General features: G+C 37.7%; 2 protein-coding genes across 7 annotated transcripts; one reads left to right on the top strand and one right to left on the bottom strand.

Annotated features, from left to right (window-relative positions):
• Positions 1 to 22,015: 22,015 nt before the first annotated feature.
• On the top strand, positions 22,016 to 221,617 carry ulk4 (unc-51 like kinase 4). Its single transcript, XM_052143329.1, has 37 exons — positions 22,016 to 22,246; positions 22,361 to 22,498; positions 22,618 to 22,717; positions 23,082 to 23,221; positions 25,133 to 25,304; positions 25,999 to 26,100; positions 26,200 to 26,283; positions 26,363 to 26,438; positions 26,836 to 26,937; positions 29,493 to 29,599; positions 31,418 to 31,487; positions 31,754 to 31,820; positions 33,750 to 33,857; positions 34,035 to 34,095; positions 36,005 to 36,198; positions 38,216 to 38,262; positions 39,528 to 39,606; positions 48,920 to 49,027; positions 54,382 to 54,465; positions 64,933 to 65,094; positions 65,785 to 65,967; positions 71,580 to 71,707; positions 109,882 to 110,015; positions 110,401 to 110,522; positions 114,838 to 114,894; positions 117,139 to 117,190; positions 117,353 to 117,447; positions 120,570 to 120,621; positions 121,740 to 121,902; positions 124,686 to 124,778; positions 136,589 to 136,637; positions 148,337 to 148,442; positions 160,826 to 160,992; positions 170,090 to 170,182; positions 187,256 to 187,441; positions 218,394 to 218,479; positions 221,141 to 221,617. Exons 2-37 carry the CDS (start codon positions 22,361 to 22,363, stop codon positions 221,205 to 221,207), a joined length of 3,834 nt encoding a protein of 1,277 aa, XP_051999289.1. The 5' UTR covers positions 22,016 to 22,246; the 3' UTR covers positions 221,208 to 221,617.
• Positions 221,458 to 242,970, bottom strand: ctnnb1 (catenin (cadherin-associated protein), beta 1). 6 transcript variants are annotated; one of them, XM_052143339.1, is made up of 17 exons: positions 242,815 to 242,970; positions 235,831 to 235,872; positions 232,154 to 232,375; positions 230,449 to 230,702; positions 230,118 to 230,356; positions 229,441 to 229,642; positions 227,814 to 227,958; positions 227,538 to 227,641; positions 227,408 to 227,434; positions 226,671 to 227,009; positions 226,314 to 226,472; positions 225,961 to 226,080; positions 225,297 to 225,447; positions 224,861 to 224,982; positions 222,882 to 222,942; positions 222,407 to 222,632; positions 221,458 to 222,194 (listed from the first exon to the last, which is right to left on the bottom strand). In XM_052143339.1, the coding sequence occupies exons 2-16, from the start codon at positions 235,841 to 235,843 to the stop codon at positions 222,424 to 222,426; spliced, it is 2,367 nt and encodes a 788-aa protein (XP_051999299.1). In that variant the 5' UTR covers positions 235,844 to 235,872; positions 242,815 to 242,970; the 3' UTR covers positions 221,458 to 222,194; positions 222,407 to 222,423. The 6 variants fall into 6 exon arrangements, with proteins under 6 accessions (XP_051999299.1, XP_051999298.1, XP_051999296.1 ...); XM_052143338.1 differs by lacking the exon at positions 242,815 to 242,970 and adding an exon at positions 241,946 to 242,000 and having other exon boundaries at positions 232,154 to 232,378; XM_052143336.1 differs by lacking the exon at positions 242,815 to 242,970 and adding an exon at positions 236,752 to 236,812 and having other exon boundaries at positions 232,154 to 232,378.
• Positions 242,971 to 258,770: the final 15,800 nt, after the last annotated feature.

The following is a 258,770-nucleotide window of genomic DNA, read 5'->3' as shown; positions in this document are numbered from 1 at the left end:
CCCTAAAACGGAGATATCTGAAAACGATTACGATGTACCATGTGATGCTGTCATGTGATCCATTCAAATATAATGTTATGATTACCATGTTATAAGTGGTGTTGTTGTGCCTACAATTGTCTTTGATAGAGTTGTTAAAGATAAATGTTACTTTGTACAACCTTCACATTATATTCCTTCAAAGGCTATAGGAAGTTTTCTCAGATTTGCTGTCCAGTGATGGAACACAAGGACAATTATGTTTCAGCTCGTACATGGAAAGGCAATTTTTTGCATGCGCAGTAAGGGGATTTAAGAGATTTCAAATATTTCAGTGAGGACGAGCAACTTTTGCAAAACAGCTGAAAACGGCAGTGTGGACAAAGATTTTTGAAAATTATGTTTTTAGATGTATCCAGATTAATGTGGATGTAGCCTAAGGGTTAGGAGTTTGTTCAAATTCCTAACTTTAAGCAGACAAACAAGAGAACATAGGCAGCGTCTGTGTCTTGCTTTGAATACCACAAAGATTCTCACGAAAGCTGCCAAATCAATACCACAATTCATTTAGCTAATTGAGATGAAAAGCAGCCTGTTCTTCGATCTCTGTTACATCAACTCAGTCCTGTGATTTACTGCTGTACTGGGATCAGCAGTTAACCTCAAACAATCAGAGTGCCAGTCAAAGCCATTTTGACTGCCATGTCCGCTATCAGAGCTGTGTGTTAGAACAACCAATTCATGTCCTGGTCAATCAAGGCCACTGGGCAGAAGAATTCACTCTCGAACCAAAGTTGGCAGAGGGGAAAGGAATTTCAATCATGGGAAGAATAGTACTAAACTACAAAATCAAACTAAGTAAGAGAAAATGTGCAGTCAGCCAGTCATTATCACAAAATAAACCTAGAGACAGATTAGATGGGTCTTGGATCAAAAATCGACAAGTCATACGGCTGTTTGAAGGACTAGTTAGTGTTAAGGTTAATAATGTATAATTTGGCTCCGTTATGTTCACGTGACCCCAATCAGATGCTTTTAGAAGGATATATGGATGCTAAGTGCAGCACTTCAACATTGTGACATTCAATTTAACAAATAATTAATTTCAACAAATAAATGGGCTAAATAACTATAACATCTTATTGCACAAAACTATCAAAGTAAGAAAAATAAGAAATAAGAAAGGCTCCAACAGAACTGCACAAAACAAACTTATGCATATCCAGAGTGCAAAATGACACGCTTCAATGTAACCGGAGTGCTTCAAGGTGATCCTAGCTACACATACAAAAGCACAGAGCTGCAAGATAATATTGTGGGTGACAGGGCTGCATGATAAAAATAATGTATCAAAATATCACACATGTACATATCGGGATATGCATATCACAGGGGCATGCGATCACAAAATGTTTTTAATTTATTAAAAAGTAACGTTCGTGGTGACACAGATTGGCACTTGGTGTGTGTGTGTGTGCAGTGTGCATCTGCAGCGATCTTGTGAATGTTTTGAGGCTCGAGATTTCCCCATTAATTTTCTCCATGGTCATTTCAACATTGACAGATGGGGCGATAACATGAGAGAAGACATATTTCAGTAACTTGCACTACATTTTACATACCCTCTGATGTTCATCCATGTTTTTTTGTGCAATTTGTAGAGAGAGAGGACAGTGCATCACTCTGTTTGAACGAGCAACTACCACAATCTGTTACACAGCATTAAAACAATATTTATTAATTGAATTTTGTAACAAAATGACAGAATTTGAAAGCTAAGACTAAAATAGCGTTTATCCAAAAACTACTACTGACTCAAATGATGGAGCGCGTCACATTTGTTTCACCGTTTCACTGTGCATTGTGTGTGTGCAGATAATAATGAGACAAGATGGCAGTATACAAACTCAAACTTAGATTGTTTATTGTCCGCTGTGGATCTGTGTCATATATGTAGTCTATATGCAATTTGGAATACAAGACAACTATGTTTGTGATCACTGGTATAGATATAAATTTTTTATTCCAGTAAACTTTAGGTTATTTGAATGGTGGGGGTTCCGATGTTCTGCGCACTGTGATGATGCTATCATAGGATTATGGTTTCGCATATTGTATTTTTCCTCCATATCGTGCAGCTCTAGCAGGTACATATTTACAGTACTGTGCAAAAGTTTTAGGCACTTGTGAAAAATTTTGAAAGGTGAGGATGTTTTACAAAATAATGCCATAGAAGAGTTTTCATATATCAAATCATGTTCAGTAAACATAAAACAAGTAAAAAAAAAAAAAACTTTTGGTATGACAACCTTTAAAACAGCAGCAGTTCTCCTAGGTACACCTGAACACAGTTTTTCTTGGTTGTTGGCAGATATGATGTTCCAAGCTTCTTGGAGAATTCACCACAGTTCTTCTATCTATTTCTCAATTGCTTCGGTCTCTTCATGCAATCCCAGACTCAATGTTCAGTGGAGTCGTTGTTCAGTGGGGGGTCTGTGGGGGCCAAGACATCTGTTGCAGGGCTCCCTGTTCTTCTATTCTATTCTCTTTGCAAAATAATGTTTCAGAGCCTAAAATGTATATTTCCTGTTGACACTAAAGCTGAAGATATAAATAACCATCTAAAGACAAATGTATTTATGAAACATCTTATGTGCCTAAGACTTTTGCACAGTACTGTAGTTCACGTCACAACATCAAGCAGTTTAAACCTTTTTTACTGCAACTACTGTATGTATTTGAGCAGAGACAGACAAAATCAGCAGAAGACTTTGATCTCTCCACAACTTCAAAAATATGGAAATATTACTCACAATAGTGGATATAACATCCGACAGCGATCATCTTGGTATGTATTGTTGATGTGCCGCTTTGATTGCTAATAATAATAAAAAAAAAGCACTTAAAAAGACTAAGCTTAAAAGCATTAAAGAGAATAAACTTGCAGATGGTTTTACTGTGCTGGCTGCAATTCACTGTTAAGCACTGCAAGCTAACATCATGAACACTCTCTAAGTTACATCTCTCAATTCATTTCAGAGTTGTGTCTCCCAATAAAACCACCACCACTAAAGATATTAATGTTAGTATTAGTAGTGGACCCCACTAATTGATTAGTCAGTTGTTAGTCGACTAGCCGACCACCCTGTTACATCCATACTATGGACATGTAACTCATAAGGCACAGTCACGTTTACCTTTTGTAAATTTTAAAACTATATACTAAGTAATGTGTAATCACAATCATGAGTGAATATACTATGTGTTTTTCTGTGTTTCTCTCTGGGTGCATGACTAAAATTCACACTCTTTACACCTGCGGAGACAGTGTGGCCTTGTACCACTCCCGCCTGCTTTGTTTCTTATCTAACAATGGCTGGGGCATGTTGGGGAGGTTGGAGATGGAGATTATTAGCTGAGAGTGAGTCTGTTATCAGGAATGCTGAATGCTGAAATCCAGCTGCCTCCTAGAGCCCATATAAGGTAAAGAAATTGAAGGTTTCATTGCTCCCCACCAGTTGGAGTTAGAGTCTCTATATGGTTTTGAGTCCACCTTGCAAGTGTGTTCATTAAATACTTATTAGAAAGGCACCTCAGTTTTGAGTCGTTATTACAGAATTTCCAACATACCTTTACACAGAGAAATTCCACAGGCGAGATACAGTCATATCAAAGTTGGTACAGTAAAAAGTTGATGTGACTGCATGATCATGAATTTCATGCTATGGACGTCTGGTGGCAAAGTATTTCTCCTTGCAGTTTTTGAGAAGGATATAGATGCAGGTTGAGCTTCAAAAAGGGGCAGGAGCTCCAAACCAAGTATGGGCTATTAAGATTTAGCTTCAAGATAAAAATTCTCTAAAGGCCAGATTGAAAAATAATAATGTGACTCATAGATTTCATTTCTGGCAGTACACACACCCATAAGAGCAGATTTTCCCATTCAGAAAGCACTGGTGTCCATTTTCAGTCCTTTTCTTATTACTGCCAGTTATGTGCTCTTATGTATTATGAAGCTTTGAGGAATGTGACCGTAACAGGGATTATTTGGTCAGGCTTACACCATGTCTACACTGAGAGTGAATGATAAGACAAAACTAGATCACTCCCATTATACATCAACAAAACTGTAGACATTGCAAGTATAGTGTCAAAACGACACGTGGGTAAGTCAATGACCACGGATGAGGTGGTCACAACCATCCCAAAGGTCACCTGCATGATTAACAGGTTTATAGGTTAATGAATGAATGAGGACTGTTTATTTTCGGTGTGACAAAGAGTGGCAGTAAAAGCTTGAAGCTTGACTTCCAGTAAGCCGTATATACACGTGAGATCATTTCTCACTTGCTCCAAATAGCATCACACTCCCCACTCTTTTAAGTGTAATAATTAACACATCCCTTTGAAGTTGTCTTATGTTAGGTACTAGTTTCTATACCAGATTCACATACAAAAAAATAAGGACAATATACCACTAAGTATCTCGGAGTACCATATCAATTCACAGTACTGAACAGGCGATATCAGGAATTTGTTTCCCAATCATGCATTATATATATATAAAAAAAAAAAACAATGGATAGAAAATAAGGCACCGAACAGAACAGACCTCCACTAACTAAAAAGTATGATAGGATCATGACATTCTTTAAAGTACCTCAGAGTACCATGCAAATACCAAAGTACAACATTCAGTGTCATGATATTGCCATCTGATTCAACCACTGCACCATGTTAATGCCACAGTACTTTTATTTGTAAGGCCACAAGCCACATTATTTGATCCTTTTTTGACATACTCTGTGTATGTGCCTGATCGAATCTGTTTGATCTGTCAAGTGTGTGTGTGAGCTGCCAGTTTTGCCTGGGCCTATTTGCCCCCATGTCCCTTACAGTCATGAACTTCAATATGAAATATGTGTCTCAATACACTGATCTGAGCTGTAACTGATGTATAAGGTTGATTTTCTTTTAATTAGATACTTTATACTGTAAACGGTGCACTAGTTTGGCCTCTGTTTAGAATTATTCTAATAAAAAGGTCAGGAGATGTTTTCTGATCTATAACAGACTGTGTTTGAAATCTCAGAGGGTTTCTACCATGCCATTAGTCTCAAGTCTTCCAGTTTGGCCAGAGAAACAAAGTGCTGCTTCTATGGCAACCACATTTTGCAGCAGAGACTGAATGGAGGATTCCTCACACAACTGTCATGGTAAAAACAAATATAACACATTTGAGTTTTGTGACCTTTTTAAGTCCACTTAGAAAACCACAGGTTTTTAAATGTGAAGTCATAAATGTTTTTCTTCTAGCAAAATGGACGATAAATATTGACTCCTTTGACTTGCATGGGCACATATATTAATTTGTCCGATAAAATGCTCTATCTACAGTTAATGAGTTTCCCCACCCTGTAAATTATAAACAGAAAGTAGCAAATCATGGCTCACCATCAATTGGTTATGAAGGAAAGTGGAAGGAATGTATTCATTTTGAAATTGCCGATGACATGAACTATTGGCTATTTAAACAAAAAAAAGAGGTAGAGACCTTCCTTGGTTCAGCACCAACTTTCTGTTTCAGGAAAACTGAGCTTGTTAAGCCATTTCACAGAGTCTTTCAAAATATAAATAAGGACTGTTGAGTTAACACGTTAATTCAGTGCAATTAATTATATAAAAAAAATAATGTTTAAAAAAATGTTTTAACAATTAATTATGTCCCTAGATGGTAATTAAGTAATATCACATGAGCAAGAGTGCTTTATGTCTGGCTATCAGCACTCTATTCTTCGACTGTAGTGTGATAGCAGAACTCACGTTCAAGTGTTATGTTGTCTGAGAAAAGAAACAAGGAGGACACCAGTTTCATACTTGTTTATATCTTGTGGAACTCTTATTCCACTATGTTGAAAGTTTACATCTCCCAACTCGGAAACGTGTACCGGTAGTTGGAAGGCGCCCGGAGAGTGTTTGATTACTTTGTATTTAGTTTGGAATGCCACAAACACAAGCGGAAGTGATATAAACAGTAAAGAGTCCCAGTGCTGATGGTGTGAGCTCATATCCAATCAGATTCAAAGACTGGAACTAACTCTTGTATAATAAAAAATATTCCTACCATTGGAGCAATTCAAGATTAAAGTACCACCTTTTATCAGCAGGGGGCAATAAGCAAAACTCCAGCTGTATAGGCAATGCACAGCTGTACAGAGAACAAACCACGCTCAGGCTTGCACAATTTTGAAAGCACTGGTTATCAAGACGTGTTTTTCTAAGTTTCAAACTAAGTTTATCTTGACACAGTGACTTAAATACACTGTTTATGATGCAACAAAACCAAAGTTAGACACTCCAAAAGCATTTCTCTGATGCATGTGTATATTGACACTTAAATATAATATTTTTTCTCAGACAGATCGGGAAATTCAAATTGCAAAATGGATTGCTGTGAACTGTAGGACAATGTGAACAATGATAGGCTAATAGGATAGGATGTTCAATAATATGGAAATTATATTTAGAATATATATTATAATTAATGAAATATAAATATCTAGCCTAATTATTATATATTTAAGGATTGTTATTTGGGGGGATTTCTCTGCAAATATATTACTTATGTGTAATAATTATATTATTGCAAATTATACATGCGTTTAATTGTGATTAATTTTATTAAGTAATTGACATGTCATGTAATTCATTTATTTAAAAATCTTAATCAACTGACAGCCCTAATACAAATACAGTATGTCTAACAATTCAGTTAATGCAATTAATCAAGTAACAAGTGGTCTGTAGTGAACCATTATTTGAAGGCTAAATTAATTCTTCCTCAAATTCCTTAAAGCATAATGAACAACACTTTGAACTCCCAAATCCCATGTCATACCCGTCCACAGGAAATGAGTGGTAACCTTTCATATTAACTAGAATACTAACCCCAAACCTGACCTTACTTTTCTCTCAGGGGTTTTACTCCAAAAAGAAAGAGATATTTTCTGAAGCCAGATTCTATCAACACTGTGTGGATCCATGTGCGATGAGTATTCTTATGACACTATCAGCCTGGGGCAGGTCTAGCTAGTTCTAAAACATGTGATCGCAAGCTGCAATCAAAACAAACCAGACTCAACATGACGACATTTCATTCATATTGCAAATCCTACATTTAACAAGAACAAAGACTAGACTTTTGTGGTTGCAGTAACATGATTCATCTTGCTCATGTCAAAGTAAATCCCGCCCCAGCACAAGGTATTTACACCCTGTAAATATATCTGTCTCGGAGCGTTTACACTTTTACAAACAGAAATTGCCTAATCACGCTTGCAGCAATAATTTTAAGGAATCATGCACAAATCCATAAACTGTGAATGGACCAACATGACATCATTATAAATCTGCCTTGGCCCTTGGGCAGGAACTGTATTACTGACATTTAAAACCTTTGCACAAACTATTGTCACAGATTCACTTTATGGTAGCATTTACAATTACATTACATTTATTCATTTGGCAGATGCTTTTATCCAAAGCGACTTACAAAAGAGGAAAACATAAGCGAATCATCTTAAGGAGACAGTGGTACGAAAAGTGCCATATTATAAAGTTTCACTATCATCAGAATAGTATACAAAACAGATTTAAGTGCAACAAGAATTTTTTTTTATTTTATTTAATTTTTTTTTAGTGACCGGTTAAGTGCTTTTGGAAAAGATGTGTTTTTAGCCGTTTTTTGAAGATGGAGAGTGAGTTAGCTTCCCAGATTGAGTTGGGAAGGTCATTCCACCACTGTGGAATGATGAAACTGAAAGTCCGGGAAAGTGTTTTGGTGCCTCTTTGTTTTGGTACGACAAGGCGACGTTCCTTAGCCGACCGCAGGCTTCTGGTGGGAACGTAGCTCTGCATAAATGTTTTTAGGTATGCTGGAGCAGACCCAGTGACTGTTTTGTATGCCAGCATCAGGGCCTTGAATTTAGTACGTGCATGAACCGGCAGCCAGTGGAGAGAGACAAAGAGTGGTGTAACATGTGCTCTCTTAGGTTCATTAAAGACCAGCCTTGCTGCTGCATTCTGGATCATTTGGAGAGGTCTAATAGCACATGCAGGAAGGCCTGCAATGAGAGCATTAATTTATAAGGCAAAAAGAATAAAGGAACTATTTCAACACCAATACTGTAAATGTACGTAGGGCTTGGTAAACTTAAAAGTATTTTCTATTTAGCTATAATGATGAATGGTCCTTCACTGCACCTCCATACACTTCTTAATCAGATTTACCATTTTGTCCAAAACAATGGTCTGAACAACCCTGTGGTTTTTCTGATTACACCATTTAGAGCAGCAGCATGGGAATGCAGTGGAGGGGGACTTCCTGTATGCTGGCCGTATAGTTGAATGTTCACAATGCACAATGTTGTACATTTACTGAGGCACCCTTTGCTGAAAGAGGTAATTTCCTATAACGTGTCAGCTTCAAACACTTTCAACAATCTTCAGGATGTTTGCATTGTTTATGTTTAGGATGAATTTTTATCAATAATCTATTTTTTTTTACGTTTTCAATTTTAATCCTTTCACCTGGAACTGCCTGTTAATTCATTAAAAGCTTTTCATTTGAAAAATATGCATCATTTAAAAGCTTGGGATTTAGACTTGTTCCTATTTAAGGTTTGGCAGATAAAATACAACGAGCACATTAGTTTCACTAACAAACAAATGATTTTAGCTATCTCGAGTCTCCGTGAGAGTTATTTCAAAATCTATGAAACGTCTTAGGTTGTTTTTGGGCTTGTTTTAATCGCAGTACTGTGCTGCAAGTAACCATGTGCAATTCCCCACATTTTATTTATTTTTCATTAAGTAGTAAGCCAAAATAATTGGCCCCAATATCATACATACATGTTTTTGTTTATTGCCTCATGAAACATAAACAGAATATTGGAAATGGCATTTCATTACTCACAGCAGATGATCCTAAATTAAAACCAGCCCCAAAACAACATTACGTAACAAGGTGCAGAGATGTTGAAATAATCCACACAGAGTGTCATGAGTTTGGCTCTCACTCACACAAAGACACTGTGTATGGGAACGCACACTGTCGCTCGGTGCTGCCCAAGTCTCTGCCTGAAGGAAAGATGCTGCAAGCAGTCAGAGATTCTCAGCTGCAAGCAAATAAACTAACACATTATCACCTAAAATATCAGCAGTAATATTTAATAGATAATAATATTTTTATTATCCCAGTTATAGGCCAATAATATATCGGCTGCCTATATATTGTGCTCCCTAGTGATGACTATATTCAGAATATAGCATGGCCTCTCATACCTTATTGCTTAATTCAATACCGCCCCCTCACACCCAGCGTCCCTGACCAATCTTATGTTTTAAAGAGCTATGTGATGTTTTTAACCTCCTGTCTGTCTATAAAGCTTAGTTTGGTTAAAAATCAGCTTTAGCGAAAAGCGAAACGCACCACTCCATTAAACAAGCAGTGCAGACACTAAACGAATAACCAGCTGACTTGACATGATCACACACCAGATATAATGCCTCATGCAGGTGTGGCGAGCGGGAATTTCCTCATATCTTCAAGTACATCAGTTCCCATTACAACCTTAAGACTGTATGATCTCCTCCATAAATATGTCCTTTAGAGGCATGTTGGCAAACACTTATTTTCTGTAAGCTGAGATAAGTGTGCAAGGTTTTATCATGCTTGGATTTTGATGACGTATTGCAGAGTTCAAAATTAGGAAACGTTCCCTGGAGTCACATGTTTGCTGTGTACTGTCTAAACACAGACTTGATTATGAATTGTTCCCACTACAGAACAATCTGGATTCTTGCATGCTAAACAAAGTTTCGCACAGCACAGATACTACTTTTTGTTCACTAAACATGGCTATTCATTTTAAAACAAATATAATAAATGCATAATTTCCTACATTTATAGTGTGAAACTCTGTAGAAATGTCAGGAAATTTCACAAGAAAAAAAATCTATATCTGTGTATGTATATATATATATATATATATATATATATATATATATATATATATATAGATGTATATTTTTTTTTTAAGAAAAGAAAATGAGGTCTAAATATTAAAGGAATATTCGGGTTCAATACAAGTTAAGCTCAATCATCAGCATTTGTGGCATTGCCAACTGTTGATTACCACAAAAAGATTATTTGACTCTTCCGTCCTTTTCTTTAAGTTACAGTGAGGCACTAAGGAAGTGAATGTGGCAAATTTTTGGAGGGTTTAAAGACAAAGATTTGAAGCTTATAATTTTATAAAAGCACTTCCATTAATTCTTGTTCAAACTTGTGTATTATTTGAGCTGTAAAGTTGTTTAAATCCTTATTTAACATATAGTTTATGTCTTGTGGCTATAATTGTGAAACAACGAGTATTTTAACATATACGGGTTGGTCTCATTCACTTCCATTATAAATGCATCTTAGGAACCCCGATTTTTGCTCTTCTTTTTTTTTTTAAAGGAGGGGCAAGTCAAACTTAATATTTGTGGTAATCAATATTATGCCACAAATAGTGCTGTGTAGTAACATTACATGTCATCTGGATTACATAATCAGATTACAAAATCAAGTTTTTGTAATTGGGTTCAATTACATTTTGATATAATCTTAATTAAACTAGTAACTTTTTATAGATTACATGATTACATATTAACAGGGTTGGGAGGGTTACTTTTGTATTCCACTACAGAATACATGCTGTAAAATGTAATTTGTAAGATATTCTGTTAGATAACTCAAGGTCAGTAACATATTCTAAATACTTTGGATTGCTTCTTCAGCACTGCAAGATTGTTTCACTGGTTTTGAAAAAAAATACATGTTAAAATACATTCTCTGAAAAACCTAAATATCTTAAACAAGATCAATAAAACTCATCTTGTTTTAAGGATTTTTAGATATGTTTACAGGAAAATAATAAAAAAAGTTAAATTATCAAGAATACGATATTGCCCTAATATCAAAGGTCTTACTAGAAAAAAATGAATTGAATTTTCTTGATAAAAATATATGATTGTGTCTGGTAACACGTGCATGTAAAATGGCTAGAAAAGCATTTTAGCTTAGCGTAAAGCTAACAATTTACACAAGGTTTATTTTTATTTCTTCTGCTCCAAACTTACTTCAAACATACTTCTCTGTCTGCTCGTATGAATGTAACACATCATAAGAAAGTGTTTCACCGCTGTTCAAATGCACTTTGGATCACATCATTTATAAGTATAAATGTTTTCTTTCTGAAAGGCCTAAATATTAAACAAATGACAATAAAATGCAAAGTAATCTCTTCAGTAATCAAACTACTTTATGAATGTAACTGTATTCTAACTGTAGTGGAATACAGTTACTTATATTTTGTATTTTAAATACGTAATACCGTTAAATGTATTCCGTTACTCTCCAACCCTGCATATTAACAAGGCAATGCAGTAAATTTTAATAATTTATAGATTATTCTGATTCATTTTCATATCAATACCATCATATTCTTACCCTGAAGTGCACATATGTGCTACTTTTCATTCAGGTTCATTGAATGAAATAGATGTTTTCTTTTTTTAAATGTATTATTTCTTACTACCTCACCAATGGTGTGCAGCACACACTGAACTTAATTGCTTCAAGGACTTGGTGGAAATCTGCTCTTTCAAAATGTTCTTGCCATTCAAAAGATAATATCTTGCACCTCTGCTTTGGAATAGTTGATTGACTATCATTAAGCAGTAAGCGTTAAAAGTGTTTCAGTGTTTTTAGATGAAAGCTTTGAAGTAGGCAGTAATTGCTGTTGATTTTATGGTCATTCATTTTCATTCATTTTATTAGCATTTTATGTTGATTTTATGGTAACTAATTTTCGTTCATTTTATGGTCAGTCATATTCATTCATTTTATGATCGTTTTATGCTGATTTAATGGTCATTAATATACGTCTTTTTTGAGGTTCTTTTTGTTAGTAATACAGAATGAAATACATTTTCTTCCTTTTTGTACGTTCATGTTAAAATGATTATCCTACACAAATGCATGTGACATAAAATTAAATAGAATTAGGCTGAAAGTAATCCAAAATGTTTGATTACCCCCAAAATGTAATCTATGAGATACATGCATTTTTTTTGTCATGTAATTTGTAATCAGCACCTGATTACAATTCACAAGTCATCCATCCAGTACTGGCCATAAATGCTGTCGATTGAGCTTAACTTGTAACGTGGAATATTTCTTTAAAAATACAATTAATAGAGAAAAAACAAACACTGAATTCACAAAAACTCATGTAGGAATCAATAATCTGCCAAACAGACAGACTCAATGGCTGTGAGGGAATTCGGTGCAACCTTACAACACATTATCCACAAGTCTTGTGCTGAAAGATATCCATAAACTATTAATAAAGCGAAGCACTCATAGCAGTATCAAATGTTTCAACTGTTGTTTTGTTTTAGCCCTAATGCAATAAAAGCTATAATTCTCTGCAGAAGTTTATCAAGTAAGAGACAGCTATACTTTAGTATTCAAACTCTCTCTTGGACAAGTGGCCTCCTCCCATTATCTTGCAGAGCACGTCTTTCAATGCAGAGGTCCCATACTTTAAATAGGGGCCAAGCAGGGGGCCGCAGGACTAGAGGCTAAAGCCCTACACCCATCACGGCCTCACACTTGACACAAAGGACCACTCTTTTAATATAAGGAGTACAGAGATACAGCTCAGTCACTTATCTGTCACATTCATTATTATCCCTGTGTTGCCTTAATTTGTCATTTTGCCACTCGATTTCTCAAAAACACTGAATATCGCAAATATGCAGTCCTCCTCCTCGTGCCTTTGTTGGCTACCACTCAGGCCTTGTATTTCCCAACTTATCAGAGCGAAAGGGAGGATGGCATGAACTCGCCTGTGTTATGTAATCTTTGCTTGCATTCTGTGATTGGGAAAGGTTCCACACAAAAAAAAGAAAACAAAAATAAAATAAAATGTAAAACAGGTCTTTACATAAGGAAATGCAACTGGACAGAGCTCATTGATAGAAAGAGACAGTTCATCCAGTCCATCTAAGACAGATCTGGACTTAATCCATTTAATATGTATGGAATTCAGGGAATAGGGCAGGGATAAATCTAAACATGAGGAGACCCTCCCTTATGACAAAGAAAATAAATAGTCAGATTGAATTACGATTGCTAGGACACCACTGAGGGACCTCAGTCAGACACTTGACAAAACAAATGCCTGATAAATTTAGCATTTCACAGATCTCCAGTGATCTATCATCATCTGTGAATGCATCTCTGTTTAAAGTCTCTCTTTAGTTTTATCTGGGCGATTACTGGACATAAAGAAAGCAGCAATATTATGATGTACATTGAATAAAACGTTTAATTCTAGTGATTCTGCACTATTTCTAGGTCACTAACAACATATGTGACACTGATCATGATAAGCAAGCTTTGTAAAAAAAGATAAGATTTGCTTCCACTGAATAATAATAAGTTTAATTTGTATAGAACCTTTCAAGAACACGTCACATTAATGACATGACACAATAATACATACTGTAGACATTGTATAGTCGAAGCACACAAGATGCTCTTAGGAACATTCTCAAATCATACTGGATGATATGGATCGATCGACCTATCCATCTATCCATCCATCTATCTACATGTATATAGATGTATATATACAGTTGAAGTCAGAGGTTTACATACTGTACATAGCCAAATACATTTAAACTCAGACATTAAATCATAGAAAACATCCCTGTCTTAGGTCAGTTAGGATCACTACTTTATTTTAAGAATGTGAAATGCCAGAATAATAGCAGAGAGAATGATTTGTTCAGCTTTTATTTCTTTAATGGCATTCCCAGGGGGTTAGAAATGTACATACACTTTGTTAGTATTTGGTAGCATTGCCTTTAAATTGTTTAACTTGGGGCCAAATGTTTTGGGTAGCCTTCCACAAGCTTCTCACTATAAGCTGGGTAGCTCAGTGAGTAAAGATGCGGAGTACCACACCTGGAGTTGTGAGTTAGAATCCAGGGTGTGCTGAGTGACTCCAGCCAGGTCTCCTAAGCAACCAAAGTGGCCCGGTTGCTAGGGAGGGTAGAGTCACATGGGGTAAACTCCTTGTTGTCACTATAATATGGTTCGCTCTCCATGGGGCACGTGGTGAGTTGTGTGTGGATGACGCGGAGAATGGAGTGAAGCCTCCACATGTGCTATGTCTCCACCGTAACACGCTCAACAAGCCACGTGATAAGATGCGTGGATTGACAGTCTCAGATGTGGAGGCAACTGAGATTTGTCCTCCGCCACCAAGATTGAGGCGAGTCACTATGCCACCAAGAGGATTAGAGCACGTTGGGCATTCCAAATTGGGGAGAAAATAAAAATTTGAAAATACCTTGACTTTGTCGTCCTTAAGCAATTTTGCCACAATCTTTGAGGTATGCTTGGGGTCATTGTCCATTTGGAAGACCCATTTGCAACCCCTTTAACTTCCTGGCTGATATCTTAAGATTTTGCTTCAATATATACACATCATTTTCCTTCCATCTATTTTGTGAAGTGCACCAGTCCCTCCTGCAGCAAAGTACCACCACAACATGATGATGCCACCCCCATGCTTCACAGTTGGGATGGTATTCTTCAGCTTGCAAGCCTCACCCAAACAGTTCAATTGTTTTTCATCACACCAGAGGACATTTCTCCAAAAAGTCAGATCTTTGTCCCAATGTGCACTTGCAAACTATAGTCTGGCTTTCAGTTTATGTCAATATAGGCTTGTTTTACTGTGGATATACAGGTGAAACTCGAAAAATTAGAATATCGTGCAAAAGTTCATTAATTTCAGTAATTCAACTTAAAAGGTGAAACTAATATATTATATAGACTCATTACAAGCAAAGTAAGATATTTCAAGCCTTTATTTGATATAATTTTGATGATTATGGCTTACAGCTTATGAAAACCCCAAATTCAGAATCTCAGAATATTAGAATATTGTGAAAAGGTTCAGTATTGTAGGCTCAAAGTGTCACACTCTAATCAGCTAATTAATCCAAAACACCTGCAAAGGGTTCCTGAGCCTTTAAATGGTCTCTTCAGTTGAATTCACCATCATGGGGAGGACTGCTGACCTGACAGTTGTGCAGAAAACCATCATTGACACCCTCCACAAGGAGGGAAAGCCTCAAAAGGTAATTGCAAAAGAAGTTGGATGTTCTCAAAGTGCTGTATCAAAGCACATTAATAGAAAGTTAAGTGGAAGGGAAAAGTGTGGAAGAAAAAGGTGGATGACAGCAGGGATGACCGTAGCCTGGAGAGGATTGTCAGGAAAAGGCCATTCAAATGTGTGGGGGAGCTTCACAAGGAGTGGACTGAGGCTGGAGTTACTGCATCAAGAGCCACCACACACAGACGGGTCCTGGACATGGGCTTCAAATGTCAAACGTCTTACCTGGGCTAAAGAAAAAAAGAACTGGTGTTGCTCAGTGGTCCAAAGTCCTCTTTTCTGATGAGAGCAAATTTTGTATCTCATTTGGAAACCAAGGTCCCAGAGTCTGGAGGAAGAATGGAGAGGCACACAATCCAAGATGCTTGAAGTCCAGTGTGAAGTTTCCACAGTCTGTGTTGGTTTGGGGAGCCATGTCATCGGCTGGTGTTGGTCCACTGTGCTTTATTAAGTCCAGAGTCAATGCAGCCGTCTACCGGGACATTTTAGAGCACTTCATGCTTCCTTCAGCAGACAAGCTTTATGGAGATGCTGACTTCATTTTCCAGCAGGACTTGGCACCTGCCCACACTGCCAAAAGTACCAAAACCTGGTTCAATGACCATGGTATTACTGAGCTTGATTGGCCAGCAAACTCGCCTGACCTGAACCCCATAGAGAATCTATGGGGCATTATAAGAGAAAGATGAGAGACATGAGACCAAACAATGCAGAAGAGCTGAAGGCCGCTATTGAAGCATCTTGGTCTTCCATAACACCTCAGCAGTGCCACAGGCTGATAGCATCCATGCCACGCCGCATTGAGGCAGTAATTAATGCAAAAAGGGCCCAAACCTTAATTACTGAAATTAATGAACTTTTGCACGATATTCTAATTTTTCGAGTTTCACCTGTAGATGCTTGTCTACCTGTTTCCTTCAGCATCTTCACAAGATCCTTTGCTGTTGGTCTGGAATTGATTTGCACTTTTCTCACATAAACTATATTCCTCTCTAGAAGACAGAATGCATCTCCTTCCTGAGTGGTAGGATTGCTGCGTGGTCCCATGGTGTTTATACTTGCGTACTATTGTTTGTACAGAAGAATGTGGTATCTTCAGGCGTTTGGAAATCGTTCCCAAGAATGAACCAGACTTGTGGAGATCCACAATTTTTCTCTGAGGTCTTGGCTGATTTCTTTTAATTTTCCCATGATGTCAAGCAAAGATCCACTGAGCTTGAAGGTAGGCCTTAAAAAACAGCCTATAAGAAGCTAATTGCTTAAAAGTTTTACATAATTTTCTGGAATTTTCCAAGCTGCTTAAAGGCAGTCATCTTAGTGAATTTAAACTTCTGACCCACAGGAATTGTGATATAGTCAATTAAAAGTGAAACAATCTGTCTGTAAACAATTGTTGGAAAAATTACTTTTGTCATGCACAAAGAAGATTTGTAAACAACTTCTGAAATCTTTGGAGTGGTTAAAAAAAATTAGTTTTAATGACTTCAACCTAAGTGTATGTAAACTTCTGACTTCAACTGTATATATATTTGATGTTAATTAAAATGTTCTCATATTGCTATGCTGATCAAATTATTGATGTAAAACCCAAGAGTCTTAATTATCCTTTTAAAACAATGGATTTTTATTAAATAAATTTACAGACCTACCATAAGTGTCTACTCCACCTCTGACAGAACACTGCAACATCCCTCATCCACGTCTTCACACCAAACATTGACTACCACCACTTTGTAAATGTACAGTAAAAAGATGTTTTAGAAATGCATGGTGAACGACCTCATGCATATGTGGATTTTCCATTGTGCTTCAACAAAAACTCTTCAAATCTGAAGAGAGGTTCTTAAAAATAGGAACAGGAAGTAAGCTCTATTAATAGCACATGGCTGTATTATGGCGCACATATATGACACTTACACTGTCAACTTAGTATACAGAATAAACTGTTTTGATAAAACGCAGATTCTTTAGACTGCATGGCTCAATAAAACAACAACCAAACTGAGCTCTTGTTATATGAATGTGCAGGTGTAAAAAAAACTACAACTACCAGCAGACGAGCTATGATGCTGAAATATGAAATAGACTGGAACATTGGATGCTCAAAAAATAAAAATAAAGGCCAGATGCATAACAAGATTAAACCCAAATCTAATATCCTACATCTTCATGTGCTGGCTGTCAACACAGTTCAGATGGCAGATGTGGAGAGGGTCTGTGTGAGTAGACACAGAAGAAGTCAAAAATACAGAAGAGAATCAGTAAGCTCAATTCCCTTTGGATGGGGATTCATAGTGATGACCAGAGTTTGACCTGAGGTAACATGTGGCATTCACGAGACAGCAATGCAAATCCCGATAAACTCTTCAAGATAAGCAATCTTGCATTTAAAGGCTTTAGCCTTTCCCCTCTCAAACAGCCTTAAACAGAGGAAGGAGCTCAATATATAAAAAAGCAGCTCATTATTAAAATAGCAGTCTTGATGAACACAAAATAGGTATTGTTTTAAAGTTTAGAAGCTTTACTTCCCAATGCCTGTAGGCATTATGACCAAAACTGAACAATCCATCCATCCATCTTCAACCGCTTATCCAAAGTCGGGTAGCGGGGGCAGCTGCTCCAGCAGGGGGCCCCAAACTTCCCTATCCCGAGCCACATTAACCAGCTCTTAATGGGGGACCCAGAGGTGTTCCCAGGCCAGTGTGGAGATGTAATCTCTCCACCTAATCCTGGGTCTTCCCCGAGGCCTCCTCCCAGCTGGACGTGCCTGAAACACCTCCCTAGGGAGGCGGCAGGGGGCATTCTTACCAGATGCCCAAACCTCAACTGACTCCTTTCGACGCAAAGGAGCAGCGGCTCTACTCCGAGCTCCTCATGGATGACTGAGCTCCTCACCCTATCTCTAAGGGAGAAGCCCACCACCCTTCTGAGGAAGCCCATTTTGGCCGATTGTACTTGCTACCTAGTTCTTTCGGTCATGACCCAGCCTTCATGACTATAGGTGAGGGTAGGAACAAAAATTGACTGGTAGATCGAGAGCTTTGCCTTCCGGCTCAGCTCTCTTTTCGTGACAACGGTGCGATAGAGCGAGTGCAATACAGCCCCCGCTGCACCGATCCTCCGGCCAACCTCCCGCTCTATAGTCCCCTCACTCGTGAACAAGACCCCGAGGTACTTGAACTCCTTCACTTGGGGCAATACCTCATTCCCTACCTGGAGTACGAACTCCATTGGTTTCCTACTCTCCAAAACTGAACAAGTGCTTTGAAATTTTCAGGCAAAAAGAAGTTCCCTGTCTGTCGCTCACTTCGACGTTGTGTTGAAGAAGCGACACTAGGGTGAGAGCCGCGTTTTTGCTTATAACTTCACGAAAAATAAACGGAACATAAAATATTTCACAAAATTTGTTTTATCTTTCAAACGAGCCAACACACAAAGAAATCGTCTGCATATATCATTAGATAATACACACGAAGCACAATGTTACATATGGCTACCAGGAGATGGTGCCAAGTAAGTGACACAAACTCGATGCACTCATTGAGTCAAAAGACACACTCTGTGAAATCTCATTAATATAATCATGTCTCCATGCTATGCATAACTTTAATTATTTATACACTGATACTAAGCACTCGACCTTCCATATTTTTTTTTTGTCGATATAAAAGCCTTTAATTTTGTGTATGCCACTGAAACAGGAAATCTTTAAAAACACCTTCAGAGCTTAAAGGTGCAGTATGTAAGATTCAGAAACCCTTGTTATTAATGACATCTGCGGCCGTTAAATGAACTGCAGCGAGCTACCTGTAGCTCGCGCTGGTGCACACACTCCATAGGGAAGCGAACGAACAGAGCATTGACCAAAACAATGATGTAATGTACAAAGAGCCAACGTGATTCTTGCTGACAGATGAAGCAGCATAATTAAAATTACACAGTTATGATTGTTTTGACTCTGCAGTTGTGGAACAGGGCTAAAACATAGTGTGGATATAGTTCTGTCTAGAAATTCTCCAAAAAGTCAGATCTTTGTCCCAATGTACACTTGCAAACTATAATCTGGCTTTTTTTTATTATTATTATTTAAGCTTCACATTTCTGCCTTTAAAAAAACTCAAAACATTGGCCCAATTGACTTCCATTATAAGTGCCTCACTGTAACCTTGATTTTTGCTTATTTTTTCTCCCAAAAATGACAAATTATTGTTTGAAGGTAATTAACATTATGCCACAAATGCTATCGATTAAGCTTAACTTGTATTGAACCCGGAATATTCCTTCAACTACAACATGATATCAGACATTTTTGGAAAAAGCTCAACAAAGCTCAGCTCTTGCTTAGACAGTCAATCAAACATGTTTGTATGACTAGAGAATATCAATGCCAAGGCTGCTCCACAATATTACAGTATCCAAGAGTCTTGGGGAAATGAGGCTTCCCAATTTTTCACTTTTTAATCAATGAATTTCCATGACATGTTTGTGATTAATGGACATTGTTGCTTAGAAATGATACATATATATATATATAATATAAGATAAATATATATAAATATTTTAGAGCCAAGTAGCACAATTAGAATTTTAATATTTTATTGTATTAATTCCCTTGACTTTTCCAAGCCTGGTAATCACTTTTTCCAGGTCTTCCGTGAGCAATGAAACCTTGTGATATGTAATGTTGGGTTTCAACCCTTAGTTACATCATGTTTATTTTTGAATGGTAACCCTGTCCTCTTAAAGGGCATATGACTTGTTTCATATCTTCACCAAAATAGTAGGACCAGGGAGTCAGGAGAACTTAATACCATCCGCTTGTAGAATATTGAAAGCTCTTTCTCTGCCACACACACCCAAGAATAACTTCAGCTCACTTGTTCCAAGAACCTACAAATCTGGACTAGAAGAACTCACAAAAGCAGAGATTTTGCTGGCACAAATGCAGGACAAGTGATGCAATGGATTTGCTGGTTGTCAATCTTGCAATTTACAGATCAAGCATGATCACAGATTTACCATAAGCTCCTCTAGCATAACTGAAATCAAATCTTAATAGCATTAGAGATAAGAATTGATGTAATCGGATACCTTTAATCTGCTTGAGTTGTAGTGAGAGCTTATTCAAAGTTGCTGAATTTGGAGTTGGTCAACAAGTCAAGCCATAGGATGGATGTTTGCATCACATATTGGTGACCTATGACCACGGCCAGTTCTAAGGGAGGGCTACGGAGGGCATTGCCCCTCTAGATTTTCCTGTGCCCACCAGTTCTGGATGGATGACAAAACGATCAATGCCCCCCCTACTCCGGTCCCACAAAGAGACAAACACTTGCCCACCATAAAGATCAAGTGCATTCAAGTACAAGCCCTGTTTAAGACACTAGTACGAAGAAAGCTTATGATGCCGAAAAAACTCTCTAGTTAGGCAGCTCACTAGGTTGAGACACAGCTAGAAGTTGTAGTAGACAGAATACAATTAGATTGTTTCATATGTAATAGCTAAATATCTTTAAACAGTCAAAAAATGGAGGAGGAGATATTATTTCTTACCATATGAAGGACGTCCTTACACCCAAAATGGTACACCGATGCTTTATGGTCCGGGTTAACTTGAAATAATTCGTTGAAGTCGCGTACAACCCTGCTTTTTGTTTCAACTGGTTGTAAACACAAATTATAAAGTAGGCTATTTCAAACGATAAACTTTTTAAGACGTAGTTAACATAATTTCGTATTAGTGATCCTTTGGCTCTCCTTTGAATAATAGGACCTGGAGTACATGTGTATGTAAAGTAGCACAGCGAATCTGTCCAGTTTAGTTTCTCTGCTTTTTAAAAGAGCCGATCATCTGTAAGATTAAACGGATAATATCTTTTCGGACAAATGATAGGACTTTGTAACACCCAGAATCTCACTATAAAAGCCGGTATCTCTTTCTCTCTCACATACTACATGCTCACCGCCCCAGACATTACACACGGCTCTCTCACACTCCCTCATTCACTCTCTCACTCTCTCCCTCCCTCACTCACTCACTCACTCACTCACTGACTCTCTCTCCGAGTGAGACGCCACTCCCCATTCACACAGCTGGACATTTGCATCTCTGTACACGTTAAATACGACACATTTAAAACGTTTCCGTTTTTATCCCTCCTCTCTTAACCATCAAATACCACACATTATTAACATCGCTATTATGCTTTATATTTTGTTTCTTCTTAAACGTCTTAAACTTTATATCGTTCCTTCCTCAGTATATCATTACATGATACACAATAAAATGGTACATCTTTTAAAATATAATAGAACACAAAAAATAAGAGAAGCAGGTGGCTGATCGCTTGAGTTACGGGTACGCATGCTCAGTGGAAACGGTTTCCTAAACACGACTATGCGTCCTCCTCACTGATCTATATATATATATATATAGATCAGTGGTCCTCCTCCGTGTCCTAGCAACGGGGATCGTCCAATAGTAGGGGTATATGAATAATGTGATGTTCATAACAGATTAGAAAAAATATTTATTTTATTTTTTATATAATTTTTGCAACGTTTTATCAAATTCTATATCTCCAACAAGACAATTAGGATTGTAAATGTTTATTAAAATAGCTACTTTTAAATGCTTTAGTGTTGAGATTGAGGTCAGTCCCCCTCTGGAGAGTTAGTTTCGCTTCCAATGTTCCGTCAGTTTGTTTGTGACCTGCCGCGCGGGATGGAAAGAAACTCTCAAAAGAAGCAGCTTCTTTCGTCTTTAAACCGAACAATTGTGGGAAAGCGTTACAATAAATAACCGGAAAACTTTTAGATTATGACGTTAATTGGTCCATGCCCATGATATAGATTTGGGTTTTTTTGTGCTGTTGCGTCAGTATGAGCGGGAAGTTGTGTTTGTTTGTAGTTAGTGTTGTAAACTGCCATTGAACTCGCGTGCTCTCAAACTCAATTGAGTCTGTCAGGTGTGTTTGTGTTGTTCGTATGTATCTAAAACATGACTTTTAATAAATGCCGTGTTTTGGGTATTTGTCATGCGGGTTTTAGTTTGAATTGTTATGCTTTTGATCATTGGACAGATGGAGAACTTCATTCTGTATGAAGAGATTGGAAGAGGCAGTAGATCGGTTGTTTATAAAGGCAGAAGGAAAGGCAGCATACATTTCGTGGCCATCATCTGCAGTGACAAATCCAAGAGACCTGAATTAACAAACCACGTATGTCATGTTTCAGTTGAAGAGCTATATATTTTTTTCACGCAATGTTTTCCATGCAATCAAGGTTTTACCATAGCACGAACATACTTTGGTTCATACACATCACATTATCTCCACAGGTGAGACTTGCTCACGACATCAAGCATGATAATGTGGTCTCTTTCTATGAATGGTATGAGACCAGCAACCATCTATGGCTGGTGGTGGAGATGTGCACAGGTGAGATCCCTCAAATGGATGTTTGATTACATGCTAAGTAGGCTGTAACTTTTCATTTTTTTATTGTTATTTTATGCAGCAATACTCGAATATTGTAAATGGTCTGCACTTATATGCCTTAGCAGTTACCAAAGCGCTTTACACTGTGTCCCATTCACACTCATACACCAATGATGGCAGAGCTGCCACACAAGGGTTCAATGTCTTGCCCAAGGACACTTTGGCATGTAGAGTCATGTGGGCTGCGAATCGAACAGCCAACCCCGTCGATTCGTGGCCGACTCGCTCTACCACCTGAGCCACAGCTGCCTTTTCTTATCTTTTGATTGTTTTGTTTTATGTGACTTATGTTTTTGTCTTCTAGGTGGATCCCTGGCAGCACTAATTGCTCAGGACGAGTGCTTGTCTGAGGATGTTGTGCAAGAGTTTTCCTTGGATCTGATAAAAGGTCTTAAATACATCCACGACTCTGGCATTGTTTTCTCGGATTTCACACCAGCAAAGGTATAAGCACCAAACCTGTTTAACTGCTCTATTGCAATGTCCGTTCTGAGATTGTGGTGAGAAGAATATCATTTTAGAATGGTATTCTGAGATGCTGGTTGGCACTGCTGTGGTGGCACAAGGGGTACCTACACATTATTAGGCAAATGGTTTTAATGTAGATTACAGTTTATATATAATACTGGATCTGGTCTGATTTCAAATCTGGACTTTCCATTTAGAAGCTGTTGCTGTAAACTCTCCTAAAAGCTGTCAATGCAACTAATGCTGGCCAACATTAGGTTGAAAAAACAAAACAAATCCATCAGAGAGATAGCAGAAACCTTAGGAGTGGCCAAATCAACAATTTGTTACATTCTTAAAAAGAAGGAACACACTGGTGATCTCAGTAACACCTAAAGGCCTGGACGACCACAGAAGACAACTGTGGTGAAAGATCTCAAAATTCTTTCCTTGTTGAAGAAAAATACGCTTTACAACATCAAGCCTATCAAGAACACTTTTCAGGAGTTGACATATCGTTGTCCAAGTCTACAATAAAGAGAAGACTTCATGAAAGTAAATACAGAGGGTTTACCACAGATTAGACTACCAGAAAGCATATACGCATATAAAAAAAAAAGCCTGCCATGTTCTTGAACACGTTTCTTTGCATAGATGAAACTGGGTATATATATATATATATATATATTTATTTCCATATAATGGAACTGGGTCACTAGTGTTTGTTGATGATATGACTGCTGACAGCAGCAGCAGAAAGAACTCTTTAATGTTTAGGGCTGTACTATCTGCTCCGATTCAGCCAAATGCTACAAAACTTAGAGGACGACGCTTCACAGTACTGATAGGCAGTTACCCAAAAATAACTGTGAAAGCAACCAAAGAGCTTTTCAAGTCAAAGTAGTGGAATATTCTTCAGTAGCTGAGTCAGTCACCTGAATTCAGCCCATCTGAACATGCATTTCACTTGCTTAAGGCAACTGAAAACAGAAAGACCCACAAACAAACTGCAACTAATGACAGCTGAAGTATAGGCCAGCTGAAGTATCACTAAGGAGGAAACCCAGAATGTGGTGATGCCAATGGTTTCCAGACTTCAGACAGTCCTTCATGTAAAGGATTTTCAGCCAACTATTAAGAATGATAATTTTATTTATGATTATGTCAGGATGGACGTCTAAGACTTTAGGCATTAATTGTACAATTCCGAACCGTATATAAAGTAACACAGTCTGATAAATTAGGGGTAGGAATACCAATAATGGTTCTCGCTAGATTAGTTATCTTTAAGAGTATGTGCTTATTGGTAACTGTTAGCATTATGGCAAAAACAAATGGCACCATACATAAGAACTGACTCAATAATACTTTGATACAGAAGAAGCAGAAGACTAGGCTGAACTGACAGATGTTTAAGTTTACAAATAACTGCAAGTCTCTGTTGACAGCACTTGTAAATACATAGAGTGTGCTGATTGAAGCTGAGATGTTTATCTAATGTAATGCCAAGATAGTATACATAAGTAGTATTGACATTATATTCATGATGTTAGCCAGAGGGAATCTGGCCCCCACACTGAGTCTGGCACAATTTACAATCATGTTTTTATTAAACCACACTATTATGGCAGCTTTTTTTGGTTGAAGCATAATTTTCTGTAAAGCTGCTTTGAAATTAATTGTGTTGTGAAAAGTGCTGTACAAATAAAAATGAGGACTTAAATTAAAGCTGACAGTCTGCACTTCAATCACATATTGATTTCTTCATTTCAAATCCATTGTGGTGGTGTGTAGAGCCAAAAATATGGAAAGTGTCTCTCTGTACAAATTAATATGAAATGCACTTTACAGTAAATAGCCTGCAATTTTTTACTTTTCACTAATATGTCACCCTTTTTATTTGTGCAGATATTGTTGGATGGTCCAGGGACTCTGAAGTACTCAAATTTCTGCTTGGCCAAAGCTCAAGGAGAGAATCTGGAAGAATTCTTCTGTCTGGTGATGGCAGAAGAGACAGGAGCTGGTGATAGCAGAGAGAACATGATCTCTCTACAAAAAAACATCAAGAACAGAATTAAAAGTCAGTAGTCATCACATTTACTGCTCCACACATATGCAAACTACAGATATGCTCAATAATTGGTACTGGGACAATTGGTTTAATAGCCAATTCTTTTGTCGATGTCAAAAACGAATGAACTGACATTCTGAATCAATTTCTTTTTAAAATAATTTATTTTAGCAAAAATAGTCATTTAAAACTCTTCCAAAGATATGGATGTTTATGTAACTAGCTACAGGCATTTTGCAGTTATAGCAGGAAAATAAGCCTACTGGTGTTTTTCTTTTATGAATTCTAAACAGATGAATAAATACAATGTTTAGTAAGTTAATCACATGGGAATTGTATGGGTGAAATTAAATGTTTTTGCCATATACCCACATCAGAGTTTTACATTACAAATCAATTATATATATATATATATATATACACACTTATCTAAAAATATACACACTTAACTAAAAATATTCTTGGACTCAGGTTTTATGTCTGGTCACCTGGAATCATAAATTAAATTGTGCACATGAATAACATGAGAATTAGAAAATTTCCAAGGTTTGTGGAATTTGAATTTGGTGCTCATTGTTACAAAATCATCCATATATATATATAAATGAATGAGTTTTTTCAAGAAGTATTTAAATGTGGTGAAGTATTTTCACTGTCATCCTGTTATAGGGTGATTTATTAACAGATTGAGTTGCTCTGGCAGGTTCTGCTGTGTACTGTGCCCCTGAGGTGCTGAGAGGGGCAGACTCCAGTGTCTGCAGTGACTTGTGGGCATTAGGCTGCATCCTTTATGAGATGTTCACAGGTTACAAATTTGACCTTAATCCACAGCTTACATCTCAACAAAATACACTCTAGTTAAATTCATATTATCATATTGTCTCATTTTCTCTTTGTCTCTCAGGAAAACCACCCTTTGTCTCTGAGAGTATGACTTGCATAATTGATCTCATTTTAAATGAAGATCCTCCACCCCTAAGACAAAAAGGTTTGGGACACTTCCCTTTAGAATGTTATTACATTTCTTTAAGTGTTTATACATCTAGTTATGTGTTTTACTTTTTCAGAGCCTGGCGTCTTACAACCCAGTCCAGAGTTTGAGAGCCTTGTCATGAGTTTACTTCAAAAAGACCCTGTGAAAAGGTAAAATTTTCTCTGACTTGCATCTATTACAAACATACAATGAGTGTTTGGGAAGTTAGTACAAAAGTAGATTGTTATGGGATTAATTTACTAATTAATCTGCCAAGGTAGTAAATACATTACTGATTTGTTATGAATTCTAGGTGGGCAAGGATAGACACCAAATTGTTATTTTTGTACTTAAGGTTATACAATTAATTTCCTCACATAGTCAGACTTTTGACTATTGGCAAACATGGATTGTAAACAAACTGTTTAAAATATTAACCCATTTTAAAAGTGGTCTTTGATGCTCAGAGTACCATTTAAATGCTTTTAAATCATTTAAATTCTTTCCATACCACTGAATATGTCAGTTACTGAATCTGAAAATCTCCTAAATTACTGTCCTCCATAGGTCAAGCTGGAAACCTTTATTGTCTCACCCATTCTGGAGGGGAGCATTTTCAGAAACGCAGTCCAATGTGGAAAAAGAGCAGGGTGCCTCTTTGATCTCCAGGTATATTTGATATTGGTGCCTAATCTCAGTTGTGTGCTCATGAATGTCCTGTTCTCCACCCTGTGCTCTCAAGGGATAGTTCACCCCAAAATTGAATTTTTTATCATTTTCTCATGTTAGACTTTGTCACCATTCACTAGTGTAGTCTACAGCATACACCGGCATATGCCATATGTCCACCTATCTTTCTTAGGATTTTGCGTATGCCTGCCTAAAATAATTGATGATACATATGGCCACCTGAACAACGAGTAGACTTTTGAAGCACGATGCCCCAACACTGTTGAGTGAATTTTTTTTTTTTTTTTAAGTGTACAGAGATTCTCTCTAAATGTGCACAGAGCTGCGAGAGTGCAACTGATGGCACGGGCAAGACAGTTGACTAAACTGATCTACCAATCAGAACAATCAATTCAGACGTGATTGGATTTTTGCCAACCAATCATAATTTCCATTTCAGTAAGGGCGGAACATATCCAACGTCTAATGTTGATACACAAGCATCTCTGAAATAACCATAATTTGCACTGTAAATTAATTCCCTGCAAAATGTAAAAAAATAAATATATATATGAGTGCATACATACATACACACACACACACACAGAAATATATATATATCTGTGTATGTGTGTGTGTGTGTGTATATATATATATATATATATAATGTGTAATATATATATATATATATATATATATATTATACTGTATAAAAATGTACATTTTACTTATGCTATTAAACTTTGTGAAAATACAACATGTTATTGCACCCGTGCTAGTTTTTGATGCTGTGAAGTATGCCCACCTCTTCAGCCACTACAACACCACTGCTTTCATTGCAACTTTTTTTTCCCATTCAATGTAAGTGAATGGTGACTGAGGCTGACATTCTAACATCACCTTTTGAAAGGTTTAGCACAAGATGAAGGTGAGTACTTAATGACTTTATTTGGTGAACTATCCCTTTAATTTTCCAACAGGAAATTTTGGGTCTTCATCATAGATTAGATTATATACATTAATTCAATCAATCTCTGTTATTTGCACATTAAACAACTCTATCTTTTTTTTTTCTCCTGACAGTTACTGTCACTGTCACCTATCTTTAATTTTAAAAGTTGAAAGCCCTTAAATAATCTGGTGTTTGATTGTATATGGCTCCAGAGATCATATTGTGCAAAGAACCACTCAGCCTATTATTGATGCAGTGGGCATAAAGCCCTATGGCACACTTTATAAACTGCCTGTGTGTTCAGCACAGTGCCTTCTACAATAAGCCATTGTCCTACCCTAGAAAACACAACAAATGCAGGTTATGAAAAGCTCTCAGTGGTACTAGCACTTCCTCTGCTGGGAACAGACCACAGCTGTTTCATCTTTTCTAAGGTCATTTGTTTTATGAGCCCAGCATGCTTATGCTAGTATGTTTATGCCATTTTTTTCCACTAACTAAAAATAAACTAAAGTTATTGATCTCAAGTTAAAGTGCAGGCCTGTAAGTACAATGTGCATGTAGCTGTTTTTAGACAGAGCTGATGGATTGATAAGTGGAATGATACATTCCAGCATATCTGGGGAAAAAAAAACCTTGAAGTGCGTAGTGGTTTTGCCATTGGGCTGTGATTGTGCCCTGAACTGGTGTCAGTCTGCATGTCTACAGGAGGAGAAAGACTTTCTTCAGGAAAAGATAATTGTCCCTTTGCGAAGATTCACCCCCATTGGTTAGCATTGCTCACTCTGACAAGTTTTGCAGAACATCCCATAGAAATGAATGGGAGATTGCAGTGAACAGCATGGTTTTGAGCGAAATTCTCATTAACGAAATTGATAATATTATTACATTGACTGGAATGAAGAGTGCCATTTAAAAACATATTTATCCGGGGAAAAAAAATTCTAAATAAATTGTTAAACTACACCGTAATCTGATTGAAAACTGTGAATCAGATAAGAGGCAAATTATTATCACAGTCACTTGAAAAGAGAAAAGCATCATTTGATGCCGATTGCACACCTGATACATTAGTGTAGGTGAACAGAACTGCTTATCATATCTTATAACACACCCACTATGATGCTGTAAACTCTTTATTTACTATCACCTTTATTAAGACCTGTATCAATTCATATAGGAATTAATGTTAAGTTATTAGCTTTAATTTACTTTGGAGCAAATGCAGGTGTCCTTGCTGATGTTATACATGGTCATTAGGAATAAGGGCTGACTGTCTAATCCATAGTTTGTTCTTTTTGAGATTTATTTAAAGACTTTTAAAAAGGAAAGATAAATCACTGTGTGTATCCTCTTTACGTACTTTGTGCCACTATTACAAGTGACCCAGCTACAATTATTATTCTTTTTTTTTTTTTCTAAAAAATAATTTGAGAATTTGAAAGAGTAATTGTCACAAAAATGTTAATAGTTTTTAAAATGCCTGTTGTTTATTTATTTATATATATATATATATATATATATATGAAATGCTAGATTCAGCCAATTCTGTGATTTAGTTTATAGTATCTTCACTAAGTGTATATGTGTGTCTGTGTTTTAGCCTGCATTTGGCCCCTCAAACAGCAGAGGAAGCACAAACAGCAGTTGAAGCACAAACCGCACCTGTTGACCCAGGCAGCCCAAACCTCAGCAAGTCCTTCACATTAGGTAATGCAGCATACATGAGAGTCAGCACGTCCTGCCCCATTGCCTCACTCTGTGTGCCTGTAAAGTGCCTGTGTATTCTATACTTTTGTTTCAAGCAGGGTCTAAATTCAAAACGTTTTTAATTTTGGTTGTTCTGAGCAAAAACTGTATTCTTCATTCTGGTTCAGAAGTTCCACAGCCTCCTTCCCAAAAGGTTACCAGTTAGAACAAAATAAAAGAACGGTTAATAAAGTTATTTTTAAAATGATAGAACTCTGCTTTAATGGGTGGGTGAAATACCAATTGCAGTATTGCCAGATCTCGCAAGCAAAACAAGCAACATGGTCTGGAAAAACAAGCTCAAAATAAGTTACTTGCCTGACCAAAATAAGCAATACATTTTTTTTTTCATAACACTAGTTAATTAACAGTTAAACCTGGAGTATGTAATTTCTGTGACACTAGCGCCACCAAACGGAATGGCACAAACACAAGTTTTTGAAACAGCTTTCTGAATATGCCCCTTGCCTGCAGTTGTTCAAACAGTCAGATAGTCCCAACCTCAACGCCGTTGAGTGCATGGGCAGAGAGCGCAGAGGTAGGCAGGTACGTAGTTAGGCTGGCAGGTAGGCCACCCAATCATTGTATTCAGGCCAAATGAAATGACTGGACATGACCTTTTACAGGCCTGTTACTGGCAGAGATAATGGATTTTTTTTTATTTAAATTTCGTATCAGAGCACTTGATTATTTGCTTGCTGTCAGGATGCAAAGAGGCTTTCAACCAGTATAACAAAAAATGCTTCTGGTATAAATTGTATTCTCCAGCTTTTAAGTATAATTTTATTTACAGATCTGTTTCATATGCATCATATCTACTTTATACCTCTAATAATGTTTTCCTTTTTTCTGGATTAGCCGTGCATGTATATGTAGTAATTGTACATAGTTGTTAAAAAGGTCTTCGTTCAGAGAATATTTCATCCATAATGGGAAATTGGGCAAAGAAATGTGATGCAGCAGTTTCCTTCAGGATCAAAGAACAAGTTTAATTTTTTGGGTATCATGATGTTTTTGTTTCAGAAATGTACTGTTATAAATCCTTTTGCCTTTAGTTTCATGAAAAAAATTATCAGAACAGAGTTAACCGGTTACCAGCATTTAGAAATACTGTTTTCACTCTGGAACAATTGAAAAAAATAAATAACAAATCTGATTCCGTTCTGCTAAAAACTTGATTCATTTTCTAACTATTTTTAGTCCCTGGTTTCAAGAATGTGTGTGGCCATCAAGTATTTACTACAGTTTTTTTGCATTACTATACAAAATAAGTGTGTGCACTATTAAACGTGCACGCAGCACACACACACATTCCACGCACTCAAGGATTAGGTTGCTGTTGGTTAATACCACCATTGCATATTATCAGAGGAAGACTACATGACAAGAGTGCACATATGTAACCGTGAATCAGATGAAGCATTTATTTTATTTTTTTGCTGTATATCATGTTAAAACTTAATCTGTCAAAATTTACTTAATTTAGAACAGTAGACCTTCTTTCCAGGAAACAATGTCTTTAAACATTTTGCTGATTCGAGTCTTAAACACATTTATTAATTAATGCCAAAAATGTATTTGTATTGAATAGCCTGCAATACAGAGTATTATCTTTTATCTATAATATACTAATTAAGGATTCATTTGGATTGGCAAAAGAAAGGTTCTTTATCATTTTAGGGTCACATTGCTTTTATAACACAAACCTTTGCCAAACTGTTTGATAGAAAGTAATGTCAGTGATGCTCTTTGTTATATTTTGAGTGTTTTGTATCTTAGGTAATATGATTGAGTTTAGACCAAAGTCTGCACTGGACAATGATGCCAGAGAGGCGATTTTCCTCCTCAGGTACCTCAGTTCACCCTTGTTTCTAAATGTAAAAATGTAAAATGTCTGATTTGAGTTCACCTATACATACGTCAATATGCAATTTACATTTACTGTATATATGGATGCTTTTATGTTCCTTTTGGACATGCCTGTGAACATTCACATTACAATCAAAACACATTTTAATATCATTCAAATAAAATCACAGCAGGAATGGTCAGTGTTGGTATCAGAACAGATGTACAGTCTATTTCAGTTGTCATTTTGTATCCGTGATCAAACAGCTCCAGACCAACTCCAAGAACATGTAATACTGCAAGAGAGATGGTGGATAGAGGGCCTGAAACTCAAGTAAGTTCTCCAACATAACCATACAAGTATTTGTCAACTCTGGAGCATTTTTGGGCTGCTGCCTGCAGTTTTTCACACTCAAATGTAAAAGCTCTCCATTTACACATATCGTGGACTAATTGCCAAAAACTGGTCTAAGTTTTTCAGAATCCCCCGAATAGAAGACTCCAATTACTCGAAAATAGTATTATATATGCTTGCAATCGTATAATTAAAAAAAAACCCAGATAATTCTGGTTTTGTTCACTCCATCTCCCACTAAAAAGGACATTAGTTTATTCTACAAGATGACAGCAAGTAATATAAGTTTTCTTCCATCGCAATATACAGATCTGAAATGTAGGTGGCATTCTAATCATATCATACCACCACCCCCTATTGTTTTATTGAATACCTCGGCCTCTGAGTGGACTAGAAGCTCAAAGCTCAACGTGTTATAAGACCTTTGCAATGATGTATGTTTTATCATCAGTAGTCGATAATTGAAAATATGTGTTATTTGTTTAGCATGCTTTTCCTGCTGGACTGAATATTTTGTTCTTGACATCTAAGATATTACATAGGATTATTCACACAAGCTCACAGACAAGAAAAAAAAATGCAATTTGTTTTAGAAAACTACTTAAGATAAAAGCAGATTTTTAGCTATTTGGGGCTTACAGCAGCAGTTATCGGCACATAAAAGAGACATTTGTATTTGATATCTTACAAATATCATATTTCACTTTGTGATTCTTTTGAAAATCTTTCAACCTGTGGTAAAAGGGTAAGGAAAATCGTACAGTCACATTCCTGAGAATGAGAACATTCATTTGATATATGATTGGTCAATTTTAGTGTTATTTGAAAGACTTTTATATTCATATGAATATTTCTACTACATAACCTCTGGGTGTTGCTGATTTGTGCCACAAATGTTTTAAGGCCTTATTTTGTTATTATATGTAACAAATGCAGAAATGATTGTCTATGGAAAGTTCAGATTCTAAACTTTCAAATATACCACATATGCTTGACTTATGAATTCAGAGACTCATTTCAACATTTTAAGCATAAACCTTTTTCTGTGACTTAGCGCCCCTTTTGGACCCGCCGGTGAGTGCGCAGAGGTTGAAGAGGTTAAACTACATTTAAAACTGTATAAATGTCATTCATTATAACAAAGTATCAAACCAGTTGGCATCTGCAAAAATATTATGCTGGATCTTTCCTCAGAACAACTTTTCTGAGAAATTTTTATAATTACTTTTAATAAACTGGTCACATGGTCCTGCTTAGTTGGTGTATAAAGTCAGTTCCCCCAAGTTCACACACGTGTGCTAACAGAGTAACCACAGGTGTAGTTCATCACTTAAACTATGGACATTTTCCATTGTGTTTGACAACCAAGAAAGGTTTTCAATACATTTAGTCTTAAATTTGAAGAGTTTATCTATTTTTTATTTTAAATGAATGCCACTTGGTTTTATCTAATGCTATGACATTCATCTATTTTTAAGTGTTACATAGTTTCCAAAATACTTTTTGTGTTTCCTTTGTACTTGCATCTACTGCTGTGCAAATCCATATCCACACTCAAACAGCCCAATCAAAAAGCAATTAAAAGGGGAGGTATCACTGGAATGTTCTGAGCAATCACTTTATCACAACATGCTAGTTTAACAGTTGGTCTCAGGCTTGCCAATAGAAACGATGTTAGCAAATTACTTTTGTTGGACCACAGCTCCATCTACTTGTTATATGCAAAATTACAATCTTTCACTGATGCATCTTTTTACTTTATACATTACTGCTTACAAACCCACAGAACTGGAGGAACAGAGATTAACTTTTATTTCATTAGGTCTAATGTCATTTGCAAAAGTATTTTTAATGATGATATGTAAAAATTGTTAAAAGAGAGGGGTGTGTTGCCCATGTGCTTTGTAGGAGTCCAGTGTCCTGGTGGAGGAGCAAAGTGACATGAACACCTGCATTAAAGCCCTTTTATATACAGACAGTGACTTCATGGTGACCCCCATCATGGATAACCCAAAGGTAAAGTGACCATCAGGATTGCATGCAGCTCCAGACCAACTCTTGATTGGAGCAGTTTGAAAAATGCTTGAAAGCGGGACCTGTAGTCTAAACTGTATGTCCCTATTCCAGTTTGAATATGACATTGTTTTAAAGAACTAATAATTATTCTAATATATAATACTGTTCTATTTTTAGATTTTAAAGACTGCTTCAGTTCGTTTTGACCCAAAATCACTTTGTGTACCAGCACATTCAGGTAAATGGGAAGAACTAAGGTATTCAAACCAGCCCATCTGGCACCAACAATCATGCCACGGACCAAATCACTGAGATCATATATATATATATATATATATATATACTCACCTAAAGGATTATTAGGAACACCTGTTCAATTTCTCATTAATGCAATTATCTAATCAACCAATCACATGGCAGTTGCTTCAATGCATTTAGGGGTGTGGTCCTGGTCAAGACAATCTCCTGAACTCCAAACTGAATGTCAGAATGGGAAAGAAAAGTGATTTAAGCAATTTTGAGCGTGGCATGGTTGTTGGTGCCAGACGGGCCGGTCTGAGTATTTCACAATCTGCTCAGTTACTGGGATTTTCACACACAACCATTTCTAGGGTTTACAAAGAATGGTGTGAAAAGGGAAAAACATCCAGTATGCGGCTGTCCTGTGGGCGAAAATGCCTTGTTGATGCTAGAGGTCAGAGGAGAATGGGCCGATTGATTCAAGCTGATAGAAGAGCAACTTTGCCTGAAATAACCACTCGTTACAACCGAGGTATGCAGCAAAGCATTTGTGAAGCCACAACACGCACAACCTTGAGGCGGATGGGCTTCAACAGCAGAAGACCCCACCGGGTACCACTCATCTCCACTACAAATAGGAAAAAGAGGCTACAATTTGCAAGAGCTCACCAAAATTGGACAGTTGAAGACTGTAAAAATGTTGCCTGGTCTGATGAATCTCGATTTCTGTTGAGACATTCAGATGGTAGAGTCAGAATTTGGCGTAAACAGAATGAGAACATGGATCCATCATGCCTTGTTACCACTGTGCAGGCTGGTGGTGGTGGTGTAATGGTGTGGGGGATGTTTTCTTGGCACACTTTAGGCCCCCTAGTGCCAATTGGGCATCGTTTAAATGCCACGGCCTACCTGAGCATTGTTTCTGACCATGTCCATCCCTTTATGGCCACCATGTACCCATCCTCTGATGGCTACTTCCAGCAGGATAATGCACCATGTCACAAAGCTCGAATCATTTCAAATTGGTTTCTTGAACATGACAATGAGTTCACTGTACTAAAATGGCCCCCACAGTCACCAGATCTCAACCCAATAGAGCATCTTTGGGATGTGGTGGAACGGGAGCTTCGTGCCCTGGATGTGCATCCCACAAATCTCCATCAACTGCAAGATGCTATCCTATCAATATTGGCCAACATTTCTAAAGAATGCTTTCAGCACCTTGTTGAATCAATGCCACGTAGAATTAAGGCAGTTCTGAAGGTGAAAGGGGGTCAAACACAGTATTAGTATGGTGTTCCTAATAATCCTTTAGGTGAGTGTATATATACGTATATATCTATTTTTGTTTTTGCAGGAGCATATTTTCCCCATACTTTATGAATTTCAGTGGCATTTTCCTTTCTGTGGCACTTTATGCTAAACCCTGTTTAATTTCTGACACTGCTCCTATATTAGTTCAGTTTGTAGAGACAAATTGTTTGCAAGCCATTTGTGCATTGATTTCCCCAAAAAGTGTAAACACTGGCTCTGTCACAGTCAGCATTGCTGTTTATTTGAGCGATCCAACATACTATAGCAACATTGGCTCAACCAATGTGAGTTTGAGGCTGGGGTAAGGATACCTGTTTGCCAACCACTGGCAGGTGAGGGGAATATTTGAGAATTCTGTTTAAAACAGTCATTATTTTTGCCACCTCTCGCTGGTGTCGCTATGTGCTCTGATATTAGTCACTTCACCTTTATTGTTAGTGACAATTTAATGCAGTTTGCAGAAAGGATTTGGGAAAATTAAGTTTTTTTTTTACACCTATTTTACACTTGGCTTGTTGACTTCCAGAAATAATTTTTGCTAAACACGTTGCACATAAACCACTGCTAAAAGCTCCCTCTCCATCTCTCCTCAGCTGAACGGTTGTCCTGTCTGAGCTTAGAAGAATGGTCTCCCTTCCTGCTGCAGGTGTGTGCTGTTCTGGAGTCAGTGGATCGTGCCGGATCAGCCAATACCACAGCAGCACGCACTAAACTCAACCTGCTCTGTTACCTATGCACTGTCTGCAACCACAGAGAGATGGCAACACGCCTCATACATTCCCAGCTGGTAAGACACATATCTGATACACATGCTATCAAAAGTCTAGTGTCATGAAAACATCCTTTTCAGGTTCTAAAATTTCCAGTGAAATTATGCATTTTTGGCTCATGATTTCAGCAGTTTCTTGGGCTGAGAGTCTCAGAGTTTATCATAATCTATATCATTAAAAGGTGGAACATTTTCTTTACAATTATACCAAACACTTGAGCCTCCTTGTGTTTTTGTTTTAAGTTATAAGCCTTTAATTTTGGGTATGAAACAAGTAATCTTCAAAATCACTTAGTTTAAAGGGTTAAAAGACTTTGGAGAATCATACTGTATATTTTCTTATCAGGTATAATAGTAATAATAATAATAACCTAAATGAAGCAAAAAAATCAAGTATTGCAGCATATCTCCTTCACATAACGCTCATCATATATGTTATGTTCACAGCACACACTCATCAGCTGTTCTCTCAGAAAGTTTCATGCCACAGTATGGCAAGTTCAGGTCTACAGTACATTCACACTGCTTAAATCCACCAGCACTTGTGTGTGACCTGTCTGAAAGATGCTTTTACAACAATTGTTAAACTGTTATAGGAGACAAAAACATGCCCTAGCCTTTAATCTCGGTTTCAGAGAGGCCTGCTTATAGTATCTGCTGTACACATGTAGTGGGGAGTCCACTTGGAAAACTTTACATCTGGAAATAAATTTGTAGGACTTTGAAATAAATGTAATGCTACTACTATTAATATTAAAAATAAATAATGTAAATTGAATGACAAATATTTAAGATTCTACACCATATCTTGGTCACTTAACATTCAGCATGTTAAGTCCTCTGTTTGAATGGTAAGATTTCCTTGCTTCTGTTGGAAGCCCACAATATGCTCTTTGGAATATTCTCAAATCATGCTGGATAACATGGATCATCAGGCTGCATGAATATTCATGTAATGTTCTTTACTGTTATTGAAGAGACACTGGTGTCATACAATTTTTTTAAATGAATTTATTTTTTTATATACAGTCTACATTATATTTTGTGATTTTTGTCTCATGGTGTGCTTTTTTTAAATGGATACATTTGTATACACACAAATACATACATACATACATACATACATACATACATACATATATATATATATATATACACACAATACTTCTTCAGTAAACTGTAAAGCTATAACACCTTTCCAAGTGATGAAGATGTGACTTCAGCTGATTTTATGAGATGTTTGGGTTAATGGGAATGGGTGGGTTTTCTAATGAGGGAAGTAGAACAATAGTCTGTGAGCTGAGGAATGGGTGTCTGCTGCTGTCCTCGCCTCAGTCTGAAAATGAGCTTCCTCTTCCTGTGCTTTCATCAATGGAGACTCTAATCAAAGGAAACATGGAGGAATTTAACTGTACCTAATCAATTGTATGTTAAATAAGATACATTTTCCCCATTTAACCTTAAGCAAATATAAATTATATGTGTCCTTTCTGTTTGTTTTTTTTTTTCTTCAGTTTTGATTTTTGAATAATTTAAGATGAATTGTCAGATTATTTTTCTTGTTAAAGTACTTTTTCCCTATCCCAGCTTAATATGCATATACATGCTATAAGTAAGCCATTAATAGGTTGTTTCCCCTGAAACACCGTAGCTCTGTGGTTCTATCAAAAGATAGACAGCAGCACTACCTCAACCAATGTTATGAGTTTGTACGTTATGCCGGGGGCTCCCCAGCCTGAGAGAACGGGGGATGAATGTGGTCCTGATTCCGCACACCCGTCGGTGTGGAGAATGAAGCATGTGCATATGCGCTCAATCTTCATCTAACTGGGATTTATAAAGTGAACTTTGTGCAGGTTCTTCCGTATGTACGGATTTATGCATATGTAAACTTTTGTGCATAGGCACACTTTTAGTACGAAATTTATACAGTTTTATACATGAGGTCCCTGCTCATGGAGATCCCAAAGCTATTTAATGTGTGACCAGTTGTGCAAAGTTAAACCAACTTTATCATCTTTTCTCTCTCTCACAGTTCCCTGTGCTTGTTCAACAGATGCGACATGCTCCAAACTGGGATGTGTGAGTGTCACCCTGCCATAGCTAATTCTTGGAATTTACAGTTTAATTACTTTACAAAGACACATCTTTTTTATTTTTACATAGTAATACTCATCAATCAAATTCATCATCTGTGCAACTGTGTAGTGTTAACTATTTATAAAGACTCCATATGTACTTTTAACTGAATTTAAAACACAACACCATGAAAGGACGTGTAATATTCTCAGATGATTCTACTGTTGCCAGTCTGCTTGTAGAGAAGCCCTGCCTTTCTCTCTCCTCTTTGTCCCTGTGGCTGTGAGTGAAAGACAGTCATGTGTTTCACTGGCCCCTCACTGGATTACAGCCTCTATCTCCACTCTACAGTCACCAAGCCACGGATAATACACCTTTAGTGTTATGTAGCTCTAAATAACGGCATATACACTCGTCATAAAATCAAAAATGTAAAACATTGTCATTATTTACTCACCCTAATATTGCTTTAAGCCAAATGACTATTTATTTCATGGAACACAAAATGAAATTGTTATTATTTTATAACGCTTTAACGCGGCTTTCTGCAATATAATGAATGTAAATAGTGACTTTGTGCTGTCAACTTTCTTAAAGAACAAAAAGACACCATTTAATCCTATTGAAAGTAATTGATATGGCCCGTGCACTATATACAAAGTCTACTTTAGCCATATGTTCGAAATTTTAATTGTAAAAAAAAATGTAATTTTTCCTCATTAAAACGTTTTACTCCAAAATAAATTAATTGTAATTTTGAAACGTATGTATAAAATCATAAATTCTCACACGAGATGAGGACTGTCGTCATATCAGTAACCTTATAAAAGCTGTTTTATTCAATATGGAGAGGGTCCGCACATGGGGGTTGCCATGTAACAATCACATGACCAGCCGAACACTACTCTCTTAATCTCATTAACTGCCCTGTTATTTGACACTTTCACTCATAGATTAAATTAATCATGGCTGACTGTGAATAGTGAATTTCTACAATGGCATCTGTAGCTGAAAACTTGATTTTGAATGATGCTGCATTCTCACCGCTATGTGTCACTGTTAGTAAAATGTTTGTTAGTGTCATTTGGACTAAGTGCCCCTTTAAGCGGCCTAGGGGAGGTCAGCTGAAAAGACAAGTTAGTACAGAGGCAGAGCATGAAAATGTTAATACCTGACATTTTCAGCTAATTGCAATGTAGAACAGCTTTAATGAAAACACTGCTAAAAGATCATATGTTTGATTTATTATGTTCAAATTTGTGTTTTAGAAGGAGCAAAGTGATGAGAGTCATTGGATTGCTGGCTTCCCACTGCACAGAGCTCAGAGAGGATGTTCCTATCACAGAGGTAAGATCTGTGTATTGAATGCAAGATGGCTGTGATTACAAATGATGTGAAACATTTTGTGTTTGAAAATGAGGTACACCAGCAGGTGTCACTGTAGCATTGCTGGTTTTGCTTGCGCTCCACTCTTTTTCACTTTCCACTCAAATAAGGGGAGATTCAAATGCTGTCACACCAGATCTTTGGTTTTACACTGGATTGTGTTGCATTCTGCTACCAACTTTCCCTCCTTTTTGTTAATGGAGAAATTCAGTGCACTACCAGGGCTGCATGTGGACCGTAGCACAAAATGTCCATCCGTCATATTCTACCCAGGCTTATATGTTGGTTCTGAATGAGCATTTGATCGAAACCAGCTCAAATTCTGTAGCTTCTTAGAAAAATCCTCCATGGTTTCCCGCTTATCTGGCCTTAAGAGCTCAGGGTTCTCAACAGGTTTGCTGTCGTGGCGATTTTGCTCCGTGCTTCTCTTTCTTTGGCGAGAGAAAAGGAGAAAATTCTTCTTATGGTGGTTCGACAATCTAGAGGGCCTAATGCTTGGGCACAGGCAGTTTCCTAGATCATTTATTGGACTAATTGTAAATTTGGCAGAGATTTGTTGTAGAGAGGAGGTCACAGTATGGATATACTCAGTTGTATTGACTGGCATTATTGATGTTTAAAGGTTCTGTGGCAGCTGAAAGCTTCAAAATAAGAGCATCCTTATTGCTAACTTTCACCCATAGGCAGTATCCAACATCTAAAAAATCTTGGTCTAATTCATTGTCATGGCAACGATAAAAGCCTCTATAAATAGATGTCGCACAGGAGCTTGATGCAGGAGGCAGGAAATTACAGAATTACAGGTAGCGGAAAAGTTTTTTTTTCTCTCTTTTGCTTTCTCACCACCACCCCCCGATTCACTAAGTCGTTTTCTCCCCCTGTCGTTCTGTTAGCTCTCTAATCATCACTGAGGCCCTCTGTGTCTGTGCTCTCCATGATTACTTGAGCTCTAGTAGTAATTTTATCATTATATAATAGTAAATGAATCATTGTCCTTGGCATCAGCAATTCCCCGTGCCCCTTGCCTAAATTTACAGCCTGACAACGGTTCCCTTGACCAATCTCATTTACACTCCATGAAGAATTACAGCAGAGCCATCTAAAGGAAATTACAACAGGGATATGCAGGTTTCATTTTTACTTCTTTATTTATTATCCATATATATATTTCATTGCAAAATGTATTAAAAATCCAGATTTTTTTCAGTGCATAAAGGCATCACCATCTGCAGCGCCTTGTGCCGGAGGGAGTGTATATTTTCAGAGTTGCATTTTAAGTGGCACACAAGAGTATCAGTGTGATTGGAAACAAGTGAGGGAGGATCAAGGGCACTCTGTTTCTCCCTCGCTTTCCCCGCTGGATAGCTAAAACACATTTTGACAGGGTTTGGGAAATAATATTGATCCCGAGAGCTTCATCAGATCACCACGAAACTCCGCACCTCTTCTGTCATTTGTCTCTTTCTGTTGATATTATTTGGAATGTATACTTAAAATATCTGGTTGTCCTTGACCAGACATTTGTTTCAACATTTACTTTGATCTGAGCTCCTCAAACCCACAAAAGCAGTTAAGTTGCCTAAAAGGTAGAGGTACTGGTATTTGCAACACAGCCAGTTCTAGACTTTAAGAGGCCCTAGGCAAAATTAATTTTGGAGGCCTCCCCTCACCAAACATAATACATTCTTTTAGTTTCCATATCAGAAATATGTTAGAGCAGTAATGTAAACATCAGTTTTACTACGGAGTAGTTCACACAGTTAACTGATGTTACAATAGGTGCAGGTCTGCACAGGCTGATGTTTTTTTTCTTTTTCGAATGGTCAAATTTTGTATTACTTTTATTAATTACTGTGATATGTCATGCAACAAAGTGGTAGCTGGTTCAAATCAGCACTTAATCTGCTTCAAACACTATAATTTCTTTCTAAGACTTAAACTTTGCAAGCTTTGGCAAAGCTTTGGCAAATATAATAAAAATGTAAATATTCTTTTCAACTTGTTCTTCCTAAAAGGTGCTCATAGTTGCAGCCTGGTAAACAAACCTTTGTTACCTGATTAAAACCTGTGCACTCCTGTCTCACAGGAGTTGCATTGCAGCAAGCCAATCACAATGGATTTTCTTCCAGCTCTTACCATTTTTGTTGCAGTATGCATCATGCTTGACATGTGGGTTTGTCTGTGGGTTTTCCATGGGCATCCTGTCTCAGACAGTTTTGTTTTTTTACAAGTAGCTACAGCAACTTAAATGTAAGTTTAAAATAATTTTGCAAACTAACCAGTCCCCTATCTAAAACACATTTTTATTAATAGTCATGTTATTTTACAATAAATTATATAATAAACACATCAAAGGCAATACATATTATTTCCTGCTTTGTAAACACTAATATAATTAAAGTAAAAGAAAAAGAAAATACGTTTTTATTAACATTCATTGTACTGGTTTAAGAATAGAACAATGAAAACCCCTGTCGAAAAAATCTGTCGACCACTAATATGAATAGCCTGTAGAGGAATACTTTACATAATGTTTCTCTAATAAATATGCGTTAGTTTGTGCTGCTCTTTTTTTTTTTTTTTTCTTCTCTTTTCAGCGCAGAGGGAACTTTAGATCGTCCATGCTTAAAGTTTGAGTGCTTGAGATTTTGCAATAGCAAAATACACATTAGACTTATTTTACATGTTATTTGTTCCAATGCTGATAATAAGAGTCATTTGTGGATTTTCCAAGCGCTAGAAATAAAACGTATCGCGCACAGCCCTGGGCCAAAAGCATCGTTACTTAAGTGTTACTTGAAAATGCTCGTTGGTTATCGTACAGCACTAAAAGCATCATAAGCACATAGACTGATGCAGACATCTGCAGGACAAACGGGAAATTGCACCTGATATAATTTAAACACCTATAGCTACACTTTATGCTAAAACTTTAATATCAGGATACCTATGGTTTATTTATTTTAATCTTAACAGACAAGTCTAATAGTAATAATAACAACGAAATGCATAAAATAGATAATCTATATAAATGGATGAATAGATAAATTAGTAAACAAAGTTATTTCTGTAGACTAGTTGGTAACAGCAAAGTGGTGGCATGATTGATGCAGACAACTGTATAAATTAAATTAAGAGAGACCAGGAAAAATGCAATAACTGCTTAATTGTTTATAAATATTTGCTCCTCTTACTATCTGACACCCAAAGGCACTCTCGCCATCTCGTCAAGTTGTGTAGCACCACACATGCGGCATTGCTGTTATTGTTACCAATTTTGGGAGAATTGGTGAATGTCCCTAAAGCACATCTTCTAAACATCACCTTATTTTGCGCTGCATGATAACATGTTGAACCTCGTAATATTCAATGACTGGTTGTAAAGCCTCCACTGTCTTTACTAATCGTAGAAGCTTTCATATCGAGGGAAATGTGTGCAAATTAAATATTTACATGCACAGCTGATTATGGAAGTAGATTGTGTAAAAGAAATGGATCTTTCTGCCAAAAATTATTGTATAACAATACGTAAGTATGTAGGTAATTAGGTCGATTATTTAAGAAAATATTTTTAATATTTAATATATTATTGAGGTAAATTAAAAAAATTATTGTAAAGTTATGCACAAATATAATAGTTACAATGATGAGCAGCACAATACTTTCACATTTCAGCACTGTCGCACGGACAGTGACTCTCTTAAGCACTTTAAGTGTGTCCTCACGCATTCATGTTGAGTGTAGTTTTGGGAAATGCACGTAAAAAAAATTATGAACATTCAGAAAATCGCTTGTAGAAAATGAGGCCCAGGATAATTACACAAAGTTCAAATATAATTTGGAGGCCCCCTCAGCAATGCGGAGGCCTTAGGCAGGCCTAGTCTGCCTAGCTAGTGCCGAGCCTGGTTTGCAAAACTGTTAGTATTCCTAGCTGAATTAGTAATTTCAGCACAGATTTCAGATCTGTCCCTAGGAATCATTTTATTTTGTTACAGACCAAATGTAGGCTGCTTACTTTTTCTACTCATCTGTTTACTTCAGTATTATACTGTTTTGATTTAAATCTGGTGTGTAATTTCACTAGCGCCAATGAACCGAATTGCAAAAATAAATATTTTCAAACAGCCTTAAGACTGGAGTATACTTTGATTGTCTGCGTTCCTGATCGCTCTGCACATAGTATGCATGATGCAAATTTCGTCTTCAGTATTATCTGCCTATATTTTCCAGACACGCGGTCATTCCTCATCTGTGCGTATCGTTGGCACATGCATCTGCTGTTGATAGTTAAAGATTATAACAAAGCAGTCATAGTGCATTTGTATTCGCCCATGGTGAAAATAGTGTACTTTTAAAGGCAATGCGTTCGACTGCGATCCGGAACGCAGAAAAGCTAAGTATACCTGGGCCTTAAAGAATAGTGTAACTGATAGCCCCGCCCACAACTCATGCCATTGGTAGAGTCAGTGTTGTTGTGTCGGGCTGGCAAGGTCATTCAAAACAAACAGAGGAATTGAATAGCACCACAGAGACTGTTTCTTGAAAACTGTAAACATTCACTTTCTAATGGACAGTAATGTTGTGTAATGTAATTTTATATTAATTAATTAATTAATTAATGCTAAATAGTTCTGCTGTGGCAATTTGTCAATGTAAACATTACATATGAACATATTAGGGCTGGGTATCGATACAGTTCCCGATTTGGATAAATTCCATTTCACAAGCTTTCGATTCCAATTTTTATGGGATTTAATTTCATTGTAATTCATTTTGGTATATTTCATTTAAAATATCCATTTTGCTTGCAAATGAAAGGAACTCTCTCAACTAATCCTGTTAATTATACAGGGAACCTTCTGACTAATGAAAATATTCATTATAAATATTAACAGCAGAGCCCAAACTAAGCAGTATGAATGCTATTTTTGTGATTGATATTTAAAACTGATGTGAATTTTGGTTAAGTAAAATAATAATATATATCTTGGAATTTTAAGAAAAGATATCGGGATTGTTCAAATAATAATCGCAATTTAATTGGAAAACCTATATTTTTACCCAGGCATATGACAAATGAATGCATAATGACAACATGAGCAGTAATGTAGAAGAATAAGAGAAACCTGTGATATATTATTTCTGATAATCACTGACTGAATTTCATTCTGCTCCTGAAGTATGAAACATCTTAATGAGATATATTATTAATTAATATGCATGGCCTGATGAAGTGACACCCTCACACATTTTACTATCTAGGTGATCAGAGCTAACGAACTGCAGATATATACACAAAGACAGACGTTCCTTTTATCACAAGACCCCATTAAAGTGGAAATCATGATCATGCAAAAAAGGGATGTCGTTTTGGATTATCCTTGTTTGTGTTAAGGATGAGGTCCTTTTCTAAGGAAACACTAGTGGCACAGTGCAATATTAATTATGGTTAGAACACATGTTTAAATTGAGCCAACTAGACCCAGGATCTGACTCGTGCTTGTATAATCTTCAGTTCCTTGATTTTTGTCTTAAAGGGATAGTTAACCCAAAAATGAAAATGCTGCCATCATTTACTCACCCTCATATTGTTTTTCTTCCATGGAGTACAATGAGATGTTAGGGGAAATGACAGCCTCAGCAGCATCACTTTTAAACCCAAACCTGATTTCAGGTCAGTGGATTGAACAAGGGAATCCTGCAGGTGCTGCTCAATGCTCTGTGATGTTCTCCACTATGCCACCTCTGCACAGCACAAACCCACTAATACCCAGCCCAACACCACAGGGCATCTGTGTGTGTCAATGATGATGATGATGATGATGATGTTTTCAAAAGCAGGGTAGCCTATGTATGTGTGTGGATAATAACAGTGTACTCTAGAAGGAGAATTTGTGTGTATGTGTTTGTTGCTGATAATGATACGTTTTAGAGGAGGAATTACTTTGCATGGCTGAATAAGATAGTTTAGCCTTGTTTGTTTCTTCCTCTGTATTTGTCGCTGCCAATACTCATCAAACACAGCCGCCAACATCTGTTCACTGCAAAGTCATCACTTATGAGACTTCAACAGCCATGGGGCCACAGTGCTTCAGAAGGCCAATTTGCATTGCACCCTACTGAGAGAACGTCTTTAGAGAGAGAGAGAGAGAGAGAGAGCGAGCGAGCATATATACTTACTCATCTGAGCATTCAGAGAGACCGAATATAATAAAATGCTAATGCATAAGACCAGAGCTCTCTGTGTGTCCTTGCCTTAAAAGTGCAGAGAGACCTTTAGGGTTGGTTCCACTTACTATTGTAGGTGTTCAGCCATCTTTAGTGAGATTCCAATGTGTAGGGTTGCAAATTTTAAGACAATTTCTTAATTGACAATCGTTAATGAATGAAAATCGATTAATCATTAAATCATCAAAAATTACAATAATAAACTACATGGTGAACAACTTGCAACTAAAAAAAAAAATACAAAACTTCTTATTCAAAGCTTTATTTATACAAAGTTTGATTTTTGACTGACTAACCATTCTAATGTAAAACTAAAAAAAAAAAAAAAAAGGAAAATTCCGGTCCCACTTTATATTAGGTCTCTTTAACTTCTATGTTCTAACATTAAAATACATACACTACATTGTACTTATTATGTAACTGCATGTTGTTCTGCAAAATTCTCACAAGATTCACATTTGCTGCTCCTGAGGTTGAGGTATGGGAAGGGTTAGGGTTTAGGGTAAGGGCTGGGGTAGGGTTAGGTTTAGAATTAGATTTAGGGGTAAGGTAAACAGTGTAATTAAGCAAAAACCACAGTTTATGCTGTAAACATAATGTTCATCTATAGAGAAACAAAGTGAAGGAAAATATGGATGCACTTCTGTGTTTTTTATTCTGTGTTGTTGAAAGGACGTGCTATGCAGCACGCAAGCAGCAGTCCACCTTCTAGTGGACTCGGGGTATGACTGTCTAGATAGGGGAAAAGAAAAAACAAAGACTATCTGCAAGAAGGATATAGCTGCAGGCAGAGCTCCAAAAAGGGGCGTGAGCTCCAAACCACCAGCAAAGGTATAGGGAGCCCCTAACCTAAACTTTTCCCTAACCCTAACTGTGTGTGGAAGTGATGACCCATTTTGGAGTAGATGCAACACCCTTTTGGACTAACCCTGCCCTCTTTTGGAGATTCTGGCTCCATTTGGAGGTCTGCAGCTATACCTACTTGCTATCTGCTGGCTTGATTACTACATGCATGATTACTGAATATGCATGTGCTGAAACTGATTGATAGACAATCTAAAAGCTTTATCGATCAATAATCAATCATCGATTATTCATTAACATCCCTAGTAAGGAGCGTAGATGCTCAATCTTAAGGTCATATCACAAGTTTACATCAGTGTATCACATCAGAGGATGTGGAGAAAGAAATGTACCCCCCAGTCATTGCACACCACTTAAGTACTGCATAAAGCTTGGCTAAAATAAATATGTTGAAAATGAGTTGAGGCTTTGCCATTTTTATTTAGCTTAATTTAGAAGTAGTGATTACATGGCGTTTGTTTGTGTGTGTGTGAGGATAAAGTGCGTAATAGACAGTGGGGTCTGAGTTTACTAAAGAACATTTTGCACTCTATTTTGATTTAAAATTTAATGCAAATATTTTTTATTACAAATAGTAGTATTAGCATAACAATATCAGTAAAAGATTGGAAATGTACATGGAATGTTCCTAATCTCTTTTGAATTTATTTTGACCCATTTTGCTTTAATGACAGCATGCACATAAGCTGGTATAGACTGGAAAATTGTTTGAAGTTGTTCCAAACCTGATATTTTATGTTATCCCATCTTGCTTTGAGAATATTCCAGATGCACCAAAGATGCTCTCTGGAACATTCTCAAATCATGCTGGGATAACATGGATAATCAGGTTTTGAACAACTTTTGAAATTCATGCCAGCTTGAGTGCATGCTGTTATTAAAGCAAAATGGAGACATACCGAATACATAAGAGATTGTACATTTCTTGTGAATTCTGAACCTTTGTTATGCTGATACTATAATATATAATGAAACATTTTTGTATTGCATTTTAAAAGTGCAAAATAGAAGCATTTTGTTTAGTGAACTTAAGACGTTTGCACCCTACAGTATCTCATGCGTCATTTATATCTAAATGAAGGGTTTTAAAGCATTCTAAATGAATTTTTATTACTGGAAAATATAATTTATTTAAATTCACATTGATTTCTTAAATACATTTATAGATAGGGGTATATTTTAATTAATTATATACTTGTATTTATTTAGATACATACCACAAGTACTATATGTAACTCTACACAAACATGTACTAAGTTGTTTGATGACTTTTTGGGCATTCCATATGATTGTATTTGGTCAATTGAAGTGAGCTCTTAGAGATATCCCCTTCTCAGTTTAGGGAGCAGTGAACACTGTGAAGGGACCCTGTGAATTTGACGTGGCTTTAAAGGGTTGGTTCACCCAAAAATTATCCCATAATTTGCTCAAGCCATCCTAGGTGTATATGACTTTCTTCTTTCTGTCAAACACAATCAGAGTTATATTTAAAAAAATCCTGGCTCTTCCAAGCTTTCTAATCAGAATGAATGGTACCTTTTTTGTAAGAGAAATATCCATATTTATAACTTTATAAACTATAATCACTGGCTTCCGGTAACAAACTTTCACTGGCTTCATCTATCCTCTGCGCTTCCACATTTGTCACTTCTCACCGGAGCTTACACTACATCTTCATCATACTCCAGAACTCGACTTTCTCAGGAACGAGTGGACGGCCGTTACCAGAAGCCAGTAATTATAGTCTATAAAGTTATAAATATGGATATTTTTCTTACAAAAATGCATCAGAAGGGCTTTATTAACCCTCTGGAGCCGTATGGATTGCTTTTTTGATGGATGGATGCGCTGTTTTGGGCTTCAAAATCTAAGGTACCATACACTCCCATTATAAAGCTTGGAAGAGCCAGGATTTTTGTTTTTTTAAATATAACTCCGATTGTGTTTGGCTGAAAGAAGAAAGTCATATACACCTAGGATGGCTTGAGGGTGAGTAAAATATGGGATAATTTTCATTTTTGGGTGAACTAACCCTTTAATGTTAGTGCTTTTATTTAACCATGCAATATAATAGAAGTCTAACAACTGAATTACTATTTATTAGCTATAATAAATGAATACTAAAATGTATATTTAAAGCTACTTTAGAACAATAAATTTGTGTTTTTGTTTTGTTCCTCAGGCAGTAACCATGTTCACAGAGCTGATCCGAGAAAACTTTAGGAGCAGCAAACTGAAACAGTGCTTGATTCCACCACTAGGGGAGCTGCTTTACCTCATTGCTACACAGGTACAGCAGGCTGTTCAAAAATGGTCTGTGTGAAAGTAATGTCACGTATTATTCAGAATATCAATATTCACATAGGTCCATGGTGACATGGTTAAAATTGAAGAAAAAAGGCAGACTGTCTTTTTCATTAGAGTAATTATTGATCAATGCTCAACTTCCATATTGGCTGCAAGGGGAATAGCCAACCGATAAAAATATAATCTTGTGATATCACTGTTCATTGTCCTGAAATTTCTATTTTCATATGCCCTTGATGGTAGACTCAATATGCTTCTCATAAGTATCTTACTGGCAATATTTGTCCTCTGAGTATTCCATGACATTTAAACAGCTCCCTCATGAGAAGAGTTTCACACAACCTCTCAGACCTCATTAACTCAACACAAGGGCCACCTCATAATGGATGCAGTCATGCATAACCTCTGACAGCAGTTTTACTGTAAAGATCACTGCTGAAAAATGTACACACGTGTGTTTTGGCTTAAATTAGCATTTTCTGTACATTGTACAGTGCTAAAAGAGTATTACTCTTACAGTGAATCACGGTAAGGGACCATTTACACAGTGTGTGATAAGTGGTAAACTTTGCTTGTGATCTTGATATTCTCTAGTGTACACTGACAATTTCCGTACACACAAAAGGATGTGTGGAATGTGCCACGGCAGGTGCAATGAACTGCTTCACCTCAATGATAGCGAGCAACAAATCTCTGAATAAGACGATTGCTCTAAATAATTCTGTGATGCATGTAAATGATACATAATAAAATTAACTAAAGGAAATGCCAGTTATTTCTCTATAAAATGTATTCTTTCACACATTCTAGAGGGAACACATTTTTAGATTCATAGAGTTAAGGAAAATCGTTGAGTTTTATCCCTGTGTCTGAATATGCTTACCTGCCTACTACTGTATATAGCATGCTTAAAGCAGTACGTCAAATGAGTATGGGGTCGGAATCCTCAGTATTCATAAAAAATAGGTGAGAAATGTATCTGCCGAAATTCTGAAGTGCTCATTGATGGGAGCCGAGGAGATGTCACATTCGAAATACTGAATATTTGTAAATATAACATTAGAGAACCATCAGAGGGCTCTTTTCAAGTGCTATAAATATACAAATAATACAAATAAAAAAATAAAGTTGATCCATGCTTGAATTTGGAAAATATTTTCGCAGCTGTTGCAACTACATCAGATTTTCAGGTCACAGATCAATGTCCACGTTCCTGGATGAAGAATGCCCGGCAATTAACTGCATACCTAAGGAATGGTTGAGAAGTACATTGTTCATAAAATGCAGTGCATTTATGACACTGCTTATGTTTTCCATGTTGTTATTTGACCACAGAACAGCTAAATATGATTGGTTATAAATAAAAGCACCACTGATCGATCATAGACATGCGGCAGCTGCAAAAAGATTAACTATTTTTATCTTGCACAGTGTGTGCTGTTAACAGTCATGCAAAACAAAGCTGGATGATTCTCGTGAATGAGTTCGGAAAGGCATGCTCCTTGCTGCTGCCTGTCCCTTGTCTCCCATTGAAAACTAATTAGAAACATGCGGACACCGCGTACTGTGTAAAACACCCTTATCAATGTATATGTCATCTATAAGACATTGCTTTGGTTAAAGTCAGTGTTAGAGGATTTTTAACATTGCATATTTACAGCAGCCTGTGAACGAGGTCTAATGGTGCAGTAAAGCATTTCCTCTAAAGTCCATAAACCGCTAATGCTAACCTCATGACACTACTATTGCGACAATGTGGTGTCTCCCTCTATACAAGTGATTTTGACCCTTTTCACATGTCATTGTTTATCTACGAATTTGTCCTATATTTTTGACTGCTGGTCATCTTAATCTGATCACTTTATTGGCAAAAGTAAGGGAACCGTGTATGGCTGATAACATGCTTTGTTTGGCTTATGTTTGTATCTCCTTTCGCTGTTGTGTTTGTCAGGGTCATGCAGTACAATGGTGCACGCAGCTTTTATTGATCAAATTAGATCTGAGCAAGGGGACGGCCTGGGGACGCTGCGGCCTTGATTGAATTTATCTAATGATTTTTCTCCACTCTTCAATTCTATTGCTATGCGACCAAGAGGTGTGTTGACAGTGAATGCCAAGAGCAGTCCTGGTGGAAAACTGCAGATGTGATTTCAGGACATAATGAATGGAAAGGGGATACTAGATAAGCCACAAATGCATGTGCACGCTCATAATAATCAGTTTTCTTCAGTTAGCATGGCATATTATGCAACTGTAATGCATTTGTTATTTGACATTGTTAAGGTAGGTGTGACAGTGTGGAGGGTGGGGCTGCATCGTGATTCTACACACCCAGTCCCTTATCAGGCTAATCAAGCCTCTGAGGGATAAAGGCTGAATGCGGATGGTGGTGCAGCAGAGAGAGAGAGAGAGAGAGAGAGCGCGTTTATTCATCTCAGAGGATGATATGGATTCTACACACCCTGATAAGGGACCGGGAGTGTAGAATCAAGACCCGGCTCCGCCTGTCACAGTGGGTACATTTGGATAAATAATACAGATGATGTCTGGGTTTTATGATTGGGACCGATTTTCCAAATTCAGTGTCATTAAAAAATAAATAAAATATTCACACTCTGTAGAGATGTTTGTAAAAGTAGGACTGCTCATTTGGAACATCGCTGTTTTTATTTAAAATTTGCTGTATTTCATATCAATTCTAATATACTATAGTGTGGCAGTCCAATAATTTAGTCATAAATTGAACTGACTATGAGCATGCTTGCATTCTATTTTAAGAAATAAAGATCTATAGTGGCTCCAAATAGATATTATGTTATAATGCAGTGACATTTATCTTTGAAGTGTGGCTTAAGTGTCCAAATATTTTTTGAGGTCACTGTACCATTAGTGTATTAAATTTGTAGTCATCATAAGGCCGAAAATAATACATATCTTATAGACTGTGTTGGATAAGTTACTTAAAGTAATCCACTACAAATTTTCTATGAAAAATAATTTATCTAAAATTGTAATCAGATTATTTTACTAATAACTCAATTAAAAAGGTAATCCCATTACTACCCAACACTGTTTATAGATTTAACGTAGAAGCTCCATTGAGTGGTAAAATACACACACACACACACACACACACATACACATATATTATAAGATACTTGTATTAATGCTGTCTTCATGGAACAAAAATGTGCAGGGAGAGGAAAATGGATGAGTTGGTGCCATTTTCATGGAATGATGCCTTCAAATTTTCTACAGCAGCCAGTGGGGGGTGGGGTGGAGTTTTCCATTTTGTCTGCAGCCATCTCATGATAATCAATTTTAAATAGACCTGGAAAAAGTTTGAAAAGTTTTCTAGATGAGCAAGATGTCTACTGCAGCACTCACTCATGTGCATCTTCCAGTGTATTTCTCATATCACTTTTAATATAGTGTAAAATCTTTCACATTTTAAAAATGACATCAACAAAATAAGAAGCTTTAATATCTTCTATTGATATTAAGTTGAGGCTTACTAAATCTTCAAAAGATCCAGTTACTGAAAACAAAAATATATATATATATTTTCATGTAAACTTTTTTTTTATACATTAGCAGTTGTTTAACACTTAAACGCATACCTGGGGTCATTAGAAACCTGGAACCTCATTCCACCCCCTGTACCTCATTCATTTTATGAAGATGTTCCCAAACCTCTTTAGTATTCCTCAATCTATCTCTAATAAATATTGTGACACACAAAAAAATGCCAAAATTATTATGGTTTAAATACCAGAAGTGTATAGGTTCTCCAGAGACATGAGGTATTTAAGAGTGTTTTTTTTGCACTTCCATAAATTATATTTTTTTATGATTATTTCATATATATATATATATATATATATATATATATATATATATATATATATATATATATATGACTATCACAGGATATCTATGTCTTTGTATTACAAGAGAAAAGAGTATTTTATTCACACAAATAAACAATATATCACGTTGCCTTTCTGTGCAACAGTGAACTATCAACAATGGTGAATTATCAGTATTTTATATGCATGTACACATACATAATATACATGTTATTTCTTACTCAATGTGGCTCTAATGTTTCAGTGATTGACTTAATTTGCATTTGACATTGCTATTTGATGAAGAAACAACATCGAAGTAACTTATAGCATGAGAATTATGATATGACTATTGTCATTTGGGTGTACTACTGAAATAATGTAAGTTGTGCATCTATTTAGACTCAACAAGTGCCTGAGAAAATACACATATGTTACACATATGTGTTTGACAGCCAGTTGCATCATGAAATTTCAGTGTGAAAATAATGAATCCTGTTCTTGATTTGTCCTGATTTGTTGCATTATCTTTTTAATGTTTGAAAAATAAAATGGCAAAATATATTTTTTTATTGTTATAGATTTTGATTCTAATAGTCTTAAAAATATTTTTACAATTTGACACTATCTGGGCATTTTGTACATCCATTTTTGATTGATTTAAGTGCTGGGTCTTTAAAGACCCGAATATGTAAGTGTTTGTGAAAATTACTATGCATTTATGGGTTAAAGTAAGTTCATGTAACCAATTAACTTTGCAAATATGTGAAAATGGAAAAAGATACAAAAGGGTTATAAGTTTGTTGATTAATCAAGTATGAACCCAATTATTAAAAGATTTTACTTATTGGCTTTTTTAATTGTACTTGTATGTTTTGTTCATAGTATATTTGAGTGAATCATTTTGATTGTAACGAATCAATCAATGAGAATCAATCACTCCACTGAATTATTTAGCTGTTTACACTTATTTATTTTTAATTATGCTCCATATTTAGGGTTTTTTCAAGGCCATTTCAGGTCATAATAAAATGAATAGCTTACAAAATGTATCCAGTTAAAATTTAATTGTCAGTATTTCATTTCAAATTTATAACGCATTACAAAGTTCACATACATATAAACAAAAACCAAAATCAGGCCTTGACTGCTTTCAAGGTCTTGTTCTTGAGCTGCTTTTGACACTCAGTCTCAGCACACTGTAGAATGCAAGTATTAGAGGTTAAATGAGAGGAGGATGTTGCTCTGTGCCGTTCCGTGCTTCTCCCTCTAATTGACACAATCATTCCTCTTCACATTCCTCCGTTTCCTGTACCTGCCGAGCCGGAGAGCCTGTCGCTTTATTTACCATTGCAGAACTTTATTTGTTTAGCATCATTAGGATGGTGGCTGCATTTTGCTGCTTTTAATTGTTCCCCCAATGTGTCACTGTAATAGTTCCTCACTCAAACACACTAACACACACACACATACTTTCCTTCCCCTGCAGGAAGAGAAGAAAGAGTGCCCAGGAGGATTGTGGGTCGTTCCTGCTGCCGCCTACACCGTGTTAATGAGGTGCCTTCGGGAAGGGGTAAGACTGCTACACTGTCCTCACAGAGTGTGTAAGTGCGTGTACGAGTGCATGCATGAATATGTGCGCATGGGGCGGGGGGATCTGTCTGATAATGAACCTCCCCCAGCCCTTCTAGGCATAATTCGCCTGCCTCAAGTCAAGGGCACTCAACGCGCTCACTCGTCAGTCAGTCCTGTCACATACACTCACCTGCAGCAGAAGTACTCACGGAACCGCACCTCCGGTCGTATCAGTAGCAATTAACCACGCTGGCCTCTGCATTGTATGTAAGCCATCTGCATTGAGATGAACATCAAACTGATCATCTCCACTCTGAAGTGGCTAGGTTTACTGTTTACTAGTGTTGAGAGCTTCACTTACACAGGGGACAGAGCACTATACAGACTCCCTCATTATTTCTTTATTAGCAGGAGAAGATCTGCTATTAAAAAAGACAATTTAGAATAGAGCTACGTCTTGTGTTCCCAACAAACCCTCATCTGCAGCACTGGAAAAAAAAAAAGTTTTGTTTGGAGGGGAAAAGTCTAAGTGTGATAAAACTAAAGTTTGCGTAGCTGTTTTGCGGCTGTGGTTTTTCACCTGCAGATTTCTAGCTGGTCAGCTGCCAGCTATTGGCAAAAGTTGTGCCCTCTAGTGAATGTGCCCAATTTTAGCCCTCCTGCTTATGCAGCATTCAAGTTTTTTTGTCTCATCACTTTTTTTGCCAGCAGTTAAATTTATATTCTCAGCTGGTTGAAGTTGCTCTTCCTTGAGTTAATCTCTTTCCCTCAACTTTCAAGGTCTATTTCAAATTCAGATTCCAGAAACGATGGAGGATGATCAGCAACTGTTGCATGTTTCATTTTCTTTAAAACATTTATGTGTTTATTAATGCATCAGCAACCGTTCCGTTGCTGACTCTCCAGCGCCATAGAAGAATGGTATCCAAGTTGTGAGCTTGCAGTATGAATTGATGTGATGAGGAAAAAAAGACGTGTACCACAAAATAATGCAAAAACAACATGTCTTTCTATTGCATTCTGTGGGGCTGAACGATCAAGCGAAATAAAATCGAAATCAAGATATGACCTTGTGCGATTAGTAAACAGTCTGCTCGTAAGCAGCTCTGCTTACACGTCAAGCTCATAGTAAAGTGGTTTCAGAGCGGTTCTGTGCTTGCTCCACAGATTTGATCTCATGCCTAAGATAAAAGATGTGCTGTGCTTTGAGCATGTTATTTTTTTCAGTAGGGGTGGTAAAAAAAAAATCTGTTCTGTTACAAATTGCACTTCTTGAGACAAGCAATTTTAAAATAGTATCCCTGTTGTAAAATACATTTTTTATTTACTTCAAAAAATTACATGTTTAGCTGAATGTGCCAGTACAGTGATAGATAGATATAGGAAGCTATTGTTGTGCCATGTTTCATCAATTTAATTCTTAACGTTTAGTCCTTTAATTCACCACTTCTACAGCCATTAGCTGTGGGAAATGTTTCCTTTTTTATGCATAATCCACAGGTTTATTTGTGAGGTGTTGTTGCGAGTATTTTTCAGGAGTCAAGCTACAGATTCTGTTGGACACTGCCTTAATAAATTGTTGTATTAAAAAGGCTCATCAAACAGTTGGATGCCTTGAACTACATGGTACGCCTCTGCAGTATTTTTAATCTAACAGCTATGTGCTTTTGATTTTATTGAAGCATGTCTTTCTGCGTCCGTAATGCACATAAGCGGTTTTGTACCACTCAGTTTTGGAGCTTTTCTTGTTACTTACTTTTCCTACTTATGAAATAAGATGGTGTAGTTATTTAGTCTTCTTATTTGTTGCATATACGTTAGGTACCTTGGTAAAGGGCTCTGCTTAGCATCCATATATCCCTATGAAACATGCCTGATCGAGGTCACGTGGTTTTTTAACACCAACTTGTCAATTAATAGCTCAGGCATTGCAGTGACTGAAAATATGTAGTTTTGCACATCCCATTATTTTACCTGATTATGTTGTGTTATAGAGTGAAACAATTGTCTTGTCAGACACAAGTCTTCTTCTTCAATAAATATTTATTAAAGAAAAAAAGGGGGTTACGCAAATAACAATTCATTAAATATTGTAATACGTTTCAAATCGGCAACTAAATATAATTCTAATATTGAAACTGGTTCCCAGCCCTAATTAACAGTACTCCAACATCATCAAGTTTCACAACTCTAAAATAACCGTATCAAAGAAGAGGAGAATGGGGTTTTCCTTCACAGATGACAAAGACTTTTGCAAACACTCTCTAATACCACATACGCTGTTTCGGAAGGAAATTGGTACTTTGTGATCAGTTTAATGCCACTTTTGTGAATTAAAGTATAATCAGTACATTACTGATAAAAAAAAAAAAAAACGGCACTATTTGAAAAAAGTCATATTTTATCAAATCTAGACCATTTCCAGCAGCCATCACTCCAACAACTTATCCTTGAGTAATCATGCTAATTTGCTACTAGAAAATCACTTGCCATTATATCAAACATAGCTGAAAGCTATTTGGTTTGTTAAATGAGGCTTAAAATTGTGTTTGTTTTTGAGTTGCCATAGTATGCAATAGACTGGCATGTCTTAAGGCCAATATTAGGACAAAAATGGCCAAAAAGAAACTGATCTCTCTAGATACTCATCAGTCAATCATTGTTTTGAGGAATGAAGGCTATACAATGCTTGAAATTACCCAAAAAAGTGAAGATTTAATTCAAAGGTGTTCACTATAGACTTCAAAGAAAAAGGACAACTGGCTCTATCAAGGACAGAAAGAGATGAGGAATGCCAGAACTAGATACCTCATATACTTTGAGAACTAGATACCTCATATGTCCTCAGCTGACAAATATTTTTCAAATTGTAATAGTAATTTTTCATGTTATTAATGTCCTGACTATATATTTTGATCAGTTGAATGCCACTTTGGTGAATAAAAGTACCAATTTCTTTCCATAAGAGCAAAATCTGTACATTATTCCAAACTTTTGGCCACCAGTGTACTTTGGAAAAAGATGACATTTGGAAATTGAGTTTTCAACCAAAAATGGATTGGTGTGGACATGGCCTCAAACTGAATGCTCATAAACAATATGATGCATATTACACACTAAAATATCAAGAGCTTTCTCATAATAGCAAGCTCTAATCTGATTGATATGACTAATGCACTATATTCCAAGTCTTCTGAAGTGATACTGTACAATACTTTGTGTGATGAACCATACAAAATTGTGTATTCTGTTACAACTCATCAGAAGCTCAGTTGCATTAACTTTGCCAAAGTATCTTTACATACACTGCCTTAACAGACAGAGACGGATCCTCCTACAAAAGCAGCACTCTTCAGTTCATCCAACATTTACAGTACTTTGTACATGTATAAAAAAAAAAAAGAAAAACATTCTAAATTGTAATGCTGCACTATGCTGTTTTGTTGTGTGATGTGTTTTGGGCTTTGGTGGCATCTTTCTCTACATATTTGCAAACATACAGGTGTGATGTGCTGAAAGCCCTTACGTGGAGATCTTTTGGGCATGTTTTATGCAAATTACAAACTATGGGAACATGCTCCATTTAGAATAATCCGGATTCATTAACATTAGAACAAATTGATGTGCTTACACACCTGTTGTGAATTAGGCGGACATTTTTTGTGAAAAATTCCTGTGCTTGTAAGCAAAATCCACACCATTATTAGTGAATGAGACCCAATGTTTAGGTCGGATTGGGGAAAGTATTTTAACACCAAAAAAGTTACATACTTAAGCTTTGTGTAAGCATGTCTAATTCCTTGCAATAATAAGCTCAGTAATCAGCTAGAGAGCTGCCCCTCTAGCACGGTTACTCCTGAACTCTCTCTCTCTCTCTCTCTCTCTCTCTCTCTCTCTCTCTACTCTGCCTCCCAGCAGCACTGCCACCAGCCTGGGCAGTTGATCGCTCTTTTAAAGCTGGTCTAGACTGACAGCAACATGATTCGAGCAGAGGCAATGGCCAGATGCTGCTGTGACTTCCTGATTCTGCCTCTCCCACAAATCCTAATTACACCCTGCAAACGTTAACCGCATATTTTTTGGAAACTGATGAAAGAAAGATGCTAATTTAATTCAGCTGATTCCCCAACATTAGCATCATGCTTTACTAGCCATTGTGCAATACAGTAATATATCTGAATGTGTGTGTTTTGAGGCTGATCTAGGCAGTTATTGTAATGCCTCACTGTGCTGACCTGCTTGAGAACCTCTGCTGATTCAGAGAGAGCTGAGCTCGGGAAACAAGACATCAGAGAGGGAGAGGGAGGGAGCTGGAGCGAAAGGGAATTGGAGGGAGAGAAGGAGAAAAAAGGGCAGGAGGTGATGATGGGAGAAGGTTGGGGGAGGGTAAAACGTGCATAACACACAGAGAGAAGATGAAAGTAACGGAGCCAGCTGGAGAATATTGTGTGCTCAATCGAGAGTGAGAGTGCTCTTAATTCAGGAAGACAGCTAAAGCAGCATGCAGACAGGTTTTCAGGTCAGACTGCAGCTGGAAGAGCCGTGTGTGTGTGTGTGTGTGTGTGTGTGTGTGTGTGTGTGTGTGTGAATGCATGTGCATGGATGATGAAAGGGTTGTGCTCACTGTAAGTGGCGTGTAGCAGAGCCCTGGGCTGCAACTGGGCATCACAGTATTTCTCCATTAAATATTTATTACACACACACACTGTGCATATTCCATCCCCTCCCTATTAGCTCTGCCTCTAATGCCTCTCTATAGAGCACTCTGAACCTTATATGACACTGAATATATGCAAGGACTCTGATGCTGTTTATACCGTGTTTTTGCCTCTGATCGCCATCCCTACATAGTCAAATATACTCAATGACTCCACACACTCTCCCTCTTCGTGTTTAGTGAAGACACTGCTGAATCAGTCATGAAAATCCATTTAATATGCCTCACCCGGGGACCCGCTATGGAACTTTCTTTCTTAATGTGCCATCAACTGGATCTGGATTATTTCATTATGTTCATACTTTCTCAATTTCTGTTGGAAAACCACAATTTAAAGTAAAAATAAAATCATAATTGACCCTATTTACTTTCTCTGTACATGTAACTTGTTTTGTAAACTATAATTGCAATACAGTTTATGGAATTCTGACCCCACAGAAACAGTACAATTTTTAGTTTTTTTTAACCACACAACTTTTTCTACCCAGCTGTCCTATGCACGTTCATGATGAAACTCACACACATTCACACAGAATTTCCGATTGTATTGCATGTGGTCTGTACTTATGTGAGTACTGCAAACACTCATGTGTCAAGCAGGAGGACAAGTAAACTATCACTTTAACGCTAACGTAAAGTCACAGCAATAATACAGTAGAAAGTAGCAATAGATTTACAAAAGAGCTGTTACCCGTTGAAGAGAAGTGTTCCTTCCCAGTCAGACTGCCTCCTTAAAAGTGGATGTCAGGAGTCCTCCATAATAGACTGCAAACTCACATTTAGTTCTGGCTTTATTTTGTATAGCCCACTTTTCACAATCCAATCACTTGCAAGTGAAAAAATGTTCTCATTTAATATCCTTATTCACTCGGAAAAACGTCACATTACAGAAGTGCAATAGGTTGCATGTGCCATTTCATGTTGACTTAATGAGGTGTGTTCCTCCCTCTGGATCATGACCAGCTCTGGTTTATGATTGAAAGAGCTGATATTAGTCAGAATAAAGTAATGTTTATGTGCCTGGGACTGGATGGATTGATGCTGTGAGAGAGAGAGAGAGAGAGCTCAAACAGTGAGAGTAATGAAAGGCCTGCCTGGCTCAGGCAATTTACATAGTGCTTTATTCAGGGCCAGGTGTGCAGCTCCTTCAAACAGACTCACGTGTTGTTAGAAGGAGCCACACAGAGATGACCTCTTTAGTCTTTACTTAATATCTTTCTCTCACAAAAACACATAGAAATCCAATGCAGGCTTGAATTAGTTTATTTAGCTCTAACAAACACCTGTACTCCATTATGAAAAATGTTCATTATTATTATTATTTTTGACTCCATCAGCATAATTTTGCATACATTTACTCTATTAATGGTTTCCCAGATGGTTGTAAAATGCCAGTGACGCTTTTAGGGGTTTTGAAAAATCCTTTGCAAGCACCACTAATTATTGCCCTCTCAACAACAAATATTAAAATTCAGTTTGTAACTTGACCCTTACCATTGTGCTACAGACATTAATGGTACCTCAAACCATGAGGCTTGTTGAGCAGAGGTGTGATATAACTTTTCCAAGTAATTAGAGTTAAGATTTTTACCTGGCAAGCAATAAAACAGGCAAACAAAATATCAAAACTAGACACTTTGGGGTCGACCATTAAGCAACATCTCAGAAGGCCTCAATATACTACCACACAAGTTCTTATTCTTTCTTTGTTCAGAGGTCAAACAGCCTAAACAGCCGAGCAACAGTATACTGTTTGCGAACATTCAGACACCCGCCACACCGCTCTGGGAGGCATTTAGAGGAGCATTTAAATATGAAGACACTATATGTAAATCCTAAACTAATGTGACATTAAAATGTGTTATCAATGATTTGTGTTATCAAGAATTTGATGTAATACATATGCAGTAGAAAATTTTTAATTAGTCTTGTTTACATTTTGAATTCATGGCGCTGATGCGCTAACACAATACGCCATAATATGTGGTGGTTATACTCTGTTATTGTAATTTATGATGACACTGATACTGCTGGAAAGATCATTGTATAAAAGTGTTCATGTGTAGAATAAAGACAAAAGAATGATGATGGGCTTTCTTGGGCAGATGTGTAAATGGCTTTCACTGCAGATGGCACATGCGTGAATGGGAACTTGAGAGTATTTGAGTGCATTTCCTTTTGTAGACTAATGAAACAAAAAATAGCATGACATGGTCTTGAATTTTTTTTTATCATGAACATGAAAGATCGTACAGATGTTGGTAAATTTGCTCCAACTCACAAATAAAGCTACTTGCTGGTGTTTTCTTGTTGACTGATTTTGACTGACTGAACAAGATGAACAGAATGAGCTATTGGCTACAAGGTTGGTGGAGCTGCAGGTCACGTATTGATGACATGGACCAATTGCAGTCAGTTAGAAGTTTTCCTGTAAGTTCTCCCAGACGAACTGTTGCGAACCACCGAAAGAAATGCAAAAAAAAATTTCATTGTGGGAAGATAATTCATGCAGTTCGGACAATTAAATATGTGTCAAAGGAATTATATAATTTCTCTGACTTCCAAGATGTTTAACTTTTTAACACTCAATCTCTATTTTTTTATTTTAGCTTGCACATCGACTTTTTCTCAAATGTAGACTAGTTTAGGTTTGACCTTCTGCTACCATGCTGAGTTGCTGACTGCTGATGTTGCAAGAGAGAATTTGGGAGAAATACATAAATTCAGTAAAGTTTGGCTTGAGCATGGCCTGAGGCAAGAATCGAGCTGGGAAGCTCAGCAGAGGTGTGAGGCAGAGAGAGAATGAGGCAGAGATTGGAGGACAGATCTCTGGTGAGAAGCTGTCCTCACCTCGTAGCCCCTGTATGTCTGACACTGTGTGGGTTTGGGAGGCAGCCGAGAGTTTATATATAAACATAAACCAAAATAAGTCCTGTGCACATTGGTTCCGGATAGTCAGGATCACCTCATGGTATGGATGGGCAGCAGGTAGGGGTGGGTGATATCCCATTTAAATCAATATAAATTTAGAAATGTGTCAACCTGTACAAATATTTTGTATTGTTTCTATCACACTTCTGCAAAATTTAGTCACATGGATAGGAATGTGCGTTCCAGTGAATACACCTAAAGATGGTTAAATGAAAAACGGATGTTCAAGATCTATTTCATGCCTCCATTTGTTTTGTTTATTTTTTTTGTGTGTTTTACAGATGGCATTTCGAAATTATCTACCAATGTTTTAAGTTGTTAATGTTCAGATTTATTCAACCTCTGGTTCCAATCACTTTACATTCCGAGAGAAACTGAGGAAGAGCTTGATAATAAATTAAGCTGTGTCCTCTGTGTTGTGTAACTGACCCTCTGCTAAAGCCCAGCTCCCATTTGTTAGCCTACTTTTGCTGATTCCTTCAAGCTTTCCTACCAGCATCTGTTCTGCCGCAAACAAACAGAGAGAGAGGAGAGAGAGAGATGGTCACACTGAGTACATTATCTCTGAAAATAAAATCTCTGTCAACAAGGCATTAAAATCTAGTTTATGTAGTCACCAAAAAGGTTTTCCAGTTTGTCTTCCTCAGGAAACGTTGCTTGGACCTCTCCTCTTCTTGATCTACACTACATCACTTGGAACGATAATTAAGACAGCCTTATCCTACCACTGCCACGCTGTTGATGCACAGCTCTACCTGTCATTCCAGCCTGATGACCCACCTTCTACGCTCCTATCTCTGCCTGTATGAAGGGCTCAACCTGGCCAAGACAGAACTCCTTGTGATCCCAATCAACCTATCTGTTGACCACAATTTCACTATTGAAACTACTCTAATGCTAACCAGGACAGCTCAGAACCTGGAAGTGGTGGTAGATGTCCATCTTAACTTCACTGCCCACATCTCATCAACCTCACGGTCTTGCAGATTTGCACTTTAAAACATCAGGAAACTCAGACCTCTCCTGTCTGAATATGCTGCATAGCTCCTGGTCCAAGCTCTGGTCATTTCAAGATTGGACTACTTTAATGCTCTGTTGGCCAGCCTCTCAGCTTGCACGATTAAGCCACTGCAGATAGTCCAGAACTTGAGGGTGGGATTTTTACTTGGGTCAGTAAGCAACCAACCAGAACACCCTAACAACTGCATGGCAACATGCTAAAAACTCCAATAAAACATTAGCAATGCCCTGGAATTGTGGCAGTTGAGTTTTGCATGGGCAAGCACCGCTAACATTTGTCTCTATAAATCTAAGTGATCTTTAATCTTTACAGTTATGTGGAGTGGGATTTTAGACCAATGCAATTTCACTGTGATTAGGGCTACCTAGTGTGACTCCAAGAAAATCTCCTGTCACTTCTTTCTTGTCACGATTATGACTGCTTGTCAGTAAAACTCAGATTGTATGGATGAGATTCTTGTCACTTTTATCACGTAGATATGACACGGTATTACACTTGATGGTGTAGTGTACTTGCCCTGGTCAAGATGACTGTGTTTTTGTTTGCACAAATGGATACAAAATCTCAATTTGCTCCTGGAGGTTTAGTTTCAGGTCATTTTTGGTTGCTCTGGTCAGGGTAGAATACAAAGCACTCTACCACAGTGAGATGATCCCTAAAGCGTCTTACTTGGACCTCAGTGGTAAGAGATTTGCAGTCTGTTGTTACAAAAGCACAAACTTGCCTATAACGACATGTATTTGTCCTGTGGAATTTAAATTCTTATTAAGAAACGGTAGGCCTCTTCAGAGCCAGACCACCAGACTTCAGCACAAAGAGATACGGTAGGGCCAGGGACTCTAGAGAAGCCACTATGTTATTTGTATTGCCTCTGTATATTCCACTTCGCAATTTCTCCACTTTTGCCTCCAAGATACAGTGTGTGTATTAATGCATCTCTTCCATGGACTAACCTGAACTTTCTTTTTGCTTTGAGACGTGGGTCTAGGAACTACATTACTGTGAAGGTATCCATATTGCATTCCAGCAGGTCTCTGTAACTGCACGTCTGAGATATGCCCAGGCTCTCCATTTGCTATTTTCCTCATTCAAGTCAGCGAGTCTGTAATTTGTTGAACACTGTTAAATGTTTAATTTCCACTAGATTAATTTGCAGAGAGACATGCTCAAGTACAGGGGTCCAAATACATAAAAAAGAAAATCCAGATAGATCTCTACATATTGCCCTTTGTTATCTGGAAGACAGATTTGCTGCAGTGTGAAATTTAAGGAAATGATTTCACTGAAGTTTGCAGGGTGTTGAGGGACTATTAGGTCATGATGTAATTGCATGAAATTTGTAAAGGTCTCTGTGTCCCACTTACACATGTAATGCTTAACTCACAACCCTGTCCTTTAGATTTACAAAGACATTTGCATGTTTTTTCAGAGCATTATTGCCTTTAATGGAAATGTATTTGATATCAATTGACTTTGATAGTGAAGGACGGTGTATATACGTGTATGAATAATATTTTTCCCTGATTCACCTATGCTTTAATTGCATGTTTACATTCGTCTTTTAGGCCTTTAGTTAGTGTAAAAATATACAGTGGTGTTCGAAAGACTGGAGAAAAAAAATCTAAATCTAGGATTCAAAATCTCATTAAAACTTGCAAATTAAGTTTTCTTTTAGGATTTTGAAAACACACACAAAAAAAGAATAAGAAATGTTTAGGATTATGTCACAGCAGTTTTTGTGCATATTGTTTTAAGTAATTGCTGAATATTAGGAATATTGGGTTTGTGTTTCTCAGGAGGAGCTGGTGGTGAACCATATGGCTGCCAAAACCATTGAGAATGTGTGCAGCCGAGAGTCCCAATACGCCCAGGGATTCATCACTGCTGATGTAGGACCTACACTCTGGTATCTGTTCACACACTCCACTGTGGATGCACTCAGGGTCAGCGCAATATCTGTGAGTATAATAAACTCTACGTACACACAAATTAATGTGTTAAATCATTGTTTTAGCAGGGATGCTCCCATGCTATTAGGGGTGGGAATCTTTAAACACCTCATGTATCAATTACAGAATGATTCTTTATGCAATATTTCAGCAGTAGTATAGTGGTGCAAATCTTCGTAAAGTTAATGCGACTTTGTAGCACCTACAAATTATGTGTAAATGACACATAAAGCTGCACTAAAATATGCAGGCTTTGACTTGCCCATTGAATATAACAAGCTGGTAATCTAGTACATGGTGGGGATTGAGACCACTAGTGAAAATGCTTCTAATTGGCATTTTTCAAATGTAATATTTCTTTATTATAAATTATATTATCAGCATAACAGCCTGTGTTGTGGTGTTATGCATGCAATTCAAGAGCAGAATTCGGTGCGAACAGCACTTAAGGACAGCATTAGTCATGTTCCTGAAATGTTTCAATTTTATGGGAGAATTTTCACACTGTATCTGTAATGTTTTATCCTGAATATGGTTTCAACCACACACACACATTCAACTTACTCTTTGTTATGAAGGTAACCTTGTTTACACACCTGCGTTTATCATAAATTACTCTATTATATAATAAGAAGCATAATCAAAAATGCATTCTCATTCACACCTCAACTGCCTCCTTCCCTTTATCTGCCCTTTCAGGCTTTATGTAAAATAACACGGCACTTTGCGGGTGCCTTCCAGAGTGTGATTGATAAGGTGGGAATACCCAGCATCCTCATTTGCCTGGTGTCAGGCATCAGCCGTGTCCAGCAACACATGCTCACTATGTTTGCCACCATGTTGTTATCAGGATCACACTCCTACAGACTGGTACAGGACCGGGTACGTATATTTTAACACATGCATATATGCATACTTATATATTAGGACTCAATAACCTGTCAATTTAATCTTACTAATTTAGTACAGTTGGAAATGTAGAATTGGAACATAATCGAAAAGAATATTCAAATACTGCATGTTTCAAAGTTGAAGTACTTTTAAATATACACTGCGTCTAAAAACAGAGCTAGAGGTGCAAGAAGCTGAAGGAACATTGAGATGCTTTCAGTGATAATGGATTGCTGTGGACTGTAGGCCAGTGATAGACTTATGTACTATGATATGGAAATAAAACAATCCATGTATTCTAAATACACTTTTATTCATTTGGTGTCTTTTCTCAGAAAATATTTATTATATGTGGTTATTGATCATTTAATTTCAATAATCATCAAATCATGTAATTTAACTTGATAATGTATCAATTGGCAGCCCTAATATTTATGCAAACATTCTCAAATGGATTAGACCCATCTGGTACAAGTAAATGTTAACGTTCAGGTTATCAGTGTTGAGAACCAAACATTCTCCACTCAGTGGATTAGGAATGTATCAATGTAAATCGAGTGTGTACAGTATTAATAAATAATTTGTATACTTTATCGGTCTTGGCAATGCTCAGGATTAGGTTTAGGGATTTGATAGAGCTGCATAATTCCTAGATGAAATATACACTCAACAAACACATTTTTGTTTTTATGTACTTTATGGCCTAAAAGAAACATGCACCTTAAAGAGGTCTTCATTTTCCCCCATGTTTATGGAAGAAAAAAAAGCGTTTATACTCTCAAAACAAGCCTACTATGTTGCCCCGCCCCCCCCCCACCCCCCCACCCCCCCACTTCAGTTGCACATGAAAATTCTATCTTGTAAAATCCTTGGTGAGATTTCTTTCAGTTAAGATTGCAGCAGTGGAGAATCCCTACAATTGCCCTGAGAGCATGAGTATTTTGTACTTCCATCACAAAGAAACCCAAAGGATATTGCACTGATTTTACATGCCTTGTTGCACTCAAAGTGCATTCATGAAAACACTTTCCACCTCTCCAAATCTGCTCTCCACCTCTATCTTTTTCTTTGCTAACTAATACTCCTCACTTATTTCCTTGCCCCTTTTCCATCATTCTCTCACTCATCCCGATTTCTCTCCTTACCAATAAACTTAGTAGAAAAGTGTGGCTCCTTATAGAATGGACCACTGCAATGTAAAAGCTTGATGGCAGTATTTTAACTCATTGGCTGTGGAATACAAACTTGAGAGCAAATTCTTAATTAAACAAATGGATTATTTCAATTTATACATTTTAATTTGAATTGAATTGGCCACGTCCCACAGGAGGTTAAATTAAGTTCTGCCAATAACTTTTTGATTTCTTTTAGTTTGGCACCTACGCTATGTACACCCTATGCCATCTCTCTTTGTGTTGCATGTTTGTTATTGACAGCCTGTATTGTTCTTGGTACTGCCAGGACTTCATTGGTCAACAACTTTAAGATCGGACCATTTTTTGTTCGTCTCAGCAACTATAGAGTGTTCTGAAGCAGCTACGTTGATAGTCTTTATCTCGCTGCCACTCAGCATTTCCTCTTTGGTTTGTAACACCTGTAGAATGACTGGCAGAAGAACTGTTTTTTAGCCCTGACTTTTGGAGGTAGAACTTTCACTTCATGGCACTTTAAGTAACTTTTTTGACTCGCTACAATTTTTTTTCACAAATAAATTTGTTATATGAATTTTATTTTATTTTTTTATTTTAATTACATGTGTCTACTCATTACTATGAAGATATAGTTCACCTATGTTTTATCAATGAGGAGGAACAATATAGGCCAAAAATATTTATTTTACTCTTAAGCTTGTAATTTTAATAAATTTTTCCAAATGGGTGTCCAAAACATTTCTACCACCTCTTTCACCCCATTATCCTTCATCCTCTATTGTTCAGGCAAGCTAGTCATTTCCCCAGTAAATTCATTAGCTTATTACATCCAACAAAGCAATGATTTGAAAGTGCTTCAGACCCACAGTGTTTACTCTTCTCAGGGATTTAAACCTACAAATTGTTTGCTGATATTGTTTTTTTTTTTGTCCTCAACAGAAATTATGCACTTCACCTTTAAACTACACACAATCTAGAATAACCTAAAATAGGCCTAAATGGACAAAAAGATTGCATTCTGGTTTGCTATTGTTTCCTATCATAATTATTTACAAACCTTACCAGTCGCTGAAATTGTTTTGGAGTCGGGCATTCTTAAAAAACCTAGGAAACAATTTCCATGCAGAAATTGCTAGTAAACAGACCATATTTTCAAATAAAGGCCACAAACGATTCGTGGTGGCTTTATTAGTAATTCTCAATTAAAGTTTACTGGGCAATACTCTGTTTCAAGTTAACTTACTCTTTGTTTTTACATTTTACTCAAGCCATAAAGCCTTGCTCTTAAATAGGTAATAGCATTCCAATGCTTTTCTAACGTACTTACAGGTGAAACTCGAAAAATTAGAATATCGTGCAAAAGTTCATTAATTTCAGTAATTCAACTTAAAAGGTGAAACTAATATATTATATAAACTCATTACAAGCAAAGTAAGATATTTCAAGCCTTTATTTGATATAATTTTGATGATTATGGCTTACAGCTTATGAAAACCCCAAATTCAGAATCTCAGAAAATTAGAATATTACATGAAATAAATAATAAAAAAGTATTTTAAATACAGAAATGTCAGCCCTCTGAAAAGTATAATCATGCATATGTACTCAGTACTTGGTTTGGGCCCCTTTTGCATTAATTACTGCCTCAATGCGGCGTGGCATGGATGCTATCAGCCTGTGGCACTGCTGAGGTGTTATGGAAGACCAAGATGCTTCAATAGCGGCCTTCAGCTCTTCTGCATTGTTTGGTCTCATGTCTCTCATCTTTCTCTTAGCAATGCCCCATAGATTCTCTATGGGGTTCAGGTCAGGCGAGTTTGCTGGCCAATCAAGCACAGTAATACCATGGTCATTGAACCAGGTTTTGGTACTTTTGGCAGTGTGGGCAGGTGCCAAGTCCTGCTGGAAAATGAAGTCAGCATCTCCATAAAGCTTGTCTGCTGAAGGAAGCATGAAGTGCTCTAAAATGTCCCGGTAGATGGCTGCGTTGACTCTGGACATAATAAAGCACAGTGGACCAACACCAGCCGATGACATGGCTCCCCAAACCAACACAGACTGTGGAAACTTCACACTGGACTTCAAGCATCTTGGATTGTGTGCCTCTCCATTCTTCCTCCAGACTCTGGGACCTTGGTTTCCAAATGAGATGCAAAATTTGCTCTCATCAGAAAAGAGGACTTTGGACCACTGAGCAACAGACCAGTTCTTATTTTCTTTAGCCCAGGTAAGACGTTTGACATTTGAAGCCCATGTCCAGGACCCGTCTGTGTGTGGTGGCTCTTGATGCAGTAACTCCAGCCTCAGTCCACTCCTTGTGAAGCTCCCCACACATTTGAATGGCCTTTTCCTGACAATCCTCTCCAGGCTACGGTCATCCCTGCTGCTTGTGCAACTTTTTCTTCCACACTTTTCCCTTCCACTTAACTTTCTATTAATGTGCTTTGATACAGCACTTTGAGAACATCCAACTTCTTTTGCAATTACCTTTTGAGGCTTTCCCTCCTTGTGGAGGGTGTCAATGATGGTTTTCTGCACAACTGTCAGGTCAGCAGTCTTCCCCATGATTGTGAAGTCAACTGAACCAGACTGAGAGACCATTTAAAGGCTCAGGAACCCTTTGCAGGTGTTTAGCTGATTAGAGTGTGACACTTTGAGCCTACAATACTGAACCTTTTCACAATATTCTAATTTTCTGAGATTCTGAATTTGGGGTTTTCATAAGTTGTAAGCCATAATCGTCAAAATTATATCAAATAAAGGCTTGAAATATCTTAATTTGCTTGTAATGAGTCTATATAATATATTAGTTTCACCTTTTAAGTTGAATTACTGAAATTAATGAACTTTTGCACGATATTCTAATTTTTCGAGTTTCACCTGTAGTCATGTATCACATGACACACACAAGCCTTTAACAGAGTAGCTTAATGCATGCTATGTAGTCTATGAGATTTAGAGCTGCGCCCGCAGACTTCCACAATTGGTTCACAAAACACAATGACGATAACAATCAACTAATCATTTTGAACGGGTAATTTTGACTTCAGACTTCACAAAACAAGAAGTTATGAAAAATAATAAATTGTGTAATTTAACTTGCAAAGAGTGAAACCATGCAAGTTCATTCATTATTCCAGCCCGGTGCATACTGGGAACACCAGTTAAAACCTTAAGTAAAATGTACTTATTTTATTTACTTATGATAATTATTAAAATTAGCAAATAAATATGACAGGGTTTTATACTTTAGGAATGATACATGATGATGCATTGTAAAGATAACAAACAATCATAAATAATATTTACATATTAACTGGAGCATTCATTTTTGCCTGTTTGAATAGAGTACAGTTATAGATTTTCCTAATATTTTCTAGTTCATGCTTAAACTAATTTATTCAATGTAGAAAGTACTGTATCTGCTATATATTTATTTTTCCAGTGCTGCTAATAAACTTTATTTTAATGTTATCAGTAGTACGTATATATTTACTTATAGCTACATTTATTTTTTACTTTTAACAAGTTCTTTTAAAAGTTAACACACTCTTCATAAACTGGGTTATGTTTCTGCCAAATTTACCAACTATTGGCAAAGCTATCCAGGCCATGCAGCTTGTCAGGAATAAGCCAAACATTATATGGCTCTATTTTGTTTATTATCTGTGGTTGCAATCAATTGCAAAATTGGCTGTAGAAATTGATTTAAATGCCACAGTATACTGCCTTCAAGGCTCTCCCTGATTAACAATTTTCTTTGACCTGTATTCATTTGCATGCAAATATCCAATTTGACTCTGAATATTAGAAAAGAAAAAAAACATCTTTTGATTGCTTAAAACTTACTGGATCACCTCTGGACCAATTATAAACTGCTGCAGATTTCTCCGCTTAATTCCCTTGACGAATAGAAGTCAAGAATGCAGAGTGTTTATTCATACATTGTCTAGCATAGAATTGAAATTTCAATGAAGCACAGAGCAACTGGGCTAATTGGGTAAGGAATTGCCGCAATCTCGGATTGCAGCTTGGAATACTGTTGATGTAATTACGATCCATGCAGAAAGTACAGTAGGTGCGTTTGAAATTAATTAACTCCACTTCTCGTGCTGTAGTTAATCCTAATGTTTCAGATTGTTTTGCTTTTGACAGTTCCCCCCATTTATGCTGATAGCGAAAGTTAATCAATTCCTCGTGATTTGCTGCCCACTAAATATTGTGGAACTCATTAGCTTATTAAACTCTGTTTTGTATCAAATGCATTTTGGGTGACTCTTCCATCCCCTGAAGCACCTCGCTCTGTAAGTGATAGCACCTGTCAAATTACTGTCAGACAATTGGGGCTTATGCATACTGAATGTCTAGAGACCTCCTGTTTTTAAGAAAAAAATAAAATAAATTATGATGCGCTAACAAGGCTGCGCTAACAGCTTGAACGGCTCTTTGCAGGACTTTGTTATGAAGATAATCCGGTCTCTGGAGAGTCCGTCTTCAGTCATCCGCGCCAAGGCCTTCCTCGTTCTCCTACAGGTCCTTATGAACAACAGAGAGATGCTTCTGCTCTGCTGTAACTCCAGGTAAACTGTCTACACAATGAAATCCCATCAACCAACCACACAAAATGCATCAACAAGACGTGCTGTGGAACCTATGAAATGGTTCTGTTCCTCAATAGTGCTGAGAACCAAATGTACACACAAAGGTAAACAAAGACACAAGCATTTCGAAAGAGCAGGAGAGAGATGTTGCCCCACTTCCAAGTACAAACATGCCATAAACCACACTACAAATTTTTAAACTAGATTTAGGTATGGTAATGATTAATCAACCATCGATTATCAGTAATAATTTGATGGGATAAGTGTTTTGGTAATGGATTATTCAGTTTCAGTAGAAATGTGCTGTTATAACCCAGTAAAAACTAGCAGTGTGGAAAACACAAGTAAACATGACAACAACCTTTATTATCATCCATCTCCCTGACAGTATGTGACATGTCATGGCAGTGATAGCTGAGAGAGTATGTCTGTCTGCTGAGCTGAAATCTTGCTGTTACTGACCAGTGTAGTAGGGAGATGTACATTGTACTTACACTACATATGTTCTATGATTTGACTTAAGTTCAAAGTAATGGTTGAAATGTTTTACGATACATGCAATAGAGTAGGGCTCCAACAGCTAATAAAGAAAATCATCAACAATTTTTAACAAGCACAGAGTAGTTCTGTCAGTGACATCACTTTACAGCCCAGTGAAAAATTAGTGTGTATGAGACAAGTTGAAGCAGAAACATGACCCAAGATGTTAAACACTTCAAAGAAGATCATAATAAGCATACAATTTATTGTAGACCTGTTGCTGTGTCAGGTACCTTGACAGAGGGCTTGCCGGTTCATTCGCTTAAGAGTTGTTTTCTCTCCTGAGCATAACTTATATTTGAATATAATTTACCAATTGTGGTGCTTTAGATGATTTCTCCTCATCATGTAAGCATATGGAACACAATTTTCCTATTGGCTGTTTGCCGTACTTCGTGGCGTAAGCAGGTTCCAGCTCACCACGCCCTTGGTACGAGCTACCACGCCCATGGCAGTATAAAAAACGTCTCGTTTCGTCAAAACCACTGTAGCGAGTCAGGAGTTGGAATTGCGAGTATTGAAAACGATCAGGATAGAGTATTTTAGCATCTATTTAGCATAGCATTTATATAGTTATTTAGATTATTTAGTGTAGTCTAGGTAGTTAATTAGCATATTTGTTAGTGTAGTATTGTTAGAAGCATAGTTAGTTAGTAGCATAGTATTGCATCAGTTAGGATAGCTTCAAGTTAGCGTAGATTATCTGTATTTAGTACAGTGGTCAGGATGGTACGTAGGTGTAGTGTTGCTGGTTGCAACAGCACTGCTGGACTGTATAGCTTTCCAGCAGACTTGGAAATTAGGCGCCAGGGGTTGCATGTCCTTGGCCTGGAAGACCGCGAGTTCCCGCCTAGAGCTGTAGGAGTGTGCAAACTGCATTTTACGCGGGATTGCTTCTCCAACGCAATGGAGGTGGAAATGGGCTTCTCCAAACAGCTCGCGCTGAAAAGCGACGCAGTGCCAAATGCTGCTCCTCCTGCATGGACTCCACCACTGCAGCGGCATCTTGAGGTGAGTGATCATATATATTTGAATCACAATTTATGGTTAGGCTAAAGTTAATCCTCTGGGGTCGACAAACGCGCCGGCGCATTTGCTGGATTTTTTCACATAGCGGCAAAATATGAATATGCCTACAGAGCGCGCGCTATTGACATCAACTCGATAAAACTCATCAGATTCATGTACATGTCGTCTTGCGACCGTGTGAGGAATAATAATAACATAATAGTAATACTCCTGGAGAAAATTACCACTCCAGTCACTCTCCATTTTAGAGTCTGACAGCAGCTGTCAATTAATCAGTCACTACGGGTCTCAGGTGCACGCCCCCCCCCCCGCTCAGCCCCGCCCTCGTTTGTCCCCTCTTTCCCCGCTGGTGTCTGCCCACTTTTCCAGCATTTTTCAAATATTGCTAATCGGTGGAGTCAGACGCTGAGCAGGTGTTTAGTTACCCTTTAAAGCACTAAAATGGCTGTAAAAATGACGATTAACTTGACAGCTCATATAATACACAAGTTTTAACAGAAGAATTAATATATTATATATGTATATTATAAAAGTGCTTTTATAAATATTTTTATAATATACGTTTCAATTCTCTGTCTTTAAACCCTCCGAATATTGGCCCCATTCAACTCTATTGTGGGTCTCACTATAACCTCGATTTTTGCTTTTTTTGTAGAAATTATGGTTTGTGGTAATTAACATTATGCCACAATTACTATTGATTAAGTGTAACTTGTATTGAATCTGGAGGATTCCTTGAAGTATTTTTGGGTTTAAAAAATGTTTTGCAGTGAAAAGTCACAACCAAGTATATTTTAAGTATACTTATTTATGTCCAATTACCTGTAAACATTTTAGTGCATAATAAATGAATACACATTTAGCAAAGAAAAAGTAATAAACACACACAAATACCATAAATGTATTAGATGAAGCCCATGACATGGCTAATACGTGATTAATGGAAGAACCTTCATTTTTTTAACATAAAAACTTTCAGCCTCAGAAAATGCAAGTACAAATTTGATATGGTTAAAATTGTAGACCTGCAATTAAACTGCAAACACATATATATATGAATAATGCAACCTTATAGCGATCATTTGATCTAATCAGGTTTATTTGAGATAACTGCAATTATTGAGCAACATTGCATTATATGAGCACTCCAAAATGAACTCTGAAAGTCATCGACCTGCATGGTGCACCTCTCAAAGCAGCTTCTGAAGAGCGTGTGAATATTAAATTGCTGCCTGTGATGTATCCACGCTGTCTGTGGTCCCGCAAAAGTTTAGACAATGATTTTGATTGTCAATGCAGTAAGATACTCTTGGGCTTCTAGGCTCAACAATATGGTCAATACTCATCATTTTGGCCAAAATGCCAGTTGTCCTGGCTAATATGGATCGATTGGCCTGCTTCTGTGGAGATGATAGAATGGTGGTTGTGCAGTTGGAAATGTCTCGACTGTATCAGACTTTTCAAGCATTTGTTTTGTTGCTGTCAGACATGGAAAAAATGGATTTGATTACCTCAAGTTTACGGTTTAGGCAGAGAAATTGTTGAAATTATACAAAATTGCAAGCTAGCACAAATAATCCGGAGAGTGGTTGAATTTGCATTCATTCTTGAGATTGCAAAATTCTGGAGGGACTTAATAATGACGATGAACTGAAAAATATCTATCTATTTATCTACAGGTGAAACTCGAAAAATTAGAATATCGTGCAAAAGTTCATTAATTTCAGTAATTCAACTTAAAAGGTGAAACTAATATATTATATAGACTCATTACAAGCAAAGTAAGACATTTCAAGTCTTTATTTGATATAATTTTGATGATTATGGCTTACAGCTTATGAAAACCCCAAATTCAGAATCTCAGAAAATTAGAATATTGTGAAAAGGTTCAGTATTGTAGGCTCAAAGTGTCACACTCTAATCAGCTAAACACCTGCAAAGGGTTCCTGAGCCTTTAAATGGTCTCTCAGTCTGGTTCAGTTGAATTCACAATCATGGGGAAGACTGCTGACCTGACAGTTGTGCAGAAAACCATCATTGACACCCTCCACAAGGAGGGAAAGCCTCAAAAGGTAATTGCAAAAGAAGTTGGATGTTCTCAAAGTGCTGTATCAAAGCACATTAATAGAAAGTTAAGTGGAAGGGAAAAGTGTGGAAGAAAAAGGTGCACAAGCAGCAGGGATGACCGTAGCCTGGAGAGGATTGTCAGGAAATGGCCATTCAAATGTGTGGGGAGCTTCACAAGGAGTGGACTGAGGCTGGAGTTACTGCATCAAGAGCCACCACACACAGACGGGTCCTGGACATGGGCTTCAAATGTCAAACGTCTTACCTGGGCTAAAGAAAAAAAGAACTGGTCTGTTGCTCAGTGATCCAAAGTCCTCTTTTCTGATGAGAGCAAATTTTGCATCTCATTTGGAAACCAAGGTCCCAGAGTCTGGAGGAAGAATGGAGAGGCACACAATCCAAGATGCTTGAAGTCCAGTGTGAAGTTTCCACAGTCTGTGTTGGTTTGGGGAGCCATGTCATCGGCTGGTGTTGGTCCACTGTGCTTTAAGTCCAGAGTCAACGCAGCCGTCTACCGGGACATTTTAGAGCACTTCATGCTTCCTTCAGCAGACAAGCTTTATGGAGATGCTGACTTCATTTTCCAGCAGGACTTGGCACCTGCCCACACTGCCAAAAGTACCAAAACCTGGTTCAATGACCATGGTATTACTGTGCTTGATTGGCCAGCAAACTCGCCTGACCTGAACCCCATAGAGAATCTATGGGGCATTGCTAAGAGAAAGATGAGAGACATGAGACCAAACAATGCAGAAGAGCTGAAGGCCGCTATTGAAGCATCTTGGTCTTCCATAACACCTCAGCAGTGCCACAGGCTGATAGCATCCATGCCACGCCGCATTGAGGCAGTAATTAATGCAAAAGGGGCCCAAACGAAGTACTGAGTACATATGCATGATTATACTTTTCAGAGGGCCGACATTTCTGTATTTAAAATCCTTTTTTTTTATTGATTTCATGTAATATTCTAATTTTCTGAGATTCTGAATTTGGGGTTTTCATAAGCTGTAAGCCATAATCATACAAATTATATCAAATAAAGGCTTGAAATATCTTACTTTGCTTGTAATGAGTGTATATAATATATTAGTTTCACCTTTTAAGTTGAATTACTGAAATTAATGAACTTTTGCACGATATTCTAATTTTTCGAGTTTCACCTGTATATCTGTCTGTCTGTCTGTCTCTTATCTATCCATCATTGGCATTCCTTAACTGATTGCTCTTTTTGGCAGGGAAACATAGCTGATCAGATTGTTTGACCTCTGTTGCTGAAATCAATGACATAGAATAGAACACATGACAGCCATATAAAAATAAAAAGTTACATTTTTGTCATTTTCCCATTTTTTTCTTGAATCTTATTAAAAAAAGACTGGATCTTGAAAATAATCTCATTATTCCTTTTGTATGCAAGTCTTCAGAATACAACCGGTCATTTTTTTTAAATAATTTCTACTAAATTTTCTAGATCTCATTTGAACCCTGTCTTGAACAGCTGAATCTAATAATTGGCCTCATCACTGTCTTACAAACACAGGAAATCTGTCATCACCACTAGCTATTCCGCTTCAACAAGCCCAGGAACGAGATGTGCTCTCTTTCTATCTCTGTCTCCTTCTCTTCCTCATTTCCTCCATCTAAATCTTACTCTAAGCAGAGTTGCATTGATGGAGTGTGTCAGAACTGACCTAGCGTTCCATCTCCCACAGTGAGAGTGTTTCAACGCTGTTCTCATAAACACTTGTCTAATTAGCTGTGCACGTCTGCTGCATGCAGCCCTGTCAAACAAGTGCTGCCGCCCACCTCAGAGGTGTCAAAATGGACACGTTGTGTTCAGCCCCTTCTGGTCTGAGCAGATGCATGGAGTTCTCCCTGCACACTGATAAGGGGATGTTTTTAATGCAATGAGACAGCAGCAGAGCTCAGTGGTAGTGAAAAGATGTCTCTGTTCTAGGATTGGTCCTCTGGAGGTTTCTGTTGAAGGAGGGATTTGAGCCTGGTGAGATATAGCGCTACTGGTGTTTTTAATTTTGAAGGTTGAGATAAGAATGTTTCAATATAGGACTGTAGAAAATTGGCTTTGCAAAACATCTGAATTATACAATCGTAACAGTGGAGCCACATATTAAATGCAACTGCTGTTGACTCTATTCTAAGTCTTGCTCTATTATTTTTATTGAGTTTCATGAGGGCATCTGCATTGCCAGGCAGTTAATTTTCTGGGTGGTTGCTCACTGGTCAAAAGGGCTCATCCCCAAGTCTATGATGTTCCTGCACCTACATGAGACTCGATCTGTGGGATTTTCTTTAACTGTTTTATTGCCCGCCAGGTCAAAAGTTTTATTAAAATTTCACCCAACAGTTCACCCAAAAATAACATTTTTGTTGTGTTTTACTCACCTTCATGTCGTTCCAAACCAGAATTGCTTTCTTCTGCGGAACACAAAAGGAGGCATTTGAATGCATATTCCAGTCCGTTTTTTCAATAAAAGTGATCTGAAGACGTGAGCACAATGAGAGAAACTCATTTACAGTGGCTTGCGAGTTTAAACAAGACTTTATGCATCATTTTTTTTATGTGTGTCACTGTGAGCAAGTTTCTTTCATAGTGCTCATTAAACTGTATTTTACACTTCAAATAACTTGCATTTCGGTTTATTTCTCACCAAAATTGTGCATCCAACCACGGTCTCATGCCTTCAGTAGATTTGGAAAATGTTGCATGGACTACTTTTATATTCTTTTATTTTTTTATGAGCTTTAAAACGAAACCCTATCAGTTGGCATTGTTAAGATTCATTAAAATTGTGTTTTGCATAAGAAAGCCATATGGGATTAGAATGATATTAGTGTGAGTAAAGTATGAAATAATTTTTGCTTTTGGGTGACACTTCCTTTAGTTTGTTTGTGTGTTAATTACATTTACATTTTTACGTTCTACTTGTCTACATTGATATGGAAAATGAAAAGGGTCTTTTAAAGACTGCCCAGCAAATATGACAATTTGTTGAATGCTTTATTAAATAATATGAGACTGGTCTAAAACAGAATATGAAGTAATTTTATTACTGGCCATCTATTTTCAATTTTATTTTATTTTTTTATTAGTGTCAAGACTTAAATTCTGAAGGGATTCTTGACATCTTAAACAGTGTTGCCATGGCAGTGCATTAAATGTCATAATTCCTTTTAATGTATATTTACATGTTTTTGTGGTACTTGGCACACTTGATTTCTTGATATTTTGCACACACATCAGAGTTGTTGGCCATTAGGCCTGGGCAGTAGTAAACACATGGTCATGGCCGGGAAGCTCCTTAGCACCACATTTTGACAGAAGTGGTGTCAGTTTCTTCTAAGGTCACCAAACTTGCTACATATATAGTTATCATCAAGCTGGACAACAAAATTACAGTCATTTACAACATGAAGTCGGCCATTTTGGATTGAATGTGCATTTTTTGAAAATGACAGGCCCGGAACTTTTGAATACTCCTCCTAGGGATTCATGTGACTGGCACCAAATTTATGCAACATCATGCCAAGACATTGTAGATGTTAAAGTGCAAACAGATTTTTTATGTTTTGAATGGTGTCACCATGGCGAAGCAATACATTTATGGCTAAAAATGTGAAACAGGAAGTTCCTTATATCTTCTGTGTGCATCGTATGAAAATTCAGCTGTATGTTTGGTAATGGGGGCTGACCACATTTATGCAGCTATTATGGGTTACGGTCATTGTTCTACCAACTGGCAGCAGGAAGTATGGCACTTTTAACAGACTTTGATATAGCCCTCTTATGTTTACATGAATTGCTTCAAAATACTTTAGAATAATGTCAAGACACTGCTGATGTAAATTTGTAAAGGGATGTGATATCTTAAATACTGTTGCCATGGCAACACTTTCATTGTTATTATTCTTTTCTTCTTATACTCTATTAGGGTGTTTTTGAGGCACTTGGCATGCTTGGAATTTCATGAAATATTGCACACTCATCAGGTCTTTAGATCTGGGATAAAGTTCATGCTTGGGCGTGTTGGGGGGACTCTGTAGCACCCACTTTAAAATGTTTTTCACCTACAGTCACCAAAATTGGTACATATATAAACAACAAAATAAGAAATGTCCTCAATTTCAACTGATTTTATTTTCTTAACATATGTAAATAAAATAAAAAGTAACAGTCAGTATCAATATAGGTGATTGCACATCGCTACAAACATTTTAAAGAGTTCCATCAGTCTATAATCTTTAATTTGTTAGGTACAAACGTTACCACAGTTCAAAGTGATTTTCAGCATTATCTAGCAAGGCTAGATTAAGATGAAATGTCTGAGTTATTTGTGGTCCTTGTAACATTACAAAAGAGAAGTCTGCTTTAACTGTGTGTGGAATATCTGGTTACAGAGGGGCCTTTCTGACCAATCAGGACGCTGGGCTGTTTGATTTATGATGGTGAAACATTCCAAACCGAAAGGCTGTTTCTTTCCTAGATCCAGATACATGTTGTTTCAATTCTTCTGCATATATAATCTTACATCCTTTACAACAAATATCTGTAAAGTTATTTGGATTTTTACAAAATTATCTTTAAAATATAGTGTCCCGTTTCTTTTTTGGCTGAGTTTAGTTCTCATCAAGTCGGACAACTTTCATCATTATAGTTATTAGCTCCAACCAACAAGAAGTCGGCCATTTTGGATCTGAACACATTTAGAAAACATTATGCCAAGACACTGAAGATGCTAAATTGCTAAATATTTAAATTATTGGTAAAATATGGGAAACAGGAAATGTCATATCTTCTGTGTGCAATGTGTGATTTGGATCAACATTGAGAATGTAGGTTTAGCCTTGGGGCTAATCACATGACATGATTAATTTGGGTCACGGTTATAGTGCCACCACCTGGCAGCAGGAAGTGTGGCTCTTACAACAGACTTTAAAATAGTTCTCTTATATTTACCCAAATTGCTTCAAAATTGGTTAGAATAATGTCAAATGCATGTGTCCACCTTGAAGTGTTTTCGGAAAGCCACCAGGTAGAAATGGACCAGTTGTACTTGGGCCCATCATCGCTGCTTGCAGCTATATTTTACACTTATTCCCCATATAATAAGTTAAACTTTATATTACAGTGTCCTCATTACAGTGTAATTACACAAGTACTGAGTAATGTTAATTAATAACATGTATTTACTATAGGTTTATGGTTAGGGTTTGGTTTAGGATTAGTTACTTGTAATTATGCATAATTTACTATTATTACTATAGTCATTACATGTAATATGTGTAACAAGGACACTGTTAAATAAAATGTTACCAAAATATCGTCTATTGAAATAAAAACTTATTAACATTGACTTAATCATATCAAGTCAGTCCTGACAACCTAATTCTTGGTTTACTACCTTAATAATAAAGCAATAGACTTCCAGCCTTAAGGCAAATTAGGACAAATCAAGTCCACATGAATGCAAGGAGTGAGTGGAAACAAATAATGTAAAGGAACAATATGAGGTTGGAGTGGAAGGAAATATTTTAGATGGGGAGATCAATAACATATAAGATTAAGAACCTAAAATTTTAACAAAGATGGGAACTGCTTACACTAATTATATATTACATGACTGAAATCAGGTCTTTTAGACCACGATCTGTCCTGTGATAGATTAGTTTGGCTCATATGCTAATAAATTGAAAATGCAGTAACTACAAAATCCACATCAAAATAATTATATTAAAGGACGGACGGATGGATAAATGGAAAGTAATCCCATGTCAGGACCAAATCTTATTTTCATGGCATAAACAGTAGTTTAAAGCTTAATTACAAAAAAACAAACAAACAATCACTGCACTGTAAAAAGATGTAAATAAAAGCAGATGCAAGGTGAAGACGGCATCTCTCAGCAACACCGAACGTACAACGTGAGACAGAAACATACGTCCAGCAAAACACTGTGTCCAGTCATTGTCGCAAACGATAACAACGATAACAGCTAATATTGGCTGGGATGGTGCTTTACAATTCAGGTCCGAGTCTTGTTATGAGCGGGAAGAGGGTGCCTCTAGTACGTTAACAAAAGCCCCAAGTCACTTCTAGAGACACCATCAGGCTTCTTTATGGGCGCTATAAACCTATTCATTGCACAAAAATGTCTCTTATTACCGTTCCCACTTCTGTGATGTCTCTGACTCTTTGGTTTGCAGTAGCCACTTTTTGAGTGAGTCGTTGCTTTTGGCCAATGACAAAAAATTCTACACATACCTGGTGCGTTTTTGTGATTGGTTGGGGCAGTCCACTGCCCACCCTTAATGTTTGTAACACATAGCCCACCCCCAAATTGCTTTTAACCAATGCACACATTTTTAAAAATAAAACATTTTATTCAATGCCGTGTTTGCCAATTGTTTGATTGGGTGGGCTCAGCCCACCCCACCCCTGCACATGCCTACATCCAGCCCAGGCTCCTGGTATAGGTCCTTTGAGTATCCCTGGTTAAGATGGAGGTACTCTTATAGGTCTTAGCATCATTGTGCTGCCCACTTAAACATTTTAGATTAGAATCCATTTATTTGAAAATCTGGATTATATCGTGGAAAATTAACTGATCATTTGAAAATGTAGCCTCTGAGCAGACAAGGTCCAAATGTATTACCTCTTTCTGTGAGGTTGTTATAGCAGGCTCACAAATCACTGTGTTAAAGTTGGAAGTGTCAGGATAACAAAGAACTACTAAGGGATAAAATGTTACCCTGTCACTTGTGTTGTTCCCAGTCATTCAGTCCAGAAACGATCTCCCATATGATTCCAATTATAACCCACAGCATGTACACCTGTCTGAGCACGGCAGTCCCAGTGCCCAGTAAATGTAATTTATTGTGAAAGTCACAGTTCCCTTTCCTCATTTCTATTCTTCCTCAGGTAATGTTGCGGCCGGCTTGCCGTGTCAAACTAATAAAGGGCTGCTTGATCCTAACATCTGAGAATAAATGGTTTTGTAAATCATGCTCATGTCTCCGGATTTTTTATTTTTTATTTTCTCCCTCATGCCTCCTTACTTATGAGGACTGAGTGTCCCTGGCATTCGACACCAATCTGTTCTAAGAGAGGGAAAATTATAGGCTTTTGGAAGGAGGAAATATATTACAGGCTAATCCAATCTGGCAGCAAGGGAACTGCGAGGCATTCATGCACTTGTAAATACCAAGGTTGTCACTATCACCTCTGTCCTGTCAGTAAGCAAAGGCGTGTTTAGTTTTGCGATGTGAGTGCTAATGCTGCATTCCATTCAACTCAAAAAGTTGTAATTTTCAACTCCCTACTTGGAAAAGTGCAATGGAATACCTCTTGAAGTTTAATGTCTAACGATCTATCTTTTGCTGAGATGTAAACATTACGCAAACATGTCGGCACCCAAGGAGATTTCCAGAATTAATGACAACTATTAACTTTTATTAAATAATATCATCCAATGAGTCAATGTTCCTACATGATAATTAAACTTGCTTAGCAAGCATTTGATGAGGCAGGTGTTAAAAACACAGTAAATGTATGTACAACATGTACAACGAATGTTGTAACATTGAATTGAACGCAGCATAAGAATAAGTGCTCTTGTAAGGAACCAGCTAACTGTTTTGAAGAGTTATGGCAAAACTTTGCTTTAAAATCGAGACAATCGCTTATTACGGTCAACTTTAAGGGAGAAGCCTCATTTAATACGGATTCAATAAAGACCAGAATCTGTGACAAGAATCAAACGGATATGCATTCATTTTTATGTATCTTAAATTATTATTTTAATATACATTGGACAAAATTTTGCATGCTAAGCATATTAATTTGGTAATGAGGACTGACACGTTAAGAAATAAAATGCACTTCTCAAAATATGTTTTAAGGACAAAAATTAAATACTGTATTATATTCCAAATAAGAATTTGTGAAAGCGTCCTAGCAATGAAATTTTGCTATTTTGTTGGATAATTTCTGTAAAAAAAAGAAAAAAAAAAAAGAACAAATAACCACACATACAGGGCTATCTCAGACTTATGCTGATAAGTCATAATGATGATATTTATGAGATGAGTGCAAATGAAGGCCACCAATATTTCTGGGCCACAATTTCTGGGATTGTTTTATATTAGTTTTTAAACCTCACAAGTTGGCATTTGTTCATATTAGAAGCATGGTGGCAGCAAATTGGTATTGGTCAGAATTAAGTTTTCATATTGAATGTTTACTGTATAATGTATTTTTTACGCATTTTGTGTACTCTTGATGAAGAATAGTGATGAAGATACTACCCATTTAGCCTATTAATTGTAGTATATTATATCATTATATTACATATTATAAACAGATACAATATATGAAATATCCCAATGTGTCTTTTTTTTCCAACCAAAATCACTGGTTTTAATTTATTCTAAGCTCAGAAGTAGGATCTTCTCTGGATGACTTTAAGTCAGCATTATACATTATTGAGCACTTCATAAGGAACACTGTGGTCCTAAAACATTTCCCGACATTGTCCTGCTGTTGTAGCTCATTCGCCTCAAGGTTCAATGGGTTATATGCTTTTCTGCTCACTACAATTATACAGAGTGGTTATCTGAGTTACCGTAGCCTTTCTGTCAGCTCCAACCAGTCTGGCCATTCTCAGTTGACCTTTCTCATCAACAAGGCATTTCCGTCCGCAGATCTGCCACTCTCTGTATTTAAAAAAATTTTTTTTGCACCATTCTGAGCAAACTCTAGAGACTGTTGTGTGTGAAAATAACTGGAGATCAGCAGTTACAGAAATACTCAAACAAGCCATTCTGGCACCAACAATCATGCCATGGTCGAAATCACTGAATTATTATTTTTTTTCCACATTCTGATGGATAATGTTGACCCACATCTGCATGATTTTATGCATTGTACTACTGCCACATGATTGGGTGATTAGATTATTGCATGAGTAAGTAGGTGTACAGCTGTTCCTAAAAAAGTGCTCAGTGAGTGTATAATACAAGAGCAAATGTTGTCAGACAATTTGTAAGACCAAAACAGTTGTCAGTAGGATTGGTCAGTAGAAATTTTAAAGTGGGGCTTAGCAACTGTTTAACACATAGGGTAGAGTTCTGCCAGAGTTTAAGTTGGGATAAGTCTGAAGGTAGAGTTGGGGTACTCGAGTTCGGACTCTGATGCATTTTTACTCGGGCCTGACTCTGACTCGAACCTTTGGGACTCTGGATTTTATTCCCAGTTCAACCGAGTCCATGGCATTTGATTTGTGATGCAGTGAACAAAATAAATATATGAAAATAACGAAACCAAAATAATTGGACACACTGTCTGCAAGCAGTTGTAGCAACCCCTGATGTCGTAGACGTAGACAGAGTGTGTTTCACCGTGTTGAGCAAGCACACCTGCAGAGTGGCACACTTGTCAACCAATACGCTTGAATGTTACTACGGAGACTGCTGTATAACATTGATTACCGAGGTGGCTGGCACGATGAACACAAAGACAGGTATGTAGCCAGTGTACTAGAAACTACAAGGCAGTTTTGCATGGCGCTGGACCTTACAACTGGTAAAATAACAGGAGCTGCTTAAAATATGTTATTTTACAGGTTTTTTTTCTGTAAAATGCACAATGCAATATGAAGTCATTTTGGGCAGTGAAATGTTTTGTTTATAATTTAATTATAGATCAGGTGACCAGATGTTTATTATACAGGACAGTCCCGGTATTTGGTAGGGTCACTGATTTTTTTTCTTCTTAAATTAAATCTCATTGTCCTTCTCGCTATTGTCTCTGGTATCGTTTGCAGAGAAGAAAATACATTTTGTTGCATCGCACGTTGATTTGATGATACTTTCAGTCTAGTCTACAGCAAATCAGCGGATATGTATCTGTTACCATGGCATTCTGTCAGTCAGTGCAAATGCCCAAAATAATACAAAAATGTGTTTTCAACAATGAGCTGAAAGAAGCTGATCCATATGTTTGTGCAACACGTGAAAATTTAAGCGGGGTGTTTTCTGAATGTTAATTTTCCCCACAAGCACGGAAATAAATCAGACAAGTGTCACATTCAGACAGCTACTGTACTTTTTACACATTACAATTTTGACTCGTCCCTTTTAAAAATAAATAATCAAAATTACAGTGAGGCACTTAAAAAATGGAAGTGAATGAGGCCAATTTTTGAAAAAAATTATGTTAGGGTTATGAAATTTTATGAAAAGTTAGGGTTATGAAATTTTGCTTGATGTTTAGCATTTTTCACAAACATTTTTTTCCATTGGCTATCCAGTGGAATGTTTCCCCTGATCAGATTTTAAATTCAATTGGTGCTTCTCAGCGAGAGATGATTTGGTTCATTATCATGTGCCACTGCATTGGTGCACAGCAAACAACGACCGTATACTCCTCCCTCTTGGCACTGATAAGAGAACCAATGAAATTCAAATCACAAGAATTTTCAGGGCCGGTAAGGTTGTTCGGTTTGCAGTGTCACTACAAATATACATATCTAATATACATCTGCAATGCCATGCATAACCTTTCCCCATCTGTGGCCATGCCTGGCCATTATAATATAATGCATATTTTAATGTGATTATAATACAACTATATTATATTAAAATAGTATAAATTAAACTGATTTTATCACTGGTTTCTGGAGGGCTTCTGGAACGATGTATTTATCGTCATAAATCATGCTTTCAGTGACCTTGACTTTTAAGTTAATAGGAATAGTCTGAACCGCACTCACAGCAGGAACAATCAGCCTGTCAGGCTGCCATTCATCTCCCTATGGGGATGGAGGCCACATATCCCTATTGGTGATGGTATTTTCCATTATTCCGTTCGCGTTGTGGGCCACGCCCTTTTTTAAACTCTGTGAAGAAATTTGTGAATAGTTTCAACAGGTCGCTATAGGGCGTTTTTTGGCAATGCTTTGCTTGTTTTCTCCAATCTCTTTCTCTTTTTTTGGCAGTCTCTTATGAGATGGTTAAACATTTTGCAATAATGGCATTGCATTTTGCTTTGAGATCTTTGGTTAAATTTCTCTGTGCTGATCCCTTCTGTTAACCATTTTGCGGACGCAACACTACGGGGTTTTGATCTCCACCTGCTTTCTATTCTTGAACCCCAGTCTACGATTGATCTGAACGTGTTTTCGGCGGGACCGACACCATTGGATAAAGCCTTTTGAACTGGGATGCTGGCATTTTTCTTAACAAGTTGTAGTAATGCGTCATGGTCACGGTTTGCATTTTCTAGGCCTGAGTGTTCTCTGTATGTTACCCATAACCGTTCTGCGTACGTTTCAAATGACTCATTACTGGCTTGTTTGATTTCAAATATTTTTCTCCAATCTGCATGTGTCGGTCCCCTCATGTCTAATAATGCCTGTTTTAGACGCTCGTAGATAATCTCGTCGATTTCGTTATTGTCTCGGTTCATAATGTTGCCAGATTTCATCTCTGTGGTTCGTTTTGGTCTGAGCTCCTCAGGAATTGTGAAGAGAGCTATTTGCCAAACGTCTCTAATTTCTAATTTGTACACCGTGGCCTGTAACATCAATGCTTCCCAGTAGGGTTGAAACGGCCCTTTTCTCGGCATAATTCCTACGACTTGTTTATGTCTAGAGCATTCTTCGCATGATTTTTGTGATTTCATCATCCGCGTTCGTCATGGTTTTAAGCACAGCGACATTAACTGATTTCTTTGGCAAGTCATTCGATTTTGTTCGAGTCTTTACTGAGCTTTGCAGGTTTGGTTCTTCAGGCCACAGGTTCACAAGAGCTTGGTTACGAGTTTCTCTCTGTGGCCTGCCTCCTAACGCAGCATCGTCATCATCATTTTGAGTCTCTAGCTCAAAGGTTTTATCCAGTGCTGCACGTTTAACTGCAGCTACTGGAAACCCGGATTTATCGCAGCAATCTTCGAGAGCAGATATGTAATTCCTGCCGGTTTAAAGTTTTCTTTGAATTTGATCAATTTTTGTTGCCATTTCTTCGTGTTGCTTGTACGCGAAGGATTCAACTTGTGTTCTTAACTTTTGCAATTCGTGTTTGCAACACAACAATATTAAATGAAATACATTTTCTCTTATGTATTATCTCATTATTTCATCTGACTCCATAAATGAAAAAGGTTTTAATGATATCTGAGCATCATTAAAAGTGAGCGAATGTTTGATTATTCCTTTAACTCTTTAACTATACCCGTTTAGATTAAGAAACTATGTCGCTTTGAGGTCCTCGCGTGTTTTCTCTACACCGCGGGTCTCACGATCACAAGCGGCCAGTATTGGATCATCAAACAGAGGTAATTGCTATATACCTGAGATCGGTTACGTTCAAGTTAACACAATCAAAGATACTTCAGTATAGCCCCATGGAATTGCATACACTTGAATATAACTTAACGTTTTCTTCAGTAGAGGTCACGGCCACTATTACAGATGTAAGTTGACCAACATACTTCTCTTATAATAGCTTTGGATTGGCCATGCGTGGTTTCCCACGTACACTTATCTGGAGAAACATCAAATCAAAACAGAGGTAAGACACACCCGAATTTAGATTGGGCATGCAGCGTTTGCTGTTCTAAACGGAAATTCCCTTTTTGTCTTTGCAAACCAAGTACACTTGAATCGATGCCAAATATTAGTCGTCACTAATCTGACGCAGACTTGCGGTAACACACGAATCGTTTAATCTGTTTGGGAAACACAATGTCAGAGTCAGTCAGAATAAAATCAAATGTTGACAATTTATTGATCAGGTAACAATCAATTCATCAATTCCAATTAGACAGTGATAAGTCAAAGTTAGACATTTTATCAAAACATAAGAATTTCGAATTGCAATCACCTGAAATAAACTACAAACAGTAAACTGTTTGGGATCGTCTGATTACAGAGAGCCCTGAGCAATGTGTCGCCTTTCCTTAAATACCCAAACCATGGACAAAGGGGATTTTGGGAGTGGTTAGGTTTGGAAGTCCTGGGGACATACTTCATTAACATACAAGCAGGGATGGAGACAGACCTCCAGAATTATAAAGCATTTTGCAAAGACCTTATAACTTTGCTGTCATTAAGTTTACAAACCTGGGAATAAGAGCACTATACCAGACGCACTGAGACATTTTAAATGATTCCAAACATGTTACACTAGTTACATTATTTGTATACATCAGATATAGACTTTTGTTACATACAGATCTTAGGTGATTCTGAGCTGAATGGGGGAGAGAGGAGAGAATGGGACAGATGTGGAAGGGCAACAATGAGGTGTGAATTTGCAGTCTTCGCTCAGTGGGGTGTGGTGCCTCAGGAAGAGTTGCTAATTGCGAGAAAGTTAGTTTGTTGATTTTCTCAAAGATCATACATTTGCTCTTTGCCTTTGAATGCAAACACATTGGCACCCTGCCTTACAATGTAATGTCAACAAACCCTAAAACCACTGAAAAAAATTATCATCTAAACAACTTTACAGCTCTAATAATACATGAGTTTTAACAGAATGAATGTATGTGTTTTTATAAAATAATAAGCTTCACATTTCTGCCTTTTTAAACCCTCCAAAAATTGGCCACATTCATTTCCATTGTGAGTGCTTCGCTGTAACAGACTTCTTTTTGTTTTTTTTGTTTTATTGAAAATGTGTCAAAATTAATTTTTGTTATAATCAATATTATTATAATATTTTTGTTATAAGCAATATTATTATAATATTTTTGTTATAAGCAATATTATGCCACAAATGCTGTTGATTGAGCTTAACTTGTATTGAACTCCGGAACAGTCCTTTAAGTGTTGAGATGTGAGGATTGTATTTTTAAATTTAGGTTGCAATGTTTTGCATTGTGTGTTAAAATGTGTACCTGACATGACAAGTCTACTCATAATTACACATGCAATATGGATAAAATAGGGCATGTGGAATTTTTATATATATATATATATATATACACTCACCTAAAGGATTATTAGGAACACCTGTTCAATTTCTCATTAATGCAATTATCTAATCAACCAATCACATGTCAGTTGCTTCAATGCATTTAGGGGTGTGGTCCTGGTCAAGACAATCTCCTGAACTCCAAACTGAATATCAGAATGGGAAAGAAAGGTGATTTAAGCAATTTTGAGCGTGGCATGGTTGTTGGTGCCAGACGGGCCGGTCTGAGTATTTCACAATCTGCTCAGTTACTGGGATTTTCGCGTACAACCATTTCTAGGGTTTACAAAGAATGGTGTGAAAAGGGAAAAACATCCAGTATGCAGCAGTCCTGTGGGCGAAAATGCCTTGTTGATGCTAGAGGTCAGAGGAGAATGGACCGACTGATTCAAGCTGATAGAAGAGCAACTTTGCCTGAAATAACCACTCGTTACAACCGAGGTATGCAGCAAAGCATTTGTGCAGCCACAACATGCACAACCTTGAGGCGGATGGGCTACAACAGCAGAAGACCCTACCTGGTACCACTCATCTCCACTACAAATAGGAAAAAGAGGCTACAATTTGCAAGAGCTCAACAAAATTGGACAGTTGAAGACTGGAAAAATTTTGCCTGGTCTGATGAGTCTCGATTTCTGTTGAGACATTCAGATGGTAGAGTCAGAATTTGGCGTAAACAGAATGAGAACATGGATCCATCATGCCTTGTTACCACTGTGCAGGCTGGTGGTGGTGGTGTAATGGTGTGGGGGATGTTTTCTTGGCACACTTTAGGCCCCCTAGTGCCAATTGGGCATCGTTTAAATGCCACGGCCTACCTGAGCATTGTTTCTGACCATGTCCATCCCTTTATGGCCACCATGTACCCATCCTCTGATGGCTACTTCCAGCAGGATAATGCACCATGTCACAAAGCTCGAATCATTTCAAATTGGTTTCTTGAACATGACAATGAGTTCACTGTACTAAAATGGCCCCCACAGTCACCAGATCTCAACCCAATAGAGCATCTTTGGGATGTGGTGGAAAGGGAGCTTCGTGCCCTGGATGTGCATCCCACAAATCTCCATCAACTGCAAGATGCTATCCTATCAATATGGGCCAGCATTTCTAAAGAATGCTTTCAGCACCTTGTTGAATCAATGCCACGTAGAATTAAGGCAGTTCTGAAGGCTGAAAGGGGGTCAAACACAGTATTAGTATGGTGTTCCTAATAATCCTTTAGGTGAGTGTATATATATATATATATATATATATATATATATATATATATATAAAAAGAAGCTAAAATGGTGAACAATTAAATATAATTTTTCACAAACTATATATTGCGGAAGTTTGCATACTCATTTTATTTTAGGATTTATCTGATTTCACACTCCTCTCAGAATGTATGCAAATATAAGAGATAACATATTTTGTTTTATGTAGTACTGGCCTTCAAAAGCTACATTTTTACATTTGCAAATTTTACTTTTTAATATGGTGGTCACCATAAACTGCCATTGTGTGACATCACTGAGCACAATTTTTCTTTTCTCCACAATTTACTGAACAATAAATAACTGAAATGTCAACAAAATGCAATAAGAAGTGTGTTGAAGGACAGTTTTGTCTTCATACACCTAAAGCATATGCTTTCATTCTGAAACCACTTTGAAGATTCTTCAGCAGGAAACTAATCATAAAATATAGAGGTGTTTTTGTTACATTTATATTGACAATTGTTTTTTTCTTAGTTCTGAAATTTAAAATAAGCTTAAAATATTGATGTTGAGTTTACGATTACAATTTGAATTCAGATTCTTGAACAGGGTTGTTCAGACTCGGCCTGTAATGGACTCTGTCTTGAGTTTGACTCAGTCCCTTTTGGAATCTGACTCAACTTGCACTCGATTGTTTAAAGACACTGACTTGTCTTGGACTCTAACCCAACACTGTCTGAAGGTAAACTATTTTCTGGTCTTATTACAATTTATCTATTTTGTTGGATTGTTGAAATAAAAATGGTGTCTAATAACTCTTTGCACAGTCTGGGTTGTGCAGTCCTAAGCCCTTCGGTTTTTATGCGAACACTTGGCGTCTTCGTACAGGCGAACAATAGCCTTTCAAAGTATACTGTATACATCATTTGACTGTGCACACAAAAACAGGCGGTTGGCGCATGCTATGACTGCTATGAGAGACTGGTTTATTTGTCTTTAAGAGTTTAGACCCATAAATATGTGTTTAAATTCCTTAAGATTTGAATTATACACACTCTTGACGTGCACATCCAGTGTTGTTGTTTACATATGTGTGTCCTGTTGTTTAGCAGTGATTACCTTCTTCTTGTGCTACTTTGTGAAAGCAACGGCCTATCTGTGAGTGTTCCACCTTGTGGACCAACTAATTTGTGCAAAGAATTCCAGGCACATGCGCATACTGCACATTTTGAGTACACGCAGTTAGAAAAGTCAGGCCGCCTGACCGAAGTATATTTGGGATTTATCCTGTCACTTATTAATGGTGAGAAAGTGTAAGAATCATTCCTTTGAACTCAAAACTCAATCAAATAAATTACACACCTGAAAATGCTCTCTCCTCAAATTGCTTCCTAGATTCTAAGAGATGAGCTTTGCTTTAAAGCTGCTGTAAATTAGATTAAATCATTATTCTGCTTGAACCTGGAGGAAAGACTTGGCTGAAGAGAAAATGAGAACTGGAAGGCCATGGTAGATGACTGTCTAGATGACATTCAAAGCAATCAATTACATTTCTAATTTGTTATGTCCTCTGTGTTCCTTTCTTCCCAAAGTGACTCAGTGTGCTATTATGTTTGTATTAGAAATTGATGTCTGGTGTCCTGGCTTTGAAATGCACTGGCACATTGTGTATTGAAATACACAGTAATGCTTGCATGCCTGTTACTATTAAGAAGAATTGAAAACCCTTATCCTGAAGTATTACATTTTGACTCGTAACTGTGCTACATACATGAACAACACCTCAATCATGCAGCTTGTAGATGAGTGGTGTGCTTTTACTTTTTTAATTAAACTTTCTGCTGGTACAGGAGAAGGATGGACCTAAGCCAGATCAATTTTCAATTCTATTTAAAGTACTTTATTAGCATGATTGTGTTTACATGCATATATTGGCAAAGCATTCATACACAGAACAGATAATGACAAGACAAATAATAATAATAAAACTGTAACAAATAACAATAAAAATAGAATTAAAATAAGGTGCCAGGTAATTAATAAAATAATATAAAAACTATACATTATAGACATTAAAAAAATAAATATATAAAATACTGTGACTGAAGTACATTAAGACGTGGAGTGATTGGTTTCTGAGGGTGTGAAGCTCAAAAATTAGTTTTGCAGCAACTGATGCATGTTTGTCCGCCCCCAGTAAAATCTGCATTTGATCTGTTTCTGCTGAACTGGAAAACTGTGGCATGAGGTTTGAGAGTTTTTCAAAGTATTTCTCTCTCACCTCTGTAAATTTCTCACAGTGAAGGAGAAAGTGTGTCTCTGTCTCGACCTCACCCATGTCACAGTGAGCACAGACTTGTTCTTCCTTTTGAAAGCCATCTTTGTCTGGGTCGGCCTTTTTCTACGGCCAGACTGTGATCACTGAGTGTATTTGTTGAGGATCCGTCTCTGTTTTAGATCTCTTACAGTGTGGAGATATTCTGCCAGATTATCATTTCTGTTTAGGGCCTGATAACATTCCAATTTGCTTTGGATTTTACTTTCAAAAGTATTCATATTGCAGTGTGTTAGGGGAACTTGAATTTTGGTGTGTCCAGAATTTGAGGGATTGTTTTTAAATATGTTTAATTAGGGGGTATCTGCCTAGTTCGGCCCGGCATGCATTACTAGGTGTTCTTCTCTGAACTCTTAGAATGTTTCTACAGAATTCTGTTTGTCCCATCTAGAGCAATCTGCCAGACAGAGTGGACCCCAAACCTCACATCCATACAGAGCAATAGGAATAACAATACTTTCAAAGATTTTACACCAAATTGTTACAGGATTGTCTATGTGGGTAAATTTGCCCTTAATAACATACTGTAAAATGCTTTTCTAGCTTTCTCTTATAGTGCATTCACTGCCAGACCAAAACCCCCTGAAGCACTGATTTTAAGATCGAGGTAGTCGTAGTGTTCTAGTGTTCTATTGCAGTGTTTCCAGAGTGAATGTGTATCTGGTTTCCTGTAATCTGGTGCAATAGCTGATCATCTGCATAGAGAAGAAGAATTATTTGGAGTAAGACCGGGTGTTGCAGATTGTTCCAGTAGCACTGCTAACTCATTAATGTAAATGTTGAATAGTCAGACACAAACTGCAGCCCTGTCTCACTCCTCACACTTGAGTGAAGATTTCTGCTCATTTATTGCCAATATTAACTCCATACCTGTTGTCCAAATACATTTTACCCCCAATGCTGGATTGTAGAATTTTATAAATAGACCATCGTGCCAAATGGAATCAAATGATTGTTTTAAAACATGCATACCTTTTTGCTTTTGTGATGATTGTGCTGGTTGACTATTGTGTGTAGTGTGTGAATGTGAATGAGCCAATAAGTTATATAGCAAGTTAAAAATAGCATATACCACACAACCCAGCAACCACCCAGAACATCTTAGGAATTGCATAGCAACACCCTGTCATCCTCCCACTGCAGTTATGCTCATTCTAATTGTTTCTTATATACACAATAATTGAGATCATGTATTCATTCTCATGTGCAAGTAGAAAAAAACTACTTTCTGATGAGGAGAGTTTAGATTATGTCTGAACTTTTCTTCTCTACCTGGGTTAGGAGAAATCCAATTCAGCCATTAGCTCAAATGACTATATTTATTTCCCAAGAGAACAATACCATTAGGCTTTATAATTTCAGCAGATTGAAACACAAATTACTTAGAATCAGTGGAGGTCATCAGTCACACTTTATATTAGGTGGCCTTTACTACTATGTACTAACATTAATACAGACAAGACTACGTATTTACACTGTAATTACATGTTCTACAAAATTCCCACATTTGCTGCTACTGAGGTTGATGTACAGGTAGGTTTAAGAGTAAGGGTAAGGTTAGGATTAGGGGTTATTGTTAGATTTTGGGGTAAGGTTTGGGTTATGGTTAGGGGTAAAGTTAACAGTGTAACTACAAATGTAATTAAATGCAAGTACTTGAAATGTAATTACATTGCAACAACATGCATGTACATAATAAGTATATTGTATCAAATAGTTAAGTACATAGTAGTTAAGGCCACCTAAAATAAAGTGTGTCACTTACACAGCCATCAAACTTGGTTAGAATAATCTATGAACAAACAACTTTCCATGCATATAAGCTGTATATAGTATTGGCAAATTGCTCACATTATTCTGTTTCATTTTAGTTTTACCTGATATATCAAAAATTATTGTGAGATAATCAGATGCACTGTTTCCAATTCTTGCATGAGAGATCATCAATGCTGTGTATGTCAAGAAGACATGATTAAGGAGGCCATATCATGAGAAATTATATTTTACTTTTCAAATAAAATCGATTGATAAACTATGAAATCAAACTGCCTCCCAAATTTGACCACCACATATTAATCAAAGATGCCTATTCGGTTTCCCGCTCAGTCATTGTGACCTGATAAGTTAATGAAGTAGGATAGCTACTATTATTTTGAAACTACACAATAACTAACGATAAGAGTAAAACATAGTAAAATCTGCCAGATCTATTACTATTCCTGGCTGTGTGTGTTGCACCTGCCATTCTGCATATCCTAGCAAAGGATCCGGATGTCAGGAACGAGATGCTGAAGTTTATTTTGGTCCCAGATCATTTCAGTATCACCTTAATATTTCAATCTGGATTGTTTTCTCAACTCTTAGGGGACTTTCACACTTGGTTCGATTGCCTGTTCCGAACCCGAGTTCGATTGCTCCCCCCTGCCCCCGATGGACTGTGTTCACATTATATATTTGTATCCGAACCGCGGTACGCTTGCGTCATCAAGCTGCAGCTGGTGCGTAATCGTGTTGCTTGATAACCGCGAAATGAAAAGGCGTCAAAATTCAATGAATAGACTTGCTCGGTTCACATTTGTTCTTCTTTTTTTTAACCTTTGGTTTTGTTTTCAACATCAAGATACAGAAACACACTTGCGTCTGTCTGCCGCAAAAATACTGAAATCGTTCAAAAGACAGCGGGCTGTCCGCCGAAGACAATTTTTGCGAAGGCAGAAATCATCTCTCTGCTTGCAGTGCGTGTGCGTCAATCCCGCTTTTCGTCAAGGTAAGTGTATACACACGCACGCAGGCACGAAAGTAAACTCTTTCCGCTCATTTTGAAAGTGACGCGTGTGAGACTGACGACCACATTATACGTCATCAATAGCGGTTCACTTCCGCGGTTTGGTTCGATTGCGTTCATATCAGCAGCGAACCGTACTGGAGTTCACATGAACCGTACCCCAGACCACCTTTTTAAGCGGAACCGAGTACGGTTCGCGGGTGCGCACCTGAGTTCGGAAGACAGCGTTCACATCATCCAAACGAACCGAACTCTGACGTCATTCGAACCGGGGTGCGCACCAAAAGTGCTAGTGTGAAAGCCCCCTTAATATAATGATGACTTTTGCATAGAAGTCTTAAAGGCACAGGAGCAAAAAAAATAATTAAACATTTCATTTTAAGAGAAGTGGCGGAAAGTAGTAATGCATAACTAAACTTTTGCTGCTTTCACATGCTATGAGACTTATCCTTCCCACTCTCTCATAATTACTAGTACGACAAGTTCAAGTGTATTGTTTTCGGGAAAAAATAGGAAACATGGAGGACACAAGATCATTCTTGCATTTTCCTTGAGAATTCCTATTTTTGACACTGTAATGGACAAGGTGTTACTCTCGTCCGCCATGTTGAGAGTTTATGGTTCCTCCCAACTCAAAAATGTGGATATCCAAATGATCTCGGAGTTTCCCTTGTCGTAATAATGTTCTTTTGCAACTTCCAATTTTTATAGCACACTGTGTATTGTCGACGAGTTCATAATGGCATATACTACTCAAACCACGCTTTCTACTTCTGCCACATCTGTATAAGCTATATGCTTCATCACTATATGTAGCATAATGTGTTGTACACTAACCACGTTTAAGTGATGATCACCATTAACTTGCTCATTGTTAATTAAAACCTACAACCCTAACATTTTCAAGGGTCAAATTGTAGCAAAATCAATATCCACACAATTTATCTGACCTTAAAGTTGCTTGTCTTAATAGCTTGTTAGTTGTTATGACTACATAAAAGAATGAAAGTCTGACACAGAACATTCAACAGAAGTCTTAAATAAGCAATTATTGCATCAAATAGAATTTTGTATTTATTTTTACTGAATAGTGGACTTATAAGTTGCATCAGTTTAGCATCTTTGTACATGGACAAAAACTATGGCCTTGTCATGTGAACAGCATTCTGGTTGACCAACATACCTGACACGATTTTGTTTGTGGGAGACCCCTACCCAGAGGTGACCAAATACCTTTTTGTCTGCACCTGTGGTTCTCAAACGTTTACACCATCTGATTTGGTCTCATCTGCTCTGTGTGGCTGTGCAGAGATAAAGTGACCAACTGCTCTTTGGGGTGTGGGTTTGTCAACTTTGTACACCATGCTGATGCTGAACGGGTACTGGCTACGATGGATGTTTCAGACACTCTTGGGCAAGCCTGTGAGACTGCTGTGGACCCACTATGACTTTAATTTGCAGAGAAGTGGAATCGGCAACATCTATATCAGGGGCTTATCTTTATGATCTTATTCTATGTCTTCGGGGACATCCTGTCTTGCAGAGTCATCTGCGACTAAAATAGGTCTAAGGGCTATGGATTTATTTTATAGTCAAAGGGGGTGGCACTTCCACTCACGGTTAAGGTCAAGTATAGATCTCTGCAGACCAATAATGGGTGTTTTCAAATCTGTGGGTGTTTTCAAACTGGGATGGGCATTTCTAAACTATCTAATGAAAATCAGGAATCTCAATGTAGTAATCGGTGGGTGTTTCCAAACAGGATGGGTGTTTCCAGGGAATCTCAATGGTTTCTTAGGAAAGTTTTACGTTTATATATGTAAGTAAATTAACAATAAACCATTGCTATTTTTGTTTTAAAGAGGATTTTAGAATTATTGTAAGTCTCTAAAATATCAAGACAGGACAGAATAATTTAATGCACATGGCTGTAGCTTGTAAGATTGCTTATATTTATTGATATAGCAACATTCGTCTAACAGTAATATGGGACTATGTGACGCTTTGTGGTCTGTACATTTTACTGCGATCTACTTTTCTCGATCAGAAATTATATAAAATGATACAGTGCAATCAATAAGAACAATAATAAAAGAAATAGAAATAAAAACAATTAAAAATGAAATAATGATTTTGACACTGAAGTTGGGCACCACTTATCTGAGTTGAAGCACTGAACAGGTGCCCCAGGGGTCCAAAGATCAATCACCCTGTGATATATACCCCAATGGCCTTTAATATACACCTTTGGTCCTAAGTCTATTACCCAGTGATCATGAAGCAACCACTCTGGTAGTCTTTAAAATCCCCACACATTTATGCTTCAAATGTTTCCACCAAATATTTAAATTAATAACAATGTAATAAAAAATACAGCGCAATGCTCAGTCAGTAAATAAACCACTAAACAGATGCATTTTCTAGATTTGAATGTGACTACTGTTGGAGCACATCTGGAAGCTGGTTACAGCATTATCTAAATGCTTTTTTTTTTCAAGCTTAATTTCTGCCATCACTACCTTATGCTATGATGGGCTTTTATTTTAAAATATGAAGCACACAGTAAGGAAACAGTGATTTATAGCTTGTATTGAAGTAGGATTAGGTGGGGTGATAGGTGATAGAACTACATGTTCTAGCTAATGATGTCCTTGAACATTATAGAACCATTGAGAGTGGTTTTAAAGTTTTGCCGTCAGATCTAACCTCACACATTAAACAGTCCTAATGGTTTCATAGCACTGAAACTTTATCTTTTAAGTTCAGTAGCCTTTTACGTCATAGACGTTGTTTTAGATTTGATAAGCAGCCACCACCTTTGCTATTTTGTTAACAATATGTTAACACTAACTTCCTTGAATTGGTGTGAGTTTGCAATAACGGCTTCAACATCATTTTTTAAATGTACTCATAGTTTAGATAAAATTACAACTGTATAGAAAAACAGTGCAGTTGTGCATGTTTCATTTGTTTTATTATATAGAGTTTAAACAAACTCTGAAACCAGAGACCTTGCCTTTTATCATACACACACACACACACACACACACACACACACACACACACACACACACACACACACACACACACACTGTAGTGATGTACAGAAACACAATGAGCTGTCAAAATTACTGTCAAACTATTCTTTCTTTGGATAATACAAGAATATCTGTACCAATATATGACATGTATGAGAAGTTATTAGTTTAACACTGTATAATGTATGGAGAAGACATCTGAGCGGGCGCATCTTAATATCAGCTGTGCACAAATTTACACCATGTGATACGTGAATTCCTGTGATTCCTGTGTATATATGTTGATGATCTTACCATTCATCACGTATATAAATTATGATTTTATTGACCGTAGACAGATAGCAACCAGAGACAATAGACACTTGATGTACATGTTACAGACATGACCTAAATTGTCAGCTCTCTTGCATTGTGGGCATTGAGCGGATTTCTTCCATGCCAGTGGATATGCATGTAGATTGGAGACGGTGGGTAGACTGAAAGAGAGTAGTTTGGTTAGAAATGGGTTAATAACATGTTGATCTGGCAGTGATAATTACAAATGAATAGCTGTGCATCTGTCTCTGTCCATTTATACGCGGCTGGTCCTGAATAAATCAAGCACCTATCGCCAACATCCAAACGTTTTGCATTAACTGATACTGGATCATTTCACTTGAGCGCACTGGTTTTTGTCTAAATGTCTTTTATGAGATCTGTTGAAGTTGCAATTTCTGTTCAGATTTTCTGCCAGGATTTTCAGCAGAGTACCGGACATTTTGGAAAATAGTTTGTACAGGTATGGTCACTCTGTGTACACATTTACGGAGATATAAAATTACTTAAACAGTGATAAAAGAGTTTGGTAATTTTGCCCACCTCCAAATTTCACAATTTCTCAATGCACGCCCACACCCACCTGTGGCTATAGTTCAAGAATTGAATTTTTTCAACCGCAAGATGTCACTGTGGCCTCCAAGCTTCACTCTAGAGCATTCTGAGCTCGCTTGTTATCCCTGAAGTACAAAGACCCCCTCCCCATTACCATACAGACACCGAAATGTAGAAATGCATAAATGTGCAAATAAGTAAATGTAAAAATATGGAAATATAAACTAAAATGAATGTAGAAATAAATGCATGTGGAAATAAATACAATCATACCATAAATCAGACAAATAAAAGTGTGAAATATATTTATTTGTTTATTTATTTATTTTTCATATTGTCACAATTGATCCTCCATATATCGTGGGGACCTTGGCTCCAAACAGCCTTGGAAAAACAGTGAACACAATTGTCAGCAGCCCCGCAACCTGACGCATCCTCGGACTCTGGGCCATAAGAACAAAATACAAGAATGGTTAATAAAGTTATTTTTAAAATGACAGTACTCAAAGGGGTGGGTGAAATATCAATTGCAGTGTTGCCAGATCTCGCAAGAGAAACAAGCAACATGGTCTGGAAAAACAAGCCCAAAATAAAATTATTTTACATTTATGAAATACATTTTTCTGTGTTGTGGATTTATCAGCATAGAAAACATAACCCGGCAGCATCAAGTCTGTATTAATACATCATCACCCCTGGTGAGACAAAACCACGACTTGTCAGTGAAGTGCACTTTTTGTCAGTCCTGTCTGGTCCATTGAAGGTGGGTTTGTGCCCATAGAAGATATTGTTGCCGGTGATGTCTGGTAAGGATCTGCCCTACAACAGGCCTACAAACCCTCAGTCCAGCCTCTCTCAGCCGATTGCAGACAGTCTGAGCACTGATGGAGGGATTGTGCGTTCCTGGTGTAACTCGGGCAGTTGTTGTTGCCATATCTGTCCCGCAGGTGTGATATTCGGATGTACCGATCCTGTGCAGGTCTTGTTACATGTGGTCTGCCACTGCGAGGACCATCAGCTGTACTTCCTGTCTCCCTATAGCGCTGTCTTAGGAGTCTCACAGTACGGACATTGCAATTTATTGCCCTGGCCACATCTGCAGTCCTCATGCCTCCATGCAGCATGTCTAAGGCACGTTCACGCAGATGAGCAGGGACCCTGGGCATCTTTTTTTTGGCATTTCCAGAGACAGTAGAAAGGACTCTATAGTGTCCTAAGTTTTTATAACTGTGATATTAATTGCCTACCATCTGTAAGCTGTTAGTGTCTTAACAACCATTCCACAGGTGCATGTTTATTAATTGTTTGTTTCATTGAACAAGCATGGGAAACATTGTTTAAACACTTTACAATAAAGATCTGTAAAGTTATTTGGATTTTTACAAAATGATCTTTAAAATACATTGTCCTGATAAAGGAACATTTCTTTTTTTTGCTGAGTTTAGTTATTTAAAAGGTATTCATTCACAGAATGCTTCATCACAATGGGAAATTTGGCAAAGAAATGTGTGATGCAGCAGTTTTCATTCAGGCTCAAAGCACATGTTTCATTTTTCAGGCAACATGAAGTGGTGTAGTTCCAAAAATGGACTGTGATAAACCAATTGGTATTTAGTTTCATGAAAGAAAGAAAAAAATATCTGAGCTAAATTAACTGGTTATAACCAGTTACCAGCATTTCAAAATAACTTTTTCACTCCGGAACATTTGAAAATATCTTGGCTCCAGTTTTCGGTTTGCATTTTCATTCCTCAAACTGTTTTTTGTCCCTGGTTTACATAACACTTTAGAAAGTGATGTGTTTACATTAAATTTCCTTTACAAAATCTCTGGACAAACGTGTCTACAACTGTACTTACAAATTAAGCATTTGATGCAATGCACTTATTGTGCACTCATTTCCGGTGCTAACCTTTTCAGGCCCAAAGCAACTGAGTAGTAAAAAAATGTTCATGGTCTATTTTTGTCCATCATATTTGTTTTAATTTCCTTTATTCATTTAGTACATTTAATAATGACTCAATATATACTCAATATTTGTAGTTATTAAACATGACAATTCATAGCAAAAGTGAGTTTGGTGAAATGTAAGTATGTAAGTAATACAGTTACATTATTGCATTGCTGATTTTTGTGGCACATTACACGTGTTTAGAGAGAGTGGTGCTGCATCAGAATTTCCATACGGTCTAAGTATGTGATGCATTTAATGAAAAGCTTCTCTGCCTTTAATAAATGTTCTTTAGGTATGCAGATGAGAAGTATAAATGCATTTCTGGACGTTCCTTATACGGGAACATATTTACTCTGGTTTTGTTTAACAACTACAATTTAACCACAAGGAACAACTTTCCTGGTATGTATAACACTTTCAGTAGAGAATAGCCACCCAACTTGCAGATTTTCAGCCATTGCATTGTAATTCAGCTTTATGAATCTGATGGCTCCTTATTCAACAATTTGTTGCCTGTTGTTTCATTTATACTGAGGATTTGGACATCCTACTCATTTGACATTTGACATTTAGTATAAGATACACAGAATGTATGACAACTGTAGACAGCATGTCAACATAAAAATAAGGCATTTTAGGCCATTTAGAAATCCAGACCGGACATGGTCAGTAAAGGAGGACGTCTGGTGTAAAAATTCAGTTATTTTTTAAGGTTACATTTGAGTGATGCTGCCCGTTATATATGGTTCCCACACATCCTGGAAAACCTGTAAATATTGAATGCAGTTTTCCAGTCATAGAAAATTAAAGAAATACATAAATGCCCTGGAAAATCATTTATTGATCTGGAAAATATGTTAGTATCATATAACAATGTATAATGACTGTGTTGACTGTGACAAGGTTTTTGTTACATGTAGAAAAACATGGTAACAATCGGGATTCGGCATAGTTGTCAAGCACACAAATTTGTCTCGTTTTGTCACTGTCAACAGCTGTGCATTGTGAAACAGAGTCAACGGTTAACTGTCAAGAACAAATCCCTGTCACATTCATTTTCTGATTATCTGCTGTCATCTCTGCTTTACTCTTTATTACTTTACAAAATAGTTTAAGCATTGCTATAGGTCAAAATTATATTTTTCTGTTCCAAGATTGCTGTTGTGTTAAGAACAAAAACATTTTAGTAATAAACTTTAGACAACGATGACTGTCGGACCACTGATTTATTTTAAAACAAATTTTTAGTAGGTAGCAAGGTGACCTCGAGATGTGAATACATTTAAAAAAATTAAATGATCAGAGTCTGCTTATATCATGGTTCTAACATGTAGTATGTGGAAAACACAGATGTAATCACATAATCAAGTCAATGTACAATGTTCCAATGTCATGGAATATGACATATTTGGATGAATTAATCCAATTCAATTTGTGATATGTCCTAGTGTTATAAGTTAATTGAATAAATATATAATCTGCAAGTGATATACTCTTCAAAATGAATGCGTGAAGATGGCCGCTCATACACTGAAAACACATAATCATGATGCGCGCTCTTGTGTGTGTGAGAGTACTCTGAAGTGTGCAAAATGTACAGTACAATCTATAGAGTCTATGCATTTAATTATATCATAGCCTACAGGAATTAATAATCACACTATGCCATGTAGTGAAATCCTTGTCTGGAGGTAAGAAACTACAATCACTAGTTTCACTAACAGAAATGGCAAAATAAAAGCTTGATTTAAATGGACGCATGTATTTTTGCTTAAATAATACACTTGTTGGACACATAAAATGTTCTGAAAATGTCTTCGAAAATTGTGTTTCAAAAAGAAAGGGTTATATTAATTATTATTATTGTTATATTAATGTCCAGGAAATTATGTTGGAGTTATTGGTCATTGTTCAGAGTATAAAACTAATGAATTGCGATATACTGTACACTGTTTACTATAGCAGTGTATCGGTACTATGGCAGGGTATCGGCTCACGATTCGATACATTGTGAAACACCAAGTTATCATAATTTTATTTGATTAAGAATCTATTCCAATTACGATTTCAATTCCTTCAGGTATATTTCAGTTATGTACTGATGTCTTATAAACAGCATGGTAACGTGACAAAACAGTACGTTTTTGTCTCTTGTTGCGCTCATTACATTGATTTGGAAGTAACAGTGTGCTAACAGTGTGTTTACATGATATGAATACATGAATAATAGTTTATAAATATCAATACATGGATCTAAATTATCGGTACAATATTATGAGGAAAAAGTATGGCGAATATTGATTGTATCGACACAGCCCAACTGTATACTCTTTTTAATAGTATGTGAAAAGATTCAAATATTTTTAGCCAAATTTAAAAATGTCTCAACTCATGGCAGTCAGCTAAAATAATAAGTCAAGAAAGCTCTTTGTTGCCTTTCTGGCTGCTCCTGCCGTCAGGCTTTTCCCTGCCTCTCTAGAGCTGGAGAGGGAAAAAAAGAGGAGAGGGTAAGGGCGAGGCGGTGCTACAGTGAGAGAGGAGAGAGAGAAAGATTTGCTCTAGACATGCCGTCGCCTGGTCCTCTGTCATTCCCTCTCCCCTCTGGCGGACGACAGTCTCTCCTCTCCGGGTGGATAGCAGCGAGTCCTCCGATCCCTGGTGGATGGAGCGCCCCTCCATGTTCTGGCAGCCGGTAGCAGGCCCCTTCGCCCCTGGCAACTGCTTCACCGCTCCAGGCGGCCAGCAGCGAGCCCCTCCTCCCCTCGCAGATGGCGGACATTCCGCTGCTGCTGCTGCTCCTTTGGGTGGACAGCAGTGGTGAGGACTCCATGACAATGCATCCCTCCTCCTTCCCGGGTTTCGGCACCAATATAACAGGGTTTAAAATGGGCGAGGAGGAGGCGGGAACCTGCTGAACATTTAAAGTAATATTTAATGCAAACTTAAACAAAAAGATGCACAACACAAACGCACACACAGCAGCTGTGTGTGGCTCTCGCTTTCTCCCCCAAACTGCCGCATCCAGCTGCTTTTATCCCTCTCCTCGGCTGATTAGCCTGATTGGGGGCCAGGTGTGCATAATCACGACCTGGCCCCGCCCTCCTCCTCGTCACACACTCATTGGATATCTAGTTATTGTTGTGCTTTAGGTTTTAGTATCCTTTCTTTCTGTGCATTTCTTCTTATTTGACTCAAAGCCTTTTAGTTTGGCTGGCATTTTTATATCGACTATTCTCTGCTTGACCAAGAATGTCCTTGAACCCAGTGTTAATTTTGTGCATTCAACATTGTGGAGTCATTTTGCAACTAATTCAAATCTTGCGTGTGGGAGCTATGAACATTTAAATGAGCTCTCTTAAGTAATTTTAATGTCAACTATAGGTTGTGCGTTTATTTGTTTGGTCATTGCCGGTTTAATACCTGCTGTTTATGCCACTTTTCCAGTTGTCCTCTTCGCCTAGTGTCCTAGTTAAGAAGACGATTGCTCTCTTATTGGAGTTTAATCCAGTGCGTTCCCTCTAGTCCTCTGTTCAAACTAACTTATAGCCTCTGGTATAATTGCTGGGTGCATTTCCTCCCCACACTGCCGGGCTCTGTGCAATTTTCTCACTGTTTACTTTTTCATCCTTGTCTTAATTGAGAGACGCGCCTCAGCAAAAATGTGTGTGCGTGTGTTTGTTTGTGTCGGCATACATACACGTGTTGTGAGGGACTGGGATAAACTGACTCGCTTGTGGGGTAATGTTGAGGTAGAAGTGTGCAGTGCTGGATGCAAGCAAGTTAATTAACAGTGTTTCTTAATTAGCATGGGCTCGAGGGCAGAGACTGGCTGTCACTGCTGGTGCCGTGGATCTTACCCTCTCACAAGCTAATTTATCTCACTTGGAGAAGAGACTGCTCTTCACAAGCTATTTTTAAAGACCTATCTGTACTATTGGCTAGAGCTGCACATTTTAGCACAAGAATAAAAATTGAATGATCTTAGAATCTTGCAATTCATTTAAAGAGTACCACACAGTATGATTGGATATTACTGATGTCAGGCTGACTTTTAAATGTATTATCAAACCACAATTTAAAAAGTTCACTCGAAAATGATGATTCTGTCATCATATGACTGTCCAAAACCATATGACTTTCTTTTTTTTTCTTCTGTGGTACAGCAAAGGAGATATTAAAAGGAATGTTATCTCTGTTTAAATAATTGTTTTACAGTAGACTGACTTCTGTAATGTTTACTGCCAATTTGCACTGGATTTGCCATGTCTATAGAAATGTCAGAGATAAGTCTTCATCATTTACACATATCGAAACAGAATTAGCACTAATTATTATAACCTCTTGGTATTTTTTACTGGCCGATTTAAAGACCCAGTTTACACCTAGTATTAAGATGCTTTTTGGGTAATCTGACCACATGTGGTCAACCCTAAATGCAGGTCTAAACCGGGTCTAAAACGTTTTGTGATCAGATCACAAAAACCACATACGAGTGTGGTGAAAAATGCATGTGACCACATCACATTTGAGGTGTAAACGCTAATCCATCCTGTATGCATAATGGCAGCAGTGAAGCCCCACCCCTCACCTATCAGTCAACTGCTGCGCTAAAACAAGAGTTTAAACTTTGCCGGTAACGAGCGGCATTAATAGGAAATAACTACCCAGTCGTAAAATTAAAAAACAATAGGTACATTCACAATAGGGCTGCAGAATTATTCGAAAAACTAACCGTGATTACGATTACGTCTGCCACGATTATGTAAACGTGAAAATGGATGATTACAGCGGTCAATTTAAGTCTGCTCCTGCTACGTCAATGGTTTCTATTTACAACGTGTTTTTGCAGCGGTTGAGTATTCTAACCAATCACTAACATGTCCGTTGAGCAGTGAAACGGCAATGGCCAATCAGAGCCGCTTAGATTAGTCCTTTGTCCTATCTGTAATGACAACTGATCCTAATGCGCAAGTTTTAAACCATCTGAATGCCTAGATGCTTGCTTTATGTTCCACCTCTCTTCACGGTGGCACACGAAAATGAATACAGAAGAAACATCACCTGACACTTGAAAAGAAGCTGTAGAACAAGAGCGAAAATTATTTTGGATTCATTGCATATTGCAGCGCTCGCTTTGAACGTAGATGTTAAATACACTGCAAATGAGCAACACGACAAAACTAAAATGATCCCGTTCTAATCAAGGCACAGACACGGTGTAAATAATTGAGTTGTTATGCTGATTAGACTGCTTTGTTTTTAATGAGAGCATTCGTGAGAGTGCAGAACATTGTGCGGTGCATCACTGAGCTTGCGTCAAAATGCAGGTCTCAAACAGTGTAAACCTGCAGTGAGTGACAGCAGTCTGTTGCATTGCTCCATTTCTGAGTACAATTTATTACAAATGTAATAACAGTTTTGTTTTGTCATGTTAATAAGTAGGCTAATGTGAATTTGATTTGTACAAAATAGCAATAAAATAATTTTGCTTAACTGTTCTAAGTGTGTTTTGGAGGTGTAGCCAACATAAAGAATATGACATGAATAGCATTTTTCAGGAATCACCGTCATTGTTATCGCTTCTGCTCTTGTAAGACCCATTTGCCACACAGCTGTTATTGGTAGATTAACATTTTCGCGAATCACACAAACTCCAATCTCAAATGACTTTGTAATTTCCAAAGAGCTACCACTGAGGCCAAAAATTATCTAACGATGATCTTACATGAACAAGATCACACGGGATGAATGGTCCCCTGTCTAGTCACCTAAGGGCTTGCTTACTTAAGTTTGAGGATTGAATATTACATATTATTTACTGTACGTGAACTAATAATTTAACAAGTAATTTCGCAATAATTAAATTAATTCTATACCATAGTTATCAATTTACAATAATTGTAATTTGCCTTACCTTAACAAACATTATTAAAATATAAATACAATATAATGCTTAAAAGAAACTGGAGCTTAGCTCATATCACTATTGAAATCTGCTTACAATATCAAGAGCAATAATCAACAATTATGATTTTTGCAGAAACACACTGACATAAAACCAAGACCCTCCCCTCCAAATCCAAACAGAAGTGGTCACAGGAAACGCATTTAAAGACCAGGTATAAACAGTGATTTGTCTCAACTGACCACATGTGATCCGATCACCTGAGACTAGGGTTGGGAACCGAGAACCAAATCTTGTTCAGAACCGGTTCCATTCTTTTCAAAATACTGGAATCGGATGAACTTCATGAATTGCAGTTCCATTATGGTTTCCCTGCATGAATTTTCCGTTGATGCATTTGAAATACTCTGACAGTGTTTCCAATAGCACATTTCTGCAGCAGTGCTGCCCTCTACAGGGTCAAAAGCATAAAACACACAAACAAATGGCTCTTATGAGCCGGCAATGCGAAACAGACAGCGCTTCCGGTATGGTCCGATTCCCAAAAGAACGATTTAGATGAGCTGGTTCTTTTGAATCTAAAGTGCGAAACATACAGGGCTTCTAGTCCGGTATAGTATTAATCTTGTGTAAGTTATGAATCTCCAACTCAAAATTAAATTAGAAACTATAACTGATATGGCCGATTTCGCACTGGATTAAAATCATCATAAGCTCTTGTAATTATAGCATTTCCCTGTATAATAAAAAACGAATCCCAACCAAAATAGGATTAAAGTTGATAAAGCTCCTTAAAAATATCATATAATTGGTCCATGTGACTCATGTGCTATATTCCCAGACTTCTGAAGCCAAATGGCAGTTTGTATGATTTACCGACCAAAATTTTAATTGTCCTACACTGTAGCTCTCAAATCTCATTCACACTTATACACATTCAAACTTGGCACATAACGATGTGTCATTCCAGGTTTGACGTTAGTGAAGCCAAACGCCATTGGTTCTCTCATGTTTTCGTTATTTTATAGTATCACAAACACAGTGTTTACAGTTTTCAAGAAAATTAGCATATGAATGTCTTTCAAATGTCTGTCTCTGAATATTAAGCTGGGATAGAATAAAATAGTTTAATACCGAAAATTTTACATCAACTTCAATGTGGTGTATAGATGTTGAGAGTAGACCGTATAATATCGGCGTTATATACAATTGCCTGATCCTCACATCCACACACAATATCAACTATTTTCTTATTCATGTGCTTCACTGTGTCAATGACATACATAACTATATCATGAATTTAACATGTACTTCCTCTTCATGAGACTTATCCGTTGTTTGAATTGATAAGTTTGTTCTGGTAACATTTTCTTCAGAGAGATACTGGAGGTGGGACAGATTCAACAGTGTTGTGTTGTAATACTCTTTAGTTATTGACACCCTAATGCTAATTGCTGGCATTATAATGTACATTATTTTAGATTTCAGAGATGTTTTAGTGTTTATGAGGACTCCATTGATGCTAATGAAGATATGTAGGTGTTGGTAAAGGCCAGATGCATTGATTCTGCAAAGAAACCTTATTCAAATCATAGTGTGTTGGTTCTAGTGTCTTGTGTGAAGAACTGTTGTATAAAAGTGATATCACACATTCATGGTCGAACATGGTCAAATCAAAGTCGTACTGATATTCATTAGAACAGTATTTAATTTTTTTTTATATAAAGTAGCCACTCTTTGCCTAGATTACAGCTCTACACACTCTTTATTCTCTCAACAAACTTCATGAGATGCCACCTGAGATGCTTTTTAAACAGCATTGAAGGAGTTCTCAAATATGCTGTGTGCTTTCCTTTACTATCTGGACCAGCCCATTCATTTTAAAGGATTTTTCTTTAAATAAAATTTTAGTTTATGAAATTTTAGGCACAATTTTTATTTGTCTCCAAAACTGATTTTAAATATTTAAGCATAAGCCTTTGGCTAAAAGGAATTTTAAGGTCATTAAATTGTCCTAAATTAATTTGACTGATACATTTTTAAATACACCTTTAGATCAAACTGTTGTTTGAACACTAACCCCATTAATCATTTTGAATCTTAATGTGGCGGTTTGTGTTTGCAGGTCACTTTCATTCATGCCTAATTCTGCCTCCAATGGTAGTGCCTTATACCCTTCAAATTCAATTCCATGCCAGATGCATCTTGTTTTTCTCTGGTCCTTTCAGCCAGGCAGACAGACCTCATTCCCTTCCTGATATTGTTTTGGGATCAACACCATTTCATCTCCATTCTGTCGCCTCTCCAGCTGTTGAGTGTAATTGATTAAAAGCATCTTTTCTCTCCCCCATTGTGTGTTTCAGATCAGACTCTTTCGCTCTGTTTGGTCTTGGTGTCTGCAGATGAATAATAATGTTTTGCCGACCCTTCTCTCAGGTTGGTGATGTACATTGAAAGAGACGTCCGAAAGGCAACACCAGGGAAGGAGCAACAAAGCGGCAATGAATACCTGTCAGAATGCCTGGCCCTCTTCATCCGTCACACTGTGCACGAACTGCCAGCCATCCTGGGTAAATCAATCACAATACCCCCAATACCCAAAGAATTCACAGGAGAGAAACAGGCAAAACAAGGCATGGGCAATGAGAATGAGCATCCAATTTGATTGGCCTCTCTTTAATTACCTTTCTGATTGAATACGTGAGCAGGCTCTTCTGTATCGACCTGTTTCTTCTTTTTGATTTGTGAATCAGTGCCGCTACATGTCACCGCTCCCCAATGAAACCGGTTCAAACCGGTTCTTGTCCTTGCTGCAGGTTTAATTCCCGACGCAGTGACGCACCTGCTGAGCACACCTGCTCGCATACACCGCGGCCACCTGCCCAGACTGATCATGAAGATTTGTTTGTGATTGGCTAATTTCTCACCGCCTCTGTTTATTTGGGCTCTCTGTAGATGACATCCTGTCCGTGTTGGGTAGTATTGTGGGAAGGAAGCACCCCTCTCCGACACAGGCCCGTCAGCTGAAGCAGAGTCTCCCCATGATGGCTGTGGTGCTACATCTACTCACCTCACAGGTTTGTGTCAGTGGCAGTTTTTGCAGTCTTTACCGTATTGTAAGTTTTGTCAGGTTTTAGATCTGCACAAATATGGTACATTCTGAATAACCTTAATTATAGGGCCCCACCTTGAGGTCCAATAAATAATGTCAACATATGGAAAAAATTTAGGGTTAGGCTATATTCAGCCTATTTCATATAGATCATTCTGCACATTATTGAGCCTATGCAGGTCAAATTCATACATTTCAATGTATAAGGACTTTTAAAGGCATTTTTACTTTTTTTTCTTACAATAAACAATTCACTGTGTTTGGTCGCCACTTGATGTGCAATGTAAAATGTGAGTACTGAAACAATCAGTTGAGAACCATTGCCCTATATGATGCTGCGAGTGAGACAATGACCTGCACTAATTGAAATAAATATGTGGAGAAAAAAAACAGTTAAATAATCTCATTGTCTTTCAGTCAACATGTATTTTTAATACAAATAATGCTACAGTTTCATGGCCATTAAGACCAGTCAATTTTCTCACCCAGTTTTGTTCACCCACCATTGGGCAGTGTCCTAAGGATTAGGAGGTACTGTAATAGGTATCTAAATAGGCTACATTTGTAGTGTGTAAAATGAATTACACAAGCCTTAAACTAAAAACAATAAACTTTTCACAATCCAATCCAGCTTTCACCCTATTAAATGACTTCATCTGCAGAGAAATAGTGATGAAGGAAGAATGTATTGTTCCTGCCTGTCAATCGCTGTGTGTAATCACTGTCTGCGTCAGAAGGAAATGACCTATTGAAGAGTTTTTTCTGTTCAGTCTCACACACAAACAAGTGTGTGTGTGTGTGTGTGTATATATATATATATATATATATATATATATATATACACACACACACACACACATAGATCATTACCAGTTGTCAAACGATACAAAATTGGATTTACTGCTGACACACTCAGTCACGGCAAAATTAATACGAAGGGATCTGGTGTTCTCAGAGAAACATGTTTGTCAGTACGTAGAGCTGATGAGTCTCTCTGCTGATTAAATACACTCTTACATTCAGCCAGAATTTGCCATGGAGACTGGCAGATTGAGCCGTCTCATTTGAAGGGAATGGAACTGATAGAGCTGTCGGCATGATAGTTCCACTGCCATTAAACCATCTGAAGAGGATACTCTGAGATGCCCATTAACACAGAGCTGCAGTGGAAGGCATTGGGTGATAATAGGCAGGGTTTTTTGCACTGTTTGTGTGTGTGTGTGTGCATATGTGTGTGTGGGGTAAGAGATCTGCTTTAATGGTTCTCAGTTAGTTGTCTCTACCCGAACAATCGTACATATGTTGGCAAGTTTGCACCAGCTCTGTGCACTGCATTGTGTTCATGTTGACTGATCTCAATTGAGTTAATAAATCAACTGGGAAAAAATGTTTACGTCAAGTAGGCAGTGCACCAGGTTACAACCACCGATTACATTGACCAATAGCAGTAAGAAGGTGTTTAAAGCTGAAGACTGAAACGTAATTGCAAAACAAAATTCTGTTTTCAAAACAGCTTTCTAAATAGTACTAATAATAATGCTTCCGGCATTAGCCAAACAAAGAGATAGTCCCGCTTAGACCTGCCCAACAATGTTACTCAACCAATGTTGTGAGTTGGAGCGGGTCTCTCAAAACAAACAATTTTCATAGCACCACAGAAAGACAGTGCTTGCAGTTTTTGAGAAAATGTACCTATGAATGGCATACTTATAGTTGTCTCTGCATATTAAGATGGGATAGGAGTAAGTATTTATACTTCAGTTTTAAGTTTTCCTAGGAGGTCGCACTGGCGAGCTGTTTCAAACCACCACAACTAAAAAACATCTTATTTTTGTTTAAAATAATGTCACACCCATTCTTTCTTTGATTTCACTAGAAGTACATTGGCACTTTAACCGTGTCCAAACTTGACTGGTGAAGTACAGTACACATTAGTCAGATGGCCCATTCCTACTATCTGGGCAGTTAGCTTTTGGCCAGAAAAAGCTGCAAAGTGGACCAGACCTTAGCCAATAGTCAAAAGTCTGGCTACGTGAGACTAGTGCATGTGTGGTTTTCTGATATTAAGAAAAATGCTGGAGGGCATAGCTGGTTGTCTTCCAAGTATCAGGTTGGTCTGCATCTTTGAGAATTCACTGGCCTCTTTTGCCCTTGAGCTCTGCTTGCGTTATCTCTTCAGCTTCTCTGTACTTCTGAGAGGCGTCGTGCTCTTGTAAAATGGAGCATGCTTTTGTTTTTGTGCATCCATGCATACATTCATGTTACGAGCCCTCTCTGTGGTCTTATCTGTCTCTCTGGCCTGTTGCATTACTGGCAGCAAACACACTACCTTGAAACTTACAGCATTCATCAGTCACATGGGTCAGGCAGAAGTCACATCCAGTGTGTTTCAGAGAACAGAGAGTGGCAGCCCTTACGGATAAGAGCTCAGTATCTCATCTTTCTGGACTGTGCCCTTTGACCTTGAATCATTACAGTCCTACATCACAAACCTGAGGTCTCTCATTCTCACACTTGCACCAGCACCGAGGACATCCAGAGAGGACAATTACGTCCCAGTGTGAGATTTTAAATGGATTACAATAAAACACCACACTTTATGTTGGTATGTTAGATTAGAGAATGTTGGGAAAAATGTCCTGTACTAATAGCTGACAGAACAGCAGGGCTTTATAATGACTTTCTCTTAAGCAGGCTGTTCACTGCAGTTTTTGCTATCCTGTCGCATTGTACCATATGTCCCCATTAAGATCTCAGGTAAAGCCCATTGCAGACTGTGTAACAGCCTTATATGTCAGACTCTAATGATATACATCTTAGCTAAGATTTTGTTTAAGGTGGCCCAAAATTTCAGACTCTAGCCCCATTTACATGCACTTAATAAAATGGTTTATTTCAGGGTTTTTGCAGAAAGTGGCTTACTGAAATGGCGTGTAAACGTGAACGCCAGTGTTAAACCAACCAGCTCACATGATTTAAGCTGATAGGGCTTTTGACTTGTAATCTTTTCTTTAGTTTTGAGTTTTCTTTATTTGTCTAACATTAGAGAAAAAAATATATAGTGGTGTAAATTGTATTGTTTTATGTATATAGTACTGTATTGCACAAATGCACACAGCACTTTCTTACACTGTTTCTTTTATGTTGCATTCTACCTACAACAATTTACACCGGCCAAGCTGTGTGGCATTACAAATTTATATTGTATTCTAATCTATTTAAATTACTAAATTTTGCATATGATCCAGTTTCACTGCAGTACGCTGGTAGCGTTGATCTCTGAAAATGCTATTTGGTCATGTGGTTGCTGGGGTTTTCTTCTATTAGCTTGCATGATAAGTTCTGCTTTTGGACATAATATAAGATTGTTTTGAACAAGGTAAGCTTTAGCCTAACCTGGCATTAGCACACATAGCTACCTTAGGTCATTAGTTTAATTAAATCCACACATACTGTAGCTAGGCTAAGTAATTAGTTAAAGGGTGGTTCACCCAAAAATTTAAATTCTCTCATCATTAACTCATCCTCATGCCTTCCCAGATGTGTAGGACTTTCTTCTGCTGAAAACAAAGATTTTTTGAAAAATATTTAATCTCCGTAGGCCCATACAATGCAAGTCAATGGTGTCATGCCTTTGCAGCTCCAAAAATCAGAAAACAGAAACATAACAGTAATCCATAAGACTCCAGTGCACATGGCTCTTCAAAGGAGCAGTAGAACACAAGTCTTGGTGGTAGCGTTGTGTTTGTGCAGCTTTCCTGTTTTGTTAAGGGGTTTTATGTATGCCTATGTGTGCCACAGCATGGTCTACATGCTCGATGCAGAATGTCTTGTGTTTATCTAATTGTGGCACAGTATGTCTGTGTATGTTTTAACAGTATCAAGACTCCATACTTGCTGTGCAGCCATAGCAGATCTTGTCCGACATGACCAAATCCTATAAATATGTCAAATTAAAATGCTAAGTCTTTCCAAGTTCAGACACGAAACTCTACTTGGCGCAAGCTGATAGGTTATTTGAACTTGTTATCTGTTAGCCAATCAGCTTGTTCAAATGTGAAATGTTAAGCCAAGCGGCTCACATGATGTAAGCTGATATATCGTTTGTCTTTGCCAATCAACATGAGTTTTCTCAGATAATAGTTTTTTGTGGAGAGTTTCTAGTTGAATATAAGAATTCTAGATGAGATACTGCTCAATCTGGCAGTCAATTGCACAGAGAGTTGGGATGGTGAATTTTTATTTGTTATTTATTTATTTATTTTGAGTTTGGTTTGCAGATCTTTCGACCACAGGTGGTGACTGAGGCCTTTCTCATAAAGTTTGGGAAACTGCTGGTGAGTAGATATGTCTCAAATTAGTGCTATTATATGTCTTAACAATGTCTACTTTTTGAAGCCATTATTCATTCCCAGGTCCCTTACAAAAACGTAAAGTAGCAGTATCATGGTAAAGTGAGCAAGTGGTAATGCCATTTTACTGAACGATTAACATACAGTGAGGAAAATAAGTATTTGAACACCCTGCTATTTTGCAAGTTCTCCCACTTGGAAATCATGGAGGGGTCTGAAATTGTCATCGTAGGTGCATGTCCACTGTGAGAGACATAATCTAAAAAAAAAAAATCCAGAAATCACAATGTATGATTTTTTTAACTATTTATTTGTATGATACAGCTGCAAATAAGTATTTGAACACCTGTCTATCAGCTAGAATTCTGACCCTCAAAGACCTGTTAGTCTGCCTTTAAAATGTCCACCTCCACTCCATTTATTATCCTAAATTAGATGCACCTGTTTGAGGTCGTTAGCTGCATAAAGACACCTGTCCACCCCATACAATCAGTAAGAATCCAACTACTAACATGGCCAAGACCAAAGAGCTGTCCAAAGACACTAGAGACAAAATTGTACACCTCCACAAGGCTGGAAAGGGCTACGGGAAATTGCCAAGCAGCTTGGTGAAAAAAGGTCCACTGTTGGAGCAATCATTAGAAAATGGAAGAAGCTAAACATGACTGTCAATCTCCCTCGGACTGGGGCTCCATGCAAGATCTCACCTCGTGGGGTCTCAATGATCCTAAGAAAGGTGAGAAATCAGCCCAGAACTACACGGGAGGAGCTGGTCAATGACCTGAAAAGAGCTGGGACCACCGTTTCCAAGGTTACTGTTGGTAATACACTAAGACGTCATGGTTTGAAATCATGCATGGCACGGAAGGTTCCCCTGCTTAAACCAGCACATGTCAAGGCCCGTCTTAAGTTTGCCAATGACCATTTGGATGATCCAGAGGAGTCATGGGAGAAAGTCATGTGGTCAGATGAGACCAAAATAGAAATTTTTGGTCATAATTCCACTAACCGTGTTTGGAGGAAGAAGAATGATGAGTACCATCCCAAGAACACCATCCCTACTGTGAAGCATGGGGGTGGTAGCATCATGCTTTGGGGGTGTTTTTCTGCACATGGGACAGGGCGACTGCACTGTATTAAGGAGAGGATGACCGGGGCCATGTATTGCGAGATTTTGGGGAACAACCTCCTTCCCTCAGTTAGAGCATTGAAGATGGGTCGAGGCTGGGTCTTCCAAGACAATGACCCGAAGCACACAGCCAGGATAACCAAGGAGTGGCTCTGTAAGAAGCATATCAAGGTTCTGGCGTGGCCTAGCCAGTCTCCAGACCTAAACCCAATAGAGAATCTTTGGAGGGAGCTCAAACTCCGTGTTTCTCAGCGACAGCCCAGAAACCTGACTGATCTAGAGAAGATCTGGGTGGAGGAGTGGGCCAAAATCCCTCCTGCAGTGTGTGCAAACCTGGTGAAAAACTACAGGAAACGTTTGACCTCTGTAATTGCAAACAAAGGCTACTGTACCAAATATTAACACTGATTTTCTCAGGTGTTCAAATACTTATTTGCAGCTGTATCATACAAATAAATAGTTAAAAAATCATACATTGTGATTTCTGGATTTTTTTTTTTTAGATTATGTCTCTCACAGTGGACATGCACCTACGATGACAATTTCAGACCCCTCCATGATTTCGAAGTGGGAGAACTTGCAAAATAGCAGGGTGTTCAAATACTTATTTTCCTCACTGTATTCACGTAGCATGGTATTTACATGGTACTTCAAGGTACGTCAAAGAATGCCATGATATTACCATGGTGCATGTACAGAAAAACATGGTATTGCAAGGTACTGTATACACATTATCAGCCAGGTTTAAATGATTTACATTTATTCATTTGGCAGACACTTTTATCCAAAGCGACTTACAAAAGACATAGAAATGATCAACCAATAGTCTATTTAGGAGAAGTGGTCTGTCTAGTGTCAGATCCAAAATGTACTGACTGCCTTTTAAAAGGATATTGCGATTTTATCATTATTTAATTTTTTGGTATTTTGAGTAAATATTGAGTATTAATAATTATTTAACCATTGACCACCAATTACCATAGTAAGTGCCCCAAAAAACAGGGCAATTTCATGGGACTTTTTAGTACTTTTTGTTAGTGATATCTGAGCTACAGAACAAATTTGATTTTAATATCTCTCTTCTCTTTTATTTTTGGAAGAATCACATTACATCCATTGACTCTAATGAAACGAATTTGGGAAGTGCTATAGGTAGGTTTTGTTTTTATTTTATTACTGTCTTTACAAGCTGTTTATTTTTTTGTTTGTTTTTTATTTGATCATTCTCCTTCTTGTTTTTTTTTAACCAACCAAAGATTAATTGTTGAAAAGTGAGATAACTATTTGATGCCTTTTGATGTATTTCCTTAACAGGTCAGGCATCATCTGAGGAGTTGATCAGAAACACATTATCTGCAGTGGAGGCTATTTCCCAGCATCCCGCTTTGCTCAGTGTCCATCACTGCACTGTGAGTATGCATACTGTACTGCTTTCTACAGTGATGATCTACTTAATTTTTTTTTCTTCCAATATTTAATAAATTTTACTAACATTTATTTTTTAAAAGCATTTACCAAGTTGTATTTCCTATTTGCCTCTCCTTAAATGCAAGACTGCGTATCTGTGTGGGCAAGGTGCTGATAAAAATGTTCTAACAAATGTATTCACTAAAATCTCTATTTGGCTCAATGCAATCCATTACAAACCATTACAATCTTCATTTAGTAAGGACGGACTCAGATTAAGCAATGAAGCAAACAAAAACTCAAGCAGTTTGTCAGAGCATAGGGAGCCACGTTCACATCCAACCTGAGATCTCACATCTTCACGCCTGACGGAGCAATAACTGAGACCTGGGCTCAACTCTGCCCAGCACTATTATTCTCACAAACCTCTCTGCAACTGGAAATCACTTAGGGGCACTGGTGTGTGTGTGTATCTCTGCATGAGTGTGAGGATTTTTTTTCTCTCCCCTTTTCTCCCCAATTTGGAATTCCCAATTACCAATGCGCTCTAAATCCTCATGGTGGCGTAGTGACTCGCCGCAATCTGGGTGGTCGAGGACGAATCTCAGTTGCCTCCGTGTCTGAGACCATCAAGCCGCACATCTGATCATGTGGCTTGTTGAGCGCGTTAGTGCGGAGAAGTATCACGTGTGGAGGCGTCACGCTATTCTCCACGGCATCCACGCACAACTCACCGCGTGCCCCACCGAGAGCGAGAACCACATTATAGCAACCACAATGAGGTTACCCCATGTTACTCTACCCTCACTTTTTTATTTTTTCCGTTTGTTGACTTTTTTTCTTCTGGTCTCATTGCATTGCACGCTGTTGAGATCGAGCCTGGTGAAATGTAGCCACACTTTTGATCTTTTCCACATCTTTTACGTCTATGGGGTTGGGACGTATACACGCTACAGCCTCACGTGTAAGCCGCGTCTCTGGCCGTAACTGGCATAAACTAGTGTTTTTCCTTGATGCCTAAACACAGCTAATCACCGGCACTTTTAGATTTGGGCACATCTAGCATGATACATGCTTATCACTGACAATGACGTGATTAACCCCTTAGGTATCAAAATTTGGTACTGAACAACTAGACATTTTTTGATCCTCGATAGTTTAGAGGCAATTCGGTCGGTGCCTAAAATGTATCAAACTCGAAACCCAGCCCTTCTCAGCACACCCTGGATTCGAATTCACTACTCCAGGTGTGGTAGTCAGCGTCTTTACTCGTTGAGCTACCCTGGCCCCTGTGTGTGGCTTTTGTTATGAAAATTGGTATGTGTGCTGTTGGACTGATGCTTCAGCAAGCTTTGAGAGGACACAGGCTTTCTGGTACTCCATAGTAAATGTCTCCTTAATTACAGTTCTTCAGGAGTCATTAGATCCCATTCTGCACTCTCAAAATACACACACATTCACTCCATGTAACCTGTGAATTGGCATAGCCCAATGAAATGAATGAGTGCTAAGCTCTGGAACTCCTTGCCCGCCGAGCTGAAACAGGACTTAGATCTGGGGGCTTTTAAAAATGAATTAAAGCGTCTTTTAAAAAGAGATCAAGTATGCAATCATTTATAGTTTGCGCTCAAATGCACATTTCTTTATGCAATGTCAGAATTTAGTAATGCTCTTGTAAATGTAAATGTATTCTTTTTTACTTTCTGTATGTATTGTTATGTGGAAAACCCATCTGGGGACGGACATTGCAAATTAGCCTCGGCTATAAATGTTGTAGTGTGGTGCATGTTGATTGTTCCCACTTGTCCCTATCAAATAAATAAAAAAAAAAACTTGTTTACAAGAGTGTTAATAGAGGCTGTGTTTAAAACACAGAAATAATGTCTGTGTAGGCAGCACACTAGGTTTGATTCTGACAATTGAAAACTCATATGATGCCCAAAAATGCTGTCTAGTTAGGCAGATCAGTAATGGCACTTTTCCACTGCACGTTATGGTTCAACTCGCCTCAACTCTACTCGCTTTACTTTTCTGAGCTTGCATTTCCATTGCAGTTTAGTGCCACCTCAACGTGGGTGGGATTATAGAATGATCGTTTATTGATCATGACATGGTTTTGCACACAGCCATTTCTTTTTTCACAATTCGAAAGTCGCGTGAAGAAATGATACTGTTATCGCTGTTACTAACTTTAAAACTAGCGAGTTGGTGCCGCGTGTCGAAAATACAGTGACGCTGGTAGTGACAATTCTCCTTGACCAATCAGTGATCTACAGGGTTTTGACGTCACATTTAGTATCGGCTCTGCTCACTTGGAACCTCGACCGAGGTGGTACAAAAAAGTATCATGTACCAGGTACTATCCACAGTGGAAAACCCCAAAAAAGCGAGCAGAGTCGAGTTGAATCAAGTTGTACCGTGCAGTGGAAAGCCCAATAAGTTTAATCTGAGTGTTCAAGCACTCATATAATGCAGAAAATGAAATGTCATACTCTTTTAGATCAATGTTCATTGTTTATACTTTAGAGGGATACCTTCACCATAACAAAACTATGGAAAAAGTATTAGCAATATACTGATATTTCACATCAAATGTCTCATGAGGAGCGTGCAAGGGATCAAAGACGTGCCGCAGGTTTTGTATAGAACCTGTACAGTGCATACAGCTGAAGAAATTATGTCTTACAATAGACATAAAAGGAGAAAAAAAATATATATAACCTTTACAATGGTGTCCTTTTCACTTGGAGTCAAGGAGAGTGAAGTGCTTTGTTTGAGAGATGCCCACAGCCATCCACATTAAGACACCTGTGTGCAACATTTGCTTCCGTGCGGCTGATTGTAGTTGGTAATAATCATAAAACCAGATTCTAATTTTCAAAAGAGCTGGCGTAAGGCCTTTTGTTGTAACACACTTTCTATGATCAAAGGGCAGAGCTGACATCAAATTTCCATGCAAATTGGAGCTGTTCAGTTCTCGCTTTCTCTGTCTTTAGCTTCCAGCTGTTTCAGTTTCACTCATACCATGAGTCTAGTGAGATTGCTGACATACGAGAACTGTTAACACATATAGGTGAGATTTCTCACTTTTAAAATAATGCTCTTCTCTCTTTGTATCTCCAAGGTTGTGGATTTGATTGTACCACCACTGGCGTCACTGGCCTTTAGTAAGAATGGTAAGAACACTCTCCAGCTATCTGCCATAGAAAGACAAAATATACATTAAATTTAGAAGATTCTAATAAGCACTGATACTTTAAGTCATCCATCCATCAGTCCATCCATCCATATTTTAAAAGGAGCTATGACCTCTAACTAGGCATAAGAATTATACAGAACTTAATGATCCTGGTTCTGATTCCATTTAATGATTCCAATTCCTTGACTACTCCATTAAAGATTGTTTAAAAAATAGTTTTTCCAAAAATGAAAATTATCTCATCATTTAAACACCCTCATGCCAGATGTGTATGACTTACTTTCTTCTGCAGAACACAAATTAAGATTTTTGGAAGAATATCTCAGCTCTGTATGTCCATACCAGGCAAATGAATGGGTGCCAACATTTTGAAGGGCCAAAAAGAAAAAAGGCAGCATAAAACTAATCCAGAAGACTCCAGTGGTTAAATCAATATCTTCAGAAGTGATATGATAGGTGTGGGTGAGAAACAGGTCAATATTTAAGTCCATTTTTGCAAGAAATTCTTCTTCCTGCCCAGTAGGTGGTGTTGCATGAAGAATGTGACTCACCAAAAGCACAAAAAGTAGTCATGAATTACTTTTATGCTGCCTTAATGTGATTTTTGGAGCTTCAAAATGTTGGCACCACTTGCATTGTATGGACCAAAAGAACTTAGACACTTAGAACAGCATCAACAGATTAATTTGGCTTATTAAAACAGTTTAGGCCTCTTTGATTGAAACGATAACTCCTGATTTTTTTTGACCGATTGAAAGAAAACAAAAAAACAGCAAAAAAAAAATAAAAATTCCCAAATCAGACTACACTGGCTGCGTGCGCTGTTATGTCGCTGAATAGCTCTATACAAAACAGTGTTAAACCGATATTGACGCACCACTAATGGAGCCGAAAAAATTTAATGTCATGAAAAGTGTTTGTTTATATAATTAAACTGGTTCTGAAAAAGAACCAGTTCTAAGTTTCCAACTCGCCCTCTAACTTTGCTTGTATTTGAGCGACCAAGATTAATCTAACCCTTCTTCTTTGTGTGTGTGTGTGTGTGTGTGTGTGTGTGTGTGTGTGTGTGTGTGTGTGTGTGTGTGTGTGTCCCAGTCCAGTGGCGAATCGTGAGTTTGCGGGTGCTGTCAGAGATCACACTGCTGTTGCTGAGCCAAGAGGAGGTGGAGGAGAGAGAAAGAGATGGAGAATGGAAAGTAGAAGGCATCTCCTCAAACACACGACTGCTGGCACTCATCTCTGAGGCCCTGCTGCCACAGTACGACCACTCATCTTCATTCTGCTCTCTCATTTTACTCCTCGATTGTCTCATGTCATTAAATTACCTCTGTTCTTCATATCGGTTTCTCTTTTTGATTTCCTGTTTTAATTGTCCTTTGTTATCATGTAGTCACTTCACTGTTCAGAATGAGGTTTTATAAATCTTTTCTAATAAATTCTTCTTTCAAAGGGAGCATGCACTCCCTAAACACTTTATTAGGAACATTATACTAATACTGGACAGGGCCTCCCTTTGCTCTCAAACAGCCTCAGTTCTTCATGGTATTGATTCCACAAGATTTTGGAAACATTCCTTTGAGATTCTGGTCCATGTTGACATGATTGCATCACACAATTTCTTTGGATTTGTCAGCTGCATGTTCTTACTGTGAATCTCCCGTTCTATCACATCCCAAAAGTGTTCTATTGGATTCAGATCCGGATACTGGGAAGGCCACTGAAGAACAGTGAACTTATTGTAATGTTAATTAAACCAGTTTGAGACAATTTTGCTTTGTGACATGGTGCATTATCATGCAGAAGGAGCCAAAAATGATGGGTAAATTGTGGCCATGATGGGATGCACATGATCAGCAACAATACTCAAATAGGCTGTGGCATTCAAGTGATGATTGATTGGTATTAATAGACCCAAAGTGTGCCAAGAAAACATTCCCCACACCATTTCACCACCAGCACCAGCCTGGACTGTTGACACAAGGATGTATGCTGTTGGTGCCAAATTCTGACCCTGACATTACCAATCATGTCAACAAGGACCAGAATTTCCAGCATATTGTGGAGAATGCCAAGAAGAATTGAGGCTTTTTTGAGAGCACTGATAAATGCTATGCAGTAATACAACTCAACTAAATCTATCATCTAAATCTCCTAAGGGACTCTGTCTTACATCACTTCTCACCTCTAGTTTTATATTTTTATTCAGATGGAATAATTTTTTTAGTATACTGTATATTGTTTTCCAGCAAGACGTGCAATCATGTGCTGACTTATTGTTGTTCTTGGCTAATACCTTTAACAAATACTTTTACAGGGTGTTAAAAGAGTTCACCCAAAAATGAAAATTCTGTCATTATTACTTGACCATATGTTGTTCCAAGCCCAAATGCATTTCTCTTTACAAAAGGAGATGTTAGGCCGATTGTTAGTCCCAGTCACCATCACTTTCATTCATCTTTTTTTTCTTCCATACAATGAAAGTGAATGGTGACTGAGACTAACAGTTTGCCTTCTCCTTTTAAGTTACATGGATGAAAGAAAGCCATATGTGTTTGCAAAAACAAGGTAAGTGATGACAGAGTTTTCATTTTGGGGTCAACTATTCCTGTAAGAGTGGCGTATACTCTCCCATTTAAAGAATATTATCGATATGAAATCCTGAAAGAGGGGACCTTGCTGCTAAATCAGTTATATTGTTTATTGAAAATAGTTAATAATATGTATGAGAACGATAGATAATAAGATGATATTTTGCATATACATATATATTATTAATAATATAGTATTTATTTTATGTAAATCATTAAACATGCCTAGTTATTAGAATGACTAATTCAGGCAGAGAAAATACCTGTACAGGTTAGATTGAGATGTGTTTAACAGGATGATAAAGTAGGCTGGAGTGTTTCTCTTCACCCTACAGCTGTCCTGAAAGCATTATACACAAAGCATTTAGCTATTTGTGCCTTTGCTATCAAAGCAGCTGTAGTACGAGCGAGCACGACAATGTGACGAGGCAAAAAGTTTGCTCCGACGGCACATGCTTGCATTGTCGACAGCTCCATTGATTACAAACAGGAGCGATTGTTTATTACATCGCTTGCTTGCAGAGACATGGTATAGCAATATACTTCCTTTGTTCAATGTGTATTTGTCAAGCACCCAATGAGCTGCGGAATGCTGAGCGCTTGTGGGAGAGAGAGAGAGAGACGCAGTGGCAGTAATATTATTATGACTTGTCATTACTGAGAAATGTATGACATTCTGGTTTTTAATGTTTTATATGCATTTTTTGATTTTTTTAAATGTTTGATGGATTTTTCACACAGCACCCGTGATTTCGCCAGATGGCACCCCAGTTGGGAAACGCTGTTTTAATGTACCATGATTAATTGCGATTAATCACAGAAATTTGCGTGATAAATTATTATTTGTTTTATCAATTCACAGCTCTACTTTTAATAGAAAACTCAATTTTCAGCTGCCATTTCTCCAGTCTACTTAGAAAACACTGATCTACCTCATCATTAAGAAATAAATCTAATGTGTTAATTTGGTGTTAGAGAAACCCTTCTTGTTATTTTAGAACTGTTGGAAATAGTTGTGCTTCCTAATGTAGTGTGACAATTGTAATACAATGTATTTCTTTCAAGTTGTTGAAGCATTAAATCCACTTGCATTTCCAAAGTTCAAATTTGGTTTGATAAGTGGTCTAAAAGAAACATCTTTAGAAACTCATCTGTCTATTATTCTTTTGTGATATCTGATCTGATACAGTGTTTTTAACTAAAGGTCAGAGAGAGAGTGGAAAATATTCATATAAAACCAAATTACCACTGGGTACAAGAAATCATGAACAAATGCTTCAGAAAGTGCAGAATATAGCCCCTTTAAGTAAATAGCCTGAAACCTGGACTAGACTGTCCTAATGTGCTAATGCAGCGTATTTCATTTCTGTGGTCATTGTTGTTGTTCATTAAATAACTGTATACTGTGCATGTTTTGAGGAGCTGTGGTTTTTAATGTGAATCCTCTCTACAGGTATGAGACTTTGCTTCTGGAGCCGGACCCTCTACCTCTGTATGCTCTGAAACTGTTAGTGTCCCTAACTGAGCACAGCTCACATGTCAGCAGGTAACCAACAAAACTCTCTTCACTCCTGGTTAAAAGGGAGGTTTTATTATTTATATTCACTTATAATTATTTATAACACACTATAGGAAGGCCTTAAAGGGGTCATTAAATGCTTGTTAATTGTTTTTATTATGTTCCTTGAGGTTAGCTTATAATGTTATATAATGTTTTGTAAAGATTTTTGCACAAAAAAAAAACAAAAAACATGATAAACCATTTATCAAGCATTGAAATTTGCTTAGTGTAGAACAATCTGTTAACATTAATAATGTTAAACATTGTAACAGTCACAAGTTGAATCTTTGTGACACCTGCATTAAAAGCAATCTAGACGCAGCGCAACAAATTAAACAAATGAAAAAAGTGCAGGTGCCTCGACATGCATTTTTGAGACTTTTAAGTTCTTTTTAACTTGGCACAGTTTTAAAAATGTGCGATACGCGATGCAACAATCAAAGAGATTTGTCCAGCATGTGTTTACATAGGAGAACAATGATAAGATTATGAACAGAGGAGATGCACGAAAAAACACATTCTATGTGAATGGCCCCTAATCCGTTTGCGCGTGCTGTGAGTGAGAGTGCAGAACAAGTTCAGTAACCATGTTTATTTTTTCATTTATTAAAAACCTGAAGTCCTGGGGGCTTGGGTAGCTCAGTGGTAAAAGGGGCTACCACCCCCTGGAGTTTGCTAGTTCGAATCCTAGGGCATGCCGAGTGACTCCAGCCAGGTCTCCTAAGCAACAAATTGGCCTGGTTGCTAGGGAGGGTAGAGTCACATGGGGTAACCTCGTCATGGTCTCTATAATGTGGTTCATTCTCGGTGGGGTGTATGGTGAGTTGAGTGTGGATGCCGCGGTGGATGGCGTGAAGCCTCCACACGCGCTGTCTCCATGGCAACATGCTCAAAAAGCCACGTGATAAGATGCACAGCTTGATGGTCTCAGACGTGGAGGCAGCTGGGGTTTTGTCACTACACCACCACGAGGATTTAAAAAAAGCACATTGGGAATTGGGCATGCCAAATTGGGAGACAAAGGGGGGAAAGAAAAAGTGAAAACTGACCCGAACCCGGCATCAAAACCCGACAGATTCTCTGGACCCGTCGAAACCAGGTTGGGTTGCAGACCTCTACTTAGTGATAAATGATGGCTTACTGTTTATTACAAACACACTGATAAATGGAAGATTAGAAATAAATGGTTTACTTACCAGCATTACTGCAGGGTGCAATACAGTTGGCACTGCGACATCTTTCAATAAAAGAAACATCTCACCTCTCAGCAGTAACTTGAGCCGATCTCTTCTTAACAGTACACCCATGACGATAACGTATGCTGTGGGCCGTGTTCATGCAAATGAGCAATGTGTTGTGACGTCATAAACACACAGATTTCAAAACTAGACATTTGTTCAGGGTGGTAACTATAAATGCTCTTTTTAGACTGGGGAGGAAGTTTTGGATTCTGAAAATTACTGTATGATTTATAGTAAAGTTACCTCTTATATGTCTTAATATCAAGGAAATTTTCATGACCCCTTTAAGGGAATAGTTCACACAAAAATGAAGATTCTGTCATCATTTACTCAAGTTCAAAGCAGTATGACTGACTGACTTCCATGGAGCACAAAATTATATTAGGCAAAATGTTAGTCTCAGTTACCATTCAATTTCGTTGCACATTCCACCCCCCGCTCCCCCCCCATACAATGAAAGAGAATGTTGACCGAGGTTGACTTTCTGTTTAACATCTTGTTTTGTGTTCAACAGAAGAAAGAAAGTGTTTGGGGCAGCATGAGGGGTGAGTAAATGATGACAGAATTACATTTTTGGATGAACTCTCCCTTTAATTTATTGAATTTGTACAGGTACACTAAATCACTTCACATTTGTTTAGCTCTAAGCTGTAGACAGGGGTTCGTAGTGCAGATCACCAATCTTACTTTTTCCTAGAGCACATTGGGACGTGTTTTCAACCAGTGAGCAGTTGTGATAGACATGTTTAGACCAGTTAACAGCACCACTGTGGGTGTTCAATCCAGTTCTTTAATCACAACACAGATGCTCCTCTAATTAATGCTAATATTTAATCATATTCAGAATAGTATGCTGTTTGTATTGGTGAATGCATCCCCAATATTATTTAACAGAGGTTTTGTGCAGACGTTTGTCTTGAGGCATTTCTCATTTAGCCAGGTCTCCTGTGTGTTCCTGGACTCAATTAGATTATTGATCCTGAAGATTTTAGAAGTAGGTCAGACTGAGGAGTAATAAACTTTTTATGTGCTAAGATGCCGCATACGTCTTCTAACTGCATCTGCAGAATCCCAGAACTGTCTGCTGTGATATAAAAAAGAATTCTGCAAAAAATGTATCAATTATTTAATATCATTACAATTATCTCCATTTTCACAATTGATGCACACCAATCAAATTCCCATACGTGCATGTATATTGTTTGAACAACGATATACAGAGTATAGTGTACATTATAATAGCCTATGGGTGCTCATGAAGTATTTATACATTTACAAAGATAATTTCTGAATATGTTGTGAAGTATGTTAATCAAGCTGTAGCCTTTTCCGTCAGCACAATTTTCATCATCATAGCTCATCGAGGCTTATGGGCTTGCGCACACACACACACACACACACACACACACACGTGCGCGCTCACGCACATAATCCTCCTCTAATTTTCTAAAAGATTTCGTCTTTTATTTTTTGCCCTATCCTTACCACCTCTCTACCTCTCTCTGTGCACTGTAATGAGTGTCTGCGTGTACAGGTGAGTGAATGTGTGAGTGTGTGTGTACATGCGTTTGCAAGAATAAATGCATATAAGTGTATTTCTTATCTCACCCGTCCCCCACTGTTTCTCTAATGGCTCCTGCTAACCTCATACACATCGTCTTTCTTGGTGCTGATAGAGCCACAGCCACATGGCTGATCTATTCAAATTGATGTCACCAATCGGAAAACGACGCACCAACCCCCCTGCATGTGAGGAGCTATTTCCACTCACAATGGTGAAATTAAATTGCATTTGCCAGTGCTTGATAAAGTCCTAAAAAGCACAGGCCTTCTCTTGATAGGTTCCAGGCGAAATGAGATTGCAAATGAAGGACATTAGCAGGTTCCGTGCGAGCATTGTGTCCCTTTATCGGTTGTGATAGTAGTTCAAACTTTCCAATTATCATAAACCTTTGGCCACTCTTGGGTTTGTGCAGATGGTGGAAAATATATGTGTTCTTAAGCAAGTGTTGCTGAACGGCTTCTCTGAAGTGTTCATTTTATCAGTTTGTTTCTAGAGTCTGTTGGCTTATGGTGTGGATAATTAACTAGTTTCTGACCAGTATGTTTAGTTAAAACTCTTAATAATGTGCTCTGCCTTATCTAAAGGAAGAGGGTTTGATTTACTAAAAATAAATGCACTATTTACTTCTTGCAAAAGGGTACAATGTAATTGGCTTGATCGGCCTTGATCAGACCACAAAAACAACACATTGAAAAATTCATTATTTTTGGGCTTCTGCCGCATTTTATTTCAAAAACAGTGGAGAGGTGCCAGGAAACAATAGGGAGAATAGCCAGCCTCAATCTTTAGTCAAACGCAAGCCTGCACATAACTCAGGTTCTACTTGTCATGTCTTGACCCATTCAAAAATCAAATGTAAATGGTATTTATGTGCAGGGATCCAATTGTCATAAAAATATCAGGAAATTATACAATTCTAAAAATCTTAGAATTGTAAAGACTGTGGATGTCAAGGCTTATAGTGAATTTTAGCCTGTTACTCAACTCAATTTATCCTATCGCTTCAGAAGACATGGATTAAACAATTAAGAGTCATATGGATTACCTTTGTGCTGCTTTTATGTTGATTTTTTGTTGTTATTTTTTTTAAGTTTGAATATTTTAGTCTCTCATTTACTTGTGTTGTATGGACAAAATCACGTCATACATCCTTCAAAATATCTTCATTTGTGCTCCATAGTAGAAAGAAACATTCTGTACCAAGGTTTTTTCTGTAACATTAAATTATTTTGTTAATGGTTAACAAAATGCATATGCAATTAATAGCAAATGTTCTATATTTTTTGGGGTCACACTTTTAACTAGTGTTACCATATAATTACTATGTCATTACTGTTGCTAAGCTGAAATTTCAATGAATGTCTAGTTGTTTTGTGGAGCTGCCTGTAATTACACATGATTCATATCATTACTATTACATTTCTAACATGTAATAGATATAACATGGGTCATTTTATGTAAAGTTAATATTGATTAAAACTATTAAATGTATGTATTTATTTATGTATTTATTTTAGCTAGTGTATGGAGAAATCTTTCTACACCAGTGAACATGTCCTTGCTTCTACTGAAGGGTTATGCCCTCTGTTAGTGGGATATTGGACTGGACATGCTGTGTGTGGAAGCTGTCTGTGTCCATGCTGTTCAGCCTGTGCAAGTGTCACGATCTGTTTGTATGTGTGACTGGCTATTATTGTCGCAGCACTGTTTATGTGGACAGCTCAGGACTGAAAGCTTTTTCAATGTGTGGGCATAGCAGTTTCTCCGGCTACAAATACTGGCCCCTGACAGCACCGTAGACCCACTGAACAGATGAGAGAAAGATGGATGGATGGATGGATGGATGGATGGATGGATGGATTGTTTGAGAGTGTGGGATCTATGTAGTGGATCTATTTGTTAGTACACCAGAAAAAATAACTCCCAGTGATGGACCGCGAGAGAAATCGCACCCTACACCTGCTCTGATAGTGTCTCAGCCCCAGAGGGCTGGCAACAGTGGTAAATGTCATGGATTTTGTGTGCCAATACAAGAGAATGAGGGGGAAATGAGGAGTGCATGTCCACAGCTCTTCTTACTGGCTGATTGGAGATCAGATGCAATGGTTGTCTGCAGGCGCAAAGATTATGTGCATACCTTTTCTTATTAGATGCTTTTGTTTCTTTCGCTGACATTTACCTGTGTAAATGCTAATCTCTGCACTTCCCATTTCCGTGAAACTGCTTAGCACCATTAAAATTGCTCTTAGACGCAAACAAAGTGTGAAGTGTTCATTGTTCTGTGATTTAAAACACACAAGTTTAGTTTTTTTGGGATAAGGAAAAGAGCACATGTTAAATTCAGATTTAAGATGCAAGTAAGATAAGCGTATTTAATCTCTGCTGTTAGGATGGCGATTTTGTTGTGGATCATATCTGTCCAGAGCTGACAGGCCTGGTTGGTTATCACTCTCTACAGACCAGAGTACTACATGGGTGAATATATAAAAATAAAAAATGTCCAGGTCACTTATCCAACAACCAAAAGACAAACAAAAACATAATACATTATTTGAAAGAAAATGAAGCCTGTTTTAGGACCATTTAAGGTTTTTTGCTTTGTGACATGATTTTCATGAAAATTAAGCATTACAAAAGCAAAGACTACTACAATATTCTCTTTATTTGGGTCTTAGTCAAAATAAAATCAACCTTGGTGTGATATCAAGCTTACCATATTGCCACATTTCAGTCTATATTATTGACCAATTTTATTATTATAAAAACTTTCCTTAAGAAACTTAAAATCTCCTTAAAGCAATGCAACAAAGAAAATAATGCAAATAAACACTTGTAGACACTTAATGATTTAAGTCATCTCTATAGAGAATATCTGAAGGCAAACATGGCTGGTTTGTATCCTAATATCAAAAATCATTCAAACTGAATTTTAGTAATGGTGATAATGTGTACTTTAAAAACCCTTTATTTTGGTGCATGCCACGGTGTTGTTTTCCTCATCAGTGGTGGTTAGAATGTAGTTTGTTTGGCTATTTGAGATGTTTGACTTTCTCCATATCTCTTTAAGGTAAAAAACTAAAATAGGTCACGTATGTTTTGTGATCTGTGCCGTGATATTGAGAGAAGCCGGATTAAGTAGCGCAACTGATCATATTTTGTGCTCTCCTTTCTCTAGAATGCAAATATCGGGAAGCCTGCTGGACTCGTGTGCACTTTTGTGATACAGAGATCGCCCGTGCAACACTTACGTGAAACACTGATTCGCTTGTCAGATGACTAGCATATTTATTATCACATATGAAGTGTCGAATGCAAGATGCCGGAAAAACCCTGTACATGTTTCTTCAATTCTCTCTCAAAGGACGCCGTTCCCACTGATAGATACACACATGCCCTCACATGGATATTTATATATCACCATATACATGATATAGCAAAATCTCTATTGATTGACACTGTATATCATCGCCACGATATATATTGTCATATTGCCCAGTCCAATGCTAACCTTGTTTATGATTTCCTAAAGTATGCATACAGCAGGGTTCACACAAGATCGTTCTAGTGCTTGCATTTAGATTTTAGGAATTTAAGTACTGGAATATTTGGAAAAATTGGCTTTTGTTGCTTAAAAGTGCTTGAAATAAAAACAGAACTTGTAAATACAGTTACAGTATTTGCCACACATCTTTGATATTTGCCATATTCCCAGCACACAGTGCACAGACACTGGCCAAGAAAAGCGATCAACCACAGCTCATTTAGATTTTTACGTGACATTTAGGGGTGGGTAAAAAAAACTATTGTCTGCGTTTGTGTTGTTCCCGAATGTCAATGTGGATACACAACTCTCTAATGTGAGTAAATCACTCTCGTATGCAAGCAAGTTTTATGCTGAGTGACTAAAAGATGAAAACCTTGCTTTCCATTTTCATTGAAATATAGGCTCTTTTAAAATCCTTTCTGTTCTTTATAGTCAGTTAGTGAACAAAAGTAAAATGAAACATTAATTCTACTAACTCTCTTGTTAATTTTTTAAACACTCGCTGAACTGCCATTTGTCATAAAAAGACGGTACCATTTTAGTGCTTGTTATGCAAATAATTCTAACTCCATATAAAAACTGGTAAATTGGTTTCAACAGTGACAGCTTGCATACCCTATGGCCCAGGCTGTTAGGTTCTTTGACATAGAATCTGTTTAGCCAATCAAATTGCATGATGCAGCTGGTAGGTCTTGTGAAATGTAATTTGTTAGCCAATCAACTTGCATACTCTGTGCCTAAATTTCAATGGCCTCAGTTGTTTTCAGGTTATCGGGTTTCACTGCATTGCACTACAAGAATTTTATCTCTGAAACCCTCCTCCTCCCCATAACCACCTGTCTAAATGTGCTTCAAGGGATGCTTAAGCAGAATCTTGAAACCTCCAGAAAGACCAAACCTACCAGCTTGTCAGATCCATTATAACAGCTTAAAGTTATTCCAAGAGATGTCATGACTGAAATATGGTAATATATAACAAAGTGATTTACATTTATGCTTTTGGCAGATGCTTTTATCCAAAGCGACTTGCAGTGCATTCATGGTGTACATTTTAACAGTTTTTGTTTTCCCTGGGAATCAAACCAATGACCTTAGCATTGTGAGTGCCATGCTCTATCAGCTGAGGTACAGGAACATCACTGATAAGCACTGAATCCACCAGGAACTTCAGCAATATCTGCAACAGAATTTAAAACGCTTCTGACAGACATCACAATTCTAGCTTTCCCTCACCTCAGAGTGATTGGCTGCTAAATGCTGTTTTCATTTATAAAGTTCAACTTTTTTGGACTCACCACTTTCTCTGCTCCGCTATCAATTTTCCCACTAACCTGCTTGACTCCCATAGAGAATAAAAATGCCCTCTCAGCTCTGCTCACTCCACGCCAGTGGACACAACAAATGGCAACATGATAAATAGTTTTTAATATTATTTATTTTTTAACAGTAAAGAAATTATTATTATTATTATTTGTATTCCAGTAAAAATAATAGTCAAATAATTATAATAAAAAAGGGTCACAAGCAAAAAGTCCTGCGGTCCTAAAACAGGCTTGATTTTCGTTAAACAAAATATATTTTTTATTTGATTCTTTTGATTTGGGGGAGGAATATGACCCTGGACATGTTATTGGAAAGATTTTGTGGGATTCACCCATAACGTGACAGACCATAGACCATTTTTATGTTAACCATGATCATTTTATCTAAGTACAGTCTTCTCTGAACACATTGTGCCTTGCCTGAGGACTGTGTATGTGGGTCAGTAACCAGATTGGTCTGAAAGCTGTGTTAGTGAAATGCACAGTACTTTCTCACCCACCCAGTTGACCCCGTTTACCTCCACAAATGCCCATCATTCAGAGAGATGTATGAGTGATCCCTATGCCACCATGTCTCTCCCCGCTTACTCTGTTGTACCTGTAGAGTATGTGTTTGTGTGTGAGTGTGTGTTGTGTGTGTCTTGTATTGGCTCTTGTGTTTGATTGGTAATTGTAGGGGTAATTATGTTTGTTGGGAAGAAGAGCGCAGACAGATGAGAGATAATTTACTGTTCTGAATAAGCAGACTGGAGCAAAGGTGCACATTGGTGCAAACTGATTGCTCACCGTGCATCACTGTTCTGACAATGGGCTCCATGCATTGTGAGCGACTATATATTTCTTGATGTAATGTGAATGAATTCTCTCTGACAACAGAGCACTTAAAAGTGACATTCGTAATTTTGACTTCAGAAGTGGGAAGTAGGATTATTCCAATATCACTTAAAGGCAGCGCTGCAAATTTTCCACAAAAAATGTATGGGGTCTTTAAAAAGAAACTGCAAACAACAAACTTTATTTCTGTTGATGCTCCTGTTTGAGTTGATACTGTATAAGTTTAAAACTAATTTTCAATCAATCCCTTCAAAATACACAATTATTTTGGGGGCGGTAAAACTGGCATGTCACTTCTCAGATTTTTTGACCCATGCTGACTTCTAGCAGACTTTAAGGCACAAAGAAGATAATTCTATTTCTACCTGAGGCTTTGGGTTCATATAGCAAGAATACTGCAAGTTAGTGGGAGATTTACTCCTATAGACCTCTGCATTCACCTTATCTCAGGTACTGAGCAGCTTGCTCTCAGAACTCAAAGAAACCCTATCCTCCATAGAGGACACTCTTGGGAGAAGGGGGCAAATGAATCTAGCTATGCAATTTATCACTGTATTGACTGGGAAGGGCACCTTAAGTATTCCAAATATGACCCTTTGACTATTTACATTCCACCTGTCTCTCTGAATTTTGTGGCATTCTGCCTTAAGTACATTTGCATGTACTGTTTTAAAACATAGAGTGCTGCCTGCCTTGACAGCATGTTTTGGCATCCATTTGAATGCTCGCTTAAAGTGATTCAAACCAAGTAGCACAGTCAGTAAAATTGATTCAAACATAGTGAGTAGGCTACCTAGGCATCACAGATCCATTTGAATATTCGATCAAATTTATTTAAACCTAGTAACACAGTTAGTTAATCTGCTGTAAGCTGGCTACGTTCCTAGACAGCATTGTTGGGCATCCAGGACACATACATTTAGTTCAAGCCTACTGAGCTGCCTGCCTAGACAACATTTTTGGGCACCATAGATTTGTTAGACAGCATTTTTGGGCATCCAGGACCTGTTCAAATATTTCATTCAAACCTAGTGGCCTGTCTTCTCAGACAGCCTTTTTTTTAAATCTTAGGCATGTTCAAACGTTTGGTTCAAACCTAGTGAGCTTCCTGCCTAGACGGCATATTTGGGCTTCATAAATTCATTCAAATATCTGATTAAAATGATTCGAACCTATTAACACGGTCAATTTTATTGATTCGAACTTAGTGAGCTGGCTATCTAGACAGCATTTTTGGGCGTCATAGGCCCTGTCCCAATACCTCCACTTACGGTCTTAATACTTAGAGTTGTAGCAAATTTCAGTTGTATAAATGTACAGGGGGTGGGTTAAAGTGCCCACGTACCTCCACCATTATATGTAACAAATTTCAGTTGATGTTGATGTACACTGTACGGATTAAAGTGCTGCAATTCTCCACCATTAGATGTAGAACATTTGTATGTGTTAGCTAGTAATTAATTTACACTGTCCTTAATCTACATCATTATTATGTAAGGAAATTGAAAATGTTATTAGTCGTGTTCGACAACCATTATAAGCAAGATAAATGACAAATAATGAGATTATTTCTCTGAATAAAATTCTCCACCATTAAAATTGTAATACAATGTCTCGTTGTTTCCGCTCAAATTGCTATTGTAAGAAATTAGCTTTAATAAGGGAATTATGATTAATTCAATTATTGGAGTAATATTATTCTCATGGCTTATTGAAAATATCATCACACGTATTTAGGTACAGCTTTGAAGTGAAATCTTTTAAAAACAGGGATGAAATTATTTATCAAAATATACCAGTGTCAAATTATCTTTGAATACAGACAAACTTTATTGCTATTCTAAACAAACTATTCTAACACATAAAACATGGAACAGACCACTCTGATCTGTGGAATGTGGTGTTGTGTTCATTTGATGGCTTTGTTCATGGATAATCCTACAGTGTGCATGTACACGGCAACGAGCAAGTGTTCAAGACTGTCCCATGTCTAAATCTTGCCAAAACAGGCACTTAAACCACACTAAATCTTGACTAGCCCTAATACCACTTCGGAGCAGTCTGTCAGGCTAAGTGTATCCCAGAGTTCATCACGTTCAGGAGCCTACACCCCACCTACCCATGTGATCGGCATATTTTCGTCAATGAAAGCTTTTCAACATAAATGATTTATTATAATCAGATAGTAAAACATAAGTGAAGTATATGATATTGTTGTATATATGAATATATTAAACATATAGAGCAATATAATGTTCACAACTGGTTGGGAAGACTTAATATCAGCATCATGTATTTATATGTATATTTATTGACTTGTTTGTTATCCTTCTCGCCCAATAAACACCTTGTTTTTTTGTTCTATTAAAAACAATTAATTGTAAGGGGGATTAGATGGGCAAGGAGGAGGCAAGAACCGGCTTAACAATATAAATAATATTTATTTAAATAAAAAGCCCGCAATTCCCTCTCTCTCTCGAACTGTCGTTACCGGCTGCCTTTATCCCTCGTGTGCCCCATCAGGCCGATTGGGGAACGGGCGCTTGTCGTTCCAGCCCTGACCCACCCTCCTCCGCTCTACGTAAATTTTTATATTTAATTTAACACAATGAAACATTGTAAAAAACTTTACTTACATATCACAGTATATGTTCAAATTATTCAAACCTATTAACACGGTCAATTAAATTGATGCGAACTTAGTGAACTGGCTACCTAGGCAGCATTTTTGAGCATCCTAGCATGATGAGATGTTTGATTCAAATACTTTCAGTATTTTTTAAGCATCACTGATGCTTTTAAGCATTCAATTAAAACTGTTTGAATCTAGTGTATTTTGTGTACTATTGAATCCTAATGTTCTATGATGCCTATGAATACAGTTTTGAATCAAAAGTTTGAACGTGTGCATCTTTGATGCTTAAAAAATGTTGTCTTGGTTGACAGCTCACTAGGTTTTGAAACAGTCCGTCTATTTCTCACTTTTTTTTTCCATGTCAAAAATGTGTGCATTTTTCACTCTGACTTTCTACCTCTATCTCTCCCCCTTTCATCCTTTCAGCAACATACTTTCTCTCTCTTTCACGTGTCGCTCGATTAGTCAAAGGTCATTTTTCCAGATGACTGATCTTGACACAACGGAGCGTTCACACCTCAGTGGTCTCGTTCAGTGCCAAAGGCCAAATGCACGCACAAGTGTCACACTAATGAAGACAGAATGTGGCCCCAATGCCATGAAGTAAATGTGTGTGTCGCAAGCTAAATATGTGTGTGTGTGTGTGTCCCAACAGGCTTGTTAGAGAGAGCCGTCTCCTGCCTGCTGTCTTTCAAGTCATAGAGGTAAGTGTGCTTCTTAGCCTGCTGGATTTGCTCACTGTCTGTTTGCTTGATTTATTTATTGCCTTGGGTTTTCTGCTCTGACTTCATTAAGCAGTTAAAATTACCAGAAAATTATGAGCTTTATGGAAATCAGAAAACACTATATTGGATAAATTGGCTGTGTTGCAGAAGTGCATGTAGTATTTTCAAGCGCAAGAGAGGCTGTCCTCCAGTTTATCAGCTGTCCTAAAAATATACTGTATGATACATAGTTTTTTAATGTATTTATTGAGTTACTTTAAAGGAATAGTTCACACAAAAATGAAAGAAATACTGCCATTATTTACAAAATCCAATGTTGTTCCAAACTCGTATGACGTTTTTTCCTAACTTGAAACATGAAGTAATTTATAGGCGTTTAAATAATTCAAAGGCAATTTAGCCTTATGAATTGTGTGTGCGCTTATGTTTGTGTGTAACAGTCAGACCTTTCCCTTGGAGCGTGTTCCCATCCCTATATCCATTCAGTTATTATGTAAATTAGGCAATGGGGTCTGACCTATCAGAGTGTAATGTGTAATTGGGTTGCAGAGTTAATGGAGTGTGGATGTAAGGCCTTTTCAACAGCAGGTTACATTCTCATTAGAGAGGGTCCTGCATCAACTGTTAACTTTCAACACCAACACACACACACACACACACACACACACACACACACACACACACACACACTTAACAGTTTTATTTGGATTCACAGTTTTAGGGACAATTTACAGAACAATGCTTTGCTAGTTGTTTAGTTCTTTTCCCAGTCCAGCAATTTGTAAACCATGTTTGCATAGTTTCTGTACATTACGAGACTGCCAAAAATGAATTCTACAACTGTACACTTATAGTCACAAACATTCAATGCTTCTATATGTGGTTGGTATTTTAACACTTTGGTGTTGAAACACTACTCCATTTATGAGTCAAAATAGCATCCAATGTCTACAATAATGACAGTTTTAGAATTTTCACTAATCATTAAAATATCCGATGTGCTCAGCATTCCTTCAAATACACAGTAATGTGATGATGTATAGCAGTCCATTTGAACAGTTTCATGACTAATATATTTTTGTTGTTGATTCTGATGTCACACGGAGCTCTTTAAGTGTTAGTTTCACTTTTCGGTCATGACAAGCTTTGTGCAGCCCTTTAAAAACAGAGCATCCATACAGAATGTGGCCACTGACTCTTTATCCTTGTTTATTATGTAACAGACAGTATGGATTGTGTTGTGCCAGAAACCAAAGGACAGATTGTATTTTGTAGGAAGGACTTGCAGCTGAGCTTTTACTGAAAACAGTGTGTGAAAGTGAATGGTCTGCAAACAAGCCAACTGCCCCTGCAGTCTCAGACTGGTCCTATTGTGGCATAGCTATGCTTAAAAATTACGGAATATTGCGGGTACATTTTAGATTTTGCGCAGATTCGTTCTCATAATCACTGCTTTGACAACAGCAATTTTGTTGGTAATAACCAAGTAATTTACTTCCACTGACTGACCATCTGTGGTTGTCCAGCTCAGTTGGACATACCTATTATTGCAGAGGTCATTCAGATCTGGCAAGTCCGAGCACACACCGAACCCTGCAGCATGCAGTTTCCAAGTGACTTTCTTTTTAAAACCAAAGAATCTGCTCTCTTGTTGCTCTGAGCATGGAACTTTACATTTTGCTAGATGTGGAAAGAGCAAAGCTTGAGATGATTCTCACACACTGATGGATCATCACTGTTTTACATGAGGAGCAAGTGGTTTAATCTGGCACACTAAACAAGACATCTACACAGATTTGAAGCAAAGGTTTGCCTTGAATTTTTGAAGCTTTCTGATGATGAATGCTCAATTTTGAGCTTCCCAGCAGCAATCCAAAGCCAATGAATTTTCAGACGTAACCTGAAGAGAAAAATTACCACTGCATTAAAACCACTTTTCAAGGTTAATGTAAATCATAATCCCAGAGTGTTTCATGCAAGTGTAATTACATTTTTTCAAATGATACATTTCTACATTACCATTGGCCAAACTGACCAAATGAAAATTCCAGAATTATTTCATTATGGAGCCCTTCAAATGGAACCATAATTCAGAGGAGGAAATGTTGAAGCAGTAACATAAGCCTCACCTTATTTGGTCAATTGTTGAATCTGCAGTTAAAATAGATTTAATGCTTGGTTACAAATTTTCAGATTGTTAAATGCATAAGATTTTTGTTCTGCCTCTCAGTTACCATGTCATGAACTATATAGGTGGATGCAGCTATTTAAAATTCAGTCCAATACCAATTAAAAGGTAATTAGTCATGCTTGATAAGGTTACTATAATATTACTATTGTCAATACCTAACCCTAAATATTTAGCTTCAGCACATAACTCATCCTGCACCATCTGTGCTACAGACATGATTGATACCTCAAATTGTGAATCATCACAATGATGATCAGACTTGCAATTTTTGCCTGCAGGTGTACAATAAAATGAGCAATTGAATCATATAGGCGCATAGCAATAGTCTGGCAACCAATCACAGCACCCTAGCATCATGGCACATGGGCAAGCACAAATGCAAGTCTAGTTATTTCATGTCATTGCCAATAATTAATACAATTGCTGATATTATAATCTGTACTATAACAACAACACTAAAGCAGGAACATCCTGTCCATGCTAACAGTTCATTTAGGTATCAGAACTTTATGATGTACAGTATGAAAGACGTATAATGGTTTATTTCTTCTGAAACCTGAAATAGGTGTGTCTCATTATGAAGGCTGTTGCTATAGGACACACAGCGGTATACCGATCATCCTCAACTAGATGGCCTTTGTAGGATAAACTTAAACTAGATCGCATCTTGGGTGCTATGACAGCAAGCATCGAAAAGGGAATCTCAGAAGTAAATTTTAGGAGAATTATAAAGATGCATAGAGAACAGAAAATACATTTTTTCGGTTGTACTTTTAAATTTTGTTAATAATACTTCATTTTATATTACATATTATAATTCTACATGTTGTTCATTTTTAACATTCCTTGCATTTGAATAGAATAATTCCAGGTAAATTTGCAGATTTTTTTATGTTCTTTGATGTAAGGAATTGTGGGTTCCTTGAGTGTCAATGAAGGATACACCTGCATCCTGCGAATTCCTTTGAAAGGTTGCATTGACGGGCTGCATTGAGTGTCATACTTGCTTTTCTTAAATGAGACAGCCTCTGTGATGTATACAACTAACGAATCGGAGCACACAGCCTTTGAAACGAGATACAGCCATCCTCATATTGTTTCCAATATTGACATTTGGCAATATGTTGTTTGAAAGAAATCACTAATTTTGACCAAAGCTAAAGTGAGCTTCAGTATATTGTGCATCCCCAATATATGGGATCAAATACTTAGAATTTAGAAGTTGCTTTTAAAATAGCATTTCTAACTAAACTGAAGGACGATAAAATAGAACCCTTTAACAAGTGTTTTGATAAATGATAGGACCGCTACACATTTAATTTTAGCATCCCTATCAGAGTCTTGTTTCTCAATACTAAACTTCAAATCTTTGATTTTTAGGCCATTCGGAACATGTTTTATCTGCTCCAGTCAGAGTTCAGCCCTGCTTCTGAATCTCAGTATAATTCATATGCAGTACATTTATCCTCATAAACGCTGAGAGAACATAAAAGGAAGCTGAGGACTCTAATGAACAAGTGATCATTAATGAACAAGAAGAAAGAGAGTCGGTTTGACTCCTTTGGCCATCTCAGCAAAGCTAGTGAGCTGTGAAAGATGTTAGCTACAACCTCACATCCCCTTTAATCCCAATCCCTCAATACTGCTACCCTGCAGGTTCACAATCTGCCCTGCGCACAGGGGCTTGGGCCGGTTTGCTGTAACAAGTCAAAGGATTACCGCTTACTGAACATTTGAATTGTGTTAATGTGCTGAGTCTTCTTAGTGTATCCTAAAACCCAAAGCACCTTATTGGTCAAACCTTTCAGTAACAGAAAACTAGATTTATACTGATGACAAAGATGGAATTGTTTAGCAAACAGTTTGTAGCCCATTCAGCACTATGAAGACAATGCTAGGAATCAGTTAGCAATAATACAAATTGTGTCATCTACAGTGGGTCCTGTTTGAAACCACATAAACATATGTTTAAATTGAATTAAAAATGTAAATTAATAAGAAATATTTACATTTCTCTGAGCCCTAACTTGTCATTGGATTCGAGATTGAACACATGAAAAATTCAAAATACTAAGAAATTCTGAATGTGTATATACACTGATCAGCCACAACATTAAAACCACCTGCCTAATATTGTGTAGGTTCCCCTCAGAATAGCATTCTGAGATTATAATCTTCTCACCACAATTGTACAGAGCGGTTATCTGAGTTACCGTAGACTTTGCCAGTTCGACCCAGTCTGGCCATTCCATCACAGTATTTCTTTAGTTTTTGGCACCAGTCGGAGTAAACTCTAGAGACTGTTGAGTGTGAAAATTCTAGAAGATCAGCAGTTACAGAAATACTCAAACCAGCCCACCTGGCACCAACAATCATCTATGTGATTATCTAGCAGCCAATCTTGTGGCAGCAGTGCATAAAAAGTTAATGTTCACATCAACCATCAGAATGGGGAAAAATGTGATCTCAGTGATTTTATCCATGGTGTGATAGTTGGTGCCAGATTGGCTGGTTTGAGTATTTTTATAACTGCTGATCTCCTGGGATTTTAACACACATCAGTCTCTAGAATTTACAGTGTAAGAAAACAGGAGCACTGAAAACCCATTTGTACAGGTAGCTGTCTATTTCTGTATGGAAATAATCTTTAAAATGTCTGTAATAAACTGAGTTTTTTTTAACTGTTGAAACTATTTAAAAATGAAAGACCACTCTGGTCCATCTTTAATTTCAAGAATGTCTTAAATGGTTGTAGATTGGCTATTCTTGTTTGTTAAGGCTGGTGCACACTGCCCCAACAAATACCATCAACCATCAGAAATTGGTGTTTGTTGAAATTTGTTGGGGCAGTGTTAACTAGCCTTTACTAGCAAAAGCAGGTTACACTGGTTATTGTTTGAGGTAGTGTTATGATGTGAGGAAGAGGCAGACGGGAAGTGCGTATCCAAAAGCTGCTTTATTTGGCAAGCATGAGACAGATAAAGAAATAAACAAACTCAGGAACAATGAAAAGTCCACGATGGGAAAAAGAACTAAATACGGGAAAAAATAAAGGGGATACACAGGTTGGGGAAAACATCCATGAAGGGCAGGGAAACCTCGAAAGAACACAGAGAACCAGAGGAACAAGAGAAGCAAACATGCAACGATAAACGAACAACAAGGGAAAAGGAAAACAACAGGGTTTAAATACACAGACACAATGAAGACTAAACGAGACGCAGGTGAGAACAATGATGCAATGATGAGATCAGGGAATTGTGGGAAGTGTAGTTTTAGACAGACAAGTGAAACTCGGGGCAGACAACAAGGAAAACGTGACATGAAATGTGATCAGTGACGAGTGAAACAGAAAACACAGGGCAGACAACACAGGGACGTAACATAATACCCCCTCAAAAGGACCGGATTCCAGATGGTCCTAAGAAACAAAAAGATAGCAAAAATAAACAAATGTTCAAGGAGAGAGGGGCTAGAAAAGGGGAAAAACAGACAGACCAAAGGGGGCACAAGGGACACAGAGACAGAACAAGGAGGCACAAGGGACACTGAGACAGTCCAAGGGGGCACAAGGGAAAATTTGGCAGTCCACGGAGGCACAAGGGGTGGACAGGCAGACCAGGGAGGCCGAGAGGGCAGACAGGCAGTCCACGGAGGCGCAAGGGGCAGACAGGTAGACCAGGGAGGCCGAGGGGGCAGGCAGGCAGTCTATGGGGGTGTGAGATGGGGTCAGGGTTAGGTGGCCTGGGGGGCATCCACTGGGTAGGGACAGGTTTAGGAGGCCAGGGAGGTGGCCTCAAGTCAAGGCCCGGTTCAGGGGGCCTGGGAGGAGGAGTGGCCACTGGGGAAGTTGGCGGAGCCAAGGAGGACTTCTGAGGCGGAGCAGTCGAAGACTTGGCTGGCGGCGCCGTGGAAGGCGTAGGCGGTGAAGGCACGGAAGGCGGAGCTGAGGGAGCCACCGGAGGCGGAGCCGTGGTTGGCGGAGCCGTGGGAGGCTCAGGGGGCGGAGCCGAGGGAGGCTCAGGAGGCAGAGCAGAGGGAGGCTGAGGAGGCAGAGCCGAGGGAGGCTCAGGAGGCGGAGCCAAGGGAGGCGTAACCATGGAAAACTCTGGAGGCTCAGGGGGCGGAGCCGTGGGAGGCTCAAGAGGCAGAGCAGAGGGAGGCGAAGCCGAGGAAGGCTTAGGAGGCGGAGCCCTGGAAGGCTCAGGAGGCGGAGCCGAGGAAGGCAGCGCCATAGGAGGCGGAGTCCTGGAAGGCTCAGGAGGCGGAGTCGAGGAAGGCGGCGCCATAGGAGGCTTTAGAGGCAGAGCCCTGGAAGGCTCAGGAGGCAGAGCAGAGTGAGGCTCGGTAGGCGGAGACCTGGAAGGCTCTGGAGGCGGAGCCGTAGGAGGCTCTGGGGGCGAAGCCGAGGGAGATGGCGCCGTAGGAGGCTCGAGAGGCGGATCCCTGAGAGGCTCGAGAGACTCGGGAGGCAGAGCCCTGGGAGGCTCGGGAGGCGGAGCCCTGGGAGGCTCGAGAGGAGGAGCCCTGGAAGACTTGAGAGGCGGAGCCCTGGGAGGCTCGGGAGGCGAAGCCCTAGAAGGCTCGAGGGGCGCTGGCTCTGGGACGGTCATGGCTACTGGCGCTGGCTCTTGGACGGTCATGGCTACTGGCGCTGGCTCTTGGACGGCCGAGGCTACTGGCGCTGGCTCAGGGAAGGCCGAGGCTACAGGCGCTGGCTCAGGGACAGTTGAGGCTACCTGCGCTGGCTCAGGGACAGTCGAGGCTACCTGCGCTGGCTCAGGGACGGTCGAGGCTACAGGCGCTGGCCCACTGACATCGGGGGCTAATGGCTCTGACTGGTTGACCGGGGCTGACGAGGGCTCTGGCTCGCAGACCGGGGCAGGCGTGGGCTCTGGCTCGCAGACCGGGGCAGGCGTGGGCCGGGAGGCGGAGACCCGGCTTCTCTTCCTCCTCCGGGCAGACAAAGTGGACCGCGCTGGCTAGTGGAAGGCGACTGGCGTGGGGGTGAGCTCGCTGACAGGTGGGACTGGCGTGACAGGAAGTGCCATGGGTGACTGGAGAGTCACCACTGAGGGAGGAGAGGTAGGGTCCTCCTCAGCGACGCCCACGGTTAACGGCGAGTCGCAGACCCGCAAAGTCACCTCCACGAAGCTGCAGAGAGTCCACTCGTGCGTTGCCGGTGGCAACCGCTCCCTCAGTGTGGCGTTCAGGTTGCCCCTGAAGAAGACCACAAGGGAGGAGTCAGGGAAGTCAGAAACGTTCTGACTTCCCTGACTTCACAAAAAAATGAATAATATTATTATATTCAAAATTTAAAAATATTATATCTACTTTCACACAACAATAAATGCAGTTCTGAAATATATTTTGTATGTATTGAGCCAAGAGGTCAGTCTGTGATCTTCTATTGGTCACACATCATCATCGTACGAATTTGCAGGTGAGAGTTCACCAAACTTGAACTTTGGTACACAGTGAAATGCAAAATGTCTTAGCAATAACTGCATTTCCAGTTACCTGTGTTCGTTTGCGTAAGAATGGCACTGAATGGAATACAAAGTCTAGTGTGACTGTACCTTTATCAGTGGTAAAACATCCCATCCTACCTTGTAGAGTTACCATAAGGTATTATTCTAAATAGAGATCATTTTCAGGATGCCACTTAACTCTGCATGACAAGCTATTTTTAACACTGGCCCAACATTAAATGCTTCCTCGTTTTCTCTCCAGTGTGTGTGTGTGCTATATGTATGTATGGACTGAAGGTTCCTGATGAATGCACGACCCCTCCACTCCACCTCTCCCGAGGCTCTGTGCGGAAATAAAGCGGAAAAAGTAATGATTCCAGGCCTTGAAAATTCTTGCACAGCCTGTGGAGGGGCTCACAGATTCCCCGGAGACAGACATACCCTTCTCTATCTGTCTGTCAGCCAGTAGAGTTGGCCAGACCTCTCTCTTTGTTTCTCTCTATCCCCAGCCTCACTCAGACCTCTAATTAAAACCCACATCGATTTTTTTTCCCCTTCTTCTTCTGCCTTCTTTCTGCACTCCTTTTTCTGTTTATCATGTTTTTAATCGGCCCCTGGACCTGAGCTTGCTGCAGGATTAGGCAGTGTCTTTGACCCTAGTCGAAAGACCCAGACAACACCATCCCAGTACCTCCGGCCTTACCCAGCTCCCCCTGATGGCCTCATCCAGCCTCGGGTGTCTGCCCTGGGGCACCTCTGCTCTTACTGACTGGTTTCACACTCTATTCTTGTAAGATAGCTACAAAAAAGTGGAATTGAATTGCACTGTTTTGTATTGCTGATGTTGACGTGTTTGCTAGCTGAAAGTGTTTAATGGCCTTAGACTAACACATTAAGCAACAAGAGGCATGCTTTACAATGGATTGAACCATGGTTAAGGGGAGTTATTTGGCACAATGTGAAGTGGACTACCTCAAAGCCCCTTAACAGTGGTAAAACACAGCATTGAGTTACTTATTGCTTTTTTCAAATGGAGTCAACAGCAATATGATAAAATGCTTTTTAAATTGTTCAATAAATAATTATATTTTCTGCATTAATTATAATAATAATCACAATTAGTGGTGCTTGCCCACGCAAAACTCACCTCCACAATACTAACAGTATTCTGAGTGGTTGCTTTGTGGTCGTTTACTGGCCCAAGTCAAAAGAGCCCACCTCCAAGTCAGACTGATCTCACTGTGAATTTGGGGAGAGTAAGTTGAAAGTTATTCAGGTAAAATCGGTGTTTGATTACTGAAAGTCATACCACTGCCCCAGTGGCCAAAGCTGGATGTGTTGTTGAACGTATGGGCACATCTCTGTGAAATGTTTACAGATAGCCCTTTTCCACCAACATGGTTCTGGGGCGGGTTCCTAGGCCAGTGTGAATTCTCAAACTGTTCCGCACGTTTCACCACTGTAAAGGCTGTTCTGGGACAGGAATTTTGGTTCTGCACTGACCCCAAGACATGCTGGTCTCTACACAGGAACCAATTACGTTGGGAGCTGAAGTTTCATCACCAGGAAGTAAAAAAAAAAAAACAACAGTAGCTTTCTGCAGCAATGAGTTCTTTTTCACTCTATAACAACAATAAAAACTCCCACAAAAATGTTGGATATCAATTGAGAAAATGAGTGCTCTACTTGTGAAATGGTCTTCTACGGAGATCCAAGATAAAATATAGAGATCTCAAAGAAAAAATGTGTGCAAGGAGAAAAGGCAAGCAATTATGCATGTCTGCTTCAATCAGACGATTGACCAAATCATAAACAAATTGAAAACTTTGAAGAGAGTACAGGGAGCATGAACACAGAATCGCCGATGTCTTGTGCAGCTGATCTCTTTATATTAAGTTGTTTGTAATTGTAAACCATGTAATACAGTCAACCGGAATGCATATTTTATTAACCATTAACCCAAACTCCAGTCCTAAACCTAATCGTCAGTGGAGTAAAAATGTTATTTTAGAGGGAAAATGAAACCTCTGAATCATGCTCATCATTGATTATGTGAGCACAATTACTTCATGGTTTTCATGGGACCAGAACCTCTGTCTCTGATGTGCCATCAGTTGTGCCACAAAGAAAAAGGTGAACAAATTTGAATTGATGCAAATATGTCTGAAGGGCGATGTATATCAGTGTACTGGAACATTCGGTAGCAACATGTTAAGTTCCCATGTGATCATATTATCTCAGTATTATCTCAGTCCCAGTGATATTCTGGTCCCCAGAAATGGCTTAGGTTATTATTGGTTCATTATTTGAGATATAATAATGTATGTCTGTAGCACAAACAGTCCAGGATGAGTAATGTGCTGGTTTAAGTCACTAAAGTAAAAGCAATAGTAATAGTGATTATTGTCATAGGAAGAACAACTAATTAATCATTTCTGAAAAATAGTTAATTAGCCTATCTGTAGTCTGTGTACATAAATATTGTGTACACTCTGTAGACTTGGCAAAGTAATATAATTCAACTGATGTGCAGTAACTGGTATATCAGTCATTGAATATGGCTTATCCAATCATATTTTAGCTTGAAATAAGTATTTTATCCAGTTAAAATCCACGATCCCGGATCCGGGATTTAAAATTACGTCAGTAATAATGTACTTCAAATTTTAAATGTATGCGGAGGAGTTATGAGCTCATATCTGGTACCATTTGAAAGCTTAGAATGTCTACTTTCTTGAGATATGCATCACTTTGGCATTTGTTTTACACTAAGTAACTTATTTACAATAAATTACATAGTTCCACCCATCAAAAGTCGTGTCATAATTATGTGCGTTTTTGAATACATATATGTCTCATATCGCTCAAATATGACGCATCATGTACAAACCATGTATCAAATGAAAGCTCTCATTGCCAGTAAGAAGTTCCAATAAGTCTTTTTATTGAGGTATAATCACATATCTAATACACTTCGAATGAATCATGAGGTATACAATCAACATTTGTAAACATACAAGTGAAATTATTGAATATTTGCCGTGCTACTCGCACTAGACAGCACAGTTAGCCACAAATGCTACATAATCCTTTACCTTAGGTTATTCTCTGCAAAATGAGCCATTTTTCAGTGTTTTCTGTGGTTGTGTGCCCAAGTAATCCCTCAATATGTCACGCGAGTGCAGAAACACCACAAAGTAATGTTATATGATATTCAACTATCCAGGAAAATATGTAAACATCTGATCCGGATAAAGCATATATTGCCGTAAAGCTTAGACCCTCCGCTTTCCGGCAATGTCTCTCAAGATCAAATAGACCAATCAGGGGCTGTGATATTGCATCCTGACTGTGAAGTGATCACTAGGTAGGTTACGTGCACAAAACACACAGACGTGTCTCACCAGACACCTGAGCGCATATTTACCACTTTCAACAGTGTTTTATGTAATGACAAAGGGTTTTCTGTAAAATTACACTGGGATTTTGCATTTATAGCACTGTATATGGGTATGGGGAGACTTTAGATTTGGGTAGGCGGAAAGTACACCAAAAAAGGTAATATTCCTCCCTTCAGATACATTTAAATAGATATTAAATAAAACATGATACAGACAAAATTCCTTTTTCAGGTATTTGCTGACATCTAGTGGAAACAGCCAAAACTGTCTGCATGCTGCTAGGGCAAACAGGGCTTGAGTTATACACTTTCAAAAATGAATTTATATTAAAAAAAATCAAAAAGCGCCTCTTTTTTTAGGAGGGTTATTACTGTTCAGACAACATATATATATTTTTTTTTTTTTAATTTTTAGCAGTGTTTTATGCAACTTCAAAGGGTTTCCTGTAAAATGACACCAAAACTGTGTATTTAGGCCAAAGTATGTGGGAATGGGAAGCTTTTTAATTTGGGTAGGCCAAATCCAGGCGGAAATCCTCAAAAATGGCAAGGATCTTAAATGTTTCATTTTGTTCAATATGAGTGTATTTGTTTGTTTTTTTGTTTTTTTCTTCAGGAGCATCAGAATAATGTCCTTGGAGGCACGATGCAGAACGCCATATCTCTTCTTTGCAATCTGATTGGACAGAAGGGCACCGACCTCCGACCGTTCTACCAGCAAGGTGCAGTACATCTGAATGTCACTCGCTTTAATATATATAGGACCAGCAGTTACGAACCTGCCACTGAAGCAGCAAAAACAACTCACCCAGTCTTTTCACCCAGATACTGCCATGCACATGAAAAGGGCCTACATTCAGAGAGCTGCCCTTGTTTGTTTTGGAGTGTTTTCATTCCATTATCAGACCCTCATTGCTCTCATCTTGCTGTCTGACTCTTGTGTGTGACTCTGATGGAGGGGAGGGCATTCAGCTGCCTTTTTAAGGGCTTCTGCCAGACACTGCAGCTTTTATCAGTGAACCTCTCTGTGTGGAGTCTACTGTGGCAGCCCTGTAGCCCGCATATACTTAGTCACATATACTTAGTGACTGCCCCCCAGGCCTCACGTCACCCACTGTCTAGGCTTAGGCATCTAAAAACTTCTTTCCACATTAGCTCTGTTTATCCCTCTCCTCCTGGTCTCATCTGAGGCTGTCTATTCAGTCAGTGGGCAGCATTTCTGTCAGTGCCAAAGCTATGCTGAGTTTACCAGTGGCAAGCTCTTGAGGCCGAAACATACTTCACGCAAGTACGCAAACACAGACGCCAGCACTTGGCCAACATGTGGTCCCGTTGTACATTACAAGCTCTCTTGCGTTGCACTGGTGGTTAAAATCCTCAGACCACAAGAGGGCAATAGATTTTTTTTTAGGCGTGACAATGAAATCGGTGCTGCGTCCGAAAACTGTATTTTATAGATCCATGTCCGAAACCAGGAAAATGCTGCCTTCGGAGGCAGAATAAGATGCTTTTCAAGCTGTTCAGAGACAAGTTCTTTAAGAGTTCCCTTAATTCAAAACAGCTTTCTGTTAAGTCATTAACTGATTAGGCAGCAAGTCAACAGTCTACGTTTTCAGATACGTTTCAGAGAGATGAGTCGATAGTTGAGGAGTGGGGAGAGACAGAGAGAAAAAGTCATATATTTCGAAAAGTTTCAACTCCTATTGCTGCCAAGTCTGCCATGACAGTTGTTGAATAAAAGTAGAAATTCCTCTCTAGCGCCCTTTGTAGCAATGCTGAAAATGCAGCGCTTGTGTTAGGTTATAAATTGAGCACTGATACATTTCACAACGCAACGACTCGTGAAATCGAGCTTGCGTAGAAAGGTGAGTCTGTGTTCACGCACTTGCGTGTAGTGTTTGTTTGGGTCTTTAAATTCACAAAATCCTTCTTTGCTGGCAAAGAATGTACATTTTCTCCCTTTTATTCTCATGTATCTATATTTGCCAGTGTAATTTTAAGTGCTTTCCATTCCTGATTCTGTGCATTTGCAGACTTCATTAATTCTCATAGTAGGTATGCACCGATAGCTCTTTCTCTCTACTGATAACTATTCCAAAACCCAAGCGCTGGGTATCAGCCGAGACGATAGAGATCTGATACTTTATTTTAAGTATATATATATATATTTACTGTATTCCTCAGTGTGTGAAACTGTACTCTTCATCATTCTTTTGTCTGTATTTTCCCCATTAACACTCACCAATTTTTGCATTAGTAACAATGTCATTATAAATGATAATAACAGACTGTAATCTGTGCATGTTATGGCCACGTATTGCTTGTTTGCACATTAGTGTCATGTATTCAGAAAATAAACAAGACACATTTCACATTTTATACTGCATATACAGTTGTTACGTCCCCAAAACGGCTCAGGGAATGAGGGGACACAACATAGAGTAATTTTTTAATATTCCCAGATTAATTATCCCTGTTAACGCCACTAAGATGCTGGAGCAACAAGACATGAAGACATAAGGAGGTTTAAATCAAGTAAATTAATATATTTATTCATTGCAACCACGTGCACAAAGGAGAGAGAGACAAAACGAATCCAAATACCGTACCCAGGGAGTAGGAATCTGAACGGGGCTTAAAGCAAAGAAATAATCAAAACAAAACCCACGTTCTAACTACATTCCCGTTCCCACTAAACTACGACATCAAAGAAAGAAACAAAACAACATCGACGGCGGTGCAACACGCCCTCGCTAACCTACTCTACATAAAAACTCAAAACATACAAAAGTAGCACCCGCTCCTTACCTGTTGTATTAACACAGTGCTTCCCTAGGTGTTGCATGAATGGAAGTCACGTGACATGCTTGCCTAATTACTACTCCCTGGCCGGTTGTAAAGCAATACAAAAGAAACAAAAAGAAGAAACATAAAGACTCAAGTTTCCAACGTAATCCAAAAAAAAACGTTAACAAACTATTAACTCAAAATATAAGCTTTAGGTAACAAAACGAAAAGAAAACAAGACATGCCAACATCACAGCGTGACCCGAGACGAAAACGAACAGTTCCCTCCTTCTCCCTCTCTCTTCCGGTCCACGTCAATCTCTTACAGCAAGGACGCCCATTCCGGTGCGCGTCACAATGATTACGGACAGCCAACAGCACCGCCCTGAGAGATCATAGCAGAGAAAGTGAAAGCAAAGACAACAACAAAAGAACAACATATCCTCGGAGCACGTAACAACAGTATATTACTTGAAATCCTCATTAAGTGGTAAAAAAGGCATCTTTTACTGACATCATGTGAATTCTACTCATAGAATGAGGCATAAAGAGGCAAAAGATAACACTTTTGAATGTCACATTAGTTAAGGTTTTGCGGAGTGATTTATATGTACTTCTAAAGCCTCCAACAGTGTTGTGGCGGGTGTTTGAATGTTCTCAAACAGTATGCTGTTGCTCGACTGTTGCGAAGAAGATCTTCTGTGGAAATATATTGGTCCCTTATGATGAAAAATGTTTTTGCTTACTAGTCTACGTATTATTAGTAGTTACAGTAGTATTTCATTTGAATAATACAAGTTTATTATACAGAAGTCAGGCTTTTATTTTGGTGGAAAACTCAAGGAAGACCTTCTGAGTTTCTGTGTGAGGTTAACAATAGTTTTAGTATACTACTATTTCAGAATTTGGTGAAATGCTGTTATCTCCTTTTTCCAGAAAATTCCAGTGTCATTCTCAATGTATGCCATAAGAAAACTGATCTTTGGGGTTCGTGTGGAGTGCTCCGCTCTGATGAAGTCATATGGACTACTTTTATGGTGCTTTTATAGTATTGTTCTGTCATTTTTGGAGCTTGACAATAACGACCGTGACTAACACACATTATCAAATTTGGATCGGTCTGGTCTGAACGATAATTGATCAGTTAAAAAGGTCAGTATTGGAGCAATGAATATTTGCTTCAAATAATAATTTGTAAATGCTTTATTTTTTTACTATTGTTTAGAATTGGTTTTCTGACATTTAAACTAGGCTAGCTTAAGCAATCAATGTTAGTTCATGTTTGGGTTTTTTTGCTGGCTTTCTTAAGTTTGTTTTTCCCAGCCTGCTCTGTGAATGCCAAGTTTCATTGATGCTTTCAGCTCCCTTGTGCTGAATTATTGAGTTATGAATTTATATAGTCTTGCTAAAGTTGACAGTTTTGGACCCATAAGCGGCATGCTTGTCTTCGCTACATGCTAGGGCGAGATGGACACTAAGGTGTAAGTCAGTGTTTCCTAACCACTGAGAAAGATTGTCAGGTGTGCTGTGTAAAATTATCAAATTCCACAAAATAAATAAATGCATGAAAAAGAAATGTATAATAATTTCATGGATACAAACTCCTCACCTTTCAGAGAAATTAGCCATTTTGAAACCGTAATAGGTCACTTTTGTGATTGTGAAGAGCAATGATTAATGTGCAGAAGTGAGTGATATTTATAAGCGTTAAGGGTCTATCACGTGACTCACTTCAGCGCTGCAGAATTCATTGAAGCCTATGAAGTGATGTCACACCAAAGTGTTTTTCACACACAATTTTTTGCTTCACCAATAATGTCTTTGAGAGTACTAAGCAACAAGAAATATTTCAAAACTGTATAAATTTGTGAAGAGACATTTAATGTCTAATAATTTATTTTAATTACCTAATCGTTTACGAATATCAGAGACGCCAGTTATTGAACTAATTTGAATTCACCAAGAAAACGCTTAGACCTAAACATAAGTCCTTTTATTACTTTCTGCTATCAAATCAACTGCAAGCTTTTTTCTATCTCTTTCAAATACATGTTTTCAATGTTTATTGTGCACACATCCCACTTTTTTATGTGGCAAACTCGTAAAATCGCCCCCTCTGTGAAGCTTTCTGCAACTCTTGTCATGTGGAGGGCAATGCGGCACTTGATGCTGGGTTCAGCCTCCAGAACCAAATTAAAACTGCCACGAGGAGTCTTTTGTCTGAGGCAAAGACGCAAACTCTAATGACAATTGCCTCAGCATCAGTCTCCCTTGATGCGTTTGATTACGCTCATGTGAGTTTAAGTCGATGCGGACCAGGTGGAAGGTTTGAGTTGTCGATTGAGTTCTGTTCAGTAATTTCTTTTTACGTGTTTTGTTCATATTTTAATCGTATTTGTTTTTTGTAATATTGCGTTGTTCATATGTCGTGTTTTAGTTGTCTCTTCTGTCACTGCGGGGGGGGGGGGAAAACATTCATCTGCTTGGTGTCTCTATTGTTCATTAATAAATGTTCTCTTCATAAATAAATGCATAATCTACTATATGCTCGTCCTGTAAATTCTTGATTATAAATGAAAATGGGAATGAAATTAAAATGTTTTAAATGTCTTATTATCATTAAAATATGAAAATGAAAATGACGGATAATAATAGATTATGACAGAATTTGTGTGATCCTGTCCGTCAAAATGACGGACGATGAGAATGTCTAATGCAAGCACTGTATGTGACTTGTTTTTTGGTTTGTTTGTTTGTTTCTTTGTAATTAAATGCACTACTAAGATGGAGAGAAAACATGGACAAGTTCTTGAAAAGGAAAAATATTGATGATGGTTAGCCTATGTGGGATAGTGGTGTGCCGTAGAATTTTTTAGTCGTAAAAAGTGTGCCATGGCAGAAAAAAAGGTTGCGAAACACTGGTGTAGGTTGGTGTGCGTTTGTATGTGTTCCATGTTTCCTTTTCTACAAAAGATGAGTCAAATTCACACACACTCACTGCATTCAAGACACTGTGTGAACCAAAGCTTTTTTACCTCTGTGCCACCTTGATTCATTCACTGTGAAGGAATCAAGGTGGCACAGAGGTAAAAAAGCTTTGGTTCACACATATGCACACAGTTCTAGAGAGGTTGAGACTCAAGATGATTCTGTGAGGTAGCACATTTTCAGAGCTCTGTCCCAGAGATATCTCACTTCAGGAGTGATGGCTGGGGGTGGGTGTCAGTAATTTTGCCTTGGAGGACATGGTCTTGGATCAACATCCTTGTTGGTCCTGAAATAACATTCCTATCAATCAGATTTTAGGAATAGAGAAAGGCGAGTTACGCTTAGGGCAGGGAAAACTGGCTTCATCATAAGCAACATTTTGCCAAACGATGAGAACATTTTGACTGTGCAAATATACAATCAGAGACCAATTTAATACAATTCTTGTAAAAGACATGTTTACACAAACTTTTTAAAGGCATAAATGCAATCCTATAATTGGCCCTATTGCAACTATATATTAAATAATTCTAAACAGACAAAAATGCACTAGCATATTTCATTTATTTATTCATTTATTTCATTTATTTTTCTATTAGAAACAATACTCTTAATGTGAATTCCTATCTTTAACTATGCATTGTCAACTGAGCAGTAACTACACTGCCTGATTTAGGTGTCAGGAACCTGTAGTAACAATATTACAATACATTGTAGCAGTTCTTGATTCATTTCAAGATTAATTTAGCTGAAGAGAAGTGACTCGTTCGTTCAGAAATTAGACTACACTAGTCACGCTATATGTTTCACACTCTAGATTTAGTGGCAGCTCAGCTCTTCTGCTTATTAGCACTGCAGGAAACATTGTCAGTGTATTTCAACCCAGTCTCATGAAAATGTTTACATATTTTACGAGCTGGCTATTTCGTATGAGTTCGTGTAAAATCGCACATGAGGCATTTACGGACATGCCTATTAATATTATGCCCTTGCTAATATCCCTTATCTAAACCTAACTGGTCAAGAGTGTGTAAACATGATAGGAAGCTGTTGTGTTACAGGAGCAAGTAATTGTCGCGTATTAGATGGAAACGATGTCCAGCGGCGTTATTGGCTGTAGTGAAAGTTGTACGAATTCAAACAAGTGCAGTCGTACTATATCATATGAATTAGCCAAATTTAGAAAAGTTGTATGAATCCTTACGATTTCACTGTAAGAGTGTGTAGGTGTATTTAATTATGCTGTTCCTTCCACATAGTTGGAAAAATGTGCATTCAAAAACTGTTAACAGAACCAAATGTCATGAAAATCATATGGTTCTGGTATTATTATTATTATTTAAAAAAAAATATATATATATATATTTATGTAACCGGTGCCGTATAGGAACCTGCTCTTGGTTCCCAACCCTAGTGTGCATTAGGATTTACTTGGCAATATGATGGTGATCATTGGGGCTTGAAGTCTCATAAATGCTGTCAATGAATAAATTCAACTGAAGAGCTTTTATTCAAAATATTTGGAATAGTTTAAATTCCAATATTCCCAGAATGTGTATTTTGTACAAAAATACATGTGTTTTTTACAAATTGAATGTAGGTGCAGATGATGCAGAGAATAAGCACTGCCCTCACAAAAATGTGTAATACTCGCACACATATTCACAACCCTTTCAGATTGGTAGAAGCCTGTAATGGCTTGTTTTCTGGTACATCTGTGCAAGGCACACTTCCCCATATCACAACAACCCCTCATGCTCCTCTTGTCTGGGATCAGACACAACAAACTCTCCCCTCCACACCTGTTTTTACAGCACAGGGTCATCTATAGGCCACCTCATGCAGCCACCATCATTAGGCGTCTTATCAGCACTCCTGCTCTAGGAAAACTCTGACCCGTCACTAAATATAACCCCGACAATTAGCGCTATCTTGCTAATGCCAGCCACCTCGCCCCTGCTCTGCTCCAGATGGGGGAAAATTTTGTAATTGGTTCTTTTAGATGCGAGCTATAGAGCATGGGCACGGGATGCAAATGCAAGAAAAGAGTGAAGGAGGGGGTAAGAGTGAAATGAAGAAAGAGCGAGAGAATTTGAGGAAATTAAAGAAAGAGTTATGGCGGGGTTGAAGGTTGATTGAGATGAGGAAAGAGAGAGAAAAGCGAGATTAGTTTTATAATTGGTGAGATTTGCCAAAGTGAGAGAGATAACATACAATGAAGGAATAAGGAAGGCTGAGGAAGACATGATGGGGAGCAGTATTGGGGAAGCTCTTTTTAAACTGTACATTAGCATGCCAAGATACAAACTACTTATAATTTAATGTAGCTTAGCTACTTTTACATTCTACCTCAATCCAAAAAAACAAAGCAAGAAAAACGTGTTAACATGAGATTTGAAATCATTGGGTAATTCCCAATGATTTCGTCAAAACATAAACAGGCATGCACACAATACTTAGCTGGAAATGTAACAGCAGTAAAGGTGTTCACATGCAATGCAAAATCGGGGTGATGGTCAAACATCTTTGTTTGTTGATCGGTTTAACTGCATTACATCATACCTTCCCGGCTTATAAAGCATAATTGGTGTAATATTGTGCATGTGAACTTAGGTACAACTCTGTGCTTCACAAACAACACTCCTCATGTGAAGCACACAGGAGTCTAGACTCACAATTGATTCCAATAAACTTTTATGTCAGCATGTTGCTAAGCTAACAAATGTTTTTTACATTACTTTTCAGTATTTAATGAACTGTAAGTAGATGTTTATCTGACTTTTCCCATTTCTCTCACCTTCTTTGATGTTTAGTTTTCTCTGTCAATGATGCAGTGCATTATAAGGTTGTCTTCTCCGCAAAGAATACTTGCATAATTAAATTTTGAACAAAAGCAGGTAACCCTAATCTTTTGGAAGGGCCTCTGTGGCTATGATCCCTTAAAATGCTGTCTAGGTAGGCAGCAAGAAATGATTTGGAACAGAGGTTCTGACTCTGATGCAGTTTCTCACATAAGTGTGTTCAAATAAGGCTGCATGGTGCAGACATATATCATGACTTATTTTGTTATATATATGTTCTTGTACAAGGGTGAAAATTGCTGACTTGTGCATTTTCGCTTTGCTCATGGAGCTGCAACAGCATCCATATCCGAATGTTGTACTTGCATGACTCATTTGACAGGGAAGTAATGGCAATAAATTTGGTCCTCAAAGAAAGTAAGTTACATAAATTTAACCATACAGCTGTGAGCATAAATATCCAATGTCTGGCAAGAACTCTGTTTTAGACAGCACAGAAATACTACTTACAGCTCTGTTTGGAACAGCATGTGCATTTGAATTCAGTATATTTACGTAAACAATTCGGAAGTAATTTTTGCACTGTGTGCATTTATGATAATTCACCTAATTGTAAACTGCAGTTCCGGTTTTATCAGTATTTCCTTTGTATTGGAGGTGACAGTCTTGGGTGTGTTTTATTCGCTCAGCAGTTGATTTGTTTTGTTCATAGCATTGCTGCTGTATTCATCTTACATAATTTGTCAAGTGGCATATTACATGCGCAGTTCCTTCGCCTCATATAACTGCATTGCTAATCTCAGATAGAGTGAGATCAGGTCTTACTAAACTCCTAATTATTACTGCTGGGACTGCTAGACAGCTCAACACACACCCCCACACGCACACTTCTGGGTGCCATCCCCATACACTGGATTTGAAAACTGTCTATGTTCCAAGTAGGCACTTCACCCTTTTGTGTCACATGTGTTGATTTTGTTCTCCCCAGGGTACAGGAATGCAGTGGATTGATAGTAAACTCTATATTTAGTGTGGATTATTGTGGTTTTCCCTGTATGAGCATTGGATAGTCCATTGGAGCATTGACTGAATACCAATTAATGTATTTCGACTAAGTGTGAAAAGAATGTACTGCACTGGTGATGGTAAGGTATACAGTATACTTTTAAGCATGATGTAAGACCATGTGGTAGTATTCAGACATACAAAACAGGGCAATACATAGAATATTTACAATATATTTACAATGATCATTGACTACACTAGTGAGCCAAAACATTATGACCACCTGCCTAATGTGCTGTTGGTCCTCTGCATGCCGTAAAACACAATGACCCACCGAGGCATGGACTCTACAAGACCCCTGAATGTGTACTGTCGTATCTGGCACCAATATATTAGCAGCAAATACTTCAAGTTCTGTAAGTTGCGAGGTGGAGCCAACGTGCATCCGACTTGTTGGTCCAGCACATCCCAAAGATGCTCACTCGGATTGAGATCTGGGGAATTTAGTGGCCTGGGCAACACCTTCAACATCATGTTCCTCAAACCATTCCCGAACAATGTGTGCAGTGTGGCAGGGCACATTATCCTGCTGAAAGAGGCCACTGCCATCAGGGAATATCAGTGCCATGAAGGGGTGTTACCGGTTTCCAATGATGTTTAGGTAGGTGGCACATGTCAAATTGACATCCACATGAATGGCCGGACCCAGGGTTTCCAGCAGATACTCCCTCCACCAGCTTGTCGTCTTCCCACAGTGCATCTTGGTGCCATCACTTCCCCAGGTAAATGTTATACATGTACACGGCCGTCAACGTGATATAAAAGAAAACTGATTCATCGGACCAGGCGCCCTTCTTCCACTGCTCCAAGGTCCAGTTCCGACTCTCGCATGTCCATTTTAGGCACTTTTGACGATGGAAGGGTCATTATGGGCACTCTGACCAGTCTGTGGCACCACAGCCCCATATGCAGCAGGGTGCGATGCACTGTGTTTTGTGACGCATTCCTGCCATAACCATCATTAAAATTATCTGTGACTGTGCCACAGTAGACCATCTGTCAGTTCGGACCAGACAGGATAGCCTTTGTTGCCCTCGAGCATCGATGAGCCTTGGGCCCCCAACACCCTGTTGCCGGTTTGTGGTTTGTCCCTCCTCAGACCACTGTTGGAAGGTACTTACCACTGCTGACTGGGAGCACCCCACAACCCTTGCCATTTCAGAGAACTCTGACCCAGTCGTCTGTCCTTAACAATTTGTCCCTTGTCACAGTTACTCAGGTCTTTTATTCCTGACTATTTCTCCAGCGTTCATCATATTGACTACGAGAACTGATTGTTCGCTTACCATCGAATCTATGCAGACCTTGACATATGGACTTGTGAGGAGATGATCAATGTTATTTGCTTCATCTGTAAGTGGTCATAATATTTTAGCTCATCAGTGTCTCGAAAATTAAGATCTGACACCATTTGTCTTTAACTTCTATGTACTGAAGTGTTTGATACAATGTACTTAATATGTACATACGTGTTGTTGCATTGTACTTACATTTGAAGTACCTGCATTTAATTACATCTGTAGTTAAGGGGCGGTCACACTAGGATTTGAACACTGCGTTTTTATTTTTTTCGGACAAGACAGCAGACCAGGATATGATGTCATGCGGGAGGGCTTCTGGTGTACGTAAATAATATGTCTCAAATAACTAATAATATTATAATAAATGTTAATAAAATTGTAAAATCACTTTCCTGCAAGAATAAAACACCCAGCTTTAAATGATGTATTCTTAGTATTGAGCCAAAATGTCAGGATGTGATGTTTCAATCTTTTATTGGTCACACGTCCTTGTTATATGGATTCACAGTTAAAAATTCAACAAACTTGATATGGTATGCAGCATCATACAAAATTTCTTCTCATGATTCTTTCGTTTCCACACTGTTAATCTTACCCCTAATTCTAAACCTAACTCTACCCTTACCCTAATACTAATCTAAACCCTACCCCTTTAAAAATATATAAATAGGTAAATATTGCTGTTGATTACTATGTATTGTAATATTGGTACGTACAATTAAATGTGGTTAAATATCACACTTTTATTTATAACATATAACATTTTGAATGCACTAAGCAACAAATTATAAATTCAAATTATTTAAAGAAAATCACCTTTAAGACATTTCATGGCAAATACATACATTTTTACATTTCAAATAAACTCAAAAAGTAAAAAAAAAAATAATAATAATTTGCTGAACCTTTGCAAACGAATCATATATGAAACATCTTGCATAGCACAAGGGGTTTTGGCCAAAATAAGTATGGAAAAAAAAAGCATGCACTAATGCATACTTCAAAAATCCACAAACTGTGAAAGAAAAGCACATGTTCTCTAGAGGAATAGAATATGTTTGACTAATATATAATGTCAGTGCATGATTTTCATGGATTGACATGTATTTTTTAATTTCTTTATTATCATTTTTTTACTGCAGCCACCGCAGAACACATCAGATGCTCAAACTATAGCACCATAGAGTATTTCTTTAGTTTCAAAACTAGTCTATAGGTAAGCAGAGGAATAAAAAGCAAAATATTTTCAAAATATAGTATACATGGTGTCAATGTGTAGTAACAGTATATTGACATGAAAGGAAGGCTGTTTTACTTATTAAATGTGCATTCACCTTCCAGCTTATAGTTTAAGTATCTCCCATGATGCAGGGTGGCAGATCAGGTTGTGCTGAGCACTTAGCCGAGAAAGGAGAGAGTCATTATTTCAGTATGAACAGATTGTTCATTCAGTTTTAATGTTTCAACAATTCTGAGAAAGAAAAAAATATATATCGACAAGGTGGAGGCAAAGATACTGTACTCAGATTATAAGATTATAATTTTCATCTGTTTTAAAATAATTTCATCTGTGGAAAATGTTTGTAGGTTAGTCCGATTCTGTAAGGATTTTTTTTTAAATCACCTGTAGTTTTTTTTCTTTTTTCTTTCTAATACATATTTCACATGTGAGAACCACAAACAGAATGTTCAAAGCTGAAATCCAAGGTCTACCATTCACGCAGCTCCACTGAATGGATTAAAAAGGCTCTTTTTGGCCATCGCCTATTTTTTCAGGACAGCATATTGGAGTAGAGTAAACTGTTTTTCTTTCCTTTTTTGACATCCTTGAGATTATATAACATAGAATATTTTAATGAGAACACTGCATCTCTATGCCCCCTTTGTTTGCAAGTCACATTAAATGTTTCCACTTCACTGTGATTTAAGATTTTTTTAAGACTATTTTTATTGACATAACTATGACATTTATGGTTATTTTGTAGTCAAGTGTTTTGTAAAATGTAACAGACAACTGCTGATTTGCTAAAATGGTCAGGCACTGTATGTTTAGTTCAGTGTGTTTGTTTATTTGTGGAAACGGGGGAGAGAAATTAATCAGATGAACAGACAGAGCAGATGGATGTATAGAAGAGTGGTTGAACTGTGTGTCTCTGTTCTCAGGTGTAATTGAGGTGGTGTGTAATGTCTTAGTGGAAGTCTCTGGCTTGTATCTGGAGAAAGAACAGCAGTCAGGACCGAAGAGCTGCTATTCTCTGCTCCTGTGTCTTCTAGACATCATCCACTGCCTGCTTAAACACCTCTCGTCTGTTGTCCGACTTGCCCTGCAGGTATTCAACTCTCTGACTCTTTATTGGACACTATCTTACTCCTTTTAACTACTTGCTGTAATTCTCTGACTCTGATTGCAATTTTGTCTAAATGTGTGAATTTGGTTATATTTGCAAGACCATGTTAAACTATTCTCAGCTTCAAGACCGCACATCCATGGACTTTTGTATTGATCGTCTAATGCAAATTGCACAAAAATAACTATTGTTAAAGTTTGTGAGTTTTGTGGCTTTGAATCTTTTAAGATATTCAGCGTTTTGAGACACACATAAAGTAACATAATTTTGACTCCGATAGAAGATAGAAGTTTGCTTCGATTTTTATCACTTAATTTTTTTGTGTAAATTGATCTGTTCAAATACTGTTAAATGCTGTCAGCCTAAATTCGATATTTAATGGGGTTCAGGTCTAGGCCTTGTCTGGGTGCAAGTCTTCAGGTCTGGGTGCAGGTCAGTCAAGTTCATCCATACCAGAATAATTTTTTTATAGACCTCACTTTGTGCATAGGGGCAGTTGACATGCTGAAACAGAAGAAAATAATCTCTAGAATGTCACTGTATATCATAGCACCATAGCATCCGGTTTCAAATCCCGGAGTCCCCATTTGTCATGGCTGGCTCTTATGCCGTGTCAGTAAGCGACTACATGTTAGATAACTGGCTCAAAGTATAATTTAATAAAAAGAAAATAAGTAATAACAACAAAAAAAATATTGAAGATTGGTAGAGCGCCGGTTTTAAAGCCACATGGAACCGTCAGCACAGGTGAATCTTTAAGAACTAATAAGCGGGATCATCAATTCGTCAACTCGGCCACTACCAATCTGCAAAACAAGGGAAAAAATAACAAGTCAAAACTACAATCAAAAGAAGGGATTGTAACAGCACACTATTTTGCTTGACTGTAGTTTAGCTACTGAAATTATAGCTTGGATTGCAACTGTTTCAAAGTAGCTTCCCCAACACTGTTCCTCTCTAAGAGGGGTTTTCTTGGCAGGTTTATCTAAGTAAATGTACCAGACTGTATGTTGATAGTCAGAAGTCTGACTATTTAAACTATACAATATAATGTCACTCAAATTGATAAATATGGGGCTGTTCTCTATATGATTTTAAACACCATTGGTAAAGTATCTGCTAAAGAAAGTGTGTTCTGTTAAAATAAGCTGAACAAAATATACCTGATGTCCCTCTTCCTTCCTTCATTCTCTTCATCTTTCTCATTTATCATGCCATGCACTGCTCCATTAATTTTCTTGTTTTATGGATATCCTATCTTATTTTCTACCTCTGCCTCTCTCTCACTCTGTCTCCCACCCTCTTGTTTGTAAAAATTTCTCACTCTGTCACCCTCATTTCTTGAGCTCTTTTCCTGATCCCCCCACCAAATCCTCAGGGATCGCTTTCCTGCTACTGTCGCCGTAGGCATGGTGTTAGTGGGTTCATGTCTGGATTCACTACTCACTGATGATTAGATTGTTATGCAGTGACAACTGCTATGCAGATACCAGCAGAATATATCCAGCCGCTCACTCCCAGCTCACTGGATTCAACCACAACTTTACCCATAATTACTCACCGTGGACATCTTTCTCAGAATAACTGAGAGCGGGCTTGCACACATTCGTGTTAAATTTCCAGCATTTTATTATTCACCTACCTTGACATCTAATAGTTCCTGGTGCTATTTTTACTAGGAATGTGCAATATGAATTTTTTTTTTTTTAGATCAACTAGTCAGTGGGTTGCCTTAACAGTTAGTCGACTACTTGGTCTTAAAGGTGCTGTAAGCGATTGTAGCCATTCTAACTTCCACGAGACTGAGCCGTTGATTTATCCATGGCCCCTATAAAACAAAACACCACACCGATACCATTGAAACTATAGATATAGATACGGTTGAAACACAATGCATGTTCCCACACTTGTCAAACACAACAGTGGTGAAATAGTGGCCTCTACTGACATTTAAGCCTCAATTAAGCCTCAATCATTTGCTGCAATGACAACACTATGAGAATGGTAAAATGATTGACAGGCAGAAAGTGCTTCAGATGCCATCTGATTGGTTAGAATGAATGAATACAGAATGAATGTCTGAGGACACTTTTTATTTTACTTTTACAGACATTACAGAGACATTGTCACAGTGGTCAGAACAGTTATTTCAGTGATATCTTTCAGGGAGGAGGATTATTTTTTGCATGCCTTTCCATGAAAAAAATCGCTTGCATCACCTTTAAGGATGCCCTGTATAATTAGGCTTGTTTCGAGTTCTATTACAAGACGTGTGTCTTAGGCGGGTGTTTACATAAGTCAAGTTTTTGTTTTCATACACAGCTAGACAAAGTACAACCGATTGCAACAAAATGCTGGGGCCTTGAGACACGTTTTTAAAAATAGAACTATTTACACACTGTCTTTACTGGTTGGACACAACTCGTTTGATGTCCGTCTGCACTGTTTTTCAATTATTGACAGACGTCTTTGACCTCTGTGCCTTTTTGCAGTTTTTTCCTCATCTTGCATGTTTAAAAGAAGTATAATTTTTATAAATTAATTTTAAGACCATCCTGATCTCATGAAAATAATGTGACTGTGGCAACATATTTGCAAAATGATAATACGTGGTTCATTACACATATCACAACAGTTCGGATGTGAAATGTCCACTGTGTAGTGCTGAAAGTGAGTTACATTTTCTCCCAAATAATTATATATTAATTTTTTTAAGGTTAATGCTCTATTGAGTTTAAAATGAACAAAACCAACCATCCTCCCTACCAGTGTTGGGGTAATGCAATAAAAGTAACAATCCGATTACTTTTTTCTAATAATGAGTTATGTAATGCAGTATTTTTTTATTTTAGACCATAATATCTGAGTTACTTTTTAAATAAAGTAACATGCTGCTTTTGTACACCTCTACTGTCTCTGTATTGCAATAAATCAGGAGTAAAAGTGTGAAACTTTGGGGAGAAGAGGTAGTGCCTGATTGGCATTGTATTTTTATTTAGTGTGAGGCCAGAGACCATTTAGTAGGTAGAGACACTACTTTTTAAATGAATGGGAGAAATTAGAATGCCCAACCAAGAAGCTCTAGTGTCCAACAGTCAATGGATGTAGAATGGAAGTCCCGCCATGCAGGTAAAAGAGCCAATCACTTTTTAGAGACAGACATCACCTGTCAATCAACTCGCTAACGCGCATGTAAATTTTGTGTTTTTAGCGTGATATGAGGTCAACAACATTCGGTTGAGTGAAACGTGGTTGATTCATGTGATAATATACACTACATTAAAAAATCAGTAAACCCATTTAGGCAGAGGGATTATAAGACTAGTTTTCCACTGGCCACGTCATGATACACAGGGTGAAATACTCGCTCAATTTACAGACTTTTGCTGCCGTACTCCTTTGTGTTAGAGCTCCCTGTAAGTGGGAGAATGGGATGAGAAAAGCTGACTCTAGATCAGTGACTCTAAGCTACATTCTACATGGTTTGTGTATACAGAGAAAATGTCTTGGTTTCTTAAAATATTCTAAATTTAAAGTAGTTTGATTCATGAAACAAACCATTTTTATGACATTTTAATAGCATTAAAATTGATTCCATTCAAGTTGTATCAACATGCGCCTCTGAAGTTGTGGTGTTTGAGTTGACCCACACACCGTGGGTCAACTCAAAACAAGCATGCACTGTGTAAAATATTATTTTATTCATCAGACTTATTCCTTGAACATGTTAGACTGGCATTCCTCTCTGAATTGTATCCTGACATCTTAAGTTGACTCTGACATTGTTGATGGGCACAGCATATGATGACAGATATGACAGTGGTTATTCATTATTCATATTGGCTGCCATGTTGAAGGAAAAGGAAATCATGCATATTCATGATATTGATTCTTTATTATAAATATGACGATATTTATACTTACTAAATATCTGATTGTTTACTATGTTGTATTGAGTGTTTTACAGTACAGCTAGCATGACCTGTAATATTAATTGCCTGCAATGCATGGCTTATTTGTATGGAATACATAGCATATCAGAAGAAAAAGTGGCTGTGAGAAAAAAATAATGCACGCAAAAGTAACGCTTTACTTTCCAATAAAATAACTTTTTTAAGTTAAGTACATTTTTAAGGAGTAACGCAATATTTTAACAAGTTACTTTTAAAAGTAATGTTACTCAACACTGCTCTCTACCCCAAACCTTAAACCTAAACATTAATTTAATTAAAAGCAACTGTGAGATGAATAACACAATTGCTGAAGTAACCATGTCATTTTGTGGTACCTCTATGATACTTTCAGCTCCAATGTCTCTTCTGAATTCGTACTTGTGCATTTTTTTGCATCGCAAGTGCTCACTCTATCAGTTGAGCTACCCCGCAATTTGATCCCACTCAAACAAGCTTGTAAATGTTGTTGGTGATGCAATACAAATGTTTCAATATATCCCCTTGAATGGCATGCATTATAGTTAAAGTGTTTTAAAGTCAAAAGGTAGAATTGTGTGAGGAACAGGGTGAAAAGTGTTTAAGAAATGATAATCTGCCATTTTACTTGGTGATTTGTTTGAAAGAGTATAAATGTAGATATAACTGCAAGCAGCAATGATGGGCCCAAGCAGAACTGGTCCATTTCCACCTATTTTTGAAACAATTTTGAAGCAATCTGAGTAAATATAAGAGGACTATTTTAAAGTCTGTTGTAAGAGCTGCACTTTCCAGGTGGTAGCGCTATGACCATGACCCAAAATAGTCAAATACATGTGATTAGCCCCCAAGACTAAACATACATCTCAATTTTTATCTAAATCACACATTGCACACAGAAGATATGAGAGACTTCCTGTTTCTCATTTTTCGCCATTAATTTAATTGAATTCGACAATGTTCGATATATCAAAATGTGTTCGTAATTTAGCATCTTCAGCGTCTTGGCATAATGTTGTCTAAATGTGGTGATAGTCTCACGAATGACCTAGGAGTATTTAAAGTTCAGAGACTGCAATATTCAATAAATCCAACATTTTCTGTTGGCCGTAAATAATGACTATAATTATGAAAGTTTCCGGCTTAAAGAGAAATATATATGTACCAATTTTAGTGACTATATGTGAAAATGGGGGTGCTACAGAGGCTGTCTGACACACCCATGCCTGAACATTTGCCCAAACCTAATGGCCAACGACTCTGATGTATGTGCAACATTTCATGAAATTTTAAGCATGACAAGTGCCTCAAAAACACCCGAAGAAAGGAATAGAATGCATTTCCATGGCAGCATTATTTAAGATATCGAATATCCCTTAACAAATTTACATCAGCAATGCCTTGACATTATTGTAAACAATTTGGAAGCAATTGAGGTAAACATAAGAGGGCAATTTCAAAGTCTGTTGTAAGTGCCACACTTCCTGCCACCAGTTGGTGGCGCTTTGACTGTGACCCATAATAGCTGCATCCATGTGATCAACCCCATTACCAAACTTTATGCTGAATTTTCATAAAAATCACACAATGCACTCAGAAGATATAAGGCACTTCCTGTTTCACATATGTACCCTTAATTTATTGCATCGCAATGGCAACAACAATCAATATATCAAAAATGAATTAGCAATTTAGCATCTTCAATGTCTTTGTTTGGTGCCAGTCACATGAATCCCCTAGGAGGAGTATTCAAAAGTTCAGGGCCTGCAAAAATGCACATTCAATCCAAAATGGCAGACTTGCTGTTGAGAGCTGATTGCTATTTTGAAAGTTGTCTGGCTTGATGAGAACAATATATGTACTAAGTTTGGTGACTGTAATTGAAACTGACCCCACCACTTTAGTCAAAAGGTGGCGTTATAGAGCCCCCCACACCCATGTGTTAACTTTTGCACATATTTATGAAGAAATGAATGATAACATGTAATGCGTTGCTATGGCAACACTCTATGTGATATCAAGATTCCCTTAATAATTTGACATCAGCAGTGTCATGACATTATTGTAAACAATTTGGAAGCAATTCAGGTAAACATAAGAGGGCTATTTCAAAGTCTGTTATAAGACACTTCCTGCCGCCAGTTGGTGGCTCTACAACCATGACCCACAATAGCCATATCCATGTGATCAGCCCCGAAGACCAAACATACAGCTAAATTTTGATCTAAATTGCACAATGCACACAGTAGATACAAGTCACTTCCTGTTTCCCTTTTTTGTGAGTAATTTATTGCCTCACCATGGCAACACTGTTCAATTAATCAAAAATCTGTTCACAATTTAGCATCTTCAATGTCTTAGCATAATGTTGCCCATATTTGGGGCCAGTCACATGAATCGCCTATGAGGCGTATTTAAAAGTTCAAAGACTACAATTTTCCAAAAATCCAAAATAACAGATTTCCTGTTGGGCGGGGCTAATGATAAACCGTAATTATAAAATTTGTCTGACTTAATGAGAATTACATATGTACCGGTTTTGGTGACTAGGTGAAAAAGGGGGTGCTACAGAAATTCCCTTAAATGCCCTTATTACAGGGTACGCTACTGAGACCCCCTACACAAGATCAGGTTCCAGGTACCTTGAGACATCTGCATTTTATTCTATTCATTGTGCTGCATTTAGCTTTTTTAGCATAAGAATGCATTCTGTCAAATGCAAACCAATGGCCAAAGTCTGACTGTGTGTTTTTGTAGTGGCAGTGTTTTAAAGGAAGTTTTTATTATGCAAACTGTTTAAGTATTAAAGCGCTATCCCCCAAAAAAATCGTAATAAAAAAAGGAAAAATCTAGATTTAGGGCTGGGCAATAAAACAATATCAATATTTATCATGATAAAAACTCATTGATATCGATGATAAGCTTTTGAGTAATTTTCGATATTTAGCGTGGGTTCTACATCTAGACACGCGTGTTGCTAAAAACGCTAGCAGTTTGGCTTTCTTATCGTATGATTCCACTGACGCGTAGTGAGCGAATGTGAGCGCTTTCAATTCCTTTCTAGGGATGCCGAGCGTCAAGCTCGCGAGGTGGATTGTAAAATTGACAGCAGCGCGGGGCAAGCGGTTCCCTAGTGTTTGGAGTGGCATTGTGTGAATTTCTTACGCGTCAGTGGAAATACAGCCTCAGACTGTATGAAGTTGCTATTGCCCCCGCTACGCAGGTCACCGCGTTCCGGATCCGGACCCCAGATTGATTTCATCTTAACTGCAAGACATCATGACGACGAATACGCCCTCTCATCGTCTCTAGTGAGCAGCGCGACAAAACATCTGTTCCGGTTACATCATATCTGATCTTTCTGCGCTGTATTCTTGAATATTTTTCTCTAGCACTGAAACACGCTTCACTGATGCCCTGTCCCGGTCCGCAACCGCTTCCTCTTTTCCCCACATGTGAGTAAACATGAGGTGCGTCTTTCCAGAGCGCCTTTAGACCATAACGTTTTTTCTTTCTAAATTTAGTTTTATTAATCTGCATGTTCCAAGCCTTTAATAATAAACAAATAGATTTCTGTTCTAATTTGTGAAATTATTCAGATTTCATCATCTCTGACAAGGTAGCCTAGTCTTTCTCACTTTAATGAAAATAGAAAAATGGTCCATTTAGACTTTTACATTTTCAAAAGTTTCATACAGTATCGTTCCTCAGTCATAGGGGCTTCTATGCCCCCATACTTGGATATCTGTATGTAAAGAAATATGAAAATAATTTTAATTCATTATGATTCAAAATGAACAGATCATCTTATAACATTCATATCCAACTGCACTCAATTGATAAACTCTATAAAATATTGTAATATTTTCATAGAAGATCCCTTAGACACCACTGCATTGGCTGTGTCTGGGCCCACAATGCAGTTTTGTAAAGACCATTTAGAATGTTTAGGATTTAGTTTTCTCTTCTTTTTTTAGAAATTATATGAAATTATATGAAAAATTATTTTGTGATAATGTTTTTTGCCATAACGTCCAGCCCTATCTAGATTAACTATTTGATGTCAATAATTGACTAGCCTGTTGTTGGACAACTAGTTGATTAGTTGACCATTGTGACCCTAATTTTTACAAATATGCTTCATTAGATCCATGGTAAACAGCACTTTAAAGTTGTAAATGTGGCACTCAGGTAGTGGCTCCCCTGTCAGTTCCTCCCTACAACCCTCATGATCCCTCCCTGCCCTTTGTCTCTCACTCTTCATCCTTCCATACATATTTATGCATGGACAACATAAAGAAAGGGATACGTAATGGAATTCAGTTCTGTGAGAAAAAACGAGAGACGAGTGCTAGAGAAAGATAGTGGTAGAAAGAGAGAAAAATGCAAAGCTTATTAAAAAGTGCCCGCACAACCCAAATTCATTTGGGTGATAATGAATAGGGAGACGTTCCCAAAGACTTTCACCGCATGAGAGTTATTCACAGTTTCTCTCACAATGTTAGCTTGAACTCCATCATTAATATTTGAAATGAGTGAAGGCCATTTAATTGTGAAAATTCTGTAGTTGTAGCTATATTGCAGTAATTTCATTGCTCTAGACTGTCAATCTGCGTAAGGATCCCAGACACTAACATTTACAGAAACATTAACCAGAATAAGACAGCGAGAAACAGCACGATGAACTTTTGAACCAGACTCACAGCACTGCTGCTCTTGCTGATGGCTGATGGGTAACAAAGTTTGCATTTCTAATGCGTTCTTGTTGCTGTCTAATTTTATCTCTCTCTCTCTGACAGCTGTTATTAAAGAATAGGAATTTGTGGCTGATTGTAGACAGCGAGCTGTACACATTGTTCTCTTCCAGCAGCAGAGCTGAGCTGAGCATGTGCAGAGACCCCTGCACCTCAAGAGAGTGTCTGTTAAAAAATAGCCCCTGCTTGAAGCTACTGTACTTCCAGTGATGATAACATGAGCAAGATTCTCTTAGATGCTCAATCCTCAGCTGTGTTGGGTCTTAAGTTCTCTTCTCTGAACATTCCCCCAATGACTGACTGTCCTCATTTTCTTCTGTTTATTTCCCTAGCATTCAGCCTCTTGTTTTTTATCCCCATCATCTCAATCTAATAATGCTCTCTCTCTTTCTGTAGAGATCAGACAGTAATGAAGACACAGCTGCTGCAGAGAAGCTACTGCTCATCAACAAACCACTGACAGACCTAAACAACCTCCTCATTCAGCTGGTCAGTGTGTGTGTGTGTGTGCATCCTACATTTTGGGAACAAGCTAATGATCCCCATGAGGAATCTCTTTAATAAACATACTCAATAATAAAGCAACAAGATTTGTGTGCGAATAGGGTTTATGTGAAAGGTGAAAATTTGCAGGTGCTGTTTGTAACGTGGTGCAAATAAAGGTAGATGATATTTACACCCCAGTGCAAACCATGGCAAATATTATTTGCACCCTTACATACACCATAGGGCATCACTGCTGCATGTTTATTGTGATTATTTAGAATCCTACAGACAAGGGTTGCGTGGTTTACCAGTACTAACAAAGTATAGCAATACCCCAAACATTTTAAAGGTACGATATCATGTCCTCTGTCAGAGGCTAGATTGTTCTATCAGAGACCAGAGATCCAAGTGCGGAGGCAAAAGGACAGATTGTATTGATCATTTAACACAGCAGAGCTGATGAATCATGAGGGGAGCCCGGCACCAATTGCAGAGTGGAGATGGAGAGCATGTTCATAGGCTTGTGTGGTTTGTGGTGGTGTAGAGCACAGATCCACAAGGAATCCTCTGGAGGAGAGTGTGTGCGTAGGTTTGTGTGCGTTGTGGTTGTATGAAGAGCAGATCCAGTGCAGAGAGGTAATCGATAAGGAATACTCGGGTGAAGCGTCAAGGTGAGCGAGGCGACCAACAGGAAGGTAACCACAATCCAGGCACTACAGCGAAGACAGGCAACCGATATAGAAAACACGAAACAGGACCGACTAGGGCAGAGAGAACGTGGTGATTAACTAATACACAACTACAATCTCGCAAAGAACATGAAACAGAGTGGGATATATATAGGCAGAAAACAAATCATGATCGGGTGCCGCTCATCCGCTGAAAGGTGGCACGATCAGCATTCCCATGGCAACGATCAAGGTTCCCATGCTGAAACACATGAAGAGAACGTAAACACAACTGGAACAAACCAGAAGCCTCACAGAGGTGACAGTTGCTAATTTTGGTACATGTCATTAGCAAAATTAGCAAATGTGATCGTTTTGAGATGAAATCTGTGACCATTTGAAAATAATATAAAAAAAATCTTGATATGGCTAAGTGTGATCTTTAAACAGCAAAAGGGTTTTAATGAATTAAATATTATACAGTCACATGTGCTGCACGCTACAGAATGAACAAGAGGTTCTGCTCTGTCATCTGCTTCACACATACATACGCTTGCACGCATGCGCACACACTCACACAAACGCAACATACTACTAGTGCTTAATTTTCATGCAGTGTTTTTAGAGGATAAACGGCTGTTAACACTTAAACTCCTCCAGTGCAGCTCAGAGATTTCAGCTCGAGAGTCATAACAGGATTATCCCAGCATCAATGTGAAGCTTGATATAACTAATCCATCAAAAACAGGAAGAACTAAATGGTCTGTCAAAATAAAAGTCCTGCTTAATTGAAAGCTCTATTCAACTGGATGTGTGAAATTGAGGACAGAAAAATATAACTACTGTATAAATATTTCATATTCAAAAAGTACCAATAATACTTATAATAACAACTCTATAAAATTAAATGGATATTTTAATAATAATATTATTATCTTTGTTTTTATTATTATCTTTAAGCAATATCACAAATGCAAGTGTTTTATCGGCATGTTGTGATTCAGCCATAGCAGCCTTGTGCCACAGGTAATCAGATTTATTTTTCTTCCCATTAATACTGTGAACCTAGTTCTGTTGTGCAGCATTTTATTTTACTGAAAATAAAATTGAATTAAAAAAAAAATATATATATATATATAAAACTGTATGTATTGTCGGGGGCCTGGGTAGCTCAGCAAGTAAAGATGCTGAATACCACACCTGGAGTCCAAGTTCGAATCCAACCACTCGGTCTTAGAGTGCATTGGAAATTGGGCATTCCAAAATTGGGGCAAAAATGGGAGAAAAGAAAAAAAAGTCGTACCAAAACCAAAATGTTGGTATCAGAACAAGCCTACTACAGACACATTACACCAGTCTCTACCCCTAACCATCCTTTACAAAACTTGACCATGTATTTACAACAGTAACTTTAGTATCACCTTGTTATTTTGTAGTGTAAACACTAAATGAAACATGGTTTCTATATTAAACACCATGGTTAACTGCATTAAATCATGGTTATTACAATATTACTATAGTAAAATTACCTTTTATATAAATTTTTATTTATTATTATAAGCAGTATTAAAGAAAATATTTAGAGGGGAGACAGGAAACAGAATTGGGAAAAGATTGGGACAAAGGCTGAATCAAACCCAGCTCGCCCGCACGTAAAGGCACATTCGCACCAGCGTTACACCCCATGCCAATGCATCGACGTTTATAACGCCGTTTGTCGTGTTTCCTGTTTCCACTTGACTATTGGGGTGCAAATGGACGTGCTGTGTGGCAGGTGCCATTTACACATGGGTGCAAAAAGTCACTCCATATAAAATATTATTAGCTCAATATAAAAACAATGGAATGTCCCCACTATGATAGAAAAACAAACTGTGCCTGTGTTTGGGTGTTACTTTTCTTTTAAATTATTTGTCCACATACTGAACTTAACATTAGACTTATTCAATATTCAAACTTAATAACATCCTATTTTGATTGAACAAGTTAAGATATTTTAATAGTTTTTATATTGTAATTTTTTTGCCTGTCTGACTCAAACCAGTTTTTTTTTTTTTTTCTCCAGTCTGAACAGGAACAGAACAGATACAATCTGATTATCACAAGCCCTTTCCAGACCACCATTGTAGGTGGTTTGAAATCCAATTAAAATCTGATTTTTGTTAATGCGTCTAAATCTAAATGTTCAAATCGGATTTCATGTGGTTAATTCGTCATTCATTGTGCGAGAGGTTGTTACATCAGGTTTTGTGACAAGAAGACATATGTCATGCATATATCACAGAGCATCCAAAGCAGTGCAAAGCTCTTTTACAATAACACAGATAATAGCTTTACCCACCCCAAAGAGATGCCTTAAGGTGTGTTAGCACAAACTGGTTGTGAGCCATCACAACACGATTGCCTTGAGCTTCTCAACAGTTATAGAACGTCCTTCACTTAACTGTGGTACCCGCAGTGATAGCAGCAACAAACATTGCATATGCCACCCTTTCCTAGTTTTTATACTGTTGTCTGTGATGAATGTGTTCAGATTTAGATACGGCCCTCATGAAAAGCATAATGGCAAAACATCCATTGTGATTAAGCATTGTGAACCTATGCAAGTTTGCAAACTAATGTGGACATGCTAGCAATAGCGACTGCAGTCTAACCAGAAAATAGATCTGGTCCGGCTACATATATAACTTGCAGTTTGAACAGTCGGCCTAATAAAAATGTAAAAACAATTTTTTTCCTGCTGTGCAAACACAGCTTAAGAGATCACATTTCAGTCATAACTCCTTTTTGACGAAATGCGTAGTTACTGTGTTTTGCTTATGCAAGGCAGTATAGTTTGGGGGCAAATTTGTCCACATAGGTTAGCTTAATCTGACAAAACCTCCCTTTAGGGACGTCCAGGGATTTTCTTAATTGGAAAACAATTTATTTTCTATAAGAGGGAGGTTTAGGGTTTGGGTTAGTCTGTAGTCATTATAATTTGCTTAGAATGTGTCAAAGTAATTTTTCTCTTTCTCTCCATATTCACGCTCCCTCGACACCTCTCCATTCTTTCTTGATTTCACGTCTAACCATTACTTTTGCATAAAAAGTAATGGGTCGGGAAGGTTGACTAGTCATCCCACAACTTGACTTCTTTTTGCTTTTTGACTTCTTTATTTTTAGCAGCATTGCTTTAAACAGGACAGATCTTAGAGAAACATCTTCTGGAAGACTCTTTCAGCATACTGAAAGCAATATTCTCAATACTATGCATAATCTGTAGGTTTCCATACATTTTTTATGATAGTTTTGTGCAGGGCCGACGCTCCCTATATGCAGTTTACACAGTCTGTTTAGGGCACGTTGGAGGGGGACAAAAAATGTCCACCGGCTGCTCTTCCTCGCACGTTACACGTTACTGAAGGACCCGACAGTGAGTTTCTTCAATGGTTTTTTGCAGCACTTTAGGATCAGTAATAAAGTATCTTGAGTTTACTAAATGGTTCTTTGCAGATTTAAAAAGTTGTTGATGTACATTATTTTATTAGTGTCTGGATAATCTAAAGCAGTGCTTCCCAACCCTGTTCTTGGAGGCACCTCAACACTACACATTTTGGACATCTCCTTAATCAAAGACACCTCATCCGCTCATTAGTGTAGACTCCAAGACCTGAATTGGGTGCGTCGAAAAAGGGAAATATACAAAATGTGCAGTGTTAGGGGGCGTCCAGGAACAGGGTTGGGAACCAGTGCTCTAATGCATGGTTTAGAGATTGTTCACCTAAAAATTCAACTTTGTCATCATTTACACCTTTATTTTGTTCCAAACCTGTATTATTTTAGAATAACAGCTTTAGTCATCATTCACTTTCATTGTATGGACAAAATATGCATTGAGACTGAATGATGACTGAAGCTTTAACTTTTCCTAACTTCTCCTTTTCAGTTTTTGAGTGAACTATCCATTTAAGAGAGCTGTTGCTGTCAATATCACAGTATTTCCACAGTCATGGAAAAACTTGAAAATATCAGGGAATTAAAAAAACAAAACAAATGTCATTGGAAAGTCATACACATTTCAATAGTGTATGTATGTTTTTCACAGCACTGAATTATTTAAGTGGCAAGAAATGGCTTTTTGTGAGTGCACTCACTTTTAATATTTATTAAAGTATATATTTTAATATATATATTTATAAAGTAAAGCCAGGGAATATCAGATCATGCTTGATTTACATTTATTGAATCTTTAGTGACCTTTCAACAAATTAGAATTCAATTTAGTACCACTTTCCAGCAAATTGATTTCCTTAATGATAATAACACAGCCTTGATGTGAAATCTGTTATAAGATGATAATATATGCATATGGCCTTTTTTTTCTCATTCACGTTTCTCAATCACAATTACATTTGTAGTTAACCGATCCCTATAATGAATAATGGAACAGCCATTTTGAAAATAATCAATCCTGATGAGTGAGATATTCAAAATTGAAGACAGAGGCCTCTCATTCATTTCATGGAAGGCACAAATTGACAGAAAGATTGATTGAAATCCATCAACTATGATTTTTGTATGTTTTCCGGGGTGTTAATAGAAGTGTATTAGGACAGGCAGTCGTAGATGAAGACACTGACTTTGAAAAAGGAGTCTGGATATTTGTGGGAGATACAATACATAGGAATTACAGTTTGTGATGAGTTGGGTTCTGTGGAAGGCTTTGTTGTTTTAGTAGTCTCATATATTGCACACTGTATATGACTCTTATGTCTGAGAGAGCCTTTGAGCTGACAAATCTAGACTACACTAAAAATCCTATCTACTGAAGATAGATTTCTCTGTTTTGTGTGAGTGTGAGAAAGAAACAAGGGAATATAAGTGGTTGGCAAAGCAATGCACTGTGGTATAAAATCCTCACAGATGGCAGGAAAACCAGAGACCAGCTCCCCAACAACAGACTTCATTTCACTCCGTCACCCTCAGTCATGCTTCCAGGTGTGGGTGGGTGTGTGTGTGTGTGTGTGTGTGTTTGAGTGGCAAGCTGTGCCCTCAAGGCAGAATCCAAGCTGATTCTGCCCACTGCGCCTGGAAAACTGACAGACTCATTCTTACACACTGCAACACACAAAACTAACAAATACACACACTCTGCTGTGAAAACTTTTAAATTTACCTAAAAATGAAAATTCTGTCAGCATTTACTCATCCTCATGTTGTTCCAAACCTGTCTTCTGTGCAAAAAAAAAGGAGATTTTAGGCAGAATATCAGCTTCAGTCAGCTCTAAATTTTATTGCATCTTTTTTTTTCTCCATGCAATGACATTGAATGGTGACTGAACATTCTACGTAGCATGCAATTTTGTGTTCTAAGGAAGAAAGATGGTTATGTGGGTGTGGAACAGCATGAGGGTGATACAATTATGACAGAATTCTCTTTTGTTTTTTGTTTTTTGGGGGGGGGGGTTAACTGTTTCTTTAAATCATTCTAAATTATCCAGATTATTTGCATAAATGGCTTCTAAAATGGATTCTTATATCTGATGTGCTAGTATATCTTGATAAAGAGTCAAGACACTATTGTTTAAAAGCTTTTACTAACATTATATACCAGTATATCGTTATTGACTACTGGTTTAAAGATCAAGGTAATTGATGGAAAAGTCATTTGAACATCTGGGATAATGAGGGTAATTGGTATAAGGTGGTCAAATGTATTCAGGTGTGGCTTTGACCTGCCTTCACAATAGAATTCTGTTCAAGTGCAATATGACATGTTTAGGAGTGATTTGATTGGACATCCAAATAAGATGCATATAATATGCACTTATAGAATTCTGCAAAAGCTCTGCAGGTTTTCACAGAATTACAAACCCCATCATTCACAAAAAATCTAATGTATAACAATTTAAATTGTTCAGCTTTCAGCTACCATAAGAGTCACTCTCAAATGAGTAGAGTTGGCAGTTATCATGGACATGATTTTTTTGGTCAGCTGCAAGTCATACTGCAGAACACTGCTTGAGATGTTATGACATCCACCTGCTAAAATCTTTTTGCAGACTTTCATCATTCAGCAGAATGCCTGTCATTTGCTAAATGTTACACATCCCCAGGCTCTTGTATGCTCATTTAGTCAATAGTCTGACTAATTTTATGTTTTCTGCTACCAATACAAATGCAGTTCTCACTCTTATATAAACACATTTTACTACTGTAAACAACTCCCCACACAATCTGAACAGAAAATATATGTAGATTCTGAGTGGGCCAACTTTTAAGATTTGACAGGATTATAAAATGGTGGTGGTGGTGGTGTAGTGGTCTAAAGCACATAACTGGTAATCTGGTAATCAGAAGGATGCTGGTTCGAGCCCCACAGCCACCACCATTGTGTCCTTGAGCAAGGCACTTAACTCCAGGTTGCTCCATGGGAATTGTCCCTGTAATAAGTGCACTAAGTCGCTTAGGATAAAAGCATCTGCCAAATGCATAAATGTAAATGCAAAATGGTTTCTAATAGGGATGCACGTGCCAATACTGATATCCAATTATTTAGACCACGATCAAAACTGATGGTTTGATGGCTTTCCTTTTTATGATAGCCTGTTTCAAATTACAGATAATTAATAACACAACTTTGAAATAAATATAAATTATTACTTTGTTGTCTATGTAACTGCATGTTTTCCGTGTTGCAGAGTAAATGGTCTCAGTTATAAACAAAACACTGACACAAAAAGCACATTATTAAATCACATTAGATGAACTCTGATTAGCCTATTGTTAGGCTCAATTTAAATTGGTTAGAGTTTGAGTTGTTGGCTAAAGCCCTTTGAATACTTCCAATCTAATGTGAATGCTCTGCATGAGTGTACAGTCGAACACGAGCCTGTCAAAGTGTACTCAAAATGCACGCTACGACTACTATAAGACACCGGGCTATTTCTCTTCAAGAGTTTAAATCCATAAAGATGTCTTTATTTTTCCTCCAGACTGGTGTTATACAAATGCAGGTATCTGACCTCCTTAGACACACACATCCTGACGTGCACATCCACTGTTTTTACCTTAATTTCCTGATGTTTAGTGGCAGTTATATCTTCTTCTAGCATTTCTTCATGACAGCAATGGCTCAGATGTGAGTGTTGCCACCTTGTGGACCCACCATTTTGTGTAAATAACTCCTGGCACATGATTTGTGTATGTATCCACTTTTTAAACTGTTATATTCTTTTAAAGCCACATTACCGGCAAACTTTAAAATCTTGTTTTAGTGCAGCAGTTGATTGACAGGTGAGGGGTGGTGCTTCACTGCTCCTGGGACGCATACAGGACAGATTAGCGTTTACACCACAAATGCGTTCTGATCACATGCGTTTTTGACCACATTTGGATATGGTTTTGTGATCCAATCTCAAAATGTTTTAGACCCTGTTTTATAGACCTGTATTTAGGTCTGATCACATGTGATCTTAATACCAGGTAAAAACGGGGTCTTATAGACCTAGATGAAGGTCAGATGACTATTTAAGACCCATTCAAACAGAACTCCAAAGCATTCCAGATGATTCACAATTTATTCACTTGCAAGCATGAACACATTAACCCAGAAGATGTGTCATGACATGAATAATTACAGACCTTCATTGTTTTTAGTTAAAAATGTTTTTAAATGAATGCTGTTGAATGCTATTACATTTAGAAAACTATTTACTAACATGTGTGCGTGAGTGTGCAAGTCACCAGGATGTGACCTTGTGAGAGTGTTATCAAGGGCAAATAGTGCCCAAGGATCTGGTGAACAGATTGTATACTATATAGGCACAGACTGCATTTTAAATAGTTCTTCCAAAAGAGAAATGCGCCTCTTCAAAGTGTCTGCTCAGCATAAAAAGTCTCCTATACAAACCCTCATCATGTCTTTTCATGTGTTTACTCACACAGTTTTCATTTTTGTGGTAAATATTCAGAGTCTGTCTGCAAACAATCACACATGATCTTCCCTGCAGTCTGTTTACACAGCGGGCGAGTTCCCAGTTTTGATGCAACACATGGTTCGAAAAATTTAATTTGCACTGTTTATTCCGAAGGCACTGCCACTAGCCATAGTAAAATATTGGTTGCTTTCTCTCTCGTTCTCTCTCTCTCTCTCTCTCTCTCTCTCTCATCTCTCTCTCTCTCTCTCTCTTTCTCCAGTGTTTGGGAAGCTACTTTGAAACCATGGCGTCCTGAGCTACAAGCTACTCATAATTTAAAGAGGTCAAATTACAATCAAGCTACCCTTTTTAAAAAGGGAGTTACACAGACTAAAAGCTACTAAAAAGCTTTCAGCACCACTGGTGCCACTAAACAGAATTGCTCAAATATACATTTATTTCATACAGCTTTCCATTGGTTGAGTCAATGTTGTTGTGTCGGGCTAGATGGGTCACTCAAAACAAAAAGGAATTTTTGTTGTCACTGAGATGAGTGTTTAAAATTTTTGAAAAGTGAAGCTACGAATGGGTTACTTATATTTTTCTCTTCATATTTATCTGGGATTGCTGGAAGAAAGTATTTTAACACAACAAATGTTACACAAATCAGCTTTAAGGGGAGACATTTCTATATTTAACTCTGCAATTAATACATTGAGAAATTAGGGTGATAACATTATTTAAACAGATACATGTATACTAAACAAAGCCAATGAAACAAAAAAATGCCCTATTTTATGTAATTGAATCAATAAAAAAAACAATTTAAACATATTTAGCTTAAAAAAAGAAGAGACCGGGAATTACATGAAGGCACTCAAGTGAATCAATCAATCATTTATTTACACTGGTTAATTTACATAAGTTTACAAACAAAGTGATTTATTAAAATGATTTGGACTTTTTGGGAGCTTCAAGTTATTCATTCGCCTGTAAAGCTGTGTGGTGCTGTTCAAGGTAGCAAAAAAAACGCAATGTAACATTTTGTCACGCTACAGCGCTACTCATTGGAAAAAGTGGCTTGTTACTTTAAAACCTACACTGTTTACAGGCAGTTATAAATTGCTTTCACATTATTGAAAAATTTTATGAATTTAGTTTTGTTGCTACTTTGTTAGTTAATGCCTAAGTACTGTTATAAGTATTTTGTTATTCTCCTAGCTTATGTGCCAGTTTGGTCATGTGTTGGATTTAAAGCTTGTTGGTTAGCTGTTAATAATGGTTATGATTGGTTAATAGAATTTGCCAAAATTTGCATCCTTATTGTGTGTGGTGACCATCTCTGCGTACATGAAGAGGTCATGAGAGGGCAGGAGCGTTACACGTCCCCAAAGGCTTCCGTTCTCCTCCTCTTCTCATTCTCTCTTTCTCTCCTCCAATCATCCATTCACAGCCCACAGTGGCATTAACACACCCTAAGCTCCCTGATGCCTGTGTGCTTTTCAGCTCACAGTCCCATTAGACTCCTCAGTCTGATATCCCAAATGCATCTACAAGCCCTGCTATGTAAACAGGGTGGATTTGGGAGGCCTTCTAAGCAGATGTTAACTCTTGTTCGGCTCTGACTCTGTGTTGGCATGTGAACAATACCAGGCCATGGAGCCCGTGAACGCACACCAAAGGCCTTTCAACACCAGGGCTCTCCCTCTGATCAGCCTCTCTTTGGGCCAGGGAGGGGGCGGCGCTCTTTGGTGGTATTGTCTGAGCTCCTAAAGCCCCACACTCCATTCTAGAGTGGCCGGCAACATCACAAAGAGGGGGTGGGATTAGGCGCGGCTGGCCCTTGCCCGGGAGTCTCGTGGGATTATGCCTTTATGCTAGAGGGCAGCAACAGATCAGCGCAGAATAGAAGCTGGAATCCCAGAGCTGGCCACACAGGGCTTTGAGGGCCGAAATGAGCAGGAGAGAAAATCCCCACGGCCCTTGTGTGTCATTTTTTGTTTTTATTTCAGTCTTGGGCTGAGAGGGGAATCTCGTGTTCTGGGTTGAGAACTCCTACTCAATACTTCTCCCCTTATGGATATGTTAAGCCTATAACTGCCACCACTACTGTCTCTGAGGAAGAGAACATTACTCTTCCAGTTTTTACTGTTCAGCTCTCAACCAGTGAAGATATCAGTGCCAATATGGGAATTGTTACCATACAAGTTTATTCAAGTGATGTCATAATTCCATTTGATTCAGATTCAGTTATCTAATCCCTATTTAAAACAAACAGTGTGAATTCTTATTCCTCGGTTCCCTGAGATGAAGGGAACGAGATATTGCTGTAAGCAGTATGGGGAAATACTTTACTTGACGACCTAGTTAAAACCCTTGTACAATAACGTCAGTCATTACTTCTGATTTTTCTGACTGAGGGACAGAGTTTATTACTCTTTCCTCAATTCACTGAAGTAGTTGTACGGCTAGCTTTCACAATGTCTCATTCACTTCATCTCAGGGAACTGAGGTTGCATGTGTAACTGGAGACGTTCCCTTTAAATTCAGTTCACTCGACATTGATGTGAGCTGTATGGGGAACAGAATGCCATCCAGCTGCACTATGTGAAGTCACACCCCCAGGGGAAAATACTCAATAAGGATATGTATAATGAGTCACAGGCTCAAAGGCCGATAACATGTGAAACATGCCTTAAGTTTGTTTATATATATATATATGCTTATAGTATATATGTATATACATCTCTGTGTGTGTGTGTGTGTGTGTGTGTGTGTGTATGTATATGTATATATATATATATATATATATTATATATATACTCACCTAAAGGATTATTAGGAACACCATACTAATACTGTGTTTGACCCCTTTCAGCCTTCAGAACTGCCTTAATTCTACGTGGCATTGATTCAACAAGGTGCTGAAAGCATTCTTTAGAAATGTTGGCCCATATTGATAGGATAGCATCTTGCAGTTGATGGAGATTTGTGGGATGCACATCCAGGGCACGAAGCTCCCGTTCCACCACATCCCAAAGATGCTCTATTGGGTTGAGATCTGGTGACTGTGGGGGCCATTTTAGTACAGTGAACTCATTGTCATGTTCAAGAAACCAATTTGAAATGATTCGAGATTTGTGACATGGTGCATTATCCTGCTGGAAGTAGCCATCAGAGGATGGGTACATGGTGGCCATAAAGGGATGGACATGGTCAGAAACAATGCTCAGGTAGGCCGTGGCATTTAAACGATGCCCAATTGGCACTAAGGGCCTAAAGTGTGCCAAGAAAACATCCCCACACCATTACACCACCACCAGCAGCCTGCACAGTGGTAACAAGGCATGATGGATCCATGTTCTCATTCTGTTTACGCCAAATTCTGACTCTACCATCTGAATGTCTCAACAGAAATCGAGACTCATCAGACCAGGCAACATTTTTCCAGTCTTCAACTGTCCAATTTTGGTGAGCTCTTGCAAATTGTAGCCTCTTTTTCCTATTTGTAGTGGAGATGAGTGGTACCTGGTGGGGTCTTCTGCTGTTGTAGCCCATCCGCCTCAAGGTTGTGCGTGTTGTGGCTTCACAAATGCTTTGCTGCATACCTCGGTTGTAACGAGTGGTTATTTCAGGCAAAGTTGCTGTTCTACCAGCTTGAATCTGTCGGCCCATTCTCCTCTGACCTCTAGCATCAACAAGGCATTTTCGCCCACAGGACTGCCGCATACTGGATGTTTTTCCCTTTTCACGCCATTCTTTGTAAACCCTAGAAATGGTTGTGCATGAAAATCCCAGTAACTGAGCAGATTGTGAAATACTCAGACCGGCCCGTCTGGCACCAACAACCATGCCACGCTCAAAACTGCTTAAATCACCTTTCTTTCCCATTCTGACATTCAGTTTGGAGTTCAGGAGATTGTCTTGACCAGGACCACACCCCTAAATGCATTGATACATATATATACACACATACATACATACACACACACAGTCTATACGTCGATCAGCCACAACATTTAAACCACCTGCCTAATATTGTGTAGCTCCCCCTCATGCCAAAACAGCAGCGCCAACCAGCTATTCTTCTCACCACAATTGTACAGAGCGGTTATCGGAGTTACCATAGACTTTGTCAGTTCTTAGGGTTAGATTAGGTGAGCAATAATTATTTGCAGTAATTTGTGCAAAAGGAGCCCGAACAAGTATTGAGTGCATAAATTAACATTCTTTTTATAGTTATCATAGTTACAGATATAGATATTTCTGTATTATAAATTCTTTTTTATAATATTTTGAGATACTGGATTTTTGATTTCCATAAGATGTAAGCCGAAATCATCAATATTACATATTGCTTGAAATGTTTCACTTTATGTGTAATGAATCTAGAATATATGAAAATAGGCGGTTGATGGGCCACACTCGCTTTGCACCTGTCCAGGTGCCGAAAGCCAGGCGTTCATCATACACCGTCCCCCAGTCTGTGTTGAATGCATCTGTGGTCATCAATTTTCATCTGAATACTTGACCCAGAATAACACCTTGCTGATAGAAGGCTGGAGCAGTCCAAGATGCTAAAGCAGCTAGACAGTGGCATGTTACCCTAATGCGCATGCATTGTGGTACTTGTTGTTTGTGCCAATACTGAGATGTCTCATGTGTAACAGACCTAAAAGTATGATTGCGGATGCTGCCGCCATAAAATTCATATATTCTGAAAAGACTTCACTGGACATGCTTTCCCCGGTTTGAACTGGGATAGACACTGAAGAATGGCTTGAATGCGCTCCCTTGTGACGTGTGCATGCATGCTCACAGATTTGAGCTGAAAACCTTAAAAGAAGATTTGTTGACTAGGCGAAAGCGTTGCTTATTGCCTGGTTTATATTCAGACCCAGGTTTTTCATGTAGCAAAGCAGTAAGTATCTTTGCTCACTCTGCATGGCCTCTGATTGGGCTAGAACCATTGAGGTAATTCAACACATGCACGTCGTTCTTTTCTAATGGGGCTAGAGCTGCATAGATACATTTCGCGAACGTACAGGGAGCCAGAGACGGACCAAAAGAAAGGACTTTTAACAGAAACACCGTTCTGCCTTTAACACGGAACAATTGGTACATGATACTATGTGTCCTTCAGGACTGCTGATTCAAACCAATCCCGTGGATTAATTTTGTGATAGTATTTGTTTTCTGTGTTAACATTTTGAATGGGCGTTGTGCGAGTGCACGATTTGAGCATCTCTGATCTAAAATGGGCAGAAGACTGCCGCCTTTCTTTAGATAAGAAAATAGTGTCTCTATGCCCCGCTGTTAGCTGTGCAGTCCGGGACAGTTTCTATTGGATTTCTCATGAGCTGATTGTGAATTTCTGTGCACAATACTGCCGCATCCTGTGGTAGAACTACAGATGACAGAACGCTGTTGAAGCAGGGTGGCCAGTGTACAAACTGAATCATATAGATGTGTTCCATTGTTCACAACACCTAATTTAACAAGCCAGTGAAAGCTTGCCACACGTCCACGCAGCTGGACAGAGGGCTTATTGATTCGCTCACTGTAGGGAACAGAGCATTGCTTACAATAGGGAAGTGGTTGATCAAAATGTGTGGGGACTGACACGCCCATGAGGGCTCGCCACGCAGGAGGACAGCAAGCTCGCTACAGGAGGCAGAGCGCCGCTCATCACAGGGGAGAGGTGTGTGTGTTAAATGTTTATGTGAACACCATACACAGAAACACATTTGTGCACTGTCGCAAAGACCTAAGGCAAGGAATGTGCAGCAGATAAATATGTGCATCTCCAAGAGGCAGTGAAAATATGTCTGACACTCGAGCAGCGAGCGCATTTTTGTTTCTTGTGAGAACATTCTATAATCGAATATAACATACAGAAACCGTTCAAGCCATGTTTCTTTGCGTGGCTTTACAGATGGCTTGGCTGTCTTTGGCAGAGCCAGGGCAGCGGGGTCAGGGGGGGTCACCGGTGACTTTTTGTGACCCGCAGCGCCCTCCTGAGGCAACCATGAAATTTCGTGTCACATCTGTGACTCTGTCAAGACACACTTGTCTTTGTACTCCTCACCTGGTTTCCGCCACACACGCTTGACACCATCTGAACCAAATAATTTTATCTTGGTCTCATCAGACCACAGGACATGGTTCCAGTAATCCATGTCCTTCGTGTGCTTGTCTTCAGCAAACTGTTTGCAGGCTTTCTTGTGCATCATCTTTAGAAGAGGCTTCCTTCTGGGACGACAGCCATGCAGACCAATTTGATGCAGTGTGCGGCATATGATCTGAGCACTGACAGGCTGACCCCCCCACCCCTTCAACCTCTGCAGCTATGCTGGCAGCACTCATATGTCTATTTCCTAAAGACAACCTCTGGATATGATGCTGAGCACGTGCACTCAACTTCTTTGGTCAACCATGGCGAGGCCTGTTCTGAGTGGAACCTGTCCTGTTAAACTGCTGTATGGTCTTGGCCACCGTGCTGCAGCTCAGTGTCAGGGTCTTGGCAAACTTCTTATAGCCTAGGCCATCTTTATGTAGAGCAACAATTCTTTTTTCCGATCCTCAGAGAGTTCTTTGCCATGAGGTGCCATGTTGAACTTCCAGTGACCAGTTTGAGGGAGCGATGACACCAAATTTAACACACCTGCTCCCCATTCACACCTGATATCTTGTACCGCTAACGCATCACATGACACCGGGGAGGGAAAATGGCTAATTGGGCCCAATTTGGACATTTTCACTTAGGGGTGTACTCACTTTGGTTGCCAGCGGTTTAGACATTAATGGCTGTGTGTTGAGTTATTTTTAGGGAACAGCAAATTTATACAAGTTATACAAGCTGTGCACACTAATTTACATTGTAGCAAAGTGTAATATCTTCAGTGTTGTCACATGAAAAGATATAATCAAATATTTACAAAAATGTGAGGGGTGTACTCAATTTTGTAAGATACTATATATATAGTATACGGTATCTTACCATATCATACCATATATATCATACAGTATACCCTGTTTTACTGAAAAGCAATATTAAGACAATTTTGAATGTGTTCCCCTACCTGTTTAAGTAAGAGTCTGTCATACTTGATTTATTTTTACATTGTGTGGGTTTGTTTTGGTATGGGGATACAGTATTCATTTTATTTGTTCAGGTCTTGAAAAAGCTCTTTAAAAGTCTTAAATTTGATTTTAAAAACTGTACAGCAACCCTGTCCCAGTGTCTTCAACGTCCCAGAGTGTGTGCTTTTCTTTCATTTCAAAAGATCAAGGAAAATCCAGTTTTCCAAATGTTCCCTAAACCCAGACATTGCAATTTCGACAAAATACCTTATCTAAGCTGAAGTGCCAATGTTTTGAAATAAATATGAGTTAGATCCTTTAGACCATTTCTTTTGACAGCACATAGACAAATATATTTGTAACGCTGAGACTTGGAAGAATGTAGTTTCATAGTTCCCAAAAGCAACCGAAGAGCAATATTCAGTAAATTATATAGATAATTGTTATGGGTACAGTTTGGCTACTGTTGAGTTTGTCAATAATTCAGCCTGTTCCTTAAAACTCTTTTATAGACTGTTGCAGGTGTATTGACAATTTTAAAGAAATACTGTTGGGATTTACATTTGTAAACCACATTGCTGTTAGTTCTGTGTCTGCAGCAAAATGTGTGCAATTGTTGGGTGAAATGAGCAAAAATGAGCTAAGATTTATTGTAAAAAAGAATTACATTTGAATCAGTTACTTACCCACACCTATCATATCACTTCTGAAGACATATATTAAACAATGTGGATTGCCTTTATGCTGCCTTTGTGTAATTTTTGGAGCTTCAAAGTTTTGGTCGCCATTCACTTGCATTGTAAGGACCAACAGAGTTGAAATATTTTGAGATATTGTTTGTGTTCTGCAGAAGAAAGTCATAAACATCTGGGATGGCATGAGGGTGTAAATGATTAGAGAATTTTCATTTTTGGGTGAACTAACCCTTTAATCAGTTGTTTTTCTTAACAAATCTAGAGCTTATCATGCTAATGTCATAAAATAATTTTGATCGACCGATATATCGACCAGGCTGCATAATCGGCTAATTTATGGAAATGTATTTCCATAATTAGAGGTTTGAGATTATTGGTATTGGTCACCCTGTATCAGTTACAAAATCTGTCAACAGATAATACAAGTTTTCTGTTTTCAGATTATAAACTTTTTCATGTTTTAGTGAATTGTGAGTAAAATTGTGTAAAATGTGTTTTTTATTGATTTAAGCAAATTTATGTTGGTCTCATGTGTTGTCATTAAATTGTATAATGTATATATTGTCATTACTGTATATCAACCACTCTGTTCAGTTCATGGGACTAATCAGCCATCAGCCACCCTGCTCTCAACTAGGTTTTTAATGTCCCACTGTGTGCTTATGAAGAGTTCCTGACTAAATTAAAAACAAAAAATGTATTCTCTCTCTTGTGTTTTTTTTCCTGTAGCTGACATGTAATGACAATGAGGTGTATGAGGAGGCCAGTCACTGTGTATCTCTGTTGGCTCAGATGTATGGAGGAGAGGGAGCTGACTGCCTGCAGCCAGAGGAACTGCTCAGCCTGGCACATGCACTGCAGACACATACTGAGCCCAGACAACAGAAACTGCTACTCCGCGTGCTCAAACGCTTGGTGAGTGCATGCAAACACTGATCTGAGACCTACCTATACAATGCAAAAGAAACCCACTTATTGTTTTTTATTTTTGTTTTTAATCATGGGTCTATCAGAGTCATGGTGTCAACTCACTGTGTTATGTGTCTGTGTGTGGCAAATTGAGCACTATCTTTAATATTACATAGGTTGTGTAGTAGTAGGGCATGAACTGTGCTTCCTTTGTAGTGAGGCTTTCTCGGTCATTGAGAGGTTGGCCACACGTCCAAGAGGAGAATGACAGAGCCCAGCTCCTTATGACTGTTGATTTCACCACCTCTATTTCTCAATCGTGAAATATAGTTGTTGATTTGGAGTAACTATCCTATATCAGCAAGGATAAAATATACATCATTAATCTGAGTGAAAATAACACAGCAGGGATGTTTACATTCATCAAACTTGCATTAAGTCTGTGAAAGTTGTCACTGATGTCATTGATCATTCATAATTATAATGGTCAGACCAGGGGAATGTCTGTGAATTTTAAATCACGATCCATTCCAGACTCCCTGCCATTATTCATGTTTTCAACAATTTGCGTATTAGAGATTTATAAATATTTATTTTCATAATTTGCAATCTAGACAGATAGGATTTACATAATCATGCCATAATGTGATTATTTCATTTGGACTATACTGTTAAAGTCAACATTAAATCACCAATGACTTGCTTATTGTCCAAGTCTTACTGGGAACGATTCGTCAGTGCATGTTATTTAAAAAAATTAATAATAATAATAATAATTTGTCCTCTTAATCTTTCATCAAAATACTATAACTTGCTTGACCTCTAAAACTAAATACTAAACTAAAATTTGAATCTTTTAAGATTACGTGTTTATGATAGCTAATCTGATTACTTTTATATTACGTATTGCATGTTTTGATCAAAAACTAATCATTTACTCAATAAAAAAATATTTTCGATGCAGCGTGACAGAACAGCTCTGCGTTTATTGGTGTTAATTTAGAAACTTAATTTAAAACAGAAACCAAATGTCTTGTGTGTATTTGTGGATTATTTTGTGATTTTACCTAGATGATACATAAATATGTAGATTTTTTATGATGTATTTATTGTAATTTTATATTTCATACAAATATACAGAATGTATATATTGAACCTCCAAGTACTTCTTAAGATTGTATGCAAAGTCTTTTTCAATGGATATAATTTTTGTATGGCAAAACTTGCATTGCTTAGTTATTTTCCCCTGTGTTTATTTGAAAAACCAGACTTCACTATCCTCAATGTCTGTAGCTATACATGGCTAGGCCTATCACACTTATTTCAGGCTCTAGCTCAGACCTTTCTTTTAAAATGTATGGTTATAATCAGTAAATTAAGCCATAGTTATTGCCATTGGCTGATTGTTGATGTAATAAAAAATGTAATCATGTAATCCTTAGAATGTAACTGTAATCTGATTATGCACATTTTAAAATACAATTTAATTACAAGTACTTTATTTTTGTAATCTGATTACATAATCCAGATTGAATGTAGTCTGTTACTACCCAACACTGTATACAGAGACCTTCTCATTGAATGTCCTGTTTAACAGTAAAACATGAATTCATACTATATTTCTTTAAACTCATTCTTATGATGAGGATTAATATTCAGTATTCAGTCACTCTCCCTGATCCTGCAAAGATACAAAACAGCCAGTTCTTATTGCTGGTCAGAGATGAGTCCACGGGATATAGTCTGTGGATAACCTTGTTTGTGTGGGCAGTGATGGGTATATATGCGGTTTTAAAATATTGTGAATATTTTGTATTGAGTGTGAATATATGGTGATCCAGGCAGTGCCTAAGGGAATGTGTGTGCTCACAGAATGTGCCCCTTGCCCAGGCTGTGGTTGAGTCATCAGTGTTCTGATGACTTCATCTGTGCTCGAACACTGCAAATATTTGGAGAGGAGCTGTTGGCTTTGACAGACTCCAGAGAGTAGAGACTGACCTCATCCAAACAAATCACTCACACACTTTGAGCCACAAACTCAAACTGATGCTTCAGGGACACTCAAGCACTCATATGAAAGATAAACAGATTCCTGAGCTTCACTTGACAATATTTCTAATCCCTATTTCAATCTATTAAGCAATTATGGTTCCTGTGGTCATGGAAAACCTGACATTATCAGCCAGTTTTTAAAACTGTTATTTCCAAGCCTTCAAAAGGCATGGGAATGAATAAAATCTTTAAAGTAATGGAAATTTCTATAGTGAACATATTTTTGAACTACTGCTCAGCTTTAAAATATTTAATTGCTTTTCATGAGTGCAATTTATGTAAAGTGATTTTAAAAAAATGTTTATCCAGTTATAACGAATGCCTGGAAAAGTTGCGTAAATCCATTGCTCCTTGGAAATAGGTCTTTAGAAAGTTTGTAGGTTTGAATGATCAGTGAGTTGAGGTTTTGCCACATTGCCAAATGTGTCTGTGTCTGTTATGTTGATATCTCTTCATTGATTTGATCAGATTTTTCCTTCGTGATAACAACTGGATCCATTTCTTTGTATGTATATAAACTTCAAGCTGATATGAGTATATATAATTGGTAGGCAGAGAGATATATAAGTAAATGTGTCTTAGTTAATAATGTATTTTTACTGGTCTCTGTTGGTGTCATTGCGTCAGAGAGGCAACAGCACAGCATTTCACCCTCACAGAGGTCTGACATGTTATCATAGTTGTGCAGAAGAATGAACTCCATGACAGCAATTAAGACACATGATTTCTGCTTTCATTACATCTGTGTGCTTGTGGATGAAGGCATTTAAACTGATCTTGTTTATTATTGTGACTTATACAAGAGCAGTGGAAAGCAGTGCACAATCAAGTGTGTACCTGCTGAGGTCACAAACTGTGAATGAGAAGCACGTTTCTGTATGTGTTCTCTTGAGGAATAGAATATGTTTGACTAATATATAATGTCAGTGGCATTGTTGTCATGGATTGACATGGATTTTTGTATATTTTTTTTTTACTGCAGCCACAGCAGAACACTTCGGATGTTCTAACTATAGCAGCGTAGAGTGTTTCCTCAGTGTCATTAGTTTCAAAACTTGGCTATGGGTATGCAGAGGAATTTTAAACAAAACATTTTGCATAATTTAGGGTGTCACATTGCATGTGTGTCTGTGTCCTTATGTTTCATATTGTTTTAAGCTAATTTATATCATTAAAGTTTGTTTATTGTTCAGCCGGTTCCCACCTCCTCCTTGCCCATCCTTTTAACTGTTACATAATCTTAGTCAAGGTGTCTTAATTTTGTTTGGCATAAACATTTTCCACCCTCACTATGATCTTTAAAATTGAATGGGCTGTTTTTGCTATAGGTCTGACCTCTGTAAAGATGAGCTAACCTCTTCATGTGTGAAATTGATTAACAACAGAAAGTAATACCATTTGGTATTTTGATGTATTTCATGATAATTAATGTTGATTACTCGTATTCATATAAAGTGATATTTACATGATACTTCAAGGTACTTTTGATACTTAGTTTGGGCAGAGTACGTTAGTTCGCTCATGGTTCTTACATCACCATGTTACTGTGATTTCTGAATGTGCATTTGCAGATTAGTTTCTTTTAATGATCTGGAAGGGATGAGTAGAAAGCTTTATGTAATTATCATTAGGTTCCTCTCTCGATATACAGCATGAATATAATGCCAATATTAGTATTCTATGTCTAATACAAGTCATGTATTAATTGAGTAAACTGAGTAGATGTTGGTGGGCAACGTTTAAAACTAAAGGATATTGATGGATGATTAAATGTCTTTGAAATCCATCCCAAATTGACTGTGGAAGTGTAGATGCAGTGTCCTTTTTTTATTTGGCTGATGAAGGCTATATTTATTTATTCCATTTTAAGAGAGTGTAGTCCATCCTATGACCAAGATTATGCAAGCAGATGTGTGTGCGCTAAAAAGGTGTGCAGCACAGTCTTACTGGAAGCTTGTGGCAGTTCATTTCTGTTGATGTCCATACTAAGTCAGAGGTGCAAGCAGTGGCCAGTGAAGTATCCCTTGTTGTTCGAGTGGTGGTGGTGTAGTGGTCTAAACCACATAACTAGTAAACTGTTAAGCAGAAGGTTGTTGGTTCGAGCCCCACAGCCGCCACAATTGTGTCCTTGAGCAAGGCACTTAACTCCAGGTTGCTCCGGGGGGATTGTCCCTGTAATAAGGGCTCTGTAAGTCTCTTTGGATAAAAGCATCTGCCAAATGCATAAATGTAAATGTTCGGTTGGAATTTGCAGCTGTTAATCCGCAGTTAATGTCTGTTATGTTGATATCTCTTCATTGATTTGATCAGTTTTGTCCTTCGTGATAACAACTGGATCCATTTCTTTGTATGTATATAAACTTCAAGCTGATGTGAGTTCAGATTTCAAATATGGTCAAATATAATTGATAGGCAGAGAGATATATTATAAAAGTAAATCTGTCTTAGTTAATAATGTATTTTTTACTGGTCTCTGTTTTTACTAAGTCAGAGGTGCAAGCAGTGGCCAGTGAAGTAACCCTTGTTGTTCGGTTGGAATTGGTAGCAGTTAATCCTCTGTAAAGTCCACCGTAGTAGATTGACGTGATGCAGACGGTGATCATTGAAACTCCCCTCGCTGTGTGGTTGGCACAGGCTACAGTTAGTTGTCATCGTTCAGCGACACAACGGTGGGAGTGGGACATTGAGCTGTATCTGTCTGGATCTAGCAGGCTCTGGTAACCTCTAACCTTGGTATAATGCAGCATAACTATGGGTTGAGGGATAAATTAGATGAATGCGTGGCTGAATGGTCACAAAGTAAGCACAGTAATTAGTGCAATAGATGTATTTTCACTGAAAACTGTCCAGATCACAGCTCTGTAAACAGCTAGCTTACATATTCCTGTTTATTCTGAATAACCTGAAGCACTCAACTACATCTGTTACACCTATTAACTTTCTCCTAATCTAGCTCTCTCTCTTTCTCTCTCTCTCTCTCTCTCTCTCTCTCTGAATAATCTAAAACACTTTTTCCAACTATCATTTCATCAACCAAAGTGAAATTGTAATGTTTGTGTTTCAGCATCTTATATGCTTGTGTTGAAGCCTTGTCTTCTCTCTTTACGTTCATCATCCACCTCCCTCCCCTTCCCCAGGATCCTCTACCTCCATCAAGAGCTATTATAGGCCTCATTAGTGTCATCGAGCCAGATCACAACTCTTCTGTTGTTTTAGCGTTCTGTCTCTCCTTTTATCTGTCTGTCTACGGTTGTCTCTCACCCAGGATTTACAGGAAGATCTAAATAAGTTTTTTAGCTTAGGTCTGGTAAATAGGACAGTGTGTATGTAAGCATTTGAACCTGTATGTATAGTGTGTCATGTGTGTTTAATAAAGCATGAGATTGACTGCTATTGCTCTATTGATCGGAGAGTACACTCAGAAAAGACACCGGATGCTTCACACATAACATCACGGCTTATGTCCCCATTGTACATACTAAAAGTGTGTTCTTGCATTACTTTGCTGGTAACAAAACTCAGGATTGAAGGGAGCAATAGAGGCATCTTTAAATGCCTGTGCTATTAAACTACAGTATACACTCACCTAAAGGATTATTAGGAACACCTGTTCAATTTCTCATTAATGCAATAATCTAATCAACCAATCACATGGCAGTTGCTTCAATGCATTTAGGGGTGTGGTCCTGGTCAAGACAATCTCCTGAACTCCAAACTGAATGTCAGAATGGGAAAGAAAGGTGATTTAAGCAATTTTGAGCGTGGCATGGTTGTTGGTGCCAGACGGGCCGGTCTGAGTATTTCACAATCTGCTCAGTTACTGGGATTTTCACACACAACCATTTCTAGGGTTTACAAAGAATGGTGTGAAAAGGGAAAAACATCCAGTATGCGGCAGTCCTGTGGGCGAAAATGCCTTGTTGATGCTAGAGGTCAGAGGAGAATGGGCCGACTGATTCAAGCTGATAGAAGAGCAACTTTGCCTGAAATAAACACTCGTTACAACCGAGGTATGCAGCAAAGCATTTGTGAAGCCACAACACGCACAACCTTGAGGCGGATGGGCTACAATAGCAGAAGACCCCACCGGGTACCACTCATCTCCACTACAAATAGGAAAAAGAGGCTACAATTTGCAAGAGCTCACCAAAATTGGACAGTTGAAGACTGGAAAAATGTTGCCTGGTCTGATGAATCTTGATTTCTGTTGAGACATTCAGATGGTTGAGTCAGAATTTGGCATAAACAGAATGAGAACTTGGATCCATCATGCCTTGTTACCACTGTGCAGGCTGGTGGTGGTGGTGTAATGGTGTGGAGGATGTTTTCTTGGCACACTTTAGGCCCCTTAGTACCAATTGGGCATCGTTTAAATGCCACGGCCTACCTGAGCATTGTTTCTGACCATGTCCATCCCTTTATGGCCACCATGTACCCATCCTCTGATGGCTACTTCCAGCAGGATAATGCACCATGTCACAAATCTCGAATCATTTCAAATTGGTTTCTTGAACATGACAATGAGTTCACTATACTAAAATGGCCCCCACAGTCACCAGATCTCAACCCAATAGAGCATCTTTGGGATGTGGTGGAACGGGAGCTTCGTGCCCTGGATGTGCATCCCACAAATCTCCATCAACTGCAAGATGCTATACTATCAATATGGGCCAACATTTCTAAAGAATGCTTTCAGCACCTTGTTGAATCAATGCCACGTAGAATTAAGGCAGTTCTGAAGGTGAAAGGGGGTCAAACACAGTATTAGTATGGTGTTCCTAATAATCCTTTAGGTGAGTGTATGTGTTGTTATTAGAGGTCTGCTACCTCACCCGAGCTGGGTTCGGGTTTGTTATTACTGAAAAGCGACATGTGCACAAACAGATATGTTATGAGTTATTCACACCAAATGTGTTGTGCGCATCTGCACAGTTTTTTGATAATTTTTTTATGTTAACGTTGCATCTATCAAAAAATTTGACATTCTAAAGCAGTTTAGGTTGCAAAGAGAACTGCATGTGACTATTAAACTTGACGTTCACCCAGCAGAGATTCAACTCTTTATATATGGTAAACTAATGTTTTTTCCCTTTTACTCTGCTGAGCGGCCGCTGTGCCTTGTTAAGACTGTGCACTTTTACTGTTAATATACTGTTATGAATGTTGCCTATGATGTTTAAATAAAATACAGCAAATAACAACTGTAATTGAGTGGGGAGTAATTTTGGGTCCGGTTTAAGCTCAAAATATGACTGTATCGGTCTGCAATTAGTCAGGCCGTGTTAGGTCACATTTAAGGCCCATTCAGACCTTTAGTTGTTTTTAAGATAATCAGCTAAATACATGTCAAAACTAACTTAAAGGAATACTTCAACCAAAACTAACAATTATCTCATCATTTACTCATCCTCATGCCATCTTAGATGTAAATTTTTTTAGAGAAATATCTCCGCTCTGTTGGTCCAGTCAGTTCAAGTGAATGATGTCCAGAACTTTGAAGCTCAAAAAAGCACATATAGGGAGCATAAATATTAATTAAATATCAAATATTGGTCTGTTTCTCACCCACATCTTTTGCTTCAGAAGACATGTATTTAACCACTGGAGTCGTATTGATAACTTTTATGCTACTTTTATGTGCTTGTTGGACCATGAAAGCTCAGGCCACCATTCACTTGCAATGCATGGACCGACATCTAAAAATATTTGTGTTCTGCAAAAGGAAGAAATTCATACACATCTGGGATGGCATGAAGGTGAGTAAATGATTTGGTGAACTAGTCCTTTAAGTAACTTGCATTCTAACACATTTCGGAGCGTAACAAGGCATGAAATTGAACTTGCGTAGCCAGATGCATGTATGTGTCTGGCCTTAGACTGAGACTTGTTTGGCTCCAGTCCATAAGCTTTTGGTAAAAACTGGTTAAAAATCTGGTCAACAGTTTTCCAAAGACACTTATTAGACATGCATAGGGAAAGCAGCCTTGGGGATTTGTAAATGTTCATGTGCGTGCACTGAAGCATGGCTGTTTTTGTGTTTTAAATTGTTCTCTTTGATTCATGACTTGCTGTCCCTGTCCTAATTACACACAGGCTCTGTCACCACAGTGCTAATGGAATGAAATGACCTGGTCACATTACTGCCCTCATCTGCTGTCTACCTACCGAGACAACTGAAGATTAATAACCCTGTCGGGCGTTTCTTACATGCACGCACACAAACACACACACTCTCTCCTGGCATTCTTCTGATGTGTTGCTGTATGCGTGTTATTTTATTGTCATGTCTGATTCTAACTAATGATTCAGTCTCTAGAGAATACTGGTACACTCTGAACCGCATCGAGCATTAGTAATTAGCTTCCTTCTCGCAGGCAAACGACACTGTGTTTTTACTTCATAACCCCTTGATTTTTGATATTGCTGCTTTATATGTGAATCTGAAGGAGTTTGAGGCTTTTCATTTAAACTTTCCTTGACTTCTTGAATTACAACCAATTTGTTCAGTTGAGCACAAAGCACTGATTAGTGGTACTTGCTGAGGCAAGCATCACTATTACTTTTGCATTTGCATTTGTGCTACGTTTGTGAGTGATGCCTTAAATTGAGAGACTTGTTGAGGAGAGGTGAGCTATTACATTTCAAAGTGATCAGACTAATGGTTTTTGCCTACACTGTCAGAAATATGGGTATAACACTATATAAGTGTAAAATTCAATCAATTTTTACCCTCATTCATTCACTTTACAAGTAAATCGGAATAAACTGTATGTGTATGTTTGTACCTTTGTTGATACTGCCCCTCAAGGTGCCACATTTTTTCTTACAGTTAACAACCAATTTAACAGCAAAAAAATTCCCATAGATCTATACTGAAATAAGGAACCAAGCATATCTAGGCATATCATAGAGAGCTGGGGTTGGATATTTTCACATGGACAATGGAGCAATCCCCTAGTGAACACCCAGAACACCTTAGCAACCACATAGCAAAACCCTGTCAACCACCTAGAACCCTTTTGCATTGTGGTGGTATTGGTGACTTTTGCATGGGCATGCACCACTTTAACAAAAAAAAAATAATAATAAAAAATAAATATTGTTCAGTTCAGATATACAGCATTTTAAAACAATTGTCATCTATGCCGTGGCCTAGCAGTTAACACATTTACTCCATCATACTGGCTCATGGTGCTTCAGTGAGCTTGAGTCCAGCATTTATCAATTCCAGACCCAATTTCCTCCTCTTCTCCCCATCATTTCCTATCTTCTCTCCACATTCCTGTCAATAGAATGTGGCAAAAAATGTAAAAACAAAATTTGATTCACAACATTATGAATATCACCTCCCCTGCTGTGATGATCCCTCAACCTGGGCCACATGGACACAAATGTGACTGCAGTTCTACATTCTCAATCAGCTCGCCCCTTTCGTTGTGACTACGAAAGGGGCAAACGAAGAGACAGCAAGAGGCAGAGAAGGGACAGAGGAAGTGAGACATTCCCTGAGATACACATCACACAGTGCTCTCAGGATTGCAGAATGTGGCAGTGTGTATCGAGTACATGAATAATGCAGCGGAAAGAGCAGGACAGTGGTGCTAGCTGATGTTCGCTCACACACAAACACATGCACACACTTTTGCACAGTGAGCTCCCACTCTTGGGACTCAGAGGCGTGCTCATTAGCTCTGCTGTGGCCACCCCTGCAGACTAGAGCCCCTCACAGTGTGACAGTAGCAACAATGGCCTCCTCGCTCAACCCAGCTGCAGCATGAAAGAGTATTGACCCAGGTATGGTGCCTCAGGCCACCGGCCTGCGCTCACAAACACACATTTGCACACTCCTCCATGGGCAAAACTTTTTTTCTGAAAGATGAACCATCAGGGCTGGGTACTGTGCTGCTGGCCACAGACGAAGGTGTGAGGTGAATTATCGATGAGGTTGGGAACAGGAGGGGGGGGGGACTTTGCTATGATCGACATGGTTCTCCTGTTCAGCAGTTATCTGTGAGCACCTTTCCAGTAGTATTTCATTTCTTCCCTGTACTTAACGAGTTGAGATGTTTTACCCTTTGTTTTTAAGTTAAAACTGTCCTACCTCATGGACAGATCCATCAAGGTTTCCTGATGTGGAGGTCTAAGTCACATAAGCTATCCACAAGCTTGTCTCAGGGTTCCGCTCCTGTTTTCTATTTCAATCATAAAGGCAAATTATTTCTCTGCTACAATCATGCGCTGTCACAAAGATTTGTGCTTAACAACATTAGGACAACAAGGCCCTACCTGTCTGAATACAATTTGCACCTCGTGGTATAGGCTCTTTTCATCTCAAAACTGGACTCCTGCAATGTCCCGTTGGCTTACCTTCCAGCTATAACCAGTAGGCTACTACAAATGACCAAGAACATGGCGGCGACAGTCTTCCACCAACCAAATGTGCCTCAAACACCTTTTGCTTTCGCTCCATTGGATACCCACATCAAATTTGAGTTCAAAACTTCCTCTCCAACTTCCTACCTCAACAAAGATGTTTTCCTACAGGTCTACATTCACATAATCCTGGAACTGGAGATTTATACTTCTGCCAAGTCTTCTTTGCAATGAATTGCTCTGACTTGTTTGCAAATCGGACTGAATATCCGGTCACAACAGTTCTTGAGTCAACAGTGCACTTAACTGATAACAGTCTCTTTCTGACATATCCGAAATGCAGAGAACCGATGAGTGAGCTGCTGGTACTGTGAGCCTGTGTATATATAGTGTTTTATTGTTTCTAATGTATTTAGCAGAATAGAAGAAAGTATAACTAATAAAAAATATAAACAAGTAAAACATACAAGAAATATGTTTATGACTTGATTGTATTAAAAAGAAAATAACACGTTGGACATGAGAAGGGGAAATATATTTTCTTTAATATCAATTAAAATGTACTGAAAATATGATCACGGCTAGTTTTCTGTGTTAAAATGTTTTTTTTATATGGAATTACTGCAGAAAATCGTATTTAATTACACTTTTTTTTTATGCCAACACAAAGAACGTGTGTTCAAATGTGCATGAAACAAGACATCACTTACAGAAATAATAATTACCCCAAAAGATAAAAAACTAAAATGAAAAATGAACCCCCATGAACTCAGCCGACAGTGCTATCCGATACTAGAAGCAGAAAATGAAGCTATAAAGAAACATATTAATCACCAGTTTGAAGAAAAATAAAAGGGGACCAGATTTGATCAAATAACACTATTTTATCCTATTTTATTAAGATGTACCTAATTCTGAGTTGAGACTTCCTTTTTCTTCCAAAACAAAATAATTCGTTTTTTAGCAGCGATTAGCCCATATGAAACAAACTGTTGCACAAGGTCCTCTTCCCAGGCAGATTACATTTTCTCCATAGACCGCTTTTCCGCCTGTTCCAAAGCCTTCTATAGAAATGAGATTGTACCGTCGCCTCTTTGGCATCTATCCAAAAATGAATCCAGATATGCAGGTGTAGCCGTGACATAATTCTGAATGTTAGACTTCACCAAGTCTCTAATCTGAAGATATCTGAAGAAATTATTAGAAGGAATACTATATTTCGCACACAGTTGCTGAAAAGAAGCAAATTTACACTCCACATTAGATCCCCCTATGTTACGTAACCCTAAATATTTCCAAATCTCTAATGCGCCGTCTTGGATGGGCAAAAGGCATGGTTAGCTGAAATAGAGAGCAAAAAAGGCATGTGGGTACATTTAAAATGTGACTAATTGTTTCCAAATCCGAATAGAGTTATGAATAACCAGATTATAATTATAAAGTGAACTAGTTATACCTGTGGGTGATAAAAAAATTGCGTTAATGGAGTATTGAAGACAATGCTCCTGCTCCAATTTCTGCCAATTATCCCCTACTTGTGGCGAATCAATCCATAGATTCATAGCTCTAAGATTCACAGCCCAATAGTAATAAAGAAAATTAGGTAAAGTGAGCCCACCTTGCATTTTGGGTTTACAGAGTTGCAGTTTGGAAATCATGAGCTTTATAGTCCCAGATAAAAGGGACCAAGATAGAAAAATTATTTTTTTAAAGGATTTAGGCAGAAATACAGGAATGTTCTGCACCAAGTACAGAAACTGTGGGAAAAATATCCTCTTAATTCCATTCAATCTTCCCAAAAGAAGGATCGGAAGCATTCTCCAGAACGTGATCATGGATTCAAGCTTAGGCAGCAGAGGTTGAAAATGTGCTTTGATTAAGTTGGAAATCTTTTGTCACCTCAGTTTCTAAATATGTAAATTGTTCCAAAGCAATCTTATATGGCAAGTGAAAAGCCATGAAGAATCTTTTATAGCAACTGGCATTATCACACTCTTGTTCCAGTTAAATTTGTACCAAGCAAATGTACCATAGAAATTAGTCAAATTGAGGATATTTGGAAAACTGATATTGAGCTCAGAAATAAATAAGATTGTCATCTGCACAATCTTATTTGTCATAGCGCTACTTTATTTTCAGTGTCTTTTGTTTTGAGGCCCTTAATACCAGAGTGTGCTCTAATAGCCTCTGCCAAAGGTTCAATGGCTAATGCGAACAAGAGTGGTGACAAGGAGCAACCTTGTCTTGTGCCTCTGTTACTCAAAACAAGAGGGTATTGTTTGATTTGTGAGAAATCTTGCATACGGGCTAGAGTAAAACAACTTCATCCACGAGATTACATTATCACCAAGGTTAAACATCTTCAAAATCGCAAATAGATAAGGCCATTCAATTTGGTCAAATGCCTTCATCGCATCCAACAACAGAATAGCTAGATAATGCGCCAGAGTATATGATGTTAAAAAGGTGCCTAAAATTGGAATTTACAATTTTACAGCGTTTAATCTACGTGCCAAAGTTTTTGTCAGAATTTTTTTTTTGCTGTATTTAGGAGTGAAATCGGCCTGTAAGATCCCACCTCCGAGTTTCTTTTTTCGGAACCACAATAATAATTGCTTCATCTAAAGAGGACAGCAGAGACTGATCTATAAATGCCTGATTATATACCTTATTTAAATATGGTGATAGTAGCTCGTTATAAACCTTATAGAATTCATTACAAAATCCATCCGGACCAGGAGTTTTACAGCCTTTTAGAGATTTTATAGTATCTGAAATTTCTTTAGAAGTAATTTCTGCATCTAGCTCCTCAAATTGTTCTTGATTTAACAAGGGAAGATTCTGTTGGGCTGGAAACTGAGCCATAATTGTAGGATCTATACTTCCCTTAGACGAATACAGTGATTCATAAAATGTCCGTAACCTATTATTTATATCCCCAAAGGAAGTGAGAACCTCTCCACTGTCCGATCTAATTTTATATGTTGTACTTTCAGACGGTGTTTTCCAAAGTTGTGGAGCTAAAAGTTTGAGGTTTATCACCGAATTCAAAATATCTCTGCTTTACATATTGAAAAGATTTTAAAATTTTAGAGGAGAGAATTTGGTTCAATTTGTATGTAAGTGCTCAATTTTTTTTTATACTTTTCAATACATGGCTGTTTGGCATTTTCTATATCCATTTCTCTTGAACTTCTAATACCTCTGCTTCAGTTCTACTTTTTTCCTTTGAGACACCTGATAGGAGATAATACACCCCCTAATGTAAGCCTTAAACGCGTCCCATAGTACCCCTATGGGGTTTGTCGTTAAAGGTTTGTAGGTTTGTACAAAGGTCTTTATATCCTGTTGTATGTGATAAAGCCCTTATCTGCAAGTAAATGGGAATTAAGCCTCCAAGTTCTTTGTGGCTTCACTTTATTACCCGTTTTAATCGAAAAGGTAGTATGTTATGATAAGTATGTTATGATATTTAGCCACCCAGACCTGGGACATAAGCTTACCATCCAGACTGAAATAGTCTATTCGGGTATAGACATTATGGATTTGAGAATTAAACGAATATTCCCTAGCAGTCAGATGTAGCAGTCTCCACAGATCAAACAAATTAGAGTTATTTATATACGTATTCAAAAATGTTATGGAGTTAGAACTAACTATTTTTGTGGAAGAGGATTTGTCCAAATACAGATCTAGGACACAATTATTAATTATTATTAATAATTATTAACAACTATTATGTATCTACCAGTCAAATTATGTTTAAAAGGAACTCCTTTACGGATAAGGATAGTTGTTCTTCTTGATTTTGCAGAGAAACTAGTGATATGTTTGTCCAACCCAATTGGTCCTCAGTCTAGTATGTGTAGAAAATTTCAGATGAGTCTCTTGCAGGAACATAATATCCGAAGACAGCAATTTTAAATGTGATAGTATTTTCCCCTCTCTTAACTGGTTCATTCAGACCTTAAACATTCCAGTGTCGCAACAGCATCCGACGAGGCCGTAGCAGCCTTTTTAAGATGTTCGAGAGTTGTACAGCGATCATTCACAATTAATTGCATTGCATTGCATCAAACTTTGCGTTGATTTTCTTCTCCAGCGTCACTAACGCTCCTCAAGCTTTCTTTAATTTGAATTTTAACTTTGCACTAATCAACTCAGAGACTCAATCGCAAGTAGCACTGGGTCATTACTCGTCGTTGGGATGACCTCTTCAGGTATGCCTGCAGTCTCAGCCGGGCCTTCTCCCTCTGAGCCATCTTTTTTCCTTGTTCCTTCAGGGGCATTAAAACAAGCTAATTGAAATTATAGTTGAAGTATATAGCCCTGTATAGGTTTCAATCACCAATGAGCTTTACGTATTCTTGTTTTAATGCAATTGAAGTGAAAATCGGTGGAACTATACAAAAAACGTCTTACTCCATCGTCAAACCGGAAGTCCCCTATGATTACTTTTCTTAACATGGAAAAATGTTTCAGTCTAAAGATATACTTTAAATGACTATTTTTTAATAATCATTCAGATGTATTTTAAGTTGGTATGAAAGTGAATTAAATTCATAAGCAGTATGATTAACTACAAGATAGTGGTGTAGATGGCCTCATAAATCAGGCTCCTCATTTACCCAACGTTGCACAATAGTTTGTCTCCTCATCTCCCAAGGACCATCCAAAGTCTGTTCAATGACCGTCTATTCCACACAAAACTAGAAAGCACTTTCTCAATCTACCAAATTCTAATCTGATTGGCCGGCTTTATGCCCCAAGGGTGTAAGGTCAGTGAACAGACTTTGGATGAGGAGACAACCTATTGTGCAACACTGGGTAAATGAGGAGCATGTTTTATGAGGCCAGTCTACTCCACTTTCTTTTTGTTAATCATTCTGCTTATGAATTTAATTCACTCTCTGAATTAGTTTATTTGAAATGGGAGTGAGTTATACAAAGCTCTAGCACACCCGTTCCATTAAGAGGTGTCAGGGAAAGAATGATATGATGTAGATGTAGATCATCACTCTTTACTTCTGCTTCATGCTATCTTGCAGCATACCATAGTAATGAATTGAGACAGGCCTACAATCTGCTGTTTTAAGAACATCCAATCGGATGAAAAAGTGATGAACTGATGCTGGTTTGACGCAACTCGTGCAACCATGGATTAATCAACCAAAATTTTTGATTGATGGCTGGTTGGTTGTTTTCTGGATCTGACATCTTTTATCACCTATGCAAAAGAGCATTATATTTATGCAAATTATGCAAATTAATTAACATTGTTCTCCTTTTTCAGAGTGACAGAGAGCACTTATTCACACGCGAGTGAACAAGGGACAAAGGGTTTCAATTAAAGCATTGAAAACCAAGCTCACTCATCTTTCTCTCACCCTAGCCATCAACAAAGGCCTTTTAATTTGTATTCATTAATTGCAAAGCTGTAAAATCTATGCATGCTCATTTTTATCAAGACATCAAAGACCTCACTAATTGCCTCATAATATCAGAAATAGGTCCAGAGCATGATGAATAGGCTTCTAAAGAACAGTACAAAGGCTAAAAAGGAAGGTTTCCATTTCACACCCAGGCCACATAAAACATTGGGTCAGGATGGTAACAGTATGTTCTGAGTGACCAGTGTGTTGTGTTTTGAAAGGAGATCCGCACATGCTGTTTTTGAGTGAGCAGAGACCATGACTGACCAGCATATTACATGGATGTAATATGCTGGTCATAATGATGTTAGTGTTATTTTTATGAGAAACTTGACAGACAGGATTTAGTAATAGATAACCGCTTTCTGGGCATCTAGAAGCTTTTTGAAGGATTCATGCTAGTTGACTTGAGTGATTCATTAAGGATGAAAATGTCTTCAAGGAGCATGTATAGGAAAAAATCTAATCAGTCACACTAAGCTTTGCCATTATCCCAGGAGTTTTTCTGTACAAGTGCAGCCTTCAACCTTAACAAAGATGGCGACAGCCTAATAAATGTCACCTAGATCATTAGAGGTCATCAAACCGGTAGCCGGAGCCAACTATACTTGCTGTGTGTTTTTTTAATTTTATTTTTATTTGCTGTTTGGGAAGATACAGTTCGAAGACTCAATATTTTCTGCCACCAATTTGAATTATTAAATACACAAATACATTGCATTTGTAGTGCTAGCTATGGAAAGCATGACTATAACCGTGGGATTTGAACAAGCCCCTAACTCACAGTATTAAATTCTAGTTGATAAATATAGTTAACAATTTAAAATGTTTGAGTGTGCAGTCATCAGAATAAGCGCATACTATTAACATGCAGTGTAAAGTCTGATTCTTTGCCTGCTGCCCTCATCTCTTCTGTTGGATTCTTGTATGTTATTAGAATCAAGACTGAAGTAAAGACACTGTAATGAATTTTCCCTTTGAGTCATCACAATGTCCTCACTGTTCTGTGGTACTTTCTGATCTGAGATGTTAAAAAAAAAAGGTACAAGGTTGTTGAACTCTTTGTTCTTGTTTTGCCTGATGTAAGTCCATACAAATGTAGCACCTACGAAATGCTTTAGCATTTTTGAGCATATTGCAGCACTTCCCATGTTTCTTTAAATAAATACATGTAATTGTAATAAACTGGTTGTGCTGGAAAAGCTGTAGAAGAAACTAAAAAAGTACCATGATAATACTGTAGTTTTTGGAGATTAGGCATGATGTTCTTTGAAATACCTCGGAGTAGGGCTGAACGATTTGGACAAAAAAATCGAATTGCGATTATTTTGAAAAACAATTGCGATTTGAACTCCGATATGATTAACATTAACAAAAAAATGTAAGTGTTTCCTTTTGACCATAATTAAGTTGTACTCTACTACCAATAGTAATACTGTTTAAGAAAGGTATAGATATAGGTATATAGATATACATGCATATATATATATATATGTACAGTTTTTGCTCTGTAATCTCTGTCTTGGCTAGTACTTTTGTAATACAATTAAAATGTTGTTAATCAGAACTTTTTGTATTACTTTCTATTTAGGATGAATCGCTTATCCTTCCTTATTTTGTAAGTCGCTTCGGATAAAAGCATCTGCTAAATGAGTAAATGTAAATGGACACATTTGGCAAGCCTTTATTTTGACAGAACACTGAAGAAGACATTTCTGTTTGTAGGAGAGTTGATATTGCCGTTTACTGCAGAGAAATGCTCTCATCCACTCTTCTGTCCACTAAAACCCAGTGTTTTAAGTTTGCTTTAAACCATGGGTCTGTTGAATGCTTGAATCTGATTGGCGAACGCTCTAAGTTGTGCAATTATTTTTCAAGTAAATGCACGTGACCGCATAACAGTTCCATATCACTTCGCCAAATTATTTCAGTTATTTCAAAGACCCGTACATGCTACCACAGCAAAATAACCATATAAACAAAGACAATGGTTAAGTGCATCGGTTTAAAATGTCAAACAATGTCTATAATATCCTACATTTATTTCAATTTCGGTTGAAAAGTGCCCTCGTCTCCCCCCGCACTTACACACACTCACACACAAACTACGTATGCACACACACACATTGAGACTCGTTTTGCAACCAACAAATAGAGCTGAACCCCTGCGACTTGATCAACACAATAGTTTCTATTATCTGAAATAACTTTTAATATGTGAACCTATGTATTTTGCCTTAATCAGCCTCACATAGCCATAACGGAAATCGCCGCGCTACCCCCTCCCCCTCTCTTTCGCTCGCTCGCACGCACATACACGCATTCCGAAAAGTGGTGCATCCTCCGTTGCTAGTTCTAATACAATGTTTTTGAACAACAATGATGGCTTGAGCTGTATCAGAGCAAGATCCACTTGATCAATTCAACAGTTTCTATATTATCTGAAATATCTGGGAAACACCCTCACGTTCCCCTCCACCTCTATTTAGCTCTCACACAAACAGACACACACACATATAGGGACAAAAACCAGAAAAGGTCTTAAGATAAAACCCTGAATGATATCTTACGGTATGTTAACCATGGTATAAGTTGAATAATTGACTCTGGTCTGTTGAATTATTGAAAAATAAGTAGCTTTGTGTCGTGACCCCATTACCACCTCGGATGTGCATTATTTTTGAGTAATTTAATGGTCCGTCGGCAGTTATTCCTTACTTATATTTGGATAGGAACTTTTTAGCACCAAGCATATTTGGAATTTTCGCAATGGTGCAGTTAGTGAATCTAGAGCGCCGTAAATATAACGTACTCTGCACGCGTGCTTTGAGTATGTGTAAATACGGTACTGAGAACAGACTCTGAGATTATCAAATCACAGCATTTGCAGTTTGATAATTAAAGTCATATTGAGATTTTTTTTTTTTATTTCATTTTGATTAATCCTTCAGGCCTACCTTGGAGTACCATGTAAATACCAAAATACATATATATATGGTAATGATTCAGTACCATGGTATACAATGGCCCCAAAAAGTATTTGGACACTGAAGTCATACTTAAACATATCTGTCCTTCATTGCGTTAAATAACAAAATATCAAACCAATCCGCAAAAAAAATGACATTTTCTCTGAAGTAACTTCCTTTTTCTTACCAATTTTTCAAATATATTTGTAGTGCATGACATCAGTTTCACATTACAAATATTTAACTCTCTGAAAATGCTGATTCATGAGTATTCCATTGAAATATATAATATATATATTATACATTGAAACAAGCAAACTTTTTGTAAAATGTTTTGCTTGAAAATATTTGTAATGTTGTGTCTTTGTGTGGCTCAGGTATGCAAATACTTTTTGGGACCTGTATATAAAAGTACCAAAGAATGGATTACCATCTAATATCCTTGCTGTACCATGGTACTGACACAGTCATGGAATTAAAAAGTTGTGTGTCCCAAACTGAAGAAAACTTTGTTTTATGGTTGTATGTTCATCCTGTTAATCATGTTTATGTCAATAAACACGTTTTAAATAAAGTTTTATCCCTGCTGAAAAGGAATAGCTTAAACCATCTGGTTGGCTGATCTTTGCTGGTTGCCCAGTTTGGTCCGATGGATAGTTTTTTAGCCATAATTTCAGCTAGGATGCATTTGAAAATAAGTAGAAATGTGTTTCTATTTGCATAATGTCATCTTGTAGACTGCATTATTTTCAGTTAGGTCTGGCAAGAGGTATTATCTGTAAACAATTAAATTAATGTGTTAAAAATATCTCTTCATCTAACATATTATTATTATACAGCCGTTGAAAAGAGAGTGTGTGTATGTGTGTCACATGTTTGTGTGTTGTGGATTGATTAAGTTCATCTTCACATCCTCTCATCTTGTCCTTTTACCAGAATGGTCAGCCATGCACTTGAGTGCATGAGTGCATGGAAAGTCTCCCTTAAGACCCTATCTGAGAATCTGTTATACTAATATGCTAATAGGAATGTTAATTCAGTTGGTAATTACATGGACTTGGGTGTACTGTTCCATGTCATCCTTTGAAGTGGGGAAACTAGGAAACTGCTTGCATATTAAATGTGCAACAGAGCTTGTTTAGGTTCAGAGGAAAGAGTTAAGAGAAAATGTTTGTTTTTCGTTATGTTTTCTATTAATTTTTTTCTCATTCTCTCAGAGAAAAGTCCTGCCCTTAGGTCAGGGTTGGTTGCGATCCATCTTAAGGTGCATTCACACTGACGTGTCCACTGGCGCAGAGTGAGCGGAGTTTTGCAGGCGTCTACAAATGATTCTCAATAGGAGATGAGTTTGTGCAGGCGATAGTGAGATTTACCTTGGAGTGGAGCAAGCAGTGAGAGTGTCAAAAGTTATGAGTTTTATGCAAATGAGAGACTAAAAGCTCTGAAATAGTTAAGGCAGCCAAGGCTGTAATAACTGTTATAAGCATTTCAAAATAAGTTATTGATAGTTATTAGTTTCTGGTGGATTCAGTGATGAAATCACATAGTTAAATAGGCCTATTACGCCTACTATATTACGGTTTCTTCAACTTCGGGCAAATTTCATGTCCCAGGGGTTGATTTTTATTAAAAAATAATATATATGATATGAAGGTCACATTAAATCTGACTTGGAAACTTTTTACCAGGCCTTTTTTAGTTGGTGTATTGCTTGAGGTGAAATGTGAGACAAAAAGTGGTGTTTAAAAGAACTATTTTTCTTTAAATCATTTTTTATTGGGCATAATTTTCAATCAAGCTGTAATTTTGCCTAATCACAAAAAGTGTAAAATATTACTTAATTGTGTGTTTAGGATACTTGAAATGTTAGCTATGAAATTCGCAGTTAGCAAAAGTTGTACAATAAGCACAATATTTTGATCTTATTGATATCAAGGTCAGAAATGAACAGCTAGGAGCAAATAATGACAACTTTTAAAATGTGTGGGAAGAACTTTCTGTGTCTTTTATCTGTTATGAATTTACAGTTGAATCAGAAGTTTACATACACTTAAGTTGAAGTAATTAAAACAAATTTTTTTTATTAAACCACTCCACAGATTCACAAACTATAGTTTTGGCAAGTAATTTAGGACATCTACTTTGTGTATGACACAAGTAATTTTTCCAACAATTGTCTACAGACAAATTCTTTAACTTTTAATTGACTATATGACAATTCCAGTGGGTCAGAAGAACATCCCAACCGTGAAGCATGGCAGTGGCAGCATCATGTTGTGGGGTTGCTTGGTGCCGGAGGGACTGGTGCACTTCACAAGATAGATGACATCATGATAAAGGAAAATTATGTGGATATATTGAAGCAACATCTCAAGACATCAGCCAGGATGTTAAAGCTTGGTCGCAAATAGGTCTTCTAAATGGACACTGACCCCAAGCATACCTCCAAAATTGTGGCAAAATGGCTTAAGGACAACAAAGACAACGTATTGGAGTGGCCATCACAAAGCCCTGACCTCAATACGATTTGTGGGAAGAACTCAAAAAGCGTGTGTGAGCAAGGAGGCCTACAAACCTGACTCAATTACACCATTTCTGTCTGGAGGAATGAGACAAAATTCCAGCAAATTATTCTGAGAAGATTGTAGAAGGCTACCCAAAATATTTGACCCAAGTTAAACAATTTAAAGGCAATGCTCCCAAATAATAACAAACTGTATGTAAACTTCTGACCCACTGGGAATGTGATGAAAGACCTAAAAGCTGAAATAAATCATTCTCTGTACTATTATCCTGACATTTCACATTCTTAAAATAAAGTAGTGATCCTAACTGAAACTAAGATAGGGAATGTTTTCTATGATTAAATATTAGGAATTGTGAAAAAATTTGTTTAAATGTATTTGGCAAAGGTGTATGTAAACTTCAGACTTCAACTGTATATACACTGGCGGCCAAAAGTTTGGAATAATGTACAAATTTTGCTGTTTCGGAAGGAAATTGGTACTTTAATTCACCAAAGTGACATTCAGCTGATCACAAAGTATAGTCAGGACATTAATAATGTGAAAAACAGCAGCATCATTATTAGCAAAAAGTCATTTTTGATCCAATCTAGACAGGCCCCATTTCCAGTAGCCATCACTCCAACACCTTATCCTTGAATAATCATGCTAAATTACTAATTTGCTACTAGAAAATCACTTGCCATTATATCAAACACAGTTGAAAGCTATTTGGTTTGTTAAATGAGGCTAAACATTGTGTTTGTTTTTGAGTTGCCATAGTATGCAATAGACTGGCATGTCTTAAGGTCAATATTAGGTTAAAAAAAAAAAGAAAAGGCAAATAAGAAGAAAGGCGTTCACTACAGTCTTCAAAGACAAAGGAGTAAGTAAGTAAAATGTATTTCTAAAGCACACTCAAACACAGCAAAGCTGGCCGAAGTGCTGTCAAAGGACAACTGGCTCTAACAAGGACAGAAAGAGATGAGGAATGCCATATGTACAACTAAACAAGAGGATAAGTACATCAGAGTCACTAGTTTGAGAAATGGATGCCTCACATATCCTCAGCTGAACGCTTCATTGAATTCTACCTGCTCAACACCAGTTTCATGTACAACAGTAAAGAGAAGTGCAGGCCTTATGAGAGGAATTGAAAAGAAAAGCCACTTTTGAAACAGAAACACAAAAAGAAAAGGTTAGAGTGGTCAAAGAAACACAGACATTGGACAACAGATAATTGGGAAAGAGTGTTTTGGATCTTAAACCCGTTGAGCTTTTGTGGGATCAACTAGACTGAAAGGTGAGTGAGAAGTTCCTGACAAGACAGCCACATCTATGGCAAGTGCTTCAGGAAGTGTGGGGTGAAATGTCACCTGAGTATCTGGACGCTAGAATGCCAAAGATCTGCAAAGCTGTCATTGCTGCACGTTGAGGATTTTTTGATGGGAACTCTTTGTAGTTTAAGAAGTTGACTTTTTTTTTTTTTTTTTTTCAAATTGTAATAGTTATTTTTCTTGTTATTAATGTCCTGACTATATATTGTGATCAGTTGAATGCCACTTTGGTGAATACAAGTACCAATTTCTTTGCATAAGAGCAAAATCTGTACATTATTCCAAACTTTTGGGTGCCAGTGTACTTATTTAAAATTGTAATATTCTATGCTATGCCTTTTTAGTTATGGGTTAAGTAGAAAGTTTTTGGTTTAGTAAAAATATTTCCTCATTAATTTCACTTCTGGTGAGCTATTGAGCATTTGTAATCATAAAATAAAAAATCTGACTGAATTCACAAATGTAAGTGAAAATCACAAGACTGCAAGTCTACATCAAATGTGCCATTAAGGACAGGGATATTGTCTATTTGTGCTTGCTGATGGTCATTTGCATAAAGGGGATCTCTGCACATTCACAGTCACTCATGGAACCTCAAATCACCAATTCTCATCAAAAACGAATGGTCACTTTTTTTGCTTCAAATTGCTGTCAGTGTGAACGGCTGTCATCTGATGACATCCATCAAAAGTCGAGTGATCCAAGCCTTCAGCAGTTTTAGCTCTCACATATGCTCATGTTCTGTCTTCATATGTAAGCTTTCTCTCTCTCTGCCTCTTTTTGTTCATTCTTTCTTTCACTCTCTGTATCTTTTCAACTTCTTTTGCTTATGTCACACTGCAACCCTTTGCATCTGAGCTATGAGATGCTGCATCCAATTTAGAGAAATGTAGGCCAAAATAATGTCTTGTATTGACTCAGACTGCTCTGGGCATGTTGGACACAGTAAATTGTCTGAGTCTATCAGCTGCTGTGCAACTGTTTTAACACCTCTGTTTCAGCAGCTATTTAAAGCAGCTTCTCCTAGCTGTTTGTTCCAAAACAGCCGGCTTCCTCCTCAACTGCTGTCTTGTGTACATTTGAGGGCTTTCTGGGGAAAGCTTGTTATGAGTAATCAAATTAATTCCTAGCAAAAGGAAGGAGATTTTCTTAGAACAAAGCTTTGTTTCCAGTTGGTCTATAATAATAAAAAATTAAACAGACTAAAATCAGGGGTAGAAAGCAGGAATAGAGAGTTTACCAAGTTTATTCTTAACAAAGTAGTACCTGAAATGTCATGCATTTTTTAATTATTACAAATATTTTTTATGTTATGAATTTGGTACTTTTAAAATGTGTTTTATGTAAAGATTTTACTGTTTTAGCCTCGTCCCAAATTCTGAGTAAATTCTAGAGACTGATGTGTGAAAATCCCAGGAGATCAGCAGTTACAGAAATACTCAAACCAGAATGTCTGGTACCAACAATCATCCATGCAATTATCTAATCAGCCAATCACGTGGCAGTCATGCAAATACGGGACAGGAGCTTCAGTTAATGTTCACATCAACCATCAGAATGGGGAAATGTGATCTCAGTGATTTGGACTGTGCCATGATATTTGGTGCCAGATGGGCTGGTTTGAGTATTTCTGTAACTGCTGATCTCCAGGGATTTTCACACATAACTCATAAAAACAAAAAACATCCAGTGAGTGGCAGTTCTTTGGATTGAAATGCCTTGTTGATGAGAGCGGTTAACAGAGAATGGCCAGACTGGTTTGAACTGACAAAGTCTACAGTAACTAAGATAACCGAACTGTACAATTGTGGTGAGAAGAAAATAATCTCAGAATGTTATTCTGAGATGCAAGTTGGTGCTGTTTTGGTGGCATGAGGGGGACCTACACAATATTAGGCAGGTGGTTTTAATGTTGTGGATGATCGGTATATGTGTGGCACAATTATTGCCATCCTTTTATTCAATACTTTGTGCAACCTCCCTTTGCCAAGATAACAGCTCTGAGTCTTCTCTTATAATGCCTAATGAGGTTGGAGAACACATAGCAAGGGATCTGAGACTATTCCTCCATACAGAATCTCTCCAGATCTTTCAAATTCTGAGGTCCACGCTGGTGGACTCTCTAATTTAGTTCACCCCACATTTTGATGTTTGTTTTGGATCATTGTCCTGCTGGAAGATCTATCCACAGCCCATTTTAAGCTTTCTGGTAGAGCCAGTCAGATTTCGTTTTTTTTTTTATCTGTTGGTAGCGACTTTTTGCTTGAAATCCTCCCTAACATCTTGTGATGTAGGTGACTTCTGATTGTAGTTTTGGAGAACTGACCTCTGACTTCACCCAACTAATTTCTGCAATTCTCCAGCTGTGATCCTTGTAGATTTTTTGGCCATTTGAGCCATCCTCCTCAGCATGTGTGGAGACAGTATAGACACACATACTCTTCTTGGCCAATTCGTAACATCTCCAGTTGACTGGAACTTCTTAATTATTGCCCTGATGGTAGAAATGGGCATTTTCAATGCTTTAGCTATTTTCTTATAGCCACTTCCCAAAACATACAACTTATACACCAAATCAATCACAAATGCTTCCCACGTGTCCTTGTAGACCCAGATGTTTTGTTTCTTTCTTGTATAAAGGAATAAAAAACATGTATAAATGTTTTTGTCGATGTTAGGTTTACCTTTGCTTTAAAGTGTAACACCTTACCCACACCTTAAACCTACCCATGACCTGTTGTGTTGCATGGAAAAACGAGAAACTTCCATGTTTCGAACACATGTTTGTGATAATGTTATACATTTTAACCCCTAACCCAAAGCCCTTGCCTAAAACTAACAATAAATTTGAACCTGCAACCATGATAGTAATTTATAAGTTTTTTTTATAAGATGGAAGAAAGGAAATATGAGAGTTTTGAAGGAGATGAGGGAAGTGTATATGATTAGTTTGTATATAAGTCATACGTTTTCATACAAAGGAAGTTGCACGATTTCTCACAAATTCACCATTTTGTACTATTTTTAACCAATTCTTATTAGACTGTGATGGACAAGTGATATTTGAAGAAAATTCAAGGGAAATGTCACCTTTGAGCAGTGTTTTTTAATTGGTCATCATTTCCAATCAAGCTGTAATTTTGCCAAATTATGCAAAAAAATATATACAATTGTATGTATTTAGGATACATAAAATTAGCCTTAGCAAGACAAAGGACTCAACCATATTTATTTATTTAGTCAGTCATTGTTATTTAAAATGGAAAATATTTTATTTCCACCAGCATCATTTTCAATACAGAATTCTATCAAACATTATACAGAGCTTGAGATGTGCTGGAAATGACACTGTGGTGGAAATTTTCATGACTTTCAGGGGGAAAAAATGACAAATCTCCTGTGATGTGTGTACATACACTGCTTGTAGACAGAATTACATGTTTTGATGGGTGCATAACCCTGTTACCTAGTAACGGCCGCATAGTGTGGTGGGCTGGGGTGATGACATCACAGATAAGGAGCACAGTGGTATGCTCCCGCACAAGACATCAAACTCTTCAGAAACATACTGAAGCTTCCAGCACCCAACTTATTACCAGCCTCCTCATACTGAAGGGTTATTACCCTATTCCTCCATCAAGAGCTTCTTTGAAATGTAAAAACAAAAAACTCCCTCAGTGTCACAAGAGTTGTTTCAGAAAGCATTAGTTCTTTAGACACTGCTTTTGTTCACAAGCTGTCACCCTGTTGTGTTTTGCCTGGTTGTTTTGGAAGTAAAGGGTGCTATAACAATCTGTGGGCTTTTTGCTTAGATGTGTCTCAGCATGAAAGAGTGTGTGAGACATAAACACAGAAAAGACAAGCTTCTGAAGTGCCATTTGCTGGCGAGTTGATCCCAGTATGTTCAGGAACTTCAGCGGAGAGTCCGAACGTGATTATTGGACACAGCTGTGTTTCTTCTATGTGATGCTGCAAGGTGACTTCCTGGCAGTTTTTGTGGCCTTCATTCAGGGTCCAAAACAGACCATTTCACTAACATAAACAATTACTAATAAAATGTCTATGATACTGTGCATGTCTGGTCCTAAAGCAATAATGGAAGCAGCATTTTTATGAACTGTATACCTAGAACTGTCAAAATAAAAAAAAACTTGAATTTTTTGAATATCTGAAACAGAACAAATAAGATATACGAAGAAAAAAAATGAAAATAAACATTGAGGTGTCATTACAGTTTACCTTGCTGCACTATTACCACAGTTTGTAAGATTTTCAAAAGAATCACAAAGTGAAAGATGATATGTGTATGACGTTAAATACTGCTCCTTTAAGCCCCAAATGGATAAAACTACTTTTTTGCAATTTTCAATTTGCCATTTTGTACTTGTCTGTGAGCTTGATTGTTTGAATAATCCAATGTTATATCTTAGATATCCAGAACAACATATGCGGCCCAGTAGAAAAGGTATGCTAAACAAATCATAGGAAATATGTTTTCAGCCATTGATGATAAAATCGTATACATCATCGCAAAGGGGATGATCTCAGCTTTCTAAAGACAAAGATTGAGCTTCTAGTCCACTCAGAGGCCGAGATATTTTATGAACCAATGGAGTTGGTGCATGAACTGAAAATTAGACTGAATGTCTATGGACATGCACATATGTGAAGGCTAAAATGTGTTAGAGCAGCACCTATATTTCAGATCTTCATTTTGTGATTGAAGGTGATTCATTATGTTTGTAGTACTTGCTGCCATATACTGGAATAAAATAAGACTTTTTGGATGGAGATGTAGTGAACAGAACCAGAATTACATGCTTCCAAACGTAGGACAAAACGTTATTCCATGGTTTAAATTTTGGAAGGTGATTTTTCATTTTCTCAATCCCTTTCTCTATAAATATTATTTATTAAAAATGACCTTTTATATCACCCACTGAAGTATTACACATTTTTCCACCACCACTCTGTGCGAAAATATGACTGCAGTATATTGCAGTGTGCTGTATGCATCTCCCAGCTTGTGAAGTGCAGGGTTCACTGTGGCTCCTAAAAAGATGGAGTGTCTGTGGTGTGCTGTTCATCAGTAGGTGCTTTCACTGACCCTCATTCACTCAGATAAAGTATCTCATCTGTGAGCCGCCACAGAGAGCACATTGTAATGGGGTCTGTCAGGCTGAAGTGTGGAGAGCTAATTTTAAAAACAGACACGTCAAATCACAAGCAAAGTACTCGAGTGTCGTATGGGTTACTCTACCTGCTATTTTCAGCCTGTTTTGATAGTGTGTGGCTTCTCGAGTGTTTAAATGACTAAATCTGAGCTTTCAAACTGCTTCTGGTTGTCACTGTGTGAAAGTATGCATTGGAGTGTTATAACCATTAATGAAAAACTAAAGCAAAATATTTTTTTTCAATACACAATACATGATAAAGTCCAAAAAACAAGAAAATGCCTCAAGATTGTGATAACTTGAGCATAATCCATTTTTGAAAATTTAGAAGTTTTCTGTTTCCTAACATCATTGTTTTCAATAAGTATGCAGTAATAGAGACCATTTTGTGTGCGTGTATGAACGGCCTTAAGGCCTTTGCACACCAATGCTAATGTATGGCGCGATTTCTCCCCGCAGTCAACATTTATATTCGAAACAATAGATTCTTAATGAACCATTCTCACCTTAAGTAAACATTTGTGCCGAATCCATACACACATAAATTATACTCTCTTAACATGTAAATGATTTTGCTGCATCACTGCCTTGCATACCTTAAAAATGATCTTATCTCATGTTTTGGATTGTCTTCATGATTTTTTACATGTTGCTGCATTATTTGGCATTTTTGGTATTCGATTTTACGTGAGTTCTCTTATGTCTTTAATATAATATGTATCGCAGCATATGTACATTTGTATACATTTTTAAGAAACAACTTTGGTGGTTTTAAGTTATTTTCTTCACCAAATATTAATAATATTAATACTATACTACTATGCCTTTGGATACCAAAAACAAAATTGTTATTGCTGTGCTATTTTTAATAGTTGTTAACAGCCTCATCTGTCATTAGTAGTATTAAATTAGTAATATTGTGTCAGACTGAAGATGGGTTTTGTTGGGTGAGATCTACTTGCTCTAAATACAAATATTATTTACTTATTTTTTCTATGGCACAATTTACAATAATGTTTTATATATATATATATATATATTATCATACCGCACAATTATGACTCTCAAACATTACATATATTACAGCTATTTCTGTTAAAGCAAATGATAATGTTTTAACCATTAAAAATTTTTACACTCAAATCTTTCTATTCACCCCTCAGACTGTCTACATGAAAATACTGTCAGTCAGCTTGTCCAGCAGGCGAACAGAAATAGTTTGTGAAGTGTTTAGAAAGTTTTCTTCCTCATTGAGTGATCAACAACACTTTTGTCACCCACTTTGTATGTGCTAATGGCTTTCTATGGGAAAGGGCCATGCATCTCTCATAATCACATCGCATTTGGTGTGAAAAGGCCTTTAGACAGACCAGAGAAATGTAATGATGTTAAACATTTTTAAATGCTATCAGTTAATGTATTAACTTTGGTAACCCTAAAATACAAAAACAAAAAAAACTAAAATTGGGGCTTTTGATTACACATGTTAATTCAGTGTGATTAATTTGATTAAAAGTAACGTGTTAAAATAATTAACACAATTAAATCGCAATGCCCCCAGACTGTAATAAGGAAGATTCCTGAGAAATGCAAGCCTGTTTACTCCAGAGGCCACTCCAAAAATTTTATTTAGCTTCATTTGAGCCATTCAGAGGTGGACTTCTTTGCTTTGAATCATTGTCTTGCTGTATAATCCAGTTGCGCTTCAGCCGGATGTTCTCCTTTACTATTTTCTGTTAGAGAGCAGAATTTATTTTTCCCTCAATTACATTTATGCATTTGGCAGATGCTTTTTTCCAAAGCAACTTACAGTGCAAGTATTACAGGGATATTTCCCCTGGAGCAACCTGGAGTTAAGTGCCTTGCTCAAGGACACAATGGTGGTGTCTGTGGGAATCAAACCGGCAACCTTCTGCTTACCAGTTATGTGCTTTAGTCCACTACCACTCCACGGAAGTCACCCTGCCCCTAAAGCAGCAAAACATCCCCACACTACCACCACCATGCTTGACCGTAGGTATGATGTTCTTTTTGTGTAATTTTGTGTTTGATTTATGCCAGATGTAACGGGACAATTCTCTTCCAAACAGTTCCACTTTCGACTCATCAGTCCACAGAACATTCTCCCAAAAGATTTGAGGATCATCAAAGTGTGTTTTGGCAAAATTCAGATGAGCCTTAATGTTCTTCTGGGTTAGCAGTGATTTTCTCCTCACCACTCTTCCATGGATGCCATTTTTGGCCAGTGTCTTTCTGACAGTGGATTTATGAGCAGTGAACTTTACTGATGCGAGAGAAGCCTTCAATTCCTTGTATATTGTCCTTGGCTTTTTAAGACTTCCTGGATGAGTCATCGCTGTGCTTTTTTTTGGAAGAACTGCCACTTTTGGGAAGGTTCACTACTGTGTCACGTTTTCTCCATTTGGAGATAATAGCTCTCATTGTGGTTCTTTGGAGTCCCAGAGCATTTGAAATAGCTTTGTAACCCTTCCCAGGCTGATGTATTTCGATCACCTTTTTCATCATCATTTCTGGAATTTCTTTCGAGCTTGGTATAGTGTGCTACTGGTGAGACCTATTAGCCAACTTCATGCTGCTGAAGAAGTTCTATTTAGGTGTTGATTTGATTGATCTGGCTGGCAGTAATCAGGCCTGGGTGTGTCTTGTCCAGCTGAACCCCATTATAAATGCAGTTTCATAGATTTGGGGATTTAGTAAATAAGGGGGCAAATACTTTTTCAAACAGGCCCAGTTGGTATTGAGTAACATTTTTGCTTCAGTAAATAACATTATCATTTAAATACTGTATTTTGTGTTTACTCAGATTGCCTTTATTTTGATGTTAGATTTTGTTTGCATTTTTTACACAATTTAAGATGAGATGAAGAAATCAGGATGGGGCAAATACTTTTCCACAGCTCTGTACATAGTAGTTAAAGACACCTTAATTTAAAGTGGGACCACTAACAAAAACTAAACTAATATAAGAAAACTAATAAGAACAAATTGGAAAATAATATAGAAATATACTGTAAACTTAATTCATAATTTTAATAACTGACATATTGTTTGTAAGCCCATTCTGATCTGATTTGACTTCATCCTCTCCCCATACAGATGAGTGCAGTTGGCAGCTCCTGTTGGGAATCTTCGGAGGGTCAGATCCTGATTAATGTGCTCCAAAATCTGCCGCTACCTAGTAGGTGAGTTATTCGAGACAAGGTCCTCTACAGCTGGTATCCCTCATCCACCATCACGAGGCCCCTTTACTTTGATCCATTCATGTCGGAGGCCAAGGCGTAGGCCTCTGATGAGAGCTTACTTGAGCTCAGTCCTCACCTGTAGATTGATACAGGCCTATTGTGGCTGCCCCTGGTAGTAAGACCCCTCCTTCTTCTGAAATGAGAAGGCATCCCTTTGAAGTTGCCCAACCAAGCTTGGGAGACAAAGCTTCAGCAATATTGGGTTTTCGGCAAAGCAGAGCATTACTGAAAGACTTCATTACCACTAGCCATCCACTAAAAAAATACTCAAAGAGGCTCTTTGATTAAAACTGCTGTTGGCCTCCTTTAAGCCAAGCACGCGCACACACACACACACACACACACACTAGAGGACTTGCACTCTGCAAACAGTTTTTCTTTTCATAGTGCTGGTGCTCACACCACACAGACTGGGTATTAAAATGCATTTTCGGTGATCTGATCACAAGTGTGCAAGCGAGTCTCTGACCACTTGTGTTCAATTTCATTGGGAGAGTCAGTGATTTCATGAGGAAATACATCAGTCATATTACGTCTGTGTTTTACGGAATGATAATGAAGCACGAAAAGAGAAAAAGAAAGCTCTTAATTACACTGAAACGGGAGTTATTTTACTACAGTACCTGTAACTGAGCTCATTTCTGTGTCCCTGCATGTTGATATCAGATAAACTGAAGAATTTCATAAAATTCTTACGCTTGTACATGCTGTCGCTTTTGAAAGCTCTGCTACTGTGGCACTACGAGCCCAGTGTCTGAATTAGTTTGAAATCTCAAAACAGTTTGGTCTTTAGTGTCATCCGGTTTCAAACAGATCACCCAAAATGCATTAACGAAATTAACTCACAAAGCGGTTTATTCCACCCATTTTTGTGCTTATTTGCAAAAGAGAGAAGAAAAAAAATCAAGACATGGGTAGGGAGATGTTTTCATTTATTGTCCATTTTTTTGTCTCTTGCTTCCCTTAACCTTGCTCTCTCCCAATTTCATTGGCTTTGGCTCATCATCTGTCTTTTGCTCATCGGGACAGTGCCCACTATCAGAGTACTAGTCTAATGTGATTGGCCACGGCTTTAGTAAGTCTTGAAAATGAGGACAAAGCAACACAAATTTAGTATGCATGTGTACAAATGTTCGAAGAAACTTACCAGAAGGCGAGTCTTTTCTTGTCAAATGGCTTCATTTTTATCAAGACAGTAAAATAAATCCCTAAATATCTTACACTTATCCCCAGATCACATTTACATTCGTAATACACATCATTTTAACTGTATGGTCTTCAGTCATAAATTGGGGATTTTGTGCATACATACTGTATAAACTTGCCATTTTGCATTTCTCTCCTTGTTGAATGCGATTAACTTGCTAAACCTCCACTTTACCCTTAACAATAAACATGAGTGATATAAAATTGTTTTTATTATGTGCAACCTGTACATATCTATTAAATGAACAGTTCACCCAAAAATGTGAAATTCTCATCATTTACAGTTTTACTCACTCTTATGACATCCCAGATATGTATGACTTTTTTCTGCTGAACACAATTGAAGATTTTTAGAAGAATATTTCCGCTCTTTTGGTCCATACAATGCAAGTGAATAAGTGCCAAAATTTGAAGCCCAAAAAGTATTTCATAAGACTCCAATGGTTTAATCATTGTCTAAAGAAATTATTTGATAGGTGTGTGCTTGAGAAACATTTGAGTAAATATTTACGTACTAGAAATTCTCCTCCCTGCTCGGTCACTCTCAATTTAACTTTAATATTATTCATGCATATGCCCCCTACTGGGCAGGGAGGAGATTTTCCAGCTAAAATTGACTTAATATTGATCCGTTTCTCACCTACATCTAAGATATGAGAGTTGAGATGTTCTGCAGAAAAAAAGATCATCATACACATCTGGGATGGCATGAGGCTGAGTAAATTATGAATTTTCAGTTTTGGGTGAACTATCCCTTTAACATCTAAAAAAAATTTTTTTGGCTTTCATGACCCTTTTATGTGTTATTTACCATATACATAGAACCAAGCTTTACAGCCACAATACTTTATATTGCAGAGTACATTGCAAGTGCACAAAAGTTGAATATTTGTATTAATAAATCTTAAGTGTTGCAACATATCACATTGGGAAGTAACAAAGGTTGCATGTTGACTTATAAAAGCAGTATGTACAATGCTAAGATTTGTGTAGCATTTTCTTCTAAATCCTACAATATTGGTACTTTAAGGTCCATGTTACACCTCAGTAGTATTGAAATTTTGAAAAGTTCTCATCGTGTTCACTTTTTAAATTAGTAATTACTTTAAGGTGACATTTCAGAGTCTGCATCAACAATATATATGGACAAAGCTGTTATCTTATTTAAGCAGGTCTGTGCTTGGCGTAGCTCTGTAATTACCATATTCATGAAGTAAACTACCATTGTGAATAACTTGACTATAAGCTAATGCACTGCATGCTTAATGCATTTACCCATAATTAATAATCCATTCCCAATATATCAGTTCTTCATGACATTCTTATGGTCAATTAATGTTTGAACCACTGAATTAGCTAAATTAACTCCTAATTGAAAACATTTCTCTTGTCCAGGCTCCAATCAGACATGACCGTGAAATCACTAGCTGGAGAGATTCTGAAGAGCATTGGACAGAACTGAGACTCTACAAAGCTGTGCTTATCTTTTGGTATTTAATGTATATATTTACATTTGTGATTTTTATCTGAAACTCAAGTAATATTTCACTCCATAAACCACCCACAAATGTAGTAACACTTCAGTAACATTAAACCACTTTCCTAATGTTTTATTCCCAGTATCTATCTTAGTTGGTTATTGTTCTTTCTTAGGGCAGCACCTTGTATGTATTTAATATTTTTTTTACATAAATAATAAAAAGGCCACACCAGAGATACATTTGTCCACTTTATTGTTTAGCCAGGTCATAACCAAGTCTCCAACCAACATCGCAGGCTACAATAATTAGGGGTTCTTTTCAAAAACCTTTCTAAAGCTACCATCAAAATAAGAACAAGACAGAAAGAAAGATGAACAAAACTGGCCCCAACTGACTGCAAACCCTTTGGAACATTTGTGATTTATTAAAGCAAGAGAGCTGATATTTGGACTTCTCCAATTCTTGGTTTTATACAAAAGCTACACAATGTTACAGTTGATCAGAATACCATTCAACTGATTAATTAGTGTTCTACACCATAAACTTGATAAAATCTTGATGGATCATTACCACTATAACTCAACACTATGAGAGAGTGAAAGAGAGACAGTTGAAAAGGAATACAAAGTTCTGCAAAATAAAAGACGAATATCATAAAGCAAGCTAGATAAGTACCATTACAGACTGAAATATCCTTTTAAAAATAAAAAGTAATAAAAATACAGGCAAGGCTAAGGTTGAAAACTCCATCTTAGGATTTGCTTTTTGGGCTTTCTTCTGTCAATCACACCAAATTCCGACCAACTTTGACCAGAACAAAAGTTTTACTTGCATGTGTTCCCATAGGAAACTCAGCTTGTATTAGTGTGTCAGGCACTTTCAGAGAAACTATCCCACTCTCTTGAGCCCGCTCAGCAACTCTACAGGCCAAAATCACAATGCAGGTTCATTCAGATCAGACGATACAGCTGCAGCAGAGAGGAGGGGAATAAAAAGATTAAATCAGATTAAAAGGAGAAAAACACAAAAACAGGATGGCAATGACTTCAGAATGCAGCTAAGATTAGTTCCGCTACTAGCGTGCTTTACTCTTGCTCTTCAAATCCCCCACACACAGTGTTGTCAGCACAAATCAAACCAGCCAGTCACGTTCAGTGCATGTTTCAGCATGGTGCCTCACCTATAAAGTCATTGTATTTACAGATCAGTATCAAACCAGGCCAGCTGATTGCTGTCGCCTGGCGGGAGGCCATCAATCAGGTCCTGGGCGTGGCCAAGGTCAGGCAGGCCTTCTACGGGGTAATCAGGGCCAGGGTGATGCCCGACCATCTCGTGCTCCATCATGGGATCCATGCCCATTGCATCTTGCACGTAACCTCCGGAATGGAAGGAGCGGTAGCTTGGGTCTGCAGATGGGGGAGTGGATGAGAGTGGAAGGAAGGGGGTGCACACACACATGTTAGAGGAAGCATATTAAAACAGGCAGCTCACAACAGCACAACCACATAGAATCCACGACATGTGATGGGGCTCAATTTAAGCGGTGTTCTGCTCTAGGTTTAGTAGGTGCAGTGTGATGAAGCAGTGGATTAGAGAGTAATAGTATCACACTCTGATGCTGAAAGCTCTGCTCATCTCTGTGATAATGAACTCACCATCCTGTCTGTAGCCTAGAGGCTCTCCCTGTGCACTGATATCCAACCCCAGATCTCCAGTCTGCAAACAGACGCATAAGAACATGATCATGAAGAGAAACTCTTTACTTCAGCCTCCAATTCTGAGTATCAGATCAGTGCTAAAGCTTTTGTTTGAGGCTAGGGGTGGGCGGTGACAAAAATCTTATAACCACAGTACATGTAATTTTATATGGTAACAGAACATCACTATATTAATATTTCTGCTGAAAATGTAACCGAAACATACATACATGTATATCTTCCTGCATGTCAGAATTTTCAAATCAGGCCATGGATATACCACAGTAAACACGATATAGCAGAAGCTCTACTGATTGACATTTCTACAGTTGCATGGTATGTATATAATAGGGCTGCATCTAATGATTATTAGAACGATTAATCATTAGCTCTTAACTGATTATTCAGCTTGTGCCCGGACTTAAAAAGGTTGTATTAAACGTGCTAATAATATGAAAAAAAAATAATTATTAAAAAAATACAAAATCTAAAATGACATTACTGAATTAAACTTAATAAAAAAAGTTTTTTTTTCTTTAACAATAGGATTGTTTTGCAGTGAATTTCTTTCATTGAATTATTATTTTATTATTATTATTTTTTCTATTTTAAAATTATCTACAAATCCTTAAAACAAGATACATTTAATTGAGAAGTAACATAAGATATTTAGACTTGCTTAAAAAGGATGCATCTTTAATATACAGTAAGTGTATTTTGTATACAAGTGTATATTTTTTGGGGTTATAATTATTAAAGACAAAATATACTTAAATTCAAGATCTATTCTCTAAAAGCAAGTCTAAATGTCTTATATGCTGCTTCTCAGGTGAATGCATCTTTTTTTTAAAGGACTTTTAGGTATTTTTAATATTATATTCAAAATTCTTAGATAACAATTTTTTCTTCTGCAGTATAGTTGCTAAAAAAAAAAACATTACGTTGTTTTAAAGAAGTTTTATACGAGATATTTATATTGGAAAACAAGCCAAAATAAAATCAAAAACATAATTTGTAGCAGTGTATAATGGGGCAAAGTTTCTCTCACCTTTCTTTTCACTTCAATCCATCTTTAACACAAAAAAAAAAAAAAACTCTCTCTTAATAAAGCTGCATGTTGACAATTTTCTTCATGATAAGAATGTACAGTGACGTATTGAATCATAATATAAGTCGCGAGCATCACATAATTTAGCTGCATTAAGCGTGCGCACTTGAGGGATGAGCGTCCCACGACAGTGTGCATCAGCCGGGTGTAGATCTGGACATGTAGATCGGGACATTCACGCAACTCATAAAAGAGGCGCTGACCTCACAGAGAAATGCCAGTTTCTGAGTTTATAGTTATTAACATGATCTGCTTCTGTATTATTTGAAAATTAATAAAGCTATAACACATTAAATATAACTGCATTAAAGATGTAACGCCGGGGTGTTTCCTTTAAAGTGATCCAGCTCCACTTATTCCACAATGGGAGTGCTTCTGTATTTACTTATTTGGTATTTTTGCATAATTCCCTCATACTTTGCGGTCTACATCACCTGAAGCTGTGAAAGTTTACAGTGCATCTAGACTGTGATCAGTGTAATCCTTTCCTCAGTCAGGCGCAAGCTGCAGTGCTGCTCTCATGTGCCATCATTACAGTTTCATATGATCTCATGTTATGTAAAATGAAATCAAACGACTATTTGACAAAAAAATGTCAATTTTTTGTTGTCGATGTCAACAAATAGTTTCAGCCCTATTATATACCATTCTATACTGCCCAGCTCAACTTGAGGATCATTTTAACCCTAATGCTTTGTTATAAAGAATCATTTGCCCTGTAAATTTACAAGTATGTAGCATCTGCCATAACAGATTCTGTAGCCTTCATCTACAGCAGGCCTTTGTGCCAGAGTTGATGGCCGGATTTATCCAAGATAAGCCCTCATACCTCGTTCCAGGTCATGGGCTCGGTTCTGAACAGAGAGCTGGTGAGCTCCACAGACAGTCGTTTCTTGTAGTCCTGGGGCTTATCCTCAGACATGCGGAACAGAACTGCAGCAGCGTATGTGGCTGTGGGCGAGAGATAGCGCTGTTAGTGTTACTGAAGAAACATACAACCCAGTACTGCACATCCCAGCCATTGCCTCCAGTGGAAATCAGTGAAGGACAAAGCATAGTGGGGGGAAAAACTAAATCTGCATAGTGGTTTGTATTCATATTTGCTGCTCCATATTTATTCTGAACAAGTTCAACTTGTTTCTCCAAACTTTGTTGAGACATATGGAAGCAGTGGCACAGTGTGCTCCCATTATTTATATTTAATTGCATTATGATTTGTAAGTCAGTGCACACACAGCTTATTAAGAGGGAGCACACACACTTACCGACGCCCTCATTTCTTGAGTGGAGGAGCTCTGTGAGTGGAGCGGTGGCTCCTTCTGCCTCGATGGCCTCAGCTGCCTCCTTATCCTGAGCCAACTCACACAGCACACCTGCAGCTACACGCTGGATGTTCTCAATCGGAGAATACAGCAACTGCAGCACAACAGAAAGGGAGTGAAATGTCCAATTTGCAGGAATTTATGCCAACTTCGTTAAGATGGTTACTGATAACAGATTTAACAAACAAAAATATTGACAGTGATATAAAATGCTGTGTTTACCAATTTAACATTTGAACTAATAATCAACCTGTATGGGTTTTTCCAATGGCAATATTTCAAGAGCAGGGTGATCAATGGTCGATATAATGCAGACATATACAATTTAATGATGGCAAAATGAAAATGTACACAATATTTACTCAATTCAGATAAAAAAATAAAATGATGTATTAGAACTGCCACAAGGCGGCAAATGAAAATGATTTCAAAATGCCAAAATATCAGCCATCTCCTTGGCTGATATACTGGTCAAACTAAAGTGAACAATTCATAGGATTATGATTCTAAAACTGCCTAAAAAAATTAAAATAGCATGAGGAGATACAAGATAGAGCACTTTGGTAGCATACTATAATCAAGAGCATGTGAGCTCTCAATAACAGACCTGAACGAAAAGTGGAATAGTGTTGAGTCCTCTGATGACGATTCTGTTGTGAATGTCTCTGGCTAGAATGTGCAACGCTCCAGTGCAGCCCTCAACGATCTCCTCCATACGCACTCCCTCCTGTGACACAGCATGCATGAAAATCAAGCCTGCAGCACATAAACTACTTATATGCACTCAATATTAAGAGTTTAACTTATGATTTAGTGATGGATACTATAATTATATATTTGTAAAGTCAACATTTTCCTTCAAGTTGATCAAGAGAACATAAAAATTTCAAATGTGAAAAGTAGTCCATAAAAAGTCAGCTGACCATGAGAGAGTGTGTCTGTGTTTCACTACTGACTCACCACAAACTGCTGCTGTGTTCCACCCATGGAGGTGCGTCTTTGAGTGTCCTGATGAGCACGGACCAGAAGTTGCACCAGACGGGGGATGGCACCCTGCTCTCTCAGTGGGGCGTGGTTGGCGGGACATAGTGCCAGGTTACGGATCAGTCCCACTGTGGCCTGGGAAAAAATACAGCCATTTAAAAAGTGGTTAAACGTTTTTTTATAATATTATAAATAACTTGGGCCTAATTCCCAAGTTTAAATCCTCTCCCTAACATCAATTTCTTCATTTCTGTTGACTGCTGGATATGAAAGTTCAGGCAAAATGGAAGCACAAAACTCGAAGTAATTTCTGATTGGTGGATGATTGCATACCTTAATAAGTGGCCAATGTGAGGGAGGGTGGAGTAGTTTGACCACTACAGGTAGTCCGTAATGCAGCCGCACTGCATTCTGAGCCATTTCTGCATCTTGGTGTCTGGATGTGAGGTGACGGAGAGCGCAGATAGCTGGCTCTGTGATGTCCTCTCGGTCTCCAGCGCGAAGAACCGTGCGTGCCAATGCCTCGATGCCACCCACTTGGCACACCATCATTTTGTTCTTGTAGTTGTTGCATGTGAGGTTGGACAGGATTCCAGCAGCACATGTCACCACGTTAATATCATCTGATCCGAGCAACTGGACCAGCGTGCCCAACAGACCCTCCATACCCTCCTGCAGACCAGAAGAATCCATAATTGAGACATGATATTTTACAGAACACAGAATTGACATCAAATACAAATTGCAGGTTTTGTAGTCCTGTACATCACCAGTCACAGCCATTCGTAACATTTTACCACAAGTTACATGATGTTGTAAGCCCACCATGGGTGGGTAAACTTAAAAACACAGAATCATTCCAGAACTGTCAAAATATTCCAAAGATGTTTAAAAATCCACAATAACAGCTGGGTGAAATGTACATGGCACAGGCATTACAACAAAATGTAGCATTTTTTCATGCTCTATCAACACAGTTCTTTCACAATTGGATGTCCTAACTGTGTGGGGTCAGTGCTGGCTACAGCCCCCAACCCCTTGTCACAGACAAAGGCAGGAATGACTGTTACCTGCACATCTACTTCTGCTAATGTCGTCTTCTCCATGGAAACAATGGGGAGACAGAAAGAGAGGGCTCATGTAGGAAGAACAGAAGACAGCATAAAAGAGCTAAGGGGAAAGAGTGAGAGACATCTGTACCTGTTTGGTGGCAGCATCTGAAAGATTCCTTAGAGTCCACAAGCAGTTCTGTACCAGTCGCTGGCTGGGATCTGTGAGGTGAAGGCCAAGTGCTTGCATGCCACCTGAAAACAGACACACACAAAGCTTGTGATCATTCACTCCTGTAATAAGGTGAAAAACATCCAGAATGGCCTATTTATAGCTTAAAGTATCTTGTCATAACCATTCGGTTCATGGCTAAATTTTGCTTCGCAAACACGTTGTATACTGTCTATTGAAGTCAAGAAAACACACCAGCTTCAACGATGGCAGGTTTGTTACTGGAGCAAACAGACAGGACTTTGAGCACTCGACTGGTGGTCCACAACAGTTTCTCATAGGTGTAGATCCTCATGATGTTGACCAGAGCCTGTGGGCCTCCGCTGGCCAAAATGATAAGCTGCAAATAAAGGCAAATTATGTGATTTTCTTTATACTCAGGTTAAAGTCCTGTTCAACGTAGTCCATGCACCAAGGCTTAAACCTGTTTAAGTTTGATTACAGGATGTTACTGGTCTTTCGGACATAAAAAAAGGGTTCAATTTTACATGCAAAGAACAATTTCAAGCCAATGAAATATTTTAGAGAAATTTCCTCATTTATAGAAATTCTCATCTTTAGCATTTTGTTGATTTCCATGACATTTTCTGGCCCTTATATTTCCAGGTTTTTCATGACAGTGGGAAACCTGGTGTAAGCTGAAATCAGAGAAGAAAGCTAAAGCCTAGTGTACACTACATGACATGCAATCAGCACCCTGCGACTCAGTCTAGTTTGCCGCCGGTGCTGATGCGCACACTACACGAATTATCGCAAACTGGGTGTATGAACTAAATGGCATTTGTCCTCGACTGAAGCCGTGTATTCCTGGTTTTAAGATCTGAGATGTTTCAAGCGAGACACATATCACCCCTATACCTGGTCGTCTCTTCTAACCACTAGTGTTTGGATTTTGAAGAGAGTCTCTGATTTCAGACTTTTAGAGAAGAATTCAGAGTTATTTTAGTGCAGTACCTCAGCTTCTAATGTGAAGGCTTCTAATTTCTGTGTCCCTACTGTTCATGCATTGGCTTTTTAAAATGTTTGATCGTACACTTCGTTCAGCTTGTACTTCCCTTTAAATCCATGCTTAACAGGCAAAAACGGCTGTTACAGCTGTCTTTAGTGTCGTTTGTAGACCAAAATAACTTCAAAGCTCTATTATGAATGAGCAAACAGATTTCCCAAAATTAATCTTAAAATTAAGATAAAATGAATTCACAACCTCACGCAGTTTATTCTTGATAACATGACAACAAACATGAAAGAACAGCTCTCGCCAATTTTCACTCTTTGCATAGGAAAAAAAGCTGAAAATAATAGAGCGGGTAGAGAAGTTTTATTTTATTTTCTAATACTTTTTTGTCTTCTGCTTCCCAATATATTGTTCTAATCTTGCTCTCTCCGAGTATTTTATTGGCTGTGGCTCATGGTCGGTCTCTCGCTCGTCGGGACAGTGTGCACACCTGATGACAAGACGTCTAGATATCAAATTGGTTTGAAATCTCTGACTTTTTGTGGCTTGTCGCGAAATGAGATCTGAGACTTCTGGTCGCAGACCAGTCAACGACATCAAAGACGACAGGCTTGAGTCATGTAGTGTACTCTAGGCTTAAGCCATACATTCCAGTGCCAAGAGCACAAAGCAAGAGTGCTACATCAATTTCAAGTATAGCAGCAATACTGATCAGTGACGTGACATTGGATATCATTTTAAAAGAAAAAAAACGTAAAATAAATATGCATGCATTTGGCCGAGAACTCCAAAACCTCCTGTTGTGATGAGCCTATATTTGATGATTCTGCTTCTTGAGAACAAACTGAAAGTCTTGAAATTTCTTACTTTGCTTTCTTGATTGCCGTACGCCAAAATCTGAAGACAGTCTGTCGTGATCGCAAGGAATTTAACATTTGTTTTGTTTAACAAGGCCACCATTTTCTGCAGGCCTCCGGCCAGACGGACAGCCATCTTTGCTCCTTCCTGGTGCAGTAGCAGGTTGTGTAGAGTTGTGATCGCATAAAACAGTACTGAGTCTACAGGGGAGCTGAGGAGACCACAGTAATATTAATTAGAGCAAACTACAGGCAAATAATGGGATTCAACCTTCAGCGCACACACAGCAGATTTTAGTATGACTCAGCCTGCTCAGAGATGGACCTTGAATTTTAACACAACTTCGCTGGATAAAATACTTAAGTTATTCAAATTATGGTGTGCATTTGTCTGCTTAAAGGGATAGTTCTCCCAAAAAAAGAAAAATCTGTCATCATATACCCACAACATTTACTGTTATTCTAAACCTGTATGACATTTTTTGTAAGAACACAAAGGTTGATGTTAAGCAGAATGACACAATCATTCACCATTCTCTTTCAGTGAATGGAAAAAATATGTAACAAAAGTAATTGTTCACTATACATTCTGCCTAACATCTCCCTTAATATTCCACAGAAGTTTTACAAGTTTGGAACAACATGAGGGTGAGTAAATTCTGTGATACGGCGTGAAGGAGAACCAACCCAAGCATCTTCACAAGGGCAGGGATGCCTCCCGATTTGAAGATGGCGAGCAGGCCTTCTCTGTGGTGGGAGAGGTTGTGCAGGGTGCCGGAGGTACAACGGGCCGTCTCTACGTCATTAGTGTTCTGCATGGTCCTCACAATGGCCGACACCATCTGTGGGGATCGCATGATGGCGTGACGAGATGCTTCTTTCTTAGAGAGCTGGTGCACCATCACAGCTGCCTTATTTACCACCACCTGATGGAAGAAGAGAAAACAAGAAGTTAACACAGTCTGATGGATTGTCAAAACACTGGCAAATTTTGTCAATCTCAAAAAACCATTCCCACCTGATCTTCATCGTTCAGTAATTTGGTGAGCTCTGGAATGGCACGTGTCGCCAGCTCTGCGTCATCCTGATAGTTGATGAGGTTAACCACGGCATGTTTTAGCATCTGTGAGGGTTCAGCCAGGCGCTGGACGTTTGTGGGATGGGAAGAGTCGAACTGTGTGGAGGGGATTTGCATGCCTTCATCCAGAGTCTCAGGGAACATGGCCGCCCTAACTCTCTGTGCTCTGGTCATTGCATACTGACCATCGATGTCTATAAAGAATCACAGTACAGTCTGTTAGTAACATATCAAGCAAATGCCTTTGCACAGTTAACCAAAATAACTTCAAAGCTCTATTATGAATGTGTATACAGCAATGATAAAAAACTATAAACAAGCAATTATCTCAGTCACATCTTACCCAGGACCCATGTGAGCTAATAGTTTAACTATGTATTATAAAAATGTAAAATGCATTTCCTGTTCTATCCAACGTATATCCAATTATTAATATTTATTTATATTCTTTCCATCAGGTATATTAGATATTCCTAATGAAACACAAGATGTAGGGCTGGGCAATATGGCTACAAAAATTATATCTTGATATTTTTCAGCCTATATACGACATTTGATATATATCCTGATAATTATGCATTAGCTCTGAAATGGTTCAAAAGTGTTTTGTTTTTTGTTTTCTGAGGAATGATTTGGATTCCATCCAAACAGCCATTGTAGCCAAGTAGATTCAATATTTTTAAAGTCACAGATAGGGATGCCATGTGAGTTTTTGATGGTGAGATTATTAGCAAGTTTTCTTAAGCAACTGTATGGATTCAAAAAATGCATATAATATCACAACTGAACATCTTAGTGGCCATATTTCTGGCGGATATGTGGATAAGGGCAGCCCTAAAATAATAATACTGGTAAATACACAAAAATAGGACATATATAATAAGAGACGCTCCAATCTAGGGCACAACACCAGTTATGCGCGTCCCAAGCTCAGTGATGTACTTTAATGTAACCAGAGTGCTTCAAAAGTGTGTAAATGTAAGATTATTCTGGGTGTGCAACATGTAACAGTTCAAGGCATCCAACGTTTTTTTTTTCTGCTGCAACAATTTATTAAAGCAATCTCTTATCTGTCAGACACCTCAACATAAAGAATCGGCAACAGTTTTTATAAAATTACTGTCCAAAACGCCTCACAAATAAACCTGTGCCCCATGCATAATAATAGAAACAATGCTTATAGTCACTGAATAAAAATCTATTTACAAATATTTATGGCATGTTTTCCACAAGGGAGAATTACATTTAATCATTTTCACTGTTATGCACTTTATATTTATATTCCATATACAAAGATACATACTAGCTGATACATTAACAGCATTACTTGCCCGCAAAATAAAAAACATTTTTGGAACCCAGTTGAATATGGCATAATACTAAAATATAATTGTGGGACCCAGTCACGTTTTTTATTATAATATAAAATTGAAATATCATTATTATTTTGAGAATTATATTTGTTTTATATAAAATATATTTGTCCTATTTACTTAACCTGGAGCTTTTATTTTGACACTGAAATTGCTGTGTATTTGATTGTTTACAACATGGTCCTCTCCTTTTCTGTTATCCTGTGCAGCATTTGTAAAAGTTGTATGTTTGAACTTCTAATAAGAGGCTAGAATAGAAATTCATAACATACCTGCTACCTGTTCCTGGTTGAAAGACTGGTTAAAGCCCTGCTCCCACTCATAAAGCACCTGATTATCCACATCGTCTTCCTCTGGGTTGCCCTTGCCGCTCAGGGATGGGGCAGTTGTGGTGGCCCCAGAGTGGATACCTGAATCCAGATATGACTGCTGCTGCCAATGACTGACTGCAGCCTTGCGGTCTGGCTCCATGGCCATATCCAGCTCCATCAGATCTGCTGCACATGAAGAGAAATTACATCTTTAAATCGCATCCACAGATTATTTAAAATAAAATGTAGGCAGAACTTGCATTGCACAGACATACAATAATGGATCAACTCAAACTCTATAATCTAATGTAACCTAACTGTAGATTTCTGAAGGCAGGGATATAAGTTGAACTACACTTTTGAAATGGGCTACAATTATTATGTGACCGGTATTATGTTTTTTTATGACCCATACGATACAAATTTTTATGCTCAAGTGTCTTATAACCAATGATTTAATAAATGTTTAACTGTTGTTTTATTTCTGCTTTCATCATTTTTCTGGAAATAAACTCGCACCTGGTCAAAACAATGTTGTTAAGAAGAAAAAAAAAAAGCATAGAAGTCACACTTATAGACTGACAGAGGCTGCATTCGGAAAGCATTAGGATCCAGGAGATGTCCCTTAAGCTGCTCTGCATGTAAAGTTGCTCCGTGAAGTGTACCCTAAGATCTATGCATGGTATCATGCTGTATTTGGGCTCATTTTAATTGGGAGCATTTGCATTAATTAATCATTTAAGTGATCATTTTTTAATAGTTTGTTTGTGTTTCATGAAAAAAAAGTGACAAATCTGTTTATAACATATAAACGCTGTTTGCTTGCACACACAAACCCATTTTAGTCCGACTGGCACAATATTTTTGTAGTCCATTCATGTTTCCTCATCAGTTAATTTATAGTATGGCAAATATTATTTTACTGGATTTAGCTGCCATTAAAGAAGTATTTTTGAAAATAATTTTTAGAAATATGTAATCAGTGACAATAATATTTTAAAACTTACAATTAGGGCTGCACAATTAATCGAAAACGTATCACTATTATGACTCACGACTATGTAATCGTGAAAACTGATGATTACAGCATTCAATTTAGGTCTACTGCTGTTGCGTTAATGGTTTCTATTTAGAATGTGTTTTTGCAGTGGTTGAGTCACTAACCAATCCCAGACGTGTGCATTGAGCAATGGCTAATCAGAGACACAGCGATTCTACAGTGCAGTCCTATCAGTAAGGACAACCACAACCCTTATGCGCAAGTTTTGAATAGTCTGACGTCCAGATATTTGCTTTAACGTACATTTCATCTTGGTTTGCAATGGCACATGAACATTTGTGCTAAATAAACATCACCTGACACTCAAAAAGAAGCTGTACAACAAAGGTGAGAAATTTTTAATTATTTTCAATTTGTTAAACGCCACTCCATTTTATTCATTATAGGTAAACGACCCACAAACGAGCAACGCGACAAAACTAAAATGATCCCTGAGCTTTATTAATCAAGGTACAGAAAGGGTCTAAATAAGTTATTTATTGTGTTGTTTAAACCACTACAATTATTATGAGAGCATTTGTGAGTGCAGAACAGGAGTTTGAATATTTAAAAAAGTTGCTCGATTTTTATGTACAACTTTTAAAAACAAAAAGGGGGGCCTGGGTAGCTCAGCAAGTAAAGATGCTAACTGCCACCCCTGGAGTTCATGAGTTTGAATCCCAGGGCATGCTGAGTGACTCCAACCAGGTCTCTTAAGCAACCAAATTGGCCCGGTTCCTAGGGAGGGTAGTCACACGGGGTAACCTCCTCCTATAATGTTGTTCACTCCCGGTTGGGCGCGTGGCAAGTTGTGCATGGTTGCCGCAGAGAACAGCATGAAGCATCCACATGTCGTTACAGTCTCCGCTGTAACGCGCACAACAAGCCGCGTGATAAGATGCGCAGGTTGACATTCTCAGGCGCGGAGGCAACTGAGACTCATCCTCCGCCACCCGGACAGAGGAGAGTCACTACACCACCACCCGGACTGAGGAGAGTCACTACACCACCACAAGGACTTGGAGCACATTAGGGCACTCCAAATTGGGGAGGAAAAAAAAAAAAGAGAAAAAAAGCAGTTGTATTGATGTACAGAGTAGCTTGTTTTGGACATAGAAAAAGTCTTGAACTTCATATTTCAGACACCATCATCATTGTTTATAGTGTCTGCTCAAATATTTTACCCACAACTGCTGTTGGTAGATTTAAATTTTAACGAATCACACAAAATCGCAGACAGGCTGATCTTACTTTCCACAGTGCAACCGCAACTGAACAAGATTATGGGATTTTAAATGCAGTAAGGAAGTTCAATCTAAATCGGCTGTTCAGGTTGATTATTAAATGTCAAATATTATTATTTACTGTCTGTGGACCAATTTTTTAAGCAGTAAAGACACATATTGCATTTTTTTATTTTTATGCCACCCTATGGAAGTGTTAAATGTGTGAGGATGTGTATACATAAACCCGTTACATGACACATTGACTAAAGTTAAAACTGGTTTTGTCAATAGTTCAGAAAGAACCTACATATTTCTTCACTGTAAACCATAGATATACCGTTATAATAACCTTTAGTTACATTAACAAACATCATTACATTAATGCTTAAAATGAACTGCAGCCCATAACCACCTGATATTCTAAAGAACATATAAGCACAGTTGCCTGCTTAGTGACACAGTAATTTAATCTATTAATCATCATTAATAATCGGGATTACAATATCAAGGACAATACAAGGTTAATTTAAAATGTATGTAATCAGTGACGGTGTGCAAACATATGTTTCTAACGTAATTCTGTATTTTCGGCCAAGCAGAATTATTAATATTTATATTCTGGTGTCACCATTGCCCTGTGCTGAGCTGATTTTTAGTCCTACTCCATCCCTGATGGATAATTTTGCACTTTTTTGAACAATACATTTAAGCTGTACAAGGAAAGGAACAGTTTTGTGAATTCAACCAATCTTTAGATTATCTTAATAATAATAAATGAAGATTAGTCCATTATCAAATAATCATTAGTTGAAGCCCTAGTGTACAAGTAATTCTGTTTGTTAACACAGTGATGTTATGTTGGACAGAATATTTAAACCTGCTGCATACAAAATTTTTAATAAGCAAAATATTCTGAATGTGCTACTTTAAATGTTGCTACAGTCTCTATGACTGATGTTTTCATCTGTTGGTGTGCAATGTGTCTGACCGGCCGACATAAGTCACTTTGAACTATAAGTGTCAAGACCAATCAGATGACAAAAAAATATTTAAATTCAGAAAAATAGAGTAGATACAATAATAACTATTTTATTGCACTATCTACAAATAATAAAAACTATTTTATTCGCAACATCCAAGGCTCTTTGCTTTTTGGAAAGTAAAACTTTGCAAAACTTGTTTTCCACTATGCAAGTTCGTCTTAGTTTTGGGCTAGGTCTTATTTAATCAGTAAACCTGATTTTAAAGAACTGATAACTGATTAAGTGGAAACCGTAAATATCGGTTTAAAATTTCAGTAAAACCAGTTAACAAAATTCTCAATGCCTTCATGTAGACTTTAGCAGAAATGTTTGACAAACAGCAAAACTTACGTTGGGTCGCCATGACTCTCACAGCCAGCACAGTTTCCTAATCTGAAAGACACACACAGCACCCATGGTTAATTTCACATTCTCAGTGCCAAATCTCACACAATCATACACTGGTCAAACACAACTCCATCCCTCTCGCGCTCTCTCTCTCTCGCGCTCTCTCGCGCTCTCTCTCTCTCACACACACACACATTCCAGGGACGTTCATAGCACACACAAGCCCCAGTGTTCTGACTGAAGGCTCTCTGTTTCCTAACCTGACTGCAGCTGGGATGAAAGAGTCAAGACAGGATGTGCCACATTACACACACAACCACTGTTATTATCTGCAAGTCCCTCTTGATACACCCCGGAAAGGGCTCATAACAAACAATAAACAGTACGTTAAAGGAACTCTGTAAGAATACAGTGATTTGGGGGTTGCTGTAGCCCATTCTCCATTATAGAAAAAGTGTGCATGCTTTGGCTACTCAAGTCAAAAGATGTCATTAGGAAATGATCTGTGTCAACGTTAAAGTATCATTGTAAACTTGTATGTAATGTTTTGCAAAAACCCCCTGAGGAATAAAAAAAAAAGTGATTCTAATGGAACAATGAAACAAGCATGATAAAGCTGGAGTAAATGACTGTTAGTGTCACTTAAAATGTCCAACTATAATCTCGTCACAGCAAGGAGGATTTTGAACACATTTACGTGCAAAAGGGTTATACAACCTTCTATAATGTGCTCACTAAGAACAGAAACCACACATCTTCAGCGTCAATATGCGCATGATATTCTTTGCCCATTTTCCATCAACATCAGCAGTTAACACCTACTGACGGGATATGGTATTCAGCATTTCTGTCTGGGGGGCCCCAGTCTCCTTTCCTTTTGTGAGGCCTACTCCAGAATTACCATAACACAGAACCTAAACCTACCTCCTTTATTCAGATGTACAACACTCCTCTCTGAGTCAGCAGGCAGAATGCAGCTCCTCACCGATACGTCCTACATGCTCATGTTCCCTTGAGACTCAATGTATCATGCCCATGTATCTCTATTGTGTCTGTTATCGAAACATACTGTTCCCTTTAGTCAATCAAGTCTTACAAAACACAAACATGTTACAGCATGAAAAATGTCACTTGGTTGAATTCAACACTGGAAGTTTTTTTGTGTGCTGAAGAAAAAAAAAACAATTTCTATTCTACTCAAAAGTTTTGATTACTCTCGTCACCATTTGTTTATGCTGTTCAGCAGTTCTTTGTGCACATGGAATAACACTGTAGGAGGTTTAACTGTATGATACAGAAAGGATTTGGCAATTAGTCTGACAAAAATAACTTTCCCTGTACATTCGACTCAAGTCTTGTACACACTCGCTTTTGTCTGGAATTGGCTCTCAAAAGCAGCCTCTTCGGTTCAGGAGCTGAATCAGGTCAAGTGAGGAAATGCTAGACTGGCATACAGATTTCATTTTTTTATGGAACCATTTTAATTATACACAAACTATGCCAAACAAGTCAGGATAGCCTAATTCACATCTATGACTATGCATCTATGATTTAACATTGTCAACAAAAAGTTTAGAATAGAATTTAATCAAAATGTAAAAGATAAAAAAAATCCAGTTTGTTAGAGCAAAAGCAGACCCTGTTGATTAAGCAGGAATTACAACTCTTAAAGATTCTTTCAAAACTTTTGAATAAATAAATATTTGGAAATAATGAAATTCTGATTGGATTTACTGCCCTCAGGAGCTTGTTACCAAATGCTGAGATGATTTCATATTTTAACATTACAGATTCTTGCAAAGGGTGTCTTTATGCACACATTTGAATTAAGATGTTAATAATTCATTATATTTTATAAAATATTGCAAATTATAAAATTCAATGTGTATCTTAAACTGCACACTGTCATATCAACATACATCCAGTTATTATCCTATTTAAGTCTCACAAGCCTCAAGTACACATAATACAGTAACAATTCCTGGTTCATTTAGAGTTGGACATGATTTAATGAATGACTTGCAGTTCATTACGTTTTTCCTTTCCTTCCATTTGTTCGGGAATTGGATTACACTGGTTACACTTATGGATGTGCAAGAGTAATCAAATAATTGAGTACTTGTTCTGTACCAGCTAGCTGATTATTAAAAACAGGACCCTAATATCGCAAATCAATTTTCCTTTGCGCATTTGCCTGCCGTGGGCAATGCTAAATTATCCTGTACTTTACCTCTGGACACATTTCAGTTACACTTGAGTACACTGAGGGGTGCTGTAGATGTTTTTCATCAAGGTGTTGGATGAGAGGAGACTTGTAATATTTTTGATTCTTATTGAGTGCTACACTATTGGTATTCCGTTGTTGGAGTCATGCATGCATACTGTTTTTATGGTGGAAAGGAAATGTGAAGCAGTACAAGAAACCCAGAAATAGGGTTGAATGGATTAATCGTAATAAAATCGAAATCTGTATATGCATTCTTAAACGCAAGTAAACAGGCTCAGTGTATTACACAAAGTTAATGTGATGCTCATGATTTTCAGTGTTTTTAATGGTTTCAGAGCAGTTTGGTGTTAAATAAACTAATTATCTATCTACCTGGTGCTCTGATTGACAGATGTGCTCAGTTCAGTTTGGTGTGCTAACCTGTGCTGAGCGCATTACATTTAAAGCGCTCCAGATTCAATTTAATTGCACATTTGCATAATTTATCAAATGTTTGGCCGCTACAATTTACTATACAAACCTAAAAAAGCCCCTTGATGGTGTTTTTATGTACAGCAGGGATGATGAGGGCATTTTACTGCATTAAAAGGTCTGTTGTAAACTCCACTACAAACAGAATCTTCACTTCCCTTCCAAATTAAGTTTCCACCAAAATAAAGTTTTAACTTGACTGCAAAGCAATGCCACAAGCAAGAAATGATTCATAAATTACTATTAAATACAAAAAATAACATTTATTATTCAATAATTTATTTATTATTACATTAATATAATTTTAAAGTTCACTGGTTTTGATGAAAAGGGGGCTGACCCTTTTACTAATTGGACATAAAAAGGTACACTGCGGACAGATGCAATGTGAATGTTTTTTTCCTTTGTTTCACAGTTTTATGTATTTATTTATTTTGGTTCTTTTTAAGAGGACTCAAGTGTGAATACCCTTTCTAGAATAATATATTGGCAGTAGAGCATGAGCAAAACATTTTGGTTAAATGGAATTAAAACAAATTATATTCATCATATTGCAATTAAAATCGCAATATTTTTCAAAATAACTGCATTTAGATTTTGTCCAAATCATTCAGCACTACTCGGAAGCTTATAAGACCAGTATGTGCGTTAAATATCTGAACACGGGCAGACTGCATTTTTTTTTTTTAAAAAAGCCAACTTTCAACAATTGTTTTTCTGAATAATAACATGTGAAATGACAAAAATATGATAGGCTTTTATGTAGACTCAGAGTTTATATATGTGTGCTACCATAATGCTGTAAGTATTGGTTTCTGTCTAAGCTCTGGGTGAGTGCAAATGCAAATGAATGCATGTTGTTAATTTATTTATTTTTTGAAGCGCATAGTTTAAGTTAGCTTATTTTGAAATCGTTTTTGGTAACGTTTGTGAATAAAACAAAATATATACATGTCTTAATTGAAATTTTTAGCTGACATTTTAATTGAGTAATCGATCGTTTGTTCTTTGTGGGTTTGAGTATTAGACTACAAAATTACTCAAAAATGCACACCCCTAGTTACACTGTATATTTTGCATTGTAGATTAAAAAGAAATTACAGGAGTCATTTATTCAGCAATCGGCCAACACTAATCTTTTTGTTTATAGCGGCATTGCAATGCTGCTGAATGGTATCACAGGAAATCCGGAGTAATCTAGCATGGTGTGCCTTCCGCATCAGCAGAAGAACATGCATTCACAAACCGTTTATGGTCTGCTTGGCCACAAATATATATGTTCTGAATGAGAACTGGCTCTCGGTTTCCAACCCTAGTGTTGTGAATGCATTAGTTTTACTAATGGAATTCTCACCTGGACAAACACAAACCAGATGCCAAAACAAACTAGGTCCAGGATGAGAACGGAACTGACTCAAAGCATTCAATATCTCAATCTCAATGCAGCAAAATTCACTAAATGTCCTGCTCTCCTCCAGCAGACAGCTGTCAGTATTGTGAATGCAAAGCATGTATAGTGTGTTTGATAAAGGGATGTGTAAAACAGTGCTGCTGTGGCACTCTGCCTGGGGCTGCCGAAAGTTCCAGAGCAGTCCGCGAGTTGCGCAGTCTCAGGCTCCCAACATCTGGAGTCAATTGGGGAGATAAACCCAGCAGTATTCAAGCCCTAAAACCCTGCGATATTACTGCTTTTTCGCACGCAACATGGTGACAACAGACTGCTCATGGATTAAAAAGTACAAACAAACAACTGCAGGTTTGTCTGGGTCACTGAAGTCGTCAAACTGAATGTAGTAGATGGGTCAGTTTTCACTCTGAAGGGTCCATTGCTGGGATATATAACCTGCTAAATGGCCTGTGAGAGACCACAATCATAAAGAGAACAACTTGAGTGTGAGCTGTTAAATTAGCTGCCCTCACTAGTGCCTTATTTCACAGAGAGACTTGGCATGTGTGTATTTTTCACTGCCTGGCCAAGATGCACATCAGAAATCAATTGGAAACTTAATGTACTGTTGGCCACATTAAAAAAATAATAAAAGAAAGATGTACCATCCACACAAGATGTTACTAAAATGAACTAAATAATCATTCATTACTCATGGTCCCTTTTCTGAATTGGAGCTCCGCACACAAATTTAAGTTATGCATATGTTAGCTCAACAAGAATTTCAGAGTCAGCATTCTCAAGAAATACTAGTGTCTACATCACAGGCCAGCTAAATAAAATAGCATGGACTCAACCTCTTGTTCTTCTGTCATTTTTCCACTTTACCCACCCAGGCTGGAGCTCTTACATTACTAATAAAATAAGCTAGAATCCAAAATGAGCATATTGTTTGCATATTACCTGAAATACCCAAAGGTAACGGCAAAAACTGCAATAGATCAGCAACCAAAAGTTCTCCCAAACATTGTGTCCATTCCATACTGAACGACAATCTCCTCCAACGTAACCCGAGGAGGCTTGAGAAGACTGAGGCATTTGTTTGCAATCCTTGGCATTCGGACAACATGCAAATTTAAATACCACCCCAATGGCTCAGAATAAGTGCCTGTTGTGACCAGGGGGGCATGCAGCTTAGATAGTGATTTCAACACCTGCATTAGATTTCGGAAATCTGCCTATTGTGTGGAGTATTTCAAAAGATCGCCTTGGTTGCTAGATCCCAGTAACAACCTATACTGCAAATCTGCTCCAAATGTGTCATTTGTGGTGAGAGCTACCGAAACAGCCAGTCTGCACAAGGCATTAAACTTGGCTGGGCACATTGCATTCTGACATTACATACCTGATTCATTTCCAAAAGCAACTGTGCAACCAAAATCATATGGCAAATACAGGTAATGAGAACCTCTATACTAAAGTGTAAACAAAGTGTCCTAAATGCCTTGACACACTAAATGATGAGGGTGCATTTGATGTTTTTGGTCAAGTTATATACGTGGTAATGCTTCCCAACTAATTTTGAGCTTCACTTTGACTGAAGTAAAGGGTTGAAATTGTCATCAACTTATTGGTGCATTCCTTGCAACCCTCCTTCCCCAGAATCTACCAAACCACAAAATGTACCAAAACCTTAGTTATGCGAAGTAACAAACAAGACAAGTAGCTGACTTGGGAACAGAAACTTTAAACAGGGATTAAATATAACAATACAATACCTGATGTATATGCCTTCCACTCAAGCAGTAAGTTACACTCAATGGACATAGGTGGAGGGGAAAGGCACATATGTTTGGGTTTCTTTAAGCAAAGTGAATCATTAGCAAAGCCACTGCCAGTTGTGGCATTTCAGGTTGAGCTAAAAACAAAGCCTTTACCTCTAATCATTAACCTCCACAATTAAAGTAAACACATCTAGAATCTTTTCAGGATGCAATAATGTCACTTACTGAATCTGATCAGCTAACACCCACCTCTAGACAGACGTGTCAGATGTGCATGGTGTAGAAAAGCATGAGTCAGTTGGATACAATGTCAAAAAGTGAAGGATTATGGTCTGGGAGAAGGGTTTTGGGGGTATGCGCACCCCCATCAGTAGAGCTCTAACAGAGTCAGATTTCACTCAAGCTCCTCCTCGACTTCCTCTCAACGGTCAAACACTTTAAATGCCTTTGTTTCTTACGGAGACACTTATATATGGGTCATATTCGCAGTATGTACCATTACAACAAGATTTTACTCACACCATAGGCGTGTATAAGTCAAAGTGATACAGCTGGTCACGCCGTTAAGCAGGACTGAATCTACAGTGTTAATAACCTCCAGATTTCAGATGGCAACAAAAGTCATCAGCAAAACAGACAAAGAGCGTTAAACATTTAGGTTTGTTATAAAAGGGCCACTATAAAAAAGACAGCTTTAGCTGACCGTAGACTAACTTTCCATCAACAGCTGGAACAGTTAAAACAAACCCACGGTATTGCAAAACAACTTTTAACTGAATTGACAAAACAAGAAATTCAGAGAAAACAAACGATAAAAATGTATATGAAAATGATACATTTCCAGCCGAACAGGAGATTTTACACAGTCAGAACACTTATCCAGCTTCAATGTCTTACTCGGAGCTTTACACACCGTTTCTCATTCATAAAAACCTTTAGAATATCGCAGTCTGATACATCAGCGGTAATAAATGTGCATGTAGGCGGAATGCGGTCGTGATTTTTGCAGTCATATTTCCGCTTCCTGATCGCCTCCTGATTTTCCCACAGCTGCAGTAAGACCGTCAAAACATGCCATAAAATAACTAACCACACATTTGATCTGCCCAAACATGTACCTGTGTCAAAAGCTGTATATTCCGTTTTAGCTTTTCAATACTTGAACACGAATAAAGGCGACAATCCGTTGAGAAAATGTGAGGGGATGACCCGCAGCTCCTGCTGAGATTGAGTAAGAGTGTGCGCGCAGCACCAGCACACGGGAAAGATGGCGTCACTCAAGCCCTTATAAAATCTCCGACACACACCACGTATCCTGCCGCTTTCAGACAAACTAGATCCCGTGCCGTTTGGTTTTGCTGTTGTAACAGAAAATGAATTCGTACCTTACAGTGACTTACAGATATTAAGTTTGTTATCGTTTAAGATGACTGCGAGCTTAATCCTGGAACATTTTAGATATATTTAAGATTATGTGAAAAGAGGATTCGGGCGTAGGAATATGAGATCTACACAGCTGTACTGCGGCAAGGGGGCGCACCTATTCATTAAGTTGTAAGAGTATGGCTATAAATTGTGTTTCTACTAGACCAGAGGCAACAGAACAACACTACCTGCGCTAAATCGCCAACCAATTCTTTGTATGAATACATTTTTTGTAAACCTTATCGATGAAACGGAGGGGTCAGTGTTTAGATTTAGAGGCGGAGGAAGTTTTTTTCACATCACTCCTGTAGAACAATGCAGAACGTTTCAAAAACTATTAGAGCAAACTACTGCACATGCAAAAGCTCTGAGGACCTGTTTTTATGAGAATAAAATGTTCATGTGTCGTTGCTTGACGTTTGGAGCCCTAAAAATAGCTATATATCTAAACTGGCGGATAAGTGGGTTTAAACGTGCATATGTGCCTATCCAAACATTTCAGGTTGTGATTGTGTGCTAGGGATGGGCAGATCGATCGTAAAGTATCGATACTTTCGTACTGATGTGGTAGAAGTATATCGATCCTCATCTAAAATATCGATTCTAAATTTGTTTTTAAGGAGTGGTCTTATTATTTCGATTGCATGAATATTAATGCATCTCATAAGCTTCGGAGTGGAAAAAGAATTATGTGAGCGAATCGGTGAACAGGCACCGGAACTATTTTTTCTTCTGTTCATCTTGACGCAAATAAATGCTAAAATACGCCAGCAGTCAGACAGTGCTCACCTTTTCATTCATAGTGCTCGTTCAAAGAGGGAGCAGTGCTTTCCTGAGGTAATGGCAGAAAAACAGCATCTGGATTTATGTATTTACATGTATTATAATGGGCTTGTGTGACCATTTGTAGCCTACAGGTTTATTTAAATTCAGAGTTGTTAAAACATTTATAATGACCTTTAATTCTCGTTAATAAATGATACCCTTATGAAAACTTACCATAGATTTACTGTAGTAATATTGTATTAACCACGACTGATTACCATGTTTTTTTGTTGTTGTTTTGGCAGTAAACAAGGTTTTGATACAATTGACCATGGTTTTACTACAGCATTACTGTAGGTAATCAGTAGAGATATTGGTTTTGGTATCAAATTGGCCTAAAAGTACTTAAGAAAAGAAAATAAGTGGTATCGTCCATCCCGACTATGTGCTTCCATGGTGGGGCTGGTATGTTCTTACCTCATCTCTTCCCTGAGTATTTCCCATGGAAAATAGAGAGAGGAGGGGTGGAGGGAACACAACAGCACCTAAACACACACTGATAATATTATTATGTTGTTCAATATCCTTTAATTGTCATGGTAAAAAATGTTGAAGGCTTTTTAGCATTGTGTATAAATTGTATGACATTATAGTCCATCACTCATTGTTAGTTCAAATGTTGACCCCCTCTCTTAAACCTCTATATTAACTGCCTATTAATCAAAATAAGCACGCTAAACACCCTAAATATACAAAATTATAACACTAACAGAATGCACTTAGATATGTCAAAAGCAATCAGGATATATGTGGGTTTCAGAGTTGACATTTAAAAACTATTTGATTTAATTGAATTTCTAAATGATGAGAATAAATAAGGGTTTACAATAGTGCCCAGAACTGACCCACTGATATACAAATACAAATTCAGTCTATGAAATTAAAAGTAGAATTGTGTTTGTTTACAAGAACAACATACCAAGCTACCTCTTTTCATATTACTACAATATTATCTAGCATATCATATTATCTACTGGTGACAGAATAATGTGTCTGAATAAATGCAAGGATTTACCTCTAGTTCATCTGTCTTTCAATGGGCATAATTAATGACATTGTTTTCATATCAACATTGACCCCATCTATGTTCAGTGTTTATCTTAAACTTAACACCTGTTTGTAATTGTTTTACATTCAACAATGCTTATTAATAGCTGTAAAATATTTATTATTATAATATTGACATCTAGTGTCAATTTTTGTAAATAAAAAAGTTTTGTTTTCCTTAAAAGACCCTTTCCTTAGCCTTTTCAAATCATGACATTTATTTAAACTTGATATTTCAAATAGTACTAATGCCTTTTTTGCTTCATAAAAATGTGGAAATAATGCTTGGTTTACAAATATATTTCAATTAAATTAAAAATATTTGCTGATCCATGAATGATATAGAATACCTTTGTGGAGTTCCTTCTTCCTCTATAGTAAAGGCTTATATATATATATATATATATATATATATATATATATATATATATATATATATATATATATATATATATATAAATCAGTGCATTTGACTTCCTTTCCAGTGAACACAAGCAAGATACAGTATGCTGTTCATTTGACCAGAAATGATAATAAAATAAAAAGTTTCCATACACAGAAATACATTGTTTGCATTTTACTTTATTATTGCAGTCACAAAACGGTTATACATAGTATATTTATACATGGCAGAATTAGCGTTAAATTCATATACTGTATATTACTCATATTCATTGCTTTATAAAATATCACAAACTGTACATTTTAGCTATGTGTTAATCTTCTTTTGACATGATATCATTTTAGTGAAAAGCGCTGTTCATACATACATTAAATATGTTATAAGCTGTTATTATTGTATTCAAACTTGTTGAACCTTAGTCATATTTGCCCTGGCCAGTGTAGCCCTTGCTCTAGTCTCCAACAGAACAACTGACTTTATTCTGATGATATTTAATTAGAAAAATAAATAAATCTTCTGTTTGCACTTTGCTCCTTCACAAAGTAAATTCAGCATGTAATAAATAAGGGCCAGAAATAAAGGACAAAAGCACTCCTTCTGTCTTTCTATCTCTCACACACACATCTGCATCTCCTGCATTCTCCCAGTAGTATCAATCTTAGAAAAGAAGTCACAGGTCTTGCGCATAGCCAGGAGTGCCGGTTTACCTAAAGGAGAGCCGAGGTCACATCCCGCAAAGCTTTTCTCTTCTACTGGAGTGTGTGTGTGTGTGTGTGTGTGTGAGAGAGAGAGAGAGAGAGAGAGAGATAGTAGATTTATTTAGAGAAAGACAGTTTTTTTCCTCTCGGGAAGCTGGAGGAATTGAAGCAGTATACTGAGGGGAGGGGCACATTTCTCTGCACGTGAATGAAAGGGGTGCGCTAAAACCCACTTGTATGCTGGCATGATTGTGTTGCATGACCCCAACTTCACCAAAGGTCCTGAACCGACATCCTGTCTGTCACAATAATGCTGGGCAGAGGCCAGCCACATCCTGCTATATGGGTCCAGTGTACTGAAATGGAAAAGAATAAAACATGCACACTCACTCATTTGACTTGTTTTGCTTTCCTATAAATAAAGATAATGATGATGCATAACACTTAAATAATGTAGTACATAAATAATAGCATGAAACATCACTGTTGATGACTATTTTTCAAGGCGTATACCTGCACATAAGATCACCATGCACAATAATAAAAAAAGATGAGTAAATGTTCTTAATGAAACTCTATACTATATTTTGTATTAATTATAGTGTCAAATAAACCTTAACCCCCAAAAAATCTATGGCTTCCCAATGATTTTAATTAGTTTTATGATTTTTGAGAATTCTCATATAGTAATCAGTTTGATCATTTGGCTATATTTAATTATAAGAATAATTAAATCACAATAAATAAAAAATATTTTTGTAGAAATTACAATTTAGAGCAGGTTTCTATTGCACACAATTTTAGGAAAACAAAATGGTCACAAAGCTTATCTCAATTATAAGAAAATTAATTGTGATTGTGAATGGTTGTCAGCAAAATAATAAATATTAAATTAAACTCTTTTAATGATGTTTATTGTCATTAAGCTTAATGTTTGCAATATTTATTGATTTGCACAGTTTAGAAGGAGCATTGCACATAAAAAATCACACTACAGAACATAACAAACATGTAATCACCATGACTATTTTAAACCTTATTCTTTATATGCATTGTGGAGAAATGTTCCTGAAATTATTTTTTTAAAAATAAAGAAAACATCAACAACAAACAACAAAGCTTTCACGATTTTCTGTACAATCAATGACATGAAGAAAGAGTTATTTTGAATTAGGCTACACATTTCAACAGAACATAAGGAAATTATCATTTAAAGATATTTATATTTAGGAAAAATGTTTAGAATGAAAGGTCAAATAAAGTCACTGACTCATCAACTATCCCTATCAGATCATTTCAATTGTAAAATACCATATTTGATGCTCGAACAATGAATGTAAATTTGAGAATTTGAAAACATTTACATATATTCTCCTAGCAAATTAACAATCATTCAATGTAAAGAAAAATCACAATCACTAACACCAGTCATTTTATTTGTACCAAATTGTTTATTTAAAAGAGAAAAACAACAGCTCTAGCAAACAGCATAAATTCCTCCCTCCGTTTTACTGATTAAATTGCCATGCTCTACACCTTTATCAGTTTAAGAGGCATTGTCGTTTAACTCTTAAATCCCAGAGCTCCAAAAACCCAACTAGCCTTAGACATCTCGGCGTACTCACACACGCATAAACAAATACAAAGCTTCTTTTCAGAGTGCCGACTCAAAATTCTCTTCAAAGGCTCTCTGCTTTGTAAGGTTGCACAGGCAACAATATCTGTGTGCGGACCAGCCCCTTTTGTGTTCTGGTTCATTGTGAGGTTCAAAAACACAGACTAAAGATTTGGTCTGCCACCCCCGTCACATTCAGCCCTACACTTTTATCCTAACTGGTGCTTTTGAAATCACTAATACTGAATAAAGTTTGGGATTCCCAGATCAATGCAGTGTGGTTTTAAAATGGAAAGCTCCTCATGAAGACGGCATTAAAACTTTAAGAATTTATCTGGAGGAAAATATGACAATGCTGGGAAAAATAAAGTAAAATGAATTTAAGAAAGATAGAGGCGAGGAACGAAATTTTGCCTTTTCTGTAGTAAATTGCCTTCATTATTCTAATTAGTGTTATAGTCAAACCATGTACTTAGTCATGCCATGACACATGAAAAAACTAATATTTTATTACTATGAAAAAATATATTTTTGATTCAATAATATCATTTTTATTAAAGTAACTAAAAATGAAATTAAAATTTTGCAAATTAAGCCTAGTTTAATGTTAAAAATCATAGGAAACTACAACTATAACTCAATACTGAAATACTAAAACAATAATTTGAACAAGAACTGTGTAAATATTATTGGATAATCTTTTCAAAGACTACCTAGCAAAACTTAAATCATTATTTTAAACAAAACTGTTAATATATTTCACATTAACCTGTTATTATTGTTGTTATTATTGTTGCAGTTGACAATGATAATGATGATGCTTTCGTGAATTATTTTTGATATTTCTTACCACCATATATTACTGTTGTTTATCTTCTAATAATCTCCCCTGAAGCAAAATATAAACAAATCAAAGGACTGTTAAAAGATAAAGAGAGTGCAATGACATCAATAAACACCAACTAAATACCGTAAAATACACATCAGAGCAAAGAACACATCTCCATCAATTTTCCCTTTTCTTCCTGGTCTTGCTTATGCTGAGATCTGCCTTTTATCCCTTCTTTGTTTTCAGTAGTTAGAAAGGAGGGAAATACATCTGTGAAGAACACAGACATATCAATGTGTTGGACGTGACTGTGCAGTTTATTTTGTTTTATTATAGACAAAGATGCTGTCATGACATAGATGTAGATCATATATACAATATTGAACTGGGATATTAAGCTGTATTTAGTTTCCTCAATTGCCACCATTAACAGATAATGATTGAAATGGTTTATATTGAATCATTTTTAAAATCTGAATGATACAAATATGATGAAAAATCTTTATGATCGTATTATATTGAAACACCTTGTTGTTTGTGTTAAAACTGTCACACAGCAAAACTCTGCACAGTGTTATTTCTGCAGCATAATGTTTAAGATTGGTATAAGACAGGTTCCATTCATAGATTATTTAAAATATTTATAGATAGAAATGTAATAAAAATAAGCAAATTGACCTTTACATTTTGTATGTGGAACATTTTTTGTGCATTCAGTGTTATTTCCTTTACAGTGTAATGAGTGGTAAAATACAGACAGACAGACACATTTGAAAACACAATAATCACACATCATCCGCAGGGAAACCAAAACATGCCGCACATCAATTTGGAGGAGGAAAACACTTGCTATTTGTTGCTATGGCAAAAAAAAAAAAGGCTGAATTAAAGCTGACTTAAAAAAACATAATAGTGATGAAAAAATAACGTGTCCTTTGAGGGAGAGTGAGAGAAAGAAAGGAAAGAGAGGAGAAAGATAGAAACGGGCAGAATATAATCTCATCATGCAGCGTCCACGGTACCTATTTACATAGAATGCAAAGAGGCCATGATGCCATTCGCATCCCTGCTGCGTCGAGTGAAAAGCATGAACAAATCAAAGACACAGCTCATCTGTGTTTATATTTTCACACAATGAAAAACCTACTCTTTGTATACCCCCCATCCATCCTTTATAATTGTATTACCCCCCACACACACACACACACACACACACACACAAATCCATCTATCCTTTCTTCCGAGGATAATTAACATCTTTGCATTTTAATTTTTATAATTGCAAACATGCAATTATGTTTTGATTTTCGTAGTGATGCTGGTTTTGTGTGATGCTCTCTCTCTCTGGTTGGGTTTCAGAACATTGTGTCAACCTTGTGTCAGACTGATGCTTTCTTATTGTTTCACCAAACAGACGATTTCAGATTTAGCAAGAGTCTCATCAAAAATGGTCTTCTCCACACAGCTGCAATCTGATGTTCTGAATACCTGTTTCTATGTGTCTTCCTGTCTAAGTAAAAAAATGGCAAAGAACAATATGGAAAGCACAATGATCAGCCGTTTACTCCCTGCATACACAGACAGACACACTTGCATCACTCACCCTGACCCCCCATCTTTCCTCTGCAACATGCACAATGCTTCCTTCATTCTCCATGCCAAACTCAGCCACAGCTCAAAGTTTACAGCATCCCTAACACAATTATTTGCATTCTGCCCATTGGAATCACACCTGTATGTCCTGAATTTTTCAGTCAGACTGACAAGACGCAGACAGCACAGGTTGAGTGACTGCTGCTTGTGTGTTTGTATATGTGCGTTTATAAGAAAAGATCAGTGTGTGTGTGTGTGTGTGTGTGTGTGTGTGTGTGTGTGTGTGTATGTATATGTTTATATTTTGCGGGAAGCCTGGTCCTGATCTAGCCTCATTGTTCGGAATACTCACTTCTACATCACCAGCTGTATGATTCTGCCGACACACACACACACACACACACACACACACACACACACACACATGTTGTGTTTCCATGTTTTATGGGGACTTTCCATAGACATAATGGTTTTTATACTGTACAAACTTTATATTCTATCCCCTAAACCTAACCCTACCCCTAAACCTAACCCTCACAGAAAACATTCTGCATTTTTACCTTTTCAAAAAACATAATTTAGTATGATTTATAAGCTGTTTTCCTCATGGGGACCGACAAAATGTCCCCACAAGGTCAAAAATTTCGGGTTTTACTATCCTTATGGGGACATTTGGTCCCCACAAAGTGATAAATACACGCTCACACACACACACACACACACACACACACACACACACACACACACACAGCTGACTGTTCTCAAAAAATGCTTGCATACATAATTCTTGGAACAAAATGGCATCTTATAGTCCTATTAGCATTTTAAATGCTGACTGTACTGTTGATACCTCAGCTTTGGAGAAGCATGAAACCTTCTCAAAGGTGTTGAACAGAAAACTGGAAATGTACACATTTTGACCCATATGAACAAAATTCACATACCTTTGAGCTCAAATAGTGATATTAAACTAAATAATATTAGGTACTGACAACAATACCAGTCCTCTGAGCTATGACTGCCCCAGAATCATATTGTTCTGTCTGTGTATTGATGGTAAGGAACACTGTGCTCACCTCTCTTAGCTTGCTCAAGACCACTAGCATGTCACATCCATCTTGTGTTACCAGGCAATGTATCGAACAGCACCTATTTCTCTCACAGTCCACAAGCTCCTGTTCTTACTAGCTGTAAAACACCGTACAACGAACCCAAAGAGGAACAAGCCTCGAACTTATTCATCTTCGATCTGCTGTGATTGAGAACTGATGCAAAGGTCCTTGTGAGCCCAACTTTCATGTAAGCCGGCGACAGATGCAGCTTTTGGGGGGCCTCTCCCCAATATTTTAAGCTCAATTTTCTATGGTTTTATTTAGGGATGATGGGCTTGATGTCGGGTGTGAGACAGCAGGCTCAGCGGGGGCCATTAGCCATGGTGCGGTGGCCGACTTAAAAAGAGTTCAAGCTCCTGCAAGCGAAAGGAGGAGGGAAATCCCCAAAATCTTCCTTTTCCACCTTCTCTTCCTCAGTAACCTGATTATGGTTCTGATAGCAATTGTAATGTTTACCCTCCATCAATGTACAGCACAGTTTGGTGAGTGTGGATGAATTGCTATTTTTTTAACTATAGAGCATCAAAGTTTTCCTGACAAACATTCAGTGTTCATGTGTGTGTGTGTTTTACTTTCCATTTTTGATATTTGGTAATGTAATGTTAGATCACTCAAAAAAGTACATTCTGCCCATTTCTTTTGTGTTTCACAGTATGAGACCTTTTTAAAACATCCTCCTCATATTGACTGGTTATTTGCTCTAGCTTGTGAAGAGCAAAAAACTGTGAAGAGCCAGAAATTACTGTGAAATCCTTAATGCATTGTAAAAAAAAACTACAAGAAAAAGTGCAGTAGCTGAAATAGCGATTTTTACCTGATATCTTCAGTTTAAAAGTACTTTCATTGCTGTAATCTAGTTGCAATATAATGTAGTCAGGTTGATTCAAGCATATTAAATAATGTTTTTGTTTGAAATAAAACAAGCTAATTTGGCTGTTAGCACATGAGGCACACTTTATGTTAGGATTGTATACACTGAAAAAAACGTGGGTTTACGTATAAAAACATAGGAAACAATTTCTATGCAGAAACTGCTAGAAAATTGAATAGACCACATTTTCAAGTAAAGGCTACATACAATTTTTGGTGGCTTTAATTAGAAATTCTCATGTGAAGTTTACTTGTAATACTGTGTTTCAAGTAAATTTTACTCAATTCTACTTTGTTTTTACAGTTTACTTAAATTAAGCCATACGTAGTCATGCTCCACTTGACACACGGAAGCCTTCCACAGGGAATCTTATTGCTTGCTATGTAACCTATTGGACAACATCACCTTGCATTAATGGTGATAGAATCAAGATCCAGAGCTGGCACACAGACCTAAACACTAAACACAATAACGGTTAAAATATACAGATATATAACGGTTAAAATATACAGATATAAATATATATTATCATGACAGGGTAATTCTGAGTAGAAAAAAGAACTTCAAACTTTACAAAACAAGAAGTTCCTAAATGTAACAGAAAAATCAAATTCATAAAAATTGTGTACATAAACTTGCAAACAGTAAAACCATGCAAGCTCATTAATTATTCAATAATTAATTATGCATGCTGGGAGCACCAGCTTTAAACATTTATGTAATATGCAATTATGTTATTTACCAGTTGAATTTAAAAGGTTTTCTACTTTATGACTGGGACATTATGATGCATTGTAAACATAACAAACAATCATAAATAATATTTACTTATTAGCTAGAGCATTACATTCTACATGTTTGAATTGAGTACAGATGTAGAATTAACATGGTATTTTCAAGTTCACATTTAAACTAACTAATTCAATGTAGAAAGTACTCAATCTATCTGCTATAATTACTTCACTACAAAATTGTTTTTTATTGTAGGACATTATATTCTACTACTCTGTGAGTGGTAATGACAAAACCTGCTCTTTAGGACCATAATATTGGCAGAAAATATTTTACCTAACTCATTAGTAAACATTTAGGAAATAAAAGACAAGCATAAAGATTGAAGTGAATATTAGCTAAGTTGTGTTCCAATATACCAATATATTGGTTGATCTGTCTGATATTTATCAGAAAACTGCAATGCACTTCACACCTGGATGATACACATTTACTCATGAAAATGTTTTTTTTTTTGTTAAAAAGTGGAAACCTGCAATTTTACCTGAAGGATATTTTTCTGCTTGATCTATCCCATAAAAATTACTTTTGTTGGTGTAACCTAATTTGTCGGGTTAATTTAGTCAGATTACATTTTTTATTTTACTTCAATAGAACCAGTTAATGTATATGTTACCATATGAAGCAAAAGGTTACCTGACAAAAACATTTATTTACAGTGCTTCACTTTTCATTCATAACATGAGATGTGTTATTGAATATGATATAATTTACTGAGGAGAACAGAAAGTTTTTTATTAGTCTTTAGTCCTTTTTTTATTACAATTTAGTCTTTAATAATCTTTAGTCTTTAGTCTGAAACTGAAAAGTTGAAGTGAAGTCAACAAAACTTTAAAGAAAAATGTTCACAGATTGTGGATTAAAGTAAATAAGAACCCATCACAGTTAGAAAAGAAAAGAAAAAAAGAAGCCATATCAGTTTCATCAGGTTTAGCCAAACACTCCATCAACTGTTCATAATGATATTGTTTCTGACACACTTATAAATTTGAAGCTCAATATATCTGATTATATGTTGGTTTAGACCATGTTCTCTTCCCAGCCTCAATCTCAGCAGGGTGCCTTCAAGTACACCACTGATTAAAACACTCTTGAGCAAAAAACCTAATTAGCTTCGTGCTGCAGAGATAGCTGCTTTTTTGCCACCATGGACATAAAACAAGAGGCACTGAGAGTGAAAAACAAGACCATCTCTATCCCTCACTTCTTTTTTTCCCCTAGCAGCCGAGGTTATTTTGAAGACTCCCTAGCCGAGAACAGCACTTTGTACCTGTTGCCTCCATCTTGTTTTTTGATAGAAAGCTGGCAACAAAACAGGGAAGAGAATTTACTTTTCAGTATACATAACAGTAGCGTTCTCTCTCATCGCCTTCAAATTAAATTGAAAATTTGCATTATCTACTCAACAGCTGTGAAGAAAAGCATATGTTCCCCTTTGTTACATTTGTTTTTTATTGCCGGGTGGAACGCCTCTGTTTTCCCCTGCTCCCTAAGCCCTGATAAGACTGTTTGTGAAGCCAGTTTGTGTGTGTAGAAGTGTAGGAGGATGGGAAGGCTAGTTGATTGAGGGGGTTTGAGAACTGGTGACATTTGTTCCTGGGTTTTGTAGAGGACTCCCTGCTGTGCTGCGCTGGGCGAAAGCAGAGCTTCTGAAGCTGGCCAGCCAGGCCTCCAGGAGCTCTAACTATGCTCCCTTCCCCCTAACACACACACACACACACACACACACAAACACACTCTCAAAGCACACACGGACACATGAGCACTTTCATGGGCGCACACAATTGCACACAAATCCGCATTGTCAAATTAGAAGCATGTGGCACACACATAAACTATCAAACATACATCTATGCACAGATGCAGGGTTCATACTTCATACAAGCTATGCAATTTGCTACATGATAACTGAAAAAGAGGATTGCAAATGTTTTGTTTACAAATCTCCTTTTGCACAAAAGCATTGTTGTGCACACCAAAAAGGAAAGAGATCCCCACATATTGACTATGTTTTCATTGACACCAGAAAGCGGCGTATTGCAAGAAAGCAGCGTTCCCATTTTCATGCACTGTATAAAAGGCGTACTCTTTACTCCCGTATACATGAGGCTCAGTCATAAAGCAGCTTTTTCCACAGCAACGTAATTTCCCTGTGCCATTCTTATGTAAATAACAAAAATGGTCTCCGAGGAAGACAATTCCAGAGTTGTTGCTCTATCGTGACCTGTACCCATGGAATTTGGCTGCAATAGTGGGGTTTCCCTCTTATTTAAAGTTCTGGGATTCCCCCAATGTACAAGCGCATATAAGTGAATGTTAGCGACAGTCGATATCATACATTGGTGTGTATAAATGGTTATAATTTATAGTGTACGTGCTTTTGCCAATGTACTCCCAGAGAAGTTTTGTTGACTTGTTGTTGAGCTCTATCCTATTATGTTTATTATTAGGTCTGTTCTCGCACATGGGCACTCCTCAAAAACCTGTTAGAACATCGCTTATGTTTTTACATGGCCGCATTAAGCCGCGTTCTCCAGGAGAAACCTAGATGTGTTAAACTACTTCCTCTTAATCCCTTAAATGGTATAAGGAAATTGCCATTCTTGTTTACATGATGTTTCAGAATGTTGCTTTCTGCAAAAACCCTGAAATAAATCGTGATTCATAGCAGAGCTAACAGTTTTGAAGTTAAAACCAGCCAATTCTGTTTTCATATTGCATAACATATTTCCTGTGTGTATGTATAGTGATTTGCTCATTGAACACAGGTTAAGAAGGACACTTTCTGATTAATTGTCAGGTGTTGTTTTAAAATATGATGCCAAATGGCTTAACGCCTCACACAATATAATTTTAAATAGCTAAAGACTAGGACTCTAATATATAACATGACCATTGTCATATATTAGATTTATCAAGCTTAGACATCTACTGCATTCCTGTTGAATCATTGGTAATATGCACAAGCTCTTACAGCTCAAGTGTCTCATCCTCATAGATGAGTGCACTGTAACATCTATCATGCAAATCAGATATCAATATCGTTATGAAATGGCATTAGCAATGATGGCATCAGCAATTCCATTTCACTGAATATTTCAGGGAGATACTCTTGGATCTAATCACATGAACACAAAGAAGAAGAGAGTATGAACATGACAGTGATGATGAAGATCTTAATGCATTTACTCATACTGAACTATGGTCAACGATACACTATAATAAAGCAATTATGTTATGTTATCTAGTATATAGAACACATTTCTAAGTCACAGATATTAAGAAAAGTTAATTACTTCGAATTTACATAAAACACATTAGACCAACCCCCCTTAATGTTGTCTCAACTAACTTAAAGGGTTGTCTGGACGATTTCATATTGATCAATGGTTCTGATTGGTTAAGGTTTTGCGAAATCCTGTAATGCAAACTGTTGTTGTTGTTGTTGTTATTATTGTTTTCCTAGCAAGTTTTATATTGTGTGGTAATGTTAAGAGCTAATTTTTTTCCTTAAAGATGTTTATTGATTGACACCATTACTGTGGTTTGTGTGTTGAGGCCTATGTATGACTATATTAAACTGATGCATGTAATGCCTTAGCTTTGCAATATTATCTCAAATTATATGTAAAAATTTAATTTATTGTATTTATTGAACAAGTAAAATTCAAAAACACGAAGTATGTTTCTGAGGACAGTTGTTAATGGAATTGTGAACGTCAAAATTAAAATCCTGTCAGTGGACACTTGACAATGACATACATTTCGGGTTTTTCACCCAAACCTATCATATGCCTTCAGAAGACTTGGAATTTGATGCACGAGTTGCATGGACTACTTTTATGGAACGTTTGGGTGTTTTTTTTAAAGCTTTGAGTAAATATCAACTGCCATGTTTTTAAATAGACGGACCGGAATATTATTATTATTTTTCCCCTTTTATGTTTCGCACAATACGGTAATATGGATTTGGAACAGCATAAGTATGAATGAATAATGACAGAATTTTCTAGCCTGGCCTTTTCTAGCCTTTTCTTCATGACATGTAGTTACAATTAGTACAAAATGGCGATATCGGCGAGTTGGTTCATACAAAAAATGACATTAACTATTTTACTCCCATAGAGAAAAATGAACTAAATATAAAATAATGTTAAAGAGATTTTTGAAGTTTAACCCCTTACCCATACCCAAAACCTAACCATGATTTCAATAGGAAAATACATTTTGTGTACCACCAGGTTTGGACAAGATGAGAGAAGTGTATTACAGGTAATGGACATACAGTACATCAGTCAGTTGTATGGCATACATAAATATGAAGTGAGAAACCCAAAATGCTCACAGATGTTTCCTTTATTCAAATAAACTGTAGGCTTCACTGAAAAAAACATAAAAATGCTTCATGTGGTAACATTTAAATTAGCTGGTTTGATTCAAATCAAAATGTATTTTATTTAACATCCGTGAATCAACCTGAATACATTTGTGATGTACACTTGATCTAATCCTCATTATAAGGATTAGATCAAGTGTGAAAAAGTTCCTTAAGATAGGCTAAAATGTGATACCTGTATTGTATCAATTAGAAATTCTGTTTGTTGATTGGCCTCAACAAATAGTCTCTTGTGATTTTGCCATCTCGTACAAACTAATATGAGGTGTCATGAGACTGTGCTGGGATTTTCATTTTTGATTGAAGAAAATGTTCTCATAAATGTATTTTTTGTAAACATACGGATCTTAATATCACCTAAATATTCATCTTCTTTGCCTATGTCTCCTATATGTTTCTAGTTGTATTTTGGTCAGCATGATAATTACATATATGAAAGTCAGGACACCAATTTATCAATAGATTAAAGAGAACAAGATAACACAAACATCAATAATCAGGGGTAATGAAACATAAATTAAAATGCAGAGTAAACAAGCACAGTCTGATATTATTGCTGTATTAAACCCGAGTGCTGCAGGCCAATTTAGAGAGCTAGTTTAACAGCAGCCCCAAATGGGATTTGATTGGTGTGTGCATGTGTGTGTGTGTGCGCATGAGAGATCGAGAAAGTAAGCGGAAGCGTGACTTTGTACTGCAGGTGAGTGAATATCTCATGCCCTCAGCTCCTGGACCCCCTGCTGTTTTCAATCAATACCATTAGAATGCCTGAGTCCGGTCACCCTGACTGTAATCTGCTATGTCTGTGTGTTTTTCTCCACCAGCCCCCTCCCTGCTATTATCAGTTCAATAAGCTTTGGCACAATTTAACATAGGCTTAGATGACAGCTCATTTTTAATGTTTTCATTTTTTGATTATCAGCAAAAATAAGCGAAACAGCAGATGGTAGTGTATGAATCTGCATGCAGAAGTCATCAAAACACAAGACTGAGAACTGCCTGATCTGTATTATAGAAACATGGTAAAGCTAACATGGTGAGTTAACTTTAATACTTTTCCATGCCTAATTAAAGTCATATACTGGTTAAAACAGGATGCCTCTCAAAAATCTTATATTTGGCTTAAATTAAAAAAGAGATGAGATGAGGTCTCTGAAATGGGTGTGGCCAGAAAGAGACCCCTCATCAGCATCATATTTGTTCACTTCTGTTTAAAAAAGAAAAGAAGGGAAAAAATATCAAATGTATTGCATTTATTGCACCAATGATGATACAAGATATATATTGCAATATGGGCTATAGTATTACAGACTGCTCAATTTGAATATATAAATTCTTCTAAGTAAATTTGATGTTTATACCACATCATTAGCATTAATGTTAATTTAGTTTACACACATTAAATGCAACATTTATACAAAACAGTAACTAAAAGTGTCAACCCATTAAATACACATTCAATATGCTA

This window comes from Xyrauchen texanus, chromosome 15 (assembly GCF_025860055.1).
Source record: "Xyrauchen texanus isolate HMW12.3.18 chromosome 15, RBS_HiC_50CHRs, whole genome shotgun sequence".
NCBI lineage: Eukaryota > Metazoa > Chordata > Actinopteri > Cypriniformes > Catostomidae > Xyrauchen > Xyrauchen texanus.
The sequence above is the reverse complement of the archived record's forward strand: the minus strand, read 5'-3'. Positions and strand labels throughout refer to the sequence as shown.

Excerpts from the sequence above, each read along its gene's own strand:
- ulk4 (XM_052143329.1), top strand. The coding sequence starts at position 22,361 with ATGGAGAACTTCATTCTGTATGAAGAGATTGGAAGAGGCAGTAGATCG. Across the intron at positions 31,821-33,749 it reads ATAGAGGGCCTGAAACTCAA|GAGTCCAGTGTCCTGGTGGA; the intron begins GTAAGTTCTCCA and ends TGTGCTTTGTAG. Across the intron at positions 170,183-187,255 it reads ACAACCTCCTCATTCAGCTG|CTGACATGTAATGACAATGA; the intron begins GTCAGTGTGTGT and ends TTTTTCCTGTAG.
- ctnnb1 (XM_052143335.1), bottom strand. Across the intron at positions 226,081-226,313 it reads GAACACAGCAGCAGTTTGTG|GAGGGAGTGCGTATGGAGGA; the intron begins GTGAGTCAGTAG and ends GCTGTGTCACAG. Across the intron at positions 225,448-225,960 it reads CTATTCCACTTTTCGTTCAG|TTGCTGTATTCTCCGATTGA; the intron begins GTCTGTTATTGA and ends GTTGTGCTGCAG.